The sequence below is a fragment of the Leptodactylus fuscus genome, chromosome 1 (genome assembly GCF_031893055.1).
Source record: "Leptodactylus fuscus isolate aLepFus1 chromosome 1, aLepFus1.hap2, whole genome shotgun sequence".
Classification (NCBI taxonomy): Eukaryota; Metazoa; Chordata; class Amphibia; order Anura; family Leptodactylidae; genus Leptodactylus; species Leptodactylus fuscus.
This window is the reverse complement of record NC_134265.1, coordinates 274,929,103-275,217,460: the sequence shown is the minus strand read 5'-3', so window position 1 is coordinate 275,217,460 and position 288,358 is coordinate 274,929,103. Positions and strand designations below refer to the sequence as shown.

Sequence of the window (288,358 nt, the reverse complement as noted above, 5' to 3'; positions counted from 1 at the left end):
TGTTAAGATAGGTTCAACAGCACAGTCATCCCTCTTGCAACCATCAAGAAAGGATAATAAAATGAATTGCTTTTTCTAAATGTAACATGAATATTTTTGCATATTTTAGTCTATACATCCTCTTAGAAAGGAATGATTTATAATATTCCATTGTCATATGAATGGTATGGTATGAATGGAAATTAGTATTTGACATAATAATAATAGAGGTATGACATCCACAAATATTCAGCATCTGTTGCTTTATGTGTTAAAGTATTAAGCACTATAATAATGCACTGCCACTCATAATACAGCATAAGAATATGAGGAAGATACAAGCAGCACTTCAGCTCACTAAGAGCTTTTCTCAAGTATTCCCTGATATAGTAGAAAATGTTACCGGATAAACAGAATTGCAAAAATTTCAAGTTTTATTTTTTCCCATATATTTTCTGTTCCTAATTATTCTTAATGTTATATCTTGACCAAAATATTTTATAAAGAACTTAGAATAATACGCTCCTTGCCAATACCCTGCTGCTCTTCCCTATCTCCTACTATTCTCTGTTCTTGTTCCAGTAGTGACATGTAGATATGACATACTGTATGACTTGTGCAGCCAGTGCTTTCCGTGGTGTGGAATTGACACATCATTGCTGGAATAGGAAGATAAAATCTATGGCAGGGTAGAGGAGAGACATCATAGGAGAATGGTAAAGTGAGTAATTTTTATTGAAATGTTTTACACAAGTATTTTACAAAAGGGAAAGCCACAACATGTGGCATAACAAGTGTAACAAGTTTTGCAAATACACTGCAAACACAAAATACAAAAACCAAAGAGGAAGGAAAGAAGAACAGACATAGGATAAGATGGGGAGAAGGAGGGGGGGAGTGGGAGAAGAGGGAAAGATGGTTTGGACAAGATCAAAACCTGTACAAAGTACAGTAGGTGTCCCAGTGTGACCAGATAGAGTTGATGGACTCCACAGTGTGGTTCAGAGTGGCAGTTAAAAATTCAGGGCTGCGGATGTCTTTCATTCAGGCAATCAATTCAGACCTCGCGGGGGGGAGTACATGCTTCCAAAGATGGGCAATAAGAGTCTTCGCTACAGTACATAGGTAGAGAAACAACCTAGACATCTTCTTGCCCAGATGTCTGGGAGGTAGTTTGATCAAATAAGTCATACGATCCAGCAGGACCCCCTACACAAAGAGGGTTTCAGTAAGGAGTTGCACCTCCATCCAAAAAGTACGGATGATAGGGTAATCCCATAAGATATGACACATAGCACCCAACAAGGTCTGACCGCTGTGGGGAATCGCTCAGGTAGATTCTTGTAGCAGTGCAGGAAACAGGCACACAGACACTGGATTGCAAACGAGTTCAGGCTTTATTCACATGTGACGCATACACTGCTTTTGCAAAGCCACAGGATAAACAAAACAAAACCCTTCTCAGCTGAGAAACTTTTCCCTGACTATACAGGAGACTGGCTACCTGTCTCCCACTTTGGCAACAACAACAGGTAACACAGTACCTGCTTTGGAGGTCTGGTCTGGACAGTTCAACTCTGTCTGTGTGGTGCCACACTGCTAATCTTCACACTCAGACTATTATCAGGCCTTGATTAGTCAGCTGACCTCCCTGGTGTGGGTCTCACCGTACACCCTTTAGGCGCCTGGCTGGAATATACCTGTCTTCCCAGACCACACCCTTCACCCTCTCACACCGCCAACGTGAAGAGGAGAGAGTGGGGTTGAGAGTATGGAGCAATGCTGGCGTGTGATACCAGTGCATAATGATTTTGTATTAGGTTTCTTGAAACGTGATGCAGGACAAAGATTTAGCAGCTCAGGACCATATGACCTGCCACTGTCCGGGTGAGACCTGTCTACTAGGGTCGAGTAAATTTCACGAACGCGATCGGTTTCCGATCCCGCCTAAAAAAGATCAGGAACGGAATTCCGATCCCAATCGCTCAACCGACTTACCTGTACAGAACCACTGCTGCTATCCGGAGCTTCGGCCGTTGTTCTCTCCTCTCTCTCTTCGCACGCCGGCAGAGCGATGTGCACACCCCTGCCTCCCTAGGCTAGTGTTACTGCTGGGAGTAGGCGGAGCTTTTTGTGGCTTAGAAGAGTGTGGGCGGGTACAGGGAGGGAAGACATGAGTGATGCACTCACGTCTCCCCACCGTGTACCCGCCCACACTCTCCTAAGCCACAAGTCCCGCCTTCTCCCAGCATCATTCACACTAGCCTGGGAGGCGGGGGTGCGCACAGCGCTCTGTCGGCGTGCGAAGAGATAGAGGAGAGAAGAGAACAACGGCCCAGAGCTCTGAGGAGCAGCGTACACATCGGGAGAGGAGGCAGCAGCAGTTCTGTGCAGGTAAGTGAGGGGGACTAAGTAGCCGGTGGATTTTTTAATCACTACACAGAGGGAGGCTTCAATTTTTGGTCTCCACTAGAGATGAGCGAGTAGTATTCGATTGAGTAAGTATTTGATCGAATACTACGGTATTCGAAATACTCGTACTCGATCGAGTACCACTCGCTATTCAAATGGAAAAGTTCGATGCAGAACCAGCATTGATTGGCTGAATGCTATACAGTCGGCCAATCAACGCTGGTTCTTCTTCTACCTTTAGAAGTCTTCTCCATGCAACTTCCCCGTGGCGTCTTCCGGCTCTGAATTCACTCTGCCAGGCATCGGACCTGGGCAGAGCCGACTGCGCATGCCCATTTGTAGTGCGGGCATGCGCAGTCGGCTCTGCCCAGGCCCGATGCCTGGCAGAGTGAATTCAGAGCCGGAAGATGCCACGGGGACGCTGCACGGAGAAGACTTCTCGGAGGATCCAGCCCGACCCCCACTCGTGGACTTGGTAAGTATAATTTGATCGAACGTTGCCTACCCCTGAAACAAGCATTTTACCCCCATAGAGTATAATAGGGTTCAATATTCGATTCGAGTAGTCGAATATTGAGGGGCTACTCGAAACGAATATCGAATATCGAACATTTTACTGTTCGCTCATCTCTAGTCTCCATGCTGTGTAGTGAACAGGATTGTTTTTAAAATCCGATCTTTGATCATTAAAAAAAAATCCCATTGACTTACATTAGGATCGGAATTGGGATCGGGATCGGGTTTGAATGGAAAATGATCTCAAGATCGGCTCAACCCCACTGTCTACTCATTTAGTCATGTACTTATGAGTGGGGGTGACGTCCCTCAGGGGAAGACAGGAGCCGATATATGATAGTTATAAGCCCCTTAGTAGAGGTGCTCAGTGGCTGGCAAACCTAGGAGCAAGGTAAAGTAATCCAAGGACTTGAACTCCAGGTGAGTACTACTTCTATTATTTTACACTGTTGTGATCAGTTTTAGGCTATGGTTCTATGGTTCTGCAGAAACACAGAGGGGAAAAAAAGTGTTTTACACTGTCAGCAAAGCAAATGAGATTTTAGTTCATCTCATCCGCGCATTGCAGAAAAAAAAGGGTATAAGGTCTTTATTCCCCATTTACACAGCAAAATTTCATTGCCTGACATACAGTACAGTATTGTTGAAAGTAACTTTGAAATAACAGAAAATGATAAGTAAATCATAAGTGCAAAGCAGGAGTAAGCTCACCACTATGCTGCTCTCCTGTGTAAGTGTACCCTGGGGAATTCAGTGGTTAAGACTGAATTCTAGGTCCTGGGTGCCAATAATATAAACATGGGGTCTAATTTACAAAGTTCAGTTAAAAACCAACTTCATATTAACCCCTTCCCGACATTCGCCGTAATAGTACGGCGCTGCTGGGAAGGGCTTCCCGCAAACCGCCGTACTATTACTGCGGATGCATGGTGCGCACACAGAAACTGTGTGCGCACCATGCACAGCGGGTGTCAGCCGTAACACCCGTGGTCGGAACCGGGTCCAATTGCGGGTGTTAACCCCTGAGATGCCGGTGATCAACATGACCACCGGCACCTCCGGGGTTACAGTGTCATATGGTGCCGATCGACACCCCCCGCGCCGGTTTCGGGGGGTGCCGGTGTTCGTAGGGGGCAGCCCGGGGTCTGATCAGTGACCCCGGGTCTGCCCCTTCACTTACCCCCTCCTCGCGCCTGGCTGATCCTGCCGTAAATGAAGCTGTCAGCCTGTGCGTCTACACAGGCTGACAGCTTCCTATACAATGCAATACACGTGTAACACGTGTATTGCAGCGTATGTGTAGTGAAGCAGTGATCAGCCGATCACTGCTTCAATCCCCCATGGGGACAGGAAAAAAAAGTTTGAAAAAAGTAAAAATAAAAAAGTTTAAATAAGTTTAAAATAAAATAGAAATAAATAAAGACCCAAAAATCCCTTTTTCCCCATATAAAATGTTTTATTATGTAAAATAAAGAAAAATAGAAAAAAAACATTACATATTTGGTATCACTGCGTCTGTAATAACCTGAACAATAAAATTAAAACATTATTTAACCCAAACGGCGAACATCGTAAAAAAAAAACGTAGAAAACTGCACAAAATAATGATTATTCACACCTTTCCCTTACAAAATGTTCAATAAAAAGTAATCAAATGGTCAGATGAAAACCAAAATGGTACCAATAAAAAGAAGAGGTCTTCCCGCAAAAAATAAGCCCTCAACCAGCTCTGTCTAGCGAAAAATAAAAACGTTATGCCTTTCAGAAGATGGTGATGCAAAAACAATAGATTTTTTTCCCTGAATTGAATTCTATTCTGCACAAATAGCAACGCATTAAAAAATCATATAAATGAGGTATCACCGTAACCGTACCGACCCGCAGAATAAAGGTAACATGTTATTTATGCTGTACGCTGCACGGGAAAAAAAAATGCTAAAAAGCAATGCCAGAATTGATATTTCCTTTTACATCCCACCCAGAAAGAGTTAATAAAATGTAGTCAATAAGTTACAGGCCCCAAAATGGTGGCATTGAAAAGTACATCTAATACCGAAAACACCAAGCCCTCATATGGCCACATTGCCAGAAAATAAAAATAAAAATCTAGCTTGTACAATGTGAAGACAAAAACCCCAAAAGTCGCCAAATCATTAGGACATAAGTGGCTGCGACTAGAAGGAAATGTATAAGCTGTGCGAGCGTTTTCAGGGGACACCCCATATTTAGAGCTTATGAGAGAGCATACACCAGCGCTGATCCCCCAGAATGCCCCTCTTCCCCGTCCGTGTCATAGGAGCTAGTGGGAAAATAGAATGGGATTTGGTGTGCCCAATTTACTCCGCACAGCTTACACATTCACTTCGGGGTTACTAATGCTCACTACATCACTTGATAAATTCTTTGAGGGGTGCGGTTTTCAAAATGGGGTCACTTTCTAGAGATTTCCACTGTTTGACTCCTCAAGGGCTTTGTAAATGCAACATGGTTCCTGAAACTGATCACAGCCAGATCTGCCCTCTAAAAGCTCTTTGGCGCGCCTTCCCTCCTGCGTCTTGCTGTGTGTCCATATATTAGTTTACACCCACAAGTGGGGTACTATGGTAGTCGGGAGAACTTGCCTAACACATTGTGGGATGCGTTTTCTCCTTTAACCCCTTGTAAATGTGCAAATTCTAGGGCTAAACGAAAATATTAGTAAAATAAATTCAAATTTGAAAATTTCACCTCCATTTTGTATTAATTCCTGTTAAGCACTTATAGAGTTAAATTACTAGGTATATGTTGTTTTGGCTTATTTAAGGGGTGCAGTTTTGAAAATGGGGTGATTTATGGGGGGCTTTAATACAAGGGTCTTTCAAAACCCTTCATAACTGGATTAGTCCCTTAAAAAATGGGTTTTGGAAATTTCTTGAAAATTTTGAATATTGTTGTTTCACTTGTAAATCTTATAATGTCCGTAAAAATTAAAAGGGTGACTAAAGTTTGATGCCGACATAAAGCAGAGATCTGGGACATGAGATTTATGATATAATTTTGGCGGTCTGACTATCTGTATGTAATGCACATCATTTCAAACTTTATAAAATGCATATTTTTCAAAATTTCCACCAAATTTCCAATTTTTTCATAATTAAACACAAAACATATCAACCAAAATTTACCACTAACATGAAGTACAATGTGTTACGAAAGAACAATCTTAAAATCACTTTGGTAAGTTAAAGTGTTCCAAAGTTATTGCCACATAAAGTGACACATGTCAGTTTGAAAAATCGAGCTTGGTCAGGAAGTCAAAAAGTGCCATCGGCGGGAAGGGGTTAAAAACATGAAGAAAGCACATCCATCTAAACAAAATCCTCTCTTAACAATGTACATATATTATGTGTATCACAAGTTGATCTTTTAAAGAATTTTACACCTTCATGATCCTGTAAAAACATTTTACACCTTGAAAAAAGTCTCTTAGGTATTAATACACCTAGCACTTTAAATATGCACAGGCTTAGAAACAGAGCAGGTGCTAAAACTGCTATTTCTCTGCTATTTTACTCAGATCGCAGGCATTTAGTACTTGTGAAGACCCCCCATCCCCCATAGTGGGGGCACTTACCTCTTACGTTATATTGCCTGCACCACAAGGGAGATATCTGATGCCTTCAGGAGCCTTGTGAAGTACTAAGGCTTGCCTATGGCAGATCTCAATGCTTATACACGTATTATCCCATAGACTGCAATACAGTCTGGTGGGCTAAAACAAAAGTTAAAAAAGTAAAAATATAAAAAAAAATTATTTCCACCCCTTTTACTAAATCACAAAGAAATATAAACAAAAATGAAGAAATTAGATATACCCATGTCCAAAATTTCCCAAATCTAAAAATATTTATCCCAAGTGATAAACAACCTTGTGGTAAAAAAAGAAGGTCAGAATATCCAAATTGCTGTGTTGTCTCCTCCCAAAAATTAGTAGTAATACAGATACAGGATAATAAAACGGTAATATATTACAGAAGTAGACACACATATACTGAGAAAATGAAGATATACTGGGAGTCCATAGCAGCTAAGTAAGAGAAGAAAGAAGGAATACGTCATTTAGTTTTCTGTGCGGAGTGATCTTCACTTGGCCTGATGTAGATTATACAGCCTGATCGCGGTTGGGAGGAAGGACCTACGATAGCGCTCCTTCTCACACTTGGGGTGAAGTAGACGGTCACTCACAGTGCTGCCAAGTGCCATCAAGGTCTCATACATGGGGTGGGATTTGTTCTCCAGCATGGAGGTGACCACAGACAGTATCCTTCTGTCACCCACCACCTGTACTGGGTCCAGGGGGCTCCGCAGGTCAGAGCTGGCCCTTCTGATCAGCCTGTCAAATCTATTTCTGTCCCTGGTTGATATACTGCTCCCCCAGCAGGCCACACCAAAAAAGATGGTTGAAGCAACCACAGAGTTGAAGAAGGCCCTAAGAAGGCCCTCAGCCTCCTGAGCAAGTACAGCCTGCTGTGACCCTTTCTGTGCAGCACACCCAGGTGATCAGCCCAGTCCAGTTTATTATTGAGGAGCACACCCAGGTACTTATAGGCCTTGAATATCTCAATGAAAGTCCCTTTGATCTCCACAGGATCGGAGTACTTCTCCATTTACTAAAGTCCACCACCATCTCCTTGGTCTTCCCAGCATTAATCCTGAGGTGGTTCTGCTGGCACATTCAACAAAATCCAGGTTTAAGTCTCTGTATTCCCTATCGTCACCATCAGTGATAAGGCCTACTATTGCAGAGTCATTGGAGTACTTCTGTAAGTAAGAGAAATGGGGCAAGAACTGTACCTTGTGGTGCCCCCATACTACAGATCACAGTGTCAGACAGATAGTCCCGGGCTCTCACATATTGAGGTCGGTTTGTGAGGTAGTCTAGTATCCAGTTGGACAGATGGTGGTCCACTCCACCAAGGTTCAGCTTGTCCCTGATACGGTTGTCAAAATACGGCAACTAAAATAATGTTGGACATTTTTCAAAGTTTTTAATTTTTGAAGAGGTGTTAACATAGCAAAAACTGTATAAATTTGGTATCGCTGTGATCATGCCAACCCAAAGAACATGAGGAACATGTAATTATTACTGCACTGTGAACATCGAAAAAAACCAAACCTTAAATTGAAATTTATATATGGAAGCAAGTTATAGTAATGGTTCCCCTGACTGAATAGCAACCTCCTACCATTATATATGTCTACATATCATTTACTTATATTACTGCAAAATGTGTATACCTTTGAAAAACACTCCTCTATGGTTAAAATACTTCTTAAAAATGTTAAGAGGAGTATTTTTACACAGCCAGAAAAAAATGTAGAGTGACCTATGGATATCAGAGAAATCAGAGTTAAAGGTAGACAAATCTGCACAATCCATATGACATGTAAATTATATAATTCACAAAAAAGAAAGAAAGGCAACCCCAACCAACGGGAGACCATCCCTAAACCCAGTTGCCCAATCTAGGTACATACTCAACAAGTAAAAAGCTCTTATACCAGTATCTTCATATGGTGGAGCAATTTATTGAAACCAGATGACACACCACATATTGGCCCACGCAAGGGTTCTTTTCAAGTGCCTTGTATATCTAATGTTTGTGCGACATACAATATACAGATAAAAATGATATTTTCCTGTATTTTTTAAAACTGGAACTCGGCAAAAAAAATAAAATGTGAGCTATGGAGTTGATAGAGCCATCAGACCTTCCACAGAGGCATGCGGTGCACCTTTGCAACTAATGACCCTCAATCCAAAGTTAATTTGTATCATTTGAGTTTAGTATGGTAGCAAAAGCGTTCCTAATAGATTTCTGCCATGTTTCATTAACTAGAGGTTAAACAGGAACAGGAACATAAGTATTTACAAATCAGCACGTCTACCCACTATCAGCTAAACTAACTTATTTGTGCCAAAACTGTATTAAAGATAGTTAATGAGGGCTGAAAATGTATGGAGTATGACACCGATTAGAATAGCATTCTGATTTGTAAAATATTCACCTTTCCTGCCTCCTAACAAGTAATTGTATATTCCTCACATAGACTTATCCACCTGGGAACTTTGCATAGGCTTTGCTAATTGGCAAAACAAATCTCTCGGTGTCAAGATGATCTTTTTATTTATTAATGTGTGAAACTAATAAGTGTATTAAAGTTGTTTCCAAAGAAAACAAAAGAAAATACTTTTACAAATGCAAAGTGTCTATTTGAACAATTAATTATTTAACCCCTCAATGGCTTCACATATTGTGCCTTGCTTGCTCTGGCATACATTCGACCATGAATGGTTCATTATGTAGAGATATCAACTTACATTCAGCATTGATACTTTTTTCCCCTAGATGTAGACGATGTCCCATTTTCATGGTTACAGGTTTCGGTGTATGAAGACTATTAAAAAGTTTCCAGTATTATCCATTCCTATAGTTACACATTATAAGTAGGGTTGAGCGATCGTGTTCGGAAAAAATCGGATTCTGATCGGCAATCGAGAATCCCGAACACAATCTTTTTAGGTGGGATCGAGATCGGTGATCATTTCCCACAATGCTTTGCTAGCTAGTCTCCCATTCATTCTAATGGGAGACTAGCTAACATCTCTAGTAGCTACTTACCTGAAGAGATGGCTGGTCCGGTGCCCGGTCTTCCCGTTCTTCTTCGTCTCGCTGTCCCCTGCCTCCCAGGTTAGGAGAGTGTGGGTGGGTTAGGAGAGTGTGGGCGGGTACTGGTAGGGGAGACATCATGGCTCCTCGCCCTGTTCCCGCCCACACTCTCCTAAGCTACAAGCCCCGCCTTACTAGCTCTTTAAACACTAACCTGGGAGGCAGGGGGCAGCGAGGCAAAGAAGACCGAGAACACCGAGTACTGGACAAGCCATCTCTTCAGGTAAGTGGACACCAGGGGGGACTAAGTATCCAGAGGGTTAAAAAAAATCCTCTGGCTACTTAGTGATTAAAAAAATTCACTACACAGCGTGGAATCTAACAATTAAAACATTCAATTGTTAGATTCCATGCTGTATAGTGAATAGGATTGCTTTTAAAATCCGATTTCCGATTAGTAAAAAAATCCCATTGATTTGCATTGGGATCGGAATTGGGATCGAGATTGGGTTCGAATGAAAAATGATCGTAAATCGGATTTCAAAATCGATCCTGAAAAATCAAGATTGGCTCAACCCTAATTATAATTAGATTACCATGTGCCATCTTTACCTGCAGGGGATGGGGACAAGGGATGAGGTGGAACAAGAGAGTGTAGGCACATCATGTATATCCCCCAGCATTTACAGCAATTAGTGCTCCTCCAATGAAACAGTGAAACATGAAAAAAACTGACTACTAAAATTTTCCAATAAAACTATATACCATAGAGAATGTAAAGTGAAGTAGTTCCATTTTTTAGGCTGTCTAAATCAAGATATTTATCATTGAGGCCTGTGAATCAAACCGACTCTCACAACACCAAAGCATCTAATGCAAAGCAGCAAATGTACTACAATAAAAATGTTATACTCATATACTCAGAGGACTAAGTACATTAATCCCTATGATTGCCAAAGTTTGTTGAATTTTTTGTGCCACCTAAAACTAGGGATAGTCATATTGGTTTCAGTGTAGACGGTGTATTGTATTATCTGGTCATAGCACTTCAAGAGTTTTTCTGAATCATTATACTACATAAGAAGCAGTGTGATCTACTATGGATGGTTGGTATTTCAGGTTCTGAAAATTGCCGTGCCAATTTTTTTCCCAGCGGCCTATGTAAACCAGTATCCCATGAGGTGAGAAAGAATGCAGTTGTTTGTACAACAATTGAAACTGCTCTTTCAGGCATAGCTGTTCTCTTCAGAAATATTTCCAGCCAACTTGGTCCACATAGAGATGAGCATTTACTTCTAAATTGTTTGACTGCAGAACAAAGTTCTGCTATTTGTAGCAAATTTAAAGGCGGAGCATTGTAGTGAATAATGGAGGAAATTGTTTCTCTGTCTGTAGATGTGTTCAAATCCTTGTGTTACGTTCATTTATTTTTGTCTTTGTTGTTTACTTTACAAAGCTTAGTATCATCTTAGTATATTGAAATTCTGCTCCTCAAGCACTCTGGCATCACAACACTTATTAAGTAAAGTGATCAGGAATAGAGATGAGCGAGTAGTACTCGATCAAGTAGGTATTCGATCGAATACTACGGTATTCGAAATACTCGTACTCGATCAAGTACCACTCGCTGTTCGAATGTAAAAGTTCGATGCAGAACCAGCATTGATTGGCCGAATGCTATACAGTCGGCCAATCAACGCTGGTTCTTCTCCTACCTATACTTACCAAGTCCACGAGTGAGGGTCGGGCTGGATCCTCCGAGAAGTCTTCTCCTTGCAGCTTCCCCACGGCGTCTTCCGGCTCTTCATTCACTCTACCAGGCATCGGGCCTGGGCAGAGCCGACTGCACATGTCCGCTTGTAGTGCGGGCATGCGCAGTTGGTTCTGCCCAGGCCCGATGCCTGGCAGATTGAATTCAGAGCCGGAAGATGCCGCAGGGATGCTGCAAGGAGAAGACTTCTCGGAGGATCCAGCCCGACCCCCACTCGTGGACTTGGTAAGTATAATTTGATCGAACGTTGCCTACCCCTGAAACAAGCATTTTCCCCCCATAGACTATAATAGGGTTCGATATTTGATTAGAGTAGTCGAATATTGAGGGGCTACTCGAAACGAATATCAAACCTCGAACATTTTACTGTTCGCTCATCTCTAATCAGGAACATATGGATTCAGAAAAGCATTGGAGAAAAATATAATGCCTGTACTAAGAAACAAAAAGTTGCATATTTCGGAACGTGAGTAGATTGAAATCTCTCGTTTGAAATTTTGGACCTCTCTTTTTTTGCAAAATGCTCCAGGTCTCTCATATTTGTAGGGTGCCTTATCTCAATTTCAAAACCTCTCCACAGGTGTGCAATGGGATTTAGACCCAGACTTATTGCTGACAACTTAAGAATTCTCCAGCACTTTATTTCCATGCATTTCTGGGTGCATTTTGAAGTATGTTTGGGATCATTGTCATGCTGGAAGACCCATGACCAAGGACACAATCCCAGCTTTCTGATACTGAGCCCTACATTTAGATCCAAAATCATTTGGTAATCTTCAGCTTTAGTAATGCCTTCTATACAGTTTTGACACCCAGGGCCAGAAGTAGGAAAACAACTCCAAAACATCTTGGAACCTCCACCATAATTGACTGTTGGTACGGTGTTCTTTTCTTTGAAGACCTCATTCCATTTTCAGTAAACAGTAGAATGATGTACTTTGCCAAAAAGCTCCTATCTTGGTCTCAGCTGTCCACAAGGTGTTTTCCAGAAGCAGGGGCGGATCCAGGGTCGGGCGAGCCGGGCAACCGCCCGGGGCCAAGCGCCCAGCGGGGCCCCATGGCGCAGCCCGGACTTAACAAAACGGTCCCGGTCGGTGGGAGGTATGTCCCGATTTCAACTCATTGGCGACCTACGGACACTGATGAGCTGAATGCATAGGCATTTTAAGCCAGAGCTGTCACAGCTCAGCTCCTGCTTTAACGCTGCGCTCCGGCATTTGTAGCTGCGATGTGATGTCATCACATCGCGCCTACAATATGTGTGTGAGTGAAACTGCGGAGAGAGCGGCGGGGGAGCAAGGGAAGGTGAGTGTGGTTTTTTTGTGTTAAACATTAAGATGTAACATAATGTAGGGGGCCCATGAAACTGGGGGCAGATGAAGGGGGAGGGAGGAGAACAGCATGACACTGGGGCAGATGAAGGGGGGAGAACAGCATGACACTGGGGAAGATGAAGGGGAAGAGAACAGCATGACACTGGGGCAAATAAAGGGGGGAAAACAGCATGACACTGGGGCAGATGAAGGGGGGAGAACAGCATGACACTGGGGCAGATGAAGGGGGGAGAACAGCATGACACTGTGGCAGATGAAGGGGGGGAGAACGGCATGACACTGGGGCAGATGAAGGGGGGAGAACAGCATGACACTGTGGCAGATGAAGGGGGGAGAATGGCATGACACTGGGGTAGATGAAGGGGGGTAGAACGGCATGACACTGGGGTAGATGAAGGAGGGGAGAATGGCATGACACTGGGACAGACGAAGGGGGGAGAATGGCATGACACTGGGGCAGAGACGGGGGGGACATGAAATTGTGGGCAGATGAAGGGGAGAACGGCATGACACTGGTGCAAATGAAGGGAGGAGAATGGCATGAAACTGGGCAGAAACGGGGGGACATGAAACTGGGGACAGAGATGGAGGGGGGACATGAAACGGGGCAGATGAAGGGTGTATATGAAACTGGGGGAGAGATGGAGGGGGGACATATAATTTACGGGTGACTGTAGGAGGATTATACTGTGTGGGAGCACATGAAAAATGATTGAGAATGGGCAGAGCCAACTTTGCCGCGGCACGCTGCGCACCAGACGTTTTGTCCCTCTTTCTAATCTTCAAAAGTTGGGAGGAATGAAGCACGAGGCCGTTAAAGGGGTATTCCCATGTCCCTTACTCACCAGTCTTCGCTGCTGTAAACTCTTCTTTCTTCCTGGTTTTCTTGCGTCAATTTGTGGGCGGGGTTTCATATGCAAAGCCAGCAGCGAGATGACGTTGCTTCTATGCCGCTAGTCTTCCATGCGCGCTCCCGATGCAGCTAATAGTACACAAATAAGGCCAGTTTTATAAGTTGGTCAAACACAGCTAACTATTTTTAAAAAATGCCTCAAAAACACATTTTTTGGGCTAATTTTTTTAAAAAATCCTGGGGGGGACCCCCAGACTTTCCGTTCCCCTGGGGGGTATTCCAGACCCCCTGGTAAGTAGGGCCCCGCCAAAGTCAATTGCCCAGGGCCCCGCAAAGCCTGGATCCACCACTGTAAAGAAGGATTTTACTCATGTATACGTTTTGGCAAATTGCAGTCTAGCTTTTTTTGGTCCTCCTGGGTCTCCTGTCATAACACACTGATACACCCTGCGCCTGCAGGACAGCTTTCATTTCTATGGTCTTGTTTGGGACTACTTATCAACTATCCGAACTATCCTTCATTGCAACCTTTTATCACTTTTTCTCTTCCGACTAGGAAGATTAGCTACAGTGCCATGGATGGTGAACTTTTTGATTATGTTGCGCACCGTGGACAAAGAAATATTAAGATCTATTGATATTCTATGGAGTATTCAGGCACACTGCTACTGAAGTCAATGGGGCAACAGGTACTTTTCCCTTTTGCTTGTCAGGTGTGTATTTGTAATGTATTGTAATATGTGAGGATGAGATTATATTAAATGTGTGCTACATATGGGTTGCTTCTGATGTGCAACTCCCCTAGCTATATTCTTTATCATCTTGCCATATCCTTGCTGATGAATTGTTAATACTGTGTGAACTTGGGACTCTCTAATTAGTCTTGTCGCCACACAACACTGGCACACATTGGTAGAAATAAAGGTACAACAGTGCAGGTTTATTATGCACAGTCACAAACATCAACTTAAAGCAGCTTGCTTCAGCAGCATACATAACAGTATAATACAATGACCTTAATTCACAGATACAAACAGACAACTCAGAGCTTGACTTCCACTTAGCTCTTTGACACTGTAGGTTCAGGCTTAGCAATCTGATATGGTTCCCTCCCCCCCAGACAGCATACACACATACTTAATCTCTTTAATAACTGCATACATGTGGGCACCAAGTTCAGGCAACACCAGGAATGGAGTATGGTAGTGAACTTCCTACACAGGACATTAAGTACTCTTAATTCTAGATCCAAACTCCAATTACTTCCATCACTGAGACAAGAAATCTCAGTGGCACATATCTGTCATCAACCACTTTACCATTGGACTGCTTACAACTCTATAATACATTCAACTTGTTGAATTTCTGCCCTTATAGATATAGTGCCATCGGTTTCTGTATTTTAGAAGCTGGACTGTGTATGAATTGTAGCAACTCAATAGTGATGGGGTAGACCACATAAAGTTGCAGTACTGAGGTGCATAGTGTATTAAAGACAACAATACTCTGCTAATTCAATAGTGAGAGAGTCCCAGACCTCTTCTGGCAGTAACATAAGCACAGAAAACTGTGTGTTGGGAACTTCATGGCCCAGCAGCTGTATGCAAGACTTATTCTCATCAAACACATTTCCAAGTGTTGGAATGGATTAGTGTAAAGCACACTACCACTGAACTCTGAAGCAGGGGAAACATGTTCTGTGTAGTTACAAATCACTCTTCTATGACCAGCAGTCTTTGGTGAATACCAAAAGAATGTTACTTGCCTGACTGCACTATGCCAACAATGTTTTTGTTTCTGGGGCTGACCTAGGTCCCTTAGTTAAAGTAAGATATTTTGGACAACTGTATGTTTCCAACTTTGTGAGAAGGCCGAAAATGCTAAATCTTGTAGTAAGCCTTTCCAGAAGAGTAGAAGTTGTTTTATCTACAAATGGGAGGCGCCCCAATTCTTTTCTCCATATAATGTAGGTACAGGATACAGTAAAATGGTCAAATGATGAACCTATTGACATTGGCATGGATATGTCTGGCTAATATCCTGTAGCACGGTGGCTCAGTGGTTAGCACTGTAGCCTTGCAGCGCTGGAGTCCTAAGTTCAAATCCTGCCAAGGGCAACATCTGCAAGGAGTTTGTATGTTCTCCCCGTGTTTGCGTGGGTGTCCTCCGAGGACTCCGGTTTCCTCCTATACACCAAAGACATACTGATAGGGAATGAAGATTGTGAGCCCTGACTGACAATATCTGTAAAGCACTGTGGAATATCATGGCGCTATGTAAGTAAGCATGATAAATAAATAATTTTCTTATACAGTGACCACTAATAACACTTGAAAGCAGACCTAATACTGAAGAATACAAAGAGAACCTTTCAGCTCTCCCATCGGGTGTACTTTAGCAAATACTAATGTACTTTATGAAATAAAATTTCTAGCAAAACATCTTTACTTAGAATTCTGCTTTGTGTTGTCCTTCTGTTAACTCTCCTAGAAATTTATGACTAATTAGACACGTGTTAGGGTTGTGTTCCACCATAGTCTTATACTGTTCAAGCAGTGTTGCCAGTTGCAAGGCCACGCCTCTTTGACAAGAGGAATAATAACACCAAATTGTCAATTTATTAAAAAAGACGGAAAGACAGTGAAACAGTACAGCTTAGACTGAGAATATAGATGCTCTACCATTCTTAATTCCTGAAAACAATTTCAAGCATTTGCTAATACAGGAATTTTAAGGGAAGGGCATTTTAGGGAAGGTTGAATATTACGCAGTAATTACAAAGTTTTCATAGACAACTTTGCTTCTGCTAACAGGTTGCTATCCAAAAACTTTAGTCCTTTTGAAAATAAGCTATTAGGTAGAAGAGATAATAGTAGCATCAGTGTGCCACAGGCTAATCCACCGCTGTAAGGGACATGATTAAGATCACTTTCTTTACAATTTAAGTGCAATGAAATGAACCACATACTGTAGTTATCTTAATGACTTTGTGACTCCGAGAAAGTTTAGGCAATCTACCTTTTGGTGCAGTAATTTTCATTTATAAACAAGTAAAGCAAAATAATTTCTGAAACTGTGTATTCGAAGATTTGAAAGCAAACTTTATTTAATCAAGACACCTACGGGAGACAATCTGTCAGCAATTATAGTAGTGACAGATTCTAACATGGAAGCTTTGAGAGAATAATACATTGTAAAATGTGCTATTTATTGCACAGAATACAGAGTGATGGCATTTACAGAGACACATTTTATGGGCTGCACTATACTCAGAGCAACATGGTTGAAACTATGCTTTATTTGGGTGTTTTGGTTATATGCAGATCCAGGGGTGAACCTAGGGTTTGTGCAGGGCTGAGTGGAGGGGGCAGGGCCGAGCGGAGGGGGCGAGGGGGAGCGAGCGTCGTTAGCAGGCAGAGAGCAGGCAGGGAGAGGACCTGCTCTCTGCTAAGCGTGAGGGGCGGCCGCTGGAGCAGCACTGCGTCCACAGGGCCGCCCCAATCCACCGCTCGCTTCCCATGCCGGGCTGCTGAGACGGTGACGCTAAGCCAGTCCAGGACAGCTTGTCCAGGACTGGTTTAGGTCAGAAAAAATGCCACCCTCCCCTGGGGCCCCGGCATAGCGCCGCCTGAAGCGGTTGCTTCAGGTCTCCTCATGGGAGATGCGGCGCTGTGCAGATCCTACTATATACTGTAGCACTATTTCCCAACTGGGGTGCCGTGGAGACCCACAGGAGTGCCATGACAATCCAGTAGGGAAATGGCCGGACGCCCCCTTTTAACTACATCGGCATCCTTAGGACGGCGATGTAGTTGAACAGAATGGCGCAGCAGAAAGGTTTTAGCTTCCTCTTCTATCATTCAGGCATTAGCTAGTGATGTCGCCTGCAGACCTACATCAATCTGCAGATAAGAAGCAAGAGAACCTAGGAGCTCCAGGAGACCAAAATGGGTAAATGTTATTGTTATTTCTATAGCATAGCTACAGGGTGGGGCCAAGGGGGGGGATTAGTTGTCAATGGGCTACGGGGGGGGGGGGGGGGACAATATCAGTTGTCAGGGCCCACTGGGGGGGGGGTTGCTTAGATTAGAAACATCTATTTATCCTGCAGACCAGCTGAATGACTAGAAACAAATTGCTGTTTCTTAGACACACTTTTCCTTATGGATGAATGACATAGGCATAGAGCAGGAGAAGGAGAAATATAAGTAGGCAATGATGATGGATGTGACCTGGATGGATGTGGCCTGTCTATAAAGAAGACCATGCGGAGAATGAGTGTGATGGTACTGCTATTTCTATTTTACCAAATGAGATGGTGACACCAATTTATGTGAGTATGGAGAGATCTAGTTCCTACATGTGTGCCTGCACAGCAGTGACTTATTTCCTCCTTGAAGATCTTGTGCCTTACCATAGATTTGTCATTTGGAAATGTACAAAAAAATTCCCATACAGGAAATGACTGCTCATAGCTGCCAATACCAACAGCAGTGCAAACATATCTGCAAGTGCCACCAGTGCCATGTGTCTACCACTATTACCTCCACCACCACCGACTGTCACATCTTACAACTCTGCCTCCTTTGCATCCAAAAAACACTGCCTATCCTCACCCAAAACATTAAGGAGAAGAAGAAGAGGAAAATGTTATTAAAAAAGAAGAAGAAGATAAGATTTCGCACTACAAGAGTGACCTGTCCACAGTCAGTGTTAGAGTAGAGTACTCTGCATGAGGGAGCTAGGATTTGTGCAGTCATAATGGCACTGTATTAAGAAAAAACTGCTCTGTTGCAAAAATAAAAATAAAAAAGGGTTAATAACTGGTTCATGGATAGGAAACAGAAGGTGGTTACTAATGATAACAGTACTGAGTTCTTTTATATATATATATATATATATATATATATATATATATATATATATATATATATATATATATATATATATATTCAATGACCTGGGAGAGATTTTAAGAGTAGGATCTCTATATTTACATAAACTGTAAATTAGTCAACATGGAAGAGGTTATGATAATAGTCTGAACCTAGCGTCACTGTGGCAAGGGGGAATCTTTTATATCTAGAAGAAAACAAGTTTTATCATAGTCACAGATGAAGCTTCTTTATAGTAAGAGCAGTGAGACTAGGGAACTTATTACCACAAGAAGTGGAGGTGACGGATAACTTATTAAAGTTCAAGAGGAGCCTGGATGATTTTCTTGTAAGTAATAATATCACAGGTTATGGAGCTAAACATTTTTGAGACAAGATGTTAATCCAGGGACATAGTCCAAATGCCATATTTGAGGATTTTTTTTATTTTCTGATGGAACAATCGGCATCGGCCTCCTAGAGTTTTTTGCCTTCCTTTGGATCAACGTGGTAGGACTTGTATCTTTATCCAAGATTATCCACTAGGTAGTGTATGTTTAACACAGTGAACACTGCAGTCAGAGCACAGTGCACAGCATCCACCCCCCAAACTGTGTACTAGACTAAACCTCCGAATACAGAAACCTCATTATTATTGTAGTCATCTGTATTTAAAAAAAAAAATGTGTATGGAAGTACAGCCTAGGTGATGGTCACTGAATCTTGTTTCATCTTAAACTACTTTAATGTATCTGACTATTTTCTCAGGATTGCCTGGATTTAGCTATCTCTATGTACTCTGTACGTGTCCATATTTCTGACTACAGTGCTTTTATCTGTCTTTAACTCAGCATAAGAAGTTTGTAGCCTGTCATACTTGTTGACCTCAGACACTATATGAAATTCAGGCACAAAAGCTATCACCTATGTTTGATGTATTCACATTGCACTGAACATTCTTCAAAAAAATGTTCATCCCTTTTCTTCTACTAATCATCTAAGTGCCTTTTATCTCATGATCTATCCCTTTCCACTTTTCTTCATCTGGCTCCACAGAGAAAATAAAGTTCAAAATGAGATTAACGTGCATGTAAGATATCTCCAGCAGGAAAAAATGGCTTCATAAATGTTTTTTACATATCAAGTGTGCTGCAAAGTGTTTTTGCGGGCCCCTGTGAAAAATGAAAGCAGGAATCTTGATGAATCATATAATGCCTGAAAGGTTTTAAAGCTTTTGCAATTGTCACCTGCATTAATATTTTGCATTTATCTGTGTCTTCACTCTGAAGATTGTGCCTTGGAATAAAAGATGATGCAAAATGTTTGAAATGTTCAACTTTTATTTCTGTATTACAAATAATGTGGTGCAGTCTGAGAGTTTTCTCTAAAAAGCTCTACTTATTATATAATCAATATGGATATGGAATCTTATTGTGAATCTTTATCACCTGTTACTGTAATACTACCAACTTCTAATAACTGCTACGGTATATTCACATGAAGGAGAAATGTTTTTAGATTGGGAGGAAAAGTTAGGTGTTTCGTGGTCAACAGTAGAAATCTGCACCATTTTATGAAGTAACCACAGTTTACCTGGATGTGTGACAATCCAGGAAAACTCATATATACTTCTCAACAACTGATACCTTACCCCTATGTGTGTATGTATACTGTATAAGCTAGGCCTTACCTGAAATGATCACTGTGAGAAAAGAAAAGGCACATTTACTAACCCCTTATTAGGCCTTTCTAACAAAAGCACTTGGAGTTTACTCCTTGCCTGATGGGGAAAACTCAATCCTAATCTGCCTTGACAACCATCTTAGTTTGGGTCACTTTACCCTCCTTCCTTAACCACTTCAGTACCAGGTCAATTTGTGGTCCAGGACCAGACACATTTTAGTTTTTTTTTTGTGCGGTTTTGAGGGCTGTAACATTTTTCTTGTATGTCTCATTCAACTAATTTTTTTGTGTCTTTTTTCGGGGACACATAGGGCTTTATTTTTATGTTGTTTTTATTTTCGAATGTGTTTTAATTTTTTTTATATCAGAGAAAATATAAACATAATAGGAGGGAAATTGTGTCTGTGTTATTAAATAAAAAAAAAAATAATAAAGTGAAAACCAAAGTGCTACTGAAAAACTTAATAAAATAGTTGTTATGCCTCCAGCAGGTATCTCATATTACCTGTCATAGCTCCATCTAGTGGCCATTGTGCAAATTGCAAACCACCATACCTTTTCCTATGTGTCCCACTAGAGCCACCGTAGTTCCTTCCCACAACCTGGTGTCATCACCAGGCTACACTGTAGTTAGTCTTTTTTACTTCAGGCATGGACCCTGCCACATCATCTTATACCTTCTCCAAGACTTGGGCCTTAAGTAGCATCGTTGGTATGTAATAGCTATACCCAGCACTATACCTTCATGTATTACGTATATTGTTATGTTTCCACACTCCCTAGCATAATTTCTATATGTAGTTGTTCTAGCTAGTAGACCATGCTCATTGAGCCAGACCCAGCTCCCATTCCAGACCACATGTAACCATACGCCTCATAGATGTCTATTACCTCCCCACTACCACAATGTTACATATCTGATGTTCCTTCCAGCAAGATACATGTACAGTTTGTGTCATAGTGTGCTGTTATGTAATAGTAATGCCTGCATAGCCATGTCATAGAAGATTGTCACATGTATGTCTGCCATAGTAATATGTATACAGTTTGTGTCATGGAAGATTACCACATGCCCATTGTAACTGCAATGTACTGTTTTCTGTTCCCCAGTTTCACCCTATCCCTTGTGATAAAAGCAAAGTTTGGATACCTCTCCAGAGTGAATGAGTTACTGGGAAGGAGTTTAGCTGCCTGTCAACCTATACCCCACACACATAGGGAGGACAGAACAGTGAAACAACGGCTTCTTACAGGCCAAGCAGCAAGATTCTGAACCCTACACAGCGCCACCATGTCAGCAAGCGACAGCAGACCCTTTGAGACGAGATCTCACATCTCAGCAAGCTCCAGGAACTCAGATACGTCAGTGAGTAGCTCCATGGCCGCCAGGACCCGCGCAAAGGCTGAAGCAGCCAAAATACGCGCAGCATTTGCAGAGAAGGAGATGCAAATGGAGATAGAGAGAGCACGCCTGGAAGCAGCCACTGCAGAGCAACAACTGCAAATAGAGAGAGCACGCCTGGAAGCAGCCACTGCAGAGCAACAACTGCAACTAGAGAAAGCACGCCTAGAAGCTTCACTGAAGAAGCTAGCACTAGATAGGGAAGCAGCAGCCGCTATGGCAGAAGCAGAAGTCCTAGAGGAAGCAGTAAACTTCACAAGTGACAGACCTGGCAGCATACTTGGACCCGAATCTAGCCGCCATGACAGCATGCAGCGTACCTCAAACTACGTGCTAGGACATGTCAAACCAGAAAGCATTCTACACACTGGTCCAGAGACTAAGACCACCCCGGTTGATGTGTCCCTGCCAGATCCCATCACACAACAAACACCTTCAGCTTACCACCGGCTCCCAACGCAGCCTGTACCCAGAGTGAAAAATGCCCACAGCGCGGTCGTATCTCTTAAGAGAGAACGGGAAGATGCCGGCTACTACAGAAACAACACATTCTCAATTGGCTACGGCCCACCACATCCCCTACTCAACGGCTCCACTCCAGAAGTGGCACCCCCAGATCCTACGGCGCCTAGCTTTTACCAGTTCTTCACGCGACGTGAACTGGTAACCAAAGGACTCACAAAGTTCGATGACCGTCCCGAGAACTTCAGAGCCTGGCGAGCCTCATTTGAAGACACCATTAAAGGTCTAGGTCTGTCGGCAAGAGAAGAGGTGGGCCTCCTGGTGAAATGGCTAGGGGATGACTCAGCAGAGCACACTAAACGCCTCAGAAACATCAACGTCAGGTACCCAAGCACCGGGTTGAGCATGATATGGGAGAGACTCGAAGAGTGTTACGGCGCACCAGAAGCGATAGAGAATGCACTCTTCAGGAGGATTGACGCCTTCCCCAAAATTACCAACAAAGGCCTCCATAAGCTGAGGGAATTGACGGACCTACTGTTAGAGCTCCAATCTGCCAAAGTTAGTGGGGACCTGCCAGGCCTTGCGCTCTTAGACACGGCACGTGGCATCAACCCCCTTGTCCAGAAGCTGCCTTATAATCTACAAGAGAGGTGGATCAACCAAGGTTCTAAGTACAAACAACAACATAAAGTTCCGTTCCCTCCTTTCTCCTTCTTTGTAGACTTTGTGCGTCAACAAACGAAGGCTAGAAATGACCCCAGCTTCGACCTCGCAGCCCTCGACACCACCTATTTCAGAACTGGTAAACCTGCAGCGATCGGCGACTCGAAAGCCATACCGGTTGCTGCATTCAAAACCAACGTGTTCCCCGCAAACTCCTCACGTGAAACTTACCGCACTGTAGAGACCTCAATGGAAGACCCGTGCAGAGAATGCCCTCTGCACAAGAAGCCTCATGCACTGCTAAAATGCAGAGGGTTCAGAGAGAAGTCCATTGAAGATCGCAATACCTTCCTCAAGGAGAATCACATTTGCTACAAATGCTGTGCATCAGCTTCCCATCTTGCAAAAGACTGTACAGCCAACATCAAATGTGCAGAATGCGACAGCAGAGAGCACAATACAGCCTTACACCCAGGGCCAGCGCCATGGACTCTCACACCCTCAGACCTGGGTACAGAGCATGGCGGGGAGGAGGTAGAGACAACACCTTCTGAAGTGACAACCCAGTGCACCCTAGTCTGTGGGAGAGGGCTTAACGATAGATCTTGCTCCAAGATCCGTCTTGTTACAGTTTATCCCATTGGCTACAAGGAGAAGGCGGCAAAGCTATATGCAGTCCTCGACGAACAAAGCAACAGGTCGCTTGCAAGCTCATCCTTCTTCAACATGTTCAAAATTGAGGGACACAGCTTCTCATATTCACTCAAGACATGTTCAGGTATGAGTAAAGAAACAGGAAGAAGAGTCACCGGCTACCAAATCGAATCTATTGATGGCGAGACATCCTTACCTCTACCTACTCTGATCGAGTGCAACCATCTTCCCAACAACAGGGAAGAAATCCCTACACCGGAGGCAGCGCTACGCCATGAGCATCTCAAACCCATAGCACCCCTCATCCCTGCCTTGGACCCAGAGGCTCAGATAGTGCTCCTGCTCGGAAGAGACATCATAAGGATCCACAAGGCGAGAGAACAAATAAACGGCCCTCACGATTCCCCATATGCTCAGAAGCTTGACCTAGGGTGGATCATTACGGGCAACGTTTGCCTAGAAGCTGCGCACGCATCAACTACAGTGAACGCTCTCTACACAAACTTATTGGAGGTCGGACCCCCACCTCCTTCCCAACCATGCCCCAATAGGTGCCTCATAAAAGAGGAGCCCACTAGCATAACTCACTCTGAACCAACAGAAGTCACGAACTGTTCCCGCAACAAAGGTACGGGCCACTTGGGGTGTATGATCCCCCAAGAGACTAAAGAAGATGACAAGGTTATGCCCTCCAATAGAGACAAAACCTTCTTAAAGATAATGGAGGAAGTTTCCTTCAAACGTGAAACAAATAGTAGAGCCGCACCGCCACCTCTCAGGCCATGGGGAGGCCATCTCCCCAACAATAGAGATCAGGCACCAAAGTGTTCTCCTTCACCCGGATCCAACTCTCAAAAGAAATCAGAAAGGAAGGGACATCTCCCCTCATCCATGAACCAGCAACTAGAGCACGGCCGCACAGAGGTGACTTCACCCCCAACAGAAATGACATCAGGCTACAGCCACAACAAGACTATGAGACCTTACGTCTACGCGAACGATAGACCCCAAAGAGGTAGAGAATCAACAGTCTTTCACGACCCAACGAATAGCCCCCCTTATGAAGACCCACGCGGACAACTAGAGCCAGAATCCGACTCAAAGATGCGGCCTCTAGTTTCCACAGTCACCACGACAGTTCCCAACGTGCCGCTTGGGCCCAAACGCCCTACTAAGCTCCCTGTCTGGAAGTTGCTATGCAAAAACCTATGGCGGCGAGTGCAGAACTTGGCAGTTACCTTCTGGAAAAAGTGGGGGCTACAATATACCCGTACTTTACAGGCAAGGAACAAGTCGCAAGCCAGCCAACCCAACACGAGAGTTGACAACATGGATCTTCCAAAAGACTCTCAGTCCAAGAGAAATGAAGAGCCTCTGGGACTGGCGACCAGAATGTTCCCAAGTGAAGACGGGAAAGCCCAGAAAATGGAACCCAAGGATTACAGGCAAAGTGAACCTAGACCTCTCTTCAGATCAGTGACTGATTCAATCTCACAGTTCTCCCCAGAGACATCTTAGAGTGGTACCCTTGGGTACCAGGCGGGGAGTGTTATGCCTCCAGCAGGTATCTCATATTACCTGTCATAGCTCCATCTAGTGGCCATTGTGCAAATTGCAAACCACCATACCTTTTCCTATGTGTCCCACTAGAGCCACCGTAGTTCCTTCCCACAACCTGGTGTCATCACCAGGCTACACTGCCTCCTGCAGACTGTTCTTTAGACTTACATAGCTGATCTGGGTCCTGTAGGACCCAGCAGCTCTTGTAAGACACTGAGCCCGGCGGATTACGTGACTGCCGGGTCAGAGGGCGGCCGCATCATGGCGGCGCCCATAGCCGTGTATACAGTGCTCATTGATCGCTGTATATACAGCGATCGAGAAGGGAGGGAAGGGAATCAACCTTCCCTGCCATCTCTCTGGGAGCTCCAGCTGAAGTTACATCCGGCTCCCAGCTTCAGCAACTGCACGATCTCCGTGTAGCTGCTGTGTTCTGATTGGACGTACCGGTACGTCCTGTCAGAACTAGGCAACCACTTTCCAGACGTTTATAGTCTATGGGCGGTCCAGAAGTGATTAAAGATGATTTAACTACTCACTTATGAACAATAGCCAAACCTCTTGTGCTGTTATAAGGGTAAGTTCACACCGGGTTTTTTGGACCAGAACCTAAGGCAGAGGCCACCTCAGGTTCCAATACAAAAGCTAGGTAGCTGCGACTGAAAGCCGGTGCACTGCACTGGCATCCAGCCGTGCACTCTGCTCCAGATTAGGCTCAATGAATGGGACTAGTCTGGAGGTGGGAGTGTCTTCAGGCCAAATCGCGAGGCGACTCCGCCTGAAGTATGAGCATCTCGCTTCTTTTTCTGGGAGCTGGAAGAAACGGCTCTTGGTAAAAACTCCTGAGCGGCTCCCTGAGTGGTCTTTTTGGTCAGGATTTTGAGGTGGATATGGCCTCAAAATCCTGACCAAAAAAACTGCATGTGAACTTACCCTAATGCAGATCCACAGAGCCTCCCAGCATTTCAGGAGTAGGTGGAGAAAGTTGACAACATTTGTAAAATGGAGGAATTGGGCAGTTGAGCTTCTAGGTCTCACTCTAAATTCAATAATATGGTCCTTATTGCAGCATCTTGGAGTAACTGCTATTTCTGTGTTTGTCTTTTGTGCCTTCAGATTATCTTGGTATGTCCCATCTTATATGTTCTGTGTTAAATGTGATTATTTATGCAGCTTTTCCCAGTTGTTTTCCCCCTTGCAGTTTGAAACCAGTGCCTTGTTTTAGTCCTGGTCAATCACAGGCCACTGGGCGGTGTGGTAGGAAGACTAAAGTCTTCCCCGGCAACCTTTACAGACAGTCTAGAGGACTGGAGTCTAATGGCCACCACTTACAGCCTCTAGGAGGATTTCTTCATGCCCCAAGCCCTGGGACAGGGAATTCATTTGTGCATCTCTGAGAGACAGTTGCCAGCCATTCCAGGATGAGCAATGGAGGATCCTGACAGGAGTAATTGTTTCGGGCCTAGTCTTCAGGTATCCAGATACCTGTCAGTACTACTTTCCCTGCTACAACCCCCATCATCTTACACTGGGAGTGTCACGAGGGGAGGAGTAGTGGAGAATTATAATAACTGTAGAGCCTGTAACATCCCTGGGCAGCCTCCTATGACTAATACAGGGGAATTGAACTGTAACTACTATCCCCATTTTTAAACTGCTGGTTTTGTTGTTCTCCAGTTAATAAACTGTTATCTGGTTTTCAGCGCAACTGAGAATCCTGAGTCGTGCCTGCATTACCATCAGGGTCCTTCTGAACACCATCACACTGGCTCAGAGAGGAGAGGTCCCCTCTCCAAAATAGAAGTGCCAAGGGGGAAATACTACTACTACCACCACCATCAGGTAGTGCTGCAGAACCACCCTCGACTGTGTCCGGCCCTGGAATGGGATTGGGGTGTATGAGGAGCGTGCTTGGCCTTGCAGGTGGCACAGCCAGTGCCACTACTGCTCCCATCCTCCGGTCTCCTTCATCAGGTTGTGGCACTATGAAGAAATTTTAGGGGCTCAATCTACTGAGGACCCTTTACCTCTCTCCCTAATCTAATCCCCACTGTAATCTCCACTTTAAACTAATGTATAGCATTCTGCCAATTAACGCTGGTTCTGCATCGAACCTTAAACTTTGAACAGCTAGTAGTGTTCGATCGAGTACGAGTATCTCGAATACCGTAGTATTTGATTGAACACCTACTCGATCGAACACTACTCGCTCATCTCTACTAAGCATGAATGTTTATCTAAAAAGAAGTAGGAACTTTAGATTCATTTATTGGAACATGTGGTGGACATTAGAGAAAATTATATGGATATAATGGATATTTTTTGGTCATATTGCCTAAAATGATCAGAAAGTCATGGTTTGGTACCAAGAGAAACGACAGATATCCACACAAAAAAAAAAAATCCTCAAAATGGAAACATTAAGAATTTATGGTTTCAAGAATATGGTGTAACTGAAACAAATTATTTATGGAAAATAAGGGGTTTTTATTCTACAAAAGTAGCATAAAAATATATTTTAAAACTTGATATCACCGTAATTGTACTGACTGGCAAAATAAAGGTGTTATGTCATTCATGAGACACAGTGAACCACACAAAAAAAGGAGGGCAAAACTTCCGGTAAGAAAAATCTAAAATTTGATCAAAAAAGCATTTAAAATAAAAAGTTATGGTGTAAGGAAAAAACAAAAAAGGTCCCGTGTCCTTAAGTTATTTAACTAGGCTGTGTCCTTAGTGAGATAAACACTCCTCCAACCTCCAAAAAATGGGAATAAATAGGTACATTAAAATTTAATTTTTATTTAATACTTAATGAAAGATCCCTAAAAAGGGGGATATACTTGTGTCACAATAGTATATCTAATTAGGAGGGTAAAAGAGTGGTTATGAGCAATAGGTGTTGTGTAGGCTAGTGAATGAGGCTCCCCGAAGAAAAAGGTGCACAGGAACCCTATCCGTGGTGACAATAGTAGCCACTAATAGCCAGGTGTAATCCACTAGTTTCAGGGTGCAGCCCACTCCTCCAGGGCAATACAGATACACCACTCATTCAGGGTCTAACTGAATCCACCCCTTAAGTATTAAGCCCAAAACGTAGAGACATCCACATTTGCCCACACACAACATTAATTCCGGTATCCGGACTAGCAGACCCTCACTACCGCTAACTGGAGGGCAAGATTGGTGCCCCACCTTGGTTTGGTTTTTGTTTAGACTCCTCCAACCTTCCAGCAATCTTCTTCCCAAACACAGTTATACTCTCATCATTGAGGTGTAGATTTGAAAGGAATATGTTAGCGTTATATAAAATGACTACAATACGAAATAAATGTGGGTAAACTGAGTAACACATTTACCAGACAGAACCACATGGACAAGTGCAGCACTATTTCAGGTATTGCATTGGTCTCTTCTACGGTGGAGCAGTCAGTCTGTATTATAGGGGCACTTAAGCCTAGACAACTATTAATCGCACATTGATAGCATATCCTATGGAGATCATATATAAGCAATCCCATACAAGACCATATATGTGGTATCCTTGAAATCCTTTTTACATCAAACAAGTACTTGAAAATCTTTACAGCATTACTAGAAGGGATATGTTTTCACAATTCTAATTTATGAGGGAATATGAGATATGATTTTAGATATGAAAACTGAGCATATGACTTGACTGGAAGAAAACGAGATGGGAATGGAATAATCTGTCACAAAAAAGACAAGGCTTTTTTTAGGCTAATGGTCTTTTTGCGACATGTAAAACATTGCCATGTTCTTAAAACAACTTATTTGTTCAGAGCTGCCTGTTCTCTTGGCTATCTTCCAGAAGTCAGATAAGTTGAGCACATTATGACGTCCTGCAGAGATAAATGAAATGTTGTGTATGAAAGAACAATGGAGAACTGTTTCTTCAATCCTACCGAGTTCAGCAAGCAGGAAAATTAAAGTATTAGCTATTCTGAAGTTATTTATGCAAATAGAAAGTATGGCCTATTTATATGGTGCACAGCCCCTAATTCTTTCTGGAGGTATATAGTTTGGTCAATTATATACACTCACCGGCCACTTTGTTAGGTACACCTGTCCAACTGCTCGTTAACACTTAATTTCTAATCAGCCAATCACATGGCGGCAACTCAGTGCATTTAGGCATGTAGACATGGTCAAGACAATCTCCTGCAGTTCAAACCGAGCATCAGTATGGGGAAGAAAGGTGATTTGAGTGCCTTTGAACGTGGCATGGTTGTTGGTGCCAGAAGGGCTGGTCTGAGTATTTCAGAAACTGCTGATCTACTGGGATTTTCACAACTATCTCTAGGGTTTACAGAGAATGGTCCGAAAAAGAAAAAACATCCAGTGAGCGGCAGTTCTGTGGGCGGAAATGCGTTGTTGATGCCAGAGGTCAGAGGAGAATAGCCAGACTGGTTTGAGCTGATAGAAAGGCAACAGTGACTCAAATAGCCACCCGTTACAACCAAGGTAGCCAGAAGAGCATCTCTGAACGCACAGTACGTCGAACTTTGAGGCAGATGGGCTACAGCAGCAGAAGACCACACCGGGTGCCACTCCTTTCAGCTAAGAACAGGAAACTGAGGCTACAATTTGCACAAGCTCATCGAAATTGGACAATTGAAGATTGGAAAAACGTTGCCTGGTCTGATGAGTCTCGATTTCTGCTGTGACATTCGGATGGTAGGGTCAGAATTTGGCGTCAACAACATGAAAGCATGGATCCATGCTGCCTTGTATCAACGGTTCAGGCTGGTGGTGGTGGTGTCATGGTGTGGGGAATATTTTCTTGGCACTCTTTGGGCCCCTTGGTACCAATTGAGTATCGTTGCAACGCCAAAGCCTACCTGAGTATTGTTGCTGACCATGTCCATCCCTTTATGACCACAATGTACCCAACATCTGATGGCTACTTTCAGCAGGATAATGCGCCATGTTATAAAGCTGGAATCATCTCAGACTGGTTTCTTGAACATGACAATGAGTTCACTGTACTCCAATGGCCTCCACAGTCACCAGATCTCAATCCAATAGAGCATCTTTGGGATGTGGTGGAACGGGAGATTCGCATCATGGATGTGCAGCCGACAAATCTGCAGCAACTGTGTGATGCCATCATGTCAATATGGACCAAAATCTCTGAGGAATGCTTCCAGCACCTTGTTGAATCTATGCCACAAAGAATTGAGGCAGTTCTGAAGGCAAAAGGGGGTCCAACCCGTTACTAGCATGGTGTACCTAATAAAGTGGCCGGTGAGTGTATATTTTATTAGTAGCCATGTTGTAACCTAGGATCAGAAAGCTACCATCTAGTGAATAGAGATGAGCAAGATTAATTTTGTGAAAATTCATAAGGTTTGACCACAGGTTTAACAGAAGTACCATTAATATACTCTGGGGTCTCTTCACCCAGAGGATCAAGGAAGATTTGGAAAAGTAATAAACACTCATACTCACCTTTCTCCCTCCCTTGCAGCATCCAGTGCTCAGTGCTGGCTCTTCCAGTCTCCTGGGTGATATCAGCAGCCCTGGGTCACCTTTGTTACAAGCGTAATGATGTCAATGTGCTCCACATGATGGCTGAGGTCCAATCACAGTTCTCAGCTGCTGATAACACCTCTATCCAGCCACATAGTCATAGGATTTGTCTGCAGCCACCACCAGTACAGTTTACATGTCCACATTAGAACCGCCTTAGATATCAAAATAAAACATTAGATTAACGTAAATTTCAGGCACATTTCCAACTCTCACACCTGACTTCTGATGCCTGACTTCTGACTCTGACACCCGACATGACTCTGACACCAGATTTTTGACTCTTGATTCTCATACCTGACTTCTGATGCTAACACCTGACTTCTGATACCTGACTGCTAATGAACCGTTCCCACGAAGTAACGCGATGCTCATTCTGACACGTAAACATGTGTCAGAGTGAGCGCTTCAAAACAGAATCCCATTGACTTCAATGGGTGCCGTCTTACGCGCGCTACACATTGAAATCATTGGGAGGCTTTTTAACCCATTGATTTCAATGTGTAGCGCGCATAAGACGGCACCCATTGAAGTCAATGGGATTCTGTTTTGAAGCTCAGAATGAGCATAGCATTACTTCGTGGGAACAGGCCCTAACTCCTACACCTGACTTTTCACTATGACACCTGATTTTTTTCATCTAGCTTTTCCTGCCCAACAAGTGCTGGTAGTTTTGATGCTTGATATGTGATTTAGGTTCCGTATTGACAGGTGGGCAGTGTCAGCCAAATGCGGACAAGGGGTCATGATTTAGATCTCCTAGCAGAGATGGACAATGCCCGAGCTCAGAATCACACCCCTTGTCTTCTGCTGCCTGATACCTCCCAAAAAAGTCACAGCACTTATTTCTTGGGAATGGTGGGGGCTATAGAAAATTTCCATCTGAGCCACTATCAGTTGAAAAAATGTTGCAAAAATCTGAACTTGACAGAGATGAATTCTTAGTAAAATTTTTTTACATGTGTTATGTCTATTGCAAGTCTAAGGTTATAGGTTTTGAATAATGGTGTAGCCAAAGGCATAACTCAAAATTCCTTGTACCTACTTCAAAGTCTGTATCTACAATTTGCAAGTTGTTATGTGTCAGAGGGCCCTGGGTGTGTCTGCTATTTCTGCATCCCCTGTAGCTATGCTCTGTTGTAGAAGACTAAGTTCTGGTCTACTCAAGGACTTTTTACAATTTAATAACATTATTTGTTAATTTAATGCAAATTGATGTTCCTTAGTTTTTTTGGTAGCGTAAAATATGCATCTAAAACATAAAGGGTATACTTACTGTATACAATTGGACATATATTTACTGATATTTTAACTGTTCATCAAAATAATTGTTATGTAATGGGTGATACAAACACTAACTACTAGTCGGCTATAATTGAATAGTCTCATTGTCAAGGTTGATAGCAGTCATGCTTCAATACTGTTCTAAATGTTCATATGCTTGTAGTACTAGCATATTAAATTGATATTTTTGTCTTTCACCACTTCTAGAGGATTCACTACCATGATTTCTAACTGATGTATCTAAAATGTGTTCATCGTTAGTCTAGTTTTTATGTTACCTGCTCCTCTGATGCACACAGGGTATCCTGTATGAACTGAAAGTTAGACTCACAATGGAAGTCCCTGAGAAAGAGGAACAATGAGCAACTCTGACAGATTTAACTTCAGCTATGATAGAAATCTGACATAAATTATACGAAAAATGTACGGTGGCTACGAGATGTCATATATTTCTCCCCAGGCACACAGTTCACCAGAGGATGGACCTCATTTATGTGGAGTCCTGTGCACCCTCCACGGGTGATTTTGGCCACAACTCATTATGGCCATATTGCCCTAAAAATTCTTTACTAATGTAAGTGAATGGTGTTGCATTGGTCAAACATTGCCTCTAAGAGAAAATAAATTTGTGCCTATGATGAAGTCCCAACAGTGTGCAAAAGCTTCTTTTTTGTTGCAGGTTTTGCTGTGGTTTTTTGAGTAAAGCCAGGAGTGGATTGAGCAGAAGTATAAAGGAAAGTTCACACGGGGAGTCTTGGACTGGATTTTGATGCGGAGGCATCCAGTCGCAGCATTCTGCTCTGGGTTAAGCCCAAATGAATGGGCCTAAACAGGAGGGTAGCGTAGCGCCGTGGACGGCACAACGGATTCAGTCGTGGACGGCACAACGGATTCAGCCACGGAAACCGCAGTAAGAATGGTGATGTCGCTTCTTTTTTCCTCTACTAGGTAGCAGAAAAAAGAAGCGAGCGGCTCCCAATGAAGTCAATGGGGGCCGGTTTTGGCAGCGGATTTTGAGACGGATTCCGCATCAAAATCCGCTATCAAAAACTCTGTGTGAACTTACCTTAAGAGTTTATTATATAGTTCCCTTTTTTTTTTTTTTTAGCCACTTCTGGATTTGTCTTAAAAATTCCCCACAAAATACGCAACTGGGGCTTTTCCACAATGTGGACCCTTACCCTATATTCACAGGCCTATCAGTCTATTCTCAGAACTGATATTTTAATGGTCATGCTTTATTTATGTCTGTTTTCATAGATTTCTCCTTAGGGTGCATTCACACTGAGTATACGCTGAGCTGATTCTGAACGTAAAACACGTTCAGAATGAGCACGTACAAAGAAGATCCTATTCATTTCAATGGGAGCCGGCATATGAACACTCCCCATTGAAATGAATGGGTTTTCCCTATTGGTTTCAATGTGATACGCACGTATGCCGGCTCCCATTGAAATGAATGGGATGTGCTTTGTACGCGCTGATTCTGAACGTGTTTTACGTTCAGAATCAGCTCAGCATATACTTAGTGTGAATGCACCCTTTAGAGTGCAATATATGATGAACATGTGAAAATGAACACTCCAGTGCAAAATGGCCATGAAGAACAGCTATTTTACACCCGAGGGGATCCCGTATTCACAGATCCCTCATACAATGTAGTGTAAAATGGACAAAAATAAAGCATGACCTATACTTTGATGTTCACCTGGTCGATTTTCACTATTGTGTGAATATATGGTAAGCCTAAGGCTGCTGTTATAGGCACAAAGGTTATACAGTAACACAAGAAAAGGGGAAAACCTGGATAACAACAATTTTGGGAAGTTATCCAGGAACATAATTAAAAAAGGATTTCAACTAAAATGCTAATATTTCAATATATTACTAAGTCAAAAGTTAGAACAGCACCAACATTTCCTTTAATTTTTTTTTTTTTCACAAACTTACAGATATATGGTCATTTTTATTGCATTGTTGTTGCCAGTTTTGCGATACTAACAGGAAGTGCAGCCATGTTGTCATGTTTGAATCAGCTTATATAAAACTAGCCACCAATATGACTACACTTCCTACCCTATTTGCTTCCTTTGCTACATTTTCAAACACTCACAAACACACTTCTATATAATATGTAACAAGAAACATATAAGGCAAATAAAAGACCTCTCAGTAACGCTCTTAGTCATTTATTTGAATGTGTAACTTTATTTATAGTTTCCGTCAAAAAACTAATAACTTTACTCACTTTTTTTCCTACTGATTCGGTTGACTTCAATTCGATATAGCCTTTCACCAGCTTGTATGAGATCCATTATGTTTCCTGCAAAAGACCAAACTCCTGCTTTTGAAAATGTCATCGGTGTGATGATCATGGAACTGCAAGGGCTATTTATTGTAATGGTTTATGTTGTCTCTTTTAAGCATTTGGACTAGAGTGATCTTTTATTACAACTGATATAGATTTTCAGTTGAACAACAGCTGCTAAACACTTTCTCATTGCCACACTCACTACACGGGACAATATAGACTTCTATTTGCTATATTACTTTTATACTTATTATTTTATACCTGCCACATTCTGACAGAGAACTGTAATATGTTATTGATTTTTCCTTTGATATGTCATGTAAGAGAGTTGTTACAGAGACTTGCCTGCAATGTAGTATAACATTACTAAAAACAGATTATCAAAAATACATTTTTTACAGATTTATCATGCTTTTTCTCCAGTCTGCGGCCAAACTTTGTGTGCAATTGTTATTGTGGTACGTGGTCAGTAATTTTGAAAGATTGCTTTGGACAAGGGAGTTTGTAAAAGCTTTTCAGATTTATAAAGTGAGAGTGAAGCTCTGGCGATTCTTGGGTTGATGGCTCAGTAAATTGTTTATGACCAGGTGACCATGTTATGGTTAAGCAAAGGCAACAATATTTTTCTATTGTTATACTTGTTTGTTGTTGCTTGTGGTGATAATAATAATAATAATAATGATAGTAATTAGAGATGAGCGAACGGCGTTCTATCGAATTGATATTGGATCGAATATCAGGTCGTTCGAGGTATTCAACTACAATCGAATACCACGAGGCAAACGCACTAAAAATCGAATCCCCTCCCACCTTCCCTGGCAGTTTTTTTTTCCACCAATAACTGTGCAGGGGAGGTGGGACAGGAACTACGACAACGAAGGCATCGGAAAAAAATTGGAAAAAGTAATTGGCTGGCTAAATCAGGTGACCTCCACTTTATACGAATGATCGATTTCAGATTCAGGTCATATGAGACTGCGAACTATGTGACTGTGAGACAGGGATAGATGTACTGGTAGGGATAGCTAGGGATTACCTTTTTTTTAGGTGGGAATGTGACTCAAACAGCTCTTTGGGGCTCTATTTCCCATAGGAATGCATTGACCAGCATTGATTGGCCGAATGCCATACAGAGTACATCATTCGGCCAATCAGCGCTGGTTCTTCCGGAGGAGGCGGTGTCTAAGATCGGTCCACCGCAGTCTCCATTGTGGTCCGATCTCAGATGTAGCAGTGTTGAGCGCACAGGTGTAGCAGAGCTGGCCATGCGCTGAGCTCTGCTACACCCAAGATGTAGCAGAGCTGGCTGTACGTTGAGCTCTGCTATACCAGAGATGTAGCACAGCTGAGTGTGCGCTGAGCTCTGCTACACCCGAGATGTAGCAGAGCTGGCTGTGTGCTGAGCTCTGCTACACCAGAGATGTAGCACAGTTGAGTGTGCACTGAGCTCTGCTACACCAGAGATGTAGCAGAGCTGAGTGTGCGCTGAGCTCTGCTACACCAGAGATGTAGCAGAGCTGAGTGCCGGAGGAGGCGGAGTCTAAGATCGGTCCACAGTCTGATCTCAGATGTAGCAGTGTTGAGTGCACAGCTCTGCTACACCTGAGATGTAACAGAGCTGGCCGTGCGCTGAGCTCTGCTACACCCGAGATGTAGCAGAGCTGAGTGTGCGCTGAGCTCTGCTACACCAGAGATGTAGCAAAGCTGAGTGTGATGCATCTCTGGTGTAGCAGAGCTCAGCGCACACTCAGCTCTGCTATATCTCGGGTGTAGCAGAGCTCAGCACATGGCCAGCTCTGCTACACCTGTGCGCTCAACACTGCTACATCTGAGATCAGACCACAATGGAGACTGCTGTGGACCGATCTTACACTCTGCAGCGCTAAAGCACTGCAGGAAAAACCACAACGGGAACGCAGGACTGCAGGAACGCAGTTTTCCTGCGCAGACTCTCTGTTACCATTATATCTATGGGAAAGCCAACAGCGTTTCCATAGATATAATTGACATGCTGTGATTTCCAAAATTGCAGCATGTCCAAAATGCGGTTTTAAATGCAGAGTGGGCATGGGATTCGCATCGAATTTGCAGTTACTGTATAATGCCGCAATTTTTCCTGCAGTGTTTCTGGCCCGTGGAGCCCCGGCCTAAACCTAAGGCCCCACATTGCAGAAATGCATCTTTTTTGGCTGCTATCGAAAAATGCAATGTACTTTACAGTATCATCAAATTGAATGAGATTTCATTAACATTATCCACACCTTGCAGAAAAAAGACCTGAAGAAAAGCTATATTTTAAAAAATGCATGTTTTATTTAAACAAAACACAACAGGTTAATTTTAGCTGCGGAATCACAAGTGCTTTCCCTAGAGATTAGATAGGGGAATGAACATAGAGAAAAAAGTACCAAAACACAATGCATTTGCATTGCAAATTTCTGCACTTTTTTTTAGTTGCTGTTCACTATGACAGGCCTTAAAGGGGTTGTCCCATAACAAGGATCCTATCTATTCTGCTAGTTTATGTGGATATAAGACTTTTCCGAAATACACTGCTCTGTTTGGCCTCTATCTTAATTTATTCACTTCATTGTTGACACTGGCCCTTGGGATTATCTGCTCATTTGTCAAGTGATGTAGCTGTCTGCTCTCGGGGGGGGGGTGTTACTGACAAGCAACGGGGCTCCTCATATAGGGGAGGGGGAGGTGAGAGCTCTGGGATTACTGTGCTGTCTATCTTCAGGTTTTCCACTTATCAGCTGGTTTAATTGAATTTGGCTGATAAGGGCTGAGATAAGGAGTCTGTTACCTCTGTATGTAATGCAAGCTGACTTAAATCCAGCTCTGCTACATCAGTTTCCACATCAGCGTCATACTGAGGATCATAGCAGATAGCAGAGCAACTGAAACCCCGCCCACCAATGTGCAGAAATCCAGGAAGTGAAGAGAGTACAGAGCCTTCAGGCTGCAGAACAAGAGTTATGGGAATACCCCTTTAATCTTTTCTACAGAAGCCCAGAAATGGCAAAATAAAATTTAAAATTTAAAAATTATAAAACCAGCAAATATACTTAAATAAAAACCCGCAATTTAAACAGCTTGACACACGTGGTATTATTTTTATTGGTATTACTTACTCAAATCCAATAAAGTTACACATTTCTAGTGAATTTATTGCTAAGTTTTTGCAAATATTATATGACAACATAAAGACAGTGAATGATGCCTATTACATAGGTCTGTCCAATCAGAGCATATGAAGACGTCTATTTCATTAGAATACAGACATTCACTGTCACTGCACCCTAGCATCTCAACTATCAATATACAATAACACAGGCCTAATATCACTATTTAGCCCTTTAGACAAGTGGTATTTCCAGTCCTCCTTTCTCTCACTTATATTTTCATATTTGAAGGTTAATGGTGGCAGCTTGTGTTAATCATTGTTTCTTTGCAGTCTGTCTATCACTTTCTGCCTTTACTATGCAGTCTATAATTTTTATGTCATATTGATGGGTTTTAAATGCAGTGTATGTAAGCCTATGGCTAAAATGATCGTTGCTGAAAAATAAAAGAGAAACAATGGAAAATTTGGGCTGCGGCAAAGCATTCAATAGATATCAAAGTAGTTGATTACTTGTCAAGTTTATTGCTTTTTATTAGACACTAAATGCACAAAAGGGTGGAGAGCGGACAGCTAAAAATCGTACATGGTGAGTAATGGATGTAGAAAGTCTTTGCAACATTGAATACTATATAACCACTTAAATTGAAGCAATAAGAAACTGTAAAGACACAAATAAAATATGAACGACTTTGGTCTTCTTTGTCGAAAATAAGGGGAGACGGCTTTATGATGGTGACTTATACGCTTGTTCTAACATGCAGAAAATAGCAGAACACTCTGCAGATGGTAATAACTAAAAGGAATAGGTTTGAAAACATTTTTTTTCTCGTCCAAGTTATTTTCAGGTTTTGTCATCTCAGCAAGAATTGTGTAACAAAGAACACCTTCAGTCACCACAAATAATAGGCTTGCAGAGGACTTGGTAATCGCTGAGCGTAATCACAACCTGCGCTTCCTGTAAAGCAAATAACTATCATAAAAAGATTTTTAATTATCATTCTTGCTTTATTATACATCTCCCTCTTTACTTAAAAAATCGCTGTGTGACGCATACTTCTAAATGATGAGAAATTGGTAATATCAATTAACACTGAAACAACAAGGTGTAACAATATCATATACAGTAGACTAGATAGATAGGAAATAGTTTCTTCCAGGTCAAGTTGTAATTTTAGTTGTACTATTTAATGTTTTATTTAATGTATTAAAAAACGGTGAAATATGTGAAATGTACCGTATTTTTCGGACCATAAGACGCACTAAGGTTTTAGAGGAGGAAAATAGGGAAAAAAAAAATTTTAAGGAAAAAAAATTGGTGAAATATTTAATAACCTAATAATATAATATTTCACCAATGTAAATAGAACCGGGGGCTTTCGGACACAGGGATACCAAATGTGTATGTGTTTCACAGTAATGTTTTTGTTTTATATGTATTGTAGGGCTATGGGGGTGATTTGAACATATCTATCTATCTAATCTATCCTATCTATCTATCTATCTATCTATCTATCTATCTATCTATCTATCTATCTATCTATCTGTCTGTCTGTCTGTCTGTCTGTCTGTCTGTCTGTCTATCTGTCTGTCTGTCTGTCTATCTATCTATCTATCTATTCTATCTAATCTCATCCATGGATGGAAAGAGACACCCTGCAGTGAAGCTATGTAAGAAGAGAAAAAGGGGCGGGCCAGACGGGTGAAGGAGGTGTGGTTTTCTAAGCAAACTTGAAAACACACCTCTTTCACCCGTCTGGCTCGTCCCTCCTTCACTGCCTCTCAGATCTTGCTTCTGCAATGAAGCCACACAGGCAGGGAAGTAGGGGCGGGCCAGACAGGTGAAGGAGGCGTGGTTTCAAGCTTGTCGAGAAAACCACGCCTCCTCCTCCCGTTTGGCCCGCCCCTCCTTCCCTGTCTGTGTGGTTTCATTGCCGGAGCCAGATCTGAGAGGCAGTGAAGGAGGGGCGGGCCAGATGGGAGAAGGAGGCGTGGTTTTCTCGGCAAGCTTGAAACCACGCTTCCTTCACCTGTCTGGCCCGCCCCTACTTCCCTGCCTCTCAGATCTCGCTCCTGCAAAGACGCGACACAGACAGGGAAGGAGGGGCAGAGCAGGCAGGCACCGTGCTGCTCTTCTTTTCATTCGCACAGACGGGACACAGACGCTGCGCACGCTGCATTCGGACTATAAGACGCACACACATTTTCCTCCCATATTGGGAGGAAAAAAAGTGCGCCTTATAGTCTGAAAAATACGGTAAATTTATGGGAATGGAAATAAATATGCAATTCCATAGATTTGGGTTTTGTTGTTTTGACATTCACTGTGCAGTAAAAATGACATTAGCTATATTCTATATTTCCCCACGTTGCGGAAACGCAGCTTTTTTTGTTGCAGATTTTGTTGCGTTTGTTTGAGCCAAAGCTAGGAGTGAGTTTAGCAGAAATTAGAAGTATAAGGGTGCGTTCACACAGAGTAACGTGCCGCGTGATGTGGCACGTATACGGCGTGTGAGAGTTTGCGTGCCATAAACGCTCCCATTGATTTCAATGGGAGTTAGGATCGTCTACGCCGCGTTATTTTGCGGCAGTGATTTTGCATTCACACGATGTAACGTGCCGAGTGATATGCACGTATACGGCGTGTGAGAGTTTGCGCGCCGTAAACGCTCCCGTTGATTTCAATGGAAGTTAGGATCGTTTATACTGCGTTATTTTGTGGATGTGATTTTGCGTTCACACGATGTAACATGCCGAGTGATACGGCACGTATACGGCATGTGAGAGTTTGCGCGCTGTAAACGCTCCCATTGATTTCAATGGGAGTTAGGATCGTATACGCCGCGTTATTTTGTGGCTGTAATTTTGCGGCCATTGAAATCAATGGGAGCGTTTATGGCGCGCAAACTCTCACATGCCGTATACGTGCCATATCACTCGGCATGTTACATCGTGTGAACACAAAATCACGGCTGCAAAATAACACGGCGTATATGATCCTAACTCCCATTGAAATCAATTGGAGCGTTTACGGCGCACAAACTCTCATACACCATATTCGTGCCATATCATGCAGCACGTTACATCGTGTGAACGCACCCTAAGACCTTCCTATGTATTTTCCATTCCTTTTGTATCCATTCTTGGCTTTGACTAAAAAAAAAAATGCAGCAAATTCTACAACTAAAAAAGCTGCGTTTCTGCAAAGTGAAGCCTCAACCTTATATAGTTTTTGTTATGTTTCACTTTGAAAAAAATGCTTTGTGTTTCATATTCTGACACCCATAGTTTTATATTTTAATCTATGTAATCCTTGGTTCACATCTGCGTTTGGTAATCCATTCAGGGAGTCCGCATGGGGACGCTCTGAACGAAATACCAAACGCATTTGCAAGCGGTTTGCAGTGAAAGCAGACGGACCCCATAGACTATAATAGGGTCCGTGTGCTTGCCGCGAGATCTCCGCACAAATCACGTGGACAGGAAAGTAGATTGTGAAGTACTTTCCTGTCCGCATGTTCCCTGCGGAGATCTCGGGGCACACCACTTGCAAATGCATGCAGTAGTTCGTTCACAGGGGTCCCCATGCGGACTTCACCGAACGGATTACTGAAATTGATCTGAACAAGACCTAACTGTTTGATGCTAAGGCCCCACATAGCAACCCACAGCAAAAAAAAGCGCAGCAGGAATAACAAAAGCGCTTTTCAGAGAAAACTTCACAGAGGTTTCCTCTGAGGACTTTCTGCTTCAATAAAACGTATAACGAAACTGCCGGTGTTTCCGTAGGTATAATTGACATGCTGTGATTTCCAAAATCATAATGGTTTTGGAAATCACAACATGTCCACTGCATGTATTTTTCCACAAAGTGGGGATGGGATTCTCTAGAATCCTATCCCCCATTTGCTATGAATATAAAACACTGCATTTTTTTTACATGGCATTTTCACCATGGGCAAAACACATTTACTCCACATGAAGAACCGGCCTGAGGGCTTTATTTTTGCAGATTGAGCTTTAGTTACATATTCGTACCATTTTTGGGGTACATTCAGATTTGTTGAGTACTTTTTGTTTCATTTTTTGGGACATGCAAGTTGACCAAAAATGGCAATTCAGGAATTTTTTCATATTCATAGCCAGAAATACCAGTTTTGCTTTTTTGTTATTGTTTACTTTTCTTTATATAGAATATAACAAGAGGGCGTTTTAAAATTTTAATACTTTAATATGTAACACTAAAGTTTTAAAAACTGCAAAATCTGTGCCAGACCCCCTCACTATAATGTACTGTTTATAGCAGGAAACACCTCGTACATGCACCCTCTACCCTTAGGACTCTGATTGTAGTGTGCTCTATTATACCGGTGATGTTTTCCCATTAAGCTTTATGGTAGTATCAACTGGAGATGGGCAAATCGTCTTGCACCAAGCCAAGTTCAACCCATTTATACCAATTTGTTCATGCTTTGACAAAACCAAACAATTTGTGATTTATTTCAGGCCAGAGTATAATAGCTGGAGTCCTTTGGAAGTGGCAAAAAATTTTTTAAAAAATATTCTTACCTTCCATTACCTCTTGTGGGCCTCCTTGCGGCATGTGGCCATCCGTATCTTCCTCCTCTAGGTGAAAAATGCTGCACAAAAAAAGCAATTTTTTGACTATCCCATTTCAGCCAAATTTCAAAATTCTAACAAGATGGCATCAGCATTTGCTATATGTAAGAATACAGAATATACTTTTCCTCCTAGAAGGATTATTACTAAGAGCACACATTGACTGTTGTTCCCAGATAAGCACACAGCATGCAATTGGTACTCAATAACCTCCAATGTATACAGGACCTATTCTGGTGATCAGTGATGGATGCTAAAGCTACAAGGCTATAAGCCACTATTCAGTCTTGTGTCACATGTCAAGAGACAACAGTTACACATGCACCAATACTGTGGCCAATCCCATTCCCTAATACTACATGGGAAAACCTGAGTATTGATATATTGGAACCATTGAAGAATTCTACTCCTGCTACTGTCATGATGTTTCTTTTCACAGTTTTGAGCAGAAACGCTAAGCCTAAGGAGTTATCTCGGATAATGCATTTTAAAGGGGTTGTCCCATCACAAGGATCCTATCTATACTGCTTGTTAATGTGGATGTAAGACTTTTCCTAAATATACTGCTTCAGCAAAACTGCTTTGTTTGTCCACTATCTTACTTTATTCAATTCTTTGTGGCCACAGCCCTGACTTAGCTGCTCATGAGTCAAGTGATGTATCTGCTGCTCTCAGGGGGAGGGAGGAGGGGCTAAGTGCAGGGAGCGAGCCTGTGTATCTAGCTATTCCTGTGTCTACACCACGTGACCTAGCTTCCTGTTAGCAGATAGGGGAGAGGAGCTGCTTTCATTTCTTCTGTTCTCCCAGTTATCAGGCTAGCTAATACAATTGTGTTCATCATGGCAGAGACAGGCAGCCTCTGTATGTAACACAGAATGGAGTTGCTGCTGCCTGTACTTCATAGTCCAATATGGGTGGGCGGAGCTACACTCGAATTTGGGGGTGGAGCTAAACGGCAGGTTGCATGTGAAACCCCGCCCACCAAATGATGCAAGAAACCAGGAAGAAAGAAGATTTTACAGCAGTAAAGACTGATGAGTATGTGAGGATGGAATACCCCTTTAATTCACGCCCTTGCAATATTTGATATTTTGGTGTCAAAAAGGCAGAAGTATTGTAGGTATGATACATTAAATAACTAACCCAAAAAATTACATTTGCAAGCTTTCAAAGCACAGAGGCCTCTTCTTCAAGCATTTCCAAATGTAGGAGTAAAACACAGCACAACACTGGCAGGATGCTACTCAAATTCAATTACATCATGAGGTGATACATTAGTGAGATAAGGCAGGGAATAAAAAGGTCTCTACAAAGACAGAGACTGACAAAATTGGTAATTCAAGTCTATAATAAAATTTCAATCATTGACAAAAGGATTCAATTTAACACCTGGATTTATAGGCCCTTACATTGACACACATTATGCCCCTCCATCAAATTGACCCCAGACCCCTGAACTTCCAAGTCCTCACCCTATAGCCTCAGTTTTATTAGCCTGCCTTATCTTATTAATATATCACCTCCTGATCTAATTGCCTTTGTGAAGTATCTCGCCAGCGTTGTGCTGTGTTCTCAGTCATCCATTTGTAGATGCCAGAACAAGGAGCCTCAGTGCAGTAAAAGCTTGTGGATGTCATTTTTCTGGTTACACAATCAAGGTACCATGTGTGTAATAGTTTTTCCTTTGTGACACAAAAGTGTCAAATATTGCATGATTTTCTTTTTTTTTGTATAACACAGTATTGTACAATTGTTCCCTAATTTACTTCCTTGGAATCTGCATCATTCTTGAGAAAGAAAAAAATATCTTCTGTCTACTATATCCGGGCAAATAGAGAAACTCAAACTCCTAACAAGTTTGAAAGAAAATCTTCATGCTAGCAATCTGGAAGGCAAGGCATGGAAACCTTTCATTACTGACTTTCTGCGGACATTCTGTATATTTCTGCAAGAGTTCACCTGCTGAGCTGCGGCACGGGAGAGTAATACTTACAAAGCTGCATGTCATGGGATTGTAGAAATCTAAGCCTAATGCTTCATATCCCCAACAAACAACTCTCACAGAGAAAAACAGTACGAATACAAGGAGTACACTGAAAATTGACATTGAGCAAAGGATGTGAACTTAGATTGTAGCACATACAGTATGCCGGAGTAAGAAATCCAGAAAGCCAGAAGAAAAGACAATCCAGATTTATATCACCAGTGAAGGACATGGGGATGAAAGTTCTGTGCACTTATAAAGAGTAAAGATTGTCACCCCTGGGACCCTTGTTATCTGTTACCTGCTCTACACATTAGCATTGAAGGATTTTGAGGCTTTTCCTGCTTTGATGACTGCGCTAACACTAACCAATGACTCATATGACAAATCAAATACATTATTGTGTTGTCTTGTGCTAGGGTCACATCTGCTCTGTCATTCAGGCCATTCGGGGATCTGGACAATAGAAAGTCAGACTGCTAAAACAGCTGTTAAACACGGACACTGGAGGACTATATTGACTATGGTACAGCCTGCTGCATGTCCGCCATATTCATACTGAAAGCAGCGGAGAGAAAATCCTTCCATGCAGGACTTTTCTCTCCACCAATTTTTGGTGGTTTCTTCCAATGGCGACTCCACGCAAATGTACTACAGTGTACAGTATGGACAACAGAACTTAGTGGAATTTTTTTTTTAAGATGCAAATTTGGCACACACTTCTTAATCAATTTCCAGAACATCATATGGAACATTAAATGGTACTATTATGCAGCACAATTTGCCACTCAAAAAGTCTTGATAGCCTCAGTGAATGGGAAAAATATTTAAAAAGTTATGGCTTTTGGAAGGCAAGGAGTAAAAAATTCAAAAAAGCAAAGACAAAATATGGCTGTGGTGGAAAGTGGTTAATGCCATGAAGTAAAAGTACTACACAAAAAGGGAATATGTTTTATTTTATTTTATAAGTCTATAACTGTAACTGGTGTGGCAGAAAGTTATGTGTGTTAAATGGCAGTATCAATTATACTAAGAGAGTAAAGAATGAGACTGATGAAGCTTAAGGAAAAATATACATTTCTTTGTACCATATTAGCCAAAAGATATCAAATTTTAAAAATTTAGAGATTTCAGTAGTTGATACCTTTTTTTTTTTTTTTAAATGTAGATTGTGAGCCCCACATAGAGCTCACAATGTACATTTTTCCCTATCAGTATGTCTTTTTGGAATATGGGATGGAAATCCATGCAAACACGGGGAGAACATACAAACTCCTTGCATATGGTTTTATGCCCTTGGCGGGATTTGAACACCAGGACTCCAGCGCTGCAAGGCTGCAGTGCTAACCACTGAGCCACCGTGTAGCCCCCTAGTTGATACCTTTTAACCCCCTTCTTGCCACAGGCATTTTTTCATTTTCATTTTTACCATGAAAGATTTTTATTGATTTTTCCCAAGTTAAACAATGAAAACAGAACAGAAACATTGTGTTTGAAAATATCTGCCATAACAGTGGCAGATCAAATATTGGGGGGGGAAGGGGGGAATGGGAAACATGAGGAAGAGAGCAAGAGCAGTGAAGGGGGTTTATGGGAAAAATGAGCTGCTCTACAGTAAATAATAGTCCTAGACTTAACAGATAACAATCACAATGCAATCAGGATAGTATGAGAGGAGACAAATACAGGGGGTAGGAGAAGCTGAGTTAGGATGATGGGTTATGGAAGGATGTTTGGAAAGTGGCAAAGTAATAGAAGGTATTTCACAAAAGCCAGACTTTTTGGTGGGTGCTGTTGTCTGACTTGAGTTCTGCGACCAGGTCCTCCATACGTCATATGTACATGATCTCTGCTTCTAAGTACCCTATCCAAAAAGGATGGGGATGAAGTGGACTTCATTAAACTGGGGATGATGGAACTGGTCGCCACCAGACAAAAAACAACCAGTTTATATACATGGTTTTGGATTCTCAAGGGAATATGAAAAGAAGGGAGGCTTGATTGTCCCTCAATGCAATGCCAGTGATCATCTTGATGAATCTGCGGACTTCGTGCCAAAACGGGAATAAACCAGGGCAGTTCCACCAGGTGTGTAGCATCATGCCCTAAACAACAAAGGAGAAAATCTTGTGGAGGACGGGTGTGACTCTGTACCAACATGACAGTATTTTGCTCTGCAAGAGATCACAAATTTATTATATGCCTGGAAAGCAGATAGCCAAAGGTTTGGTGGAAAGGAGGTGCCAAGATCCCTCTCCCAGCCAGTGATATATAACAGGACTGGTTTGTTATTGTTGTCCGTGAAAAGGCTATAGAAGGTTGATATAGGTTGGAGGGTGCTATGCATAGGTGTTCAAAGAGAAATAGGGGTCAGTGTAGATTTTGTGTTTTTCTCAAAGTGTTGTAGAAATGGTGCAACTACAGTTACTGCCAGTGAGTGGGTAGGTTTCTAGATTCTGTAGGGATCAGGGTAGAGTAATGGAGGATAGAGACTGTACTTTTGAAAATGTGAGAGGTGTCAGGCCAGTGGAACAGCAGAGTAAGTCTGAGTTGCCCAAGATAGGAGTCAGGAGTCCATCATTCATGAAGAGCCATGAGATGGCATCTATGGAGTCATGGCAGAGATGTAAGAATGAATAGGCACTGTGATTTATCTAGAGCAACCCAGAGATTGGAGAAGGCAGAATGTTGCCAGTCCAGGATTTGTGTGGCGACTACAGCCAGGTAGTAACAAGCACAGTCAGGCCTTCACTCTGTTTAGGTTTAGTCATTATGTGTCTAGCTATTCTAGGGGGTTTAGCAGCCCATATAAAATTGGAGAAATTTTTTTTTGAATGGTTGAGAGGAACTCCAGAGGGAGAGCAATGGGTACCATCTGGAAACGTTCATCTTCAAGAGATTTATGCGACCTAGCCATGAGAAGCCTTTATTGCAATGAACTAAGTCAACCTGGAAGGTTCTTCAAAGGGGGGGATTAATGTGTTATTATCAGAGAGGGAGCTGGGAAGATGCATGACTAGATATTTGATTGCCTTTGGTGACCAGATGAAGGGGAAGGTAGAGTGTAGACAAAAGCAGGACGTTGCTTGTGAAACTGTGAAGGCCAAAATTTTTAGGTATATGTCTCTGGAACATAGATGGTAGAGTTGCACAGATGGTGACTAAGACATGCATATAAGATTGGGAAAAGAAGGCAACCCTAATGCGTGGTGAGGAGTATAATGCGATGTATGTGAGCATACTGGGTCCCATACCTATTTGGAGAAGGACCGCCTACAAGAGCCACAGTCAACTCTGTTGAAAGCGTTCTCCATGTTCAGGGAGAGCAAGATCACCAGTGTCTGTGCTTGTCGAGCTAGGAAGATGGTGGAGTAGGCCTTCAGGGTGGATAAAACCAACCTGTTCAGGTACAACCTGTACAGGTACGTCCTGTCAGAACTAGGCAACCACTTCCCGGATGTATATAGTCTATGGGCGGTCCGGAAGTGGTTAAGGCTGGGTCTCAAGCTGCCAAAACGCCGTGGCAAAAAATTCAGTTTTTTACAGTATCTTTGATTTTGACTAATCTCATCCACACATTGCAGAAAAATTTCTGCAATGGAAATGCTGCAATCTCAAAAACTGTTGAATTTTTGTAAATTGCAGCATGGCAATTATACCTACAAAAATGCTAGTGTTTTCCATATAGGTATAATAGGGACAGAAAGTCCGGAGAGGGAAATTGTGGATTTTCTGTTGAAAAGCACTGCAGAAAAAAAAAATGCATTTTACAGTATTTTAGTTGTACTTTTTATATATTAAAAAACACTAAAATAAAAATAAAGCTATATGTACACTATCACCATAAAAGGAAGTATTTCATTAATGGAACATGGTAACAATTTCCAATCCGCATGTACTAAGACAAAAATTCTAATTGTGTCTGGTTATAATCAATGAAACACTAATACAAATGTAAAGAAGTGACTTATATTAAGTACAACTCATGACACACAAACCAATAACTCATAAAAGTATTATAAAAAGAAAAAAAGTCTTATATCTCCCATAATGCAAAAAGGAAAAATGTAAGAAATGTTCTGGACCTGAAGGTGTTAAATACAGCTTATTAAAAGTTCTGAAACCTTTCAATCATCTCCTTGTGCGCATTTCTTTCTGGTGATACACTTAGTTATGCAGACCACTAGTTATTTTCAAGAACAACTCATTAGTTAGAAAACAACAAGTATATATTCTTGTAAAGATGGTTCCAATTATTTATAATCTAAAAGCAGGAAAGAACAGCGTTTCTTAGAGAGGGTCTTTTTCTTATTCAAAAAAGCCGTTCAGGTGCCACGAATAATGCCATAACTGTCACGCCAGCTTAAGTCAAGCATTGCTATTAGGTAAAGTATGCCATTGTTAGAGCTGTTCATTAAATGTATGTTTCCGAACAAAGAATGAAATCTGAAACTTTAAACTGCAGTCTTTCCACATAGCAACAAGCAACAAATTAATGTGCTTAAGAGATTAAATCTGGGCACCAGAGCCTAAGAAGAAAGAGCTTTACAAACTCAGTTTGTGGAATAATGATAAAGTAGAGAAAACATCAAAATGAAATGGCAGAAATTGGGTCACGAATTTACAGTATATGTTTCATAAAGTTTCTTGAATAGTGTATCTTCTCATACGTAGTGGCAATGGAAGAACAAGTGCAAATGAGATCATTTCATAGGGCTTTATGTAATTTGGAGACTTCATATATGTACGTATATATAGTCTATCTATCTATCTATCTATCTATCTATCTATCTATCTATCTATCTATCTATCTATCCATCCATCCATCCATCCATCCATCCATCTATCCATCCATCCATCTCTATAGAATCAAAGTACAGAGTTGCACTGATACAAAAAAAGCAAAAACTTTTGCTTTTTTTTTGTATCAGTGCATTTTTTTGTGTTGTACAATTCCTACTATCATCTCATACCATACTTCAAAAATGGGCAGATGTAGAATTCAAAAATGGACCCTTTATTTCATGTGTTGTGACATTTCCATTACGAACTTGAGAAAGGTTCTTGATGGAAGCGCAACAGCGCAACACATGGAATAAAGGGCACTTTTGTTGTATTTTTAAATTGGAGCGCTAGCCATTTTTAGAGTATCCATATATCTATCTATAGATACATTTGTGAGTTTACATTATATATTAGTTGTGGTCAGTGCTGTCAGATGCTCAGATAGTAATTTTGATGAACACTTCTTTCAGAAAGTTACTACATTACTCATTTTATCCTCACTGCTAAATGTAGGCCAATTCTGATTCCAATTCTGATTCCAATTCTGATTCCAACTGCTCTAACATCTTGGTAAATAGCTAACAAATATCTAATTCCTGAAAAAAGCCGGTGACTGAATTCCTATAGAAGTTAATATGCAACAAAGTATTCATCTAATTCATTATATAGAACAAATAATTATATAATAAAATGAAAAATAAATTATTTCATTCTGAAGCCAAAGTTGGAGCTAGAGGCTTTTTGCTGCTTCACCCAAAAATAGCTCCAACTTCAACTCCACACTCCTAGTTAAAGAGGACCTTTCATGGTCCGGGGCACAGGCAGTTCTATATACTGCTGGAAAGCCGACAGTGCACTCAGTTCAGCGCACTGTCTGCTTTCTTGATCTGTGCATCGGGTAAAGAGCTATCGGTCCCGGGACCGTAGCTCTTTACAGTTAGAAGGGCATTCCTGACAGTCAGTCAGGTACGTCCTTCTTCAAAGCAGCGCCTATCGCGCTGTGCTGTGTGAGCGGGGAGGAACGCCCCCCTCCCCTCCTGATAATACTCATCTATGGACGAGCACTGTGAGCAGAGGAGGGGGCATTCCTCTTCGCTCACACTGTACAGCACGATTGACGCTGCTTTGAAGAAGGATGTAACTGACTGACTGTCAGGAACGCCCTTCTGACTGTAAAGAGCTATGGTACCGGGACCAAAAGCTCCTACCCGGGGCACAGATCAGGAAAGCCGACAGTGTGCTTAATTCAGCACACTGTCAGCTTTCCAGCAGTATATAAAACTGCCTGTGCCCCAAACCATGAAAAGTCCTCTTTAAATGGCTCTTTAAGTTGACAACCATTTGGTAGTCTAGAGTAGATTCTACAGAAATGTCTGAATATATATTTTTTTTCTGATTCTTACTTTCTTACTTCTTCCCTGTAATTAGTGGAGGCTGTGGTTGAGAATCCGTTAAGACTACTTACTGTATCTCTCACGCTGCTTCTGCCTTTGACGCTTGGAGTTCTATACAGTACACTTGGATTATTTACATTTTACTCAATTTCCGATCTTGCTTCTGTAATTGCGTATTCAAAGTGGAACGTATAGACTCTATGGGAAAACCTATTTACAGGTAAATGCAGAATAGGCTTCATTATCTTTAATCTTAAAAACTGTGGGGGTCCAGAGGTCTATCTTTGAACAATGAAAATGTAACAGCATATTCATAACATCATATTATAGGAATATCCTTTACGAACAGATGATATTGAGCTGCAATCTAATTGCTTACTTGTCAAAAGCTAGAGAGGATCATTATCAGTCGGGATGAATAATGTTCGGATGTATGCACGATGATCTTACAAGACCATGATCAAGCCTATAAAATCTTTCCAGCTATGCTAATGGTAAGGAGTTGTCCAGTTTAGAAAATACTGCACGTTCTTTTTATACCCTATATTTCTGTAATGCTTCATTTGTACAGTGGGAGTCCTGTAGGGAAATGGAATACTAGTTGCTGGTTGATCATGGAGGACATTTTGCTATCTGCTTATTGTCAAATAAAACTCCTATATAGTAGCAATTGGCATTTGATGGATTTTTCATGGGAAGGATGTTTTTTAGGGAAATTTTTGGATTAAAAAAAAAAAAAACACTAATCCTACATCAATGCCTGTTCCAATGCTGTTCCTGCTCCTCTTTCTTCCTTGATATAAATCAACTGACCGAATAGTCAATGGAAAATGCTCAGAGCGGTGGCCAGTGACTGCCTGAGTGGGCATTGATGTGTAAAATTCCCCCACCTACATCCCTAGAAAACCTACTTAATATGTAGTAGCAGATCCAGCAACATTTAGGGGGAAATATATTTGTCTAATTTATAAAGCTCACACATACACTACAGTATATCTGTTTGGAAAAATAAGGATATACTCTGTATGGTTTTTTTGTTTAACCTTATTTGTTGAGAAAAAAATTCAGCTTGGTCAGCATGTGAGTGTAGCCATTACCATGCTAACTAGTCATTATGTATTACAGCCTTCTTACTATCCATTAGTCAACCTGGTTGACAAACAGGCTTGTGAGGTTTGTTAGTAGGGTGTTTTGGCAGCAGCTATCTACATTCTTCACATTTTTTAGATTTTGGATTTAGATTTTAGATTTACATTCTTTAGATGTTCTCATCAGACTGATTTGCATATAGCAGGTAATAGCTAGGTGTAAGACATACATGCGATAGAGTATATGGAGGTACAGCACTATGCACCTATATGGGTGCCATAATATGCTACATTCATGGATGTTTACATTGTTAATATTTTGTTTTATTTCCTTTACAGCACTGTCCAAACACTGTTTCTGTTCATGCTTTTCAGTCTTGCATATTATGATACTTTATTACTATTATTGTTATCTATAGCTTTTAGTTGTTACATTAAATCTTCCAGCATAGACCTTTAACAGTCATCTATAATGCACAAATGAATTTATACCGATCTTATTCACTTTATGATTCTAGTTGCCACATTACAGTATAAGCTATCCTCATTATATACTAGCTTCAGGTATAGAAATTAGAGATAAGCGAACAGTGAAATATTCGAGATTCAATATTCGTTTCGAGTACAGCCTCAATATTCAACTACTCGATCGAATATCAAATCCCATTATAGTCTATGGGGAAAAATGCTAATTTCAGGGGAAACCACTATTTGACTAAAGGAGAGTCACCAAGTCCACGAATAGCAGGAGGGGAGTGTTTAGGAGGCGCACCCTGCAGTTAAAGTGCACGGACCCCATTATAGTCTATGGGGTTTGCTTTAACTGCACAGCGCTTGCAGTTGCGCTGATAAAAAGTCAGCTCCCTCGTAACATCAAGCTGCCAGCTCTCCTGACTAGCAAGGACGAGCCTGCTGCAGAACCAGCATTGATTTGTTACATTGTTACGAGGGAGATGACTTTTTCTCATAGGAATGAATTGACCAGCGTTGATTAGCCAGTGTACAACATTCAGCCAATCAATGCTGGTCCTGCCGGAGGCTAGTCTGTGAGGAGGCGGAGTCTAAAATTGGACCAAAATGGAGACTGCAATGGTCCAATCTTAGACTCCGCCTCCTCAAAGACGAGCAGGACCAGCGTTGATTGGCTGAATGCTGTTCACTGGCCAATCAATGCTGGTCAATTCATTCCTATGAGAAAAAGTAAGCTTGCTCATAATATTGAGCTGCCAGCTCTCCTGACGAGCAAGGACGAGCCTGCTGCAGAACCAGCGTTGATTTGCCGAATGCTATACACTGTATATCATTCGGCCAATCAACGCTGGCTCTGAATCGAATATTTACTGTGAATAGCAGCAGTAGTACTCGATCGAGTACAAATATTTCGAATACCTAGTATTCGATCGAATACGTACTCGATTGAATACTACTCGCTCATCTCTAATAGAAATCTCTTTAAACAGTATTTAACAATGATGCTATCTGGTCCGACAGGAATGAATACAACTATTCCCTATACCTATCACTATTTCTAAAATCACACAGAAAAAAAAGCTCTAGTGAAAGGATTTGTGGATTGGTTTCTTAAAGATTCCCCCAGGCATGCTTCCTTGAATCCCTAATATTATAGATCAAAAGCAAAATGATTTCCCTATATGAAGTTGTGCGATCCAGCCGTATTATCTAATCAGGACGTATTCCCCATGAGCGCCAATGTAATTAACTTCAAACAAAAACAGCGGCTTCAAACAATTCTAAATATCAAATATACTTTATTTAATAGCAAAGTATCAATTTGTGGAAATGCCATTCTTCCCAATCATAACTGGCATGGTTACGTCTGTGTGATCTTTTCATTACGAGATTATTTTCTCACCCCTGTGTTCAGTGTCCTTTCAAGAGACAGAGAAGAAGTATCTATAGCACAGTCCAGTATATTTCTCGGTGTGCTTATTGTTGCTAAACCACTGTTCTGGAATCATGGGGAGTAAGAAGCTAAGGAACTAAATAATAAATGAAAAGCAAACACAAGATGTTTTCTTTATCCACTCATTGCAGGAGCGCTCAACTTTCATGAGTGAAGTGTTTCTACTTATTCCAACTTAACACAATAACATCAAAGGACACACAGAAGGCTATTATTAGCTGATCTTTCACATTTTATCTTTCTTAAAGGTGTTTGTGGTACTGAAAAACATTTCTTCTTAAAGTGAAATGATTAAAATTGATTCTCTAAACAGCAAATGTAAAGCTTTTTTGCAATGTCTACTTGATCTTTTTTATGCTTTATTGTGTTATTTTTAAGCAATACCTCTGGTAAGATGTCACTGATATCTTAGAATCTTAAGTGCTACTCAAAGGGAGTGAATACGTTGTGTTTGGTTCTGTGGCTGGAGCATGCTTCCCCCTAAATAGTACACTTTAGCCACAAAGAACAGTAGTAGGGTCATGGGTCAGTGTGGGGTTGACACATAGAGTCTCCTCACTCCCCCATGTATATCACTACAAGCATTAATAGAAATGCTTTGGCACCTCTAGAGTCCAGCAGGGAAGACACAACAAACTGGTGCAGGAGGTGTTGTAGGAGACCCCAGCTAAACTGCTCAGTGGCAATTTTCTACAGTAACACCAGTTTACTAGTTTCTGAATTAGTACAGAGACTAATACAATATAGAAACATTTCTCATGTCCATACAAAGGTCCATAGGTCATGGGTCAGTGTGGGGTTGACACATCGAGTGTCCTCACTCCCCCATGTGCATCACTACAAGCATTAATAGAAATGCTTTGGCACCTCTAGAGTCCAGCAGGGAAGGCGCAACAAACTGGTGCAGGAGGTGTTGTAGGAGACCCCAGCTAAACTGCTCAGTGGCAATTTTCTACAGTAACACCAGTTTACAGTTTACTAATTTCTGAATTAGTACAGAAACTAATACAAGATAGAAATATTTCTTATGTCCATACAAAGGTCCATTCACTGTAACTTGTTTCTGTACCCATGGATTTAGCTTAGTCCATAAGCAGAGAGCTCTGCATTGGTGCACCGGGTAAATAGCAGCTAGTAACAAGAATGTACTGAGATGGACAGGCTTTTACGCCAACATCAAGACTGCACTTCAGAAAGTGGCATATGGACTAGTCTGAACAACATGCTGCTAAACCAAACTCCAAACCGGTATGGGGTCATTTCTATCTATACAGTAGCTGTGTCCAGCATTAGAACATGTCTCCCACCATATCTATGTAGGAAAATACCTTTAGAGACGTACCTTAGCTTGTCTGGGGTTTAGCTCTAGATGCATCAATTTCCCCTAAGCTGCATATACAGCTATTACAGGGACGTAACATCGGGGTAGCAGCGATAGCGGGTGCCACAGGACCATAGAGGGCCTGACAACAGCCGCTACCGTTGCGTTTAAAAAAAAAATAAAATAAATAGGCCATTACCGGCTGGAGTTACTCGGGCCCTATTTACTTGCCGATCTTGGTTCCCGACAATGGCCTCTGTCACTTCTCTTTCTGCGAAGGCCACTGTGAGCAGGATTCGGGATCTGTAAATAAGGCCATGGGCCCCATAAATACTATTATTATACTCGGGGTCTCAGGGTTGTTTCAGACCCCCAAGTATAATGAACGGAGGCCCAGGAGAGGTGAGGGAACGTAAAAAACAGTGTTACTTACCTCTCCTGGCTTCAGGCAGGCTTCAGGCCTATTTGTGTGACGTCCCTGATCTCACATATCCGGGGCCTGCATCCTTATGCATCACGACGCAGGCCCAGGTCAAGTGATGTCCTGTATGTCATTGAAGATGGCCGACATCAGCAGGGACTGCATCGGAGCCTGTTTCTCTGATTATTATATTCTGGGGTCTGAAAAGACCCTAGAGTAAAATAATTGTTCATGTGCGTCCACAGAGGGCATAATACTGTGTGTTAGGGCCACTAGGGGAAATAATACTGTGTGCAGGGGCCACTAGGGGAAATAATACTGTGTGAAGGGGCCACTATGGAGCATAATACTGTGTGGCAGGGGCCACTATGGGACATAATAGTGCATGCAGGAATGGGGGGGAGTGTTGGTCGGTCGAGGTCTTCGGCGTCGGGGAGGGAGCCATATCAAAATTCACCATGGGCCCCACCATTCCCAGTTACAGTTATGGTGAGATGCCTTTGATATTCATTAGTTGTCTGATTGGGCTGCTGTTTGTGGTTGTATTACATGTATGCAATGAATTTCTATTAACATTCTGTGGCTTTTACTGGACATATGTCTAAGGCGGGCTGCATCTTGCTCTATAATGTGATATAGGATATATGGATATCATAAACAAAGATTCCTTGATGTTACCATCTTCTGTCAACCAAAATCAATAACTGTTGCAAAGAGCAGAGGTGGATAACTCAGCATTAATGTGTATTATGTCATCACTTATTCTGTGGCTTTCCCATCTGATTCTTCAGGTTGGAATTGTGAAAATTTGTTAATCTGATACCTGAATTTTTCATGTAATTTTTGTGGTATTTTTGGTAAAGAAACGTAATCCTATGAGTCTTTTCTTCAGTTCTCCGTGGACTATCGAGCGCAGCCATTCACTTTCTTTGTGGTAATTATGTAATAAAATAATTCCAGACAAGACAATGCCAGAATGTGTTTTTCCTCTTTATTTTCAGAGTAATAAGCAGCAGTAAGTAATATATTACTTGTATTTTATCACATTAAATAACATAGGCTGTGGCTCTTCAGTCAGACGTGGTGGAGTCCAAACTTCCGATTGCTGATCAGAGTGATCGCTCCGCCATCTGTCATCAGTAATAATCATCACTGTTCTTATCTGAGGGAAGACCCACAACCCAGTGATCCAGAGGAAGGCAAAGAAACCCCCCAGGGAACTCTGGGCCAATTGTGTCTCATGGGGGAAAAATAATTCCTTCCTGACCCCAAATGTGGCGATCGGATGTCTCCCTGGATCACACCTATCTGGCTGCATATTGTTGTATTCCTGTATGTAAACTCAGAAGAGATAATAATCTGATTATTCCATATATCTAATAATGTTACATTGTATTACAATAAGAGAGACTCTTGTCCACAAGAGCTTACAATCCAATGCAGGGAATCTTGTCTTTACCCCTTATTGACCACATGAGGCTGCTGCATAGTAAATGATGCAGACAATATATTGCAGTAAAGGTGCTGCGTACACATGCCCTATATTTACATCATATATGGATGTCACATTTTCTGTAGTTTTTTTATTTTATTTAGCCGACTGTGGCTGAAATCATGGCGGAAGTGTGCCTCATGCAGGAAGCTCATGCCACGTTCTCCAGACCACAACTGATAGGTCAAGAAATGGTATTTCAGAGGTGGCGTACATTGTAAGAGGATTCCTTAAAGGAGGCGTTGGTAACAACTGCCCTATATTAAATTAAACTGCTCTACCCCCTATACGTCAAGGAATGGTATATTCTGGGTGTAGGCCAATATTTAGAACTGCTTCTAAATTTACCATCACCCATGTGCCATTTTGGGGACTGCAGAGCATGTCAGAAGAAATTGCACCAACTTTACTGACACAAAACATAAGCAAAATTACAAATTTCACAAGTAAATGTCCCTATGGAATTACACTGACTAGCAAATGTTTGTAGAAATTGTTATTCTGTACATTTGGTTACAAAGTAAAAAATCTGATAATTTATAATAAACTGTACGTTACATGCAGACTGCATAAATTTGGAAAAAATGTGGTCATTTAAGAGTAAAGACATGAAATAACCTGCTCCTAAGAGATCACAACCTACGCAGTAGACTATACAGCAAACTTCCTTTACTATGGTGGCAAATAGTCCAGAACTTCTTATAGATGTATATTTGTTTATGGGTCCATACTCTAAAGCTTATTGGGATGTAATGAGGCGCGAACCACATGTCTAAGCAGAGAAAACTACTGAAAAATTGGATCAAATGTCATGGCTTTATACTTATAGTCCAGAATATCTGATACTCTGGACTCTATTGGGTTCTGGTAATGCTGGTGAAAGGAAGTTTACTGCAAATAGATCCAGACCGGTAAAACAACCTACTGTATTAAGATATTCTGGGCCTAGGGTACAGGTTACATTTGGGGAGATTTGTCAATAATCTTGTAAAATGGCTATATTTTGGTTTTATTGAAGGCTAAATATATCTGAGCCAGTATGCTAGGTATAGTAGTCAAATTCCTCCTTCGTATGACATTTAATGGCTGACATACTGTACATTTACATCTTTATTTTGCACATAAAAATGGCCTGTCTTTACTAAACGTGCCATACTTTATGACTTCTCTTCCCCACACCATGTTTCCCCAAAAAAATCACTTAAAAAGTAATACATTTGTACCATTTTATACTGTACATTCCAGTGTTTCGTGATGCATTGTACTTTATAAAATCTCCCCCATTGTATTATGAGATTTCCTCCTGGCCACAAGAGCTTACAATCTAGGACAGAGAATTTTGTCTTTACCCCTTATTAACCAAAAAATAAGTCTCCTGCCATGTAAATGGTGCAGACAATATATTGCAGTAAAGGTGTTGTATACACATGTGCTATATTAGCATCATACATGGACGTCACATTTTCTCCTTTTATCACTTGGCCGACTGTTGTTGTGGCTGAAATCATGGCGGACGTGTGCCTCATGCAGGAAGCTCGTGCCACGTTCTCTAGACCACAATTTATAGGTCGGGTGATGGCAGCTCAGAGCTGATGTACTTTGTAGGATTTGTTTCAGGCAGGGCTGTTTTAACACCTTGGGGGACCCAGTGCAAAAGGTTTCATAAGTGGACACTCCATCACCACCACTTAGAAAAACACAGGACTGTCCTACTGTCTCAAGAGGGGTCTCCACTACCATAGGGCCCGTTGCAAGTGCACCATTGCCCTATGGTTAAAGCAGGGGGGAATTGATAAAAACCACCTTGTTTTGTACTACTATTCCCCCTAAAAGTCACTGTTGACAGTATCTGCAAAGCGCTGCAAAATATGATGGCGCTACATAAGTAAGCAAAATAAATAATATATTCTGGGTGAAGGCCAATATATACAGCTACTGCCATAATTACTGACGTCCATGCATCATTGCTGGGATTATAGCTCAAGAGGACATTTACAACCTTTTTACTGACACAAAATGTAAGCAAAATGACACAATTCAGAAGTAAATGTTTTCATATGGATTATAGATTATGACTGATATTTTAGCCAATTTTCTAAAAATAATTCTGAAATTAATTACAGATAACATGTTTTGTCTAATTAATACAACTAACGCTGGGTTCACACCTGCGTTCATGTCTCTGTTCTATGGTTTCCGTCTTCTGCATGGCAGAAGACGGAAACCATAGACCGGGTCCAGCCATGAGCGGCGGTGAGCGTTTTAGGCTCTCCGCCGCGAAACTGGATTTTTTTATCTGTACATAGAGTAGTGCATGTCCGACTCTGTGTCCGGATTATAAAACCCGGTTTCGCGGCGGAGAGCGCAAAACGCTCACTGCCGTGCACGGCCGGACAGCTTTCTCACCCATTCATTTGAGAAAGTCTCCTGCAGGCTTCCGTCTCCTGCATCTGTTTTATGCAGGAAACGGAAACCTGCAATAAGGACAGTGAACGCAGATGTGAACGAGCCCTTACTTTAAAAATGACAGATATAAGCTGTGGATTTTGTTCTCTGCAGAAATTTGGAAAATATTTCTGGTCATGTTGGGGTAAAGATTTAGAAGAACCTGTTTCTAAGAACTTCCAGTCTATACAGTAACATTACTATGACATTGATAGTCATGCCACCATATTCCATACTTACCAACAATGCGTATTACTTTATACATTACCTATGCTGACTGGTCTTGCAGGACAGTCACTTGTATATCGGACCTGTTGGCGACTAGCTCACTCTGCAGATTAAACTATAGGACAGTCACTTGTATATCGGGCCTGTTGGCAGCTAGCTCACTCTGTACATTACACTATAGGGCAGTCACTTATATATTGGGCCTGTTAGCAGCTAGCTCACTCTGTACATTACACTATAGGACAGTCACTTATATATTGGGCCTGTTAGCAGCTAGCTCACTCTGTAGATTACAAAAAACTTGAGAGTCTTCAGTAGTTGATACCTTTCTTAAATACTACTGAAGACTCTCAAGTTTTTTGTTTTTTTATATTTCCTACCCACTGGTTAACACAGTACAAAAACAAACATTTTTCTGTAGATTATACTATAGGACAGTCACTTGTATATCGGGCCTGTTGGCGACTAGCTCACTCTGTAGATTACACTATAGGACAGTCACTTGTATGTCTGGCCTGTTGGCAGCTAGCTCACTCTGTAGATTACACTATAGGACAGTCACTTGTATATCGGACCTGTTGGCAGCTAGCTCCCTCTGTAGATTACACTATAGGACAGTCACTTGCATTTCGGACCTGTTGGCAGCTAGCTCACTCTGTAGATTACACTACAGGACAGTCACTTGTATATCGGGCCTGTTAGTAACTAGCTCACTCTGTAGATTACACTACAGGACAGTCACTTGTATATCAGACCTGTTGGCAGCTAGCTCACTCTGTGCATTACACTATAGGACAGTCACTTGTATATCGGGCCTGTTAGTAACTAGCTCACTCTGTAGATTACACTACAGGACAGTCACTTGTATATCAGGCCTGTTGGCAGCTAGCTCACTCTGTAGATTACACTATAGGACAGCCACTTGTATATTGGACCTGTTGGCAGCTAGCTCACTCTGTAGATTACACTATAGGACAGTCACTTGTATATCGGACCTGTTGGCAGCTAGCTCACTCTGTAGATTACACTATAGGACAGTCACTTGTATATCGGACCTGTTGGCAGCTAGCTCACTCTGTACATTACACTATAGGACAGCCACTTGTATATTGGACCTGTTGGCAGCTAGCTCACTCTATAGATTACACTATATTCTGTCTGCAGTTACAACTGTTATACCAGCACCTGCTCAGACTCCTTCAAAGTCTCCTGCTGACCTGTAGATATATGTACCAGTGTAAAGGGAGGTCCCCACACCTGCACTATAGCGCCCCTTATTGGAATCAGTCTCTCTTCACACCTAAGGGAGTGGATTTCATATTATATGGCAAAGGTTTGGTAAAGAAGACAACATTACTTTCTCCAGTTGGATGCTGCAGCCTTTTTTTCTACCAGTTGTCTTTATCTGACTGAGAACACAGTCGGCTGGGATATTACTGTTCTGTGCCTCATTGTGATGTCACTTGCAGCTAGGATACCTTGTGTGGCCTCAAGCTGCTGTGATACATTATGATGTCATGAAGAGTTCTGCTGCCAGGGGCCACACAGCCATTCTTCAGTAATCATAAATAAAGTGAACCTATTAGTACAAAAATAAAACACTGAGCACCAAGTGGTCTTGTATGACCATGTGAATATAGTGAATAGATCACATTATATATATATATATATATATATATATATATATATATATATATCTCACATTTTCAGCAGAATACTGTCAGTGAATGATTTTGGAGATAGTCACTCACCAGTTTTCCTTACAGTAATTTACATGTAACTTAAAAATGTGAAGATTAAGGGTAAATTCACACTGCGGAAAATGAAGAGGAATTCCACTTCATTTTCCACCACCATTTTCCGCCTACCTGAGATGGGAAGGAGATGTATGGCATCGGCATTCCGTTATGGCTTTCCGCTGCTGGTTAGGCCCAGATTAATGGGAATTCATTCATGCTGCATCTGACTCTGTATGTAATCTCTGTTGGTAACCTGCACTAGAAGGATTGCTTCTAGGAGAGAATATCTCCATCCATTTGGTACCAAAAGGAATATGTGTGACATCGCAAGGAACCATGTAGGCAAGGGCGTAACCAGAGGGCTAGGGACATTAAGAGGCCCGGCGGCAGCTGCATTTTTTTAAAAATAGTCTAAGTAACTCCAGCAGGTAACGGGCCCTATTTACTTACCGATCCTGGCTCCTTCTCACAGATGCCAGCGCTTCTTCTTTTGCGGAGGCTGTGAGCAGGAGCCGGGATCGGTAAGTGAGGCTGCAGGCCTGCAAACCCCACAAACGTTATCATTACACTCGGTGGTCTCTTCAGAGCAGACTCCAACAGGCTTCCTCATGTGGCCCAGGCCAGTGTCATTATGCGTTGCGACGCCGGCCTGAGTCAGGTGACGTCTGGTCCATCGTTGAAGATGGCTAATATCATCAGGGAGTGCACTGGAGCCCAGGGAGAGGTAAGTAATAGTGTTTTTTATGTTTGTACTTTGGGGGCTGAAAAGACCCCAGTGTATAATAATTGTTCATGAGTGGTCCACAATGGGGCACAATACTGTGTGCAGAGGCCACTATGGGGCATCATAGTGTGTGCAGGAATGCCAGGGATAGTGGATCGGTCGGGGTCTTCGGAGATGGGACCATCTCAAAAGTTCATCATGGGGCCCCACCATTCCTAGTTACACCACTGAGCTATTACATGAGCTGAATAACACACATATTTGGAAACTGTAGAATCATCTCTACAAGTTAATGGCAGAAAGACTGCCTTTAATGTTGGATGTTAAAGTGTTAATAAAAGTAAGTACGTTCAAATTGCTATGTTTATTAAAAATAATATTTATTATTGATCTCCTTAATATATTATCAGCTTCATTAATTGATTATGATATTATAATTTCATTATATTGCATATGACACTGTGACTGTAACATTTACTTCACTATTGACAAAAAATAAATGTGGAATAATGCAAAGGGTACAACATTTACAAGAGGAAAATTGTGTCATAATATTTTTCGAAGGTCAGTTTTATATAACTAGGGATAAAACTAATATAAGATATGAGATATAAAGAAGAGCTAAATTTGTTTATAAGCCTTTTTTGTACACAATAGGATTGAAGTCTATATATACAAAAATAGAAAATTTGCTCTGGCTGGTGTTTCTATATTTAGCTACAAAATATGAGAGATTTACAGCTTACTGTCAAATTGTCAATGCCCTTATCACCCAAGTCATGCCTCAAAAGATATAGCCAGTTTCAAGTTTCCTCTTTGCTGGGCCAACTCATTCAAGTCCTTTCATGCCCATTTGCACTGTAATAATTTTATAGTTAACCCTATTTTGTTTGATTTCCTGCTGTGTATGATAAAATAATTATGTACAATTATTTATTGTTGGAAAAAACACACAAGAAGACACTGTTCAGATCAAATGATCTTCTATATGTGTAAATGCAACGATGATATATATAAGTGAATATAATACTAAAGTGAACGGATAAGCTTATTGGGAAATCCTGTACAAATGAAATGAGATTCTAGTACCCTGTTGGATGGCCTCTAGTCTAGGAACCAGTTGAGATACGGTTGGGCAAGGAGGCATACAGATTCCATACGGTATCCTGCTGTTAGTGGTGTGACATCTGCTGAGGCCCCTTTAAGTCTGCCTGTTCCACAGAGAGGAATTCCCCTTTAAGAAAATGTACTTTAATTTATGTGCCTGTCAAGATCTTTATAATTCCCTCCATTTCTCTCTTTCTTGCCGGCTATCGGTTTCATCCTGGTTTTGGCTTCCTTCCCTGTTGCTTTCTGATCCTGATTGCTGTTTGTGTTTCTCTGGCTCTGACCATTGGACTGGGTACCTGGACTTCTCTTTGGATTGCGACTCTGCTGAACTTACTCTGTCTGGCATTTAACTCTGGCTATGTACCGCGACCTCTCCTTCTGTCACTTCTGTACTTCGCTACTATCTCCGCTGTCGATCATGCTCTGCTGTTTACCTTTTAGTTTCTTAATGGGGAATTCGTCTCTGAACGCAGCAGACTTAAATGGGCCACAGTAGATGTCACAACCCTAACAACTGCGGCATAATTGCCCACAGATGTTGCACTCGAACCTGTGGATCCTGCACACAAGTAGGTTGCTGAAGCTATGTTCCAGTGGCCTCATAAATGCTCATATGGCAATAAATCTGGCAATCAGGCAGACCAAGGAATTTTTGCAATTTGGTGGAGACATTCCTGAGGAATCCTTGCTGTGTGGGCGAGTATTAACCTGCTGAAAAATGCTCTGCCATAAGTGGTCACACATGTGGTTGCAGGTTGTTCTGTACATATTGCTAACTGAGTGTTATAAGTGATGACTCTACAAATAATCACACCAGCATCTTGCACAGGGTATCACTACACTGAAAAGGCAGGATTAAAGCACTCACCACAAAGACTCCATTGTTGAACCTGACCAACATAGGATCTCTACCAGAACCTAGATTTGTTGCTGAAGACAATACAGCCTGTTGCAGTCCAAATTTCTTATTCACAACACTCCTGCAAACCTAGGTGAAAATGGCTAACTGTCAGGTGGTAAACACCTGGAAATGGTCAGCACAGAGACAGGGGTGTGTAATGAAGTTGAGATCGGTGTCTGGAAGGTGGACAAGGAAACTGTGGTGGTTGTTCTTGCCGCACCTGTTTCTGCACCGTTTATACTGTATCTGCAATTTTCCTGCAAACGTGTTGGACACACCATCACATGCTGAGCTCAAAACATGTAAATTCCAAAAGCAAGCATGCTAGAAAAGGCAGATCATGGAAATAAGAGAACTCACACAAAAAATATCCAAAGCTGCACTGAACCTCATACCTCTCCAGGTGCACAGATACATAACATTTTAGTATGAGGATTTTCTACATACATTCTCCCCATGTTTGCATGGATTTCCTTCCATTCTACAAAAGACATACTGATATAAAAAAAAAAGTACATTGTGATACCTATATGAGGCTCACAATCTAAGTTTAAAAAAAAAAATAGATTTTACTGGCTGATTAGAAGGGCCAGCTCTGCCTGGGGAGCCCCCTGGACCCAGTACAGGTGGTGGGTGACAGAAGGACACTGTCCATGGTGTGTTCCATGCTGGAGAACAAATCCCATCCCATGTATGAAACCGTGATAGTATCGGGCAGTACTTCAGGGACTGACTGCTTCAACCCGAGTGTGAGAAGGAGCAGTATTGAAGGTCCTTCCTCCCAACTGCGATTAGGCTGTATAATCAATATCAAGCTAAACAGAGATCACTTTGCACAGAGAATTAAATGATCCTGAAGTCTTTCATTTTCTTCTTAGTTGCCATGACTCCTAGTATCTTTTTCTATCTGCTATGAGCTTGTATATGTTCTTTCTTGAACTATATTACTGTATTATCCATGCTGTTGTAACACACTGAATTTCCCCATGGTGGGACTATTAAAGGATTATCTTATCTTACCTTACTTTATCTTATCATGCTAAGAGTCACTGTCTCACTGCAGGATCACTACTTTAGACTTGCTAAAGGCTTAACAAGTCTCCACACACCTATATGGTGGTCTCTCCCTAAGGAGTGACAATATCCCCTTAACCCTGTCTAAGCCTCTCACCTCTACCAGGTTATAGTCCTCTCTACATCGGGCTGAAGAGATCCAAGTAGATCGACTATACCTAGTAATAATCCCAGCGTCATTGCAAAACAAAGGCCTCTTGGAAAGTCGGGCATGATGCTAAAGGGAGCAGCCATTATTGGGTTATTTCACTGGAATCCTGTCATAAGACAGGCTTGCACATTCCAGTGAGTGCCCTCTATTGGTTTGCAATACTGAGGCAGCAAACTGTCTTCCTAATTACATCATGGAAGGCAGATTTGCATATTCTTTCCATAGTTCCTTGCAAAGTGGAGTGCTAAAGGCTTAACAAGTCTCCACACACCTATATGGTGGTCTCTCCCTAAGGAGTGACAATATCCCCATAACCCTGTCTAAGCCTCTCACCTCTACCAGGTTATAGTCCTCTCTACATCGGGCTGAAGAGATCCAAGTAGATCGACTATACCTAGTAATAATCCCAGCGTCATTGCAAAACAAAGGCCTCTTGGAAGGTCGGGCATGATGCTAAAGGGAGCAGCCATTTTTGGGTTATTTCACTGGAATCCTGTCATAAGACAGGCTTGCACATTCCAGTGAGCGCCCTCTATTGGTTCGCAATACTGAGGCAGCAAACTGTCTTCCTAATTACATCATGGAAGGCAGATTTGCATATTCTTCCTGCAGGATCACTAGTCAGCTTTGACTTACAGCATTATAGATGACTATGATATACAGTCCTATGAAAAAGTTTGGGCACCTCTATTAATCTTAATAATTTTTAGTTCTAAATATTTTGGTGTTTGCAGCAGCCATTTCAGTTTGATATATCTAATAACTGATGGACACAGTAATATTTCAGGATTGAAATGAGGTTTATTGTACTAACAGAAAATGTGTAATATGCATTAAACCAAAATTTGACCGGTGCAAAAGTATGGGCACCTCAACAGAAAAGTGACATTAATATTTAGTAGATCCTCCTTTTGCAAATATAACAGCCTCTAGTGGCTTCCTATATCTTTTAATCAGTTCCTGGATCCTGGATGAAGGCATTTTGGACCATTCCTCTTACAAAACAATTCAAGTTCAGTTAAGTTTAATGGTCGCCGAGCATAGACAGCCCGCTTCAAATCATCCCACAGATGCTCAATGATATTCAGGTCTGGGGACTGGGATGGCCATTCCAGAACATTGTAATTGTTCCTCTGTATGAATGCCTGAGTCGATTTGGAGCGGTGTTTTGAATCATTGTCTTGCTGAAATATCCATCCCCGGCGTAACTTCAACTTCGTCACTGATTCTTGAACATTATTCTCAAGAATCTGCTGATACTGAGTGGAATCCATGCGACCATCAACTTTAACAAGATTCCCGGTGCCGGCATTGGCCACACAGCCCCAAAGCATGATGGAACCTCCACCAAATTTTACAGTGGGTAGCAAGTGTTTTTCTTGGAATGCTGTTTTTTTTGGATGCCATGCATAACGCCTTTTTGTATGACCAAACAACTCAATCTTTGTTTCATCAGTCCACAGGACCTTCTTCCAAGATGAAGCTGGCTTGTCCAAATGTGCTTTTGCATACCTCAGGCAACTCTGTTTGTGGCGTGCTTGCAGAAATGGCTTCTTTCTCATCACTCTCCCATTCAGCTTCTCCTTGTGCAAAGTGTGCTGTATTGTTGACCGATGCACAATGACACCATCTGCAGCAAGATGATGCTGCAGCTCTTTGGAGGTGGTCTGTGGATTGTCCTTGACTGTTCTCACCATTCTTTTTCTCTGCCTTTCTGATATTTTTCTTGGCCTGCCACTTCTGGGCTTGACAAGAACTGTCCCTGTGGTCTTCCATTTCCTTACTATGTTCCTCACAGTGGAAACTGACAGGTTAAGTCTCTGAGACAACTTTTTGTATCCTTCCCCTGAACAACTATGTTGAACAATCTTTGTTTTCAGATCATTTGAGAGCGGGCTGTCTATGCTCGGTGACCATCAAACTTAACTGAACTTGAATTGTTTAGTAAAGAGGAATGGTCCAAAATACCTTCATCCAGGATCCAGGAACTGATTAAAAGCTACAGGAAGCAACTAGAGGCTGTTATCTTTGCAAAAGGAGGATGTACTAAATATTAATGTCACTTTTCTGTTGAGGTGCCCATACTTTTTTGGTTTTCAAATTTTGGTTTAATGCATATTGCACATTTTCTATTAATACAATAAACCTCATTTCAATCCTGAAATATTACTGTGTCCATCAGTTATTAGATATATCAAACTGAAATGGCTGCTGCAAACACCAAAATATTTAGAACTAAAAATGATTAAGATTAATAGAGGTGCCCAAACTTTTTCATAAGACTGTACATCTGGGTTTCCAGACACAATACAGTCTTGAAAATATGGCTGATGTATGGATACCATTTTTGAGCTTGAAAAGGCCTGTGTACAGTGGTGTCATCCTTTACATGTATGGTAAGTTAGTGTGATGAAAGGAGATATGCATTATTGTGTATGTATTATTACTTAATCATATTATTCATATGTAAACTGTATCTCTTTAGTGAATATTTTGTTTATGTTTGTGTTATCAATCTATCTCAGTAGTATATGTGTAAACAAAGGGGAGGGGGGTCAGAGGTGAAATTCTTTCCCTGGCTGTACACAACCAGATGAGGCAGGCAGAGAGAAAGAAGGGTGTCATGACCCTGGGCTAATGTCCAGAGCCCAGCAGAAACACATCTGTGGAGGTAAACTAACAAGGCTGGATGTGTCCATTTCCATCACAAGATCCTCCAAACTTCCTGGAACCAAATAATACTTTTAAATATCATTCTGTTTTCCTCCCATTATTTTAAGGCTGTTTGCATTTTGTGTCGTTCGTTATCCTCTCTTATAAAGTACTGAACACTTTGGGTGTCAAATTGTTAACTTTAAGTTTACTTTGTGTTGCTCTGTGAACCCATTACCCGTTTTGGGGTGTGTTTTGTCTGACCGTTGGAGAGACATCCATCAGGTCAGAGGTGGGGGCAGCATATTTGCGGTGCATGAAGTGTGTTGGGGTACTATTTATTCTCAGTTTGCAACCTGAGTGAAGGGTGAGTGCCAAAGTGAGTGAGTGCAGTGAGTTGACCTCTAACACCCATGTATGTGACAGTTTGATGATTTATTGCCCATTAAATCCCAAATCCAAACCAATAAAAAAACAATTCCCAGTATGACGTCTCACATAATCTCCTTATTTTTCTTGCTCTTTTTATGACTTGAAGAGCATAAAAAATAAATTAGAAAACCAGTGGTATACTTCTCTATGGACAACACTATCATCAGAAAGCAGTGGTTTCCAGGAAACTTTCATAAGGAATTATAACAACTTACTGAATACATTAACATTATTATAATATGAATTATTGCTTTTCATTGCTATTTCAACTAACTGATCAAGGTAAAAAACACCAAAAATGATCAATAGTCTATATTTTTATGCAGATCATAGGTCCATTATAACAAGCCTTGAAACGTTAAAGGGGTTGTCCCATCACAAGGATCCTATCTATACTGCTTGTTAATGTAGATGTAAGACTTTTACTAAATACAATGCTTCAGCAAAACTGCTTTGTTTGTCCACTATCGCCGCTGGCTTTGCATATGTAACCCCGCCCACAATGATGCAAGAAACCAGGAAGAAAGAAGATTTTACAGCAGCGAAGACTGGTGAGTATGCGACGTGGGAATACCCCTTTAAGGGATCATGTGAACTTAAAGTTGAAAGAACTGAACCCTCCACTCTACCTGGAAGATAAAAGATTTGCTCACTTAGCTTCATTAAAACATTTCAACCACATTTTCCTTTGAACATGCCTGTTAAATGTCTTTCAGGCTAAGGTCCCACGTTGCGGAAAAACTGCTTTTTTATGCAGATTTTGTGGCTTTTTTTTTTGAGCCAAAGTTAAGAGTGGCCTGAAAAGGAGTGGTAAATATAAAGGAAACATTTAGAGTTTGCCTTTCTGTTAAATTTACTCCTGGCTTTGGCAAAAAAAAACAGCAAAATCAGGAGCAGAATGGTGGGTCAGTACTTAACACTGTAGCCTTGCAACGCTGGAGTCCTAGGTTCGAATACTGCCAAGGTCAATATTTGCAAGGAGTTTGTATGTTCTCCCCGTGTTTACATGGATTTCCATGTTCCAAAGATATACTGCTAGATTGCCCTACATGAGGCTCACAATCTATATTTAAAGAGACCCAAGAACCTGTAATGCAAGAAGCTGTGTTTCTGGAATTGGTGCCTTAGTAAGTGATGCTATGATACTTTCCAAAGTGATGGTACTAGTTTCAGAGCTTGGATATCCCCTAAAGTCTCTTTGACAGTGTTATGGCCTGACAATGTTCTCACAATGGCACTCTAATATTAAGACGGCAGGAGAGTCACAGTTAACTTCACTAAAATGACCCAAATCATAAAAATGTATTTATTGTACCTAAATAATTCAGTAGTAGGTGGATGTTTTACGTTTCCCTATGGGCCTTTTTTTGTGTAAACATGGCAATAATAATGGGATTTATTCATCGTACAACTAGCTTTAACCCCTTAGCGACCCTTGACGTAACTGTACGTCTTGGGTCGCATGGGGATGTATAGAGCGAGCTCACACACTGAGCTCGCTCCATACACGGCAGATGCCGGCTGTATAATACAGCCAGGACCTGCCAATAACAGCAGCGGTCGGTGCCCGAGCCGATCGCTGCTGTTAACCCTTTACACACTGCGGTCAAACGCGACCGCAGCGTGTAAACAGCGCAGGCAGCATGGGCGCCGCCATGTTTCCCCGATCGCCGCCCTCCCGAACGTCACATGAGGGCGGTGATCGGTTGCTATGACAGCCGGAAGCCTATTGAAGGCTTCCAGGCTTGTCTCTGCCCGAGATCTATTAGACGATGCCAGAGGCATCGTCTAATAGAAGTGCTGGGATTCTGCTATTCACTGCAATACTGTAGTATTGCAGTGAATAGTATGAGCGATCAGACCCCCTAGGTTTCAAGGTACCTAAGGGGTCTGATCATAAATGTAACAGAAGAAAAAAAAAAGTTTTTAAAAGTATTAAAAAAATAAAAAAAATATAAAAGTTCAAATCACCCCCCTTTCCCTAGATTAGCTATAAAAGTAATTAAAGAACATTAAACATAAACATATTAGGTATCCCCGCGCTCCAAAATGCCTGAACTATTAGAATATTAAAACATTTATCCCGTACTGCGAACGGCGTAGCGGCAAAAAAAATAAAAACAGCCAAAAAGCGTTTTTTTCAACACTTTGCCTCCTATAAAAAATTGAATAAAAAGTGATCAAACCATCAGATCTTTCCCCAAATGGTATCAATAGAAACGTCATCTTGTCCCGCATAAAAAGACACCACAACCAGCGCCATACATGGAAATATGAAAAAGTTACAGGTGTTAGAACATGATGACACAAAAATTTTTTTCTATTTTGCAAAGTTTATCATTTTTTTAAAAGTATCAAAACATTTCAAATACTATATAAATTTGGTATCACCGCGTTCGTACTGACACGTAGAACACAGGTAACATGTCATTTGTACCAAACAGTGAACGCTGTAAAAATTAAACCCATAAGAAAATGGCGCAAATGGATTTTTTCTCCAATTGCACCTCATTCTGAATTTTTTTCCAGCTTCCCAGTACATTGCACAGCATATTGAATGATGCCATTACAAAGTACAATTTGTCCCGCAAACAATAAGCCATCATGTGACTCTGTGAACTGAAAAATGAAAAAGTTATGGCTCTTGAAATGTGAGGAGGGAAAAACGAAAATGCGAAACCAAAAAATGGCCTGGTCCTTAAGGGGTTAATAGTAAACCTCCATAAGCTGATCAGCTATAACCTAAAATCTAATACCATGTTGGTTACTGGTCCCCCTTGTACCATTAAATTATTAGCAGATCTTATAAGTAAATTAAGTTGTGAAAAAGGGCCTTAAAGGGATTCTATCATTAGAATTCCATTTTTTAACTAAGTACACATAGGAATAGCCTTAAGAAAGGCTATTCCCATCTTACCTTTATTATTCTGATCCGCGCTGCTGAGTTTTCAGACAGCACTGAGGGCATTCCCCTGTGCTCAAACAGCACAGGGCGTGTCCCCTGTGCTGTTCGAAAACTCCCCAGCAACACCTCCATCTGCTTCTCCAGACTGCCGCTTCTCCCATGTCACCTTCGTGTCATCATCCAAAAGTAACGACTGCGCATGTTCGTCGGCTAATGCCAACACAGCTTAAACACAACATTCCTAAGGGTATGTGTAGGACTGATAGGAACAAGTAAAATACCTCTAAAAGAAAGATACATAACTGAGGGCCTGTTAATCACAAGTACCAACAGTTGTCCATGTATGATGATGACACTTCTATATGACCATTGAGCCTCATTGGTCCTTTTCACTGGCAATATCATGTATTGGAAAATATTTCTACAGACTGAAATGTTGCATCATAGAGCTGAAATATTAGCAGATTTTCTTCTACACCATATGCTGCCTTCAGTTTTGTTAGGTTTGCAGACTCTTTGGTCAGAGTGCACTGAGAAGTGATATAGTTGCGGAGGATGTGCTGGGAATGCCAGAGTATCACACTGCCTTTACCATCTTGTCTTCTTCCTACAATGCATCCTCCTGGTGCATCCTCCACTTGCATAGCTCCAGAGCAGACAATTGTGGCTTATTAGTGATATAAATCAGGAAACTCAAGTTTGATATAGATGTAGTGTTGGTATCTGTAGACCTGGACTCCACTGGTGTAATTTGTTGACTAAGTTACATACATACACCCATCTGTCCACATGATGTAATAGAAGCATGATTTACCCTATTAGGCCACCTACCATTGCCCCAGGCCACAGGTCACATGTCAATTATAAGTGTTTGTCTATAGCCTAACCTGTTCAAATTCCAATCATCGTAGATGGACAATGTAAAAAGCTTGCAGCTTTTACAGACTATGATTTGTGGCACTGGTCCGTGTTTGCCATTACAAGAAAAAAAAAACTGTCTCAATTATTAAAACAACATTACAAGCTCTGGTATCATTAAATGAACACCATTCTTAGTAATAAATCAACAGAACTAAAAATGATATTGCCCCCACTGTTTATTAGAGGTCAGCATTTCCTGCATGTTCCTCCAAAAGGGGTAATATTTTTGATGACCTTTTCAACTTTGGCTTGGTGTAGTTTAGCTAAGGGGGTGGGAGTTAAAGATGACCTTTCACCACCTCCACCAATTCACATTCTTAGCATCTGTGAATAGGTGTTACTCCGCTGATTCCAGCACAGGAATTTTGTCTCTAAAGACAAAACTTTTCAGGCAGGCCTACCACAATTCCTAATGTAAACCCTTCCGCAGTTAGAATGCCTAAAATGAACCCTTTTCTATTCACGCTCTTGCATTACCCCACATGATATGATGCCGTATCAGACATTATTTCTCTGTAATGTATCCTTCTGTCTGTACTTGACCTCTCCATTTTGTAAAGTGCTGTGGAATGTGTTGGCGCTGTATAAATAAAATGCATTATTATTTTTACTGAAGACAGGACAGTGCAGTGAGACTTCTGTTCCAAACAGTTGTCAGACACAGAATGGTGAGGGAAATTAGAGAAATTGCTGAGCTCCTAGGGGCAACCTGGTGGCTCAGTGGTTAGCACTGTAGTCCTGGGTTCGAACCCGGCCAGGAACAACATTTGCAAGGAGTTTGTATGTCCTCTATGTGTTGTGTGGATTTCCTGCATTCTATAAAGACATACTGATAGGGGAAAAAGCTACATTGTGCTTCCTATATGGGGTTCACAATCTAAATTTGCAGGGAAAACCAGAGTGACAACGCATCAAGGTTTTTCTCACATTGCTTTGCAAAGAAAGTTTGCAGGTTTCCTTTGATTTTACTTATAGAGAAGCCACCAGTGTTTTAATAGGTATGATTGACATGCTACGAGTTCCAAAGCTGCTAAAATCCCATCCACTTTTCTGAAGACTTGAAAATTCTACATTTTTTTTTCCACTGCATTTCCACCACAGGCAAACCATGGTGTTTATGCCGTGGTGTTTTCTTAACAGAAAATTCTTGAAACAAATCCTACCATCATGGCAAATTGAATTTCTAAAATAGACTACAGTAGATTATCAGGACAGCAGATTTACCCCTTTTGTAGCTAATATTATATGACATATTATTAAATATCTTTCTGTCTTTGTCTTCATATAGAATCTGCTTTAATATTAAAGAGGACCTTTCACATCAGCTTTCAAGCGATATATAAATCTGCCAGTGTCAAAGGTCCTTTTTAAGTAAATTAACTGCTAGGTAAGGGTAAGGGTCCATTGACATGGCAGAATTTCACACTGATTTTGAGGCAGATTTTTCTGATTTTCAAAATCAGCGTCAAATTCTGCCATGATTGCTTTCAATGGGAGGCAGATATCAAAACAGGATTCTGGAACTGACATAGCCTGCCCCTTTAAGAACCCGGAAGGAGAGGGCTGTGGACAGAGAGAAGAGGGCTGGTAGCCCCCGCATGCCGCCACGGAAGTTCCGGACTGACTCCTAACAGTAGTTATATTGAGTTGTGGTCAACGACCACAGGTCAGACTGGCCATAGAAGTGAAGTACCCCGGGGTTCAGTGCTGGGTCCGCTGTTACTTAACTTATTTATTAATAATATAGAAGGTGTGATTGATAGCACTGTCTCTATTTTACCAGATGACACCAAGCTATGTAGTACAATACAGTCTTTAGAGGATGTATGTATGTAAGCAGACTTGGATAGACTGACTGTTTGGGCATCCACATAGCAAATGAGGTTCAATGTGGATACATGTAAAGTTTTGTATCTGGGTAAAAATAATCTGCAACAACATATGTCCTAGAGGAAATAAAGCTGGGAGAGTCACTGGTAGAAAAGGACCTGTCTGTACTTGTAACTACATGTAATGTCAATCAGCTGCCATATTGTCATATATTAGAATGGGTATGGACTTGCGGGGCAGGGATGTAATATTACCACTTTATAAATCATTGGTGCAGCCCTATCTGGAATATGCAATTCAGTTAGGTGCATGGAGGACCTCAGAGACGAGGAGAGACTAAGGCTAAGGCCCCACGAGCCGGAAACACTGCGCTAAAGTGCTGCAGGAACAACTGCGGTGTGAACGCATCGCGGTTCTTCCTGCAGCGCTTTGAACAGAAAGTTCACAGAGTTTTCCTTCGCGGACTTTCTGTTACAATTATATCTACGGGAAAGTTGCTGGCGTTTCCGTAGATATAATTGACGTGTTGCGATTTTCAAAATCACAATGGTTTTGGAAATCGCAGCGTGTCCACCCTGCGATTTTTTTCTGCAAAATGGGAATGGGATTCACATGAATCCCATCCACTTTGCTAGTACTGTAAAACGCCGGGAATCGCGGCATTTCTGGCTCGTGGGGCCCCGGCCTAAAGGATGTTAATCTATTTAGTATGGACAAGACACATTTAAGAGGAGTTATGATAATTCTGTATAAATACATAAATGATTCATACAAGAAATATGGAGAAAAACTCATCAATGAAAAATACCCTCAAAAGATAAGGAAACTCTCTCCACCTGGAGAAAAAAAGGTTTACTCTTAAGCGCCAACAAGGCTGTAAGGACTGTAAATCTGTGGAATAGCCTACCCTAGGAGCTGGTCACAGCAGTTACAGCCGGCACTTTCAAAAAAGGATTAGTTGCCTTTTTAGAGCAAAATTGGTTATGGAAATGTATTGACAGTCATGACGTATCCCATCCCCTGGTTGAACTTGATGGACATATGTCTTTCTTTAACCATCCTAACTATGTAACTATGTAATATTAAGTTTAGCCAAATAAATACTTTAGAAAATACAAAAAACTCTTTCTCATTTGATTTTCATATGCCGTATTATAGCACATAGATAGGGGCTGGCTAGTTGACAATTCCTTAATAAAGATAACATTCATGAAGGCACGCTGTAAATATTAGTATCACTCAAGGTATTTGCTATGTTTCTGCATATTTTGTTAGGAGCGCTTTCATCATCCAATATGCTAGTCTTGAAGTTGCACAATGGTGTAACACAACACCTTAGTTGCACAGATCTGTGAAAACATTACCAATGTCACAGAAGTGATGGCAATTTAGCTTGGCTAAAGATCAGCGAATGCTTAATGGCTACCATGATACAATATATTGTAATGGCACTATTATGAAAGAGCGTTGCTTTTGTGGTTTTCCTTTGAATCTCTTTACTTTTAACAACCATACTCGCTGCACAGGCACATTGTACCGGCACAGTAAAGTTATGTTCAGACAGTGGAAAATGGATTCCACATGTGAACATTCTGTCGTGGCTAGCCGTACGGTATGCCGATGCAGTACACCGGCATCCTGTTGCGGGATTCCGCTCTGGATTAGGCCCGAATGGATGGGCCTAATCGGGAGGAGGTCTCGCACTGCGGACTCTGCGGCTGAATCAGCTGCGGAATCCACAGGATGAAGGGGCGTGTCGCTTCTTTTTTCATTGAAAGGTTAATCCTTGCCTGGTATGATCTGCAATGATTGGGTTGTTAATAAAGGGAGCAGGATAGCAAGCTGATCATGGGTTCACTACAAAGTCAACAAATGCAATTCTCTTATAATGCCTGTTAGGTTGTGCATAAATCATAAGACACATTCTGTAGTGCTGGCGGAGGTTGTAGAGTGGTAACTGGTGTCATGTTCATATGTGCGCCTGGCAGGGGTCTGCTTGGTGAAAGCTGTAGCAAGTTGGATACAGAATGTATATTTGTAATATAACTTTGCTTTCTTTTTCAAAGCAGGAAAAATTGCTTTTATATCAAGGATCACAACATATGGTTTTAAAATAATTATCCCATTGCTTCATGTCAATAGTAGGCTTGTCATCATATAAGCAATTAATCATGGAGCTTACCATACTTGTCAGCATGTCTGAGGATCCAGTTGTTTTATCTGCCTGTACTGTGATGGTTGGTAATGTTCACTGCCATGTTCACACAAGAAGTGACAACCTGATTCCCTATCTGTGCCTATGTGCCTCCACTGCCAACTTCTCATTCTCCTCCATCTTGTTCTACATACAACATTGTCCATGTGGGTCCCCAACTGTCACAGGATAGCAAGCAAGATGTGGAAGCTGCTCCTTTACATCACTTTTTGCATACCTTCCAACTTTTGAAGAGCAGAAAGAGGGACAAAATGTGCGACGTGTGCAGCAGCAAACTTAGCGCCGTCCATTTTTATGTTGACTCTGTCCATTCTCATTCATTTTTCATGTGCCCCCACACAGTATAATCCTCCTAGTCACCCATAAATTATATGCCCCCTCCATCTCTCCCCCAGTTTCATAGAACCCCTTCATCTTCCCCCAGTTTCAGGTCCCCCCTCCATCTCTATCCCCAGTTTCATGTCCCCCCTCCATATCTGTCCCCAGTTTCATGTCCCCCCATCTCTGCCCACAGTTTCATGTCCACTCCATTTCTGCCCACAGTTTCATGTCACCCCATTTCTGCCCACAGTTTCATGCCATTTTCCTACCCTTCATCTGCCCCAGTTTCATGACGTTCTCCCCACCTTCATCTGCCCCAGTGTCATGTCATTCTCCCCCCTTCATCTACCCCAGTGTCATGCCGTTCTCCTCCCCCCTTCATCTTCCCCAGTGTCATGCCGTTCTCCCCCCTTCATCTGCCCCAATGTCATGCTATTCCCCCCTTCATCTGCCCCAATGTCATGCCATTCTCCCCCCCTTATCTGCCCCAGTGTCATGTCATTCTCCCCCCCTTCATCTTCCCCCAGTTTCAGGTCCCCCCTCCATCTCTATCCCCAGTTTCATGTCCCCCTCCATATCTGTCCCCAGTTTCATGTCCCCCCATCTCTGCCCACAGTTTCATGTCCCCTCCATTTCTGCCCACAGTTTCATGCCGTTCTCCTACCCTTAATCTGCCCCAGTTTCATGCCGTTTTCCCTACCTTCATCTGCCCCAGTGTCATGCCGTTCTCCCCCCTTCATCTGCCCCAGTGTCATGCCGTTCTCCTCCCCCCTTCATCTTCCTCAGTGTCATGCCATTCTCCCCCCCTTCATCTGCCCCAGTGTCATGCCGTTCTCCTCCCCCCTTCATCTTCCCCAGTGTCATGCCGTTCTCCCCCCTTCATCTGCCCCAATGTCATGCTATTCCCCCCTTCATCTGCCCCAATGTCATGCCATTCTCCCCCCCTTATCTGCCCCAGTGTCATGTCATTCTCCCCCCCTTCATCTTCCCCCAGTTTCAGGTCCCCCCTCCATCTCTATCCCCAGTTTCATGTCCCCCTCCATATCTGTCCCCAGTTTCATGTCCCCCCATCTCTGCCCACAGTTTCATGTCCCCTCCATTTCTGCCCACAGTTTCATGCCGTTCTCCTACCCTTAATCTGCCCCAGTTTCATGCCGTTTTCCCTACCTTCATCTGCCCCAGTGTCATGCCGTTCTCCCCCCTTCATCTGCCCCAGTGTCATGCCGTTCTCCTCCCCCCTTCATCTTCCTCAGTGTCATGCCATTCTCCCCCCCTTCATCTGCCCCAGTGTCATGCCGTTCTCCTCCCCCCTTCATCTTCCCCAGTGTCATGCCGTTCTCCCCCCTTCATCTGCCCCAATGTCATGCTATTCCCCCCTTCATCTGCCCCAATGTCATGCCATTCTCCCCCCCTTATCTGCCCCAGTGTCATGTCATTCCCCCCCCCCTTCATCTTCCCCCAGTTTCAGGTCCCCCCTCCATCTCTATCCCCAGTTTCATGTCCCCCTCCATATCTGTCCCCAGTTTCATGTCCCCCCATCTCTGCCCACAGTTTCATGTCCCCTCCATTTCTGCCCACAGTTTCATGCCGTTCTCCTACCCTTAATCTGCCCCAGTTTCATGCCGTTTTCCCTACCTTCATCTGCCCCAGTGTCATGCCGTTCTCCCCCCTTCATCTGCCCCAGTGTCATGCCGTTCTCCTCCCCCCTTCATCTTCCTCAGTGTCATGCCGTTCTCCCCCCCTTCATCTGCCCCAGTGTCATGCCGTTCTCCTCCCCCCTTCATCTTCCCCAATGTCATGCCATTCTCCCCCCTTCATCTGCCTCAGTGTCATGTCATCCCCCCCCCCCCTCTTCATCTGCCTCCAGTTTCATGGGCCCCCTACATTATGTTCCCCTCAATGTTTATCATGAAAAAATACTTATACTCACCTTCCAATGCTACCCCGCAGCTCTCACTGCAGTCTTACTCAATGACATAGTTGTAGGCACGATGTGATGTCATCACATCGCACCTACACATGCAGAAGCCGGAGCACAGCGTTAAAGCAGAAGCTGAGCTGTGACAGCTCCTGCTTTAATCACCAATGTATTCAACTCATTGGCGTCCTCCGGGATGGTTGGGAGGTATGCTTTTTGCATTATTGTGAGGGTTCACTCCAATATCCTGTAAAGGGCAGGGGGATTACACTGCTGATGCTATTTGTCACATGACAAGGGTGTGGATGTCAGGGGTCGACTTGACTCGCTCAATCTTTCACTCACACTTCACTCAGGCTGCAAATTGAAAGTAAGTCTCACCTCAACATTGTCCACACACACCAAATACACACCACCATAACTTCTGATTCAAGTCCAGCAGCAACCTCACTCACATAAGCAAACACACCTCAAAAGATAATGAGTTCATATTACCCCTTTGAAAATGAAAATACTAATCCAGAGGTATAACTTATAGGTCCTGGGCCCTAAGTCAAAATCTGCATTGAGGCCCATAATTACTATGTGCTATCAATAATACTTATTATGTAGGAAGGCTTTTGGGCCACCTCAGGGTCCAGGACCCCGTAGCTAATGCTTCCTCTGTACCACCTGCAGTTAACCCCTTGTACTAATCTGGAGGTTGGTATAGGCAACCAATCTACTCTACTTTCCCATACAGAGTTATATAAATAAACATCAAATTAAAAGCATTAGATCCTGATGACAGACAAGTGGCCATTATCCACTGGTGTAATGTCCCTGCTCTCTGATGACCCTCTCTGCATGCAGCCCTCTAATGGTTGATACCTGTGGCTGGAGACAGCACCCTCCTGTTGCTCTTAGTACTGCCCAGTGATATGCAGCAAGGTCAGGAACATTGCAAAAACCTTCACAGATACCAGATTGACTACATGCCAAACTGGGGGTCAAGTTGTTCAAGTTTGAATGCTGGTAGAGGACGGACAAGCAGACATTCACTTTATAGATATAGATGGAGCCAGGGGACTAGAAGGAGAGGCTTGAAAGATCACGTGTGCTGATTGACCAGATAGTAGATAGATGAGCAGAAACATTCAAGCTGCTTGGCTATATCTGCCCCTATATCGCAGAGCCTAGAATATATGGGTTCCTAGGAGGTTTAGGCACCACTCCCTGTTTCCATGTGACCACCTGTAACTGTTAGTATTAGGCACTACCCTATAGCGTCAAAGCAGGCAAGTTATGGTTGTATTTACTTACTGTTAAGTGGACCAAACAAGAAATGCCAAGGCGTAGATTGTGTTAGCTATAATGGGCTTATGGGGAGAGCCTGCCAGACCACACAGCTAAAACATCAAAAGTTTAAGAGCTACCTACTGGATCCAAGTCAAGAAGTAACCTTCAAGGAGGCCATACATTCTAGGAACAACTGTTTCTCTATTTTCAGACAGTGACTTTCAGCCTGTAAAATAATCTCTGAGTCAGACGTATGCTTATAGAGTGTACCGAGGTAACACTGTTCCCATATACTGTACATAGGCCCAAATTTATATATAGGTACACAGTGTAAATTTAGACCAGCAGTCTGAAAGTGCACAAGACTTAGATGTTAAATATGACATAAATATTGACTGTCTAAGTGCCTGCCACCTTTTGTTGGCTTACTTTGAGCTAGAATTGTACGACCCAATTTTGGTGCATTTTTGGTGCATAGTGGCACATTTATGCCACACTTCTTTTTTGAGACTCCACACCCACATATCTGGCAAGTCAATAATTTTTAATTCAAACTATACTGTATGTGCCAAAGACAAGCCACAATGCGCCAAGTATACACTAGTGTCTAGTCGTAACCACAATAGTAAATCAAGACCATAGTCTATATTGATGGATATATTGTAAGATTCATATGACTTTCTTTATGTAATAAATGACATTACTATAATAAATTAAATAATAAAATGATTATATACACACCATGTGGCTGATATGTAGGTTTATAATAACTTTTAATATTGATTCACTATTGTTATATTATACGATGTGATAGAGTTGACAGTTCCATGTACTTTAGTTATGAGAACAATGCTTCAAAATACATTCTGAAGTCACTGGATTCCTATTTCTTCCAGTTTTTCTTTCTTTTTTTTTTTTCCTTTTTCTTTAAGAGTGCTGCCAAAATATACAGTACATACTGATTCTGTCATATGAACAGATGTTCTGCCTGAGGAAATCCAAAGTATGGTTCTAACTGTGAATGGTTTTAAGGTGCTTCACATTTTCACAATTTACACCCATTCTGCAGAGTTCAATAACAACAGAAATGTAAAAGAACAGATTAAGTTGCTTTATTAGGTTGTTTCTAAATTGTTTAACAAAGTCTGTCATAATACGGAGCTAATAAATTCTAATTCACCGAGACCTGTCGGATGTATTGTTATATAAAGCTGTAAATGGGTAGGGCGGTGGGGCTGGCATTGGAGGCTGTGGGTATTTCCCGACTAGATCTTATATTATAAACCTAGCAGTGCATTCAGTATATTGGGTAAAGGGCAGCCAAGGAGCCCTACACCCTTCTTTCTGTACTACTTTACAGATGAACCATATACATAGGGCTTTATATACATAGGGCTTGCTTGAACTATTTTTTGGGATTATCAGCAGTTCTAAATGTATGGATGAGTACAGGTGCCCATACGCATAACTAGAACAAAAGTTTGAGGGATAGAATTAGACAATGAATGATCATATTCCAGACTAAACATACACAGTCATTGTCCAGAAAGAAGTCGACCATGTTTGAAATTTTTGTTCAACAGCTGGATGAAAAATGTTTCGTCCACAAATAACCTTTCTTTGAATGTATGTCACTACCAAGCCCATCACAGGTTCTAGACACAACAATAAAATAACAATAAAAACATTTTTAGATCCAAAGTGCCAACATATTCTGCACTCTACAATTCATAGCACACATAAACAGATAAAATGAGACATTACAATATGACAAAGAAATTAACATATTAAACAATAGGAGTGATGGCCCTGCTCACAAGAGCTTACAATCTATAAGGCAATAGTGAGACGCAAGAGATCAGAGGGTTTGTTTGGTACATCGTTTGATAAATAAGGTCATAAATCTAAAGCTGTAGGAGCTGTCACCAGCCAGTATCTGTGAATATAGAGATATTAAGTGCATGGAGGGCAGGGTAACTTCTAGATGAAGGGGTCAGGATCTGAGGAAAAGAGATAGGATAACTTATGATACAAAATGTTAATGTAGTGTGTGGGGTTGTAGAACAATGTGCTCAGGTCATGTGATAAGCCTGACTAAAGCTGATAAACTGCTGTAGTTAGGAATTAATCTGATTGTCCAGGTAAAGTGTTCCAGAGAACCGATGCAGCTCAAGAAAAGTCTTGGAGACAGGACTCTAAGGCCATTGGTAGAATGGAGAGGACAGTTAGGGTTGGTAAACAGTGACGAGGGAGGAGATGTAGGGAGGTTACAACAATCCTTACTAAAATTTTTAACCTCTCTCACTCTTCTGGAATCTATTCGTCCTCCTTAAAACATGCTGTCATAACTCAACTACTGAAAAAACCCTTCATCAACCTATCCTGTGCTGTTAACTGTTGACCCATCTCTAACCTTCTCTTCATCTCTAAACTCCTGGAACGCTATTCCAGCCTAAAAACTAAAACTAAAAATGACTTATTTATTATATTATAAAATATATAAAATTATATAAAATTTATTTGAATACCCCAATCTAAAGAAAAATAAAAATGTTGTAAGTTTCAAAAAAAAGTGAAATTGATCACAAACCAGTTTGAGCCATCCAAAAAGTCACATAAGTATTTTGGATTTTACACCGCAATAAACCATTTTGAAATTTTGCATCTCAAACCTGTGGAGTGCCAAGTAATTTACACATCAAAATAAGTAGTGCATCCCTACTTGATGGCTATATACAGTGGTGATGTACTGTGTATAACCACTGTGTGGCAGGCTGGAAATGAGGAAAGATAGGGGTCCAAGTGTAGGGAGCAGCCCATAAGCCTTGAGTCTAAGGGTAAGTTCACATGGAGATTTTTGGTCAGGATTTTGAGGCCATATCCACCTCAAAATCCTGACCAAAAAGATGGCTCCCATTGAAGCCGGTCAAGTGTTTTTTCCGGGAGCTGATTTGTTCCGGCTACCGGAAAAAGAAGTGAAATGCTCATTCTTCAGGCCGTTTTGCCTCACGATTCGGCCTGAAGACACTCCCGACTAGGCCCATTCATTGGGCCTCATCCGGAGAAGAGTGCGCGACTGGATGTCAATGCAGTGCACTGGCATTCAGTCGCGTATACCCATCTTTTGGACTGGAACCTGAGGTGGCCTTCGCCTCAGGTTCCAGTCCGAAAAACCCCGTGTGAACTTACCCTAATTCATCTACTAGTGATGGACAAGGAGTGTTTAGATGGGACAACTCCCTTGTCTAACAAGTCTAGTATTATTTGTATTCTTGAATGAATAATCTTTTGGTTTATGAGACAGAAGGCTATTGAGTTATTTATTTTCTATTACATTTTTTACATCTATTTTCTTTAGAAATAATAGTCATATTTATAATATCAAAAACTATTCATCTTACAAATATAGTGCTGAATCTCAAGTAGAATTGTGGTTTTGTTGGGAAAATGTATCTTTGTTGTCGGTCACCTTTTAACACATGATCATTTTATTTCTTGTATAGTTCAGTAACTTATCTGACACTTGCTTTTATTGCCACATTCCTGATTTGTTGAGCACAATAAACAAGTGCAATGAATATCACAAAGGATGGCACGCTTAACTTTTCAAACAGAAAAAGGAAAGCATTTGAGTACATGACTTGTAATAGGGCACTTGTTGGTGTAGTTATAGAGACAGAAATAAAACAATAAGCCCCATGTCATTGTTGTGAGTGTTGAAAGTCTGCCATGTTACTCTAACTGATGTTAAAGCAATTTGCCCAAATGTGATTTAGAACCAGAATTCCTACTGATAATGTGGCAACAAAGCAATCACGTCTGAACTATTTCAATAAGATGCACAAGTTAGAAAATCAAACATAAGTAAAATTTCTCTGCAGGTTATCATTATAGTTTGTTTTGTGCTATGTAGGCTATATTCAGCTGCTGCTTTACAGTTGTCTTTATCACAGGGATTGCAGAACTGGGGCAGCTAGTACAATATCTCTATTCAAACACTGGTGTTGTCTTTCAGACCATACATTACAAAATCAAAGGACCTAATATTTAACCAATCCTATTTCTATTGAAGAGGTTGTCCAGTTCATTTTCATTGATCAACTATCTTTAAAATAGTTCACTAATAAAAGATCAGTAGGTGTTCAAATCCTGGGATCCCCGCTGATCAGCTGTTTTAAGGGATCACAACACTGGTGAAATCACCATGATGTCTTCACTGCTTATATTGCATGCTGTTTGTTTCATAGTGGTCATCTAATGTCCAATGGGAGGCTTTTTAACCCATTTTTTTCAATGTGTCACTCACGTTAAACGAAACCCATTGAAATCAATGGGATTCTGTCTTGCAGCGCTGATCCTTACGTGAGTTATCGTGCAAGAATCAGTGCCGCGTTACTTTGTGTGACTGCCTCCTTTGAATACAATGGGGGCAGAATCTGGATGGAATCTGTTGCTGATTTGGATCAAATCAGCATCAAATTCCTACATTTGAATGGCCCCACATAGGAAACACAGCTAAAACAGATTTCATTTTTTCACAGAATTTTTCAGTGAGTTTTTGCTGCGTTTCTTCTCTGCATTTCCCCCCCCTATTAAATCTATAGGGAACACTCCACAAGCCAAAATTAAAATGCTGCAATTTTCAAAACCTTCAGAAGATGCGACTTTTCCGCAAATCTTTTTTCCTCAGTATTTGACTGAGATGAAATGACATCTCAATGATTTTGCTAGTACTATAAGGAGCAGGGCTTTTTCTTGCTTTGTTTTTCCAGCAGACAAATAGTCTGTATTTCCAAAATGTGGGACCTTGGTCTAAAGGAATCCTTTTTATGTTGCCTATTTCTTTTTAGTGCCAGATCCTTGAGGCTTGATCATTACCCACAGAGCGTTGTTAGACTGTGTTGCTCTGAATGTGATTGCTTTTAGTTGAGTACAGAGTCAGACATTGGAGCTGTATCAGCTTGTTTATACGGTTCCCACTTCCGACTGTCTATTCAATTAACAATATCTCCAGAACGACCACACCTAAAACCACAATCCCTGCAGTAAAATAAAGCCACCAGAGCGGTAGCTAGTTGTAGGGACACACCTTCCATGACGTGAGCTCTGCACAATGCTTGCAGGCAGACTGGCAAGCTGCTAATGAATAACGTCACCTCTACAGTATGTGACACAATATTTCCGTAATAAAGAACGAGGAAACCTTAGGAGGCAATATCACTGTCAAGGGTAAATAATCCAGTTACAAAAAATATTTTATTTAATGAGCAACTAAAAACAAACAAAAACAAACAAACAGAACACATAAAATGACAACGGATTTTGGAACATAATTATCTGTATTTTATTTTATTGGTATTGTGTTTTTTTTTGACTATTGTTATATGACATAGGACTATGCTACATAGCGTCCTTTTATCTGTTTATTTTTTTATTTTACTCATTTCTGTCTATTAGGATCTAGTGTGATGCATGGGGTTATGGTAGGTACCAAGGTTTCCCATGGTACCTAGCATACCTCAAAATATGTATCCAAGAAACATTTTTAAATTTGTTTTCAATCCATAGAACAAGGGATAATCAGATGGAAATGAAATTGAGTCTTGGCTGGTTGTGTCTTGACCACTTCACCCCCTGTCATGCCCAATTCCCTTACTTCAAATATGAGCTCAGGACATGTACCTTTTGAAGCGGCCAGTCCACCACTGTCATCCCAACCACTCTGTGATCGGCAAAGCAGGAATCTCTCAGCAATATCCCCAGCTCCCAAGATCCCTTGAACACTGTCAAGTTTTGGCATTTCCTAATTGTTGGACTAAGAAAACCTCAAGACTTCTTTGGGTGAACTCTGGCCCAACATCCTAAAAGAAAGTTGCAAGAAAAGGAGATACAAATGTTGGTTATTATTGTAAATGTGCTATATGATGGATGTAAGATGCTTGTTTTTGGGGAGTTTTCTGGTAGTACTGAATAGAAAAGGAAAGAGCACACTTTTTAAAAAACTTTTATATTTTTGTTTATTTTTTCCATGACGTTTTTTTTTTTTTTGCAATTTTCAAACTTCCTTTATTAGTTTATTTTCCAAAATTAGGCATTGGTTCAAATGTCTGCACACAATACCCCATCAAAAATTAAAAACCTTCTAAAAAAAAGTTTAATGGTGTGTTCACACTACTGTTGTAAATGTCCGTTGCTATCTTCCATCATAGGATGACAGCAACTGACATTAAACAGTCGCAGACAATGGTTACAGACTGATTCTGTATCCATTCCCATTGACACTAATGTAAACCACATGAGAGAAGCTAGCTTCCTCATGTTTACTTTTAAAACGGAAGATAAACTTGTACATGTATGATTTTATCTTCTGTCATCCTATTATAGAAGACAACAACGGACATTTACCATGGTATTGGGAACTCCCCCTAAAAGGCTTATAATAAATATAATTTCATAAAATATATTTAAGCTTGCAATCCACATCAAAGGTTGTCATTCTCTTTCAAATCCCTACACTAAACTAAACTAAATAACATGGAAGAACTAAACTAACTAAATAGAAATGTCCAAAACCGAAACTAGAAAGACATCTGCCCAGAAATGAGTTATCTATCAGCAAAGATAGACATTCCTGAAGTGCTCTAGGCTGTGCATGCTGAGTCCAGTCCATATGGATGATAGACGTTATCACCAGTAGCTTCAGGTCAAAGTCAGGACCAGTCCCATAAATCCAGGAAACCTTATGGAGGGGAACAGTGGCTTGGATAACCATCACATTATCAAGATCCATTTCAAAAGCTCTTTTGATCTTTCTGCTGAGAATCCCTAAGGTGCACTTAAAGAGGACCTTTCATCAGATTGGGCACAGGCAGCTCTATATACTGCTGGAAAGCTGACAGTGCGCTGAATTCAGCGCACTATCGGCTTTCCCGATCTGTGACCCGGGTAAAGCGCTATTGGTCCCGGTACCGTAGCGCTTTACAGTCAGAAGGGCGTTTCTGACAGTTAGCCAGGAACGCCCTTCTTCACAGCAGCGCCTATCGCGCTGTACTGTGGAGCGGGGAGGAACTCCCTCCTCCCCTCCTGATAATACTCGTCTATGGACGAGCTGTGTGAGCAGAGGGAGGGGGCGTTCCTCCCCGCTCCACAGTACAGTGCGATAGACGCTGCTGGGCAGAAGGACGTCCCAGGCTAAGTGTCAGAAACGCCCTTCTGACTGTATAGCGCTACGGTACCGGTACCAGCAGTATATAGAACTGCCTGTGCCCAATCTGATGAAAGGTCCTCTTTAACATACTATCTCACTGCTGAGAAGTGGTAGTTAAAGACACTCTTCTGCTCAGTAGCTGTAACAGTCTGTCAGTGTTGCTGCATCAGAGTAAAAATATTGGTGATGGTAGAAACAGCTGGAGTAGACTGACAGGGAGTAGCAGGTCACATGCCATAGTTGTCTAGTGCCAACAGTAACTGTAGGCTTGTTATTATGGAGAACATGGAAGAAATTTTGGCTTGCTCGGTTTGCTTATCATCTCAGTCACAGGGTGAAGATACCTATAAGAGTGATACCATGATGATTTTGAACCACAGCACATTCCTCCTCCGCTGCAGTCATACCACTTAATTTCCAGAGTGGCTTTTCTATTCTTAATTCTGTTTTCACTGATCTCTAGTGAGGTGCCTTCTTCCCCCAAAAAGACAGCACTTTGGCCGCTAATAATAATAATAATAATAATAATAAATTTTATTTATATAGCGCCAACATATTCCGCAGCGCTGTACAATTTGCTAAGGAAGGTATTCTTAGAAATTTTCCATTTTCTATTCTTGAAGAGTTGGATGAGAGCAAGCACTGACGGCTATGGTGGTGGAGACTTGAAGCATGTAAAATAACTATGACTCCCTGTAGTCACATAAAAAAGCATCGCCCGTACTTGTGCAAAAATCAACTGGCAATAGAAAGCAATGTGAACAAGATCTTCCTCTTCCTCCCTGTGACGATTCCCATAGCCAGACCACATCCACAAAAAGAACTAGTACATGGTCATCATTGTCATCACAATCACTGACTACCTCCCCGGTCCTCCTTCTATGTTCCTTCATCAGTCGTCAGTAACAGAATGTGCAGCCAAGAAGCAATAATATGCACCCAGCCATTTGCTTGTGCACCAACTTCACACACGCCTGGACAAATTGCTGGTGGTGCAGTCAATGCCACACCAGTTAGTGAATTAAGACAATTCCTATATTCCTATATGCGCGTCTCACATTGAAAGCAATAGGTAAAAAAGCCTCCCATTGATTTCAATGGGTAGCACGCGTATGCCAGCACCCATAGAAATCAGTAGGATCTGTTTTAACGTCACTCACTCAGTGATAGCAGTCCGCTATCACTGCTTGATGTATCTGATATTAGCTGTACTAGTGGCATGTGTCTGGTTATCTGATTTTTTATGCATATCATCTAAGTTCCATGCCTATGTCTAGACATCAATTCTAATATCTTTGAATTCCAATATATGCTATCACTTGGACATTACTAGGAAATATATGATACATTCAGCCTTTGGTTTTGAGTAGAGATGAGCAAACACTAAAGTGTCCGAGGTTCAAAATCCGATTCGAACAGTCGCACACTGTTCGACTGTTCGAACGGATTTCGAACCTCATTATAGTCTATGGGGGGAAATGCTCATTTCAGGGGTAGGCAACATTCAATAAAATCATACTCACCAAGTCCATGAATAACGGTCGGGCTGGCTTGTGCTTGAAGTCTTCTCCCGGCGCAGGATCCCCGCGTCCTCTTCCGGGTGGAATTCACTCTGCCTAGGCATCCGGCCTAGGCAGAGCCGACTGCGCATGCGCGTGCGGCTCTGCCCAGGCCCGACGCCTGAGCAGAGCCGACTGCATGCGCGTGTATGCGCGTGCATGCCCGCACATGCGCAGTCGGCTCTGCCTAGGCCGGATGCCTAGGTAAAGTGAATTCCACCGGGAAGAAGACCCGGGGATGCAGCGCGGAGAAGATTTCGGAAAGGTAAGACAAGAACCAGCGTTGATTGGCAGAATGTATAGCATTCTGCCAATCAACGCTGGTTCTGCATCGAACATTAAACTTCGAACAGCTAGTAGTGTTCGATCGAGTACAAGTATTTCGAATACCGTAGTATTCGATCGAACACCTACTCGATCGAACACTACTCGCTCATCTCTAGTTTTGAGGGTTGACAAATTTTATCTAAAGAATGAAAACTGTATCCTGGTTGATGAGTATATTAACTACTACTGTATATTTTGTGGCACCAGATGCAGAGTTATCCATGATTAACCCTGGTGTATCCAGGGTGAACATGTCTGCTCAGAGATAATATTTTTGGAGCATATCATTGCGGTACTCATCTAAGTATTGTAGTACGCTCCTCTGTTTCTAGAGACTATTAGCACGGACCGTTTACTATTGGTTTTCATGCAGTGTCTTTATTAGGAGCTAATTAAAAATTATGTTTTAGATTGCACTTGGAACGATTTTTGTTTCTGTGATTGTGTTGCATGTAATCTTTCCACCCTTCAGATGGTGCTAAGTCAATGTCAACTATAACTAGGGAAACACTGCTATTTTTCGTATAGGTATAATACAAACTAAAAAGTCTACAAAGGAAAGCTCCGTAGACTTTTTGTGAAAAGCGCTGTAAAAAAAAAAATCTGTTTTCACTGTGGTCTTTTCCGCAGCGCTTTTTGGCTGCAGCTCGCCACGTGGGGCCTTAGCCTTAATATTATACAGTATAGGGACAGAAATGCTTTGTAAAGATACAGAATGCTGGATTCTGTACAGATCGTAAAAGACACAGTTGCGGATTATATAAGCAAATTGAGAAATTTCAGCATTTACTGTACTGGATTTCCTTGTTCCTGCCAACTTTTTCTCAGCATATGGAACAACTATTAAAACTTTTATTTCTAGGTGTGTGCACAGTCACTGTGAGCTGACGCCGGAGTAAGAGAAGTGAATTAGAAGCACCAGCTTTTACATTCCATAGAAAACTTGTGAGTGAATCGGCTTTGTTCTTTATCTCAAAGGAGTTTTTGCAAGTCACAATGATCTGCTTATAACAACAGGAGTTCCTGTTACTCCTCCAGATTTTGTGTAAGAAGATTTTTTTCTTGTGCAACATGCGTCTTTGTAAGAACTGCTGAGTAATACAAAGTTTTTTTTTTTCTTGTGGCTGATGCAAACCTGGGGAATTTGCATCATCACTCGGCAGAAATAACCTGGTGTGACAGCAGACTAAATGCTGTACAAATGCTGTACAAATCATCAAACCCATGAGGAAGCTGACTTGGTCTCCAATAATAGGGCAGCAGAGAGGCAGCAGGTGTTACTGAGACGCACATCTTCAGCTCCAAGTTGTACAAAGTTTACATTACAGTCAGTATATTGCAGAAGAGGAGACACCTTCTACCTGCACAGCACTTTTTTCTATTTTATTTTGATAAAATTGTTCTTTTAACCATGTATAAGAAATCTGCTTCCGCTGATGTGTCCATGATATCCAAAGGCAGCTGTTACCTGGAAAAGCAATCTCAAGACACGTTACCCTTAAAGAAGGGTCAAGAACCTGACAGCAAAGGAAAGGTGGTACTTAAAAAGAAGGTGACTTTGTTGAGAGGAATCTCTATAATTATTGGGACTATCATAGGAGCGGGGATTTTTATCTCCCCTAAAGGAATCCTACAACACACTGGGAGCGTAGGAATGTCCCTAACTGTGTGGACGGCATGTGGCATCCTCTCTCTCTTTGGTAAGTGCATGCTTGCAATAACTATTATCATATTATACATGTGGGCTGTTCCTGTATATATGTCATTAGAAATTACTCAACCTTGTATGTATACACTAACATTCAAGGAAACTTAAAACATCATTGTCAGCTGTTATTAGACTGAAAGTCATGATAAAATGTCACATTTAGTGACTTTAAGTGACTTCAGTTAACCCTGTTATAGTTTTATTCTATTTATACAATGATTAAGTTATGGTTAATTGAATTTCTTTGGCTTTATGTTAATATCTAGTTAATTTCATTTCATTTCATACCAGATGTTTATGAAATTGACTAATCCACAGGGACGGCCTTCATATGAAATGCATGTGATCGTATATATGTAGCTGAGTCTGTGTACATCTGCTCCCATGGTGTAAAATGCTATTCGTCTGACGTATGGAGGGTGTGTCAGTAAATACTAGGTCTTACCTTTGTTACATTAACCAGATCCTTGCCAATGTCTTTAACAACAGTCATTGTGAATTGAAGTATATAATGGGAAACAAAATGAAAAATAAAGTAAAACCAGCACATGTTAAGATTGTAACAGTGGGAATTTGTGCAGTTGTGACTCTATAACAGACCAGTAACACTGCAAATAAAAAAAAGAAATGAATGTACATAATTTAAGTCCTAAATGAAAAGTATATCAATGCTTCTATTACAAGACAAAGCATAAACTATGACATATAATGCACAAATAATATAAATGGCATCAATCTATTAAATATATTGAGGGATTACGAAAATAGTCATGGAGCATTGCTAGTGTTCCTATATATTCCTAACATTCTCCATTAACATGATGTGAGCTTACTGGAACCTAAGCCTTGGGAGATATAAGCAGTTATTTAATATATTTTTGAAGAATATTTATTATTTCTTAGATTCTTTACTCCTCCTTCACATAACTGATTGATATTCGTGTGTTTATCGTGATTTTCACTAACCCTTACATTGAATTGAATGGACAGGCCACAAATACGGACAGGTCTTGCTCCATATTTTGAGGCTCTTTAATATGATCCGTCATACAGCTATAGAAATTCATGCATCCGTACTTACATCCACAATTGTGGATCAAAAGTACATTCATGTAAAGGAAGCCTTGGTGAAGTCATGGCATAACTTTCTAGACACCTTGTGGATCTATTGATTTTCATAAAACTTCTATAACTGTTGGAAATAGGTTGGCCAAAGTTTTAATGTTATACTCTAAGCACAGGGAACTTTGATTGGATTAGCAGGCCAAGCAAACATTGTGCCACTTCATTAGCCATTCATTGTCTATAAGACTGCCAGAGAATAGAGCGCTCCACTATCTCCAGCAGTCCGTAGAGAATGAATGGAGCAACAGTGTGCACGCTTGGCCTGACATTTCAGGGCTCGTTCACATCTGCGCCCGCTCTCCGTTCTGCAGGTTTCTGTTTCCTGTACAAAACAGAGTAGGATACGGAAACCTGCAGGAGTCTTTCTCACCCATTCATTTGAATGGGTGAGAAAGCTGTCCGGCCATGAGCGGCAGTGAGCGTTTTATGCTCTCCGCCGTGAAACCGGGTTTTTTAATCCGGACACAGAGTCAGACATGCAGTACTCTGTGTCCGGATTAAAAAAAAAATGGTTTTGCGGCGGAGAGCATAAAACGCTCACCGCCGCTCACGGCCGGACCCGGTCTGTGGTTTCCGCCTTCTTGCATGCAGAAGACAGAAACCACGGAACGGAGACCAGAAAGCAGGTGTGAACCTAGCGTCATTTGTACAGCATGAGCGTACTCATGATTATTGGGGTCACATAAATCAGATCCCTGACAATCAGCATGTTATTCCATATTTTGTAGTTATGGAATAATATAAAAACTTGGGCCAACACCTTCATAGTATCCATAGACTTTAGAAAGCTGTCAATCACTTGTTTGACTGACAACTATTCCTGCTAAATACCCCTCCATGCATATGCAAGCATAATTACCTTTAAAACAATGTATCAGACATGTAGGAATTAAGACAACATCTACCATTGAGGGGAAGTCATTAAACCACCATGAAGTCAATGAGAGGTTTTTTTTCCATGTGGATTCTGAGGCGGATTCAGCGTCATAATCAGCGCCAAAAAACTGATTTGACTGTGAATGGAACCTTAATCTCTCCTCATATCTGAGATCCTCCATGCCCCTTATCAATTTTGTGTCCCTCTGTTTCAAACTCTAGGACATCCTTTCTATGAACTGGTGCCCAGATCTGAACTCCATATTCCATATAGGGTCGCACCAATGATTTATAGTGGTAATATTACATCCCTACATCCCACCAGTCCATATTCCTTTTAAATACATGACAATATCCTGCTGTCCTTACAAGCAGCTGATTGGCATTGTATGCTGTCATTTAATCTATGATCTATAAGTACACCCAAACTTTCTCCACCACCAGACTCTCCCAGTTTTATTCCCCCTAGGGCATATGTTGCATACAGATTATTTTTATTCAGATGCATAACATTGAATCTCATTGCCCTGTAGATGCCCAAACACTCAGTCTTTGCAACTCTGCTTGTAACCTACATACATCCTCTATAGGCTGTGCTGTAATACATAGCTTGGTATCATCAGAAAAAAATGAAGACAATGCTACTAATCTCAACTTCTACATTATTAATAAATAAGTTAAATAACGGTGGACCTAGGACTGGACCCTGGAATACATCACTTATAACAGATGACCCAGCACTGATCCTTGGGGTACACCACTTATAACAGAGGACCAGCCATTGACCACAACTCTCTGGATACAATCCTTTAACCAGTTTTCAATCCAATAACAAACTATATTTTCCAAGCCAATGGACCTAATTTTACCCATTAAACTTCTATGAGGAACAGTGTCAAATGTGTTTGCAAAGTCCAGGAACACTATATCCACAGCCTCCTCTCTGTCCAGACTTCTACTCACCTCTTAATAAAATCAAGTCAGGTTAGTCTTACAACTTCTGTCCTTACTAAAACTATGCTGTCTGTCACTTATATTATGTACTGTCACAAACTGCTGTATATTGTTGTTTGAGAGCCTCTCGAACAGTTTTCCCATAATGTTAAAGTCACTGGTATGTAATTACCTAGGGAGACCTACAGTCCTTTATGAAAATGGGCACCACATCTGCCTGAAGCCAGCCATAGCCATATTGTACCATTCACTAGAGATTCTCTAAAAATTAAGAATAGGGTTACAGCAATGACTGGACTGAGTTTATTAAGTAACCGTGAGCATAATCCATCTGGACCTGAGGCCTTGCTCACGTTTAATTTGTTTAACTTTGTTTGGGCCATTTCTATATTTATCCAGTTTAGTATACATCAACTACTGCCTGTTCTTCTGTATATACAGAGTTAAAGAACCCATTTAGAAGCTCTGGTTTTTCTTGGTCCCTGGTGAGCAAAGGCAAATAATTATTTCTGAAATGGAATGTATACAGCACATAGTACATTGCAGAGGTACTGTATATACCACCATAAAGTATAATACCAAGACATCAAGACAAAATAACAGCTAAAGTAATCTAATGCATGTGCCATACAATTAATATTAAACTTAAATATTAATTTTAAATTTATGGTAGTCCTAAGCAATGTGTACTCCCCTTCAACAGGGGTAGCTTATTTTACCTGTATGAGTTTGGGGGTCACACATTCCAAGGCCTGGTTTATATTTCTATAACCTATCAAGTACATAATTCTAATAATTGTATCCTAACACCAGACCTATATATTCTGACAGCAATTCAAGTTTATTGTCCAATGACAAGTTCTTAAAGAGGACCTTTCATCAAATCGGGCCCATGCAGTTTTATATACTGCTGGAAAGCTGACAGTGCGCTGAATTCAGCGCACTGTCGGCTTTCCCGATCCGTGCCCGGTGTAAAGTGCTATCGGTCCCGGGACCGTAGCGCTTTAGTGTCAGAAGGGCGTTTCTGACTGTTAGCCAGGAACGTCCTTCTGCCTCGCGGCGCCTATCGCGCTGTGCTGTGAGAGAGGGGAGGAACGCCCCCTCCCTCTGCTCACACAGCTCGTCCATAGACGAGTATTATCAGGAGCGGGAGGGGGGAGTTCCTCCCCGCTCCACAGTACAGAGCGATAGGCGCTGCTGGGCAGAAGGGCGTCCCTGGCTAACAGTCAGAAACGCCCTTCTGACTGTAAAGCCCTACGGTACCGGGACCGATGGCGCTTTACACCGGGCACGGATCGGGAAAGCCGACAGTGCGCTGAATTCAGCGCACTGTCAGCTTTCCAGCAGTATATAAAACTTCATGGGCCCGATTTGATGAAAGGTCCTCTTTAAGATACATAGAGATGTGGGAACTCTAGTTTTATTTTCATCCATGGATGTAGATGGTACATATTCCTTACCCAATACTCTCCTTGATGAGTTAAAGTTAAGGATTACCTTGATTCCAATCTGTTTGTTTCCCATAATTACATTTACACGTAAGATCCTACTAAACCGATTTACAACTTAATACCTATACAATGGAACATGTTGCTTTCTGAATCATGTCATTGGAGATTATACTCTCAATGCATAAACCATTAACAATTATTTACTTTATACTAAAAGGGTTTAAGGTATTTTTAGAGCATTTACGTACATAAAAGATTAAATAGAAGATTTAAAGGTATTTCATGATCAGCACATGATATGGAGCAGCAGAGAACAAACCGTTTTCACTCATTGTTGTGTACATATCTATTCAAGGAAAATTGCCTACAGCTTTTACATTATATAGTGGTTCCCAAACTGTGAGTTGTGACCTCCTGTGGGGGTTGTTTGAAGAATGTGAAAAAGGTATCACAAGGCAGTGCTCTGCTACAGTACTGATATGGCTGCTGATAAGATCAGAAGCTATATCTATAGCAGAGCACTCCACAGTCTTCACTGACCCTAACACATACTTACACTCCCCTCTCCTGAGTGTCTGGCGGTACCCTGATGTCCTCTTCAGGACTCTTCTGTCATCTGTCAGAAGTCATGTGCTCCAAGGGTCAACGCTGAGGCCCATGATTTGACCTCAGTGGTCATGTGGGTTGCGCTAATGTCATAACGCTAGATCAATGCATCTTGATGACAATGCGTCACATGTGACCACTGAGGCCTAATCACTTTCCGATTGCTCCTCAACATTGACCCTGAGATGCGTGACATCAGCATGAGACCTGAAGAGGATGCCAGATGACTGGAGGATGGCCAGGAGAGCTAAGGTAGGGTAAGTATAAGTGTTTTCTGAACCACTGGGCCTTAACTTATTATACTCTGAGGAGACACCAGAATACAATGATTTACCGAAATGAATCTGGGGGTAAACCTCACAAATCTTCTTTGAAACAAATCTTGTAGAACTCACACATCTCTATTAATGAATTAGCCCAAGGCTTCCAGCCACTGGATGCATTATATTGGGAATGTATTGGGAAGCAGATTATACTGTGTGGGGAAACTGTGGAGAATTATACTGTGGGTGTCATAGGAGCATTTTATACCATGTGGGGTTGCTTTGGGTGTGGGTCCACTGTGAAGTATTATACTGTGGGGGGAACTTGGGAGTATTTTTTAGTATGTGTGGCCACTGTGGAGTGTTATATGTGGATTCACTGTGGAGGATTACACTGTATGGAGACATTGTGGAGCATTACACTATCGGAGGCACTGTAGGGCATATTACTGTATGAACATACTGTGGAACATTATACTGTAGAAAGTACTATGATGCAAGTAATAGGAGTCCACAAATTTTGCTGTTATGGGGCCCGAAAATTTCTGTTGAACAGAGTAAAAGGCAGAATAAGAAGCAAAATACATTTGTGAAATTTATTTTTTGAATGCACGGTAGAAGGGTCCCCCAGCAAAAATGTTGTACTTAAAAAAGTTTGGGAACCAATGATAGAGACTATACGTTATCTGAAAAGCTCTGTGTCATTGAGGCCACTTTCACGTGCCAGTATTTTGGACAGTAATTTATAGCAATAAGACCAAAAAATGGAGATGATGCAAATTTTCCATTCTATTTTTATCCTTCTACTTCTGGAGTTGGTTTGCAAATTCTGTTATACAATTCTGAGCAGAATACCACATATGAATTAGGCCTTATTCGTAGCATAGAGTAGCAACAGCAATTACCCAGCGCCTCCCATCCGGGTATCTTTATTAAGCAGAAAGAAAATGGTACTGCTGGACTATAGTTCCCCTACGTGTAGGAGTCATACAGTTTTTAATTGAAAATGTTAGAGAACTGTGAAATTATTTTGTTCTAATGCTTGAAAAAATATCACCAAGAATTTGAAAAATTGTCAGCCAGGAAGCCTAGTGAGAATAGAAAAGTAGTATTCATGAATGTAGAGCTGATGCCTTCAAATTTTCGCTGAGGTGGGATGTTTACCAGCAGTTGCCTATTCTTTTGAAGTCTAGACATGTTTTAATTTCACAGCCTTTCAAAGCCATATACTTTCCCACAGCTATGCAGAGGCGTCTCTGCTTTTCTGGGTTGATGCATCTGAAGCCTCAGAGAAAAGTTGGTTCAGTCGATTAAAAACACAAAGTTTTGATAATTTGCAAAATCCAAATAGAATCATCACTTTTTTTTAAAAACACAGAAATAATAGCAGCAATTTTTTTTTAAGTTTCACATTATCTTACTGCTTTTTCTATTCACCAGAATGTAATTAGGAGAACAGTACCTAGAGGGCAGCATACAGAGGCACTGTTCTCCTAATTACATCCTGGAGAATAGATTTGCATATTTTTACCCAGAATCCCCAGCGGAGCAGGAATGACTTTGTAAGTCTCCGTTCGCCTATGTAGGCACACACTCCCTAATGTGTATGATTATCCCCTGACCCTGCTTTTTCTATGTGACTTTTATTATTACAGTAAATAAAAAATAAACAATTCTTGTTAAAGGGGCAATCCCATCATATAATGTTATGGCACATTCCTTATAATCAAATAAGGTCAGTGTGTCATCGGATGTAGACCCACTGTGCCAACTACCTGGTTTGGCTTTGGGGCACTCCCAAGAGCATTTTCTAAGCAGCTTCCCTGGTTTTTACCCAAGAAGACTACTATCCCTTCCAAGGAGACTTGATACCCCTCAGTGTTGTCCAAGTGTAGGTAACAAGTGGCCTGAGCTCTTGAGACACCAGTGCAAAGCAGCAGGAAGCAGGCAAGAGAACAGTTACTATCAATCTGAGGTCACAGGTAGGTAGAGTTTGTATATAGAGGATAATCGAGCAGAAGGTTGGACAGACAAAACAGGTTTGTATGTTCATGGTGACCTAAAGCGGGTACCAAGTGGGTGAAGCTGCACCAGGTACATCATTATATTCCTTCCCTTAAACCTCTTCACCTTGGATCCAGCACAAAGGAATATTAGAGCATTGATGTTCTCCTCAGTTTCCCAGAATCTATTTTCAGGACCAAGTTACTTCCAATCCACTGAATAGAAAATCTTTCTCCCTACTCTCTTGACATTCAAGATTTCATCCACCGTAAATTATTTTTTGGAACTGACAGAAGCAGATACAGTAATGGGAGTCCTGTATTTTAAGGACCAAAGTCTTCAGAAGAGAGTAGGTGGCAGGCAAAGTCTGTAGGATACTGGGGTAATTTGTCTTAGGACATCAAACACACCAATGCACCATGGAATTAACTTGTATGTTCATCCAAATATTCCTAAAAGACAACCAAACCCTATCCCTATCACCCTATGTCTTTGATCTATATACTTCATTTTGCATATAGCAGATAAATCAGAGTAATTTGGTTTGCAGCCAGATCTGTTACCAGTTCCCATAAATAGAATTAGCAATTGGTACCTCAGAGGAAGCAGGAACAGGGAGAGGGACTCTATGACGACCATATATAGTGTGAAAAGAAAAAGAACCAGAGAACTTGTCTCAAGTAAGAAGTGCCTGAGAAAGATTTTCAGAATTTGATTGATGTTTTACACTTGTCCAATGGCCTAAGGTTGGTGGCCAAGGAAATTTATTCAATTTATTATTCAACATACCACAGAAAAATTTCCAGAATCTTGATATTGATATCTTGAATTACTGTCCTACATCAAAGACAGTAGGGGAAGGCTATGAAGATAGAATACATACAGGATGAAGAGGCTGACCAAGAAGGTAAGCCACACAAAGTGGTTTCCACCACAGCCAAGAGTAGCTGGAATTTAAAAACTTTGGAAAGAACTTTACTCGACCTATGGTTGTCTCTCCTTGGAGCTTCCAGACTTCTGTAGGAAACTCTGAATATAATGGCCCTTGTCATCACAACATAAGCACAGATTTTTTGTATTTTTGCAAGTACTCCTGGTCAGAGATCTGCACCAATAGGTTTTTCAGTGGGAATAACTGCTGGAGACAACAGAGGGCTTTGAAACAAAGCTACTAATTCAGGTGTCCTACTCTCATGAGCACAGACTCTGAAACAGTTCCTAAACTGTAAATTGATATAGGTATCCAAAGAAATCAGGAAGTCTGCTAACTCATTTTTAATGTATCTGGCAAAGCCCTCCCACAATGTATCTAATTGCAAGTAATCTCAGAAACCAGAGTGCAAAACTATATGGTGTACTGACCCACAATCAAATTGTCTGGTTACTTTAAAACTGTATAGAAGATGGTCATTTCCAAAGTAGTTTATCCCTAGGTGGAGATTCTCAAGATAGCAGGGAAATAATAACGCTACCTTAGCATGTGCATATGAAATGCATAATACATTGATTCAAGTAACAGTACTTTGTATCTTAGTCATAGCAAGGAAGTAGAGGTAAATGTGCTGTGGAACTGCTACTGTGTGAATAAGATTCTGGTTGTTGCACATGCTGAGGCACACATTAGGCCTTGACTTGAGTAGAAGCAGGTGCAGATGAAAATAGAGTTTCCAAACAGGCAGCTGATCCAGGTGGTTACATTGGTGCACAGTCTTGTATCCCACACTTTAACCCCGGTACAGGGAATCTGGTCTTTGCCATGGAAGACTATTAGGTTGCTACCTCTTATAATGGTCTACAAACACAAAACTGGAACAGGCCAGATGGTTATCGACCCCCGGAAGAAGTCTTAGCGTGCCGAAACGTACGTCGGGCTGACAAACAGACACTAGGTGTTCTTGCTTTACATCACAGTGATTCTATATGGGTAAGATGGCATATTTCCTCTTGATGTAGACCTATCCTTATTGTATTTTACATTATGTGTGCATTATACCTGCGGCTCTGCCTCCCTGATGACAATATGTTGTAAACATGGGTTTATCCCTGTTCCTGCTTTGGAAATACATATTATTGGTCATTTTCTGACTTTATGTGGAATTTAAGAGAGTGTTCTTTCTGCAATCAGGATATTATGACTATATACATGCTTAGTCAATACTAGGAGAGTAGTTTAGCTGCATTCGGGTAGTGTGATTATTTATTAAATTGTTTGTGGAGGTTGCATCAGGTGTAGTTCATCTTACTATATATATATGTGCAATACTATTTCACTAAGATTCATCTATGTGTACTGTTTTATACGGTGTTTTGCATCTGTCCAGTATATGTGTATTTCTCTATATTGATGTATATAATTTTAACATTGTGTTAATAAAGGTATATATTTTTTATATTTGAACCTGTAGTTGGATATGTTGAGTGTCGATAACCATCTGGCCTGTTCCAGTTTTGTGTTTGTATATCTATGTTTGTGGTTTAAGACATGCTAGGTTTGAAGGGCTTAATGAGGGAGGGAGGTAGGATTGAATTATGATGGGTTATACCTATTCCTCCAATAGACGTGCTATACTTTTGGTATATTTACTCTTATAATGGTCACAGGTATGAGATGTCTAGTCTCTGAAGCCATGAGACACTAGTGCATAACAGCGATGGCAGGCAAGAGAGTAGTCAGGTACAGGCTGTGATCAGAAGCAGGCAGAGTTCATGCATGACTGACCAAAGAAGGTCAGGATGAACAGCCCAGGTTTGTAAGTCAGAGACAAGTTGGGTCAAAGCACAGTAAATAAGCAGGAAATGGTTAGGAATCATGACAAAGCCAGAAGACTAGCTAAAGTCAAAAACTGGTAGTCCATACTAAACTAGAAACCCTAACTGGAACTAAAAAAGCTATGAACCAATATTGCACAGACACAAGGCTTAGGGTTAGGATGACAAACATTGTCTAGGGACAATGTGCTGATCCTTAAGAAGAGGGACAGACACGTGTTCACCATATCAGCATGCAGAGCAGTGCTTGAGGTAGAGGAAGGAAGACACTTGACGCCATGGAGGAAAGGCAGTATCACACCAGAGTTGGTGATTATTCAGATTTTCTGATTCATAAACGTTCTTTGGGCATGCTGCAGCCCAGATGGAGGAAACTGAAGGGTGGGAGTAGTAGTGGCGGAGGATGTGCCACCAGCTAGACTGAGCACACTCAATCACTCTCCCCAGCTCTGCTCCTAGGCCAGACACTGCTGAAGGGGGTCCTGCAGCACTACCCGTTGATGGTGGTAGTACTTTCCCCAGAAGTCCTTCCAGTTGGAGCTAGTGTGATGGAAATCGGAAGGACCCTGATGGTAAGGCAGGAACAACTCAGGCAGACAGATATGCAGTTGAAACAGGGTGTCACTTTACTCACCAATTGAACAGTAAAACAATAAGGAGCTCCATAATGTATGTATGTGCTTACATACATGTATCTATGTATTTCTCCATTGCCCAACTCCCCAGCCTTGGTCTTAGAGGGGTGCCCAGGGATGTTACGACTCTGGGGTTAAACTCCACTTCAACTCCAACTATTACTCCTTTTTTCTGCCTCTCGAAGGAGTAGAAACTGAGGGCTGTAGTGCAGGATAGTCCTGACATGGATCTGGTTACCTTGTTTAAAGTACTGGGCCAACTCCTCCTCTCACAGAACTCCACTGTTCCTCCTGGCATGAAGTCCAATGTTTACACAGTTGAACTCCAGATGTACCGAGTGTGAGGTTGGAAACACAAGGGAGGAAACTGTAAGGAACAAAAAAAGATAAGCTGCAGAACAATATGTACAATACACAGAACTGGAACAGAGAACACTGGGCACACAACCACAACCCAGAGGCACAAAAGACAAACAAAAAAAGCAGGAGCACTCTGGGGTGCTGCAGGCAGAAATGAAGTCTGCAGTAATGGGCTTATCCAATTACTCCCTCCCTTATTGCTTGGATTATGTATCTGAATGTCTACTTTTTACTGTTATAAGTGCTGCTGCTTTTACTGGACTTTCTCTCTGAGAAGCAGAAGGAAAGCCTATGTCCATCCCAAAAGATGTACATGCCTGTTTCAATGAGGATGACAAAAAGCTGTATTATATTCTTGATGGCATGCATGACTAATAGATTGTCACTAGAATGATATGCACAGACCTAACACAAATGGGTGCTAGTATAAGCAGGTGGATGTGATACTTCTGCAAGGAAGCATTTTTAATAACAATACTTATACAAAAGTACATAAGATTACTTACTGTCATTAGTTTTAATCACACAACCTTGTTAAAAACTAAACTTAGAAAGGTTGCAATTTTATAAAATTGTCTACTAGAATATTTAGTAATTTCTTGGGATACCAATTCTGCCTGTGGACATGACTAGTGTCATGGTAAAAGTTCTGATTTTGGAATGGATTTATGTATGGCCTATCCTTCAGACAGGCCATACATTTCAGAGATCAGTTTCCCAGAGTGTGCCGCTACAGGTATTGTTTAGATGCTGGGCACTGACACTGTCTACTTGCTGTGGTTATATGGTTTTATAGCCAATAACCAAGGTCAATGCTAACCTTTTGTGGAACAGAAAAGCCATGACAATATTAGAAAATAATGGTAAAACAACTACTGATTAAGCGAAAAGCTACAAACAAGAAATCCAAAGTCACTGATCCGTGGAGTATAATTGTCCATTGGTTTGCTTTCTGTTTTGCTCTGAATAATGCTCCTTGACAACTACTTAGCTAAAGCAGCATACATCTGCATATATGTGTAAGTGTAGTTATGTCTCTATCTGTATTATGTATGTGATTACATTATTTATTTATTATGCTTACTTATATAGCACCATCATATTCCGCAGCACTTTACATACATTGACAGTCAGTGTCCCATATAGGGCTCACAATTTACATTCCTTATCAGTATGTCTTTGGAATGTAGGAGGAAACCGGAGTACCTGGAGGAAACCCATGTAAACATGGGGAAAACATACAAACTCCTTGCAGATGTTGTCCTAGGCAGGATTTAAACCCAGGACTCCAGTGCTGCAGTGCTAACTACTGAGCCACTGTGCACCCATACATGTGTCTTTGTATTTTGGATTATATACAAGTTCTCTATCATCATAACCAAGAAGACCCACACTGCAAACTGTGAGGGCCCAGTGATTATAACCCTGCAGGACAGGATTACTTTTACATGGCTGCATTAGATGTTCTATTTATTTCCATTTTATTATTCAAGTTGACTTCTTAAAATCAACTTTGTGTTATTTCTCATGTGAAAATAGATTTATCTAATTTTGAGATGTGATGAAGACAAGATTTTTGGTAATTATATCCTGATATGTAAGACAACATATTTCAAAGAGAAATTACTTTTTGTCACATCAGTGTAGTTATAATTGTCAACTTTTATTTCATTGTGAATTTAGTTATGCTTATCGCTGTGAAGATCAATATTTTAATTGAATTTTCATACTTATTATTCTGACTCATACTTGTTTTTGCAAACAATTTCTTATTATGTTATCCAGGTAAATGCTGTTGATCTTCTATTAAGTGTTCCTTCTAACCCTGAGACCTTTACAGTTTTATCTGTGCGCTATAAAAAGTTATATACACAATTCTTATTCTCACATTCATTAAATTATATGTGATTACTTTGTATTCACATAGTGGCAGTGTTTTTTTTTTTTCTTTTTTTTGTAGTTTATTTAAACTGTGCCTGGAAGCTAAAGACAATCTAAAGAGATTTTTTTTTATTTTACAAAAGACTTTAATTACTTGAGTCTCATTAGTAATCTCTCAGGGATAGTTTCTAATGTAGCAAATAATCCTAGTTATCCATTATTTCTCTTTTATTGCTTTTACTACTAAATAATTGCTCTTGTTTGTAGCTAAATGTTATATCTACTATGTTATCCCTAATGGAATGCTCTCAAGTAAATCCATAGACAAATCTGAAGAATTATGTGACAGAAACACTTAGCTGCTGTCTACTTGTAGTGGAGATAACAATGTGGGACACTAGAGAGTCAATAATCAGCTCTTCATCTTTCGGTCTAGAGATAATTACTATTTGTTTTCTCGCCCTAAAAAAACACTAAACTTTTGATCATAGTTCTTAAGATGTGCACATCATGGGAATCTCTCTTCTCTCCTAACATATCAACAGTGGCTCAGTGGTTAAGTGTCCTGAATGTAAAACAAAGCACTAATCTCATACCTGGAGATGAAGATTTTGATCCAAATCCTAGTGCTAACTAAACATCAGTTCACTTTTCTAGGCAGTAGAGTTGTGCCTCTTGAAGATACATTGGAAAAATATTTGTGGAAAGCAAATTCTGTGTATAGAAACTAATGTAATACTGCTTAACGTGGCTTTTATTGTTGCAGACTTTGTTGCGTTTTTTGAGCCAAAGCCAAGAAAAGCTACAAAATGAGTAGGAAACATACAGGAAGCCCTTATACTTCTACCTTATGCTCAATTCACTCCTGGCTTTGGCTCAGTAAACTGCCACAAAAAAAGCTGTGTTTCCGCAACAAGAGGCCATAGCCTAAGGGTGGAATAATAGTGTAGATTATCAGATTAACCGTTGTTTGGAATTAAAAATTACATGTACTTTGTTGACAATTAGATTCTATTCACATGACAGATGTATCGGTTCTTTTTTGACAGCTTTTTGCATGCGTTTAGCATCTGTAACAAGTTTGATGTTCAATTGTCAATTTCCATTTTGGATCCATTTTGAATTCATTTTTAATGATCTGCTAAAAAATCTGATGCATTTCATTGGTCTTTTTGGTCTATATCCAAACCACTGATCAGTTTCTAACAGACATTACTTTGGCATCATAAATGAAACAGTTAATTTCTATAGTGTCTGTGTGTCCAACAAAATATATACATGAAGAACATGTCAATATTTTTAAGTGATTGTTTTACTGTCCAACAAAAACTGGACATGTAAATACACCTATTCACTCCCGCCCTATACACTTCTGACCAGTCCCCTGCTGTCTTCTCACATTTAATCTTTGATTCTTTCGAGACTTCCTGCTTTTCTTCTCCACCCAGACCCAGACTCTATACTTTGGAGCTCATTACTATGATACATAAGACTGTCTCTTACATTCACAACCTTCAAGAGGAAACTGAAGACTCACCTCTTCAGGAAAGTCTATAACCTTTAATAAACCTCCTGCCACCACACCACCATCTGAATAGCTTCTGTCCTCAGATACTGTCTCTATCCTTACTTTATAGATTATGGGAAGAATATGAAAATCTGTTTCCCAAGATGTAAATAGGGAAACAGTGCCTATGTTTGCTGCCCTCTAGGGGAAGCTCCCTACATCATGCCCGACTTTCCGACAAGCCTTTGCTGCAATGATGCAGGATTTTGCCAAGTCAGTATCCCAGCTGTGGACAGCACTATTTCGATCTGATTGGATCTCTTCAGCACAGCTTAGGGAGAACTGACTTGGCAGAGGTGAGAGACTTCTAGACCAGGGGTCCTCAAACTTTTTAAACAGTGGGCTGGAGGTAGAGCAGGTCGCACAGACATCGGGAGCGGTGCCCTCCAATAGGTAAAGTGAAGTGCGCTCCATGGCCTGGCCCGAGCTCCCCAGGAGCTTCATTATAAATGCACGCCTGCCGGTGTTGTCAGCGGGGCCAGACAGAAGTGCTTGGTGGGCCGCATGTGGCCCGCGGGCCGCAGTTTGAGGGCCCCTGTTCTAGACCATAATCCCCCCACAGTGGAGCTAAAATGGCTTTTTGTAAGACTCTACACACCTGACAAGGTGGTCTCTCCTCAAGGAGTGACATAACCCCATACTTTACAGATTATAAGCCCTTGCAGGCAGTGTACTTTATCGCACTGTACTAGTTAGTCACTTAGCCCATTGTACTCATTTTTGTGTTTTTATACTTGGTGTTTTGTATGTAAACCCTCTTCACGTGAAAAGCACCATGGAATTAATAGTGCTCTAAGGATAATAAATAGAGATGAGCGAACAGTAAAATGTTCGATATTTGATATTCGTTTCGAGTAGCCCCTCAATATTCAACTACTCGAATCGAATATCGAATCCTATTATAGTCTATGGGGGGAAAATGCTCGTTTCAGGGGTAGGCAACATTCGATCAAATTACACTTACCAAGTCCACGAGTGAGGGTTGGGCTGGATCCTCCGAGAAGTCTTCTCTTTGCAGCGTCCCCGTGGCATCTTCCGGCCCTGAATTCACTCTTCCAGGCATCGGGCCTGGGCAGAGCCGACTGCGCATGCCCGCACTACAAGAAAATGTAGCGCGGGCATGCGCAGTCGGCTCTGCCCAGGCCTGATGCCTGGCAGAGTGAATTCAGAGCCGGAAGACGCCGCGGGGAAGCTGCACGGAGAAGACTGCTAAAGGTAGGAGAAGAACCAGCGTTGATTGGCCGACTGTATAGCATTCGGCCAATCAATGCTGGTTCTGCATCAAACTTTTCCATTCGAATAGCGAGTGGTACTCGATCGAGTACGAGTATTTCGAATACCATAATATTCGATCGAGTACTACTCACTCATCTCTAATAATAAATAATAATAACAAACATAATTATAAAAAAATTTTTAAATAGCCAGACATCACTCAATGTCATGTGAACAACGCCTTCCTCTTTTCTTACAAAGTGCTTTAATTAAAAAGTAGGTGATCATCACGGGGTTAAACAAGTGTCAATACTGTTACACAATGGCAACAAAAGTTAGGGGAGAAAGATATTTACCTGAGTTGATTTTTTTTTTTCATTCATTCCTTTGGAAACTTCGTGGATGGGAATGCCCTTGAAAACAACAATTTGATTCCAAATATATTTTAAACCTAATACAACAAAAAGGACTATGGTGGCAAGTTCTACCCACATACATCTACTAGATGTCCAAGTCACGTGCTCTGTCCATGGCCGAGGGTCTTTAAATTCTGAGTCACATCTGCCTTTCCTCTAAACATAATGATTAATGTGCGACTTACCACACACTGAGATACATCGATGCAAATGAGTATTCAGTTTGTTCTTTTTACATTTCATACAATTATCATTATGTTTTTCCCTCATAATTACAAGGCTTCTTTCTGAAATGTCAAATCCATCTGTGTTCATTTAACTGCTTCCCAACATTTACCAAATTGTACACAATGAAGAAAATGTGAAAGATGACATTGAAGCTAACTGCCTTGTGCATTGCTTAGTTTCTTAGTTTATTGCGGATCGATGTAAATTTGTATTAAAATATTACATAACATATCTTATGTAGACAACTCCTGCCCATATACCATATTACATATTACGGACATCATCAAGGGTGGGGATACCACTCCGATCTCACAGTATATACAAAACACAGGACCCTGGAATTGTGGGATTCCCAGTGGTCAAACCCTGCAGCATTTTATAACCTATACTGTAGATAGGTATATGTCACTGAAAGGGGATTTGACTTATCCACCAAAGAAAAGGAATATATAAAACTTTACTTTTATTAAATACTCTAAAACATATAACAAAATGTTTAAAACATATCCTACACCATAATCCGCTGTGTGATGACAGGTAAGTGTATAAGGAGGAGAGCTGGAAGCGCTATCTCTGTTGCGCCCTATTTCAATCCTGTCTCTACCTCCCTCATCCAATACACGATGTGCACCAAGAACCTCACAGATTTAAATAAGAATGTGACCAACAATACTGAGAAAAGCTCAATGGAATGCTCCCCCACCCCTCCGAGGATACTGGCCTAACGCCACACCAACAGAGGAGGAAAGGTACCACTGGCTTGGTCACTATTCAAATTATCTGCGTGTGGGTGCTACATCTATAACTGCTTTATCCGACCCTACGCGTTTCTTCACTCAAAGTGATTCATCAGGGGTCTATTTTACAAGGTCCTGAACATCGGACACTTCGTGCAAGAAAAATCAGCGGTAGGTGTTCTGACCGCTAGCAGGACCGCCGCTCAACTCCCAGCGGTGAGTTGCCCTGCTCTCTTCAAGGTATTTAAACCCTACACCACGCCCCTCCACTGCTCCCAACCAATCTCTTTCATTGGACGTGTGCGCCCACCTACGCATAGGCCTATACGTCATACGTAACATTCCATAGATACCTTCAATAGAAACACAGTGCGCATGCGCGAGGATCGTACCGGTCTCCTCCACTATTCTACCTAATACTCTACACTCGCGCATGCGCCTGGTTCGAATAAAGACACTTATTTTTCTCTTATCGTGTCAGATCTATAGCGCTCGCTAGTTAACAACGAACCAGATACCCTCCTCTGGCATCTGCTCCTACATCAAACGAGCTACATAGCCATCCTCCAATACCTCGACTTAATCATTTCTATATCCTTAACGGTAAGTATCGTATCAGTACATGAATGGCTATAAGCTACTTCGATTATTTTCAAAACATCACTATACGGAATGTAATTGGGAGCGTTAATTGTTCCTATTTCTTTTATAGACGCACTCGTGGAGCAGTGGAACTGGGCTTATGGGAGAGGTAGTTGGTACATAAGGGAACTCATTTTTTTTTTTATACTGTAGATAGGTCATCATGCGCTTTGGTGACTGAACTCCTTTAAATATGTTTTCCTTTATCAGAAATATGGAAAGACAAACACTAGAATGATATGACTTGACTATTAATATTTCTCACTTCTTGGCATATATCTTCTACAAGAAGGATTACTCTGGGGTGATGACATTGTAGTCATAGAAACAATATAAAAATGCATAAGTGAAATGTATTGTATACAATGCAAAAAACGTATGTGCAGCCCCAGTTAACATATCAGTGAACCTACAAGAAGACTTTATTTGTTTTGTGTAAAAGTCCCTAGATCTCCGTGTCAATCGAGTGCCATTACACTTGAGTGACTGGCGCTCCGTTCCCACATCAGTGAATGAAAGGGCAGCCATGCAAGCACACTGCCACTCCATTCGCAAGGAGGCTTTGGTGGGGTCGGGTGTAGTCCCCTGTTCTCCTGTAGTTAGGGGATAGGTGTCCTTAATTTTAATAGCATAACACCTTTAAGAGTGGACTGTGTTCATAGTAGCAGAAGTATAGGTGCAGGTCTACAGGAGTCCCATGGTGCTATGAATAGTGGGCATAAATAGTGTTAATGGGCAAAACATCAGAAGGCCCAGAATAGTCAGATAAGGCAGAGGTGACATTGAAACATGGCAAATACTGAATTATACTGGGTGAAAGCAAAGCATACTAAATAAATAATCTAGATCTAGATTGAGTTTCCAGGTGCACTCAATAACCTCTTCCATATTCAATGGCCCCAGAATTTTAGACAGCATGGGAAACATTATATACAGTTCATTTGTGAAAGTGTTTCCAAGAAAATAATAAAAGAGCAAAAAGTGAAATTGTAGGATAAGTCAACTATACGTGTACATACAGGTTATACAGAGTGCATATATATCTCATATTTTTGCCATATTTCAAGAGTAATAAATAACTTGTGTAGAAGTCCTGATTTGATCTCTTGCATGGATAGAGATGGGTGAGGTTTCTTGTAAATGGCTTCTCACTACAGATCCCCAACTCACAGCAAAATTACAGAGGATGGGGTTATATGACTCCCACCACACCCATGGCCTTATGTAACCCTGCTGAATGTATACTGCAAATATTATGTACAGGATAATGAAGGTATACATTATGCTATATTGTGAAGGGGCTAAGTGTGATGTGTCTGGATGCAGTATGCTGCCTTGGATAGATATACATGTGTTAATAGGTCTCTGTAGCCTAATCATTTGGTAAGACAGTGCTCCACCCAATACAACCAGCTGTTCTGGTTACACTGTTTTATGATACTATCAAACTTTTATTAGTGCAGTATTTTAGGATGATAGAAGTAACCTGGTTTTACAAATGTATAGATTAGTGGCTAAAAACTGAAAAAAAAAATGTCAGGCGTGAGAAGCATGGTGATAGCAATAGTATGTTGTATTTTACCTTCACATAGATGAATTCCATAGCACATAGCACAACTGTCACTGAAATAGAGCCAAATGCTATTATAGTAAAGAAAAAAATCTTCTATGTAAGTAATAAAAGTTTGTATTCATTCATAGATTTTATTGCAAAAAATTCAGTGACTGAAAATCAGTACAAGCTGCCTGTTGTTTGGCAGCAAATACATAGATTTCTACAATCTTGTTCAAGTGAATGGAACAGAAATCGCTGCAACAAAGATGCTTCATGTGCATGTTCCCTAATACTGCTGGAAAAATACATGATTACATGGCACTTATTGATGGATGGTTCTTAGGCCGGGGCCCCGGCATCCAGTCACGCACTCCACTCCAAATGAATGGACCTAGTCGGGAAGGAGTGTCTTTAGGTGGATGTCGCGAGGCGAATCCGACAAAAAGAGTGAGCGTGTTGTTTCTTCCGTTTGTTCCGGCTCCCAGAAAAAAGAACTGGCCAGATCCCATTGATTTCAATGGGAGACGTCTTTTTGGTCAGGATTTTGAGGTGGATATCCTCAAAATCCTGACCAAAAAAAACAGTGTGAACTTACCCTAACTGCTGTTCAGCTCTCCTCAGGGCAGAGCTGTCAATCAAAGTATGGTCAATATGGGGCAAAACTGGCCATCGGTAAGGGCTTAAATGTAAGTTTGTTGAACTTTTATTGCCCAGAGATATGAAAAGTCACACTCCATGGTAATACCTTCTGATCGCCAGAACACTCTTGCCACTAGAGGAAGTCCTGTTAAGGGATACCCTGTTTCCTCGAAAATAAGACACCCCCCCCCCCTTCACCTTCTGAAACACATACAACCGGCAGTCATGCCGGCACTCCGCTAATTGTTCCCCGCTTTGTTTGCCGATTGTTCCCCGCTGCAGCCGCTGCATAAAACATCCCCCGAAAATAAGAAAGGTCATATATTTCGTTAGATAATTAATTATAAGAACATGTCTTATTTCCGGCGAAACAGGGTACCTACTACTTACTGCATACTTCCCTATAGGCCTGTCCAGACCCAAAAAACAATTTACAAAAATAATGTGAGGAATCATCTTTTTTGTATATGTGATTTGACCCAAACCACAATATGACGCTGTGAATTAGCACACATCTGTTTTCTGCTGAGTAGAACCAGTGCAGTATATCTAAATTCTCTCCATTAGATAACTAATATTAAAGTTGTAGACTTCCTTAAAAAATAAATCAGCATGTGGCGTTCCAATATATCAAAGTGCTGCAATCCTCTAATATTCATAGCTCATTACTACTTTATCACACCTTGTGAAACAAATGTATAACAAACCATTTAATCACCCAACCCTGTCAGACAAGCGCAGGACAGTTCCTGGATGTTGCAAGATTCATTCACCTAAATCATGGGATTTTCCTGGGATATAAATCTTCTTATTAAGCATTAATATTGTATGGCAGAACTCGCAGTAAAATGTTCCCTGTGGGAACATTCGGAAACAAAAAGGTCTTACTTCTATAATTGAAGAAGCTGAAATATTTTCAAAAGTACAGGCATTTCTCTATAAGATAACTTGACCGAAACGGAGAAACACTAATAGTCATTGAAGTCCCATCTGCACAATACATAGCTTTATGTACATCATATAGTCACAAGCCTTTGAGTCACTAAAACATTGTGCTGTGAATGAATGCTCGGAAAGCATGACTTAGCACAATGCATTGCCCACCCCCAAGAACTTACATAAATCATATCTCTTCTCATTACCGTAAATTGCAGGAAGTGCGGTATTACATTACACTCTACTTCTCATTTCTAAAGCACAGCGTCACTTATTGTCTCTCTTTTACAGAGGGCTTGTCACAAGTACACAATACTAAATTACATACGTCATTTGATTCTCGATGTGCCCATGATTTAGCATTAATCTGGCATTTTTAGATTTAAAATTTGTCCACCCATGTTAACAGATATGCAAAATGCCAAATTGTTCGGCGAGAATCAAATGAGATTTGGCATTCCGAATTTTGTACTTGATAACATGTCTTCTTAAATTTGTTCAGATATCAATAGTAAAAGTGAATAAATATACAAACTTTGTCATATATTTTTTTCAGAGATCCTGCTGCAACAAACAGTACATTTACAGCAGTTTTCTAGCACTTTTTTTACATTACTGATCAGTATTGATGTAAATTAAAGGGGGCCTGTCAAGCCCAAAATAGCCCAAACCAAATAGAAGCAGATACATACCTGATGAAATAATGAAGAGATATCTTATGATATCATAATATCTTATATATCATCTTGTAAGTCAGTCTGCAAGTGCAACATGGGCAGCTCTGATTTGCCAGATGTGTCTGCAGACGATCACAAGTGCTCTAGATTTCCTCTAAAATTGACAACTAGTGTTGCTCCTTTGAAAGATATTTTCATTCCACATAATTATCACCACTGTCTGTAGGCAAATTTAAAGGGATTCTATCATTAGAAACCCTTTTTAAACTAAATACATGTAGGAATAGCCTTAAGAAAGGCTATTCTTCTCTTACGTTTATTATTCAGATCTGCACCGCCGTTCCTGAGAAATATCTTCTTTCTTCCTTATGTAAATGAGTTCTTTCGCAGCACTGGGGGCATTCCCCTGCGTTCAAACAGCACTGGGAGCATCCCCACTTCTGCTTGAAAACTATCTGGTGACGCCTCTGTCTTCTTCTCTGCCTCCGCCTCTTCTTTCACATTCCCATTGCGTCTACGTCCAAAAACGCTGACTGCACATGTCCGTCTGCCATTTTCCTGTGGTCTCTCCTGTTCGGCCAAAGGAAAATGGCCGACTGTGCATGTTCGTCGGCCCTTGTCCTGTAGCCACAGGAAAATGGCTGACAGACATGCACAGTAGGCACTTTTGGACGAAGAGAAGAGGAGCATGAGAGAAGAGGCAGTCTGGAGAAGAAGACAGAAGCGTTGCTGGAGAGTTTTCAAGCAGCACTAGGGACACCCTCAGTGCTGTTTGAAAGCAGGGATTTGCCCCATGGGCTGCGAGAAAACTCATTTATATAAGGAAAAAAGAAGATTTTTCACATAAACGGTGGTGTGGATCTGAATAATAAAGGTAAGAGAAGAATAGCCTTTCTTAAGGGTATTCTAGTGATAGGATCCCTTTAACAGATTAGGACTGACCATGTTGCACTTGGACAGCGATTTGTATATCCAGAAAATGATGATTCTCACTCCATTGCTTCCTCAGTTTGTTGCTGCAATGTTATGCTTCTGCTTTTAAAGGCCCCTGAACAGCGCTATTATTGGATTAGGAATTATTTTACACTGTGTGCCTAAACCTGATGAAAATAGCAATATCAATGTCACAATAAATCCTTCATAAATGAATTGGCCATGAAAGACTCTTACTTTACTCTTTTACTTCTAAAAACATAGGTTATGTGTGAATAAGACCTTGTCTGCTGTTTGATGGCTTTCAGTTGTTGTCGTTGTTTTTTCCGGTAGATTCTATTGTGGTTACTTCTGAATTTTCCTGAGACGGCCACAATTTCCTAAAATGTCTTTCTATTGTGGTTGTGAAACTTGGAGAGCGTTGTAACTACTGTTGTGTTTGTGTTTGCAACACCCAAAGCTTCATGTGTAGAAATTGTTCTATCATTATACTGGTAATTATGGAAGCGATTTCTCCAGAACAGAATTAATTATGTCGCTGATGTTGTGCAAGCTTTTAGTATCAGTGTTGTAGTGTTGTTTTCTAGCACAGGCTGACATTGGTATGTCTTGTTAATCTTAATAACACTTTCAGTGTAAGACAAACATTTCCTCATTTCCTAGTAATTCACATATCATGTGCGTGTTATTCATGTCAGTCTTTAATGATCGGCTTATTGATTTATCCCTTCATTCTGTCCCCTAATTCCTATAACACGACACTGGTGAGTTAACCGCAAGATCAGACTACACAGTCTATTTGTAGGCTGTTACTATGGAAATGTGTAGGTCTACATAAGATCTGCAGACACAAGCTGATAATAGATTGAACCAATAATGACATTATAGTATAGCCTTTAATCCATATGTCTAATAGTGCTAAATGGTAGATCACAGCTAACAATAAAGGATAATGCTTAACTTTTACTTAAAATATATCTTCTCCTAACTGTAACCACAAACCTCAAGTGTTTCAACAATAAGTCTCAAGACGACTGTAAGTCAGAATTACATATGCTGGGACTCCATTTCCATGTTCCCGTATGGGTGACCATTCTGGGTATATTACTTTTATTCCTTCTAATAATGTATCATTCAACTGGGATGTTCCAGTCTCCCCTATATGACTTGGTTGTTGTTAAAGGATGTCCCTCTTACTCTTACCCAATATCTCTACGTGTCACAATTCAGCTACTGATGGTTCCTCAAAGGATTCAGTACAAGAGTAAAAATATGGGGAGTGGTGTGGTGTAGATAAAGCACAACTTTACTGCTTATTGATATAGTAGTAATTGTAATAATAATTTACCTGAAAGAGATCTAGTATCTTATTGTTGAAGGTCGACACCCGCTGCCTGCAACTATTCAGGACTGCTGCTGCTGGGTCCGTACTATACAGTGTACAGAGCGAGAAACTGATGGCTCAGTACACTGTATAGTGGCCATGTGGTTTCACTGCAGTTCTGTTCCCATTGATTTGAATGGGACCTGAGCTTTAGTACGCTGCTCAGCCACTATATAATGGGTAAAACCAACTGCATAAGGCTCTCAAGTATAGGCCAAGTAGAATCCTAAACAGCTGATTGATGCATAGACTATGTCTTGACCCCCAACAATCAGATATTGATTTCCTATCCTAGCAGCGGTGAACCTAGCTTTTTTGCCACCTGAGGCGGACGAGAGAAAGCCGCCCCCCCCCCCAGGAGGAGGGGGTGGGGCGGATGGGGCGGCGTCAGCAGGCAGAGAGCAGGCAGGGAGAGGACCTGCTCTCTGCTAAGTGTGAGGGGAGGCCGCTGGAGCAGCGCTGCGTCCACATGGCCTCCCCAATCCACCGCTTGCTTCCCGTGTTGGGCTACCAAGACGGTGATGCTCAGCCAGTCCAGGACAGCTTGTCCTGGACTGTCTTAGGTCAGCAAAAATTCCGCCCAATCCCCCCCGGGGCCCTGGCATAGCGCCGCCTGAAGTAGTCGAGGTGCGGTGCTGTATCATAGTAATAGGCCATCATAAAAAAAACCTGGAGAAACCCCTTATAACATTATAGTGCAAAGGAAAAGGCAAAAAAATCACAGCTGATGTTTCTGTTTCAGACCCACAATAAAATATATCAATAAAATATATATACATAAAATGTTGCTATGAAAAAAATAAACATGTCCTGCAAAAAGCAAACCCTTTCATAACTACATCATTTAGGAAACAAGAAAGTTATGGCCTTAAAATGTGTAATGGAATAAAGAAAACAAATTCCTAAAGAGGTTAAAAGAAAGTAAATATTTTTTTTCTATTTTCTTGTAATTTACAAATAATTTATTTTGGTTGCAATACAATTTGACACTGAGCTCTGTGTATGATTCAATAATAAGCTGTGGATTTGTTTGCAGGTGCCCTTTGCTATGCAGAACTGGGAACATGTATAAAGAAATCTGGCGGCCACTACACTTATATTCTAGAAGCTTTTGGCCCCTTACCTGCTTTTGTGAGAGTGTGGGTAGAACTACTTGTTATTCGGTGAGTAGTATTTATTCACTTTTTCATTTGCTTGAATGTTTGTTCACAAAAAGTAAAGGTTTAACTTGCTTCAATGACATCATCCAAAGGGACATTGCAATACAGTCAGATAGGCAGCAAAGTGAACATATTTAAGCAGACGTCTACGGGTCTATGGAGCTATGTGTTACGCTTAGTGTTTTATGTTCTTTTTTTTTCTTTTCAAGTCTTCTGGATCTAGATGCAATATCTATATTAGGGACATTTATATTATTTCTGTCTACTCATATGGAAGAGCGGCCACTGGACCCCTTGAGGCACAAGGACCAATGGTAACCCATGTACCCTGAGTAGATCCTCCCTGGTACACCATTATGGTTAAACAATGATGAAAAACATCAACTAAGCCTATGTTAAGGCTGCATTTGAGCCTTGAGATGTGTACATCAGGATCCCAAGGAACACCTCTGAGAGAATGCTCCAACATATGTCACTTTATAGATATATAATTTTTGTGGGATGCCTTTCCATGGGAAAATTTAACTGATGATGCCTTTTTTCCCCCTGTAGATTGTGAGCTGCACATAGGCCTCACAATGTACATTTTTTTCCCTATCATGGTTTTTTGCCCTTGGCAGGATTTGAACACCAGGACCCAGCGCTGCAAAACTGCAATGCTAACCACTGAGCCACCGTGTGGCCCCTACTGATGATTCCTTTCTATGCAACAGAGAACGATACTCCTTTTGCATCATATGGGTGAATTGTGGCCATTGGGGTCTATTATTAGTGGTCTATGACATGAGTTTTTCTTGGTAGAAATGTTGAATTTGGACACATAACTTGATAATGTGAGAAGGTGACAGTCAAAGTGCTGGAGTCCCAGTATATCGCCCCCAGATTTCTGACATCTGTGTGGTCCGGGGCGGATCTTGAATAGGCCTCAGCCCAGGTGTGGGTCATAGACTTGTTACTGGGCCATAAAAGGCTGCACTTCAGGGCAGATCCTGGGAGAAGAGGAAGTGCCTGGGTCTGTCCTGACACTGAGACTGCTGAGATGGCACTGTTTTCTTTTTTGTTGATTTGTGTGGCTGGTAGTAAGCCCCATGTACGGTTAGTATTTACTGTTAGTTAGCGCTCAGTCAAGTAGGATTTTGTACTGTTTTTGTCTGAAGTTAAGGCTGTATTTTATTTTGCTCATTTTTTGTGCCTGATGTGAAGGTTTATTTATTTTGCTGGATTTTTTTTTTTTTTTTTTTTTAAATAAACCTGTTTGCCACAGTTTTGTGTCTCTGTCTCTAACTGTTTAGGTCCGCACCATTGCTGCATAAAAGTCTAAATTGTAAAGAAAGTCAAAGGTACATCAAAACATACCTTTAAATTAGCAGTGGTTGCTCTATCCCTGCCTCATGCTCTACACTGCAGCTTTTTATGCTCACAAGCCCAGTATAGGTTCATCAGAAATTCTATGTGGAGAAGATTACGGTAATTGAAAACTGTAGGAAATAAAAGCATCAATTACAAAAATAAGATGATTAAGTAATATACAACACAATACAGAAGAAGTCTTAGTAAAGGGGAACTTTCAAACCGTACTTAAATCCCTATGTACATAAATATGGATTCATTAGCGTCATAGTAATACATTGTATTAAAAAAAAAGCTGCAAAAATTGAAAGAAAAGTTGGTAGTTTTGGTAGTTGAGTTTTAATAAAATTCTACAACTTAGCTATGCAGATTTCAATATAGTTAAGTTAATATCTCCAGCATGAACAGAGTAAAGGCAACCTCCAGCCCCTCCCACATTTCCAAGACAATCAGATCATAGACTCTTACTGTAATTGGTTGGTCTGCTGATTGTACAATGCTATTGTGGAAAATGATGGCCATAGTAATACAAAGTATATTATATATATATAATTCTCATTATTGTAATAATCCACTTCCCAACTCAGCATGGATAAATGATTCAGTAAACTCGATAGATGTAAGAAATAGCTTGTTCCTATTTAGGACATGCTAACAAATATTGCAGGTATAGAACTGGCATCAGATTGCAAGTATATGGGCGCTATACTAATTCTATGTAATGCACAGCAGCTAATTGCATGCATCTAAGATAAGCATAGGCTTAACAATCTCTTGTGTTTTAGATAATACAGAAATTGCTGCATTCAGATCTGTGCATGGTATTATATAAGTGACTTCCTTAGAGAGATGGAAGATTACAGAGGAAAAAGCTTTTAAAAAATATGCAATATCCTTTCCCTATTATCTATCATTTTAGAAAACTTTTGAGCGTCCTATAATTGCTGCATTTTCTTGACTATAATCTCAACCAGTATTTTCTTCGATTTCTCCCAGTTTTATGCCAGTAGGTATTTCCACAATTTAAGTTTGAAAGTAGATTCTACTGTAAAATCTGCTACAAACTACTTTTAACATATTTTCTCTGCCTCTGCCTAGATCAGAAATGTGAGAGGGGTGAAAAACATCAGCTACAGGAGCAATGTTTCACAGATGTCTCATTTCACATTTAAAACCTAAAAATATTTCTAAAGTTCTAGAGTTCTAAAGATCCTATGCAGGCGTGATATTTGAACAATATTCTCAACCTAAAATGACCATTAGAGCATTCAATTCACAACAGGAACCTCTATAAATCATTGTAAAATGTTATATATCCTTCTCATCTACCATACAGAGGCTTGCAGTGTAAGGGTGCATTCACACTACGTAACGCCAGCGTGTATCACAGCCGTACACGCCGGCGTTACAGTAGGGCTGCCGGACACTTCCCATTCATTTCTATGGGAGCCGGCATGCGAGCGCTCCCCATAGAAATGAATGGACTGCTTTTTTCCATTCATTTCTATGGGGAGCGCTCGCATGCCGGCTCCCATAGAAATGAATGGGAAGTGTCCGGCAGCCCTGCTGTAACGCCGGCGTGTACGGCTGTGATACACGCTGGCGTTCCGTACTGTGAATGCACCCTAAGAGATGCAAACTGAGTCTTGTTGTATTTGTCAAGTTTCAAGAAAATAATGAACTCTTTATCCCACTCATTTGGGTGTTTGAAGCCCATTGATACATAAGAGTATAAACAGACTATGACTAGAGATGAGCGAACACTAAAATGTTTGGGGTTCGAAATCCGATTCAAACAGCCGTACACCCAGCCCCCCCCCCCCCCGCCATTTTAAAACTACCTTATTTTGCGACATACCCATTATGTATTACATTTCCCTTTATTTAGCAGTATTACAAGGCTTAATCAGATTCTATTTGCAGGTAAAGTCTGCTATGTGTGACAGCGCCTATAGAGAGCCAACACCATTTATAAGAGCCCTCTTAATAAATCCTCAGGGCTTTTTCACATTGCGTTTTTGGCCTCCCTTGCTGGGATATGTTGGTAACCAGTCAGAATCAGCTGTCAACTTATCCCTGCATGAAGAACTGCCCATTAAAAAAAAAAGGGGGGGGGGGGCTGCAGTTCTCCGCGCAGGTTTAAGTGGGTAGCTGATTGTGACTGGTTACCAACGTATCCCAGCAAGGGAGGCCAAAAACGCAATGTGAACACTCCTTTAAAGTGAAAGTCCCACCCCCAAACAGGCTGCTATGCTAGTACATCATTATTAATACAAAGCACACATACCTTTGGAGGTATTGTGTGCTTTGTATTTTTCCAGCTAAAAACTTATATATTATTGCCAAAGTTCCCTCTCCACAGTGCCGCACACCCGATGCCCCAACAATCCCCCCCTCCCCCCGTCCACCTTCTAACATCTTTCCATTTCTTTTTGAAGAACCAAAAGAGGGACAAAATGTGCGGCGCGCTTTGCGCACCGCGGCAAATTTAGCCCCACCCACTGTTATGTTGACTCCGCCCATTCTCATTAATTTTTCATGTGTCCGCACACAGTATAATCCTCCTACAGCCACCTGTACATTATATGCCCCCCCTCTATCTCTCCCCCAGCTTCATATACACCCTTCATCTGCCCCCAGTTTCATGTCTCCCCCTCCATCTCTGCCCCCAGATTTATGTCCGTCCATCCATTTCTGCCCCCAGTTTCATGTCCCCCCCTCCATCTCTACCCCCAGTTTCATGTCCCCTCCATCTCTGTCCCCAGTTTCATGTCCCCCATCTCTACCCCCACATTCATGCCCCCCATCTCTGCCCCCAGATTCATGTCCCTCCATCTCTGCCCCCAGATTCATGTCCCTCCATCTCTGCCCCCAGATTCATGTCCCCTCCATCTTTGCCCCCAGATTCATATCCCCTCCATCTTTGCCCCCAGATTCATGTCCCCTCCATCTCTGCCCCCATATTCATGTCCCCTCCATCTCTGCCCCCAGATTCATGTCCCTCCATCTCTGCCCCCAAATTCATGTCCTCTCCATCTCTGCCCCCAGTGTCATGCTGTCCTCTCCATCTCTGCCCCCAGATTCATGTCCCCACATCTCTGCACCTCTGACCTGTGTCAGCTCCTCGCTTCGCCGCTGCGCGCCTCTCTCGCTGACACATATGCGGCTGAAGCGAGGAGCTGACCTGTGTCAGCTCCTCGCTTCGCCGCTGCCGCTGGCTACTGGCTTCTATATGTGATGTGATCAGCAAGAGAGGCGCGCAGCGGCGAAGCGAGGAGCTGACCTGTGTCAGCTCCTTGCTTCAGCCGCGTATGTCTTCAAGTCAGATCTGCGTCCTCTGGATGCAGATCTGAGTTGAAATAGGACATACAATGACTGCTGCGGGCGCCAGGGGGCCGGCACACGGTGGCGGGCCAAAACCGGGCCCCCCCCCCATTTTTCTATTTGGCCGGGCCCCTGACACCAGTAGCAGTAGTGCTGGCCTATCGGCGGCCCTGCGTACACTGTTCGACTGTTCGAACGGGTTTCGAACCCCATTATAGTCTATGGGGGGAAATGCTCGTTTCAGGGGTACGCAACATTCGATCAAATTCTACTTACCAAGTCCATGAGTGAGGGTCGGGCTGGATTCTTCTCCCTGCGCAGCGTCCCCGCGTCCTCTTCCGGCCTTGAATTCTCTCTGCTAGGCATTGGGCCTGGGCAGAGCCGACTACAAGCGGACATGCGCAGTCGGCTCTGCCCAGGCCCGATGCCTGGCAGAGTGAATTCAGAGCCGGAAGAGGACGCGGGGATGCTGCGCAGGGAGAAGACTTCTAAAGGAAAGAGAAGAACCAGCGTTGATTGGCAATGTATAGCATTCTGCCAATGAACGCTGGTTCTGCTTCGAATCTTAACTTCGAACAGCTAGTAGTACTCGATTGAGTACGAGTATTTCGAATACCGTAGTATTCGATCGAATACCTACTCGATTGAGTACTACTTGCTCATCTCTAACTATGACTACATATCTCTTTTTATCGACTGTATACACTGAGCATGAGATTTCACACTATTTTAAGTATTATATCCAATAATAATAACAGGACCAGCAGCATGTTAAATTCTCTTAGAATGTGGTCCAGTGCATTCCAGTGGCCCAGTATTAAAGGAATTCTATCATTAGCATCCTGTTTTTAGCTAAACCCACGGCAGAATAGACTTAAGAAAAGCTATTCTTCCTCTGCTTTTAGATGTGTTCTCCGTGCCACTGTTCCTTAGATATCCCAACTTTTGACCATATGCTAATTAGTTTTTTTGCAGCACTGGGGCGGTCATCAGGTCTCAAACAGCAGTGGAGGTGTCCCCATGCTGCAAGAAAACTATTCAGTGCCACCTTCTACTGTGTGTCGTCTCCGCCTCTTCTTTCCTGGTCGGCCGCAAGAAAATGGCCGACTGCGCCCAATGCGCATGTTCTTTGGTTATTTTCCTTTGGCCTCTTCCATTCAGCCACAGGAAAATGGCAATGGACATACGCAGTCGTCGCTTTTTGAAGAAGACGTGACGAGACAAGGAAGAAGAAGGAGAGACAGAGACCAAGAAGAAGTGGCACTGGATAGTTTTCTCTCAGCATTTGGGACGCCCTCAGTGCTGTTTGAGATCTGGGGACCGCCCCCAGTGCTGTGAGAAAACAAATTAGCACATGGATGAAAATCGAGACATCTTAGGAATGGCGTCATGGAGAAGACATCTAAAGGTAGGGGAAGAATAGCCTTTCTTAAGGCTATTCCGACATGGGTTTAGCTTAAAACGGGATTCTAATGATAGAAACCCTTTAATTACTTTGAGATTCATGCCACAGATACATAAGAATAAGTTCCGCATCACATTGGTGTTTTGGTCCATGAAATATAGACCAAACGTTGACCATATTTCTGAACCTAACACTGAGTCCGGAAATGGACTCCAAGAATCATAGTTATCTAGGATACTAGGAGTTTCTGACTGGCCTTGGTTCTAATGTCATATACTGCAATCATGTATTCAGTAAGAGACAGTAGTTCTGTGGGGAATCAAGGACTCCTTGCATCATGGATGACTATGAAACTAGGTGTCTGGGTCACAGCCCAGGAAATATGGCCAGACCAATACAAAGTCTAACCAGCAGAAGCCATTGACTCAATCCAACAATCTGCACACTAAGTGCTGTTACAAAGTGTGAGAAGTGTGTGTGTGTGTGTGTGTGTGTGTGTTTGGTTGTTTGTTTTTCTATAGCTTGGCATTTCTGATAACCACAATTTTGTCAATATGGGTGATACCAGATTATTGATATGTTCTGGTATCATCATGAGGATATTATACAGCTACTTTTTATATCAACCCCAGAGTTCAAGCACTGTAAAAACTAATAAAATAAAAGAAGTTGAAGAACTTCTAATTTTTAGAATTTTTAGGTAAAGTATAGGCTACTTTGTAATATTTTATTTAATCTATGAAGACTTTCTGAGATGCCATTTATAAATGATGCTTTTCAACCTACTATTAAAACCAGGATGGAATATAGGTAATATTTATAGAGGTGGTCCAGAACTAAAAAACCATTGCTGCTTCTGGTGTTTGGTACTGCAGCTTAGCTCCATTGAAGTAAGTTGAATTAATTTGCATTACCACATACGACGTGCAGATCAGCATAGCGCTGTTTATGAGAGAAAGTATCTTTATTTTCTAATGCTCAACAACCCTTTTAATGTGTAACGCTAAGTTCACACCTATGTTCGGGTTTCTGTTTGTGAGGTACACTTGGGGACACAATGAACGTAAACTCAGAAAAAGTATACAGTAAGACATACAGCAGAGTACTTACTAGAAAAAAAATATGTGAATGTTAAAAGGGTCCTCTACTTTGGACACTCCTCACTTGTTTGAAGGGTCCCATGACAATAAAATGATTACAAAATTGCAGTAGTCCGGTGGTCAGCTGTTATCTGGGGATATGATGATGTATTCTCTTGCCACCACAGGTAAAACTGTGTATTGCACAATGTCCATTCAAATGAATTGATTGATTTATAAAGTAGGACTGAACAAGAAAGGTCTCCAGAAGAAGAGACTTTTAAACTCCTTATTAGAGATGAGCGAACAGTGTTCTATCGAACTCATGTTCGATCGGATATTAGGCTGTTCGGCATGTTCGAATCGAATCGAACACCGCGTGGTAAAGTGCGCCATTACTCGATTCCCCTCCCACCTTCCCTGGCGCCTTTTTTGCTCCAATAACAGCGCAGGGTAGGTGGGACAGGAACTACGACACCGGTGACGTTGAGAAAAGTAGGCAAAACCCATTGGCTGCCGAAAACATGTGACCTCTAATTTAAAAGAACAGCGCCGCCCAGGTTCGCGTCATTCTGAGCTTGCAATTCACCGAGGACGGAGGTTTCCGTCCAGCTAGCTAGGGCTTAGATTCTGGGTAGGCAGGGACAGGCTAGGATAGGAAGGAGAAGACAACCACAACAGCTCTTGTAAGAGCTAAATTCCAGGGAGAAGCTTGTCAGTGTAACGTGGCACTGACGGGCTCAATCGCCGCAACCCAGCTTTCCCAGGATCCTGAATGGAATACACTGTCAGTGTATTCCCGTATACCCGATATATACCCCGATACCCGTTCCAACGGTGTGCCCCCCCACCTTCACCCCAGAAATACCCTGCAAGTCCCCTAGCAATAGAATTGGGGCTATATACACCCACAATTTTTACTACTGGTATACAGTGCCATTGTCTGACTGGGAATTCAAAGAATATATTGGGGTTATAAATACCCTCATTTCTTGCTACTGCCATATAGTGCCAGTTTCTGACTGGTAATTCAAAGAATATATTGGGGTTACGTGCACCCACAATTTTTACTACTGGTATACAGTGCCATTGTCTGACTGGGAATTCAAAGAATATATTGGGAATACAAATACCCTCATTTCTTGCTACTGCCATATAGTGCCAGTTTCTGACTGGTAATTCAAAGAATATATTGGGGTTACGTGCACCCACAATTTTTACTACTGGTATACAGTGCCATTGTCTGACTGGGAATTCAAAGAATATATTGGGAATACAAATACCCTCATTTCTTGCTACTGCCATATAGTGCCAGTTTCTGACTGGTAATTCAAAGAATATATTGGGGTTACGTGCACCCACAATTTTTACTACTGGTATACAGTGCCATTGTCTGACTGGGAATTCAAAGAATATATTGGGAATACAAATACCCTCATTTCTTGCTACTGCCATATAGTGCCAGTGTCTGACTGGGAATTCAAAGAATATATTGGGGTTACGTGCACCCACAATTTTTACTACTGGTATACAGTGCCATTGTCTGACTGGGAATTCAAAGAATATATTGGGAATACAAATACCCTCATTTCTTGCTACTGCCATATAGTGCCAGTGTCTGACTGGGAATTCAAAGAATATATTGGGGTTACGTGCACCCACAATTTTTACTACTGGTATACAGTGCCATTGTCTGACTGGGAATTCAAAGAATATATTGGAGTTATAAATACCCTCATTTCTTGCTACTGCCATATAGTGCCAGTTTCTGACTGGTAATTCAAAGAATATATTGTGGTTACGTGCACCCACAATTTTTACTACTGGTATACAGTGCCATTGTCTGACTGGGAATTCAAATAATATATTGGGAATACAAATACCCTCATTTCTTGCTACTGCCATATAGTGCCAGTGTCTGACTGGGAATTCAAAGAATATATTGGGGTTACGTGCACCCACAATTTTTACTACTGGTATACAGTGCTATTGTCTGACTGGGAATTCAAAGAATATATTGGGAATACAAATACCCTCATTTCTTGCTACTGCCATATAGTGCCAGTTTCTGACTGGTAATTCAAAGAATATATTGGGGTTACGTGCACCCACAATTTTTACTACTGGTATACAGTGCCATTGTCTGACTGGAAATTCAAAGAATATATTGGGAATACAAATACCCTCATTTCTTGCTACTGCCATATAGTGCCAGTGTCTGACTGGGAATTCAAAGAATATATTGGGGTTACGTGCACCCACAATTTTTACTACTGGTATACAGTGCCATTGTCTGACTGGGAATTCAAAGAATATATTGGGAATACAAATACCCTCATTTCTTGCTACTGCCATATAGTGCCAGTGTCTGACTGGGAATTCAAAGAATATATTGGGGTTACGTGCACCCACAATTTTTACTACTGGTATACAGTGCCATTGTCTGACTGGGAATTCAAAGAATATATTGGGGTTATAAATACCCTCATTTCTTGCTACTGCCATATAGTGCCAGTTTCTGACTGGTAATTCAAAGAATATATTGTGGTTACGTGCACCCACAATTTTTACTACTGGTATACAGTGCCATTGTCTGACTGGGAATTCAAAGAATATATTGGGAATACAAATACCCTCATTTCTTGCTACTGCCATATAGTGCCAGTGTCTGACTGGTAATTCAAAGAATATATTGGGGTTACGTGCACCCACAATTTTTACTACTGGTATACAGTGCCATTGTCTGACTGGGAATTCAAAGAATATATTGGGAATACAAATACCCTCATTTCTTGCTACTGCCATATAGTGCCAGTTTCTGACTGGTAATTCAAAGAATATATTGGGGTTACGTGCACCCACAATTTTTACTACTGGTATACAGTGCCATTGTCTGACTGGGAATTCAAAGAATATATTGGGAATACAAATACCCTCATTTCTTGCTACTGCCATATAGTGCCAGTTTCTGACTGGTAATTCAAAGAATATATTGGGGTTACGTGCACCCACAATTTTTACTACTGGTATACAGTGCCATTGTCTGACTGGGAATTCAAAGAATATATTGGGAATACAAATACCCTCATTTCTTGCTACTGCCATATAGTGCCAGTGTCTGACTGGGAATTCAAAGAATATATTGGGGTTACGTGCACCCACAATTTTTACTACTGGTATACAGTGCCATTGTCTGACTGGGAATTCAAAGAATATATTGGGAATACAAATACCCTCATTTCTTGCTACTGCCATATAGTGCCAGTGTCTGACTGGGAATTCAAAGAATATATTGGGGTTACGTGCACCCACAATTTTTACTACTGGTATACAGTGCCATTGTCTGACTGGGAATTCAAAGAATATATTGGGGTTATAAATACCCTCATTTCTTGCTACTGCCATATAGTGCCAGTTTCTGACTGGTAATTCAAAGAATATATTGTGGTTACGTGCACCCACATTTTTTACTACTGGTATACAGTGCCATTGTCTGACTGGGAATTCAAAGAATATATTGGGAATACAAATACCCTCATTTCTTGCTACTGCCATATAGTGCCAGTGTCTGACTGGGAATTCAAAGAATATATTGGGGTTATGTGCACCCACAATTTTTACTACTGGTATACAGTGCCATTGTCTGACTGGGAATTCAAAGAATATATTGGGAATACAAATACCCTCATTTCTTGCTACTGCCATATAGTGCCAGTGTCTGACTGGGAATTCAAAGAATATATTGGGGTTACGTGCACCCACAATTTTTACTACTGGTATACAGTGCCATTGTCTGACTGGGAATTCAAAGAATATATTGGGAATACAAATACCCTCATTTCTTGCTACTGCCATATAGTGCCAGTTTCTGACTGGTAATTCAAAGAATATATTGGGGTTACGTGCACCCACAATTTTTACTACTGGTATACAGTGCCATTGTCTGACTGGGAATTCAAAGAATATATTGGGAATACAAATACCCTCATTTCTTGCTACTGCCATATAGTGCCAGTTTCTGACTGGTAATTCAAAGAATATATTGGGGTTACGTGCACCCACAATTTTTACTACTGGTATACAGTGCCAATTTCTAACTAGGAATTCAAAATGCGCAAGGCTCCCGGAAAGGGACGTGGACGAGGCCGTGGGCGAGGTCGGGGGAATGGTTCTGGGGAGCAAGGTAGCAGTGAAGCCACAGGGCGTCCCGTGCCTACTCCTGTGGGGCAGCAAGCATTGCGCCACTCCACAGTGCCAGGGTTGCTTGCCACATTAACTAAACTGCAGGGTACAAACCTTAGTAGGCCCGAGAACCAGGAACAGGTCTTGCAATGGCTGTCAGAGAACGCTTACAGCACATTGTCCAGCAGCCAGTCAGACTCTGCCTCCTCTCCTCCTATTACCCAACAGTCTTGTCTTCCTTCCTCCCAAAATTCCGAAGCTTTACAGAACAATAACCCAAACTGTCCCTGCTCCCCAGAGCTGTTCTCCGCTCCTTTCATTGTCCCTCAACCTGCCTCTCCACGTCACGATTCCACGAACCTAACAGAGGAGCATCTGTGTCCAGATGCTCAAACACTAGAGTCTCCTCCATCTCCGTTCGATTTGGTGGTGGATGACCAGCAACCCACCCTCATCGACGATGATGTGACGCAGTTGCCGTCAGGGCATCCAGTTGACCGGCGCATTGTGCGGGAGGAGGAGATGAGACAGGAGTTGGAAGAGGAAGTGGTGGATGATGAGGACACTGACCCGACCTGGACAGGGGGGATGTCAAGCGGGGAAAGTAGTGTGGATGTTGAGGCAGGTGCAGCACCAAAAAGGGTAGCTAGAGGCAGAGGCAGAGGTCAGCAGCTTAGGCGAAGCCAGGCCACACCCGGAATCTCCCAAGATGTTCCAGTTCGTACCCAGCCCCGAAAAACTCCCACCTCGAGGGCACGTTTCTCGAAGGTGTGGAGTTTTTTCAAGGAATGCGCCGAGGACAGATATAGTGTTGTCTGCACAATTTGCCTCTCGAAATTGATTAGGGGCTCTGAGAAGAGCAACCTGTCCACCACTTCAATGCGCCGTCATTTGGAATCCAAGCACTGGAATCAGTGGCAGGCAGCAACGGCAGGACAAAGGCCGCCTGCCGTTCACGCCACTGCCACTGCCTCTGCCACTGCCTCTGCCTCTGCCACTGCCACTGCTGACTGTGCTGGCGATGCACTCCAGAGGACGAGCCAGGACACCACTTCATCTGCCTCCGCCACTTTGTTGACTTCTACCTCATCCTCCCCTGGTCCTGTCTTATCTCCTTCTCCTGCACCATCAAAGGCACCATCAGGCGTTTCTTTACAACAACCCACCATCTCTCAGACATTGGAGCGGCGGCAGAAATACACTGCTAACCACCCACACGCGCAAGCCTTGAACGCCAACATCGCTAAACTGCTGGCCCAGGAGATGTTGGCGTTCCGGCTTGTTGAAACTCCCGCCTTCCTGGACCTGATGGCAACTGCGGCACCTCGCTATGCCGTCCCTAGCCGTCACTACTTCTCCCGGTGTGCCGTCCCCGCCTTGCACCAGCACGTGTCACTCAACATCAGGCGGGCCCTTAGTTCCGCGCTTTGCACAAAGGTCCACTTGACCACCGACGCGTGGACAAGTGCATGCGGACAGGGACGCTACATTTCACTGACGGCACACTGGGTGAATGTAGTTGAGGCTGGGACTGCTTCCCAAACTGGCCCGGTGTACCTCGTCTCCCCGCCTAACATTCCTGGCAGGGACACAAGAAGAACACCCCCCTCCTCCTCCTCCTCTACCGCCTCCTCCTCCGCCACCGCCTCCTCCTCCGCCACCGCCTCCTCCTCCGCTGTTAGATTGACCCCAGCTACGAGTTGGAAACGTTGCAGCACTGGCGTTGGTAGACGTCAGCAGGCTGTGCTGAAGCTGATCAGCTTGGGGGACAGACAGCACACTGCCTCCGAGGTGAGGGATGCCCTCCTCGATGAGACGGCAATATGGTTTGAGCCGCTGCACCTGGGCCCAGGCATGGTCGTTTGTGATAACGGCCGGAACCTGGTAGCAGCTCTGGAGCTTGCCGGACTCCAACATGTTCCATGCCTGGCCCACGTCTTCAACCTAGTGGTGCAACGTTTCCTAAAGAGCTACCCCAATGTTCCAGAGCTACTGGTGAAAGTGCGGCGCATGTGCGCCCACTTTCGCAAGTCGACAGTAGCCGCTGCTAGCTTAAAATCTCTCCAGCAACGCCTGCATGTGCCACAACACCGGCTTTTGTGCGACATCCCCACACGCTGGAACTCAACGTTTCAGATGTTGAATAGAGTGGTTGAGCAGCAGAGACCTTTGATGGAATACCAGCTACAAAACCCTAGGGTGCCACAAAGTCAGCTGCCTCAGTTTCACATCCATGAGTGGCCATGGATGAGAGACCTTTGTGACATCCTACGGGTCTTTGAGGAGTCCACAAGGAGGGTGAGCTCTGAGGATGCGATGGTGAGCCTTACAATCCCGCTCTTGTGTGTTCTGAGAGAATCCCTGATTGACATCAGGGATAACTCAGATCACACAGAGGAGTTAGGGATAGCATCCGATCCGTCACAGCTGGAGAGTAGGTCCACACATCTGTCCGCTTCACTGCGTTTAATGGAGGAGGAGGAGGAAGAGGAGGAAGAAGAGTTGTCCGATGATGTGATGGTGATACAGGAGGCTTCCGGGCAACTTCGAATCGTCCCATTGTTGCAGCGCGGATGGGTAGACATGGAGAATGAGGAGGAAATGGAGATTGAACTTTCCGGTGGGGCCAGAGGAGTCATGCCAACTAACACTGTGGCAGACATGGCTGAGTTCATGTTGGGGTGCTTTACAACCGACAAGCGTATTGTCAAAATCATGGAGGACAACCAGTACTGGATCTTTGCTATCCTTGACCCCCGGTATAAAAACAACATCTCGTCTTTTATTCCGGTAGAGGGGAGGGCCAATCGCATCAATGCTTGCCACAGGCAATTGGTGCAGAATATGATGGAGATGTTTCCAGCATGTGACGTTGGCGGCAGGGAGGGCAGTTCCTCCAGTAGGCAACCAAGTTCTCACCGGTCCACACAAACGAGGGGCACACTGTCTAAGGTCTGGGACACCTTGATGGCACCCCCTCGCCAAAGTGCCGCCACGGAGGGTCCTAGTGTCACCAGGCGTGAGAAGTATAGGCGCATGTTGCGGGAATACCTTTCCGACCACAGCCCTGTCCTCTCCGACCCCTCTGCGCCCTACACGTATTGGGTGTCGAAGTTGGACCTGTGGCTTGAACTTGCCCTATATGCCTTGGAGGTGCTGTCCTGTCCTGCCGCCAGCGTCCTATCTGAGAGGGTGTTCAGTGCAGCCGGTGGCATCATCACTGACAAGCGCACCCGTCTGTCAGCTGAGAGTGCCGACCGGCTCACTTTGATAAAAATGAACCACCACTGGGTAGAGCCGTCATTTTTGTGCCCACCTGTGTAAAGCACCCCAACATGAAACTCCATGTCTGTACTCAACCTCTCCAATTCCTCCGCATCCTCATACTCATCCACCATAAGTGTTGCACAATTCTGCTAATACTAGGCTCCCTCCACCCTGATTTCCCCCAACTCTGCTGGTTAGAGGCTCCCTCCACCCTGATTTCCACCAACTCTGCTGGTTAGAGGCTCCCTCCACCATGAATTTGCCCAAACTGGGCTGTTTAGAGGCTCCCTCCACCATGAATTGGTCCAAACTGGGGTTTTTAGAGGCTCCCTCCACCATGAATTGGTCCAAACTGGGCTGTTTAGCGGCTCCCTCCACCATTAATTGGTCCAAACTGGGCTGGTTAGAGGCTCCCTCCACCATGAATTTGCCCAAACTGGGCTGTTTAGAGGCTCCCTCCACCATGAATTTGCCCAAACTGGGCTGGTTAGAGGCTCCCTCCACCATGAATTGGTCCAAACTGGGGTTTTTAGAGGCTCCCTCCACCATGAATTGGTCCAAACTTGGCTGTTTAGAGGCTCCCTCCACCATTAATTGGTCCAAACTGGGCTGGTTAGAGGCTCCCTCCACCATGAATTGGTCCAAACTGGGTTTTTTAGAGGCTCCCTCCACCATGAATTGGTCCAAACTGGGGTTTTTAGAGGCTCCCTCCACCATGAATTGGTCCAAACTGGGCTGTTTAGCGGCTCCCTCCACCATTAATTGGTCCAAACTGGGCTGGTTAGAGGCTCCCTCCACCATGAATTTGCCCAAACTGGGCTGTTTAGAGGCTCCCTCCACCATGAATTTGCCCAAACTGGGCTGGTTAGAGGCTCCCTCCACCATGAATTGGTCCAAACTGGGGTTTTTAGAGGCTCCCTCCACCATGAATTGGTCCAAACTTGGCTGTTTAGAGGCTCCCTCCACCATTAATTGGTCCAAACTGGGCTGGTTAGAGGCTCCCTCCACCATGAATTGGTCCAAACTGGGTTTTTTAGAGGCTCCCTCCACCATGAATTGGTCCAAACTGGGGTTTTTAGAGGCTCCCTCCACCATGAATTGGTCCAAACTGGGCTGTTTAGCGGCTCCCTCCACCATTAATTGGTCCAAACTGGGCTGGTTAGAGGCTCCCTCCACCATGAATTTGCCCAAACTGGGTTTTTTAGAGGCTCCCTCCACCATGAATTGGTCCAAACTGGGCTGTTTAGAGGCTCCCTCCACCATGAATTTGCCCAAACTGGGCTGGTTAGAGGCTCCCTCCACCATGAATTGGTCCAAACTGGGCTGGTTAGAGGCTCCCTCCACCATGAATTTGCCCAAACTGGGCTGTTTAGAGGCTCCCTCCACCATGAATTGGTCCAAACTGGGTTTTTTAGAGGCTCCCTCCACCATGAATTGGTCCAAACTGGGCTGTTTAGAGGCTCCCTCCACCATGAATTTGCCCAAACTGGGCTGGTTAGAGGCTCCCTCCACCATTAATTGGTCCAAACTGGGCTGGTTAGAGGCTCCCTCCACCATGAATTTGCCCAAACTGGGCTGTTTAGAGGCTCCCTCCACCATGAATTTGCCCAAACTGGGCTGTTTAGAGGCTCCCTCCACCATGAATTTGCCCAAACTGGGCTGGTTAGAGGCTCCCTCCACCATGAATTGGTCCAAACTGGGTTTTTTAGAGGCTCCCTCCACCATGAATTTGCCCAAACTGGGCTGGTTAGAGGCTCCCTCCACCATGAATTGGTCCAAACTGGGTTTTTTAGAGGCTCCCTCCACCATGAATTTGCCCAAACTGGGCTGGTTAGAGGCTCCCTCCACCATGAATTGGTCCAAACTGGGTTTTTAGAGGCTCCCTCCACCATGAATTTGCCCACACTGGGCTGGTTAGAGGCTCCCTCCACCATGAATTGGTCCAAACTGGGGTTTTTAGAGGCTCCCTCCACCATGAATTTGCCTAAACTGGGGTGTTTAGAGGCTCCCTCCACCATGAATTTGCCCAAACTCTGCTGGTTAGAGGCTCCCTCCACCATGAATTGGTCCAAACTGGGGTTTTTAGAGGCTCCCTCCACCATGAATTTGCCCAAACTCTGCTGGTTAGAGGCTCAATCCACCCTGATTTTCAAAACAAATGTTGGTGCCAACCTCAACTTACTACAAGGGCCAAATTCACTGCTGGTGACAAGCTCTCCTCACTGCAAGTGCCAAATACACATGTTTCAAGGTGTTTTCCTACTGTCAGAGAGGTGGTATTGAGTGTGTAAAGTGTGTAGTTGTTAGGCTGTGATGTTGGGGTAATAGAGGGTCTTTGGTGTGTTAGATGCCCCCAGACATGCTTCCCCTGCTGTCCCAGTGTCATTCCAGAGGTGTTGGCATCATTTCCTGGGGTGTCATAGTGGACTTGGTGACCCTCCAGACACGGATTTGGGTTTCCCCCTTAACGAGTATCTGTTCCCCATAGACTATAATGGGGTTCGAAACCCATTCGAACACACGAACATTGAGCGGCTGTTCGAATCGAATTTCGAACCTCGAACATTTTAGTGTTCGCTCATCTCTACTCCTTATGGATTCTTGTCCAAAGGCAAGCCTGGATGCTGAGCCTTGGCCAGCTGTAAGCAGATATGCAGGATGTGCAGGGTTTTTTGGACAAGGATGTTGAACAGTCAGAAGTGAGTCAGATTCAATAGTGTTTGAAAATGCTTGTCAGAAAATAGTTGAAGTAGACTATTCTTAGGTTACGCAAACTAACGTGAGATGCATGGTGTGAAGTTCCTCCATTCTTCATCCTTTACTCTCCCAAGGAGGTGTGGACTTTACCAGAAGTACCCAGGTCATAATCCTCAGCATAGTTCTCAACAGAAGATCTAAACTCTTCTTCAGGAATGGGTATTCTTCGCGTTTTCTTCCGGCTGTGGCTTTAAAATTCTAGGCCTCAGGTAGCCAACTGCGCATGCCTGCCGGCCACAAGAAAGTGGCCGCTTACAATACTGTGTAAGCAGCCATTTTCTTGTGGCCGGCAGGCATGCTAAGTCGGCTTTGCTCTAGGCCTGAGGCCTAGAAGTTTGAAGCCAACCACCGGAAGAAGACAGGTGAAGACGGAGAAGATGGAGGCGGCACTGGATATTTCTCTCTCAGCATTGGGGACGCCCTCAGTGCTGTTTGAGCGCTGGGGCCCGTCCCTAGTGTTGCGAGAGAACTCATTTGCATACCGGCGAAAAATGGTATTTTAACCAAACGGTGGCCCGGAGAAGACATCTAAAGGTAAGGGAAGAATAGCCTATCTTAAGGCTATTCCTATGTGATAAGCAGAAAAAATTGAGTTGAAATGATAGGATCCCTTTAATCCAGTATGCAATGTTTACTGTCATGTGTCTGTTTCGCTATTGAGAACTACATTTCCCAGGTGCACATTGCTTTGTACTCTTCCCATCTGCAGCACTGGCTATTCTTGCCCTGCACATGCTCAGTCTGTAAGGACAGCACATGCAAGATTATATAACACTGATCTAATGAACAGCCATATGGAAGAAAAAGAGAAACTGAGTCTGCTTGACCTGGATGATGATAGACTGCAGGATTCCTCTATTGGCAACAGTACTGAAACAGTGGAAGGAGAAAGAGGATTTCATTGGGCTTTTTCTAGTGACATATCCAATTTGTATAATTAGTTGGGTGACGATTACATTTTACAAAGTATTTTTATGTGAAATATGTTTGTTGTTATGGGAATACTCCCATAAGTGACCTTTAGCCTTATGTAGTCACATTTTTCTTCTGAATCCAGAAGGAATATGACAGCAAAAGGCGAAGCTTTATAGCGGTGCAACATTTCATCATTATTACTTTGTGTGTTTGAATATTTTTTATGAATTTAAATGAATGGTTCAAAGGGTCAGACAATATCTTTGCTGAATTAGCAATGCCAAGGCAATGTACGTGCCTGAAAAGCAAAGTTTGGTAAGATTTAAAGCTATAATTTATCTACTCATGTGATGGTATAAGACATGTCTCGGCAGACTGAGCTAGCTTACTGGATGAATTCCGACTGTCTACAACACTCCCTGCATGGCTGATCCTGTCCTCACTAATTGCCCTAATACACATCAGTAATTCATACATTCTCTCCTCTGCCTTATTCTCCTAAGGGAAGTGAGATTTCTGTCAGTTTCCGCCTGTTATTGAAGCCAAAAGGCAAATTTTAAACCATGCAATTTGTTTCAGTAACAGTTCCTGCTCAATACAGTGAAAACACCAGACGTAAATCATATGAAATGGCATGTCTTATCCGGCTGATTTCGCATTGACAAAAAAACGCACTTTAATGAATAGTCCTATAATCTTTACCTTCACGGTCAGTGCTACATTTCCACGGGAACTAACAGTTATTATAATTATATCTCTGTGCATCTGCTTGTAAAGCTACAATACAATAAATGTATTTTACTTTCAGACTATGCATAATGAGAAAGATGTGCTATAGAACAAAGCAGGCACAAGAAGCGGTTTCTGCCACAGAGAATGTAATGCATTTATAATCCTTGCTTTGAATTATTATATACTTTACATTACAATGATTCTTTCTCTCTATTTTTCGGTTTTAGGCCAGCTGCTACAGCAGTGATATCACTAGCATTTGGACGCTATATCCTCGAGCCCTTCTTTATACAATGTGAAATACCAGACCTCGCTGTCAAATTAGTCACAGCTATTGGAATAAGTAAGCATCGACTTCATATAAGTTACTTTTGTTCGAAATGTCTTCTTGAGTTGGTATAAAAGTATTAATGATCCATGACTTCTAGGAATGCATCACTTTTTGGGGGGATTTTAAAGATCTACTCAATAGCTGGCTGGATAAGAGCAATGCCTGAGACCTTACATACTAGGCCATTTCTCTTTACAAAGTATTTATGAACTTTGACCCTCACAGCTGATCAGAAGCGGATACTATAATCCTAAATCCAAAAAATTTGGGACGCTCTTTAAAACATAAGGTAAACCATAACCATATTTTATTCACAATAGAACATAAAATGAATATCTGAAGATGAACTTTAGATATTTTTCATTTGAAGAAAAAATAAAATTTTTGGTAGCGACACATCTCAAAAATGTTGGGACAGGGTTAATAAAAGTCTAGAAAGGTGAGAAACAGCTGGAGGATCTACTTTCAACTAAATCACATGATTGTGCATTAAAAGAGAATGTCTCTCAGAAGCAAAGATCAGAAAAGGTCAACAATCTGTGAAGAGCTGTATCTGAAAATTGTGCAGCAATTTCAGAAAAATGTTCTTCAACATAAAATTGCAAAGACTTTGAATATCCCACCATCTACAGTGCATAATATTGTCAAAAGGAATGGAAAAAGCCATGTACATAAGGGAGAGGGTTAACTTAATCAGTAATGCAAGTCACTGAAGGGGCTCAAAAATACTTCAGATATTATTCTCTGTGAACACACTTTGCCATGCAGTCCACAAATGCAAGTTAAAGCTGTTTTGTGCAAAGAAGAAGAATACATATATCAACACAATCCAGAAACACCCCTGTCTTCTCTGGGCCAAAGTTCAATTAAACCGGACTGAGGCAAAATAGAAAACTGTTCTAAGATTAATCAAAATGTGAAATTGTTTATGGAAACCATTAACACTGTGTATTACTGACTCAAGAGGAGAGCAACCATCCAGCTTGCCATCAGCACACAGTTCAAAAGCATGTATCTCTGATAATATGGGGTTGTATTAGTACCAGTTGCACACACACGTTGAGGGCACTATCAACACTCAGTATTGTATAGAGGTTTTAGAACAACATATGCTCCCTTTCAGACAAAGTTTCTATCTGGAATATTCTGAATATTTCAGCAAGACAATGCTAAGCCACATACGTGAACCATTACAACAGCATTTCTTCACAGAAGAACAATCCGACTACTGAACTGGCCTGCCTCCCCTCCAGAGCTTTCACTAATAAAAAATAACATTTTCAGCATTATGAAAAAAATATCTGCCAAAGATGACCGAGGACTATTGAGCAACTAGAATTCTACATCAGACAAGAATGGAACAACATTCATCTCGTAAAACTCCAACACTGGTTTCCTCACTTCCCAGATGTTTAAAGACTGTTGTAAAAAGAAAAAGAGACATTACACAATGGTAGATGTGACCCTGTCCCAAGGTTTTTGGGACATCGCTAACATCAATTTCTAAATGAGTTAATGTTTTTCAAATGAAATAGAAAAACGTCTGAATTTCGCCTTCTGATATGGTTATATGAGATTTCCAGATCATTGCATTCTTCTTTCTTTACATTTTACACAGTGACCCAACTTTTTTGGAACTAGGGTTGTATATGAATTAATATTTGTATGGTAAAAGAGGGTCTGTTCTAATTTGAGGGCACGTGAGACTATGGGCAGATTAATATCTAGTTGAGTGGGAAAAGATCCAGTAGAAAGAGTAATTTAGTTATTTATATCTGTATTAATACTTGGTCTTAGTCCAGTGGGTGATCCTACTATTGACAGCCTTACTAGTATAAGTGAGAACTCAGCTATCACTGTCCAGTGGACTTATCAGGTCTAGATCTGGTGAAACACTGCACTGCATGCAGGACCTTTTCTTTGTGAACAAACATGATAGAAGACAGTCTGTCATGTTGTTTTCCCTACTGTCAGTAGGAATGGACCCATACAGAGGGGCTCTGTCTGTGTCTATTACTCTGCGACCAGCCAGTGCCCTTTCATGAACAGATCCAAAGTGCATGAGCATACATTACAGTCCAACAAGGAACCCCAACAGCAAGGGGATAAGGGAAAGTGGAAGAGCTCGCAAATGATACACTGAAAGTGCGGTCTGAGAGATAGTAGGAGAACCAAGAGAGAGCAGTGTCCATGAGGCTGACAGAGTGGAATATAGTGAGGAGGAATTGGTGGTCAACAGTCTCAAATGCCTCTGAAAAAAAAATATATAATTATTTAATCCTATCCAACTGAAAGTCATAACAGGACAAAAAAAAAATTAACGGCCTGAATTGCATCTTCTTACTGTTTCACCTAATGTGTTCTAAAAATCATACTTTCCCCATAAAGGTAACAACCAAAACTATCTCTTGCCCTGCTAAACAAAACACCTTACAAAGTTCTGTATACAGAAATTTTAAACTGTTATGTGTCTCACAATATGGCGACACACAGAAATGTTTGCTTCTTTTAGGTCGGGGCCCCATATGGCGTAAATGCTGCGGTTTGGCTGCAACGTTTTACAGTCTAGTGAATCTATCCACACATTGTAGAAAAATACACGCAGCGGAAACATTTAACTTTTCAATACCATTGTGGTTTTGTAACTTGCAGCTTGTCAGTTATACCTAAGGAAACGCTGGCGGCTTACCTATAAGTCTGCAGAGGAAACCTTTATGACATATGGCATGAAAACGAAATCCATAAGAAAATGGGACAATTGTTTTTTTCCCAAATCAAGCACATTCTGAATTTTTCTTTACAGCTTTCAGTATGTTGCACATAATATTATATGGTGTTGTTGTAAAGTATAACTTGTCCCACAAAAAATACAACTCTGTGAATGGAAAAATGAAAAAGTTATGGCTTTTGGAAGATGGGGAGTAAAAAAGAAAAAAAATAGAAATGTAAAAATGAAAAATGAGTGCAGTGGAAAGTAGCTAACAGAAGGATGTATGTGCATATAAGGGTGCAGAGCCCATTTGTATACTGAGTTCCCTCTGGCATAATTCTATGTTCCCATAAGAACATATATTCTCTTGTGCCTTGTACCCTATGGGGCTCTCAAAGCACACAAAAGCCCAGGTGCTGTAGCACCTGCGGATACCCCACAGTGGCAAGAGAATTATGGCTTGACACTATGTTGTAACCAAGTAATTTGTAATATAATAGCTAGCAATGACGGTAAGCTTGTATAATGTGTCATATTGTAATCAATTATGTCTATAGTAGTGTTTTACTATGCATTTAACTAGATGTACAATTATATATCAGCTTACTTGTACTATTATAGCTTGAAACGAAGACAGGCTAAACTCTTGTAACCTTCATTCTTCTTTCAGTTCTAGAGATCCTGGCATGAATAATGATTACCTTTACTGTAGATTGTATGCTTAGGGCTAGACTGCAGCTATTTTAGTTGGGTGAACCTAACCATAGGACACACCTGGAGATAAGCAAACACACACAAAGATACAGCTGCAGCCTATGGGGAATACAATGTATGTTAGTAACTAATATTTATTCTTAGTTCACATTAAGCTGTGTGAGGCCATTTGCAGGAATAAGGCAACCTACCCTAAATAGTGTATGTACCAGTAGTTAAACGTGTGATTTAACTCTTTCTCTTGGACAAAGGACTGGAAAATTATCTCAGGATAGAATCTCTATAGTCATTAAAAACTACCCTGGACATTATGAAGGAATGCATGATCAAGAAGAAGGCAGTCACCAGCTTCACATGTACCGTACAATGCAAAGGTTTCTCAAAATCTCATAGAAAACTGAAATAACTGGGCCAATGTATCTGTTTGCTTTTGTATTGAAGTCATAGCAGATTTGCACATTCTCATTTATTTCATTTTATTAGGAGTTGGTGCTAACTTGTCTTTTACACCCAGACGGTGCATGGACTATGCAAAATGTTAATCCATACTGGCAACTGTATTCTATAGTGGGCTAATCTAGTAGTATACTGGTAATTAGAGATGAGCGAGTAGTACTCGATCGAGTAGGTATTCGATCGAATACTACGGTATTCGAAATACTCGTACTTGATCGAGTACTACTCGCTGTTCGAATGTAAAAGTTCGATACAGATCCAGCATTGATTGGCCGAATGCTATACAGTTGGCCAATCAACGCTGGTTCTTCTCCTACCTTTAGAAGTCTTCTCCGTGCAGCTTCCCCGTGGCGTCTTCCGGCTCTTCATTCACTCTGCATCGGGCCTGGGCAGAGCCGACTGCGCATGTCTGCTTGTAGTGCGGGCATGCGCAGTCTGCTCTGCCCAGGCCCGATGCCTGGCAGAGTGAATGAAGAGCCGGAAGACGCCACGGGGACGCTGCAAGGAGAAGACTTCTCGGAGGATCCAGCCCGACCCTCACTCGTGGACTTGGTAAGTATAATTTGATTGAACGTTGCCTACCCCTGAAACGAGCATTTTCCCCCCATAAACTATAATAGGGTTCGATATTCGATTCGAGTAGTTGAATATTGAGGGAGTACTCGAAACGAATATCGAACCTCGAACATTTTACTGTTCGCTCATCTCTACTGGTATATTGAGCATACTACCCTATGGACCGATAAGATATACAGTGATGAGAATTCTTCATGATCTCATTGTTTATAAAGTTGTAGATATAGGTACAATGCACAGTGTTATAACTGTGTCCTCCCTTACCTTTTCTCCTGGTTTGGCATGTCCTAAGATGTGGGGAGTCAGTAGGTATTCATAGTTTCTCAGTTGAAAGTTCTGATTATATACACTGTATAGACATATGTACGTCTAACAATGTATTCATATTTCTCTGTCGTAATATATTGCAAAAAATTGTACTAACACTGTCTGATAGAACCCATGAAGACAGCTCTCATCAGTATTCTAATTGCTCTAATGAATCCCATTGCTTCTGTAAAATATTTGTAATGATAATTGTCATGACAACAATGACACAAATGCCTAATATGTAATCTCATTAAGACAATAGGTCATAGTGCACAACACATGAATGCATAATTAAATGCAAAATAAATATTTGTAAAGCAGAGAAACGTTTCATCTAGTGCATGCGATGGAATGACAGTAAATTAATTGGTAAACTCAGCACCGGTGCCTTCAAAATGTCAAATAAAGCAAAGCTTCATTTTTTTGGAAACAAAAACTTATTTTACATATTTTTCCAAACCTCCCAGAAAAAAAAAATGACCAAAAAAAAAAAAACCAAATTAGCAAGCTGACCACCTGTTGTAAGCAAAGACTTATATGAACACATGGGTATTAGTAATTAAATGGTGGCTGAAATGCCAGATTGGGTTTTTGAGGTTAATTAATTTATTCATACTTCCTCCTAAAAAATGAGAAAACCGGAGCATAGCAGATGTTGAAAAACATCAAGGTCACTGAGATCATAGGAGCGTGAGAAAGAAGCCCTACAGGCATAGCAGTGCTGCTTGTAAATTCATGACAAAGTGAGCCCTCACAACACTGGATCGTAATCCAGACTGGTGTAAGTAATTATGGACAAACATATTGCCAGGGGGCGGCTGGAGTTGTCTTATGCTTTTTGCTAAGTAGTAATATGAAATCAAAGTAAAACTTTAGTTGGACACCTTGCAACACACCAATGACTATCTGCGTGACGATACTCATACTTCCTTTATCGTGAAAAATTGCATCATCCTGTATAACTACGTGGCAAGGTAGTGACTCAGGTTACTGAAAATGCCATGAGCAGTTTCATACTAACAGGACAAGATTTCCTGTAGCTGCTCATATATCATCACGTCATTAATGAGGTGGCTAGCACAAAAAGGCCATTAGACTCCCCCTGATCTAAAGTGGTCATAAACTTCATGTCTTAATCTCGGCGTCCCTTTAGGTGTGTGTTCTGCTGTTATCAATGCGAACACACGTTATGCACATAACTGTGTCTCAGTAGCTGGCACAACTTTCCAGAATTATTGGCCACTGAGGATAAATTTAGATTTGGAAATGCCTTAGGGCAGTGGTTCTTAACCACGGTTCGATCGAACCCTAGGCCCTATGCACGGTTCATTTTGTGTACCAGTAAAAAAAAACATATACCTATGTCTTGAATGCCCTAGGGTCAGAGAATAGGTTCTGTGGGGTAAGATTTAGCCACAATGTGTTGCCATCAGGACAAGAAGGTGTGATGACCAGTGATTCAGGTGGATGCCAGGGTTTGCTGCACAATGCTTCCTCTCTCCCGTGGCATGTAGGGCCCTGGTACATAGCTAAAGACTGGAGATGGACAAACCTATCAAGATTGATTTTGGATGGCTTTGAACTAAAAGTTGTTTTGGGAAGAATAAGTTTGGTACAAACCTCACTTTAAATTGTCTTAAAACATAGTGCAGATTACTTTTTGGCTCCGTAGGAACCTATCTAGTCAATTACTGGCTCTCTAAGGGCCCCTTTACATGGAGGATACTGTGGCTGATTCGGAACGTGTAAACGTTTAAAGCAGGTCCCATTGCTTTTTATGGGAGCTGGCATACGCACGCTCCCCATAGAAATGAATGGGAAAAAGCAGCCCATTCATCTCTATGGGGAGTGCACGTATGCCGGCTCCCATAGAAAGCAATAGGACCTGCTTTAAACGCTGCTGATTCGGAACGTTTACCCATTCCGAATAAGCCACAGTATCCTCCGTGTGAAGGGGCCCTAAGGCAAACATAGCCAAAGTTATGTCAAAGTGAAATTGACATGTATGTCTATGGAAAAACACATGGTAAGAAGAGGATAGAAACTCCAGTTTTAGCCTTAACTACTCTGACACTCGATTGTATGCATTGTAACATTTACAGCTCTCCAAAAATTACCTTGGCCAGGAGCTTGTCCATGATGGCTATATTGCAAAAAGCAATAGTTCTATAGAAAAATAACAGCAGTGATTGTGCTCCTCCCCGGCAGGCAGGGAAGCTGTAGTCATCTCACAACGGTGAGACGCTTCTCACTTCACAGACCAGTGACATCATGTCCATTGGTCACATAGTCATGTAGGAGCTCAGTCCCATTCAAATGACTGGGATTGAGTTGCAATATCAAAAATAGCCACTAAACAACATAGGGCATTATGTCTGGTATGTAGTGAAAATACTGTAGGGCTTGTCAAATACCACCTTAAGGAGTAGGCCTTTTCCAGTAATTGACTCCCACCCATCAATATTGATTATCTATTTCAAGGATAGGTTGTTAGGCCGGGTTCACACGATGTATTATGGCATGTAATGTGGTACGTAGACGGCGCGGGAGCTTTTGCGGGCCATATACGCTCCCATTGTTTTCAATGGGAGCCAGTACCGTATACGCGGCGCTATTTTGCGGCCGCCGTAAAATCACAGCCACAAAGTAGCATATATGGTACTGGCTCCCATTGAAAACAATGGGAACGTATACGGCCCGCAAAAGATCCCGCGGTGTCTACGTGGTACATTACGTGCCAAAAGACATCGTGTGAACCCGGCCTTAGTCTTGGAAACCCTCTTTATGGGAATTAAAGGCCAGATAACTGGTGTCTGATAGATGTTCTAATGAGTCATGTAATCACAATAAAATTTCAGTTTGTTACTGTATCTCCCCTTCACATAGCTATATTATGTAGGGTAGCACTGACAAAGAGCAAGCTAATATTAAATCTAATAGCTATTATGATGAGCGTGAGACACAAATATTAGTGATCATAATCCTTTTGTAGCAAGCTGTTATACCCTTGTCTCAAAGCATTGCTGAAATATGAAACTATGTGCAGCAATCTCTTTATGTTCTTAGAATAAATATCTTTTCTATGATCCCAAGATATGACATCTTGTATCAAAATGACCAGAGCACAACATATTTACAGGTCCTTGACCTTATAATATCCTCAGTATCCTTTACAGAGGAGCGAGTCACAATCTGATCTAATCTCGCTGAGCTCTTGGCAAAACGGAAGTAAACAGAAAGAAAAATGAAGCCCTCTGTAAAAGCGCTGGTCTTGTAACGCAGCTCAGGCAAGATATTGTTAATCCATATTTAAAAGGTCACTGGCACAGTCAAGCAGGGCAAGGAGTGAGCCCCCAGTGTAACTCCTTTCACTGGCTAGTAAGTAGGCTGTTTATAAGCTTACACCTGGATCTTGTGCAAACATGTTGCCTTCAGCATTTTATAAGGGACAAGATTGCTAAAAATTACTTTATCTTTCGTTTTCTACTCGGTATACATCCTTTAGTCTGTGACAATGATATTTGGAACAACCTTCTCCGACATACTCTGCAAAAAAAAGGATAAGCCTTAAAAACCCGTCACCATGAAAATACAGTCTAATCTGTAGGCAGCATGATATAGAGCAGGGGGAGCCGAGCGGATAGATATGTAGTTTTGTAGGGAAAGATACTAAACTAACCTGTCATTTATCCTTTTATGTCTCTGTTCTTTCTATGCTTAGGAGTAATTGAGTCCTGTGGGTGGTGCGAACAGTTATCTCTGTATTCACAATCACTGCTGGGACCATCCACTGGATTCCATTACTCCTTCTAAGCATGGAAAGAACAGAAAAATAAATGGATCAATGACAGGTTGGTTTTATATCCTTACCTACAAAACTACATATATGGTCCCCTTCACACGGGGCAAGAGGGGGCTGATTTTGGAGCTGAATCCATGTCATAATCCGCCCCCTTACAATAGCAGTCTATGTAGACCGCTAGCTTACTTTTTTCCAGGAATGTTGCTGCTCACGGAAAAAAGAAGCGAGCTACCCTATCTTCAGGCGGATTTCGCGACTAATTCAGCGGCTTACGGTTTATGGCAGCACGCTCCGGACTAGGCCCATTCATTTGGGCCTACTCCGGACCGGAGTGCCGCGACTGTTGGAAGTTGCAGCAGGCATATTTTGGTCCTATTCTGACGTGGCTTCCCGCCTCAAAATCAGTACCAAAATATACCCGCCTTGTTCCGTGTGAACTAACCCTTAATCTGATCGTCTCCTGTTCCATAGCATGTTGCCTAAAGATTATGTTACATTTTTGTGGTGGAAGGTTCTTTTATGGTCAAGTTAATAGAACCTCTCCAGGTAATGGCACCAGTGAAGGGATATCCTGATGATTTCAAGTTAGCTCCTATCCACAGGCATCAGGCTGAATGGTCGACGTCTAGGAGCAACAGATCAAGCATGTATGCTACTGCTCCATTCATTCTCTGTGGGACTGCCAAATACAGGATCAAGTATAGGATTTGCTTATCTCCAGCAGTGACATAGAAATGAATGTCTGCCTAGCCATTCAAGTCTATAGGGACCTCTGTCCTCATAATACTTGTGGGTCCCAGTGGTCTGTCTATCAAAAATTAGCAAGTTACTTCTATCATATATGGAGTAGCTTAAAATAAACAGAATACCCCATTAAGGAGGACATACATATTAGACCTATGTCACCCACTGGTTGCTTACTGATTGCACATCTAATGTAATGAAATGAAATGTTCAAAAACTCTTTTGCAGATTTTGGAGTAAAAAAGAAACAGGAGTGTTGAGCTTCTGCAGGCCCAATCTTTTACCTCAGGGAAATCTTACCACTAGAGGTCTTCAGCTGCTGCCTGTCCGGACCCGCGGGGAGCACCATTTTCCTGTGGACACGCCGCCCCCGCCAGTATCGTCACTAACTGTGCAGAGAGTCAGCAGCTGCGCACTTAGTGATGATGCTGGCGTGGGCGGTGTTTCGATGGTGAGTCCACAGGAAGATGGCGCTCCCTGCGGGTCTGGACCGGCAGCAGCTGAAGGCGGAGAGCAATGAGCATCTGCACCTGAACCATTACCAGAACGAGCTCACCGGCCTGGAGCTGCCGCAGCAGACGGCCAGTGAGGGCATCCTGCTGCATCCACGTGGACCTTCTGGCTGGACAGGTCTCTCCCTGGAACAACTGCAGCAGAATATGAGTCCAACTTGAAGAAAATCTACACCATGCAAATGATACAGAGTTTCTGGAGTTACTGGCAGGCCAGGAACTTAGAGACATGTCGGGTGCGGGCCTGAGCTTATGTGGCGTGTGATGGAGTGGTGTGTGTGTGTGTGTGTGTGTGTGTGTGTGAGGGTGGGAGGTCTTCTCTGCACTGCACTTGACTCGAGTATAAGCCGAGGGGGGACTTTTTCAGCACAAAAACTGTGCTGAAAAACTCAGCTTATACTCAAGTATATACGGTAAATGCTTGGCTACAGCAAACATGCATGTATATTGGTAGTTCATCACAAATAGCTCTCTGTGAATAAGAGTCCAGTTGATAGGTATTAAAATGGACCTTTTACCACTTCTGCCGAGTCCAGTTCCATTTTCTCTAGCTATCAGCACTTCTGAGCAATCTGGCCAGATAAATTTGGTCCTTGATATGCTAATAAGGCCCTCTACTGTCAGGTGACTAGTCTCAGGCAGGAGCAAGCAAAGGGTAGTCGGTCAGAGCTTTCTGATGTTATTCAATCATCAGCAGACAATGCCAGAGTTTAGAATTACACCCTCTTGTCTGTTCCTCCCTGATACCTCCCTATTGACAGTAGGAGCTTAATTATTATATTAGGCATCAAAACTAACTTCACTGATTTCTCAGGAGCACTGGGGGCTAAAGAAGAAAGTCCAACTATGCAAGAATCAGTGGAGCTGAGCCTATTAACAGATGATAAGAAATTCCACATTTACTCTTCTCTGTTTACATTCCTGCCTTTTCTTCTTATCAGAGCAGTACAATAGGTTTGTCATCGATCCCCAACCTTGTAGTCATCACATCCAAATTTACTGTATGCTGTAAAACAGTCTGCAGTTCAGCCTTATTGACCACTAGATGTCAGCACATAGAAAACCTACAACATTTCATAATGCTTTACATTTTACAAGGTTGAGAGTCCTTGCTAATACGGTACAAAGATGATATATTTTTTCCTATTTTACAAGGTGTGACATGACTTATCAACACCTTACTCAAGTTCATTTTTTCCAAACACCTTTTCACATGCAGAAGGGTAAATTGTCATAATAATTATATAGCATTTTATAGAAATGAACATCCTCAGGACGCCCTAATTGGTGCATTAGACTGCCAATAAATATACTATAAGATAAAAAAAAAAAAAATCAATTTTGGCTGATCATCTTCTAAGAATTATATATGGTTTGCAACTACTGCTATCTACATGAAATGAAATTCCCCTAAAGTTTGATATTTTTCAGCAATTACCAGCTGAAACTCTCTGATCGGGCAGAGTACAATGATCAAATTGTCAACACAAATGACCCAATGGATGTTTGGTTGACCGCATTCTGCCTGGTCATAATTAGAGATGAGCGAACAGTGTTCTATCGAACTCATGTTCGATCGGATATTAGGCTGTTCGGCATGTTCGAATCGAATCGAACACCGCGTGGTAAAGTGCGCCATTACTCGATTCCCCTCCCACCTTCCCTGGCGCCTTTTTTGCTCCAATAACAGCGCTGGGTAGGTGGGACAGGAACTACGACACCGGTGACGTTGAAAAAAGTAGGCAAAACCCATTGGCTGCCGAAAACATGTGACCTCTAATTTAAAAGAACAGCGACGCCCAGCTTCGCGTCATTCTGAGCTTGCAATTCACCGAGGACGGAGGTTTCCGTCCAGCTAGCTAGGGCTTAGATTCTGGGTAGGCAGGGACAGGCTAGGATAGGAAGGAGAAGACAACCAACAGCTCTTGTAAGAGCTAAATTCCAGGGAGAAGCTTGTCAGTGTAACGTGGCACTGACGGGCTCAATCGCCGCAACCCAGCTTTCCCAGGATCCTGAATGGAATACACTGTCAGTGTATTCCCGTATACCCGATATATACCCCGATACCCGTTCCAACGGTGTGCCCCCCCACCTTCACCCCAGAAATACCCTGCAAGTCCCCTAGCAATAGAATTGGGGCTATATACACCCACAATTTTTACTACTGGTATACAGTGCCATTGTCTGACTGGGAATTCAAAGAATATATTGGGAATACAAATACCCTCATTTCTTGCTACTGCCATATAGTGCCAGTTTCTGACTGGGAATTCAAAGAATATATTGGGGTTACGTGCACCCACAATTTTTACTACTGGTATACAGTGCCATTGTCTGACTGGGAATTCAAAGAGTATATTGGGAATACAAATACCCTCATTTCTTGCTACTGCCATATAGTGCCAGTGTCTGACTGGGAATTCAAAGAATATATTGGGGTTACGTGCACCCACAATTTTTACTACTGGTATACAGTGCCATTGTCTGACTGGGAATTCAAAGAGTATATTGGGAATACAAATACCCTCATTTCTTGCTACTGCCATATAGTGCCAGTTTCTGACTGGGAATTCAAAGAATATATTGGGGTTACGTGCACCCACAATTTTTACTACTGGTATACAGTGCCATTGTCTGACTGGGAATTCAAAGAGTATATTGGGAATACAAATACCCTCATTTCTTGCTACTGCCATATAGTGCCAGTGTCTGACTGGGAATTCAAAGAATATATTGGGGTTACGTGCACCCACAATTTTTACTACTGGTATACAGTGCCATTGTCTGACTGGGAATTCAAAGAGTATATTGGGAATACAAATACCCTCATTTCTTGCTACTGCCATATAGTGCCAGTTTCTGACTGGGAATTCAAAGAATATATTGGGGTTACGTGCACCCACAATTTTTACTACTGGTATACAGTGCCATTGTCTGACTGGGAATTCAAAGAGTATATTGGGAATACAAATACCCTCATTTCTTGCTACTGCCATATAGTGCCAGTTTCTGACTGGGAATTCAAAGAATATATTGGGGTTACGTGCACCCACAATTTTTACTACTGGTATACAGTGCCATTGTCTGACTGGGAATTCAAAGAGTATATTGGGAATACAAATACCCTCATTTCTTGCTACTGCCATATAGTGCCAGTGTCTGACTGGGAATTCAAAGAATATATTGGGGTTACGTGCACCCACAATTTTTACTACTGGTATACAGTGCCAATTTCTAACTAGGAATTCAAAATGCGCAAGGCTCCCGGAAAGGGACGTGGACGAGGCCGTGGGCGAGGTCGGGGGAATGGTTCTGGGGAGCAAGGTAGCAGTGAAGCCACAGGGCGTCCCGTGCCTACTCCTGTGGGGCAGCAAGCATTGCGCCACTCCACAGTGCCAGGGTTGCTTGCCACATTAACTAAACTGCAGGGTACAAACCTTAGTAGGCCCGAGAACCAGGAACAGGTCTTGCAATGGCTGTCAGAGAACGCTTACAGCACATTGTCCAGCAGCCAGTCAGACTCTGCCTCCTCTCCTCCTATTACCCAACAGTCTTGTCTTCCTTCCTCCCAAAATTCCGAAGCTTTACAGAACAATAACCCAAACTGTCCCTGCTCCCCAGAGCTGTTCTCCGCTCCTTTCATTGTCCCTCAACCTGCCTCTCCACGTCACGATTCCACGAACCTAACAGAGGAGCATCTGTATCCAGATGCTCAAACACTAGAGTCTCCTCCATCTCCGTTCGATTTGGTGGTGGATGACCAGCAACCCACCCTCATCGACGATGATGTGACGCAGTTGCCGTCAGGGCATCCAGTTGACCGGCGCATTGTGCGGGAGGAGGAGATGAGACAGGAGTTGGAAGAGGAAGTGGTGGATGATGAGGACACTGACCCGACCTGGACAGGGGGGATGTCAAGCGGGGAAAGTAGTGTGGATGTTGAGGCAGGTGCAGCACCAAAAAGGGTAGCTAGAGGCAGAGGCAGAGGTCAGCAGCTTAGGCGAAGCCAGGCCACACCCGGAATCTCCCAAGATGTTCCAGTTCGTACCCAGCCCCGAAAAACTCCCACCTCGAGGGCACGTTTCTCGAAGGTGTGGAGTTTTTTCAAGGAATGCGCCGAGGACAGATATAGTGTTGTCTGCACAATTTGCCTCTCGAAATTGATTAGGGGCTCTGAGAAGAGCAACCTGTCCACCACTTCAATGCGCCGTCATTTGGAATCCAAGCACTGGAATCAGTGGCAGGCAGCAACGGCAGGACAAAGGCCGACTGCCGTTCACGCCACTGCCACTGCCTCTGCCTCTGCCTCTGCCACTGCCACTGCTGACTGTGCTGGCGATGCACTCCAGAGGACGAGCCAGGACACCACTTCATCTGCCTCCGCCACTTTGTTGACTTCTACCTCATCCTCCCCTGGTCCTGTCTTATCTCCTTCTCCTGCACCATCAAAGGCACCATCAGGCGTTTCTTTACAACAACCCACCATCTCTCAGACATTGGAGCGGCGGCAGAAATACACTGCTAACCACCCACACGCGCAAGCCTTGAACGCCAACATCGCTAAACTGCTGGCCCAGGAGATGTTGGCGTTCCGGCTTGTTGAAACTCCCGCCTTCCTGGACCTGATGGCAACTGCGGCACCTCGCTATGCCGTCCCTAGCCGTCACTACTTCTCCCGGTGTGCCGTCCCCGCCTTGCACCAGCACGTGTCACTCAACATCAGGCGGGCCCTTAGTTCCGCGCTTTGCACAAAGGTCCACTTGACCACCGACGCGTGGACAAGTGCATGCGGACAGGGACGCTACATTTCACTGACGGCACACTGGGTGAATGTAGTTGAGGCTGGGACTGCTTCCCAAACTGGCCCGGTGTACCTCGTCTCCCCGCCTAACATTCCTGGCAGGGACACGAGAAGAACACCCCCCTCCTCCTCCTCCTCCTCTACCGCCTCCTCCTCCGCCACCGCCTCCTCCTCCGCCACCGCCTCCTCCTCCGCTGTTAGATTGACCCCAGCTACGAGTTGGAAACGTTGCAGCACTGGCGTTGGTAGACGTCAGCAGGCTGTGCTGAAGCTGATCAGCTTGGGGGACAGACAGCACACTGCCTCCGAGGTGAGGGATGCCCTCCTCGATGAGACGGCAATATGGTTTGAGCCGCTGCACCTGGGCCCAGGCATGGTCGTTTGTGATAACGGCCGGAACCTGGTAGCAGCTCTGGAGCTTGCCGGACTCCAACATGTTCCATGCCTGGCCCACGTCTTCAACCTAGTGGTGCAACGTTTCCTAAAGAGCTACCCCAATGTTCCAGAGCTACTGGTGAAAGTGCGGCGCATGTGCGCCCACTTTCGCAAGTCGACAGTAGCCGCTGCTAGCTTAAAATCTCTCCAGCAACGCCTGCATGTGCCACAACACCGGCTTTTGTGCGACGTCCCCACACGCTGGAACTCAACGTTTCAGATGTTGAATAGAGTGGTTGAGCAGCAGAGACCTTTGATGGAATACCAGCTACAAAACCCTAGGGTGCCACAAAGTCAGCTGCCTCAGTTTCACATCCATGAGTGGCCATGGATGAGAGACCTTTGTGACATCCTACGGGTCTTTGAGGAGTCCACAAGGAGGGTGAGCTCTGAGGATGCGATGGTGAGCCTTACAATCCCGCTCTTGTGTGTTCTGAGAGAATCCCTGATTGACATCAGGGATAACTCAGATCACACAGAGGAGTTAGGGATAGCATCCGATCCGTCACAGCTGGAGAGTAGGTCCACACATCTGTCCGCTTCACTGCGTTTAATGGAGGAGGAGGAGGAGGAGGAGGAGGAAGAAGAGTTGTCCGATGATGTGATGGTGATACAGGAGGCTTCCGGGCAACTTCGAATCGTCCCATTGTTGCAGCGCGGATGGGTAGACATGGAGGATGAGGAGGAAATGGAGATTGAACTTTCCGGTGGGGCCAGAGGAGTCATGCCAACTAACACTGTGGCAGACATGGCTGAGTTCATGTTGGGGTGCTTTACAACCGACAAGCGTATTGTCAAAATCATGGAGGACAACCAGTACTGGATCTTTGCTATCCTTGACCCCCGGTATAAAAACAACATCTCGTCTTTTATTCCGGTAGAGGGGAGGGCCAATCGCATCAATGCTTGCCACAGGCAATTGGTGCAGAATATGATGGAGATGTTTCCAGCATGTGACGTTGGCGGCAGGGAGGGCAGTTCCTCCAGTAGGCAACCAAGTTCTCACCGGTCCACACAAACGAGGGGCACACTGTCTAAGGTCTGGGACACCTTGATGGCACCCCCTCGCCAAAGTGCCGCCACGGAGGGTCCTAGTGTCACCAGGCGTGAGAAGTATAGGCGCATGTTGCGGGAATACCTTTCCGACCACAGCCCTGTCCTCTCCGACCCCTCTGCGCCCTACACGTATTGGGTGTCGAAGTTGGACCTGTGGCTTGAACTTGCCCTATATGCCTTGGAGGTGCTGTCCTGTCCTGCCGCCAGCGTCCTATCTGAGAGGGTGTTCAGTGCAGCCGGTGGCATCATCACTGACAAGCGCACCCGTCTGTCAGCTGAGAGTGCCGACCGGCTCACTTTGATAAAAATGAACCACCACTGGGTAGAGCCGTCATTTTTGTGCCCACCTGTGTAAAGCACCCCAACATGAAACTCCATGTCTGTACTCAACCTCTCCAATTCCTCCGCATCCTCATACTCATCCACCATAAGCGTTGCACAATTCTGCTAATACTAGGCTCCCTCCACCCTGATTTCCCCCAACTCTGCTGGTTAGAGGCTCCCTCCACCATGAATTTGCCCAAACTGGGCTGTTTAGAGGCTCCCTCCACCATGAATTGGTCCAAACTGGGTTTTTTAGAGGCTCCCTCCACCATGAATTTGCCCAAACTGGGCTGTTTAGAGGCTCCCTCCACCATGAATTGGTCCAAACTGGGCTGGTTAGAGGCTCCCTCCACCATGAATTTCCCAAAACTTGGCTGTTTAGAGGCTCCCTCCACCATGAATTTGCCCAAACTGGGCTGTTTAGAGGCTCCCTCCACCATTAATTGGTCCAAACTGGGCTGGTTAGAGGCTCCCTCCACCATGAATTTGCCCAAACTGGGGTGGTTAGAGGCTCCCTCCACCATTAATTGGTCCAAACTGGGCTGGTTAGAGGCTCCCTCCACCATGAATTTCCCAAAACTTGGCTGTTTAGAGGCTCCCTCCACCATTAATTGGTCCAAACTGGGCTGGTTAGAGGCTCCCTCCACCATGAATTTGCCCAAACTGGGCTGTTTAGAGGCTCCCTCCACCATGAATTGGTCCAAACTGGGCTGGTTAGAGGCTCCCTCCACCATGAATTTGCCCAAACTGGGCTGTTTAGAGGCTCCCTCCACCATGAATTGGTCCAAACTGGGGTGGTTAGAGGCTCCCTCCACCATGAATTGGTCCAAACTGGGGTGGTTAGAGGCTCCCTCCACCATTAATTGGTCCAAACTGGGCTGGTTAGAGGCTCCCTCCACCATGAATTTGCCCAAACTGGGCTGTTTAGAGGCTCCCTCCACCATTAATTGGTCCAAACTGGGCTGGTTAGAGGCTCCCTCCACCATGAATTTGCCCAAACTGGGCTGTTTAGAGGCTCCCTCCACCATGAATTGGTCCAAACTGGGGTGGTTAGAGGCTCCCTCCACCATGAATTGGTCCAAACTGGGGTGGTTAGAGGCTCCCTCCACCATTAATTGGTCCAAACTGGGCTGGTTAGAGGCTCCCTCCACCATTAATTGGTCCAAACTGGGCTGGTTAGAGGCTCCCTCCACCATGAATTTGCCCAAACTGGGGTGGTTAGAGGCTCCCTCCACCATTAATTGGTCCAAACTGGGCTGGTTAGAGGCTCCCTCCACAATTAATTGGTCCAAACTGGGCTAATTAGAGGCTCCCTCCACCATGAATTGGTCCAAACTGGGTTTTTTAGAGGCTCCCTCCACCATGAATTTGCCCAAACTGGGCTGTTTAGAGGCTCCCTCCACCATGAATTGGTCCAAACTGGGCTGGTTAGAGGCTCCCTCCACCATGAATTGGTCCAAACTGGGCTGGTTAGAGGCTCCCTCCACCATGAATTTGCCCAAACTGGGGTGGTTAGAGGCTCCCTCCACCATTAATTGGTCCAAACTGGGCTGGTTAGAGGCTCCCTCCACAATTAATTGGTCCAAACTGGGCTAATTAGAGGCTCCCTCCACCATGAATTGGTCCAAACTGGGTTTTTTAGAGGCTCCCTCCACCATGAATTTGCCCAAACTGGGCTGTTTAGAGGCTCCCTCCACCATGAATTGGTCCAAACTGGGCTGGTTAGAGGCTCCCTCCACCATGAATTTCCCAAAACTTGGCTGTTTAGAGGCTCCCTCCACCATTAATTGGTCCAAACTGGGCTGGTTAGAGGCTCCCTCCACCATTAATTGGTCCAAACTGGGCTGGTTAGAGGCTCCCTCCACCATTAATTGGTCCAAACTGGGCTGGTTAGAGGCTCCCTCCACCATGAATTTCCCAAAACTTGGCTGTTTAGAGGCTCCCTCCACCATTAATTGGTCCAAACTGGGCTGGTTAGAGGCTCCCTCCACCATGAATTTGCCCAAACTGGGCTGTTTAGAGGCTCCCTCCACCATGAATTGGTCCAAACTGGGTTTTTTAGAGGCTCCCTCCACCATTAATTGGTCCAAACTGGGCTGGTTAGAGGCTCCCTCCACAATTAATTGGTCCAAACTGGGCTAATTAGAGGCTCCCTCCACCATGAATTGGTCCAAACTGGGTTTTTTAGAGGCTCCCTCCACCATGAATTTGCCCAAACTGGGCTGTTTAGAGGCTCCCTCCACCATGAATTGGTCCAAACTGGGCTGGTTAGAGGCTCCCTCCACCATGAATTGGTCCAAACTGGGGTGGTTAGAGGCTCCCTCCACCATTAATTGGTCCAAACTGGGCTGGTTAGAGGCTCCCTCCACCATTAATTGGTCCAAACTGGGCTGGTTAGAGGCTCCCTCCACCATGAATTTGCCCAAACTGGGGTGGTTAGAGGCTCCCTCCACCATTAATTGGTCCAAACTGGGCTGGTTAGAGGCTCCCTCCACAATTAATTGGTCCAAACTGGGCTAATTAGAGGCTCCCTCCACCATGAATTGGTCCAAACTGGGTTTTTTAGAGGCTCCCTCCACCATGAATTTGCCCAAACTGGGCTGTTTAGAGGCTCCCTCCACCATGAATTGGTCCAAACTGGGCTGGTTAGAGGCTCCCTCCACCATGAATTTCCCAAAACTTGGCTGTTTAGAGGCTCCCTCCACCATGAATTTGCCCAAACTGGGCTGTTTAGAGGCTCCCTCCACCATTAATTGGTCCAAACTGGGCTGGTTAGAGGCTCCCTCCACCATGAATTTGCCCAAACTGGGGTGGTTAGAGGCTCCCTCCACCATTAATTGGTCCAAACTGGGCTGGTTAGAGGCTCCCTCCACCATGAATTTCCCAAAACTTGGCTGTTTAGAGGCTCCCTCCACCATTAATTGGTCCAAACTGGGCTGGTTAGAGGCTCCCTCCACCATGAATTTGCCCAAACTGGGCTGTTTAGAGGCTCCCTCCACCATTAATTGGTCCAAACTGGGCTGGTTAGAGGCTCCCTCCACCATGAATTTGCCCAAACTGGGCTGTTTAGAGGCTCCCTCCACCATGAATTGGTCCAAACTGGGGTGGTTAGAGGCTCCCTCCACCATGAATTGGTCCAAACTGGGGTGGTTAGAGGCTCCCTCCACCATTAATTGGTCCAAACTGGGCTGGTTAGAGGCTCCCTCCACCTTGAATTTCCCAAAACTTGGCTGTTTAGAGGCTCCCTCCACCATTAATTGGTCCAAACTGGGCTGGTTAGAGGCTCCCTCCACCATGAATTTGCCCAAACTGGGCTGTTTAGAGGCTCCCTCCACCATGAATTTGCCCAAACTGGGCTGTTTAGAGGCTCCCTCCACCATGAATTGGTCCAAACTGGGCTGGTTAGAGGCTCCCTCCACCATGAATTTCCCAAAACTTGGCTGTTTAGAGGCTCCCTCCACCATTAATTGGTCCAAACTGGGCTGGTTAGAGGCTCCCTCCACCATGAATTTGCCCAAACTGGGGTGGTTAGAGGCTCCCTCCACCATTAATTGGTCCAAACTGGGCTGGTTAGAGGCTCCCTCCACCATTAATTGGTCCAAACTGGGCTAATTAGAGGCTCCCTCCACCATGAATTGGTCCAAACTGGGTTTTTTAGAGGCTCCCTCCACCATGAATTTGCCCAAACTGGGCTGTTTAGAGGCTCCCTCCACCATGAATTGGTCCAAACTGGGCTGGTTAGAGGCTCCCTCCACCATGAATTGGTCCAAACTGGGCTGGTTAGAGGCTCCCTCCACCATGAATTTCCCAAAACTTGGCTGTTTAGAGGCTCCCTCCACCATTAATTGGTCCAAACTGGGCTGGTTAGAGGCTCCCTCCACCATGAATTGGTCCAAACTGGGGTTTTTAGAGGCTCCCTCCACCATGAATTGGTCCAAACTGGGGTTTTTAGAGTCTCCCTCCACCATGAATTGGTCCAAACTGGGGTTTTTAGAGTCTCCCTCCACCATGAATTGGTCCAAACTGGGGTTTTTAGAGGCTCCCTCCACCATGAATTTGCCCAAACTCTGCTGGTTAGAGGCTCAATCCACCCTGATTTTCAAAACAAATGTTGGTGCCAACCTCAACTTACTACAAGGGCCAAATTCACTGCTGGTGACAAGCTCTCCTCACTGCAAGTGCCAAATACACATGTTTCAAGGTGTTTTCCTACTGTCAGAGAGGTGGTATTGAGTGTGTAAAGTGTGTAGTTGTTAGGCTGTGATGTTGGGGTAATAGAGGGTCTTTGGTGTGTTAGATGCCCCCAGACATGCTTCCCCTGCTGTCCCAGTGTCATTCCAGAGGTGTTGGCATCATTTCCTGGGGTGTCATAGTGGACTTGGTGACCCTCCAGACACGGATTTGGGTTTCCCCCTTAACGAGTATCTGTTCCCCATAGACTATAATGGGGTTCGAAACCCGTTCGAACACACGAACATTGAGCGGCTGTTCGAATCGAATTTCGAACCTCGAACATTTTAGTGTTCGCTCATCTCTAGTCATAATCATATGTATTTGGCAATCTTTAAAATTGAGAAATACATACAAATATACAAATATTAATTAAAAACAGGAAATTAATTCTTGGTAGAATGTGCAACACAGCAATTTTAAGTCCAATACATTTTACTCATGGAATTTTTAGATTTTAGAAATCTGAAATTAAAAGTAGGGAAACAAGAAAACGTAAAGAGAAACATTCTTTCTCCGACTGAAGCGCCCACTTATAATTAAACATGCTGAGATAGTACTGGCAGGAAAATATGGATTCAGACCAGTGTCAGGACAAGTAATTCTGATACCCAAGGCAAAACTGGCGGAATGTACCAATTAGAGCTGGCATACTCTTTAGAAAATCACTGCTTTTTCTAAATCCTCAAAGAGAACTTTTAATTCTTTGTTTGTTTTTAGGATATCAAATATTCTGCTCCATGTATAAGCTCATTGTGGGGTTCACACTGAGACTTGGTCACTTGGGGGATGTATAATTTTGAAAGACTTGTACTTTACACCAGCCAAGGTATGTGAAGGGAAGTTGCCCAGGATCAAGCACAGTCCCCCGCAGCATCTACGGGAAACGTATCCAGAAGAAAGCAAAAGACACTGCAGTATCTCTTATTTTCTCATTTGATATTTAGTGCACAAAAAAACTATACACTAAAGGCAACACAGGAACTTCAATACACTCTTAAATATCTTCACAAAGTAGGCTTAGTGGTTTCTTTACAGGACTGAGCTTGGGCCAATTCTGGCCCAGGACAATAATTGCTAAATATGTTTTTTTGTGGGTTCTTTCTATGGTCCAGGGTTCCCTCCTTACTGATTGTATGTAAATGACTGGGGAAACTGATCCTAGTGCGTGTATGTCTGACATGGGGACACAGACTGCTATGAATGACGACATTCTCTGTGTGTGTGTCTTCACTATATCCATAGAAAATTATTTACCAGTTATCTTATATAGTTATATTGAAAAATACCTTGCTGCATGAGCAACATATGCATGAAGGACCTCAACTACTTTTATTCATTGAAAATAGGAAATAAATATCATTAGTTGAGATTTGGTATTGTTTAGGACAGTCTTTCTCAAAGTGGGCGATAACGCCCCCTTGTGGGCGCTGGAGGCCTATAGGGGGGCAGTAAAGGGCACAGAGAAGATTGGGGGGCGTTGAAGCGGTTTAGGGGGGGCGATGGCTAATTTAAAGGGGTGGTATCATAACAATGATTCTATTTATACTGCTTGTTAATGTGGATTTAAAGAGGACCTTTCACCACTTTTGGGCACATGCAGTGTTATATACTGCCAGAAAGCCGACAGTGCGCTGATTTCAGCGCACTGTCGGCTTTCCCGACCTGTGCCCGGTGTAAAGAGCTTACGGTGCCGGTACCGTAGTGCTCTATGGTCAGAAGGGCGTTTCTGACCATTAGCCAGAGACGTCCTTCTGCCTCGCGGCGCCTATCGCGCTGTGCTGTGGAGCGGGGAGGAACGCCCCCTCCCGCACCTGATAATGCTCGTCTATGGATGAGCTGTGTGAGCAGAGGGAGGGGGCGTTCCTCCCCGCTCCACAGCACAGCGCGATTGGCGCCGCGAGGCAGAAGGACGTCTCTGGCTAATGGTCAGAAACGCCCTTCTGACCATAGAGCACTACGGTACCGGCACCGTAAGCTCTTCACACCGGGCACAGATCGGGAAAGCCGACAGTGCGCTGAAATCAGCGCTCTGTCGGCTTTCTGGCAGTATATAACACTGCATGTGCCCAAAAGTGGTGAAAGGTCCTCTTTAAGACTTTTCCTAAATACACTGCTTCAGCAAAACTGCTTTGTTTGTCCACTATCTTACTTTATTCACTTCATTATGGACACTAGCACCTGGCCCCCTGTTCATTGCTGAGGGAGCCACATGACGTAGCTCCCTGCTGTGTGGGGGGAGAGAGGGGGGGCTGAGTGTACAGAGCCAGCGTGTGTCTGCACCACACATACACATCACCTAGCTCCCTGCTGTGAGATAGAGGGGTGTGGGGTGTGGAATAAGTGCTGCTTTCTTATATAAAGCAGTCTAAATCCTACTGGGATAAAGGACCTGGTCTCTCTGTTCACTAGGATAAAGCTTTATTATATAGAGCAGGCTGCTAGTGGGCAGAGGAGCCAGGTCCTTTAGGAAACTCCGTACAAGGTAAATCCAAGTCTACAGGACCTTTTGATGACATCACAGGCCCTTCAGTCATCCCATAGGATCACGCTATGTGGTGGGCGGAGCTACACACTAATTTGGGGGCGGGGCTAACTGATGCGAGCAAACAGGAAGAAAGAAGATTTTTAGGCCTCTTAGAAGGCAGATCAAGCTTCATGAGACTACCTGTGACGTATCGCCCCTTTCCGCCCCGGCCTCCGGCCCCACAAGGCGCGAGGACACGGCCCGCACCTCAGCCACACGGCCGCAGCCGCTGGCCCACCCAGCCTTCGCTGCAGGCGGAACCCGCGATCGTCTTTTTAACTATACCGTCCGCTCCCACAAACCCAGAGAGAGGACCGGGCCTTATAGGATAATACGAGAAGAGCCTTCTAAAGTTTTAACATTTTATTAACCCAAGATGGTCAATACTAGGTCAGCCAGAAATACATATAAAGATATACCCTGGTGGTCACAAGCTTATACGGTTACAGAGAAGGTATGTTACAGTGCAGTGAGATAAAACAGATTACAGAGATTAAAAGATTAGAAACAGAAACAGTCCTTAGGCACCCAGCGATTCCGCAGCCAACGCATGGTACCCACAAGGCAGAAGATACAGTCCATTAAAGACTCTGGTGGGGGCACCACAGCACCCCCCACATAGCATATAGCAATAAAGAGAGTTTTTTCATACCGATGTAAAAAGTCCATAGTCCATAAATCCATGATCAGATAGGAGTTACATCATAGTCCTCATAATTCCATAAGTCCATTAGTGTTAAAGTAGTACATGGATCTCCTTCAAAGTCCCTCGGCCACATGGCTTTCTTTGTCTCTCAGCACATGGCCTCTTTGCCCCGCCCTTCCCCCCAGCAAGGGGGGAGGGGGCCACACACAGAGCCAACTTGCTCACATGTGTCCAGATGAGAAGAACAAGAACAAGAAGAACTAGCTCCGCCCCAGGTCACTCTTATATTGACCCTGGGCTCCACCCTGAAATGACATCATCAGGGCTTTCGGACCACCCTCTAGCTTGGCAATCAAATAACTATAAATGGTCATAATTCCTCATTACATGAATATACGGTCAAACAAGTGGCATGTCTTTGCTCACCGCAAGTTTCCCAGCATATTGACACCAAACATGATAACTCAATACCCTTTGAGTAACGAGAACTGGGCCTGGGCTCTTCCCAGGCCCGTAGGCTTAAAGTTTTTGAGTTAAAAACGTGCGTTTCACTACTACGCACCAGAAGATCTAATTGTCATAATGGTAGCATCTTTCCCTGGCGCAATATCATCATAAAACCATAACTGTTTGAAGTTTTTACGGAGTCAAACAGTCTACTACTAGGTGTTAGAACTTTCAGAGCCAGGATGGCCCCCTGCTAAGTATCAAGGAAGTTAGCACAGATATGTTAATGACATGCCTAGGGTGAGACAATAGCTTTTGATCTTGGCAACTGGCCACAGATAATCAGATTCACCCATTTGGGTCACTAGCCTTCACATCCTACTGAGATAACAAGATTCCTTAGCAGGATGGTGACTTAAAAAATGACAAATACAGACCAGATAAGTTATTCTCCAAGATATACAGTTGATTGTCAGTCAACATTGGGGTCCGATTCATCACACTACCCCTTTAAAATTGTTTTTTTGCTTTTAACACAAACTTTACCGCTCCTTTACGCTTAACGTGCGTTTCCTCGTGTAACGCCATCTAGGGGACTAGACAGTAACTATTTCCTGTCCAAAAGTTGTCAAACTGTACCATAGATGGCGGTAAGCTCCAATATTAACATAATGACTGCGATTGTGATTCTTAAGATGTAGTAAAGTAAAAAAATTTTGGGGGGGCGCTAGAAAATAATTAATTCTCGAAGTGGGTGGTAGACAAAATAAGTTTGAGAACATCTGGTTTAGGAGAACATTTTGGGGAATGAAACAAAAGTGACTGCTTGGTATAGAATTGACATGATGATAATTCTCAAGTGTGAACTGCATTGTGTCCAATCACTTCTTGTATTGGTTGAAATACAATTATAGTGGTAAAGTACGGCTGAATTGTAGATTCCGTCAGAAGCCATGGAGTAAGATTCTAATGTTCAAAGGATAAGTTACATATGGGTGAATGAAGTATCCCATTTTTTTAACTTGAACTTCCTGCCATGTTTATGCTTGAAAGGATGTTGGTCAGATCCCTCGGGTGATCATCTCACTTCTGAGTGTGGACATATTGGCTTCTTTGGGGTCCAACAACTAAGTGACCTATGGTAAACTGAATATGCAGCCATTACTTTACTAGGATATCATAATGTCTGCATGTGCATTATCGCTGAACTATCACATCACTGTATGCATTATCCTAATAACATAGCATCACTATGTACATTATCGCTGTACTGTGACATCACTGTGTGTATTATCTCTGTACTGTGACATCACTGGGTGTATTATCTCTGTACTGTGACATCACTATGTACATTATCGCTGTACTGTGACATCACTGTGTGTATTATCTCTGTACTGTGACATCACTATGTACATTATCGCTGTACTGTGACATCACTGGGTGCATTATCCCTGTACTGTGACATCACTGTGTGCATTATCCTTGTACTGTGACATCACTGTGTGCATTATTCATTTACTGTGACATCACTGGGTGCATTATCCTTGTACTGTGACATCACTGGGTGCATTATCCTTGTACTGTGACATCACTGGGTGCATTATCCCTGTACTGTGACATCACTGGGTGCATTATCCCTGTACTGTGACATCACTGGGTGCATTATCCCTGTACTGTGACATCACTGGGTGCATTATCCCTGTACTGTGACATCACTGGGTGCATTATCCCTGTACTGTGACATCACTGTGTGCATTAACTCGTTGCTGTGACATCACTGGGTGCATTATCCCTGTACTGTGACATCACTGGGTGCATTATCCCTGTACTGTGACATCACTGTGTGCATTAACTCGTTGGTGTGACACTGTCTGTATTGTAAAATTTTTACATGCTTTTTGGGTTTTATACTAAGGGCTAATAGCTGCGATGCTGCTCTAAAGTATTCTGCTATCTATATCTATCTATCTATTTATCTATCTATCTATCTATCTATCTATCTATCTATCTATCTATCTATCTTCAACCCCATTTCCTAATCAATATGGTAAATATATAATATCATGTTGCAATCACAGGATACTTATTGTAAATGTTAAAAAGGTCCTAACACTATTCTTTTCCTCATTTTTCTCGTCAGCCATTGTAATGGTCCTGAACAGTATGAGTGTTAGCTGGAGTGCTCGTATTCAGATTTTCTTGACCTTTTGCAAGCTTGTAGCAATTCTGATAATTATAGTCCCTGGAGTCATGCAGTTAATTAAAGGTAAGCGCTAACATTTTTGTAACAATTATTGAATGTATTATCTTCTGGTAAAGCCTATCATGTAGTATATATACTGTATATAAACTCTGCTCTTTTGTCTTTAAAAATATAAATAATAAAACACATAACATTCTTATAAAGTGCTAAAAAGAGGAATATTATCTACAATATGTATGATATTTTACTCTAGTTCACAGATAGTATCTCGATATTTTGCTGTGGACTTATCGGGGTTGTCAGACCCAGATCCATTTTTCATACTGATGACCTAACCACAGGGATACAGACTAGGGTTGAGATGATCTTGATATTGCAGGATCATTTTTAAAAAACGATTTCTGATCATTTTCCATCCGAACCCGAACCCGATCCCGATCCCAATTCCAATCCTAATGCAAGTCAATAGGATTTTTTTTAATGATCGAAAATCGGATTTTAAAAACAATCCTATTCACTACATAGTGTGGATTCCAAAAATTGAAGGCTTCAATTTTTGGACTCCATGCTGTGTAGTGATTAAAAAATCTGACGGCTACTTAGTCCCCCCCTGCTGTCCAGTTACTTGCACAGAATCGTTGTCACTCCCCGGAGCTCCCGGCCGTTTTTCTCTGTCTTCTCCTCTGTCATTCACACGCCGGCAGAGCGCCGTACGTGCCCCCGCCTCCCTAGGCTAGTGTTACTGATGCTGGGAGAAGTCAGGACTTGTGGCTTGGGAGAGTGTGGGAGGGTACAAGACGGTGAGACGTGAGTGATGCACAGCGTGTGAATGACAGAGAAGAAGACAGAGAACATCGTCTGGGAGCTCTGTGGAGCGGCAGCAGTTCTGTGCGGGTAAGGTTGAGCGATCACGATCGGAATTCCATTCACGATCTTTTTTAGGCAAGATCGAAAACCGATTGTGATCGTGAAATTTGCTCCATCGCTGATTGGGATCCGATCTTTTCCAATCCCGATCGCTCAACCCTAACCAAGACCCAGACCCAGTCAACTGGACAGGCAGTGCATGCAGCTCATTTTCCATTGGTGTAATAGGAGCAGTGCTCCCTGGTGGTCCCAATGAATTCCAGTACTGCTCCTGCACTGTACTTCCTACCAATTCACTAGCTGCTGTAACAGCTGATCTGTGCAGGGTCTGGATGTCTACACATAAGAAACGAGTAGGTTTTATGGAAAGTGGAATACTGGTAAGTGTCTATAGAGATTGCTTTCCAGGGGCAAGTCAAGCAGCCGAAGCCATAAGGCTGGGATAAGAAAGCGGAAACTTGATGATAGGCCAATAAGTACTGCGCCTATACAAGTAGAAACATATTATTACAGGTAACTCTAGAGGAACTCTCATTGACATTCTGCTCTCCTACTTTATATTGTCACTACATTTCAGTCACTAGGCGAAATATTCCTAATGACTTAGGAACTAAAGGGTGTTACTGGACTGAGCGCACACTTATGTGGTTCAGTGATGAGCAACAAATAGCTAGGAAAGGCAACTTTTTTGTAATTATATATAAGCCACCATTTGCCATGAAACTTGACCAAGTAACTGTAGGTCCCCTAAAACTCTACCAAGTGTAAATTCAAGAAAAGGTGGCATTAAGAATCTTAGGAAAATAAACATATAGCACAATATTGCAATATGTGATACAAAGTTCTTCACAGATGTTATTACTGTAGACAGCTGTGTGCCTGAATAACATGTGCAAATGTCAGAGGAAAACACGTACAACAGTGTGTTAATGAGTGTTAGAAATTCTTGGCAGTATACTACTATTTGATAATATATGAGTGCGATACATTACAATGAAAAATAGCCCAGTCTTGGCAAGGTTAGTGACATGCTTGGAAGCCTACAGATGTATCCCCTGTCATTATAATGCAATCTGATTACATTTTATGTAACAAGAATCTACTTCTCAAAGAAACTCAATGTCACAATTGCTAACAAAATGTGATCTTAGGTGAAATTCAGAGATTTGGTGATGATTTATTTATTATGTGCATCTAAATTTACATTTTAAGTGTTCAGTGCTACAAAGTATTTCTAAAACAAGTTTTAAAGGTATGGATTAGTATATTTATATCATCATATATTGGGTAGACACATAGGCCTGTATTTATCAATCTAAATGCCAACATAAATTATTATAAATCATTACACTTCACAATGCTACTAAAATTTTAATTTTTATACTGCATTCACCAAAAGTTGAAACAATGTTCTGTAAAACTTGGCATGTTCAGTATAGGGCGGACATAGTATCCATGTTAAGCATAGATTTATTGGGTTGAAATCCAAAAAACAACTCATAGCACATAGATCTTTTTTTTTTTTACTTTCAGGCAGTCCCATATTTTCCAGCTTTAGCCAAGAGATATGTGCCTTTCAATACATTTGTTGTAAACCACTACAAGTTTGGTGTATGAAACCCTGTTTTAATGTTTTCTGTTTAAAATATCATTATTAAAGGGGTATTCCTATCTCAAGGATCCCATCTATACTGTTAGCTTATGTAAATTCTAGAGTTTTTCTAAACGCATTGCGTTAGCAATACTTCTTCAATTGTCTTCTTTGTAAAACTATTCCTCCCATTGTTTACACATCGTTTGCTTGGTCCCTGACCTGTTTCTGATAACAAGTTGAAAATAAGAAGACTCACTGCTCTCTGGGGGGAAAGCTGAGTTCTCCAGACTGTACTTTGAGGACAATCTGTTCAGCTAATTTCAGTTTGCTGATAAAGGCTCAGGCAGTGTTGTTTAACTCTATATGTAAGCATAAAAATAACATTGAGTTTACTGCAGCCCCTTGTCAGCATAGAGCACGTAACACCCAACAGCTTGTTAAAGAATACAGGAAGTGATAAGAAGAGGCAGCAAGCAAACTGCTGAGAGACGGAGATGGGAAAACCTCTTCAAGTTTAAAAATAGAAATTGGTGCATTTTGGGGCAAAACTACACTTAGATTTTATCATCTGTCTTTCCATCAGTCCTAAGACTTTATTAAAACACTAGTCTTAAAGGGATTTTCCCCAGGAACATATTTGGAGAGGACCTTTTACCTTCTTAATCAACTCTTACCCTTACTTTTTCTGAGTAATCAGTGCTATTTTAAGGACCTAATAATCTAATTAGGCTCTCTAATGTTAGGTGGGTGGTCTTTATCTGTCTACAGCAGCCCAGGACCACCCATCTGACAGTAGGGAGTCCAGTTATCATGCTGGGTTATGAAACAATTGCTCAGAAATGGTGGTGGCTAGAGAAAAAAATTCCAACTACCTCAAATCATTGGTGTGGCATGTATTCAAGGATGCAAAGAGTTGGAGTTTGTGAAGGTAGTGAAAGGTCTTGTTCACCACTCCCGGACTGTCCGCTGACTATATATGTCCACCCAGTCCAACCTTAACCCTGCATGGACATATGAAAACATCCTTGCAAGGTTAAGCAGCTGCATGAAAACTTACAGCTATAGGGGTGGGGTGCCAGCTGTTACTACAACCAGACCTCTCATAGGGCACTGTGTACACAGCTATGGGAGCCGCCATGATAGTATGATTCCACTTTCAGCCCAATGGTAACATAACCACTATGGTCTAAAATAGGACACAGATCTACTCTACAGTATAGCGTTTTCTAATCATTTTAGTGGTAATAGTCTTTTGTATATATGGCCTTGTCTTGGTTATCTTCTCATGCATACGCTGTCCCCACCTGTTTCTGTATTTGTGCATGAAAAAATAACCAGGCCACAATAAAGAAAACATGGCTGAGTTTCCGACAAGAGAGCATACAACGCACATGTGAGAGGATTTATCAGCATGCATTATAGACATGGCAATCTTATGATTTTTTTTTTAGAACAGATCCATTGATTTTTGCTTTGTCAGCTTATTTATAGCTTGCCATAGCATAAACATTATTAATGCTGCTCACAACTATTCATGTACTGGATGAGGAGCTGGTAAGAAACTTGTCAGCCCATGAAGACTTTCTGACAGCATACATGTGCTGGACAAATTGATCAATTATGATTTCTAATTGTACTTGTGTTTGACGCACTTGTATTGACATCCCTCAAAGGCACATTTATCTCTGCTTGAATTTTAGTTGTGTAAGTAAAGATTGCTGTGAATAATATCAGAAGATGGGCTCTTATCTACATAGTGTTTGACAGCTACATATGTACGAGTGACCCGTGCCATGCATAATTCTATGTAAACAGCATTGAGTGACAAACTGTATTATTCCATTTCAATAAAAACTTGTCTATTTCAGGAGAGACACAGAACTTCAAAGATGCCTTTGTTGGGAAAGATGTCAGTGTTATGGGGTTACCATTGGCTTTTTATTCTGGAATGTATGCATATGCTGGCTGGTAAGTAGATAGAAATGTCAGGACATGACTATAATTATCTCCATAATTAATGAATTGCAAATGTTAAAGGTGAATTTAGTGAGACAAGAATATTAGGGTATATGTTTGTCCTTTTACAGTTTATATGCTCTGTACTGGAGGAGGGGGATTGAAGAGATGTGGCTTGTGTCTGGAGCTTTATTTACACTCAAAGTTCCATTGGAAAATGCACAAAAACTAGCTAAAACAGAGGTCTCACACTGGCTGAACTACTACTTCTAGGTGCCAGTCATCACCATAGAAGTCTCAGTCATAATTGCTATATTTACTCGCATATAGAAAGAAGATTTCCCCACCTGAAAACAGATACCTATACAGCCTCAGATATTTTGGGGTAGAGATACTTCAAATAGGTTTAACAAAAATGTATCTGCCTTGAATGGAAGGTTTTTTCACGTATCTTGCTGACCAAAAGGGGAATCTCCATCTAGAAGACTTTACTATGCTACCAGACCATAACATGTGTAAATAACTGCCTGGTTCTGCTTGACATTTAAAGCCTATGTCTGGATTGCCCCGATACAGGTGATATAAGATTCAAGACTAGGTATCATGAAGTCAGTACTTTAAAACCATTCCTCAACAGATCTAGATGTTGGCTTGGGGGAAATTAAGAAAGTATTAATATTGGCTTTATTGAGGCTAATATCCAAATTGTTCTTCCAAGCCTTGATGTATGTTCGACTGAGATTGCTTGAGCTCATTAGAAATATTATTTTAGGGTCCACCCTCCAAAAACCCCTTGGAAATGGACTATAGTACTCTTACAAATTTAGGGTGAGTTCACACTGAGTATACACCAGCTTATTCTGAACGTAAAACACGGCGTATAAAGCAGTTCAGCGGCGTATAAAGCAGTTCCCATTCATTTCTATGGGAGCCAGCATGCGAGCGCTCCCCATAGAAATGAATGGGCTGCTTTTTTCACTATGAGCACTCCCATTGAAGTGAATGGAAAGTGCTTGCGTGTACGGCTCCGAATGAGCTGAGCTAGCTGTACACGCAACATTTGATTTCTAAAGAGGTGCTAACCTGTCTAGGGCAGGGATACTAGGTATGTCCATTTACAGACTACCACCAAGGGTTGCTTACTAAGGAGGTTAAACATTCACCTCCTAACATGTCCACAAGGCATTATACAGTAACATGATATATTGTCGGAAAAACTAATGTTATCAATAAAGTTCTGCCATTTGTACCAAATTATCAACCGAAAGATCTACTGTCAAAATGTCAACAAATGTAGAGACCTTTACTAATACTGGTGCACAGATCTGGTGCAGCCCTTATGCATTATGAACTAGATTCATCATCAAAGCAGACATGCTTTTGGCATATATTCTATAGAAGTCTATTGATGTGCTTGTTGTTTGTGCCAAGAGCGCACAGATGTATCCTCTCTTACTTGTCCTCTTGCCTGTGCATGTCCAAATATACGTGTCACAAGCAACTTTTCTCAATGCAATGTGATCTCCTGATAGCACGAACAGATATACTATTTGAGCTTTTATGTGGCCACTCTGTGGGGGGTAGACGGTGAATTGCAGCCTCTCAAGCCTTTTGTTATGTTGTTATATTCCTCAATTGATTTTATAAGACACTTGAAAGCAGTTGATACCAGTCATATCCATACTGTATGACACATGTGTACTATGGATGTTTTGTAGGTATAGCCGTAGGAAGGTGACAATCAAAATGCTATTGGATTACTAATAAGTAACAGAATTGGCAATAGAGCTCTGGATTGTACCGCAGACTGTAACTCAGAATTAGTACAGGAATATATGCATTATATGGCTTAAAGGGATCATCAGAGATAAAATCAGTATATTGATGGCCATTAATATAAGATCACACGGCAATGTAGGAAAGAGACAATCCATCCTACTCAGTCAAGATAACACCAATGCTTTATTAAAGTTCCATAGAAATCCATGAAGCACAAAGCAGTAAAATAGCTATACTATCATAAAGGCCACTGTACCTGAAACACACAGGTATGTGTTAGGATTGGGTCCCGCAGGGTTCTCGCTCAGCGCATTCGGCCTCGGATAGTGAGGTGTCTGGAGTATATTTCAAGCTACTAACGCTAACATACAAAGCCATCCACAACCTGTCCCCTCCATATATCTCTGACCTCATCTCCCGCTACCTGCCCACACGTAACCTCAGATCCTCCAACGACCTCCTACTCCGCTCTGCCCTCATCCGCTCCTCACACAACCGTCTCCAAGACTTCTCCCGTGCATCTCCCATACTCTGGAACTCCTTACCACGACACATAAGACTGACCCCACAATCACAGGATTCAAGAAGGCCCTGAAGACTCACCTATTCAGGAAGGCCTACAACCTCCAATAACACTATCACCACACCACCATCTATACAGTCTCCCCCTCTCCTTCTGTCTCTACTCCCCTTCCCTCATAGATTGTAAGCCCTCGCGGGCAGTGCCCTCTACCCCACTGTGCCAGCCGATCACTGTTAGTATGATATGTACCTGTATATTTTGTGTATTGTATGTAACCCCCAAATGTAAAGCACCATGGAATTAATGGTGCTATATAAATAAACAATAATAATAAAAAATAATAATGTCCAGTTTTTGGCCTACTGAGCATGCTCAGACCTATTGGAGCCGCTCGCAAGCTAAGTGCCATTTCGTCCCTACTGTGCATGAGTGGTGAGGTCATGACCACCGCCCCTATTGGGCGGGGACTTGGCTTTAAATAGTGTGAGCCGACGCCCGTCCGGCGCTCACACTTTGACTGAAGTTTGTTAAAGGACAGTAGTTCAGGGATAGGCTCCAGTATCCAGCAGGGGTTCAGACTAGGCCTGTAGTTAGTACCCAGTAAGTCCTGAACTGCCAGCTCTACACCAGGGTTAGGAGCAGTAGACACTGTTCCAGCCCATAGAGTTGCAGCAGGTTTGGTCTCTTAGCCTCTCTACTGCCAAACTTCCTTTACTCTCCTGGCTGTTGCAGGAGCATGTTTGGTTGTTGACCTGGGATGACTGTTAACCCTTGGCAGCCTTGCCTTTGCAGCTGTACTGTGCACCTGTCCAGTCAGGTTAACTGGCAGGGCTTTCTTGCAGCTTGTTCACATTAAGTATTGCATCACATATCTGCCAGTGCAGCTTAACTGGTGGAGGACTATTCAGACATACAGCCGCCCACCATTGGGCCTGTGGACCTCGCTGCAATGTCTTGCAGACTAGAGGTTCTGTTTCTTAAAATATTATTTATATATATACACAGAACCGTAACAGTATGTAACTATTTTACGCATATTAGATCTTTATGGAACAACCATATGTTGTTCAATCTCTACATATCTGGGCATTTTCTGATTCATAATAGGTGACGGTTAAGATGGACTTTCATTTAGGGTCCTTACATTAGCTGTTTGAAGGGGCCGTGGTGCTCTTGTGTTTTCTTTTGTCTACTTTGTTACTTTGTAACTGTGCTGCAGGGTATTGAAGCTTTGTCCAGACGGATTGAGGTAAACAGGCTACAGAGTTTTCACAAGCACCATGGATTCTTATAAAGCTGATCGGCAGGGGTACTGAGAGTTAGGCCATCAATAAGCTTATCTCGGAAAACCCTTCTCTAAATTAATGGGCTCAAATGTTTTACCCATAAACATTGCCAACAGGTGTTAAAAAAAAAAAAAAATCATCGATGTAATCTTCCTAAACGTTGATAGGATCTGAAAAGATGATACCTTATATTAAAGGGAAAAAATACAGATTCTGACAAGGAAAACATCGCTTGATTGATGAAAAAACAAACTTTATGAACAAAAAATAAAAATACATAGAACTTACAAAGCTAGACACTAGATTAAATTGACATAGTTGTTACAAATTTTCCAGTGCTATTTATAATGCAAATCTTCTTACTCTTCTCTTTATTCTTGCTGCATACTCTTTAAATCAAGTGAACTGATGGTTGGAACCAGCTATCAAGCTGTCTGCAGTCGTATAATGTAATCTGTCAGATGCTTAACACACCGTTTCTTAATAACATAGCAAAATGTAACAAATTTGTTTTCAAATGTGATGGATTTGATGCCACATCCACAGGCAACACAAGGTTAACACATGTTAGAAAAATAATGAGAGTAGGTAGACGTATAAAATCGCATTAAAATATGTCACAAAATAGCTCCTTTTTACTATATCACAGCATGTAATTATCATCTAACTAGAGGAAAGAGAGAGACGACTGGAGGGTGTTTGAATTTGTCAGAGTCTTACCAGTGTATTGCAAGCTGAAGTCGGGAATAGCTCATAAACTATAATATAAAAAAAAAATTAAAGACCTCTGGGATATAGGAACTTCATTCTAAATGATAATAACTTAGCGCAGATATTGGTTGTTGGTAGAACCAGCCATACTACGGCTAAAGTAGTGACTAGAGTATCAATAGAGTATTTAGCAAAATTAGTACAGTAGATAGTGTCCCACCATCAAAGGGTCACATTGGCTTGGAAAATAATGTACTGTGCAATATATACAGTACTCATTGTATGACACATCTTTTAGAGAAACCCCCAAATTATCTCTCCTTTAGAAAGAAGAAAATAGTTTTTGTAGTGCCAATGTCAATGTCCCAGCCATTAAATGGGTTGTCCTCCAAAAATAAATATTCATAGTACTGCTGGACGTATCTAAGCACCATATTTAAACTCCTCTTTGGTATTCCCACAAAAAAGGAATAGCGGTCCCTCCATGAAGTATAATATCCCATAGCAGGCCCTCCACATAGTATAATGTCCCATAGTGGTCCCTGCACACAGTATAATGTCCAACTGCGGTCGCTCCACACAGTATAATGTCTCATAGCGGCCCCTCCACACAGTATTATAGTCCACAGTGGCCCCTGCACACAGTATAATGTCTCATAGCGGCCCCTCCACACAGTATTATAGTCCACAGTGGCCCCTGCACACAGTATAATGTCTCATAGCGGCCCCTCCACACAGTATTATAGTCCACAGTGGCCCCTGCACACAGTATTATGTCCCATAGTGGACAACCACAAACTGTTATTATAGTCTGGGGCCTTTTCAGACCACAGAATATAATTATCAGAGGCCCAGAGGAGGTGACAAATATAAAAACCAGTGTTACTTACCTCTTCTGAGCTCCAGCACACTCCCTAATGCTTTGAGCCCTCTTCAACGTCAGCACATATCTCACATGGACCAGGCCAGCGTCAAGATGCATAATGATGTTGGCCTGGGCCACTTGATGTCTAGGAAGTCACTAAAGAGGCCAGAAGATTGCAGGGAGGTCATTCCAGAGCACAGAAGAGGTGAGTAACACTGGTTTCTATGTTTGTCACCTCTCCTGTGCCCCCGATCATTATACTCTGAAAAGACACCTGAGTACAATAATAGCAGTAGTTGTTGGGGCTCATCCAGCAAATACTCTTGCCGCGGGACCGCAGTATTACTTACCGATCCTGACTCCTACTCAAGGCTGCATCCAGATCAGGAGCGAAGATCAGTAAGTAAATAGGGCCCGTTACCTGCTGGGATTACTCCAACAGGTAACAAGCTATTTAGAAAAAAAAAATCATTGCAAGCCAACTTGACACACATGTTCATATATGAATGTCATAAGGTAAACCCCTACCTATGACAATTAACAAGAAGTAATATGCTAACTATCCTATTTTTGCCTGTGTAATCATTCTGTGGTAAGAGGGGTAAACTGGAGCCTTTCAAGACTTTTGTCAGCATGTTGTGTTGAATTGTTTTAATGGTAAATTCCATTTATTTATTGCACTGGAGATCAGTCAGCCGCAAATCGATTTTTAAAACTGATGCCCTACTTTCTGCACGCACTGCCCATTTGCTAGCATCTTGCTGCAGGGTCTGGGTGTCGGGCCCCTACAGATCACATATTGATGACTTTTCCTGTGGTCGCATCTGTATGTTCTATATATAAACTGGTGTTTAAAGAAAAGCATTGAGCTTCAAATTTTAGCCAATAAATATGACTAGCATCCCTCATCATGGAGACCGCTTTTTTCTCCTATCAAATCTCCTATATAAATAAGAATGAAACAATACACTAATTACTAGTCAGACTATGCAATAATAGCTTTGTGGGCAGCAAAATGGTGCCAGGGAAATGGACTGAAATTTAATCTGCCTCCTATTAAAATACCAATTTGCATAAAATTAATTTCCATCCATGCTTGTACAACCTGCTACATTTTCCACAGAAAAAAAAAATCCCATTTCCATTAGATTTAAGGGAGACATCTGACTAGCAAAAATTCTATAACATTGTACAACTTCCCATATTCAGAAGTATTTCCAGAGATGGCTTAAGAAATCGCCTGACCTTCTAATTTCTGCCGGCATTTCTGAACTTAGATAATGCTGGCATTTGTTTTAGACTGAGTCATCAATGGCTTGAAATTAATACGAGCTTTGTGAAAGTAAAGACCAGTAGTTTTAGCTGCTGATAATGGAATGGATATTGTACTGATACACTATTGTACAGGCCTAGAGGAAAATGAAATGAAAAAATATAGAACATACATAGAATGAAAGCAAATACTAAGCCAAATATCACAATGGACATGAAATGAATTAAAAGTAAAAGCCTGAGAAGAATAAACCGTAGCCAAGGAACTTAATAAATGCCATATTGCGGTAGCGTCTGACAGTGCCTTGACTGCCAAATGTCATTTTATAACCATTTTTGTATTCAATCTATGAAAATTTGCAAACCCTTTGTACAATATATTTTAGCCATCAATTACAAGAAAAAAAAGAACATCTTCAATAAATAAGAAATTAATTAGCTAATAAAAACCAAATTGCCATAAGCACCTACAGTATATAGGATCACTCATAAACCTGTCTGCATAACATGAACCACAACTACCTTTCACATATAACTTTACAACCGCAGACTCCCTGTATTCTTATTCCACTCCATTCCATTCCATTACATAGTAAAATCCTGAGCAACAACCCTAAATAGTATAGACCTCTAAACATATAGTGCCAGACACAATGATAGCGTCCCCTAAATAAGTAAACATAAAGTGCTGGCCAAAGGTTCTATAGAATCACAATGCAATCTAATTCTTCAAAAAATATTCCATCAAGTCTCATTTTATCAAATTTAATCAAAGTGATACGAATTTTAGGGAGCCTTCACACGGAGTTACGCTGTGCTCATTCTGATCGTAAAAACACGTTCAGAATGAGCGCGTAAAAAGCAGCTCCCATTGACTTGAATGGGAGCCGGTATACGTGCGCTCCCCTTTGAAATCAATGGGAGGCTTTTTTCCCTATTGCTTTCAATGTGAGAATTTGGCCTATATTTGCATTATTAATTGGCTATGAATATTACGTTTATAATTTATATTTACTAATGTTTGGTCTCATTTTTCATTTTTTTAGGTTTTACCTCAATTTTGTTACAGAAGAAGTAGAGAATCCTGAGAAGTAAGTGAGGAAACACACAATAGATATATTTTATCAGATGGATCACAAAGCAATTTCTAATATATGAATTGATATAAGCAGTTTAGCATTCTCTCTGGTTTGGGCTTTATGTACTGTGGGTCTCATAGACTTGCAAGGAAAAAAGAAGGTCTACACTGAAAGCTCTGAGTGATTCAGACAGCTCTCCTGCCAGTCACCCGGCATGATGGAATACATGAATGAAGTTTGCAATGGTAGAATACAGTGATTAAGGTTTATGTCATTGAGCAGTAGTACTTGCCTATTATACAGTTATACAGAAGGATGGGAAGGATAATTGAATTACCAGGACAAATAGCATCTAAGGCTCTGTTTATACAGTGACTAATAATGGGGTCAGGTGGGGTTCAGTTGAGTTTATATGGTTGAGAAGAATAGTGCTGCATATATTATTGCCATCAACAGTGATGGAAATTTCAACAGACCCCTGTACTCTGATGGAATTCCCAAGTGGAGATGTGAGAGGTATAAAGTCAATGCCAATATTTCACAGAAATCAATAACTAAAAGGCTGCTGAATAGAACTTTATCAGTAGATAGAAGAAGAACCGAAAGGACTGTGTGATAATTCAAGCAAAAAAAAAAAAAATGTCTTATTTGGAATGTTTCAATGCTCCCAAGTCTAGATATTGCTGTTGCATACTTACGATGGAGCACTCTGCTGTTCTTTTGATTCCTCTCAGAACGTCCACCTAGTGTATCCAGTGCCGGTGGTCACACATGCCCTGTACCTCAATCCCACCATCCAAACACTCTTGTACATAAGCAGCAGAATGACCGCTACTAATGTGCAGGTCAGTACTAAGAATACATACTTGAGTAGCTTCTTCTCACTCACACTGGACACATTTGGTGGACTTTCTGAAAGGGAATAAAGAGAATACTAGGGGGTACCATGTACATAATAGCAATAGCTAGGCACAGGAAATTGTTTTACAAAGTTATTCCAATGAAAAATGATGTAACAGACAATTGAAATAATATTTACAACAGACAACCCATTTAACTCAAGGAAAAACCTTCTTTGAAGACTATTATGGCTATAAGTGTGTGTAGTATTTCTATAGGACGCATAACACATGTCGTTGAGGAACAGTATGTTTGTCTGTTTGTGAACAAAGCATCACACGTGTTAGTGAGATCTATAGATATAATAGATATGTGAGGTCAACATGAGTCTTTGAGAAAAAATATTTGCTGTGACCTGGTTTCAAATCATAACTCTAAATGGACAGATCTGTCCTTTCTTGTACTTTCTTATCCTTCAGCCCCCACTGTATATTGTAGAGCGCTGCAGATGATCAAAGAGTATAGAAAGCTCTTGTAATAGAGACACTACAAAAACACTGACACATTCGGAAATACAAATAATTTATCATTTGTAATATAAGTCCCAATGTGTGCACCTGCCTGGAAAGAGCATTAAGTGAGTACACAAGGAAACTCTATAGTGTATGTACAGTTTAGACCTGATCATAAGTTTATGAGTATATTTGCCTTGGATAAACATGCCGTACTCTGACCTGATGAATACACAATTGAATTCATGAGTAAATAAAAAGCCATTCCTTGGCCAAAAAAAATCACTGTGGCTGGATAAAGGTGCTATTAATGCTTGTCAAATAATCCTCATAGTATGACAGTGTACAGATTTAGCAAAGTTTAATTTGTATCTGATATCTTGCTGCAAGATGATAACTCACAACAGAAATCAATCGAGTTAAAATTTACTGCAAATTTTTATTGAACTTGTTAAGTGTAAAGTTAAAGGGGTTTTCAGGGAATAACAATTTAATGAGCTATTTTTAGGATAAGTTATCAACAGGGTCAGAACAATAGAGGATGCTCAGGTAGCAACCTACCGGGCCCTGGAGTATATATAATGTTTCACTTGACGTTAAATAGGATTTTCACCACCTCCTTCAACTCCAGCTCATTGTGCTCTCCCATAGGTACGGATCCACTAATTCTTACTATCTTGAGACCCCTGTATTTCTTAGTAATCAGTACAGTTAGGTTTGGAGCTTGATATGTTATTTGGGGCTCTCTATTGTCAAGTGGGTGGTCTCAGGCAGGGGCAGGCAAAGGGGTGTGATTTAGGTCTCTTACTATATCCAAACAGAAGTGTCAGAGTTAAACCCCCTTACCTGCCCTGGCACAAGATCATCCTCTTAACAGTACAGAATCTATTTATCATATCAGGCACCTAAGCTAACAGTATTAACTGAAGGGGGATGAAAAAAAAAATCCAACTGCGCCAGAATTAGCAAAGTAATACCTATTAACAGAGCAAGGAGCTCAAGTTGGCAAGGTGGCAAAAGGTTATCCTTGAAATACTGTACCAAATTAGTCCATTTTATAAACCATCATATTTCAAATTTTGGCAGTATCACAAATGGTATATTTTGAAGAGCACTTGCCTCTAAAATAAAAACAAAGTCTTCAGTAAATTTTAAACACATTTATTTTAATTGTGTGCACTTAAATCTCCATTAAAATACTCTTAGGGTATGGATTAGGCCAAAGTCTTTTAACCCCTTAATGACCAAGCCAGATTTTGTTTCCAGTGTTTCCCGCTTTCAGCTCATTAAACATTCAATGAATCACAGCAATCACATGATTGGGGGCTGCAAATGGTGGGAGTCAATCTCTGCTTTCAGCTACTTTTTCACCACTGTTGGTTAGTCAGTGGTGGGTTAAACCAATTACCTGAATAGAGGTATTGAAGTCATTGGACTGTGTCTTAGTTCCTTAAACAATGAAAAGGCAAGATCATCACCATGTAGAAAAATAAAGCACTGTCTCTGAAGGTTGTTGGGGGACCTGACAGTTTTTCATAACCAGTAAGCCATGATGTAAAAAACTATGGAAAAATGAGTCTAGGGCCCCTTTGTTGCCCTTCACCCAATCCCTGCAATGTGCTTGTGGCTTGTTTGGCAGCCTGTTTGGTGTACATCAGCCAGGAAAAAGACACTTATAAATTGGAACTGGTAACTTACTTAAGCTTGTTCAGATATACATTAGCATAAAAACAGTGTACTCCATTAATATGTTCTTGCACAAGTTCAAAAGTCCTGTCTCCTCCTCTCTGTCAGTCACTGATGTTCTACGCTTTTTCCGCAAGTCCTATACATATTTATGAATTACAGAAATACTATTGCACAGGGAGCTAAGCTGTTTCTATAACACCGCTTCTACAACCCAATTGACTTTTAAGGGACTTATGGAAACAGAAAAGTTCAGTTGTGTTTTCCCATCTCAGCCATGTTTGAGCAAGATGGGAATAGCCCTTTAAGTCTTCTTTAAAAGAATTGTAGAACACAAGAGATACATCTCGCTCGACGTGTCCAGCATTTCTTGCACTTGAGAAAGGACCCGTAGTGGCCCGAAACGTGTCATTCTGTTTTACTGTTTCGCAATAAATCTGTTCCATATTTGAATATCCGGTCTACACATTGTAATTATAACCCACCAGTGAGCGCAGACCTCCGTTCCAACACGGACCTTTGGTTTCTAGTGTCTACATATCTTTAAAAGAATTGATACTGACTGATACTGTATGATAAATATTTCCAGATGATCCTTCAGGACCCCATGCACATTGGAGTAACCTCAGTCATATACTTGTACATATTATACACATTAAACAGTCTTACAGGCCACCCTGTTGCAATTCAACATGATATGTCGGACATGTTGCACTGCAACCCAAAATCCTTTACTCTGAGGCAGATGAACTTGCATGTGCATGAGTCAGTAGGAATAGCTATCAGTGGAAGAAATATACAGATAACAGTCATTGAAGACATTGGGCACATTTCCAGTGAAGATGAGGAGTGTCCATTTTATCATTACTCATCAGTCTCCATTCTCATTGGCCAGTTCTCGATCAGTTAGCTGCACGTGCATTGTATGCCATCCAGGTTTTTGTCCATTATCAAGATGTTTGACTAAGTTTTCAAATAAGCCAACTTTCTTTTTGACAATCACATTGGCAATCTTGTATTGAGTTTTCAGGATGCATCTGCACAGAATGATCCTAAGAAGAACAAATAGTGATAATGAGCCTTGATAAATATCTTGATCATGCATATCATTTTTATCTTGCACATGTAAATGAAGGTTGACGCCTCTTCTTTGCTTACCAACTCATGAGAAATCTGTTTATCTAATCTCCCTGTAAGATGGTGATGGTTCACTAATCACTGGATTGTTTGCAGGAGTTTCACTCTGTTGCTATTGTACATTGTAAATTAATTGTTTAAACAGGCAGATGCTTTTACTATGTCTCCTCCAGCTGCTGACACTGGGAACAATCTGCCTATATTATTGTCAAGAGCGTTTACTGTACACTTTTTTTTTTCAAGAAGACATATCATTATTTCTTATAAATTGCACATTGCAATTGTGCTGTGGATAATATCATTGTTACATGTAAAAAGAGACAAGAAGACAGTTTGAGTTTTGAAAAAAAGCTATTACAGATAAAATGATATGCAGAAATGTGACTAATAGTCAAATAACCAGAATAGGGAATGAGAAGATTTTCCGAGGTGACTTGAACACATACTTTACATTAGATATTGTCTTCTTAGTCTATTTCCTTGTTATTATTATGTTGGCCTTATAAGAGAACTGAAACTGAAAGACAACCATTGAGAGTGGGTTTACACCTGCACCCGTGCCAGCTTTAGGCAATCTTGCCAGTTTCCGTCTTCTTCCCTGAGAAACTGGACAGGAGACAGATACCCGGCAGTCAGTTTTCAAACCCTTTCACTAGAATGGGTTTACAAAGTGACTGCCCATGAGCATTTTGTGCCTGTCTGCGGCAAAACTGTTTTTTTTTTTTTAACCAGACACAAAGTTGGACATGTAGGACTCTGTGTCCGGTTAAAGAAAAAGGGCTTCGCCGCGGAGAGGCACAAAACACTCACAGACAGTCACTTTGCAAACCCATTCTAGTGAAAGGGTTTGAAAACTGACTGCTGGGTTTCCTTCCCCTGTCCAGTATCTCGTGGCAGAAGATGGAAACCCAGCAGGATTGCCTAAAGCGGACACGGGCGCAGGTGTGAACTCGCTCTCAATGGTTGTCTTTCTATTTCAGTCCTAACATGTAAAAAGTTCTTCTGGATAAACTTAAAGGTATACTGTACATTATATACCCATATACCATTACCTGAATGATGAAGAGAGGTATCCGTATTACTTTCTCTCTGGTGCTGGGTTGGATGTGATGACAGGTCTGAATATTCAGGGCAATATAGCATAAAGATAGCATAAAGCATAACTAAATTTAAAAAAAAAAAGTAGTTATTGTGTCCTTAACAAATTTTGTATTATACTTTCTTAACAGATTTTGACTCCTTTCTATGAAATCATGTATATTTTTTATTCTTCCCCTTGTTTCTATTTTGAGAGCTGTACCCTACTACTCACTACCGTGAGTACCGTGTACGACTTCTCTGTGTATAATGAGCAGTACCTGTGTGCTCATCACATGACCATGGACCGTATATCACATGACCATGGTCAGAGTTTTATCCTCTAGAAGTAACAGAATGAATGACAGTCAGCCGAAATCTAGAAAACCGTGAGAAATTGATACAGAATGTATATTGGAAAATTGTATATCTTTTTATTGTACATTTGTTTGTCAATATTGGTCTGAAAATGGACAACCCCTTTAAAGAAAGTTAAAGCAAATGTGTATGCTTCTGATCACGGAAAAATGCGCCCACGTGATTCAGTATTTTAAATGGAATTTAACAGGAAACCTCACACCATCCCTCTGCTACTGATTGACAGCTTTCTCCCTATCAGCAGTAATAGAGAGAAAGATGTCAATCAGCAAATGGAGGGCATGGGGAGGTCACAGCTCATAAATACACTCATCTCCTAGTTCACAATGCTTAGAGAGCATTGTAACTAAGCTTCAGAAAACTACAACATGTTCAGATCCAAATGACACACACACAAAACCAGTCTGTCTGTCACTACTTCATACGGCCCTCAGAGATGGCAAAAAAAATGTGTGGTTATAGATTTGCTTTAAAGCAGATGTGTGGGTTTTCCTGAAGTGTTCATTTAATTATTTTTTTAGAACTGTGTTGTGCCGTTCCTCTATTATCCCCCCTAGAAATTAATAAACTGACAACTGGAAATTTCCAGTATCCCTACACAGTTTGATACTGTTCAATCCAAGCTGGGGACACATTTCTTTGGATGATAGTAACAATTGTCTATTTGTTCATACATTTATAGGGAGAATACAAAGGGAATGACAAAATACAGAATTCTAAGAAAAAAATAGTATTTACTAAAACAGGACATGTTCTCATGGCAGCAAACAGGAAAATCCAAGCACTTTGCATTAATGCGTCTGATTTTCTTTTTAAAGGGGCTCTATCATTGGGAAAAGTTATTTTTAACTAAACATATACTTGCATAGTCTTTAGAAAGATTATTCCACACTTACCTTTTGTATGTAAATCGCCTCAGTAGTTTTTGAATGAGACCGTTTTTATCCATATGCTAATTAGCCTCCAGCAATCACAGGAAGTCTCAGTGAGCACTCTCTGCTGTGTGTGTGTGTGTGTGTGTGTGTGTGTGTGTGTGAGCAGTGAGGCTGCTGCTGATGATGATGACTCATCAGCCTTTCCTGCTCTCACACACAGCAGATACAGTGCTCACTGCAATTTCTTGTGGTCGCTGGAGGCTAATTAGCATATGAATAAAAACAGGCTCATTCAAAAACTACTGAGAGGATTAACATACAAAAGGTAGGTGTGGAATAGCCTTTCTAAAGGCTATGCAAGTATATGTTTAGTTAAAAATGACTTTTCCCATGATAGAGCCCCTTTAACCCCTTCCCGCCGATGGCATTTTTTGATTTTCGTTTTTCATTTTTGACTCCCCTCCTTCTAAACCCCATAACTTTTTTATTTCTCCGCTCCCAGAGCCATATGAGGTCTTAATTTTTGCGGGACAAATTTTTCTTCATGATGCTACCATTAATTATTCTATATAATGTACTGGGAAGCAGGGGAAAAATTCAGAATGGGGTGGATTTGAAGAAAAAATGCATTTCTGCGACTTTCTTACGGGCTTTGGTTTTACGGCGTTCACTGTGCAGCCAAAATGACATGTCCCCTATATTCTGTGTTTCGGTACGGTTCCAGGGATACCAAATTTATATGGTTTTATTTACATTTTGACTAGAGATGAGCGAACAGTGTTCTATCGAACACATGTTCGATCGGATATCAGGGTGTTCGCCATGTTCGAATCGAATCGAACACCACGTGGTAAAGTGCGCCAAAATTCGATTCCCCTCCCACCTTCCCTGGCGCCTTTTTTGCACCAATAACAGCGCAGGGGAGGTGGGACAGGAACTACGACACTGGGGGCATTGAAAAAAATTGGAAAAAGTCATTGGCTGCCGAAATCAGGTGACCTCCATTTTAGACGAATAGTGGATTTCAAATCCGGGTCATATGAGAATGTGAACTTTGTGACTATGAGACAGGGATAGCTGTACAGGCAGGGATAGCTAGGGATAACCTTTATTTAGGGGGGAATGTTATTAAAAATAACTTTTTGGGGCTCTATCGGGTGTGTAATTGTGATTTTTGTGAGATAAACTTTTTCCCATAGGGATGCATTGGCCAGCGCTGATTGGCCGAATTCCGTACTCTGGCCAATCAGTGCTGGCCAATGCATTCTATTAGCTTGATGAAGCAGAGTGTGCACAAGGGTTCAAGCGCACCCTCGGCTCTGATGTAGCAGAGCCGAGGCTGCACAAGGGTTCAAGCGCACCCTCGGCTCTGATGTAGGAGAGCCGAGGGTGCACTTGAACCCTTGTGCACCCTCAGCTCTGCTACATCAGAGCCGAGGGTGCGCTTGAACCCTTGTGCACACTCTGCTTCATCAAGCTAATAGAATGCATTGGCCAGCGCTGATTGGCCAATGTATTCTATTAGCCTGATGAAGTAGAGCTGAATGTGTGTGCTAAGCACACACATTCAGCTCTACTTCATCGGGCTAATAGAATGCATTGGCCAGCGCTGATTGGCCAGAGTACGGAACTCGACCAATCAGCGCTGGCTCTGCTGGAGGAGGCGGAGTCTAAGATCGCTCCACACCAGTCTCCATTCAGGTCCGACCTTAGACTCCGCCTCCTCCGGCAGAGCCAGCGCTGATTGGCCGAATTCCGTACTCTGGCCAATCAGCACTGGCTAATGCATTGTATTGGCTTGATGAAGCAGTGCTGAATGTGTGTGCTTAGCACACACATTCAGCTCTACTTCATCGGGCTAATAGAATGCATTGGCCAGCGCTGATTGGCCGAATTCCGTACTCTGGCCAATCAGCACTGGCTAATGCATTGTATTGGCTTGATGAAGCAGTGCTGAATGTGTGTGCTTAGCACACACATTCAGCTCTACTTCATCGGGCTAATAGAATGCATTGGCCAGCGCTGATTGGCCGAATTCCGTACTCTGGCCAATCAGCACTGGCTAATGCATTGTATTGGCTTGATGAAGCAGTGCTGAATGTGTGTGCTTAGCACACACATTCAGCTCTACTTCATCGGGCTAATAGAATGCATTGGCCAATCAGCGCTGGCCAATGCATTCTATTAGCGTGAACTGAGTTTGCACAGGGGTTCTAGTGCACCCTCGGCTCTGCTACATCAGATTGCTACATCTGATGTAGCAGTGCCGAGTGTGCATCAGATGTGTAGTTGAGCAAAACTGACTCAGCACTGCTAAGTCTGCATTCGCATAGGAATGCATTGGCCAGCCTTCGGCCAATCAGCGCTGGCTCTGCCGGAGGAGGCGGAGTCTAAGGTCGGACCTGAATGGAGACTGGTGTGGAGCGATCTTAGACTCCGCCTCCTCCAGCAGAGCCAGCGCTGATTGGCCGAATTCCGTACTCTGGCCAATCAGCACTGGCTAATGCATTGTATTGGCTTGATGAAGCAGTGCTGAATGTGTGTGCTTAGCACACACATTCAGCTCTACTTCATCGGGCTAATAGAATGCATTGGCCAATCAGCGCTGGCCAATGCATTCTATTAGCGTGAACTGAGTTTGCACAGGGGTTCTAGTGCACCCTCGGCTCTGCTACATCAGATTGCTACATCTGATGTAGCAGTGCCGAGTGTGCATCAGATGTGTAGTTGAGCAAAACTGACTCAGCACTGCTAAGTCTGCATTCGCATAGGAATGCATTGGCCAGCCTTCGGCCAATCAGCGCTGGCTCTGCCGGAGGAGGCGGAGTCTAAGGTCGGACCTGAATGGAGACTGGTGTGGAGCTATCTTAGACTCCGCCTCCTCCAGCAGAGCCAGCGCTGATTGGTCGAGTTCCGTACTCTGGCCAATCAGCACTGGCCAATGCATTTCTATGGGGAAAAGTTAGCTTGCGAAAATCGCAAACTGACAGGGATTTCCATGAAATAAAGTGACTTTTATGCCCCCAGACATGCTTCCGCTGCTGTCCCAGTGTCATTCCAGGGTGTTGGTATCATTTCCTGGGGTGTCATAGTGGACTTGGTGACCCTCCAGACACGAATTTGGGTTTCCCCCTTAACGAGTTTATGTTCCCCATAGACTATAATGGGGTTCGAAACCCATTCGAACACTCGAACAGTGAGCGGCTGTTCGAATCGAATTTCGAACCTCGAACATTTTAGTGTTCGCTCATCTCTAATTTTGACCCCTAAAAAAAATTCCAAAACGGTGTTAAAAAATTTTTTTTCTAAAAGTCACCATATTCCGACGGCCGTAACTTTTTTATACATAGGTGTACGGGGATGCGTAGGGCGTCTTTTTTTGCGGGGCCGGGTGTACTTTTTAGTTCTACCATTTTTGGGAAATGTTATTGCTTTGATCACTTTTTATTCAAATTTTTATCAGAATCAAAACAGTGAAAAAACGGCGGTTTGGCACTTTTGACTATTTTTCCTGCTACGGCGTTTACCGAACAGGAAAAATATTTTTATAGATTTGTAGAGCGGGCGATTTCGGACGCGGGGATACCTAACATGTATATGTTTCACAGTTTTTAACTACTTTTATATTTATTCTAGAGAAAGGGGGGTGATTTGAACTTTCAATACTTTTTATATTTTTTTATATTTTTTAAACTTTTTTTTTTATTTATTTTTTGCATTTATTAGACCCCCTAGGGGTGTTGAACCCCAGGGGGCCTGATCACTAATGCAATGCATTACAATGCTAATGCATTGCAATGCATTGCAAAAAATCATCATCTCTTTTGCAGGCTGCATAGACCAGCCTGCAAAAGAGAGAATTTGCAGACCGGCTGGGAGCCTTTAACAAGGCTCTCGGCTGTCATGGCAACATGACGTCGGCCCTGGAGCATGCTCCAGGAGCCGGCGATCCCTGCCAAAATGGCGACGCCCATGCGCCGCCGGGAAAATGGCGCCTCCGGCGCCTTTGACAGCAGCGCCGGAGGGGTTAATGCCTCCGATCGGTCCGGGGACCGATCGGAGGCATTAGAGCCAGTTGTCTACTGCTTAAAGCAGTAGACACCCGGCGGCTATGACGGCCGCCCGGCTCCCGGGCGGTCGCCATAGTTATAGACCCGACACGCGCCGTACTATAACGGCGCATGTCGGGAAGGGGTTAATGATTTCTCTGTACTTTTGAGTCACGTGTCCAGTTTTCTTCATCTCATATTACAAGGTAATAAACTAAGTTTACATTTAGATGTGTAATATCTTTTATATCAATGAAACTAATCTATTGTTAAACATCTGAAGAAAGTGTTGACCATGTTATGCTTTGGAACCGGCTATGTACTTATGACCAATTATAGAAATTCAGCCTCATAGATCCAAAGCTTTTTATTCAAGTAAGGAGCTATTTTAGATCTTCAAAGGAATGGTTTGTGTCTTTTTGTACATTTCTTTGAATTATCTACACCTCAAAATGTATGCACTATGAGCTTGAAAATGGAAACTAAGAGGCAGCATGAATATAGGCTGCAATCTATATAAATCATTCAAAGAAGATCAAAAGTAAAATTATCAATAACTTCCAATTCATGACTCTAGAAGGATTGAATAAAGTGTCGGGGAATGCCACTATCAGTGTAGAAGGACTTGCCGCAGTACTGGAAATTGCTCTTCTGTTCTTCCACTAAGCATTCATTTCCCATTCGCTTTCATTCGCTCAATAGCAGCCATCTACTATGTAATGATATGCCACTGTCCATTTAAATGACATACTAGTATTGAGAAATACAGTAGCTGGAGAAGATGCATCTAAAATGTAACTCATACACAATCAGCTATTGAAAAATATGGTTCGGCGATCCCCTTCGGCAGGGTTTATACGTTCATTAATAAAAATAACAATGCTATAGCATGTATAAATTATAACATGGAGACATCGCCAAGAGGTATGAACTCCTATGCACATTATTAACAGCCGTGATCATAAAACAGAAGATAGCAGTCCCAAATCAATTTTTTCATTGAATTGCATACTGTGAGGTTCCCTTGCGGAGGCAGCAGCATAAAAGAAATGCACTGTACAAAAAAATAATGTAGACTACATTACAGGTTACAAACAAAGCAGAAAATAAAGCTCAGAGAGAAATAATATATCCAAGAATAACAGGCGTTTTAATTAAAATCGAACCATAGGAGTGCTGCTGAGGAATGGATTGTGGTAAATGAAGCTTTAAAGAAAAAGTGCATGACATGTATTTATTTAAAATAAGAATCTAGAACCAGTTTTGTGTTATTTTTACATTTATTTTGCTGCTTTCTGCTCCTGAAGATAAAGCTATAAACAGTGTTGCTAGCTCTGCATGTTTCATTTTTCCCTTCTTAAAAATGACCTTTGGAATTCATATCACCATAACAGTCTCAATATGTGGATAGCAACTGCTCAGATACAAGGTTTGGGTGAAATAATAGGAAAAGAGGTGTCCTAACTTAACTGTCCTTTAGGTCATACATGTTTAGATATGTGTATCACAAGTTTGGCTGGTTTTCTCAACACAATTTCATGACAAGTTATCACATATGTGTTTAGAATATCACCTTACCAAGCCACTTGGCACACCTGTGACCACCCTTCTTTTTTTTTTTTCAACTGTAGTTTTTATTGAAAAATTTTATACGAAACAAGGGGGGAAAAAAAAAACAGAGAAACAGAGCCGACAAAAGTGATGAAGACCACCAGACCCGAATTAAATGAACAAATTCCTAAAATGGAAGAGGAAACATTAAAACAAGAAAATAAGGGGGAGACAAACATACAGAAACAAAAGGGAGAGGAAAGAAGGAGAGAGAGGGGAAGAAAGAAATCTAGGGTCAGAGACCTTTCAAAGTACAGTGGACGTCCCAGGGGGACCAAACAGAGTGGAAGGCGTCCAAAGTATTATTGAGGCTAGCAGTCAAGTATTCAAGATTCCTCACGCCCTTAATATGGGCCAAGAGCTCAATGCCTGAGGGAGGATTCACACTCCTCCAATGAGAGCTGCTTTATATGCCAACACTCCAGGCTCTGCCTACTAGTCCGTATCCATTTCATATTTCCCACATGAGGCTTCACCCATACAAGTTTCAAATAGATCGTTTCTGAGGAAGGTCTAAGGACCGAAACGTCAAAAGATTTATTTACGGATCTAGTTTATTGTCAGTACTACTTTGCATTGTGTCAATGGCATTAACAATCCTGTTAAAATAAAATCACAATTTTTTTTTTTTCACTTTAACCCCTAAGTGTGTGCAACAAAATTATTTCTTGTACTCCTCCAATGAGAGTCTTCGCAGGAATAGTCAGGAAGTCTTGTTGCCCAGGTGTCTGGGAGGGAGGTTCAGTATATACGTAAAGGGATCTAAAGAGACACTTGCAAAAAGAGATAATCTGTCAAGGCTTTGACCTCCCGCCAGAAACCCAGGACAAGAGGACAAGTCCAAAAGATATGATATAAGGTACCCACTTCGACCGTACAGCGCCAACACTCCGAGAGTGGTGTAGGATTTAAAGGGGTATTCCCACGTCACATACTCACCAGTCTTCATTGCTGTAAAATCTTCTGTCTTCCTGCTTTGTTGCATCATTGGTGGGCGGGGTTACATATGCAAAGCCAGCGGCGAGATGCCGCTGGCCCTGCGTGCACGCTCATAGATGGTGAGACCAGTCTAGCCTTCACAATGCCAATACAGACCCGGCATCAGCTGTAATAGAGAGGCGGATGCCGGGGAGGGTTAGACGCCGGCACAGGTGCCTGCAACATCGCTATGCTCCTACCCTGCATGAAGCCAGCAGCGGCAGGAGCGATGCTGTTATTCTGCTCCTCCGCCCCCGGAATAGCAGCATCGCTCCTGCCACTGCTGGCTTCATGCAGGGCAGGAGCATAGCGATGTTGCAGGCATCTGTGCCGGCGTCTAACCCTCCTCGGCATCTGCCTCTCTATTACAGAGGATGCCGGGTCTGTATTGGCGACCCCTTCCCCCCAAAGGGTAAACTACCCCCTCCCCCCTCCAGGCTCGCCCCCGTGCACTTAGCCCCTCCCCCCTCAGAGCAGCAGATACATCACTTATGACTAGATAAGTCAAGGGATGTGTAAAAAAAATGAATAAAGTAAGATAGTGGACAAACAAAGCAGTTTTGCTGAAGCAATGTATTTAAGAAAAGTCTTACATTCACATTAACAAGTAGTATAGATAGGATCCTTGTGATGGGACAACCCCTTTAAAGCATGAAGGAGAGCCGGAGTGTAATACCAATGCATCAGGAGTTTGTACTGCGTCTCCCTGAAAGTTATGCACTGCGAGGATTTCTGAGCGCAAGACCAAACAATCTGCCACTGTCCCGGGGAAATAGCCCTGCCAACCGCCTCCTCCCACTTAGCCATGTAACAATGCCTAATAGGAGAGCCAACAGCCTGAGAGGAAAGAAGCTGGTACACGAAGGAGATCAAGCCTCTAGTAGAAGTGTCTGCATGGCAAATCCTTTCAAAGGCTGTGGGGAGGGAGACTCTGGACGAACCATGGGGGGAGCGGACAAAGTGGGCCACTTGGGAGTAGTGAAACCACTCATTCTGCGGGAGGCCCGAGTTAGCCACTAAATAATCAAAGGACCTGAGCTCCAATGACACGGGATCCACGATATCAGCTACCCGAAAGAGGCCCGCCCTAGACCACACCCCGACCATACTAGAAGAAAAGCTGGAAGGGAGAAGAGGATTGAAAAGGATGGACACCATCGAGGATCACAAGGACATTAGAGAAAACTGGACCTTGCAAGTCGACCAGATGGAGCAAGTGAAACGAATATGGCCAAGCAAATGGGGAGAGGGTGGGGAGGAGGGGAAGTCAACCCACAGAAAGGCATTGGGATACATAGGTGCCAGCCAAAGCTTTTCTATCTCTACCCATCTGGTGTAAGCCAGGATAGAAGCCCAAAATGGAACACAGTGCAAATGGGTCGCCTAATAATAATGCAAGAGGTTCGTAGCAGCCGGGGCTTCAGTGGTAGAGGGATTCACCTTGTACCCCGAGAGATCACTATAGGTGGAAAGCAAACGCAGGAGATTAGGGAGGGTGGTGTGGAGGGAGGAGAGAGTCAGGGGGACGTCATCCGCGAAAAGAGAAATTTTGAACTCTTTATCCCAAACTTTAATCCCAGTTACATCAGTCGTATCTTAGTCGCCAGCGGTTCAATGCATAAAGCGAAGATTAAAGGGGAGAGAGGGCATCCCTGACGCATACCATTTCGGAGGGGAAAGTATTTGACTTTTTTTCATTCTCTTTTGTGTTTTTTCATTGCAAGCAAAAAATGAAGATATTAATACCAAAGAGTTTGTGCTTGCTTACGATCATTTTCTGGAGGAAAATGAGTGTTATCTGACAGAATTTCAGGGGTGCCAATACTTTTGGCCAACACTGTATATATATCGCAATGCATATATTAATGTGTTTTGGTCACCTCTGCTCCCTGAACAATGCAAATAAAGATCCCTGACATACAGTACCCTCCATTAACAAAACACTAAAAAAAATTTACAAACATCAGAATCCGGTGGCCCCAGGCAAATCTGTCATTTTTGAAAAATGGCGTTTTATTTAGTAAAAGCAGTAAAACAATAATACCAAAATATATCAGTGTAATCCTCATGAAACACCAAAGTTTCCATACCATTTTCAATGCAAAGTGAACAATGCAAAAATAAGATCCAAAAAATATCTAGACACACTAGAAAAGCTTATCTAATCTAAGCAAAGAATCCTCACATAGCTTTGCCGACAGAAAAATAAAAATTGTTCTGAATGTTGGAAGGCGGCGATGAAAAATATAAAAAAAAGTCACCGAGAATTAACACTCAAACTACTCTATGTCCTTATAAGGTTAATTATTTGCTTTAAAATGCAATATTTGAAAAATAGGAACTAAACCTGTTCTATGCTCATAGTAAAGCAGTAGTCTGGCCATATACTGAATCTTGGTGCCTTACAAGTAGTCTCTGTGTCTCACCAGCTGTGGTCATTCAGCACAATAAAACTTCCGGTTTAGACCACTTATCAGCAAATATGGGAACAGATGGTATTTTTCTCCCATATTAAGCACATTCATGCATTTTATCCGATCCTTCCACCTATTAGAACTATTACATATAAAATCCCAGCATGGTAATTGATGTTTTATCTGAGGCAGAAGATGCTTTATAGGAAGCATGTGGACACAGTAAGAGACCTGGCAGTGGGGGGACAAGAGATGCAATATCTAATACAGAACATCTGCTCACAACATGCAAAGACGCTTCCATTAGAAACTGTCATTAAAGAACATAACTCAGACATTGACACAGGCCGAAAGTATACCTCTTAAACCTTATTTAATAGTCCTGCATTTATACAGTGTCAGTACTGTGAAAGATTACAGAGACCACTATGGGCAGAACTATAGGTATATTATGTATATTACACGCATATTGTTAGAGAATTGTGTTGCGTAGATGGCTTCATGCCGTGTGACAGCTTTAGTCCCTCTCCGTAGTTATGAGACCACCGATTAGCAGAGTCGGGCTTGTTTCATCGCCGTAAATAAGTGAACTTTAGGTAGACGGTACCTGCTTAGAAATTAGGCTTAAGTACATGTCAGACAAACATCTCTTGGGTTAACTGCTACTGGCCTCCATATGCTTCCCTTCTATAATTGTGTGAATATTGTAGACTTGGTAACCAGAAAGTGCTGAACTCTGGAAATCTCGGTATGGATTTTTTAAATCCTTTAACCGACTATTTTTAAATCAATGCAAAGTACATATAAATAATGTTGTGAGGTCCTTCTTGCCTATAAACAGTCTATTTACAGCCTAAACAAATATGTTCATGGAAGAACTCATAGATTTCAGGTTTGAAATTATCTGCTCATCTGGTTATGTCTTGATAATGCAAGATACGGCAGGCATAATAATCATTTTGTGATTGGATAGTATCACCAGGTTAACCCCCCTGTAGATGTAATGATACACGTTAACCATGTTTTAATTACATAGTGTCAACTGGTAGCCCTCCTCAACATGTGAATATTAGCATGCTTTATCTCATTACTAGCCTCTGTCCGCGACTTTGTCTGTGGGTTGTTGGCATAGATGATCCACCTATATTCAGCAAATTGCTGCCGTCAATGGTTTTCCTGCTCCGGCAATTTGGCAGCTCTCAAGCTGTCCTGCTGCTGAACTTGTTCCTCACATTGTGCCTGTGATTGTTTCGGCATCTCAGCAGTTCGCTGGGATGCCATATAATGAGCATGTTATTGGTGTCGATGATCCACCTGCTCTGGTATTTTGGCAGCTGTCAAGCTGGCCTGCTGCTGAACTCGTTCCTCACGCTGTGCCCGTGGTTGTTCCGGCTTCTCAGAAGCTCACTGGCAAGCCATATTGTTAGGGAACTGCTAGGACAGCAATTCCCCAGTAGCTGCTGGAAACCCTGGGACAGGGCACAAGAGACAGTGAGCCCTAAGCTGAACCCCCCACTGTCCCTTCCTGCTTGCCTGGTCCTATCCTATGTAATAGGTGGTAACTTGGAGACGATCCCTTCCTATATACGTGAGACACAAAATGCAGACAAGACAAACAACAACAAAGGGAGGTCATCTAGACAGGGGTCAGTAACAGTCGAGCAGTGCAGTATCAAAATCGAGATCCAAAAGAATAGTCTATAGGGAAAGCCAGAGGTCAAGAATCAGAATACAAGAATAAACAACAAGAGAAAGTCAGCATGCACAAGGCAATAGCAAGCACCAATGTGAATGTAAGCCAAGAATAAATAGGGAGGAAGAACCTGCCCTGGACTTGACAGGAAGGTAGGCTGTCAATCACAGGGCAAGGCCAACTATTAGAGGAGCAGAGGGAAATGAAGGTGAAGGAGATGGGTGTGATTGCATGCTTCCCCTGCTGCTCCAGTTGCATTTCAGAGGTGTTTGCATCATTTCCTGAGGTGTCATTGTGGACTTGGTGACTCCAATTCGTCGAATTTTGGTTTCCCTGAAATGAGCATGTTTTCTGCATAGACTATAATGGAATTCGATATTCAATCGAATAGTCGAATATTGAGGTCTACTCGAATCGAATTTACAATTACTTCACTACTCACTCATCTCTAGTCTTTATTAACAGTTTACAAAGAATGTAACACGAGAAACACAAAGAGAAATAATTGTTCCTGACGTAGCAGAAGACAAATATGACAAGAAATCAATCATGCAATATAAACAATATAAACACAGTCTATACTATGATGGAAAGGGAAAGGAGAAGGAAAGGGGGGAGAGGTGGAAGAGGGAGCAGAGTGTAATGGAGTGGATGAAAGAGAGAGTGGTAGAGCGAGGACTGTGTCTGCAGTCTCATGGGGGGGGGCATTCAGGGAGGGGAGACTAGAAGGAGGAAAGTTTGATAATTAGTGAAATAGATCGCAAAGTTGCCATACTCTTTGTCTGTTGGTAGAATCAGGTTAAAGTTCAGATATGAGATTCTCCTTACGCTGTAGATTCAGGATCTCTTGGATCCAATCAGAAATAGTGAGAGGTGTCGGGTCCTTCCACTACCTAGGAATCACTGTTTGTGCCACTATCATCATAAATACTACTTTTACGTTTGAGGGGAAACATGGATAGCAACAAAGTCGCTGGAGAGTCATCCAGGAGTGCACCCATGTCCTACTCTTTTTAATATATTTGTAGGTGACATAGGAGAAGGTTTACTATAGTTAAATTTTTCCAAATGTAAGATAATGCACTCGGGGAGAAGAATATGATATAGCTTGTATTTTGCATTTTCTAGCAGTTTTAACAAGCTTTATCTCTTATTCTCAGTCATCCCTGAAATACAGTAGCTGATAGAAAATAGCTGCCATGGCATCTCCCATCGCCAGCAAATGGAGAATTCAGGAGATTACCCTCCCTAATTCCCTCCTGCTCAGTCAGAGGCAACATATTCAGCACTATTGAATGTACTTATGTTAATAAAACACCAGGGGTCTCCCCTCTCTATATACTTCAAAGAAGAGCTTGCTTTGAATGGACAGTCAATTTTGGGAGACCAAGGCAGATTTATCAAACAATTTAGATGTCATCACTATTCTGCTGATAACTCTTTGTAATGCGCAGTATATGGATATCAATTAATATAAAATTGGCAAATATCTCCTGAGATAACCTTTGTAGAATTGTAATGGAACATTGTGACAATACACTGATACATTTTCATGCGCATCATAAATTACTTTCCCTTTCTGTATATGAATAGCAAATACTGCAGTACTGTAAAGGGATAAAGGATACAAAAATAACAGCAACACAAAAGAAGTAAAAAATCTAAATACGTATCCTCAATTAGCATGACATACATGACATACAATACAGTTAAGTAGTGAGCTGACTAACCTTATAACTACTGTAAAATGGATCCATTGACAGGATCTACACAATGAAAATAAAGTTACCTCAGTGGTAGGGCAGAAGAATTGGGACCTCGACAATAGAGCTTTTGAAATATTTCATAATGTTAAAGAGGTTTGGGGGATTAGCCAAATATATCTGTATTCTTCTTAAAACAGTGCCATCCTTGCCCACAGGTTGTGTGTGGTATTGCAACTCAGCCTGATTCTTTTCATTGCTGAGCTGCAATTCTTAATAAAACTTATGGATGCGTGTAATGCTCCTTCTATGAAAAAGAGACAGTCATTATATAAACTAGTACAATCTCTGCAATTCTATGAAGTTTATATAAAATCCAGAAATGAATCAATTTGTTAAATACAGCACGCTGTGACATATAGTCCTTCAATCACATAACTTAGACATGGGTTCATGTCATCTATTGGTCATACTTCACCCGCCTGACTATTTCATTTGAGCCATGGATATGAAATTACTATAGATGAGACATAGTCATAAGACATTTTATTGTGTATACTGAGTTAGTAGCACGCTTTTGTTTCTAACATTTTTTATACAATTCTGAAATATATGAACTAATTTGTATCTCTGCTGGTTATGAACTATTTTCAGTAATAAGCCTATATTTTTGTAATTTGTCATTTCAATGTTACTGAACTATTATATTTATACAAATATTGTACTAAGGAGTTCTGTCCCCCGGAATAAGAACAATATGTCATTGCTCAAGTAGTACATAGTGCATGGAATATATTATTGAGATGCATAGTGTTTCAAGAAGCCGGATTGATAAATCAGGAGTGATGCTGCTGTGAAATGAGTTGGCTCGGTGTGACCTTGAGGTTCGGAGCTTATCACATTTGCTTATTATCTTTTTTTCTGTTAACTTGTATTCTGAATTCTTGAGGCCTTTACTATTTTTCTATGTCCTGAAAGTTTTTGAATGGCATGGGGATCTGAGTGTTTTATCATATTCAGGTTTAAATGGGAATTAATTTTTAACTAACAAGCCTATGGGATTAAAATGTGAAAAAGAGCGTATGTGGCGTAAGAGCATATGTAGCTGTCTGCCTTAATTCTCACCTAAAACAGGCACGTTGCATTGTGAAATATACCATTACTTAAAAACTGGATTCTGAAGTGACCCTAATTTTCACACTGTCATGACTCTTGAAATGTAGATTGTATTGTGCCCACCCACGTTGCCTCAGTTTAATTTCCCATGAAGCATGAAGAAGGAAATACAACCCTATAATCTGCCATTTAAACTATTTTTAGAAAGCTTATGCAAAGAAAAATAGCAATAGGTGCAGCAGAAGCCATGACTTAGTTAGGGTTAATTCCCATTATGTTATACATCTGACATACTTTTATAGCTATAGATCAATTCATCTCTCCTGCTCAATTTTAATTAGTAGATTTATGGTGTAGCCGTTGTATAGTTATGGCAGACGATCAAATGTGAAATTAATATAGAAAGAAACATGTCATGGGCTTTCAACTTCTTCAACAATAAATGGCAGCCACATCCAGCAGCTAATCTTATAACAAATAGCAGCCAAAATTGCCTGGAGAAGGCACTCTTTGTTCTCCTGTATACTTTCTTTCTCAGCAGACCTAGCTACCTGGGTACCTCTGTGTGTGCTCTTTAAGTATTAGTATTTGAACTTGCTTAACGTTCTCCTGCCAATCCTTGTGTGTCTTTATGTAACTCTTTAGTCCTGTTTTACACTAGGTTCTCTAGGCAGATCGCTAAACAGTAGTTACACACACACAGCCCAGTGGATCTCATGGACTATATCTGCCAATGTGTCCATCGTTTTTAAGCTGAAACCAGCAGAGTAAAAGTCCTCAGTACAGGACTTTTTCCTCCACTGATTTTCAGTGGACATTGCAACAGAGTCTCCAAGCAATGAGTACTGACCCAGATCTGTTTGCAAGCAAGCTACTGCTATTCATGAGTCTTTGACTACCCTGATTTTTATGTTTTTTAATTCTGTTGCCTATTATTTCTGTGTTATATATCTGTTACCTGACTAGTCTATGGCTTCTGCAAAATAACTCTGTTACTTCTGAACTTCTGCCACCTGTGCTGTGCTCTGCCCTAGAATCCACATGTAGACTAGGCTTTGCTGTCTATATGTTCTGTCCTGTTTTTAGTCATTGTTCATACCATGTGTTCTTATATATTTCTGTGGCGCACTATACCATTGTCCTGACCTACCAAATCACCTCAAGAGGTAGCAGCTTGGCAGACTCCCCACAAGAAGGACCAGATCCCTGTATGGGAGTTAAAAGGTGAAACCCACGGAGCCTGGTAGGACAAAGGCCTTAAAAGTGGCCCCAAGACAAATCAGTTTGGTAACACAATGGATCTACAATCTGCTGCCCATGTGGAACTGACTTTGGAAGTATCATGGTATCCCTATATATGGGGATACCTAGCTTTTTCTGTATGAGATTCTATGGTCAAGACTTTATCCACATTCTAGAGCTAACATTTATAGGGTAACTGAGTTGTCATGAAAAGTTGAAATATCTGCAGGGTCTTGCTGAGCAGTCTGTTCTATAACTATATAAGCTTTCATACATGGTTGGTATCCTATTAGTTTTTCTGCTGCTAATATACCCATTTTGGGTAAAGCACATTTTACATTTGTCTCTAAGGCAAAGGATTTTGCACAATAAGGAGCAGTCTGCCTCCTTCCCTATCCATTATAACTACTACTGATTTGTTTACGTGTAACTCTGCCAGAAGTGACTGTACAATGGCAAAGAAATAGCTGAGAAAAGCCCAAGTGAGTATACAATAGGAGATACAGGGACAATGGACAGCAAACACATTGCAAATACGTGCAAGCATTATGAATAGAGATGAGCGAGTACTGTTCGGATCAGCCGATCCGAACAGCATGTTCACATAGAAATGAATGGACGTAGCCGGCACGCGGGGGGTTAAGCGGCCGGCCGGCGTCAAAGCGGAAGTACCAGGTGCATCCATTCATTTCTATGGTGCGTGCTGTTCGGATCGGCTGATCCGAACAGTACTCGCTCATGTCTAATTATGAAGCTAAAAATATTCCTGACACAAAAAAAGAGAAATATATGAGCACAGCTGTAACTAACCTTCCATATGTAATGACACACACAGCCATAAGTAGATACAAGCACATAAGTAGTCTTTTCTTAAATTCTAAGCTGTCAGATGTGGAGAATGGACAGTTCAGAGCACAGAGGTTTAAAGGTTTGTGTGGAGGCTGTGAGTAGAATGATCCCCTCCATTCTGCATTCACTGTGTGAAGAAACCAGACCCTCCTCCCTGCTCTCATTGTGTAACTATCCCACTTTCTTAATATGTCTATGGATGGGACAGCCCTAGTAACAGAAAGTGAACTGCAAATTAGCTACAAGGATGGCATCTGTTGTCAGGAACGATTAAAAAAGACTAAGTTATCTGAAAAGTTAGAGATCATTTAAGATAACAAATGACACTGAATGCATTTTCTAATCTGTGGATAGAGTTAAAATTGCATTTGAAGTCCCCATGACATGGTGGCTTGTCTACTATTGGTCTGTAGAGATGAATATTGTTGGTGCCTGATAGTATAGAAATGGATCACAGACTACAGGAAACGCTGGAGTGGAAAAACAAGAAATAATAATATTTGCATTACATTTTATTTGTATGAAATTTTTTTTCTTTCATTTTAACTTTGTAATATAAAAACCTCATTGGAAACAAGTGTAACGATTTTTCTAACAGAAAAGGTAACAAAGTTAAAATACATGTAAAAGATGAATAGCAGTGTTCTCGCTGTTGCTTAGAATACACAATGCAATCTTTCAATATCAGAGACATGGGTGGCCTATTGTAATCCAGTTTTGCTCAATTCTCAAGTTGCTTTGTGTCATATTGGCAGCTCAAGTCTTCGTAGAGGTTCATTTACTGTCATACTATAGCAAAGGAAAAAGAAATTACATGCAGTTTAGACCTCAGTAATTTCTGCCACTGGAGGCTTCGTTCTGACAATCTATATGACCTAGAATTATTTTTCTTCCTCAGAAGTGCCAGCTGCCTGTTCTTTAGAAGTGGATGACTTTCCTATCATGCTGGTGGCTGCCTCCAAAGTATTGTCTCTATTTTAATGTGAAAATGACAGAAGTGTGAAGCTCGGCAGTTGTGTTTGGCAAATTGGATACCATAAGAGACAAGCTATTTTAATAACAGACTAGTCCAGGCTCTGCAAGTTACTTAGAATATTATGGTCCTGGTGGGAGACAATAACAGAATACAGAGAGAACGGGGCAGTGCAATAGGGAAAGCAACAGTTGTGCTTTCATGGTAAATTAAATCATCACAGTAGGGAAGGCCTGGCATGTAAGTATAGTTTACATAATGGAAAAAGACTCAAGAGCTGCTGGAATTTATCGAGAGAAGACTACATGTTATAAAGGGATCAAATATCTCTGTCTGTTCACAATAGCAGCCATTGGCACTGGTGATACAAAAAGATTTATACAGTGCCAATAACGCATTCACCCCTAGTGTGGAGTGGACAATCTTTACAACCAAATTTATCTTTTACAGTTATTTAGCCAAAAAAATACATTAAAATCATTCACCCCTCTCAGACAGTATTTATTCAGAGGTTCCTAGACAGCCATTACAACCTTCACTAATAGGCCTATACCAACTTTGCACATGTAGAGTTAGTTGGACATACACAATCTTTATCCAGCCATTTGGTCATACACATTTTGGTGGGATTGAGTGACCTTTAAATGCATGTGGGGGCCTTCCAATGGTTACAGCAAAAATTGGGCACAAAAATTTTGGTCATGTTGGATTTTGAACCGTCCACGCCTTTGTTTCAGTAATAGATCAGGTGCTGACCAAAGTGTTTGGTTGTAGTCTCCTCAGAAATGTACAGTATCTACACAATGGAGAATCTAGAGAGATAGTTGGAGCATGACAAGTGTATTTTTCATGATTACCTTAGGTTAGTACAACACAGTTGCACTTGGAACTTTACTTATATGATTATCCTCATACTAGCCTCTACCAGCAAATTCTGTACAGTTCAGTTATCCTCATACTAGCCTCTGCCAGTGAATTCATCTGCGTTTTGTTGGCGTCGGTGATCCGCCTATATTCAGCAAATTGCTGCCATCAATGGTTCACCTGCTTCTGCATTTCAGCAGCTCTCAAGCTAGCCTGCTGCTGAACTCGTTCCTCGCGCCGTGCCTGTGATTATTCTGGATGTCACCAGCTTGCTGGAACGCCATATGAGTGTGTTGTTGGTGTTGATGACCCACCTGCGCCGGCGTTTCGGCTGCTCTAAGAGCCGCTTGACGCCTAGCATGCTCAGTCCACCTCAGCTCTGCTTGAGGAAAAGTCTGTTGACTTCTGGCTACCTTCATAACTCTCTTTTTTTCGAATTTTGCAACAAATTAGACTCTTATTTTCCTGGCATGTTTAAAATTGGGAAACTGCCAATTTGGATAAAAGGAGTTTTGCCATCTCAGTGTCTCAGCACGCTGCTTAGAGGACACAGAACACTTATTCAGATCAGATAATATGCAGATGCTTTGACAGAATGGACTCAATGTTATCTATGTGTTTACATAGAGAGATAATAGATCTGGCTTTATCAGCAGACTGCAAGTAGCTGAGATAGTCCTGCAGGCAGAAGCAATTTAATATAGTATATGAACATAAATTCATAACAGTCGTGAAGCCATGTCATTTACCACTTAATCCAGCTAACAAACTATCTGTGTGCCAAATTTCATCCAAATCTGTTCAGCCATTTTTCCGTGAAAGAATAACAAAAAACACAAACATACAAACAAACAATCAAACATACAAACTTTCACATTTATAATATTAGTAGGATTTAGCCACAAATGTTTCATTTGGACTTATTGTTGACTTATGTTTCTGTAGCTTTGGCAAGTGTGTTAAGTAAGTCTTTTCTGAAAAATATTTTGCAAATTGTAGCTCTCTAGCAGACTGTAACCAGCTTTTCCTTCTATAATTTTGGAAGAATTAATTAATTTTAGTATAGGGTATATATATATATATATATATATATATATATATATATATGTTTTACCCAGTGAATGTATTAGCAGTTATTCTATGTCTCTCAAAATGCAGTCCAGATTACTTGATATTATCCCTTTAAGTAAGATCTGATAAATAGCCTCTGCCCGCGACTTTGTCTGCAGGTTTTTGGAATGGATAACCCACCTATATTCAGAAAATTTCTGCCATCGATGGTTTGCCTGCCCTGGCGTTTTGGCAGCTCTCAAGCTGGCCTGCTGCTGAACTTGTTCCTCACACCCCATGCCTGTGATTGTTCTGGCATCTCAGCAGCTCACTGTCAAGCTGGCCTGTCGCTGAATTCATTCCTTGCACTGTGCCCAGGATTGTTCCGGCATCTCAGCAGTTCGCTGGGAAGCCATTTAATGAGCGTGTTGTTGGTGTTGATGATACGCATGTTCCTGCGTTTCGGCAACTCTCAAGCTGGCCTGCCTCTGAACTCGTTCCTTATGCTGTGCCGTGATTGTTCCAGCATCTCAGCAGCTCGTTGGGGCGTCATATAATGAGTGTGTTGTTGGTGTCGATGATCCTCCTCAGCTCCGCTTGAGGAGAACTCTGTGACTTCTGGCTACCTTCATAGTTCTCATTGTTTGCAACAAATTAGATTTTCTTTTTCCAAGCATGTTTAAAATTGGCAAACTGCCGGTTTGGATTAAAGGTGTTTTCCCATGTCAGTTTGTCTGCACTTCCTGGAACAGATCAGATAATATGCAAATGCATGTACACTGTGGGTTAGTGTGTGTTTGCACAGAGAGATAATAGCCCTGGCTTTCTCAGAAGCTGAGATAAGACTGCTGCAGGAGCAGTGTAATACAGTGTGTGAACATAAATTCATAACAGTCGTGAAGCCATGTCATTTACTGGGATAAAAAGTAGCTTATGATTTAATAGAGGTTACAATCTATCTATATGCCGAATATTATCCAAATCCATTCAGCCGTTTTTGTATGATTGTGGAACAAACACACAAAAAAACACACAAACATCCGAACTTTCACATTTATAATATTAGGATATATGAGATATTACATTAGCTGCTTGGATTCAGAAGTTTTATATCTTTCTCATTCTGATTTACAAATGTGCATTGTGTGTACTAGAAATATCAGTCAGTAAAGTGAATTAGAAGCTGAATGCTAAAACATAAGTAGAAATGAAGTCTATTATTCCCAGTACGATGTGATATTGATAAGCAATGTGGCAGGATGCTTTACATTAGACTTGTTGCTGTGAAAAAGCCATTTAGTGTTACCCTTTTGTACTAAGCACTTTTACTACGTTCGTATTTATGTGCAGGATGTGCATGTAAAATAAATAGGATGACATTTCTTGCTCCAAAATATCTCCGTCCTCAGGGTCTGCAGCAATTTATACAAGGCCATCATTTAAATAACACATAAAGAGAACTGCGGGTACGAGTGACTTGTTTTAGCTGCTGATATGCGACTCCCTGAACTGTCGACACACAAATAATCACCTCCGCATTTTAACCATCTTTTTAATTGAAAATCCAGAGCTACAAATGATATTTCAGCTCGAGAAGTAAGCAAAGATAATTATAATCAATATTGCTATAATGCATGCGATGTCAAGGGAAAAGGTGATTAGTGCTTATTGCTTCCAGATCTGAATTTCCAAAATATGTTCTGTGAGCTATGTATTAAGAAAAGCCTTTCGTTTAATGCAATTACCCCTCAGTCCAAAGCAAAGGCACTTTATATGCAATGTCCATTGTAAGGCAATGAAAAATGCTTCGAGGGCTGCATGTACTATTTCAATGCCAGTACGGGACTCGACACTGAAAATTCACAGATAGTTCATCTGGAAGAATCATGACCTGTGCAGTCATTGGAACACCTTTTCCTCCTGTCATGATATAATCACACTCATGCTTTCTGTACGAACAAGGCCGCACATTTATTCAATTATAGAAAGAACAAGGTGACCTTACTGGGATATGTGTCAGTAATTCGGAGACTGTGACTATACTGCACTTTCTAATGCCAAGCTCGTGTCAAAGGCCATCAGTGTCATAGCGTGATGAAATCCACAACAGTGTTTGCTAAAGAACTTGTTAGGCTTGGTTAGGAAAAAGTGACCAAATGATCCAAATCCAGCTTTCTAGTGATGGTACAAAAAAAAAACTCTACAAGAATTTATCTAAAGGTATTTTTATCCAGCCCCATAATCAGGGCAATAATTGGGAAGAAATATTCTAAGGAATGCTTGTTCCCTATATTTCCCTATGTAAGGGGCGGTGAATGGGACCACAGATGGGCTGGGGCCGGCAGTGCTAGGGCTATAGGTGCTGTTGGTAATAAGAAAGTGAAACATCAATTAATTCTAAGCTAGTTCTCATTACTGGCTGCAAGATTTTCCTGTGAGGCTGGGTGTACATGGCACTTTTCTCATGAAGAAGAACTACATACTATTTTTCTTGACAGTAATGAGTGACACATCTTATAACTCCTGGTGCACTAGGTTGTTTTCAACTACATGACCATTAGCTTACAGCTGAAATGTATAGTCACACGTACTACTCATTACTGCAACTGAAAACTGCATACAGTTCCATGAGTACCATAGAGGCTGCAGCCCCATGTGGCATAAAACTGTAGTGTTTTACAGTCTAAAGAATCCCATCCACACATAGCAGAAAAATACCCATAGTGGAAATGCTACGATTTGGGAATTGGAGCAGGTCAGTTATACCTATGGAAACAGCGGCGGTTTCTCTTTAGTTACAATTGAAGCATAAAAGTTCTGTAGACTTTCTGTGAAAGCACTGCGGGAAAGGACACAATGCGTTTCCGCCGCATTTTATCCTGCGGTGAGTTTTGGTGGAGGAGAGATAATGCTGTAGGGTTGTTTTACAGGAGTTGGACTACGCCACATAGTTCAAGTAAAAGGGTATCTTAATACCTCAGTATACTAATACATTGTGGGCAATTTTAAAGGGATTCTATCATTAGTAGCATTAAGAAAGTCTATTCTTCTCCTACCTTTCTTTTTCTGATCTGCGCTGCCGTTCCTGCAAAATTTATTTTTTCTTCCATATGTAAATGGTTTTTCAGACAGCACAGGAGGCATTCCTTGCCCTCAAACAGCGCAGGGAGCGTCCCCTGTGCTGTCTGAGAACTCTCCAGCAACGCCTCTATCTTCTTCTCCGAACTGCCTCTTCGCCACATTACCGGCCGCATCTTCATTCATAAGGACCAACTGCACATGGCCATCGGCCATTTTCCTGTGGCCTCTTACATGAGTGCCCGTTCAGCCACAGGAAAACGGCCGATGGATATGTGCAGTCGGTGCTTTTAGATGAAGATGTGGCCGATGACCCAGCAAAGAAGAAGACAGGCGTTGATGGAAGAAAGAAGAAATTTCTCAGGAACGGTGGCGTGGATCAGAGAAAGAAAGGTAAGAGAAGAACATCCTTTCTTAAGACTATTCCGACGTATTCTTAGCTAAAAAAAGGTATTCTAATGATAGAATCCCTTTAAACTTCCAACTTTGTGGGATTAGGTTGGAAAAAGCTCTTTTCTGTACTAGCATGACTGGAATCCATACAGTCTGGCGTTGAAGAACTTGACTGGCCTGCACGAAGCCATGACCACAATTCATCGAACACTTCTGGGATGAACTTGAGCCCTTCTGTTCAACATCAGATTTCCAAAAACTTTGTCCATGTAGTGTATATTTGTGTGTATATATAGCGTATGTTTGTGAAGGTTAAATAGGTTTTACAGGAAATTTTTAAAATATTGTAACGTGTTTCCATGGCAATGCTCTCATCGTATAGTTTAATTGATTTGCAAAAGTTTATTGGATACAGTGGATAATTGTAAAAAAGCATCTGTGCTTCTGTGCTTGCTGATGACTTTCTGTTACTATTGTTTTGTTGGTTAATGATATTCTGGTTACCATGGTGCTGCCGAAGATACAAGTGGCTCTATTCATAAGTGAATGGTGCAATTTCTATTATTACTGTAATATCATTGGTAGCATACATCAGCAAATTGTTCCTTTATGATCCTTGACGTTGTTAAAATTCCCTCTTTAGAAATTAAATGTCAAAGATTCTCAATAATATTAAAATCCAGGCTGAGTTTCTTACCCTTATGAACTTTTGTAAATCAGCTTTTCTTATTAAAATGCTTATACATTACAAGCTTTCCTCCTGAAAACATGAGATTTGTCCTGTTATATGGGCAGCATTATATCTGCAGTCTGTTGATCGGTTCGATTCGGGTTAAGGTGATTTTGTATTCTATTTGAAGTCCTATCTGGTTACATTTTACATTTACTTCTCAGGGACAGAATGAAGTTATGTCTCTTAAGAAGCCTAATTTGGAAACATACTTTATTCATACACTGCTTCATTTTAGTCCATCTATTGTCCACTTACTGTGGACTGAAATAGACCTGTGTGCAATTTGAGAAATTCAGTACGTCCAGTTCACCAGTAAAATTGCATTTTCCATTAGTTTCTATAAAAGCAGCTGCAGGTCTAGTCTATAATTCAGGCTGTATAACTTATCATCATAATAAAATACAATCTTGCTTAAGGAGCTTTCCAACTAACAGGTTGGGGAATAAATGTCTGCTTTGGGTCCAACAGCTGGGACCCCCATTAATCACAAGAATGGGGGTCTACAAGTCCCATGGGTGACTCATTCAGTTCAGAGGGACTGACATAGCACTGTCAAGGTGGCCTGTAAAAGACATGAAAACACAGTACCTTTCCTGACACGTCAATGGCCGCTCAGGCTGGATTCACATCTGTGCTGGATTCGACTCTGTTGCAGAAACTGATAAAAATCCATCTGCCAATTTTAAAATGGCGGACAACCGACGGATGCCATTGTAGTCTATGGGGTCTGCCAGAGTCTATGTGTAACTGATGTTTTAGTGGTCTAACTCTCCATTGTTTGGGTTCCTAAGCAGACCAAATAACGAAAACCATGGCGCTAGTGTGAAACTGACATCATCTTGTCCACCAGAAACCTGATCTGCATGAATAAGGGGCAAGAACCCTTATATAGTTGTTATTTACTTTTTAATTTTGGAAGAGATTTTTTGGTTTGACTTATATCCCAAATCATGTTACAAAGCTTCTTAAAGTCAAACACTGACTTATAGGAAACTACTTTTTAAGCTATAGGCACCATTATCCTTTTCTCATTTAGGAAAATTTCTATGCATATTCTTCACCTGGTTGTAAGTGGAGCATGCACAGTGTTTAATACTCAGTATGTACTCTTTTAACCCCTTTTTAACTAACCTGTATAGAGACAGAAGTAAAAGGTGAATTTTTGAGTCACCACTAGTGGGCGCATAGGAGTTCACTGCATTCTGTTTATTAATAATAAATCAGTATGCAGTAAAATTCCAATATCCCTCTAAGGGTATGTTCATACGGTGGAAACCAAATTCCATGTGTGATGTTTCCGTGCGGCTACCCGCGACGGGATGCCGATACAGTGCATCCCATCACAGCATTTTGCTCATGCCGTGGACGCAGCAGCTGTCTCAGCCGCGGAATCTACGGGAAGAAGGGGCATCTCGCTTCTTTTTCCCGCTAGCAGAAAAAAAAAAAGCGAGTGGCTCCCATTGAAGTCAATGGGAACCTTTTTTACAGGTGGATTTTCAGGCGAATTCCACATCAAAATCCGCCTGCAAAAAACTCCATGTGAACATGCCCTAAAGGTAAATTCGCTCAGAGTTTTTTGCCGGCGGATTTTTGAAAAACTGCTGCTTTGTTTCTGCTTCCCATTCATTTCAATGAGGTTTGCAATGCAGAATTCACCAGAAGATAGGTCATGACACAGTTGTAGGAAAAAATAATCTCCCATTGAAATGAATGTGAGAGATTGGAGTGTTTTTTTTTTAAAGAGATTTTGAGGTGGATTCTGCCTAAAAATCCACCTGCAAAAAAACTCTGTGTAAGCATTCCTGCATGAGCCATCAAATTTATATATATTCATGAAACTTGGGACTCTATATCAGAAAAATGTAATATTAAATTAACCAACACAGGCAGTTTGACTGAAAAATGACATGGTGACTGGTGAATAAGATTGTATTGTTTAGAATTCTGTTCCCGCTGAATATGACTGTTCCAATATAATCTATTGTTAACAGATCATGATTGTGATGATCCCATTGACTAAGATAGCGTCTGCCAGGTTTCTCTTCGGTTTTTCTATGTAGAACATGAAATGCTCTTAGAACAATTAAAGAGCAAAGGAAAGCTGACCTAAAGGTGTGAACAGAGTCTTTATTGAATTTTGCTTCTAATTTTTGTGTAACCTGATTAGGAATCACTTTCTCAATATAAATTAAAGGTGCTGTCCTTAAGCTGTGTATACACCACCTACAGACAATGTTCTATTGTTATTTCATGTTATGAATGAATTTAAGCAAGCCCGACTTGTTATATTAGAAATGATTTGGGCTTAAGGCAGTGTTATCCAGCTCACAAATCAGGTATTCAGGAAAATTCAATAATTCATTCATATGAGGATCTGCTGGGATAAAATACACATTTCTGATGTTGTTAAAAATACCTTCCATTCTTTTTATTTATTTCAGTATATATTTAAAGCTGGTATATTGTGCATGCCAAGTAAAAGAAATCCAAGTGCTGTATCTGTGTTGTACAGCTGGGCTTTGCTGATTAAAATAAATTATTTCTAAGTTTAGAAAGGAAAAACAGCAGATTCTGGGCTTTGCCTATGTCTCCAAAATTCTCCTAAATCCACAATACAGTACATAGAAATATATACCGGTATATATATATTTTTTTTTTCCGTAAATTATGCCTTCTTATCCGCATGGCAAAATGTGACCATGTTCTGAGAAATATGGGGCTAATGCGACCAAGTATTGATTTTAACAATTTGTTTAGAATTTTTTGGGATCTCTAAAAGTCAGTTGAATTTTTTTCATTGAATTTATTCATACAGTAAAATTATTTACTTCTCTGATACAATTCTTCACTTATGGATTAAAGATTACTCTTGGAGACTCTGGACCATGTTAATCTTTCATTAGAGATTCAAGTAGATGTACATGTTCTACAGAGGGTATTCTTCTCAAAAGTAGTATTGTTTGGTTGATATTGCACTAAAGGACTGAGTGAGATTTAAAAAAAAACTGGCAACATGCATTGGTGGTGCTACTGGTTAGCTCTGTAGAGGAAGTTTAATTTCCTGGAGGTTAGTAAATTGCTGCAAGTTGCACATAGTAAGGGTGCGTTCACATATATCCACTATTGCTATCAGATTCCCTCTGGCACGGTGCACATAAGCCAGAGGGAAACTGATGCCAGGACGGATCCCATAGTTTTCTGGCACCGGATCTGTGTCTCAGCCATATGGAAAACCACTACCTGTAGTGGACAGTGTACAATCACAATGTACAACAAGACAGTGTACAATGGGGAAAATGGGGATGCAGGCTACATGTGAGAAAGAAGAGGGAATGGGGGGGGGTGCAGGCTGTGTGAGCAAGAGACGGTAATGGGGGGTGCAGGCTGTGTGTGTGCAAGAGAGGGAAATGGGGATGAGGGCTATGTGTGTGCAAGAGGGGGGAAATGGGGGTGCAGGCCATATGTGAGAAAGAATAGCACATAGTGATCCATTCTGTACTGCAAATGAAATAGCCATATTGGAAGCCAGGGGAGAGGGGGGAGCCAAACAGTGTTGACAAAAACCAGCAGAAGGTGTTTGCATGGGCTAGAAACCAAACAAACAGAACATAAGCGTATCGTCAAGGTGGTAATCAGGAGTATATAGATTTGAAGAATGAGGAGGAAGAGGTGGAGGACAACAAAGGGAGGGGGGGGGAGAAAGGAGGGGAATGAGGGAAGGGGAAAAGATGCAAGAAGGGGAAAAAGGAATCATGAATAAAAGAATGGGAGAAAAAGAGATGAGGAAAAAAGAAGATAAGCAGAAAGAAAAAGAGGTAGAGAGGAGAAGAGAAGAAAAAAATCCAGATGGCACATTCATGAGCGATTCAGCCAGGGAGTCCACACCTTTAAAAATCGATCACGGGTTCTATGAGACAGCTCATGAGCTCTTCAAATCTGGCGAATTGATTGACTTTCTCCATCCAATGAGCAATTGTGGGCGGATCAGACTGCAGCCACAAGGTAGGGTTGATGGCTTTGCTCTGCTATGTTTTTATTATACAGTGGCGGCCAAATCGGTATTGTTATATTTTTGCGTTATATAGTTGGAAATGTGTTTTAAAAAGGACATTATCCAGTGTGTATTTCCTAAACCCAACTCCTCACTTGGGTTATCAATTCTTCAAGCTTTTTCATTTTGAACAGACACTAACTGTAGTCCCATCAGTACTAAATGTGTCCAACTTCTGCCAGAAACATCAGCATTTCACTAAAAATCTGTCAATTAGCTTCGAATTACTTCATCTATTGTGTCATTTTTTTTTCCATCATTGGTTTAACTAGATAAAACTGTGTTAGTCCAGAACACAACAGGCACCATGAGAAAATCTATGTTTTTTTTTTACTTAAATTAAAAAGAATATATTATAGTGTTTAACTGTTCAATACCTATTATAGTCATCTGAAAACAATATTAAAATGCATTGCTTTCCTAAAGCCAGCTTGTGTGAATATCCTGCTGTGTCTCAGTGGAATCTACACCAAGGACACACATAAGCATAATAAACGTACTAAGCAGAATGAAAACTGAGTGAGTATAAGGCACAGCAGAAATAACCTTGGTTGCTGCCTGTTGTCTGCAAACAATTAGGTACAGTAGATGCATAATCAGTCAAGAACAACTTCAGGAATGAATAGTATCTTTATGCAAACAATGCTTTTGTGCTTAAAGTTTGAACGTGTGCATAAAAGCAAGCACTAAACAATTTCTAAGATGACCCCTTGGTAACAATCCCTACGGCACATCCATTTAGACATAAATTAATACTGCTTTTCATCATGTTAAAATGATTACTGATCTGCCTTACAAACCCCTGGGAAATTCAAGGCTTGAATTTCATGCTGATAAACTCACTGGGAAGAACTTTTTAAGGACAGATAGGTGCAATTGTATTATAGCTGTAAATAATGGCCTTCCCATATGTCATTCAGAATCATTTAGTGTAAAATTATACTGTCCGGAATTTCACTAAGTAGAAGCCAGAGTATTAGAATTTCTTAGAAGTGCTCAACTGTGGTCACTTTACAGCTGAAGGACTTTTTAGGTTACCACTATAAACGTCTCATGTATGTAATGTATAGTGATGTGCAAAGGTTTTAGGTAGCAGTGGAAAACGTGCTGAAAAGTCAGGCTATGTTCCCATCTGCGCAGGATTCTCCATTGTGTCCAGTGAAAATAGGCGGAGGAAAATTCCTTTACAGAGTACTTATCCCACTGCCGCTTTCAGTTTAAAAATGACAGACACCTGACAGATCCATTATAGTCAAAGGGGTCCGAACTCCATGTGTTACTACTGTTTTAGTGGTCCACCTCTTTGTTGTTCGGGTATTCCCATGGAAAGGTGGAATACCACCCGAACAGCTTTGGGCAACGCTAGTTTAAATATAGCATAAGAATACTTTCAACGTTAGAAGTGTTATTAATTTATTTTTGTCAATTAACAAAATTAAGTCAATGAATACAATCAATATCTAAATTAACTGAATATTAGGTGTCACCACACTTCAGAGGAGGAGTCCTAGAAATAATGTCATGGCCCCTGCAGAGCCCTCATCACAATGTTATTACATTGTACAATGTACATTCGGATTACACAATGTTATCATGTCTGAGATTCCATGAAGAAGCAGTATTTAGACCCCATGCATCCAAGTGAGTGTGTATCCAATGTGGAGCTGAGTTTGCGGCAGAGCACATTCGGATTACAGTTGGTGTGACATCTGTGTATCATCTGAGTGAGTTCCATGATGCACTTACCTCTATGGAGCCTTCCAATCCATTCTATTCCAGCTCTATTTATATTGCAGTGGAGTGGACCATCAGATACCTCCTCAGAGGAGCATTGGATGGCACCATGGGACGTTTGCATGCAACCCTTAAAAATCACAATCGCAATCATTACTTTAATTTATTATAGCAGCCATATGAGTCTTATCCTGTTTCTGAGTTCAAACTTACATTTTAAATGAGATTGTTCTAATGAGAGCAATAACCCGCAACTTTATAAATAATATTTAGAAAAAGTTTATTCAAATTAAAACAAAACATTTCAAGTAAAGTTTTAAAACTAATGTGAAGGGTAATTCTGATTTTTAACAAGTTTCTTAATTTCAGGCTCAAATTTACTCAAAAACAGCCGTAAGTCACTGCGTTTGGTAACATGCAAACGATTTCTCTTTTTAGTTAGCAGCGTTGCCAAAGCACATACCGTATTTTCCGGACTATAAGGCGCACATAAAATACTTCGACTTCCTCAGAAATCGAAAGTGCGCCTTATAGTCCGGTGCGCCTTATATAAGGCTTGAATCGGCGGCACGCGAGGAGTTAAGCGGCGGCCGCCGGCAAAGTCTCCATGCCGCTTCCATACATTGCAATGGGAGCGCGCTATTCAAATTGTATTCGTTCATCTCTAACTATTTTAATAGCGCGCTCTCATTGTAATGTATGGAAGCGGCATGCAGACTTTGCCGGCGGCCGCTGCTTAAAGGGATTCTACTAGAGATGAGCGAGTACTGTTCGGATCAGCCGATCCGAACAGTACTCGCTCAACTCTAGATTCTACCATTAAAAGAACTTCTTCCCCCTGACCACGTCGGAATAGCCTTAAAAAGGCTATTCGTCTCTTACCTCTTCCATAGTCAGCGCCGCCTTCTCCCTTAGCTGTGTTCGCGCCTTCCGTGTCCCCGTCTGTGTTGTCTTCTTTGGGCCTCATGGATGACGCATGCGCAGTCGGCTCTGGCTGCGAGAGCCTGTTAGAGCCGACTGCGCATGCGTCATCCATGAGGCCCAAAGAAGACAAAGACGGAGCTGCGGAAGAAGGCGGCGCTGGCTATGGTAAAAAGGTAGGAGACTATTCCGACGTAATCAAGAAGGAAGAAGTTATTTTAATGGTAGAATCCCTTTAACTCCTCGCGTGCCGAGCGCTTCCATTCATTTCAATGGAAGTGTGCCATTGAAATGAATAGAAGCGGCTGGCATGCGGGGGGTTAAGCGGCCGCCGGCAAAGTTTGCCGGCCGCCGCTTTCAATCACATATAAGACGCACCGGACAGCGCTGCGCCTTATAGTTCGGTGCGCCTTATAGTCCGGTGCGCCTTATATATGGACCTAGGCAGGACTATAAGGCGCTCATGGGTAATGCGCCTTATAGTCCGGTGCACCTTATAGTCCGGTGCGCCTTATATATGGACCTAGGCAGGACTATAAGGCGCTTATGGGTAATGCGCCTTATAGTCCGGTGCGCCTTATAGTCCGCAAAATACGGTAAATACAATCAAACAGGGCAGGAAAACAGGGCAACAATAATCGATGTAGTGTAGTAGGTTGGTTTTGATTTTAGTTTAAAATATTAGAAAAACACAACACATGCAATACTACAGTATTGCAGTGAATAGCAAAATCGCAGCAGTTCCATTAGACGCTGCCTCTGGCATCGTCTAATAGAACTAATGCAGGGACAAGCCTGGAAGCCTTCAATAGGCTTCCGGCTGTCATAGCAACCGTTCACCGCCCTCCTGTGACGTTCAGGAGGGCGGCGATCGGTGGAAAATGGTGACACCCGTGCTGCCTGCACCGTTTACACGCTGCGTTTGACCGCAGTTTGTAAAGGGTTAACAGCAGCGATCGGCTCGGGCACCGACCGCTGCTGTTAGTGGCAGGTCCTGGCTGTATTATACAGCCGACATCTGCCCTGTATGGAGAGAGCTCAGCTTATGAGCTCTCTCCATACATCCCCATGCGACCCATGCAGTAATAGTACGTCATGGGTCGCTAAGCTGTTAAACTATTAAAATATTTATCCCATACAGTGAACACCGTAGTGGTGACAAAAAAATCAGAATAGCCAAATGGCAATTTTTTTTCAACACTTTACCTCATTAAGCAAACCTACATCCACAGAAGATCTGTGGTTAGTTCCCAAAGATGTCTGGAACAACCTCCATGCCAAGTTTCTTAAAAATCTGCATGCAAGTGTACCTAGAAGAATAAATTCTGTTTTGAAGGCTAAGGGTGATTACACTAAATATGGATTAGATTTTGATTTGTAATTCACTTCATCATGTTAATTAACCGTAGTGTGAATAGAGCCGCATTTAACTAGATTTCCCCGAATAATAATATTGTTGGTCTATCATTAGGACTCAGTTATTAGAACTCAATTCAGTTCATGTTATGAAATGTTAGATGCAAGTGGATGGTATTGTTAAAACATAATGTAGATATAGTCTTAATAAAAGCAATTCAGAACAATAGATTCATTGAGTCCACCAGGCTTATTCTTCAGCTCAGTGCATTCTAGTAGAATAGCTATTCAGGTAAGAGATTACCTCAGCATGCGCTATCATTGTTGTAATGGTGTCCTTGTCCTTTTTGCCATGAATACATTACAAATCTAGAAATGAGTATAACACTATTTAGCTTCTCTATATTTCGAGATACTTTTGTTTTGCTCATGGTACAAGGCTATAGTTATATCATAAAATATAGTAAAAGCATAGTCATCAGAACATGGACATATGCAGGATTATATGCTGCTTCAGATAAAAAAATATAACCCTTGGACAGTGTAATATTTTTGTTTTTGCATGTGGTAGACATTCAGCATTATGTTTGGGTGTTGCCTTTTTATAGCACCTGTTCAGCTAAGATGCAGAAATAACAGTACAGAAAAATCACACAGAGCTGTAACATTACTGTTTGCATAAGCACTTACTCATATGATGTATTCACAAATGTATATAGGATTTTGGAATTGTCTAGATCCGTGATGGCGAACCTATGGCACGGATGCCGAAAGTGGCACTCAGAGCCCTCTTTGTGGGCGCCCATCTGTAGAACAGATTATACTGTGTGTTGGCCACTGTGGGGAAGATTGTACTGTGTGGGGTCACTATGGAGCAGATTGTACTGTGTTGGCGCCTATTTTCAATCACATAGTATCTGTTTTATAGCAGACCAGTGATATTATTACAGATCATCCGTAATTGTCCACAATTGTGAATCTGCTCAGTATTAAGGTTAAATTGCCATGTTGGCACTTTGTGATAAATTAGTGGGTTTTGAGTTGTAGTTTGGGCACTCGGTCTCTAAAAGGTTCGCCACCACTGGTCTAGATCATGTGGATGGGGAAGGGGGTGGGGGGTAGATCAACATTTGTACTTGGGATCCTGACCCTGTAACTATGCCACTGTCACTTATATCTATGTGTCTTAGTGTAGAAAGAACAACTGACACTAGGTTCACACTAGTGCTGGCTCTCCATTTTTCAATTCTGTCAGAGGACCCAAACAACTGAGAGGAAGAATATAATGCAGTCCATTGTATAAAACTGAAAACAGTAGAGAAAAAAGTCCTTTGTGCAGGACATTGTACTCTGATGACTTTCAGTGGACTCTACGATGGAGTCTCCACTCAACTCAGGTATGAGCCTAGCCTGTGTCAGATCCTGTAGTCATATATGCCCCTTTGTTACTATGCTTAGTTTATAGAGATGTTCAGCTGTATTGGGTGTAGACATGACTGCAGGGCGTAGCTATATGAGATGCAGCCGTAACAGTTGCTACCTATAAATATCACACTTTTTCAAATGGTACAAGGTGGGAATAAAGATAAGATAAGATAATGCTTTAATAGTCCCACAGTGGGGAAATTTCAGTATGTTACAGCAGCATAGTAATACAGATACAGGATAATACACAGTAATATGTTACGGAATTAGACACACATATGCTGAGAAGAGATGATAGGAGTCCATAGCAGCCAAGGAAGAGATAAAGAAAGAAAGAAGGAAGCCCCACTACAGATTTACATTGTGGCCCAGGAGCTTGAAGAGATGCTTTTGCTTGTATGGAGGGTACAGTGAGCATGATCATGATGGGTCATCACATTTTACAACTGTTCATAGGCATCTAGTAGAGAAGAAAAAATAGATAATAATCCCTTGCCCTTTTTTGTCCTCTTGGTAAACTCAATTACTTGCTTGTGGAATCTCATAATACTCCACTGTTGCCACTTTCTATTTCTCCTCCAAGCTGCTCTGTGAAATCCTATAAGACTCAAGAAATTCCTATTGCAAATGTACTTTTATTTATAGACTCTTATGAAGAGGGAAGAAGAGCAAAGAAAAACAATAACCATTATATAGTGACATTTTCGCATGATATAAAATTGTCATTCATCACAAACATAGGGCATTATAAGCTTTGATAGATAATATTTGTAATTAGTTTACTGCCTGACCTTTGTAATATCATCATACAAATCACAGAAAGGATGAATGAAGCATAGCTCTCACCTGACAGGCCATTTATAAAAAGCTTCCATTGTAATTTGAAAAGAACAACTTTCTACAGCGTTGTATTCGTAATTCTGGAAATGTGTCATTTTCTGATAGGCCCTGGTGAATGCCTGTAGAGCCAGTAGGTTTCTATAGATTATAAAAGAACAGCAGCACCATACGTGGCCAGTTACATATGAGGGTACAAAGGTCCCTTAACTTAATTTGTCGATACGACCTCATAAACAATTGAGTATATTGAAGCCTGAATTTTAAAAAAAAACATATTGTCCACCATAATATGATCAGTAGGGTTGTGCAGAACGGCCATATAACAATGGAAAATTGAGAGCCCCATGACTATAAAATATAACAATATACAACATTGTAATATTTTTAAATGACTATTTATTACTTATTTAGTCTTGCTTAATTCCTTCTATATTAATATATTTTCGACTGCTGTATAGAATTATGTATTAAACTAGTAGATCCTGATGACAAATATTTGTCTCCATAGTTAGCCTCAGTAGAAAGTATTGTTTGAATCCTCAGCTGACGGACTAGAAGGAAAAACATTACAACCTAGAATTAGTAAGAAATGGCCATGTTAGTAAGAAATGGTCTTCCTCAGTGTAAGAAAGAAAGATCTCACACAGCAGGTGGTTGAAGAGTATATATGCTGAATGTGCTATCAGTTTACCGTGATAAGCCAGTTATAAGAAACAGTTCTAGTAACATGAAAAATATAGCAAAAAAGTATTTTTGCAATCTATGTACTGTAGAACTCATCCAAATTTATGGAGTGTGAAACTGGATGCTATAGAGGAAATTAGTGCAGTGGGCTCCATCCACCTATTGGCTCTTAAGCACTACCTTAGAACACAAATGGCCGGTTCACCTTCAGATATATCCACCTTTAATTTTTAAATACTCAAATTTTATCAACCCAATCCAATATTGCAGCACAATAACACAATGCTTGAAAGGTTGCAATTCAGACCACAAACAGCCTCTCTGCTGCCTGAAGAGAACTATAGAAAGGTGTCCCCCCTCCCCTCAAAAAAGATACCCAACCCAGCTATATTCGGTTGTGTCATGGCTCCCCTCTAATTAAAATTGTAGGACATTCTCCTCTTTTGCAGATCAAAAAAAATCCCCATATTGGTATATGACTCCTTTTTTTGGCCGCCACATGGTACACAACCACCTTTTTTTAATATTTAATCAGTATATGGCCACCTTTTTTTTGTGCTCCACACAGTATATGACACCCATTTTTTCTCCCCCTACAATACATGACCCCCTTTTTTAGGGTGCCCACAGTATATGACCCCCTCCCCCCACAGTATGTGGCATCCCTTCTTTACCCTCACAATATATGGTACCCTTTTTTTTGCTCCCCCAATGATATATAATCCCAGTTTCTTGGCCCACACACAGTATATAACCCCCTTATTTTTGTCCCTCCCCACAGTATATAGAACCCTTTTTTCGCCCCCACAGCATATAGCCTCCTTTTTATGGCCACCCAACAGTATATGATCCATCTTTATGCCAACATTTCTTATTGTTTTATTGCATTAAGTAGCAGATGATACTTTTTACAAAGCACTTCAGGGTGCATTGCAGTTGCAGAACACCAGGGAGCTGAACATAACATCCTTGCATCCTTCAGTATTGTGTTGTAAGTGCAGCACTACCTAGGGGCATCAGTGGAGCTGGCCTGCATAGGAACATAGATAGGTGAATACAAAATATGGACCACTACTTATTGCAATAATACATTAAGTAATGGCCGATTCGAAAAAGAAATGTCGCCACCCAGTTTATTCCATGAGGTGTCGCCTGCGACCGTCACCTCAGGTTGATCCATGTAAGGTGTAGGATAAACTGAATATCACTTTCTGACATACCATGATACATGACACATACATATGAACATGTCCATCCTAAAGTAATGGTAAGGAAAGACACATGTATATGATAATATATAGAGATGAGCGAACACTAAAATGTTCGAGGTTCGAAATTCGATTCGAACAGCCGCTCACTGTTCGAGTGTTCGAATGGGTTTCGAACCCCATTATAGTCTATGGGGAACATAAACTCGTTAAGGGGGAAACCCAAATTCGTGTCTGGAGGGTCACCAAGTCCACTATGACACCCCAGGAAATGATACCAACACCCTGGAATGACACTGGGACAGCAGGGGAAGCATGTCTGGGGGCATAAAAGTCACTTTATTTCATGGAAATCCCTGTCAGTTTGCGATTTTCGCAAGCTAACTTTTCCCCATAGAAATGCATTGGCCAGTGCTGATTGGCCAGAGTACGGAACTCGACCAATCAGCGCTGGCTCTGCTGGAGGAGGCGGAGTCTAAGATAGCTCCACACCAGTCTCCATTCAGGTCCGACCTTAGACTCCGCCTCCTCCGGCAGAGCCAGCGCTGATTGGCCGAAGGCTGGCCAATGCATTCCTATGCGAATGCAGACTTAGCAGTGCTGAGTCAGTTTTGCTCAACTACACATCTGATGCACACTCGGCACTGCTACATCAGATGTAGCAATCTGATGTAGCAGAGCCGAGGGTGCACTAGAACCCCTGTGCAAACTCAGTTCACGCTAATAGAATGCATTGGCCAGCGCTGATTGGCCAATGCATTCTATTAGCCCGATGAAGTAGAGCTGAATGTGTGTGCTAAGCACACACATTCAGCACTGCTTCATCAAGCCAATACAATGCATTAGCCAGTGCTGATTGGCCAGAGTACGGAATTCGGCCAATCAGCGCTGGCCAATGCATTCTATTAGCCCGATGAAGTAGAGCTGAATGTGTGTGCTAAGCACACACATTCAGCACTGCTTCATCAAGCCAATACAATGCATTAGCCAGTGCTGATTGGCCAGAGTACGGAATTCGGCCAATCAGCGCTGGCTCTGCTGGAGGAGGCGGAGTCTAAGGTCGCTCCACACCAGTCTCCATTCAGGTCCGACCTTAGACTCCGCCTCCTCCGGCAGAGCCAGCGCTGATTGGCCGAAGGCTGGCCAATGCATTCCTATGCGAATGCAGACTTAGCAGTGCTGAGTCAGTTTTGCTCAACTACACATCTGATGCACACTCGGCACTGCTACATCAGATGTAGCAATCTGATGTAGCAGAGCCGAGGGTGCACTAGAACCCCTGTGCAAACTCAGTTCACGCTAATAGAATGCATTGGCCAGCGCTGATTGGCTAATGCATTCTATTAGCCCGATGAAGTAGAGCTGAATGTGTGTGCTAAGCACACACATTCAGCACTGCTTCATCAAGCCAATACAATGCATTAGCCAGTGCTGATTGGCCAGAGTACGGAATTCGGCCAATCAGCGCTGGCTCTGCTGGAGGAGGCGGAGTCTAAGGTCGGACCTGAATGGAGACTGGTGTGGAGCGATCTTAGACTCCGCCTCCTCCAGCAGAGCCAGCGCTGATTGGCCGAATTCCGTACTCTGGCCAATCAGCACTGGCTAATGCATTGTATTGGCGTGATGAAGCAGTGCTGAATGTGTGTGCTTAGCACACACATTCAGCTCTACTTCATCGGGCTAATAGAATGCATTGGCCAGCGCTGATTGGCCGAATTCCGTACTCTGGCCAATCAGTGCTGGCCAATGCATTCTATTAGCTTGATGAAGCAGAGTGTGCACAAGGGTTCAAGCGCACCCTCGGCTCTGATGTAGCAGAGCCGAGGCTGCACAAGGGTTCAAGCGCACCCTCGGCTCTGATGTAGGAGAGCCGAGGGTGCACTTGAACCCTTGTGCAGCCTCGGCTCTGCTACATCAGAGCCGAGGGTGCGCTTGAACCCTTGTGCACACTCTGCTTCATCAAGCTAATAGAATGCATTGGCCAGCACTGATTGGCCAGAGTACGGAATTCGGCCAATCAGCGCTGGCCAATGCATCCCTATGGGAAAAAGTTTATCTCACAAAAATCACAATTACACACCCGATAGAGCCCCAAAAAGTTATTTTTAATAACATTCCCCCCTAAATAAAGGTTATCCCTAGCTATCCCTGCCTGTACAGCTATCCCTGTCTCATAGTCACAAAGTTCACATTCTCATATGACCCGGATTTGAAATCCACTATTCGTCTAAAATGGAGGTCACCTGATTTCGGCAGCCAATGACTTTTTCCAATTTTTTTCAATGCCCCCAGTGTCGTAGTTCCTGTCCCACCTCCCCTGCGCTGTTATTGGTGCAAAAAAGGCGCCAGGGAAGGTGGGAGGGGAATCGAATTTTGGCGCACTTTACCACGTGGTGTTCGATTCGATTCGAACATGGCGAACACCCTGATATCCGATCGAACATGTGTTCGATAGAACACTGTTCGCTCATCTCTAATAATATAACCTTTTCAATGGATCCAGGAGCTTCATGCAACCTCTTTGAAAGCATTAGGTCTCTTCGCACACAGTGCATTAGTATGGACATTCATTGCCCTGAATAAATAGACTCTTCTTCCCATTTATTTATATTGCCATAAGATTCTACACTGACGTAAATCCGATGACTATTCCAAAAAACAGCAATAGCCAAATTTTGTGAATGACTCCTTGCAGTTAGTTACATGAATGTGTAGAAAACCCCAGGTCTACTGCTGGATGTGTATTACGACTACTTCTGACTCCCCTGGATAACTGAACTTTCCACATTTAGCAAGGGTTACTATTGCCAGTATACAGGACAAAAGCACAGCTGGCAAAATACATTGTACTTAGAAAAATGGCATTTCATTATTGTCTTCAGATTCCCATTTTCATAGGAAATGATTGTTGATAAGAAGCCAGCTAAATTGTAGTTCTTCCTCAGGGAGCTTATAGTTTGCAGGGAGGAAAGGTGACCCAAGTTTTCTTGTAATAACAAAGGTCAGTTGCTTAACAGCTTTCTGCACTGTATCTTTCCTAATAGTTCCACACTTACCTATTTTATTCTTTGTGTTTTCAGCACTTCGGTTAAAAAAAGACATTATTACAAAAAAAAAGTGTTATTTAACACAAAAGCATTATTAAATTCTTCTCTTCTACCAAGAGCAATTTCATTCAGAGTAGGTTTGACAAAGGCTACGAACATTGCATCAGCATTTTAAATGTCATATAAGAGTCCTGAAGAAGTTCCTTTCTGTGAGTTATTTTCGATGGGGCTCATTTTAAAAGGTTACATTTCATCTTATTCCTCTTTCAAAACTATAAAAATATTAAGGTTAGAAAATGTGCATTGCTATATACTGTATATGCAAATGTAAACTGCATCATTATGACCCAAAATAAACTAGTATATGGCAATATCCCACTCCCCCTACATCATCCTGATGTTACACACACAAGAGACCAGGTAGCTGTGATATGGAGAGATTATTGTTAGCTCTTTACAATGAGATCTGCTTTATCTACCCTTGTGAAATGTAGGATACAGAGTGAATTGACTTTTATACTTAACAATACTGCCTATGACTAGTTAACTCTACCCTTCAAGTTTGGGGGTTAGATTTTCCTGCACAAATGGAAAGTCAATATCCAAGCATCAATTAAAAAAAAAAAAATCCTGTGTCTTTATTAGACAAATATTATGCATAATCACCAATATCAGTTAATGTTAGGAACCAAATACAGTATAGAAAGGACAATTAGTCCCGGGCAACCAGACTCCCTTGCACACAGCGGTAAAACAACACTGAGCATCCAACTCCCTCCAAATCAGAGCAGAACCAGGTCCCAGAGGTCTTCGCCAGAGCTCCTGATAGTGGAGATTGACTGGTAAATTCTGGGACTCAGAAGCGCAGCTGTCCAAAGGGTGTCAGGCACAGCGCACCCAAAGTCACAGCAGGACCCAGAAACCCGAAACCACTCACCTGGGTGGGTGTAGAACCAGATGAAGCTAGTCAGCGGAGTAGAGTGCAGTAACAGGAGTTCACCAGAAGATGGCAGAAGCACCGCAGAGTAGTCGTCCTAGCCGGCCCGGTAATCAGGAGATCACGCAGTTTCCAGGAATGAGACAGGACATAGTCAAACAAGCCATACACAGGAGGTCACGTGGTACAGAAGGATGAAGCAAATGGGTAATCAGACAAGCCGGGTCATACACAGGAGATCATGAGGTACAGAGTTGCAGGTTAAGGAGAGGAGGTCTGGAAGGCAAGCAGGGTCATACACAAGAGGCAGATAGCAGACACACAATAGGAGGGTGGGAAACAAAGTCAGGGGCAAACAGGAACACAGAGTGGAGCTGATACCAGGGAATCTGAACAACCAGTGGTGAGCCGGAGCCAGAATTAAACTTAAATAGCCTCTGGTTCACCGCCTGACCCCCTGACCCTGGAAGTCTGGGTTCCAGTCCCAAGAGGAGACCTGCAACCCCTGCAGACTATTGTGGAGGTTCTGGTCCTCCCCCTGAAAGATCCAGAAGCGTCGGACTTGGCGCAAACAGAGGAGCGGGCCGGCAGCCACCGTGCACTGTAGCAGAGGCTCCGATCCAGCTCCTAACAGTTAAAACAGAAGTCATACAATAGATGGGGTAACATTTCCAGGGTAAGAAAGTTTTACATTATCAAATGAATGGGGCTAAGACACTGCATGGCCATGTGACCAAAAGACTTTATGTAGCGTCTTCAGGACAGGAGGAGGAACTCTTTCTGGAAGAAATCCTGGATAACTCATTTATTCCCTGTCAGCACATTTATGTTCATAAAGGGATATGTTTGATCAATAAGTGCCGCACCCGAAAATGATACAATATAATAATTACCTATATGTAATGTAATTATTTGCAGTATTTTTAGACCTCCCTTTTATTTTACATATAGCACTTTACCTACATTATAGTGTCAATCCCACAGATTGTGCGGTTTATACTTTAACCCATTTTGCTGATAATGTCTAATATTTCTCTAATGAAGATTGGTGGAATTCATACCTGTATCTATGGTTTATTTGTAATTTGCAACTGTCTACTGAATCTACTGTCTTACACTTAGATTTTCTTTCTTTGCTTGTAACACTTTATTTCAGGTTCATTGGCCTTCCTATATTTAAACAAATTAATTCCCTTAAAGTAGAAATACTACCATAATTAGTTTATTATTAGCTTGCTATAATAATTAATGAAAAAAAAACTATGACCTGTGGCAGTTTAATCACTTTGATACAATATAGGGGCTGGATTACTACTCAGGAAAATAACTATATAATACAAGAATAGCATGTTTGTGACTAATATGAACTACATCCAGGAATATCATGTACAAGTTCCTTTACAATGTTTCATAGTAATAATTAACAACAATTGTAAACCAAAAGACTAAACAGTGACTTATAAATGATAACGGTAGCAAGGTAATGGTGTGCAAATACCTTCAGTAAGTGTTTGTTAAGGGGAGTCTATCATTAGAAAAACACCTTTTTAACTAGTGGCGTGTTGGAATAGCCTTTAAAAAGGCTATTGTACTCCTACCTTCCATTTTTTTTCTTCTCCCCGCTGTTTCTGATAAAATCTGTTTCTTCTGTTGTGCTAATTGTGGTCACCCAATACAGTGCCCGGGCCGCCATTTTCCAGTGGGGTTTTAAAGTGCCGCGTCCGATGTCTGCAAATAGCAGAAGGTACAGAGAAGAGGAAGGGGGGAATGTACACAATGAGCTAAGGGGTGGTGGAAAGTTATCACGCGGGGGTGCTCGGAGCACAGGGGGAACACCCCTGCTGTGATGGTAATTAGCATAACAGAAGAAAAACATACTTTAAAAAAGCAGTAAACCTCAGCTGTAATATAACTACATTAGGGTTAAAATGAACTAGTTCTATGTAAATTATTTATTTTACTATTATGACTGCTAATAATAATCTGATATCAGTAGTTTGCTTTAATGCCATTACATAATACTTTGAATGTAACCTTTCTCCTTTTCTTCATCAGAAACATACCTCTTGCAATATGTATATCAATGGCGATTGTAACCATTGGATATGTCTTAACCAATGTGGCCTACTATACAACCATTACAGCAGAAGAGCTGGTCCTCTCCAGTGCAGTTGCAGTGGTAAGGAATGATAAGAAAACATTGTACTCAAAATAAGTCTTGAATGATGATCAGAACCATTTTTCTATCTTTCTATAGTGTACTGTAGGTAGTTTAAAACTTCAGACTATTACAATGAAGGACAAGCCGAGCTGAGCTAAGCATTGCCTTTTGTAGCTTAGAACATCTGACGGTTGTACTATATACTGGGGCAACTATAGAAGCTACAGCGATAACAGGTGCAATGGCACCCAGCAGCAAGTGGTGCCCACAAGCCACCCTCACCACAATAAGATTGATTAAAACTCATTTTATCCCCCTATTGCTTTTACATTATAAATGTATTACCCCTGTCCCCTGGTGCATTGAAGTGATACAGGTGGCGAGAATTTACAATACACAACCTTTATCCCTTCAGAAAGGTGAACATAAACATTTTAATGCCAAACAAAGCAGTAGATCACCATCTCAGGCCTGGTTCACATTTGTGTTCAGTATTCTGTTCGGGGAGTCCACTTGGGGACCCCCGAATGGAATACTGAATGCATTGACAAGCGGTGAGCAATGAAAGCACACGGACCCCACAGACTATAATGGGGTCTTTGTGTTCTCTGTGCAGTGTCTGCATGGAACATGCAGAGAGAAAAGAACTTCATGAACTACTTTTCCCTCTGCATGATTCATGCGGACAGTGTGCAGAAAGCACGCAGACCCCATTATGGTCTATGGGGTCCGTGTGCTTTCATTGCCAATGCGCTCGTTATTCCGTTCGGTGGTTCCCCAAGTGGACTTCCCGGCCAGAATACCGAACACAGATGTGAACCAGGCCTGAGATGGGCGAACCTCATGAGATTTGTTTTGACAAATATTTGTGGTTCACCCACCCACTTTGTTTTGGGACACTCTTGTTTAGCACAAACTAGAAATTATATTATTATACTCTAAGGTCTGTTCAGACTTAAGGAACACATACATGTCCTGTGCTGTGCCCTATATGATAATTTAGTGTCCCACTTATCTGAATGGAGAAGTAAGACAGTTTTGTCACATTTATGGTAGTTTTATCCAAGAGTGGATCTAGTAGGATGCAGAGGTGTAAGGGAATAGTGTTGGAAAATGTTTTTTGCTCATCTGAGAAAATAGCTCTCAGGGTTCATCCTCTATCTGTACAGGTGCATGTCCACTTTTAAGTACTTTTTGTAAATCCTCTTTAAAGCCATTTTTATTATCATTGCACATGCATAGTTTAATAGATTCTAAATTTAGCTCCCAATGAGGTTGTCAAATTTTAAACCTCTGAGACCCTAAACTATAAAAACATCCAAAAAATAATCAAGATATTCATTATTGTGTCAAGGATTGTACTCAGCAGAGGGTCTTCTGGTGGGCCAGTAAGGAATGACTGATGTGTCTTCTCTCTTTGATATCCCTTCCAGTGCTTTGTTCAAAGTTAGGCCCACTAACATACAGTATCACATATTGCAATGAATTGTGCACTTTGCTAGTAGTGTACATTACAACATATTTAGAGATAAAAAAAATAAATGATTCTAAAATCTGCATTTTATGCCATAAAGTATTATTTAAGAAAACGTGACCTTTACATTTTTCATAGAGAAATTAAATTATTTTTCAACAAACAAAACCACTGGTCTACGTAGAAATCATTGAAATAAATTACATGGTGATTATATTTCAGATGCAAGTCCATTAACCTCCCCCACACAGCTACACATTAAATACTTTGCAGAAAAAGGGCACATTTCAAAGGCTCCTGACAATTCAACAATTTCAAAGTGCAGAGAAATAATATAATTTGAATGCTTATTTTGCTTTACAGTAAGTGTCAGGATACAATGAACCGCACTTACTAATAGTCTGAAAGAGAACCTGATTTATTACAGTGACTGATGCTGGGTGAGACATCTGGGGCATCTTTAGTCTGTTCTGTCTGACCTATTAGCTGGCTTACACTGTGCCAGGATTTTACAACAAAATTTGGGTTCAATGTTGGCACACATTGTTAGATCTTAGGCCATGTTCACTTCTTTTAGACCTTTGTAAAGATAGTTAAATTCATATGCAGCTACCACTGTAAATTTCCTCCATTGTGTAACAATCCAAAACATCTAATCATGCCTTCCCAAATAAATTATTCACCTAGATTTAGTTCTACATTGCAATAAGTATGGAGCTGAGCTCAACCCAAACCATCCAAGCTACTACTCTCAGATAAGTGCTCATGTTGAAATAAATTACTAGACAAATCATAATATGATCATATTAGTATAGTATCTGCCAAGTCCCCAATTTTGATGTCCTTGACTCTTCCTTTATAGCAGACTTAGAGGAGATAGGTAACATGTAGTTCAGGGGTGGGCAATTAATTTTCCCATGGGGCCGCATAAGAAATTGAAACTATGCTAGAGGGCCGCACCACGGCAAATTTAGCTCCACCTGCTTCTACGTTGACTCCGCCCATTCCCAATCATCTTTCCATGTGCCCCCACAAAGTATAATCCTCCTACAGTCACCCGTACATTATATGCCCCCACATTATAATGTTCCCTTCCAACTGCCCCACAGTATTAAGTCCCTTTCCTGGTGCCCCAGTTTAAACTGGTGGAAACTAGAGGGAACATGAAACTGGAGCAGTAGAGGGGGACATTAAACAGTGGGGGTAATTGGAGGGGGGCAATAAATTGACAGCTGGAGTGGGACATGAAACTGGGGGCAACTAGAGGGGGACATTAAAATCGGGTAGCTGGAAACAAACATTAAACCGTAGCTGGAGGGTGACATTAAACTGGGGGCAACTAGAGGCAGACAGGTCCCCCTCCAGCTACCCGCACAGTTTAATTCCCCCTCCAGTTGTCCCCAGTTTAATGCCCCCCCCAGTTTAAGTGCCCTCTTCATCTACCCCCAGTTTCATGTCCCCCCCTCCATGTCTCCCTCAGTTTCATATCCCCCTTCATTTGCCCCATTTCATGTCCTCCCTCTATCTCTCCCCCAGTTTCATGTCCCCCCTCCATCTGCCATCTCTGCCCTAGTATAACATTCCCCTTCCATCTCTGCCCCTAGGTTACTGAGACACACACACACACATACAGACAGACAGACACATACATACAGACAGACACATATAGACAGACACACAGACATACAGACAGACACATATAGACACACACACATACAGACAGACACATATAGACACACATACACACACACACACACAGACATACATATATAGACACACATACATTTTCCACCCTGCATCTCACATTCCCCTCTCAGTACCTTATGACACACACCACTTCTCCATCTTCTTACGCTGTCCTGCCAGCACTAAGACACGTCTCCCTAGACATGCCTCCCTAGTCAAGCTGTGCGGGCCGGTCTGAATCCCGTCAGAGGGCCGGATATGGCCCATGGGCCGGGCTTTGCCCAGGTCTGATGTAGTTGGATGTCAACTGCTGGATCTATATGTTCTTTGTTTCCCTTTTGCCAGTTCAGTACACATGCAGCACTCAACCAAGCTAAATGTGAATGTATATAGGGAGGTCAGACTAGATATCTAGCAAATGAACGACCCTTGATTTCACAACTACTGTATCCAAAGTATATGACCAGCTTAACAAATTGGTAACTACATACTGGCTTTTCTGTTTGACCCAAAAAGGTACTTTGGAATTTAGAATTTGGCCAACAATAGACCTAAATCTGAAGTATGCATGTACTTTGTCAAACATCCATTTCTAAATAAATTGAAGTTCCCTCTATTCATTTCTTTTCAGACATATGCAGAACGTCTCTTGGGAAACTTTTCCCTGGCTGTTCCCATTTTTGTGGCTTTATCTTGCTTTGGCTCAATGAATGGTGGAATTTTTGCTGTGTCAAGGTAAGAAATATAAGAAATGCTCCTCATCATTATTTTTAGGACACTTTGAGGTCTATAGTGAGGTCAAGTAATTTTCTTTAACATTTGTCTGTATTTCAGAACCAAAGAACTATGACAGCTATTAATAAATACTAAGAAATTAATGACAAATTTTGGACCTTAAAATGAAATAATGATAAAAGTGCAGATTAGCTTTAAGGCACGCTTAAAGGGGTTGTGTCCCCTGCATCCTTCCATTGAATTAAGCACCAGTGCATGTGTATGGGCTGCACTCCATTCACTTCTGTGGGGTTGACAGATACAGTCCTATGAAAAAGTTTGGGCACCCCTATTAATCTTAATCATTTTTAGTTCTAAATATTTTGGTATTTGCAACAGCCATTTCAGTTTGATATATCTAATAACTGATGGACACAATAATATTTCAGGATTGAAATGAGGTTTATTGTACTAACAGAAAATGCGCAATATGCATTAAACCAAAATTTGACCGGTGCAAAAGTATGGGCACCTCAACAGAAAAGTGACATTAATATTTAGTAGATCCTCCTTTTGCAAAGATAACAGCCTCTAGTCGCTTCCTGTAGCTTTTAATCAGTTCCTGGATCCTGGATAAAGGTATTTTGGACAAACAATTCAAGTTCAGTTAAGTTAGATGGTCGCCGAGCATGGACAGCCCGCTTCAAATCATCCCACAGATGTTCAATGATATTCAGGTCTGGGGACTGGGATGGCCATTCCAGAACATTGTAATGGTTCCTCTGCATGAATGCCTGAGGATTTGGAGCGGTGTTTTGGATCATTGTCTTGCTGAAATATCCATCCCCGGCGTAACTTCAACTTCGTGACTGATTCTTGAACATTATTCTCAAGAATCTGCTGATACTGAGTGGAATCCATGCGACCCTCAACTTTAACAAGATTCCCGATGCCGGCATTGGCCACACAGCCCCAAAGCATGATGGAACCTCCACCAAATTTTACAGTGGGTAGCATGTGTTTTTCTTGGAATGCTGTTTCTTTTTGGACGCCATGCATAACGCCTTTTTTTATAACCAAACAACTCAATTTTTGTTTCCAAAATGAAGCTGCATTGTCCAAATGTGCTTTTTCATACCTCAGGCAACTCTATTTGTGGCGTACGTGCAGAAACGGCTTCTTTCTCATCACTCTCCCATACAGCTTCTATTTGTGCAAAGTGCGCTGTATAGTTGACCGATGCACAGTGACACCATCTGCAGCAAGATGATGCTGCAGCTCTTTGGAGGTGGTCTGTGGATTGTCCTTGACTGTTCTCACCATTCTTCTTCTCTGCCTTTCTGATATTTTTCTTGGCCTGCCACTTCTGGGCTTAACAAGAACTGTCCCTGTGGTCTTCCATTTCCTTACTATGTTCCTCACAGTGGAAACTGACAGGTTAAATCTCTGAGACAGCTTTTTGTATCCTTCCGCTGAACAACTATGTTGAACAATCTTTGTTTTCAGATCATTTGAGAGTTGTTTTGAGTAGCCCATGATGCCACTCTTCAGAGGAGATTCAAATAGTAGAACAACTTGCAATTGGCCACCTTAAATACCTTTTCTCATGATTGGATACACCTGGCTATGAAGTTCAAAGCTCACTGAGGTTACAAAACCAATTTTGTGCTTCAGTAAGTCAGTAAAAAGTAGTTAGGAGTATTCAAATCAATAAAATGATAAGGGTGCCCATACTTTTGCACCGGTCAAATTTTGGTTTAATGCATATTGCGCATTTTCTGTTAGTACAATAAACCTCATTTCAATCCTGAAATATTACTGTGTCCATCAGTTATTAGATATATCAAACTGAAATGGCTGTTGCAAACACCAAAATATTTAGAACTAAAAATGATTAAGATTAATAGGGGTGCCCAAACTTTTTCATAGGACTGTATTGCAATCCCGCAAGTGATATTGAAGTAAATGGAGTGTCAGTCAAGGAAGCTCACTGCCAACTTATTTGTAGGGGGGATTCAGGTGGTGCTTTCCTGTTCCCTGGCTCCAGTGCCGGACCTTCGTTGAGCTAACAATTATTCTTTGCATAGGGAATAAGTGCCTGTAATGGCAAACCCCTTTTTTATGCAGACCGACCCAGTAGGCAATATTTGGAATATTTGGATGTTTCTAAGAGAATTATTTTCTAATTATTGTCACTCATATGTTGCATTTAAATGAAGTAGATCATTGTTCCTGTACAGTTTGCATTGGTTGGCAGCACATCTCCTTGTGGATATAAGGTGAAATGCTGCTGACAGTTTGGCAATTTAACAATCTAGCACATTTACACAGGCTAGTTATTGGAAATGACTGTTCCAAAGAAAAGTAGTTACCAATAATTGGTCTGGTAATAGAGCTGCGTGAAAGGACCTTCATAACTCACAATTATTAACAAGATCTGAGGAGAATACAACATAACAATACTTTAATTAAGAATTGGTTTACATAAGCAAACCTTGTACCATGTATACTGTGGATTACATCCTGGAAACCTACTTAAACCTGTTCTATTGAAAATTTAGTCTAATCTACAGATGACATGCTATGGAACATGAGGAACTGAGCAACTTAATATGTCATTTTGTTAGAAAAGACTCTGTATAATTTGAAATCTTTTTTATTTTAAGTCCTTATTAATCAATAAGAACAGTGAGATAACCAGAGTAAGGGTGGTCACAGAGTAACGCCAGGCGTCATTTGTGTGTAATTTGTGTGTCTTTTACGGCCATCATAAAACGTTTACATAGAGTTCTATAGGAAAAGACGTCTGTAATTAACGGCCCTCATTTACGGCCGTCATTACAATGACGGCTGTAAATGACGGCCGTAAATTACGGAAGTCTTTTCCTATAGAACTCTATGTAAACGTTTTATGACGGCCGTAAAAGACACACAAATGACGCCTGGAGTTACTCTGTGTGAATGGAGCCTTACAGAGGAAGTATGGACTAGCTGTATTGCAGTCTATGGAGCAAGTAATCTAATGATCGCCTCTTATGGGACCAAATAAAAAAAAAAAACGTAAAAAAAAATGAAGAATAAAAAAAAAGTTTTTAAATATATCAAAAGATAAATAAATAAAAATTTTAATCATCCCCCTTTCCCTAGATCATAACTAAAAATAAATAAACCAAAACAATGTACCAAAACATCGAAGTCATCCTTGCATCCGAAAAAAGCCAAAACAATACCCTTTTATTCTCATCATTTATCCTTCCAAATGAGATTTAATAAGAATTGATCAAAATGTCCAACATTCCCTAAAATGGTATAATTTTTTTTTTTTTTAAAGATACCTCAGTGTTAACGTTCGTGCACATCTGCATTTGGTGATCCATTTGGGGAGTCCGCATGGGGACCCCCCCAAACTGAATACCAGATGCAATTGTAAGCACTATGCAGTAAAAGCACACGGACCTCATAGACTATAATGGGGTCCATGTGCTTGATGCGCACTGCCCCCACGAATCATACGGACAGGAAAGTAGATTGTGAACTACTTTCCTATCTGCATGTTCTGAGATCTGGTGGCAAACATACCCCTTCATAGTCAATGGGGATCCATGTGCTTTTACTGCACAGTGCTTGCAATTGTGTTTGGTATTCCTTTCGGGGGGGGGGGGGGGGGGTCCCCATGCGGACTCCCCCGGACAGAATACCAACGCAGATGTGAACCAACCCTTAGAAATTCAGAAATGCTGTCTAAAAAACTTTCTAGCATTTTTCAAAGTTTTAGATTTTTGTAAAGGTATTAAAACATGACAAAGACTCTATTCATTTGGTATGTGTCATTTTGTCTACACCATGTAAGCCATAAAAACAGAACTTGTATGAAAATTGTAGAAATGAAGTTCTTTTCAAAATCCATCCGATTCTAAATTTTTTTCTAGTTTCCCAGTACATTCTACAGAATATTATATGTTACCAATTACAAGTTACGGAAACATAAAAAAAAGTTATTTTGGAAGGCAGAGAGTAAAAGATGAAGATCAAAAAACAAATGACTGCGGCGGAAAAGTGTTAAATTATGTAAACTTTTCACTTCGTGTTAAACAAACTCTGCCGTTCTGATTCTGCTAATGTTTTTCTATTTGTAACATTTTCTTTGTTCCATTAGAATGTTCTACGTTGCCTCTCGAGAAGGTCACCTTCCAGAGATCCTTTCTATGATTCATGTACACAAGCATACTCCTTTGCCAGCTGTCATTGTTTTGGTAAGCTAAGAACATCTTTTCTGTATCTATCAGCAGCTTTCTTAATCACGATTATTTATTGCTGTTTATTAGTGTTAAGATATTAATATGCCTTTTATATCATATAACATGGCACATGTCTTTCTGGACAGCTAGTTTACTGTAAATGTTTTGTAAATGCTACCGGTGTAGACCAGATTTTTCATTTGTAGATTTACATATATTATCTGACTGTACGTAGAGTAAATAAATAGTGTTGGAATGTTGCTATAGAGGATTCTTCATACATTAGCCTGTGCTATTTACTAGGAGCATACAGTTGTAGCCTTTGCTAACATTACTTTTAACATGTTGCTGGTGAGATATTTTGTTAAGAATCTCAGCAGGAGCTGCCCATCAATTCAAATGACCCTTTCCATCGCTTTCTGCAGTTTACAATAAAAATTATATGATTGGGGGCAGTGAGAAGCTGCATAAAATCATAGGGTTGCCTACACTGGTAGTAGGCACTGTGGCCCCAATATGATCTATTCCTGTATTCTGACACAATGATACATGATTATAGTACATGAATAATATCTGGTGACAGAGGTAAAAAAAAAATAAAAATCAGCAGACCTGCTGCCGCTATTGAATATTGAAATTAATAGCAACAGTGGCGCTTTTGTACTAGTTGGACCGCTACTGGTGATAGTGGCGATCGCACAGAAGAGACTCAAAAGAGCAGCTGCTACTTTTCAAATCAAGAGTGGCTATTCTGTGATTGGTCCATCTGAATTAAGCTCCAAAGTTCCTGCCACTGTGACTGTATCGGTAATCACTCCGATATCATTTCAACCAATATTTCATTGCTATCTCTGTACTGTGACATTATAATAGTGTCACAGGACAGGGATAAATCGTAGCAGGACCATAGCTACTATTACCAGCCGTGGTTGCCTAACACAGAAGAGCCATTGCCGCTATTGAAGTCAATATCGGCAGTGGCTATTCTGTGATTGGTCCATATGATTTTAGTCCCAGAGTACCTGTTTTTGCACTAAATTCATATAAGTGTCTATCCATAGAGAGCCACTGCCAGCGATAGCAGCAGAAGCTCTGCTATGATTTTTTTTTGTTTCTTAACCACTGTCATGATTCAGGTTAAGGAGTGATACATCTGTATCTATAAGTAAAACATGATAAACTGAATATCCCAATGAGGATGCCATGTCTTGGAGTGACTTTTACTGGCTTTATCACTAATTTAAAGTTGGCTAATGGCTAAATACCTATAATATTGTAGGTGCCAAGGGCCTGTGCCCCACTACCCCAAACAGTTGTTATTCTAGGCTTGGTTCACCTTTTCCTACTCCAACTAACTCAAGGACAGGGTGGCCAGCCAGTGGTAGAACATATTAATATCAAAATATCTATTTACACAGGCACATTGTTGGCAGTGTTTACCTTAGACCAATTTGCTGCCTCAATAAGGATTTGCTAATGTTAGCCTTTGGAAACAGAGGTCCATACAGAATACTCAAAGGTATAGAAAATGCTTTTATATGAGAGCCACAGTGTGCAAAGATTGTATATCTCCACAGCCAGTGGATGCAAAACAGGTTTCACCCATTGGAGGAGAAATTAGACTGTCTATTTCAAGAAAACGCTACGTGAGAGCATAATATTATATAGTGCAATAAGTCATCATATTCAGCAGAGTACACGTCATAAAATATACAATAAGAAGTACAAAGCACAAGTGGGTACATTAAACAGTTGTACAAGCCAATCTTGGCCAAGAACCTTAATCGTTAGTTCACACGAAAATCTGCGTGTGCATATTCCGTCATGGCTTTCCGCTCCGGATTAGGCCCAAACGAATGGACGCAGTTTGGAGGGTGATGCCGTGAGGCGGACCCCGCGACTGATTCAGTTGCGGAATCTGCCTGAAGAAAGGGCAGCTCGCCACTAGCGTAAAAAAGAACGCTACTGGTCTCCATAGACCACCATTGTGAGGGGGTGGATTATGACATGGTTTTGATTAATCCGCCCCCTCTGTGCCCGTGTGAACTAGCCCTAACAGATACGTATTGAGAGATTCACACAAGCTGTTGACAGCACATCTTCACAATCTCCTTCTGAGATTAAAGAAAAAAAAACTCACATGTATTTATTCTTCTTGTTCTTAATGAAAAATATTATACATAATGCAAACATCCATTAATATGCCTCATAAAATGAAAGTCTTGGACTTCTGCAATTTGCTCTAAAAATATTCTTTAATTTTGGCTTGACAACAATGAGTTATTAATAGTTATTGATTTTCTTTTTAAACAGTATTTCTTGGTTCTCTAGAGACCTAAACTTGTCTATATTGCTTAGGATGAAAATGATAAATCATTAGAGTAACATTACTTTTGCTTTTTTCCATTATTTTATTGCATTTGAAGGCCACGCAGCATCACGCTGTTATCAGTTTCACTGGCAGATTTGTGCATCTGCTCCTGGTATTTAACTCTCAGAGGCAGGAAAGTAAATCACTTCTTATTAGTGTGTGTTCCCTGGGATTGTATGGATGGAAAGGGACTGATTATTTCAGGCTCCTTCCCAGACATGAAGTCTTTTGAAACAGAGGTATGACTAATAAAACCTAAATTTGCTTAATTGGAAGTGAAGTAAAGCTCTATCGTCTGAGAATTCGCAATGGGCTCATCAGAGGCACCACTGTAATGAAGGACACAAACAAGTGTACACATTTATAATGGAAAAAGACTAGTCAGTAAATTGATTCTGTGGTTAAAAGTATGTTTTACAGGCAAAAAAGACACAATATAAAAACATAGCTTAGAAGCAAACAAAATGCGATATACATTTTATAGAATATATATATATATATATATATATATATATATATATATATATATATATATATATATATATATCGGATTGTACAGAAGAGCCATCTCTGTGAATAAAATCATCATAAATTATCTCTACAATTATTCCAATTATTCCATTATCAAAAACATCCTTTCAGTGTTTACAGCAGTATAAGCAGTAATCCACTAATTCATTAAAATGCACTGGTTGAGAAGGCACAACATGGTCATTGCTTTAAACTAATGAGTACCCATAAGGATTCCAGCACGATTCTGAAAAATCTGAAAAAATAGTCATTGGCTATCCCTCTGAGCATCCAATGATTTAAATAGTTTGGCCTAAAAGTTGTTATTTTCATTATAGCCTATTCTATTTCGGAGGTAGTTATAGTGGATGTAGAGTCTGTAGTTGCACATGAAACCCACAAAAGAAGAAGCCTATTACAACTATTATATTGGTCGATGAGGATCTCAGAAGCTTTGAGATGGAGTGTTTGTGCTATTAAATGTTTTTCATTTTGGAGATAACAGCCCATCTAATATGTTTAAAGAGGACCTTTCATTACTTGGGGCACAGGGGGTTTTATATACTGCTGGAAAGCCGACAGGGCGCTGAATTCAGTACACTCTCACAGTACAGAGCTATAGGCACTGCTGTGAAGAAGGGTGTTCCTGACAGACTGTCAGAAACGCCCTTCTGACTGTGAAGGGCTATGGTACCGGTACCGATAGCTCTTCACCCGGGGCACAGATCGGGAAAGCCGAAAGTGCACTGAATTCAGCACACTGTCGGCTTTCCAGTGTTTTCACCCTGTGTTATTAAGAAATTTTATCTGTCAATGCAGTGTTGTCTGCTCATGCCCATGAAAAATACCCTGGACAGCTGAAAGTAACCAGAGCCAAAATAGCACCAAATATTTAATTGGTACAGTGTCCTCTACCCATGATAAAGACATTAAAGGGGTTGTCCCATCTCAAGGATCCTATCTATACTGGTAGCTTATGAAAATTGAAGACTTTTCCTAAATATATTGCTTTAGAAATTCTGCTTTCTTTGCCTGGTATGTGAATTTATTCCTCCCATTGTTTACACAGCGTTGCTATAACCATGGACCTGGGAGATAGGACAAGTGATGTCACCTACTCAGACAATCCGTTCAACTAATTGCAGTTTGCTGATAAATCCCTGTCTGTTAAATTTCAATGTAAACACACAGATAACACTGAGTTTGGTCTGTACATGAATCTGCAGATGATCTGATCTGCAGAAGTGTTGTATGTCCTGTTCAGTGGGGAGGGAAGGGGGGGGGGGGGGGAAATACAGGAAGCGAGAAAGGAGATGCGAAAACCCCTTTAACTGGAATGTGTTGATAAGTCTGTTAAATGATTATTACACATTAGACCAAGTGGTTTATTTCCTAGCAAAGTTTATACAATATGATAAAAAAAAGAAAATTCTCGAACATAGCTTACGTCATCCACAAAGAATGAGGTGATGTAATCTATGAGTAGTAAGTGGTATTCAAGGCATGGTACCATACTCTATATAAATTCATACACATAAGCACAATATCAGATTATCAGATGAATATCGGGGGAATGAAGGATTGAAATTCAATGTGCCTAATTCTTTTTTATCATGGAAGATAAGATGTTGCAGAATGTCTGGTAGCTGCTTATTCTTCTCCCCCTATTGAGAACCCATGCTTGACTGGACTGAGAGTGTATGGCTATGGAACCAAAGAATCCATTAAAACATATCGAATAGTACATGTGATAAAGTCATCACTATAACCAACAAGGAACACAAACACCCTCGGCTAACTATAGAAGCAACCCCGTAAAACAATATTGCTATAAATATTTATCATTACATAAAGTGGCTTGTAATTCTGCTGGTTCCAGTAGGTAATATTTTATATGCATTGTCTTGTATCTATGAAACAAACATAAACATCATAATATAATAATGATGGGAGTAAAAACACTAATTATAACATTTCATGTAATATTAGAGAACAAATATGTATCTAAGTATGTAAATCACTCAACAAAGACCATTGAATATATTCTTTTCCATAAGGATTACGTCACATGAAATAGAATTTTATAGTATAAGATGAACACAAGCACTCCATCTCCATAAATGTTTGAGGGCTTTTATAGATACTGATGGAATTTTTATTCAGTGCTGCTTCAAGTGTTAAAAAATAACAAGTGTGATCTACATTACAGCACCGGCAGATCCAGAGTGACAATCATATAACCATTTAATAGCCCGTTTCATATATAAGAAATAATTCATGCTTGAGGATGGATTAAGGCACGTCTGAAGTACATGCTATCAGGAGACAGGCTAAGCCTATTGAGTGTGCAGCATACACACATATACCCAGAAGTCTACCTTGAAATTAGAAAATCTGTGGATTAAACATTTTCTGTAGTTTCAAAACAGTTTGGAAAAATGACAGTGTTGGTTCTCCAAATTGTTATAGTTTTGACCTTGAGTCAAAGGCACAAGTACTGTAAGAAGTTTGAAAGCAACAAAAACATTTGAAACTGTCTTAAAATACATAAACTACTGCAAAAACTATATATACCTGACCCATATATCAAAGTTAACAGAATCACTCTTGCCCCTGTCCCACGGGTCCGATGCCTTGGGATAACCCTGGACTCCGACCTAACCTTCAAGTCGCACGTTCAAACCTTCAACACTTCCTGCCATCTCCAACTCAAGAACTTCCATCAAATCCACTCCTTCCTCACCCCAGAAACTACTAAGACACTCGTCCATGCCCTCATAATCTCCCACTTAGATTACTGGAACAACCTTCTCCATGGACTCCCAGCAAACACCCTCGCCCCCCTCCAGTCCACCTTAAACTGCGCTGCTCGCTTAATTCACCTCACCCCCCGTTCTTCCTTGGCTGCTCCCCTTTGCCATCCCCTTCACTGGCTACCCATTGCCCAGCGAATAGAATTCAAGCCTCTAATGTTAACATACAAAGCCAACCACAACCTATCCCCTCCACACGTAACCTCAGATCCTCCAAAGACCTCCTACTCCGCTCCACTCACATCTGCTCCTCACATAACTGTCTCCAAGATTTCTCTCATGCATCCCCCATACTCTGGAACTCCTTACCAAGACACATAAGACTGACCCTCATAATCACAAGCTTCAAGAAGGCCCTGAAGACTCACCTATTCAGGAAGGCCTGCAAACTCCAATAACACTACTGTCACCACAACACCATCTGAACAGTCTCTCCCCTCACCTTCTGTCTCTATCCCCCTTCCCTCAGACTACAGTCTATGATAGGGATAGAGACAGAAGGTGACTGTTCAGTTGGTGATGTGGTGACAGTAGTGTTATTGGAGTTTGCAGGCCTTCCTGAATAGGTGAGTCTTCAGGGCCTTCTTGAAGCTTGTGATTATGAGGGCAGGGCCCTCCATCCCACTGTGCCAGTCGGTCATTGTTAGTATTATATTTGTTTGTACATTTTGTGTACTGTATGTGAACCCTCAAATGTAAAGCACCATGGAATTAATGGTGCTGTATAAATAAACAATAATAATAATAACAATAATAATAATAGATAGTAAAATAAAAAGTTAAAGACAGCTCAACAAAGCATTATGGGTGCAAATCCAAAAGAGGGTGGCTCCCTCTGATATTTAGATAAACAAAATGGCAGCACTCCAAAATATCCGAAAAATGTCAGTGGGATTATTACAAGGTGACGTTTCGACTCACATCCAGAACCTTTCTCAATTAAACAGCAGTGATAGTAGTATTATATATTTGAATATTTTGGATTGCTGCCATTATGTTTATATAGATAGTAGATAGATAGATAGATAGATAGATAGATAGATAGATAGATAGATAGATAGAAACTACCTAAGAGGGCATGCACTTAGTGCTCCTGAAATTCTTGATTTAGTAAATGCTTTTATTCTTTTCAACATAGAAATGTAGCATTGTCTTTTCTTTTTTTGGTTGGATTGTCTTTTCTGTCCCTTTGTTCTCCCTCTTGGAAATGTACAAATAAGTTGACAACTGAACTGAGTGTTACTATTTCAATATGTGAATATGTTTAAAGAGTCTTGCCCTGTAAACATGTTTTAGAGACTGTTACAGGACTATATGTAGGAAGAGGCCATATTGACAAGGGGAATGGTGCAGCCAAGTTGATTCTGTAGTCATACTGTACATTTCTAGGAAAAATAATGGGGGAACAATACAACACTATGTTCTAGGAAGAGGTATTTTAAGAAAACAGGCCATGTGCAAAAGAAAGAGAACTGATCTGTATTAACAGCTCTTCCTCTGGCTAACAGCATAGGGTCCATTGTGAGGGACCTTCTATATAACATCAATGTGCCTTTCCTTTAAATATATTAGATATTGCCTTTATGCCTTTTCTATTACACTAGGTTTATTCAATAGACACATAACTAGATAGATAGATAGATAGATAGATAGGAGATAGATAGATAGATAGATAGATAGATAGATAGATAGGTAGTTAGACAAAAAAGCTTCTGTAGTATAATTTATTGATTTGTTAATTTGAGAAAATCCTTCCTTTTTAGGTGTCTGCAGGTTTCCATATAATCCATTGCTATAAATGGTGGATCTAATATGATTGTGACTCCATGGTGGTGCTGAATAAACAGCTCCATGCATCCTCTGGCTTGTGTACAGATAGATATTGTTTCCCATCTTTCATTGTTATTGTAGTATCTCGACAGGCTTTATTTCTAGAGCTGAGAGCTTCTGCTCGCCACTACTCAGGGACCAGGAAAGGTCAGGTTTTAAGGCTATCTCTGCCTGAGCACAGGCAGCCTAATGCACAGCATTGGATTACTGCTTGTTATTGATCATCCAGGATAAAGCCTAAAGTCTGCCCCGTCTGTGCCCATTCATTAACCTGTATGTTTACATTCACAAATCAGCTAAAAACCAAATGCTGAAGGAATTGCAAACCTCCAATGGTATAAAGTAAAATTCATTCATACTGTAAATGTTCACCATGTCTTTAAATGTGTCACAGACATAGCAACTTGATAAATCGTTCCAAATAACAACCCAGCCCTGCTAGATCAGCTCAGCGCATTGTAAGACATTAAAGGAAATAGAGGACATTGTAAGAAATAGAAGAATGCTGAGTATGTCATTTGGCAACTCATCGTATTAGAATGATCTATGGTTTACAATCGGACTGTAGGTAATCTTTCAAAGGCTGGCCATACACGTTAGATGGCTGTTAGCTTAATGCATGCTTGACCCACAGCTATTCCTCCAGCCTGCCCATACACATGCACACTTGGTTTAATGGAGCATGAAAGTGTTAGATCACTAAAATCTGCACAGATAAAATATTAAATAACATTTCCGTACGGTTCTGCTACACTGGGAAATATTTCCACCTTTTCTGTTTACTTTTTCTATCCTAAATTTGTTTTGTACCACTTGATTCTTTCACGTGAAGTACAGGTATAAAAATCTGTGAATCTATTGAAGCATCATGACAATAATAATACCGTGGCCCCTCCATTATCACTGGAGCATAATACATGGCTAAAGGAAACTACAACATCTGGAGTGTAACTATTATCCTCCAACTAACTGCTAGTTATAACCAATTGACATAAATGAACATCAACCTTTCCGCTCCAGGAACTGGAGAACACCACTTGCATGATCAGTATGTAGTTATGTATTAGCTTCATACAAACAAAAAGCTACAGCACAAGTTCTGAACCCACAGGGTGTCAGTTTAAGTTACAGGTTTTCTCATTGATTTTAAACCTTTGCAAAGCAAAATTTCAAATATTGAGCAACAGAGGACCTGCTGAAGTTCCAGTAGGAATGCCACCCTACAAAATAACCTATTCCAGGAATATTTTGTGACAGTGACTTTCAGTCAAATCCCTTGATGATTTTTTCTTTACAAAAAATCAAAAGTAAGGACATCCTTTGTGTTCTAAGATCGCATACACACTTCTCTGTATGTTTTTCCTTTGCAGAAAAATGGTCAGTTCTTTTGTGACAATGTCCGTTTTTCAGGTTCTGTAACCAATCGGGTGGGGAGGAATGGGATGGAGTGAGCACAAACCAACAATAGGACCGATTAAGCCTGTGCGCATTCACATGGGTTTAAGTTTATCCGCGAAAGCCACAACTCGTATTTAAAGTGCTACTGGACACACTGTGCTTTAGACTCATATCAGAGGCACACTAGAAAGGCTACAAGTCAGTTGTATGTGCACTTGAGAAAGGGCCACCCACCCAAAACGTGTTGTGCTTTGGTTGCAAATAAAATTCCTGAAGATTACCGATCCTATTGTTGGTTTGTGCGCGCTCCACCTCATTCCTCCCCACCTGATTGGTTACAGACCCTGAGGGACTTCTGTTCACTGTTATTTGTGCAAATCCGTTTGACGCAAGAGGATAGCTGCTGCTGTTCTTTATTTATACGTGCTTATGGTGTTGTGACTCATCACAACACACAAAGGTAAGAGGCCTCACATTGATCTGAAATACCACAAATTTCCTTCTAAGTTACTACACCATATTTGGTGCTCGGTGTCTCTCCCATTTTGTTTTTTCAATGTCCATTTTTCATCAGTTTTCCTTCTGTTATTTTCTAATCATATTTCATCCATTTTCCATGCAGTTTAAAAAAAAAAAAATGTAAGGAGGTCTAACCAAGTGAAAAAACTCACATAACTGCACACAGCAGGGGAAATTTATTAACCCATCTATGCCAAGAGGTTCCCATATTACTTTAATAACTTAGTGACATAAGTGACTAAGATACTGCTGCAAGGGTCAATGAGGGTTAAATTATATATATATATATATATATATATATACTGTATATATATATATATATGTTATACTATATTTATCAGTATATCAGACTGCTATTATGACAATACCCTGATGTAATAAAGAGGGTCTGAAGTGGTGCCCATACCTCTCATTTCGTAATAGCAGATTTTCATAAGGTAATACACATTTTGTACTAATCTGTAAATAATACCCTAAGACGGTAAATAAAGGGGAACATGCAATCGCCTGCTGATAAAGCCAAAACTGATTTATAGATAAGCATTTTTAGTAAACACAGATGTGGATAATCCTTTCTGCTCAGTCTATTGATTCTGTAAAAAATAATCTCTTCTTTTGCAGTATCCACTAACAATGGTAATGCTTTTCACTGGGGATATCTACAGCCTCCTGAATTTTCTCAGCTTTGCTCGGTGGCTCTTTATTGGCTTGGCTGTTGTTGGACTCATTTATCTACGGTACAAACGACCTGAGATGCATCGCCCTTTCAAGGTACACTCACCTCTCTGTCTGACTGACATTAATCTTGATACACCACACAGAATCTTTCAGTGTCAGGGGATATTGAAGAAGATTGTGTATCACCATCTAATATACAGGCTTCTGTATGTGTATCTGTTGTAGGCAACATGGCTCGCCACTTGCAAGAAATGGCTTCGTAAAGTTTGCTGCCTAGACTCAAAGTTTGTGTTGTATCATCGAGTATTTGGTTCTGACTTTAAAATAAAGTGAAAATTTCGTTATAGTTCTTTATAAGTAAGCAGCAATAGGCTTTATTTATGAATATTTTTTTTTTTTTTAATGATTTATGGCCGTTGCTGGGTCATAAAATGTTCTAGCATAAGATGGTTGAAAGTACGGTATTAGCATATTCTCATCCAAGCTTTAGTTGCGGTACGTCAGTGGTTCAAAACCTGCGTTTGAATGATGATACTCTCAGCTAATATTTCAAAAGCATGCCAACTTAGTTTACCAGAATCCATCCTTATTTATGCTAGAATTATTTTGAATTATATTTACATAGTTTTAGTTTCTAACTCACTTACACTATACATTATTTTATGTGCTTTCGGGCTTGTTAATGTTGTGATTTTTATCCTTGTTAACCGCCAGTGGCGTGACCATAAAAAGTATATGGTTGAGAGTGTAGATAATAGAGTATGTGGATACAATACTCAATTTCATTTGAAAACCTTAAGACCTTTATATCTTAATGGCCCAATATTTTTGCCATGTAGAAAAAAAAACAAAAAATATGTTAAATTGGACTGTGTGTATAGAAGACCATCATGAAAATGCAATATATTGGTTACTATGTATTTAGCCTTTTATTGTTGTTTTTTTCAGGTGCCTATTTTTATACCAGCATTATTTTCCTTTACCTGTTTGTTTATGGTCACCTTATCGCTGTATTCAGACCCCATAAACACAGGAATTGGCTTTGCGATTACTCTGACTGGAGTTCCTGCTTACTATCTTTTTGTCATCTGGGACAAGAAACCAAAATGGTTCAGGAAATTTTCAGGTGGGTCCAGTTGCTCCATAAATCATAACTGAACACTGAAGCTGAACAACTGACGCTAGAGTCACACCTGTGTTCGGGCTTCTGTTCAGGCGGTCCACTTGGGGACCCCCCAAACAGAATCCTTATCTGCTTAAAAAAAAAGTTACCTTTGGAAAGGCGTAATGGGGAACAGAATTAGGCTAGCATTATTGTGTCATATGAAAGAAGATGCTGCAGTGCAATCTGAATTATTTCCAGAGATAACACTGGTTGAAAATACAATTGGGATTGGGATGTTTATATCATACAGCTGCATATAAAGATGTGTGTTTTCAATCAGTGGTATCTCTACAAATAATATACATAGCAACCTTAGTGTCAAATGAAAGAAGAGAATCTCCTCTGTCATATGGCATAAAAAGCAAATTAGTATGTTTTATAATGTCCAAGATATAAGTCTTTGAGGTGACGGGCCTCTAGCCTCATTTTCTCTACTCATACTCCCGTACACAGTAACCTCCAGTGAGAGGAAGGAACAGCTCTCAATAGAAAGGCAAGAGAATGAGTGAAAAATGCACGACTTCACAAAATGTATTAATAAAGTATATTACAACATTTACTAATGACACAAATACTGCCAGAAAATCAAAAGTTTGGTTACACTTTGAATGAATGACAATGTCAGCAAAAATGCTTTACTCTATTAGCACTATACTTACAGATATTTTGCAATGAATTTGGTATGAAAAAAAAAAAATTATTGCATTAATTACAAAGTTACAGATAATGCAAAACGGTTTCTTTTATTCTATGCAACAACTCCAGATACATATTGAGTCAAGAGGGATGATAAAAAAGACACATTTCAACTAAATTAATTAATTAATTTATTTTACCTACTTATATAGCGCCATCATATTCTACAGCGCTTTACAGATAGTTGGAGTGTGGAAGGAAGCCCATGCAAATATGTGGAGAATATACAAACCCCTTGCAGATGTTGTCCTAGGTTGGACTCAAACGATAGCGACTGCAAGATTAATAATATCAGGCATATAGTTTACAAGTAAAACTTCATATTCCATATTCCACTGATGTCAAATACAGATCAGATATATTTGCTAATTTAAGAAAACAAGTCTAGAACATATTGATATCATATCAGATATGCACCATTACTTATATTGTTGGCCTGCTCTGCTCTGATTAGAACGTTAAGTAAAAATATATAGTTATAGCTACATTATATCATAGCAGTGTTTAGCATGTAGTCACGATTTGACTAACATTAACTTTACATATTCATTTTCAAGGTTAAATTATCCTAAGTATATTTCACTGTCTTCGCCTTCACTGTAATGACACGTTAATAGGTTTTTTTATGTACAATTGCATTTAAAAAAGTAAAAAGGTGTGTTACAGTATACGAGAGGATTGCAATTATCTGCGGACCCCTTCCTTTAAATAAGTAACCTCCACCTACACATTAAAGAACTGCTTTCTGCACTGCACACTTACCACTTGGATATGTGACACTGAAGGCATAAATGTAGGGTTTGCTGTAAGAAAATATGTCTTATTTAAGCAGAAGCTATAATAAAACACATTATATAATGAGGTATTACAGCATTTTAATGTGAATCTTACATTTCTGTTGTCCTTTCCACTAGTCATTTTCCTATGTATCAATTCCCCAGAATTTAGAGTGAAAGTCTAATCTTTGCCTGTGCCTGAAAAGCTATTTTTACATACAGTAATTAAAAAGAGTTTCCTCAAGATTTAGATCACACTGAGCAAGGAGTATGCTTTAGATATCTAAATAGTGCCAAGGAAGTGCAAGGTAGTGCCGAGCTTTTCTGAATCACACACTGCAAGACACACTTATAGGTTGAATACACAAACTTTCTTTTATGGGCTGTCAACAGAAAACGTAATATCAGTATAATAAGTGCAGGTGGAAAATTATTAAAGAGGATCTTAAATCACTTGGGTCACATGTGGTTTTATATAACGCTAGAAAGCCGACAGTGAATTTAGCGCACTGTCTGCTTTCACAATCTGTGCCCCAGGTGAAGAGCTATCGGTGAGGGTACCATAGCTCTTCACCGTCAGAAGGGCGTTCATGACAGTCAGTCAGGAATGCCTTTATTCACAGCAGCGCCTATAGGAATGCCTCGCCAGTACTCCTGGGTTGTCTTCAGCTTCCTTGGTTCCCTAGGATCTTATGGCCAACTGGGTGATGTCATGCCCCATAAGTCTTGATGCCTGTGATTGGGCTTCAGGGATCACAAAGGGAACAATGATATCATGCCATTTTAAAGAGGACCTTTCACCATATCTGGGCACAGGCAGTGTTATATACTGCCAGAAAGCTGACAGTGCGCTGAATTCAGCGCACTGTCGGCTTTCCCGATCCGTGCCCGGTGTAAAGCGCTATCGGTCCCAGTACCGTAGCGCTTTACAGTCAGAAGGGCGTTTCTGACCATTAGCCAGAGACGTCCTTCTGCCTTGCGGCGCCAATCGCGCTGTGCTGTGGAGCCGGGAGGAACTCCCCCCTCCCGCTCTTGATAATGCTAGTCTACGGACAAGCTGTGTGAGCAGAGGGAGGGGGCGTTCCTCCCCGCTCCACAGCACAGCGCGATAGGAGCCGCGAGGCAGAAGGACATTCCTGGCTAATGGTCAGAAACGCCCTTCTGACCATAGAAGAGCTACGGTACCGGGCCGTAAGCTCTTCACACCGGGCACAGATCGGGAAAGCCGACAGTGCGCTGAATTCAGCGCACTGTCAGCTTTCTGGCAGTATATAACACTGCATGTGCCCAAAAGTGGTGAAAGGTCCTCTTTAACACGTGTCATGACTGCTAAAGCTATGATTAAGCCGGAACTTTTCAAAAATTTGTGTCGAATCTGATTCCATCCAAAATGGTTCAGTCATCTCTAGTCTCTACTACCTAAACACCAGCAGAACATTTTACATACTCAGAGCAGTCAAAGATAGAAGTTACAGCCAGTTATTATTATTTTTATTATCATTGTTTATTTATATAGCACCATTAATTCCATGGTGCTTTACATTTGGGGTTACATACAATACACAAAATATACAGGTAGATATAATACTAACAGTGACTGACTGGCACAGTGGGGTAGAGGGTCCTGCCCACGAGTTCCTGCCATTGTGTAACCTGGCAGCATGTAAGAAAGAAGGTCAGGTACAGAAGTAATGCAAAATATAGTCAGAATATCAATCCATCAACTGGAACAGGTGCTTAGCATGGAATGGCCACCATTGAACGCTATTAATACAAGAGGAAAGTTTTTACACAGTCTATTTATTTTTTATATTTCTTGTGTTACCTTTCATAATAATAAACCTAAGAATTTAATTTACTCTACTAAACAATAGAGCCATTCTATTGAGCAGTCACCTCTAAAAACTAGGCATAAAGTTTCCCCCTGGAGAAATCTTGCGAAACTGGGATTGTCCCTTGGAATAAAGAACCGCTGACATTAATATTCTTCTGTTTGTGGAAAGGTCAAATATATAATTTCCTAGCAAATCTGTTTTTGTGGATTGAATATCACATCGAACCCTGTGTACATGTTCAATCTTATCTTGGGCTTAATAGAGAATTATTTAAATGGTTGTGCGGCACATAGTTATTAGGTTCATTTACAAATAAGCATGAATCGTCCTAAATCAATACATGAAGCGGCACATATGACCAGAGAGGTCTCATTTGTTATCAGCTGCATAATTACAGGGTAAAAGGGAAAGTGGCAAATTTGCAATGCAAAGCATTCTTTCCAATAGATGCAGTAATCTTTAAATTAGTTGATCAGCTGCTCGGGACATGTAAACTGTTATGTGTCACATTCGAGTTAGCTAGCCCAAACTATGCCGGCCAATAAAGTTTAACCCACTCTATTCCAAGGTTGGTGAATAAGAAAGACTGCAATCTCCTTCATTTCAGAGTGTATATAAGAATAGATTTGATCAGCGCTCTTAATTGACACTAGTGAATGTTACCCATGCCTGTGCCTATGCATAAGTATTGCTTTTTAATGTCGCCTGGGTTTATAAACAAAAGCTGTATAAGTTGGAAATGAGGTTAATAGAAGCATATGATCCTAGCCCATGAAGCATGAAAACATACGTCCATTGTATTTGTACATATATACATATATACAGTATATATATGTATATACATTTTTGTAATAGTTTCTGTATTTACTTTAAAGAGGATCTCCAGATATGTTTGTTTAAATACATGTTTCTAAACTAATTTAAATGCCATTTTTGAACATATTTTCTCTAAGGTTTGCACTGCGCTGTTCCTCTATAACTCCTCTGTTTGCATAAATAACATTGCCCATGTCAGGAACAACTCTTTCATAATGAGACTAGTAATGCCCAGTTGTTAATTTTCTCACATGGTTAATGTCTAGTAAGAATAACTGTGGAACATTAGAAGGAGTAAATTCATATATAAAGATGATCCAGAATGGTTAATACTAGTTTTCTACTTAAAACTAGTCTGGTCTAATAAAATTGAATTAGTGAGTTCACAAGCATTCACGTACATATAAGTTTCTCTACCTAATTCTACCCATGAAGTGCTGGAGAGGGGTTGAGCATATCTGCTATTTTATAAGGTATAACTCATCTATTCTCAAAGGTGGGTAGGGAGGATGAAAAATCGGGAAAGATAGCGTTCCTTCTGTTTGGAATGGCTACGCGACCACCCTTGATTATTCTCAAAATTCGGGGTGTAGTGCTTCTCCAGTGTGAATTAGGAAGGGTAAGGTGTATCAGTGTAGCTGTTAGCAAAGGGTCGCAAGGTGTCTGGCTATCGGGTCATTCAAATGAGGAATCGGGATGTAGTGGGAGACAGAGTAGAGCATATAGCTCATAAAAACCCTGGTGGATGTGCTCCTTATTGACAAACCAAAAAAATTCCTCAGTGTGATATTCCAGGCTTTATTATGAACAGATACCCCGAAATGCATTATCTGTTCATAATAAAGCCTGGAATATCACACTCTGAGGAATTTTTTGGTTTGTTAATAAGGGGCACATCCATCTGGGTTTTTATGAGCTATATGCTCTACCCTGACTCTCATCTATTCTCAAGGGAACACAAAACACAAGGCAAGTTGAAATTCAAGCTTTACCATACCTGTTTACCTTGACATGTGATACTGTAGAACATTTGGTCAGTCCTCTTACACTTTTGGCTATGTCCATGAAAACATTTTCAGATACCGTGGAGGAACGGAAATATTGCCCTATAAACCATTGGTGAATGCATTCTCTACATTGCATTGAAAATTCTGTAGTGCTGCTTATTTCTGTATTTTTTGAGTAGTAGCTCCACAGTCTGGTCTTGGGAAGTTCTGCATCTGTCTGTTTTTGAGACTAAAATATTAATGAGCTATCCATAGAATAGGATCAGTATAGGTATAGGTAGTCTTACACTCTGCACCCCTGTCGATCAGCTGTTTGAAGTGCTGAAAGGGCTTAGGTGAGCACGTCTTCTACTTTACAGGCCTTTGGCATAATGTTTTTGAGTCCCATGTCTTGGTTGTAGTTCAGATCCATTCTCTTCAATCCAATACCTAGCACACCACAGTATCCTAAGGATATGCCATCAGTATCAGATAATTAAATTCTCCACTGTGCTGCTCCATTCATTTGGTTGGATACATTTTTAGTACTTTGGTACTTCAGTTAGTAGCAAGAACTTTACCAGCTAACGTTGGCCTTGCCCTGGGTCAGTGGTGTATAAAAAAAAGCACTTTGCTCGGTTTGGTCATCATGAATGTATTATTTACACATTATGAACATTAGTCATGTGCCCATTTTGAGTTGATGGATTTCTACATATTAATTTTATATGACTGTAATGTAGTGGATCGCTGAACAAAGAAAGTCTTGATAGCAGCTAATGGCTGGCGGCAGATTGCCAGAAAAAGTGATGTGAGGTTATGTAAAGATGGCAGTCTGGGACAGTTCTAAATTCTATATACTGTTCTATACTTCGCTTTAATAATGTAGTTGTAAAGTTTAAACAAAAGCCTAAAAGCGAACCAGCTACAACTCTTTATACTATAAAATAAGCCCCGGGAAGGTCTTCTAGACAATTTTGATTCTGTAAATTCTGTATAGTGAAAGTCTAAGCCTCCAAATGACCTCAACACCGATAGCTGTAATTCACATGGGCGACACGTTTTTAGGGCTCTGATCTACGCTATGCACAAATTTATAAAGTGAAAGTTGTCATGCTTCATTGTTTACTACTATGATAATAACCCAAATATAGCTCCCGACTTGCAGAAAACTGCTCACTGAGTATCATTGCAGAAAAAAGACAGAATAAAAGATAATCTTTAATGGTAAATGTAGATAAAAATCTGTAAAAAAAAAAACAAAAACAAAAAAACATCTAACAGCTGCCTCAAAGGACAACACATACACACACTGTGAGGGAGTAGGGGAAGGATATTGTTACAGGATAATATAATGTTATAAAATAACCCTAAACTGAGATAGCCCTATAACTACTATCCCTGACAGTAGTGAGTATATGAGACAGATCTATTCCTCCAACAATAGATAAAGGTACAGCCTCAAAAATGCAAAAAATCATGGCCATTAGATCTGAGGATACTGGCCTAGTGCCACAAACACCAGATCAAGAGGCATAAATAGAAGGTAGTATAAATCAAAGGAACAACTCTGTACGCAAAATAACTAAACCCAAGACTCAAGCAAAATCCAAATATGTTATTTACCACTGGCATGTTGGCATGCATTTTGTACTAGAGAATTCCCTTTATACACAGTTCTGTTAAGGAGATGCACTCATCCACTTAGAATCTACCTCCCATACATTTCAATGGTAGGCGGTAGCAGATTTTTCAGCTAGTGGAAAAAATATTTGGCCTGCTCATTCTTCAAGTGGATTTTACCTGAGAACTCCTGCTGAATTGAATGTAAAAAGAAAATACAGCTTTTCCATCAGTGTGGAATTTGACACAGAGATCAAATTCTGCATCAAAGTTGTCTTCAAATTCTTTCTAAGCTTGGCTCATTTTAAAACTATGCTCACTCCGAATCACTGAATGACTTCAGAATAAACCATATATCTTCGCAATGAGGGAGACTTTCTGTATTTCATATACAGTCCTATGAAAAAAGTTTGGGCACCCCTATTAATCTTAATCATTTTTTGTTCTAAATATTTTGGTGTTTGCAACAGCCATTTCAGTTTGATATATCTAATAACTGATGGACACAGTAATATTTCAGGATTGAAATGAGGTTTATTGTACTAACAGAAAATGTGCAATATGCATTAAACCAAAATTTGACCGGTGCAAAAGTATGGGCACCCTTATCATTTTATTGATTTGAATTCCCCTAACTACTTTTTACTGACTTACTGAAGCACAAAATTGGTTTTGTAACCTCAGTGAGCTTTGAACTTCATAGCCAGGTGTATCCAATCATGAGAAAAGGTATTTAAGGTGGCCAATTGCAAGTTGATCTCCTATTTGAATCTCCTCTGAAGAGTGGCATCATGGGCTACTCAAAACAACTCTCAAATGATCTGAAAACAAAGATTGTTCAACATAGTTGTTCAGGGGAAGGATACAAAAAGTTGTCTCAGAGATTTAACCTGTCAGTTTCCACTGTGAGGAACATAGTAAGGAAATGGAAGACCACAGGGACAGTTCTTGTTAAGCCCGGAAGTGGCAGGCCAAGAAAAATATCAGAAAGGCAGAGAAGAAGAATGGTGAGAACAGTCAAGGACAATCCACAGACCACCTCCAAAGAGCTGCAGCATCATCTTGCTGCAGATGGTGTCACTGTGCATCGGTCAACAATACAGCGCACTTTGCACAAATAGAAGCTGTATGGGAGAGTGATGAGAAAGAAGCCATTTCTGCACGTACGCCACAAATAGAGTTGCCTGAGGTATGAAAAAGCACATTTGGACAAGGCAGCTTCATTTTGGAAACAAAAATTGAGTTGTTTGGTTATAAAAAAAGGCGTTATGCATGGCGTCCAAAAAGAAACAGCATTCCAAGAAAAACACATGCTACCCACTGTAAAATTTGGTGGAGGTTCCATCATGCTTTGGGGCTGTGTGGCCAATGCCGGCATCGGGAATCTTGTTAAAGTTGAGGGTCGCATGGATTCCACTCAGTATCAGCAGATTCTTGAGAATAATGTTCAAGAATCAGTGACGAAGTTGAAGTTACGCCGGGGATGGATATTTCAGCAAGACAATGATCCAAAACACCGCTCCAAATCCTCAGGCATTCATGCAGAGGAACAATTACAATGTTCTGGAATGGCCATCCCAGTCCCCAGACCTGAATATCATTGAACATCTGTGGGATGATTTGAAGCGGGCTGTCCATGCTCGGCGACCATCTAACTTAACTGTACTTGAATTGTTTGTCCAAAATACCTTTATCCAGGATCCAGGAACTGATTAAAAGCTACAGGAAGCGACTAGAGGCTGTTATCTTTGCAAAAGGAGGATGTACTAAATATTAATGTCACTTTTCTGTTGAGGTGCCCATACTTTTGCACCGGTCAAATTTTGGTTTAATGCATATTGCACATTTTCTGTTAGTACAATAAACCTCATTTCAATCCTGAAATATTACTGTGTCCATCAGTTATTAGATATATCAAACTGAAATGGCTGTTATAAACACCAAAATATTTAGAACTAAAAATGATTAAGATTAATAGGGGTGCCCAAACTTTTTCATAGGACTGTAGCTGTTTTAGCCGATGTAAATGAGCACTCTGAAACAATCGGGCATTGTCGCTAACCTCTTTAGAGCAATGATAACACCCTCATTGCTCCATGCTTATCAATCAAAAAGACTATATTTTGGCAATGGCAACACAAATTCACAAGGAAAAAACCCAGTTAGATTCAGACGACCTATCTATCAAAATTGCAATCCGCTCTCCACTGGTCCTAAGCTGTGTCATGTGGCCAGTAGGGTTGAGCCAATCTTGGCTTTTCAGGATCGATTTTAAAATCCAATTTCTGATCATTTTTCATTTGAGGATTTTTTTTTTTAATCCTCTGGCTACTTAGTCCCCCCTGGTGTCCACTTACCTGCAGAGATGGCTGCTCCAGTGCCCGGTGTTCTTCTTCACCTCGCTGCCGCTCCACACTACTCTTCTCACCTTGCTGCCCCCTGTCTCCCAGATTAGGAGAGTGTGGGCGGGTTAGGAGAGTGTGGGCGGGTACTGGGAGGGGAGACGTCACATCTGCCCGCCCTGTACCCGCCCACACTCTCCTAAGCCACAAGCCCCGCCTTCCTAGCTCTTTAAGCACTAACCTGGGAGGCGGTGGCAGCGAGGCGAGAAGAGCAACGTGGAGTGGCAGCAAGGCGAAGAAGAAGGTGAAAGACGGGCACCGGAGCAGCCATGTCTGGAAGTAAGTAGCTACTAGAGATGTTAGTTTAGTCTCCCATTAGAATGAATGGAGGCAGCCGGCGCGCAGGGGGTTAAATCTGTGTGCCGGCTGCTTCCATTCATTCTAATGGAACCGCAGCGGAGCCTTCACACTGAGTATACACTTCACTCAGAATGAGCGGAGCGTATACTCAGTGTGAAGGCTAAGCAAAGCATTGTGGGAAATAGTACCGATCTCGATCCCACCTAAAATGATCGTGTTCGGAATTCCGATTGCGATCGTGAAATTTTCTCGATCGCCGATCGGAATCTGATCTTTTCCAAACACGAACGCTCAACCCTAGTGACCAGCAATCAGAATCTCCACCTAATACAACTGAACAGGTTGTATTCATTCCTAAGAGTCTCATATATTAGTCTGACTTCCTGACTCTGTGCCGGCTGGAGAGTTGGATTGCTGGTCACCTGACACAGTTGAGGACCAGAAGGCAATGAATAGCCATTAAAAGAATTACTTTCACTACTATTCACATTCTTTACCTTTCTAATGGGCCAGAGAATAAACATTTTTGTAAGCGTGCTACTTTATAAATGACTACGAATTTGCAGTACTAGATATTTACAGACACACAGTCTAAGACACAAACACAAGCTTGCAATTTTAGCTCTTACCGTCAAAAGAATTGTAATAATATTTGACTTAGCGTGTCTCCAAGTGGTGCATTTAGGGAAAAGTTTTGCTTCATATCTTAAATCTGCAGTAATTTCATTGCCATAAACATCATCACAAAGTATCATTAGATATGATTTTAACAACCACTGCAGTCCAAAGCAACGCTGGCACCGGCGATTAACTATAATTAAAACTCATCTAATTAAAATATGTTTTTCTAGCAAGCTGTTCGTTTTATACAGGTCAGAATGCTTTTGAACCCTCTCAGCGAGGGAGGATGGGGCACCTTAAAAGAACAGCTTGCATCTTTTAACACACTTGCTAGCTAAATGCCTTTTTCTAGCTATTTATTGTGCACAAAGTCACAGCCAAAATCTGTAGTGTTCCTCAATTTTGTAGCACGTAACATAATGTTCTTCTCATGACTCAGAATTAAATTCCAGCAAACATTCTGCATGTGGCGGATAACTTAAAGTATGCAAAGAAAACTCTTTGTCCCTTGTGTATGTGCTGTATTATGTACTTATCTATACGTGTACTTCTTAAGTGCTGCTCATAGTCTCTGTTACTCTTGAAAGGGTTGTTCACACTGATATAATTGCACTATGGGTTCTGCATCTAAATGGAAGCAAAATATGACCACAGTTCACTGACAAAACAGAAGAGCCTGAGCGAGCGAAAAGCGGTTTGCATTAAAGTAGTGCAATTGTTAAGTTAGGAGAAAAAAAAATCTCTTTTCCATCTCTCTGGTTAATGTGTTATGATATAGCAGAGCATAGTTTGTCACTTAACACTTTGTGCTGTCATGATTTTGTGACGTCCCCTGCATTGTGGTTGCAGTGTAGTCATGTCAGAAAAGAACCATCAAATCTTCAAGTACCGGAACTGAAACTTGATACAGAATCTTCAGATACAGGAATCTCAAGAAGCTGGAACGTATGAGGTGTTAGAGGCATTTCTTCTCCCGCTGGGGCTTTGTTCTCTGCTCTAGGTAACACCTCTAACTGCAGATGATTGCGAGAAAGTGGAAGATGTCACTCAAGTAATGAGAGGCGGAGATGTGCAGCAGCAAAAAGTGAAGCCCCAGCAGAAGAAGAAATGCTCCTAAAGCCCTTTACAGCCATTTTCAAGAATAAATTCCTGAGTTTAATGAAAATGAAGCCACAATGTGGAATAAGAAAGATATCTTTGGAAAGTGTAGTAGCCATCCTACAAGGTGCTGTCATTAGTTTGATACAATTTTCTTGTTGACAGACTTCCTTTAATTCTTCTGTGTATAGGCATCTTGTCATTAGACTGCCACTTGTATAAATGCAGCGTGCCCATGTGATCTGTTAATGATGTCATGGCAACCTCAGAGCAAGCATAATATTCATAATTCTACAGAGAGAGTTATAAGAGGACAGATAGACAGATGTATAAGGGTGAATTCACACTTTTTGGCTCTTTGGAAGGGCATAGACATCCCGTCATGGCATTCCGCTCCTAATGAGGCCTGGATAAATGGGCCTAAGCAGGAGGGTGTCTCGAGCCGAGGACGCCGTGGCTGACTCAGAAAGATAGGGCATGACGCTTTTTTCTCGCTAGCCGAAAAAAAATCGTTAGAGGGGAAAAAAAGCGAATCACTTCCATTGAAATGAATGGAAGACGTTTTTACAGGCTGATTTGGAGGCCATCAAAATCTGCCTGCATATACTCCTTGTGAACATACCCTTAAGACAAAACATTTTCTTATTACACCCAATTTATAATTCAATTAAAAATAGGATCATACCTAGGATATAAACAGAGTAGCACCTATTCATATGCTCTATAATATAGGGTCATATAGGATTGCATTCCACTTAGAACTCTCTTTTTTATAGACAAAGCGTTAAGCAACTGTAAACAATAGATCCCATTCTGGAAAAGCAAGCAATTATATTCTACATTGTTGTATTAGCTCCATGTAACACTACATTGTTACCAGATCTCTGCAGCTGAACAGTTTGCTTGATAGGGGTTAATTTGATGGCTAACAGGCCTACAGTTAGGCAAAGAGTTGGCCAGACAAGACAACTCTTTAAAAAAAAAAAAAAAACTATAATTTTTATAAATTTTTCAGCAAAGATATACTTGTGCAAATAGAAAAACGAACCATGCCATGCAGAAAAAAGAAAAACAGGAGGGGGGGGGGGGGAGAGGGTGCTGTAAACCCAAGGGAGAAGGATCCAACAGTACATAACTAGGCAAGGAAAATATCAGGAAAACAACAAGCAATAGTGAGAACATAGGCAAAAACCATAGAACACAAAAAAAGGACAACAGAAGGAGAAGAAGTAGGAAAGAAAAAAAAGATGGGTGGTGGTGAGAGACCACGGTGAGCGCAGTATGTAACCCATGGATTTCTAATATCTTTGATATGAGCCACAAGGGCAGGTATAGTCAGGGGACGTACACCTTTTCAATGAAGAGCTATAAGTGTGACTTTGTAGTAGTACAGAGATACAGGAACAGCTTAGAAGTCTTACTGCTAAGGTGTCGAGAAGGTAAGTTGGGCAAATAGGTGGAAGGATCCAGCAGGACACCTTGGAGATGGTCCTCACTAGTCAACACCCTGACCTCTGACCAATAGGGTGTCGAATCACGGAGCAACTCTAGAGTATGTGAAACAACATACCATTCTCTACAAGGCATCTCCAACAGGTCTTGGGAATACTAGGACAACCCATTTAATAATATTAGGTACAAAAAAAAAAAAAAGAAAAAAAAGCACTTTCTTACCGCTCCAAACTTTTTTTTTCCAAAGCCTGTTAAGTTGCAGCATTCATTTTGGGATACGTAAATTTAAAAGGATAGATAAGGGAGGACACCTGTATTTCTGTATAATACATCACCAAGCATAGATATCCATCTTTAATTATGACTGATGCTTATATGCATGTTAGTAAGCATTGGAGTCAATCCCTTGTGTGTGCTACTTTTATTTACCTATTATTTTCAGTCACAGACAGAATGCATCGCTTCATCCACTGAAATCCCTATATAATAGAATGAATCTTTTTGCATCAGAAGCCGTTTTATTTTCTTTGCATTGTCCTTCTCAGTAATTCCAGGATCCTCTAGTCTCTGGCCATATTTCTTTCATTGATTTTTCTTTTTGCATTGTATGTGGTTAATCCGCACCTTCTATCGATGCAAATCGTGGCGCTATCTGACTTAGAATGTAATTTCCTGCAGGACTGCCCCGATCAGCACTACTGGAGTTTAGAAATAATAACATGCTCTATCACACTGTCACTTCTGTGCCTAATACCCGCACTCTCTTATCCACTTGTATGAGAATATTAAAATAATTGTACAGCAGATATCTGTGGGGGATATCGTGTGCTATACTATACTACATCTCTCTGTCATGTATATACATGACAATGGAAATCGTTATTTTTCTTATTGATCAACAACATAATCTGTATAAATCTTATCTTATTATCTATACCATATTATCTATACAATTACTATATTCACAATTGTACTATCTACTGATGCAAAAATATTCAGCTCCTAAAACTTCAGGAAATTTGTCTGCATTACAAATGAACAGATTGCACAGGTTGTATTGCTCAGTTTTCTATCGCCAACCAATATGTTGTTAAAGGAACTGTCTGGGAATTCTAAAATCGCAACCTAGCAAGGAAAACTAAATAAGTAAAGAAATAAAGATATGTTACCCATAAAATACAGTTTTACTACGCTGTATGAGAACTTATTGCACTTTTAGCCCAGCGAAAACTAATGCCATGTCCATGGCACAAGTAAGGACCAAATAATTTAGAAACCCATTAGTGATGCTTTTTCGTCTTGGATTTTAGAGATCTTTTCAATAAAGACTGAGTGGTTTTATCGTATTGATGGATCGGTGGATTTCCACTCTGTGACCTCTCTGCCCCAGGTTTTAGCACCCATCCACTACACCCCTTGGGTCCTAGCACTGCCCAACTAGCACACCTCATAGCTACAGTCTTGTACATAGGCCAGGTTATGTTTTCTATTTGTAGAATAGCCAAGTTAGTTGGCTCTTTATCTCAGCACTTAGTCTTGATCATGTATGTGTGTTTCAACCATCCCATACACCTGACAATAATGCTGGTGATGACATCTACATCTGCTCAGACCAGACCACCCCTCACAATTTAGCATCAGAGCAGGAAGAAGGCAGCAGTCAAGTATATGAAGCTCAGCATACAACTGCCTAAAATGGAGGGTGCTAGCTTAGGGTTATATTTTTTGCATTTGTCTCATGTTTCCTTTGGTTGTTATGCTAGACTTAAATAAAAATAAATAAATAAAAATATTTTTTAAAGCAAACACCATATCCCAAAAGTGATAGCAGCACCATCGTATGAGGATTATATATATATATATATATATATATATATATATATATTTACTCCTCTGGCACACTAAGGGAGGTTGGCTGTCTCCAAACTGCTACACCTCACATTGCTCTGATATGCCCTCCTTTCCCTATTCTTTTTGAGTAACAGGGCCAGGAAACTATACCACCAGGGTATTAGTGCAGTTTGGAAAAACTGAGCCACCCTCGGTGCTCCAGACTGCTCATTGTCATATTGTGAAATAAACTATAATCTTGTCAGTGGAGGCAAAAATATTCATGTGGATAAAGGCGTTACATTCAGGTGAGCTGGATCTATCCCAATGTGTTACCGGTTTAATATGTTTCACCCTGGTGACAGATTCCCTTTAAGACGGCACCAAAGGTCCATGTCTATAAGCACATGTATTCCCAGATAGCACTGTGCTATATGTCTTATTACCTTTAATCCTGTTTTCTGAATTAAGTAAAGTAACTTTTAACAGGTTGCTATGGTTATCAAAAGCCCGGCATGTTAGTGAGATTTCTGATGATTTTCTTGCAGTGTTGAAATTTCCATGAGTGTTTTATAGCGGTTCATGAATTGATAAAATATCTGTACAGCACAGTCTATAGTTACCATTTAGTGTAAATGGTGAAAACCCTCTTTGTAGCTAATAGCGTATTCTGTATCACCTGTCCAAAACTACAGTACAAATACTGCTGGTTTATAGCTCCCCTTGTATATCCATTGATTATGGAGCCTGTTAGTTTTCTGCTAGAAAGCTGATAAATCTCAGCTTTTATCCAGCTGCTACCTTGAGCCTTGCGCCACTAGATGGCAGTGTTAAATCAGATTTATTTAACTTCTACTTTACAAAAAAGAAGACTTGTTTTTAAAGGCACTTAAAGCATTTCATCTGACGCATATTCTCTATGTGTCTATTTCAGGTAATAGATAACTGTTTCATTTATTTATTAGATAAATACAGGATTGTTTGAACCATCTTTATAAGTCTTTTCTACTACAGCAAATGAGAAACTTGAATCATTAGGGGACATATAATAACATTTGTTTCCTTCCTTCCTAAATGCAGTCCCAGGAATGAAATGACTAAATCATCCTTGCTGCATAAAGCAGTACTGCTATAATAGAAATGGCATGCAGCGGTAGCAGTCACACCCAAACCCTGCTGCCAGTAGGCCCTTCCACCCTATAAGAAGATGCTGGAATTATAAATAGCTAGGCGTCCTGTAATAGATTTTACATTGGGACTCAATAGCTTCAAATAAACACCTCTGATAAGATGAGTATACAGATATAGCAAGTGCCAAATGGGCATTCATTTCACATTCTGGCACACGAAGCGCTGAACATACTAATGCTGTTTTCATAGAAAGTGAATGGGCTGCCTCACAATGTAAATACATAAGGGCGAAGATATGTGAAGCAAATGTTCCTTTGGCACTTGCTACATCTGTACTTTAGGAGCTACTGAGCTCAAACTTTACCTTATTCATTTATTATAATCTAATGATGGTCTAATCTGATGATACTGATATAAGGATTAAGACTAGAGTTGAGCGAGTACTGTTCGGATCAGCTGATCCGAACAGCACGCACGCATTGAAATCAATGCACGCAGCCGGCACGCGGCGGGTTAAGCGGCCGGCTGCCGTCAAACCGGAAGCACCAGGTGCTTCCATTCAATTCAATGCGTGCGTTCTGTTCGGATCGCTCAACTCTAATTAAGACTATTACTATAACATAAAGGAACTTTGAAATAAAGTTTAAAAAATACACATAAAATAGTTACAAAGTTGTCTCAAATTTGGATTTTTAAAAAATAAGAAAGAGCTGCACATGCAACCTGTAAGGCAGGTAAGAAAAGCTTCAGATAAATCACCCAGTAATATTACTCCCCACTATCTAGTAGATTATACTCAAGGGACTAGATAAAGGGATTGTCTCAAGAAGACAAAATTTTTCTACAGACATCATATAGGGAACATAGTGATTCTGTGTGACTGATTCCCATTCTTGCAGATTTCAGTCATTCCTGTACCATATTACACAGATGTCCAGTTATCTGAATAGAAAGACTCATCTCTGTAGAGTCTGTTGCCCAAATATCTTTGCTTCCTTACATCCTGGACCTTTCTTACCTATATCCCACCTTTTAGTAAATCCCACCTTGTCACCCCTTTAATAGTACCATCTTGCTTCTTCTCCCAGTACTCTGTCTACTATGTAATAGTGTGCCAGGAATACTGTTCTCCAGATATATTGGTGTCATAACTATGGTTACATCGTGCCAAGCTTACAGGGCCCCAGATAGTAACGTGTCCATTGTTGTAGCCCACAATGTACCTCTTAGTGGTATCAATACAAATCAAATCAAATCAAATACAGTAATATTGTTCCTCTTTGTGCCCTTATATTATCTCTAACACAGTCAGAGCCTTTCCTGGTACTGCTACACAGTCACAATGTTCTCTTACTGCCTCTTAGAGCCCAAAAATTCCTTCTACTTAATAAAAATCCCCTCTTAGTACCCCTACTAAGTAAAAGAGCCACTTAGTGTCCTCCATACAAGAAAGGAGCCTCCAAATAGTAACAATAACAGTGTTCCTTTAGCTCGCCCCACAGTAATAGTGCCACCAAAGATGTGTCACTTTAGTGCCATTAAACTCACATAGTAATGTATTAAAAGTATTAGGGTGCATTCACACTACGTAACGCCGGGCGTGTATGAGAGCCGTACACGCCGGCATTACAGCAGGGCTGCCGAACACTTCCCATTCACTTCAATGGGAGCGCTCGTAAACGCCGCTGTTACGAGCGCTCCCATTGAAGTGAATGGGAAGTGTTCGGCAGTCTGCCGTAATGCCGGCGTGTACGGCTCTCATACACGCCCGGCGTTACGTAGTCTGCATGCACCCTTACAGTTATTACTCACATACTACTGTCCCTTTGCTGACAGGACTGGCTCCGGCCTACTTTGGTCTGGGGTCTGTACAGTCAGGTGTATTTGATGAAGTCGCTGCATTGTGTGGCTTGCACTGAGGCCCTATTCTGATAATACAATACAGGTGAACATGGCAGGACATATGGAGTCACTTTCATGAGCTCCATGTAGCCAAAAAAGTGCTGAACGTTACCCTAACACACCCTGGTAGTATTATACCCCTGCTTGGCTAGACATGGTTCAACCTTCCATGTCGTATGCAGCTAGTCAGGGATTATCTTCAGCCTTGGATCTTGTATAATGGTAGGAGGCGATTTTATATACCCTTGCAGTATGAATGAGGAGGATATTTTACATATACAGTACATGTTAGTATGATACAGGATGGGAACATAATGGCAGCTTTCAGTGTTGCCAGTTCATAAATGCGTTTGCCAGACTATTGTCTTTCCTTTTATGTCCCTTTGTGCTGTTCCCTCGGTTTTGTTTTGTGCTTCCAATATATGTTTCAGCTCAAGCAGCAACTACACATTTTAAGAAGCTGTTGTGATCAATATCACATTAGATTACTGTATTTTATGACACTACAACTTCCTGAAAAATGTTATTATCCCCTGGAACATGTTTGCGATGCAGCTGTTGTTGAGGGTTTATTTTTCAATAAATTTCAAGTACTTAAGTACAGTTTACCATCTCCTCCAAAGTAATAAAGTATGTTCTTAGGAAAACAGTATCTATAGCGCATTATAGTTTTCCTCTGAAGCAATGAATGAAAAATGCTCTTTACTGCAGTGTCGAGTTCACTTAAGTTGATACTCTTAAGGTCTAGAGGACAATACATTCACTCTATTGCAGTATTCTGGCATTCCTGCCGTCCTTTACAATCTAATTGAAGCAAACACAACTGTGATAAATGTGCCGTTCTAATTGATTCAATGTACTGTCTTTCTTTCCGTAGACACAGTATAGACTGGATTCATTAGTATAGGCTACTGTATTGCATAAAGATCATTTGATAGCTTCATTTGCATCACTTTCACTCACGAGATCTAGGACAGTAACAGCATAATAACCCAGAGGTCTTATGTGTGAATGGTCTTCATCAACCTTGTTAAGAATTCATTAATAAATTATACTAAAAGCATGTAGAAAAATGGTGGACCTACTATATTTAATTCAAATGTATTTATAGATATGTCCATCCTTAATAGGGGTTTCCAGGAGTATGGTGTCCTGTCCTCAGAATAGGTCATCAACATTTGATTGTCCCTGTCATCCCTGCAAGTCAAATGAAAAGGGATAGAGCTGCAATACTAAGCACAACCACCATGCAATATGTGGCGCTGTGCCTGATATGGCTGCAACTCTAGTCGGTTGTAAAATCTGATATTGGTGACCTATCCTAAGGATACATGATCAATATCCCTGAAATGCAGCTCTAAATTAGTTAAGTGATCTAATTTCTCATGAAACCAACTCAATACAATACGAGCAGGGCCGGCATTAGGGGGGGGAGGCAAACTGAGCAATTGCCCAGGGCCCCCACAGCTTAAGGGGCCCCCTGCGCTCCCTAATATTTAAGCATTATGTTTATGGAGTGACCGACTGTCTGTTCTCACTGACAGTCGGGTCACTCTCTGGGCTGTGCAGTCACTGGTAGCTGCCCAGCGGCCGTGCTAGCAGGGACTCCGGGGAAGGCTCTGTATGAGCTGCTGTATGAGGTAGTAGCCCCGCCCCGCCTCTAGTTCAGCAAGGCCTGCAGTGCCGTCTGAAGCCTTGCTCTCCTCAGACTAAAGTGTCCACTGCTGCTAAAGCTCAGCTCCTGCTCTGCACCCTGCAAAGTCTAAGTCTTCCCCAGGAGAAGGACAGGAAGCCCCGTTCAAAGTGAAAGTAAAAAAGAGAACACACAGGTATAAGCTGGATTACTGTTTCAATTAATGTCAGGCATTTTGGGTTAATTCATTTAGTTTTAGTATCTCCACGTGCTTCACATTAATAGCAATTAACCCTATCATGTCCCTCATATTAACCCCTGTTAGGGTTACTAATATGTGAGACATATGAGAGTACTAATGAAGGTCCTCACAAATGAAGATGCTTAATTATTACCTCCATATGTCTCACATCAGTAACCCTTATGTAAAGCACAGGGGTTAATGTGAGGAACATGATGGGGTTAACTGCTATTATTATGAGACACATGGAGTTACTAAGCTGTAATGCACATGGCCAGACTTTTTATTCAGAACTAAGGATAAAAGTATGGACCTGTACATTTCAATGGACAAATACAGACAGACATTCTTTTTGTGGAAATTTTTTGCCAAACTGAAGAGCTGCAAATTATGGAGCAGATCCTATATCTATCCTATATCTATCCTATAGCTGTCTGCAGTCCTGGTTCTGTCAATTCATTATTAATGTATAAGTCAGTGATAACCACATCCATGCCATTTGTGTGCAGGAGGCCTCTTAAGCCTGGTTCACATCTGTTTTCGGTATTCTGTTCGGGGAGTCCGCATGAGGACCCTCCGAAAAGAATACTGAACATGTTGACAAGCGGTAAGCAATGAAAGCAAACGGACCCCATAGGCTATAATGGGGTCCATGTGTTTTCCGTGCACTGTCCACACAGAACATGTAGAGAAGAAAGTACTTCATGAACTACTTTCCTCTTTGCTTCACTCATGTGGACAATGTGCGGAAAACAAACGGACCCTATTATAATCTATGGGGTCGGTGTGCTTTCATTACTTACCATGTGTCAATGCGTTCGGCCTAAGGCTGAAGCCTCACATTGCAGAAATACAACGTTTTTCTTGCAGTTTTGTGAGCCAAAGTCAGCAGTGGATTAAGCAAGTAGCTACTTGTCATATATAGCTTCTCTGTGGGGAGTTTAGTGGATCCAAATTCAGCTTTTCATCTGGCATGAGTCCTGTTGGTGTGGCATTAGGCCAGTATCCTCAGGTGCAAGTGCTGTGTTAAAGGCTGTATTATTTATTTGGAATCCCATGCTATTTGATCACACTCCCACTGGATTAGCTATGACATGGTATTTACAGGGAGGAAAGGGCTAGAGGTCTGTACCTACTTTAGAGTATATATCTAACTCCAGACATTAATGACTATTGGTCAAAGCCCCTATCCCGATCCCTGTGATTGAATTTTCATTCCCCCTAGTTGCTGCGAGTGCAGTGAGTGGGAGTGGTATGCCAAAGTCTATAGGCATTTGATCTGCTACGGCAATCATGTTGGTCTTGAGTGTGACAAAGAAAGATTGACCACTCTTTGTTCTGAACTACATTTTTAACTATTTATCTTATTAAAAGTTAAGTTTTATACTATTGCATCAGAGTCCTCCTAGGATTTCTCAGTGAGTATAGTTTTGATAGGTGGGCACAATATTTTTTGAATTCAGTGAGTTTACATTGTGTGTCACCATCATACTCACTCTGCCCCCAGTCACATACATTTACCTCTAATTGTAGGTTACAGATGTACTGACATTGCTTCTAATGGAAAAGTACACATGTATCCAGGCAAATAGTGGTAAACGTATGTGTCCGGGAGCACAGTATGATAGCGCCCCTATGTTACAGTTTGTGGCATAACTTCAGTGTAGGTGTCAACAATATTAAAATTAAGTTGCCTACTCCTGGTGTAACAAAAACCCCTTTAAGACCCCTTTCACATATGCATTTGGATTTCCATTTAGGAAGTCCACTTGGGGACACCCCTAACGGAAACCTAATCTGGATTAAAAAGCAGTTACCAGGAAACCCCGTGGATCACATAGACTATAATGGGGTCTGTGTGGTCTCCACTTGGTTTCCTGCAAGCTTCACTTTTCTCTCTGCGTTATTCAGGTGGAAACCGAGCGAAAACCACACGGACCCCATTATAGCCATGGGGTCCATGGGGTTTCCTTCAGTAACTACTTTTTAATGTGTATAAGTTTCTGTTCATGGGTTGCCCAAGCAGACTCCCCAAATGGAAACCCGAAAGCAGATGTGAACCAGGCCTAAGCCTGGGGCCCTATGATGCGTAGACACTTCGTTTTTTTTTTATGCGACTCCATGTGAATCCAGCCATTAGGATGCAGAATTTAAAGTTCTATTAAATAATACGAGCGCTCCCCATTGAAATGAATGGGATCTGCTTTATACGCCGCTGATTCTGAACGTGTTTTACGTTCAGAATGAGCTGGCGTATCCGTAGTGTGAATGCACCCTAACACAATATTGCAAAACAATACTGTTTTGACTAGTTAATCATTTTGTGACACATGTATGGATCTAATCTAGGTTCATACTAGCTTTCGAGCACTCCTCCGTTAAATCGTGCAAAATCCTGCAGGAAGGACTTTTCTCTCCACTGGTTTCCTTATAAAATCGTTGGAAACTGGGTGGCCACATGATAGTCTATGGGGTCCGCAGGTTTCCTTGTGTACCTGCTTTATAAGCGGACAGAGTTTCCATCTTTTAGGTCCCCATATAGACCTGAAGGATGGAAACTGGAATGTTAGTGTGAACCCAGCGTTATCTGTGTATATAATCTTTTAAACTTCCCTATATGGTAATATATCTTTGCTAGATGCTTCTCTTAGTATTCATTAGCTTCTACGTGTGGTATATATGGAGTTGTAGTGTTTAACGCAAATGTAAAGTTATATATTAAATCTGCAAGAAATATTCACACTTACTTTTAAATGAGATAAAGGAGCAAATTGCAATTACTGCCACCAGCTGATCCGCTTCATCTTTAATGAGTGAGAGGTGTCATGCTGCTGAGTGGGTGGCATTGTCTTTTTTTTTAGTAAATATTGTATTAGACTTTAGAATGAGGAAGTTATAATTGATGGCATAGGTAGACTGAATATTTTCCTGCGCTATGCTCTTTATACTGTGTTAAAAGATACCTATTCAGCTAGACTCCTAGTCTTTGTAAGATACTTGGAGATCATTCAGAAATCTTTCAGTAGTTGTAGAAAACACTCCCAACTCCAAAAGTTACAATAGCTGCTATAATCCTCTCTGGTCCTCTCCAATCATAAGTTTTTTTTAGGGAAAAAAAATTCGGACGAGGTACAGTTCCTTAGATGATAGATCCCAGCTCCATACATCCTATGCTAATACTTTATAATTTCCTCAGATGACTGAGGCTACACGCCTCAAGGAGTGAACTGTGCTTGGTCAATAAAAAGCCAATATACATCTCTTCTATTCTCAAACACTGCAGCTCTGGTGATCCAGATTGGTCTTTGTGTACCGCCCTGTGGCAGTCTGTATACTTCCCTGCACCAATCATTGGCCTCAGTGGTCATGTGTCATACATGCTATTACTACCATGGAAGCCAGCGATTGGCTGTAACAGTCTGCTGTTCATGTTTCACTTTTTTACTAGCGCAAAGTGCTAAAAAAAACTTTGCAAAATAGTTGTTCCTCTCTGTTTTGTATTGTGTGGTCGTGGGTGGGGCTAGAATCAGTGATGTAATCATGATATTGGAGTATTATTTTTTTTATTCTTTTCATTATTTTACTTTCATTTTTATTTTTTACTTGTTTATTTATTTTACATTGTGTCATCATAAGGTCATAATAGACCTTTGGGGGAATCTGAACACAATTTATTTTGGTGGTGGAGGGGACTGATTTCCCCTGTAACTGGGGCTGATATCTATAGCCCCAGTTACAGGAGGAATGTAACTTCCTGCCCATGACTGCTGAGCTGATCTAGGTCCTCAATGACCCAGCAGCTCTAACAGTCTCTGATCCTTGGTGGATCATGTGACTGATCGGTCAGAGGGGAGCTCCAATAGCTGCATATACAGCATTTATTACAGTGATAATTAACCATCCCTAGAAGACCTAAGGCTGTAGCAACAGCTGGCTCCCCGCTTCTGCAGCTGCACAATTTTGAACTTCATAGACGTACAGGTACATCCTTGTAATACAAAAGCGACATTATCTGGACATAAATACCCAATGGGCAGTCCAGAAGTGCTTAAGAAAATAACTACTACACACTACTCCTGCTCTAAAGCTGCGCCCACTGATATCTGCTTCCCGATCCCTCTCGACCCACAGAAAATAACTGACCAGTCAATAACTGGCAGCTGGATAAGCAGCAATTTCTGTTTATCCAGAGGGACCAGGAGGCTGGCATCATTATAATGGAAGCAGCAGAGAATCGGTTTATACAGTTCTATTGGTTTCAACTACTATAGCCTTATTGGTAACCACCTCAACAGCCACAGCCACCTAAGTGATATTAACCTCTTCCTTCTTTATATCACATGACCTGATCACATAGTACTGCACTTCTGCACTCTACACTAACATCTCGTATCCTAAGCTATCCTTCCTACTCTATTCCTCAAAACCTGAGCCCTCTATCTAGAAGATACCTTACACTCCATGCACTTAGTATCTGTATATTCACAGATACCGGCTGGTGATAACTATGCAGCATTACTTAAACAGAGAATCTTGGTAGCATTGGAATTGTATGACAGGACATGAGACTTGTGTCTCAACATGGAGCATCTCACTATAAAGTCAATAAGTTTGCTGCATGCTATCTCTGTACTTGTATGGTTGCTCTTATAGAAGCAGTCTTGGGGGCTAGCAGGAGTGCAGGTCACATACATCAGTGATCTTCATGTCAGCTGGATTTGTCAAACAGATCATATTCTAAGGCTGGAAATTGTTTGAAGTTGACTACAAAGTGATATCAAAGAACCATACTAAGTGTCTATTTGTAAAAGTAGGAATTTCCAGCAGTCTTCAAACATTGACTACAATGAAGACGCAGGACTGGAGTTCAGTGGGGTGCACGGTTAGGTCAGCCTAGGATTGGGTATGAGTGCCATGTGATAACCTATGTGGCCATCTAAAATACTGACAAATGATAAATAGCATGGTGTATTGCTCATTTACAGTATCATGCTTTGATATATGTGCTACATATTTTCAGATATCTATAACACTTTGTGTCATATAGTCAATGAAACCCCTCTAATGTTAGTAAGTTACCAGAAGTAGGTTGTATACATATCATAGGCAATAGTTTCCACAAAGCTTATTCTTTACTTTTCCTTTCTTTCCTTTTAACTCTGCGTGTGTCATTGACTTGCAGTAAGTCCTTTACTTTTATGCACAACCATGTTTATAACTCCAGTTTATCCATAGCTTTTAGCAAAATCTATGCATCTTTTTCTTCCTATGTATAAGCATTTATCATTATGCTAATGTTCTAATCCAATGTCTAGGGCTTTAAGTCTAATACATTTTGCGAATCCTCCTCTTAGCATCAATCTTTGATTTTTCTATTTCATTTGTAGTCATTTGCAGTGAGACCATTGATTTGACCTTCCATGTTATTGGGATAAAGCATGCTGGGGATGGTGAATGTCACAGAGAGATGCCATGTAAAATAAAAATGCATTATGTATATTGTGTTATGACAGGTAAAAGCTTTAGCAGATGATGAATACTGATGTATAAATCCTCAGAGAAACTCCTCCTTCAATATCCTCTACTTACCGTTATTGTTTTCTTCTCTTGCAGATAGGGTCACTATGATGCTGCAGATACTGATGAAAGTTGTGCCAGCGGAGGAGAACATTTCCTGAAGAAATTCTGCTGGCAGACGTCATTTGTAGTCCCACCAGTTGTTGTCATGATGCCTTAATATTATAATATAGCTGTAAGAGATGATGAGGACCAGTCACTGCTTCTATAGTCTGTAATGTATAGTTTAGGGATGACCAAGCTGCTATCTTATTTATTACCCTGCACTTTGTACTAAGTTATTAAAATCTATAAACACACCTTAGAATATTCTATCACCGCACTAGGTATAGTTATACATTTTACATATCCTCTGTTATCCAATATGTCCCTATATCCGCACATAATAATAAGAACATATGGGGGTAGCGTGTTTCCAGCTCAAGGGAATTGATACTATGCACCTGTCACCTGGTGCTGACAATCCTTCACTTGTCAGTGATTTCCCTTTGGATTTTTTTTTAATTTGACAAATATCTTTATTTGGCATTTAACTTGTCAGAGAAATTATGACATGCCGTATAGTACAGATGTAGCACTGCTAAGTTATCTTAATGTATACAGTTAATTACAGCTGAATGATCAGTTAAGGGCAACATCTGTATATGTATATTTAGAAAAACTCAGTTTTTATATTTATATGGAATGAACCAGCAGGAGGTGTTTTATTCCTTGCATTCATTATAAATATTACTACCTTTATGTGCTTGGTTAGAGAGATTTTCTCCGTAAAGCAAATTGCCACGTTTTGTTATTAAGCCTGTTTTAAATCCAAAATGACATGCTGAAATATTTCCTCATTCTGTATATTAGTAGTGGAACTTAGCATTGATATACATAGGCATATATTTGAAAGTAAGCATGCTGGCCCCATAGTCATCTGTAAAGGAAGAATGAGAGCCAACTGTATATGTCTAAAGATTGAGTAGTTATACTATCTATCAATGAGATTAAGGAGCGCTCTCAGAAAAAGCAAAGCTCTTATCTAAAACTACCATCACAATATATTAAGATATTCCGAAGAATCTATCTATCTATCTATCTATCTATCTATCTATCTATCTATCTATCTATCTATGTAGAAACGGTGTACCAGTATTTACTCTAAGTGTTAGATACTAGAAGTGGTTACAGTTTGCACAAATGATATGTAAAATGAGAATTCACCTGTGGATTATATAATACTATTCATTATCACATGACTTACATATATTTAAAAAAAAAACATGCACAATTGTATATGTGTATTATTTGAACATTTATGCTGATCGTTTTTGTTTCTAGAACATTTCACACATTACTCTATCATCTTTGAACTATACGGACCAAACACCATTATATTATAACTTAAAATGCTGGAATCCAAATCCTAGTTTTCGTTATCTCTCTTTTTCATAACACACCGCTTTGATGCTTTTTAGCTTAAAACTATGTTTCTTTAAATTATACTTTAAAGAAGACCTTCAGTATAAACAGAATTTTCCATAATTATCATCTCCCCACTCTTCCTCTGAATGATTTTCATTCTCATATCCCCTATACTTCAAACAGCTCATATTACCTATCTATACTATATACTATGACTTCCCAGTGTTCTTTAGAGTACATGCACTACAGTTCCCAGCATACTTTGTCCTCTTCAGTGTGTTGGACATGCTCAAGGCAAGCCACCAATGAATGCTTCCTTGTTTTGTCTTTCTTAGGCCCGATTCACGTCTGTGTTTGGTATTTTGTTTAGGGACTCCTGAAACGGAAACCTATATGAATTAAAAAGAAACCACATGGACCTCATAGATTCAAATGGGGTCTGTGCGGTTTGTGCTCAGTGTCCGCACAAATCACATGGAGAAAAAAGTGCTACTTGCATGTAGATGTGAACCGGGCCTTACTGTCATGATCAAGAACCCGGTTGTTGCTTAAGGCTATGATTACACTAGATGGCAATAACATATGTTACGTGGCTAAAGACTGCCACGCTGTGCTTTATTCATTGCAAATAATAAAAGTGAATGAGGCCATAAATTGATCTGAGGTTGATAGATCTTGTGGCCACCATGTCACTTTTACATACATTGCTTGTGATTAAGGCAGTGCTAAAGTCGCCACCTAACCCTAGCCTAAAGAGGGTACCCTTCAATAAAAGGCACTCGTCTGCACACTTGTTTGTAGGTATGAGAATAATTTTCATACAAATATTATCACCTTCTTAAAACTACATATAGTTACATGTGTAACAGACCATGTTGAATTATAGTGAATGTTATAGTTAAAGGGAATGTGTTACCAGAAAATGACCCGTTTTTAAACCAAAATTTTTAAGTTAAACATATTTTTAAAAAACTTTTTCATGATATTTTAAACTGTTTTTCATGTCACTAGCTATTTTTATTTAAAAAAAGTACTAAACCCTGCAATTTTCACCCTGCCTAATAATAGCCTGAAAAGTGTCACTTCTGTAGAGCTTTTCTCCTCATTTACATAACAAGCAGGATTACAATAGAAGTTAAAATCTCTATAGATAACATCGATAGTGACCGATCATTCTATTCACTACTGACGGCTTATGTACTCCTGTACCCTATATAGAGCGTGTCAACAAAACTCTCCCATAGACCTCAACGAGTTTGTATCAGTCTATTGAAGCCCTTATAGGCAACCCCTATAATAATGGACAGACAATAGAATTTAAAAAATCTGTACAATTAGAAAACAAAAACAGAGTAGAAAAATGTGATATATTTCACTGGTTTTAACTAGAGATGAGCGAACAGTAAAATGTTTGATATTCAATATTTGTTTCGAGTAGCCCTGCAATATTCGACTACTCGAATAGAATATCGAAACCTATTATAGTCTATGGGGGACAAATGCTCGTTTCAGGGGTAGGCAACATTTGATCAAATAGAACTTACCAAGTCCACGAGTGAGGGTCGGGCTGGATTCTCCGAGAAGTCTTCTCCGTGTAGCGTCCCCGCGGCATCTTTCGGGTCTGAATTCACTCTGACAGTCAAAGCGGCCAATTTCTTGTAGCGCGGGCATGCGCAGTCGGCTCTGCCCAGGCCCAATGCCTGGCAGAGTGAATTCAGAGTCAGAAGACGCTGTGGGGACGCTGCGCGGAGAAGACTTCTAAAGGTAGGAGAAGAACCAGCGTTGATTGGCTGACTGTATAGCATTTGGCCAATCAACGCTGGTTCTGCATCGAATTTTTCCATTCGAATAGCGAGTAGTATTCGATCGAGTACGAGTATTTCGAATACCGTGGTATTCGATCGAATACCTACTCGATCAAATACTACTCGCTCATCTCTAGTTTTAACAAATATAAAAAGGGGACATATTCTCTTTAAAAATGACATGGGGTAGCACAATGGGGATTCCCCATAATCAGTTATTCCCTTCTGGAAGAAGAATTAGGCACCTTGCAATACACATTGAAATCAATGGAAATTTGTTGACTTTAACGGACATCAACAGGAGAAATAGATCTCAACTGAAGTACCAAACTGTTTTCTCTAAGATGCCCTAACAGGGTTTTATACAAAGCTTTTGCTGCATATGCCAGTGCCATTTACAAAATGTCCATTCTTTCAATGATCTGTTCAGACTATTCTGTTCTAGCTTGAATCCTGTGTAAATAATTGACAATATGACTTTTCAACAATATAGAAGTTTCTACATTTTATATACAGACTTCACAAATTCTGTAAAATATTCTACGATAGTTGTTAAAAATCATACCTGTGACTAGGATATCTTTCACGGTACTTTCTCACATTGAGAATTGTTGTTCCTATTAAGAAATAAAAAGATGGTTCTTTACAAAAAAAAAAAAAAAAAGTATTTACAACAATATAACAAGAATAAATATTCTATTGAAAAAAGAGACGTATCTATCTTTCTATAATGCATTGCTGTTTTGTGATGATAATGGTTTTTGTGGTATTGCTCAGGGGGTACATACCCCATACACAGCCTGTTCAGCTGTACGATGGTCTACGGGAAGGGCGAGCAAGCCAGGGAGAAGTCACACAGTTTTTGTCTCCATACACTGAGTAGTGTAAGCTTATGCTGCAGATCTAAGGCTGCAGAATGCAACACACGGCAGCAACTTAAAGTCAGAAGGATATAAACGGATATTAATGTGTCCATTTTTTACTGATCCATTTAATGTCCGTTATTATGTCTGCTGAAAAAAAATGGACATGACGGATTTAGTAAAAAAATGACACTAACGGACAACCGATCAAATCCCATAGAACAGCTTGTAAAAGAAGTATACTACTGACAAGTATGGAAGCCTCAATTGGGTCCCGGCTGTCATGTCATCACAAGCCCTACATCTCATTCTAGAGGCAAGTGATCCACAGTCGGTCAACTTAAACCAAGGCACTCGGAAGGGGGCATATAATGCCCTTGATCAGTTCAGGCACTGTTTACAGGCATTGCTGCCAAGTTTTTGCTGTGTAATACAATGGAGACCTGGCGACTATAGCGGCCACTCAGCTCCTGCAATAGTAAGCTTTAACCCACTGTAATCTTTTGAAAAATAATGTTGATAAATAATCAATACATATATTAGGTGTCGCTGTGTGCTTGAAGACAGTCCCAAAATAAAAGTGTTTCTACTGTACACTGAAGGACATTAAAAAAATCAAAATACTGAAATGTGCAAATTAATGTGTTTTAGTCACTTCTTCGCCCACCCCCAAAAAGTAATGGTGATCAGTAAGTCGTACATACCAGAAGATTGCAATAAAACTACAACTTGATAAAAGAGCCCTCTATCAGCAAAAGTTAAAGAGATCAGCCTGATTTGCCAAAAGTAATGGGGACAGAGACTAAAATGCCATTCACACCTAAAGGGAAGACACTGGCCAGTGATTCTAGAGGCGAATTGTAACTTTGGCTTTCTCTAGCCAAAACTGGCAAATGGGGCCATTTGCTGTCAGTGTCCGTTCCTGCCATATACAAAAAATTGTATAAGGTAATTCACAGTTATGTTTGGTGGGACATAGGAAAGAATCAAAAGACATTTGATGGCTTAATTTCAAGTATAGTAAAAAATCATTGAAAACATGTATGAACCACATAAACATAAGAGGACTGCTATTATGTTTCTAAAGCCTGATTTATAGAAGATCTGACTGAAGCTAACCCTAATATCCCTCTTTCCCAACACATTCAAAGGACTCAGGGTGCTGTCACACATGCTACACTTATGGAGAGAAAAAAGATATGGACCGCATATCCCAATCTTATATATTGGTCTAATGTTTTTCAGCAAAATCTACAAAAATGAACATGATATTCTTAATATACATAATGATCAAGGTGTATAAGCCCATTAGCCACTTCATGGCGATCTCTGTATAGTGGGTCACTACTACTGAGTGTGGCACTACACAGCGACCACTGCCACAGCAACGCAGCGCCCACAGAGGGAGCAATCCAGTGGTCCAGCAAAACCCTTGGCACCAGACCAAACCCTCAGGCTCAGGGCCACACCATCCCATAATCACAGCACTACAGGAGCAGCAGACACCATGCAGCACCGCACCCGGTTCTGACCCCCATACTGTATGACACTGGCATTGTGCCTTGTAATGAACTACCAAACTGAAAGACTGTGTATACTACAGATTGCTGCAGAGGATTTTCCCTGATAACGGGCCTCTCAACATAATACTGGTTCCCATTGGTTACATGTGAAGGAACCCAGTGACCAAAGTGTTTCCCTTATGTCACACACTGGAAAAGGTACTCCTAAATCAGCTTCACACTGGGAAGACCTCGCCAAACAGTGCCTCGTATCTCAGCTTCCTTGAGTATTGTGAGTAAAATTGGGCAAATATTGTGGATGAATGCTTATCAAATCCATGGATTTCAAAGAGGTCTCCTAACAACCTAATGTGCATTGTGGTGTTTGAATATGGGCAATTCTATGGGGCTGATCCTTTGTTATGAAGCATTGGGGTAGCTTTAGGGGGTGCAGTTATAGCAGTCGCTACAGGTTCCCCAATCTTGAGGTGGCCCCATAAGGCATAAAATATAGCACTATTCTAAATGGCACAAGATGAGTAGGGGCCCCGACTACAGATTTTGCATTGGGGCCCAAGAGTTCTAAGCTACGATTCTGTTCTGAAGTAGGTTAAGCCACTAGCAGTGATGCTTGCCAGCAACGCACTTCTTTGTCCCTAAGGAGAACACGTCCATGCTCTGCCTGGGTATAGGATTTTGGGAGACCAATAGATAGCATAGTCGGCTTGAGAAATAACGGGAGTGGAATTCTGGGGTAACTGCAGTCACACCTGGACTTTCCTATTCGTAGTGGAATCATTTAATTTTTATTTTTTTTATTTCTTCATTGCACTTTCGATAGTCCTTTTTTCACTTTCAGTATTATGTCCCTAAATGTCTAACTAACTTTACAGTACCATTATCAGTAACCAGGTAGGAAGCCAGGCAACATTTTGACCTAAGTCCCTTTGTACTGTGTATTGTAAAATATCAATACTTTTACTTTATTATTGGATTTTGATTCCACCTTCTTAATAAGCTTGTTGCTGGCAGCCACGCACCTTGTACTATTTGCACATTAAGATATCCATTAAACGTGATTGAGCTAAAATCTTATGTACAGTATAAAACAGATACAGCTGCTCTTTTTTCCAGAGCTCTGTGATAACTTTGTGAGAGTATAAATCTTCGGAATATCCTCGTCTTCTGTTGTAGTCATGAGACCTTTCAAAATTGGGTTCATGGGTGCGTCACCTTTAGTTGAACAAGACTGTGTTTTCCTGACTTCAAGCATACCATCTCGATCTTTTTTCCACGTGCACTTTGACCAAGGTTTAGAAAATGATAAATGTCAAAGAGATTTAGGAAATGCTCCTACTGAGTAAAAGAGAATGAAGTGCTGTTGTATTGGTTCTTCTGTCAGTGTGCCTGACTAGTATAGCGTGTTCAGAGGCCACAAATGCATTTTTAGTTTGTAAAACTGTTTGCGTATAAGCCAGAGGCACAAATAAAGGTACAAAGGGGCACCGATATTTAGCAAATGTATAGAAACTTGTACACTAAAGCCACATGGTATATGAGATCCAGCCAGGTAACTGATGTTGGATTCACATCTATTCTGAAGAACAACATAGGTTACCCCTTATTATCAAATCTAAGATGAGGACTATGATAGGGATGTATGTGGTTTACTATTAGCCAGAAAGGGTGGTAAAAAGTAACATAATATATCCTCATGAGAGTCTATACATAAAAACAAAATCCTTTAAAAGTAAAGAAAACATTAACTTGCTTGATGTTATAACAGCATTTTAGTAGTAATAAGAAGAAATAACACATAAGAAGAGAACACACAAATAGCCCTTCTCTAATATTTCCTAGTGTTTTCTAAAGCACCAACATATGCCGAGGCAACGTTCATGAATGAAATCAGTCATATCAGCAGCTGTCCAAGACAGGATCTAATACAATCTCAAAGAGAAACACTTGTGAAGGTGAAAGTACTTTTCTACAAGATAGTACCCACAACTAATGCTAATTCCAGAGTAATGCCTCCTTCACATCTGTGCTGGTAATCCGTTCGGGGGGAGTCCGCATGGGGACTCCCCTCCCCCCGAATGGAATATTAAACACATTGGCAAGTGGTGTACAGTGAAAGCACACGATCCCATATATATATAATAGGGTCTGTGTGCTGTCCGCACGCTGCCCGCACGAATCATACAGACAGGAAAGTACTTTGTGACCTACTTTCATGTCCACATGATTCATGCAAGCAGTGTGCAGAAAGCACATGGATTGCATTATAATCTATGGGGTTCGTGTGCTTTCACTACACACCACTTGCCAGTGCATTCGATAGTCTGTTCGGGGTCACCATGCAAAATCCCCAAATGGATTACCAAACACAGATGTGAACCAAGGGTCGGGTTAAATTCACACAACCAAGTTACACCTGTGAAACCCAGTCTGTGTTGCCCGGATTTAGCAGACTGACTTTCATGCCAGGTTTGGGACTTCTAGTTCATAGTTATCTATGATTCTAGGAGTCCCTGCCTCCCAGTTATGGTCGTTTTAACACATTGGTGGCCCCTTTGCGATGGTTTCATAAGTGGGCACCTCCATCAGCACCACTTTTAAATACCTGACCGGCAAAAATTATAATGAAGCCCACATAGTATAATGCCCCTTAGTGGCTCTTAGACAGTAGAATGCTTCTCTAGAGGCCCCATACAATATAATACCCCTCATACTATATGTTATTTCGCTGGGAACTAACCAATATAAAACAGGGCAAAACAGTACAAAATATCATAAAAAATAGCATTTATAAAGACTGATGTACGAAATGTCCGTCCTAATAAATCTAAGAATTTTATAAGAAAAATTAAAAGGTGTAAATGTTTTCAGTTTACAAAAAACACCTTTGCGCATGTATCGTTTTTTATGCATGTAACGGTCCACTCACACGATAACTTGTGTCAGAGTCAGCGCTGCAAAACAGAATCCCATTGACTTCAATGGGTTCCATTCAGCGCGGGTAACACATTGAAATCAATGGGAGGCTTTTTAACCCATTGATTTCAATGTGTCACGCGCGCTAAACGGAACCCATTGAAGTCAATGGGATTCTGGTTTGCAGCGCTGACTCTGACACGAGTTATCGTGTCAGAATCAACGCCGCGTTACATCGTGTCAACGGCACCTTAATTGGGCTAAATGATGGGGGTGCAATGAAAGCTGAATGAACACCTAGATTTTTACAAGCTGCAAAGAGTGCCCTTACCCATACTCTAGTAAGTAAAAAATCTTATGTAAAAATCTCATGATGCTTTTTATTTTTTAATAAAGGTACTTTGAGAGTTATATTTATAATATTCATTTTAGTATTGATCTTAGTTGACTAGGATGACCAAAAAAACATTTTGCTCACACTATCACATATTTACAATGTATCTCAGGGCAGCCATCTTTAGGCAATGATGGAACATACACATGATATTTGGAATCATATTCCAATCAAACAATCCTTTGTGAGTTTGAAAAGATGTAATATGGATGAATGCTATTGAGTGGCAGACTGGCAAAACTTTACCAGGAGACACAATCTGGTAGCTTTCCCTTCAAGGAACCAAGGACAGGAGTGTAGATTTGCAGAACAAGCAAGGTTACTTAGAAATTTTAACTCTAAAGAATTGTTTAGCTAAAGGATATAACTAGGTTATTATATAAGCTGTATCTCATGGTCAGTATAATATACTGTAAGTAAAGCAGTGTAGTTACAATTTTACTCTACTTCTAATAGAAATGACATCTATGAATAAAATGTATATAGTATCTAAATGTGGCCATAAGCTCCTCTTTATTGCTAATTACATCATTTCCTGCACTCCTGCTAGAATACATTAGTGTCTGAAGACAACATTGAAACCATTCTTCAAATATCACAAATCTCTTGATGTTCTTGTTAAAGGGGCAAACTTACTGCCTCCATACTGAATTTATGATTCCCAATTGAATTACTCTGTGGAGCAGCTATTACATTTGGCAAGATCTAAACCCTAACGTCAAGCTCTCTATGAATACATTAATGAGAATCTACAGAAGGAATTCATCTACACTTCCTCTGCAGGAGGAGGCTTTTTTGTTGAGAAAAAGTCCTTTGTGCATTTTTATTGACAAAAGGGTCTTAAATAAGATAACCGTCAAGAACAGATATCCTCTGCCACTTATCCCTGAACTCATTCAGAGGTCTAGGTCAGCCAAAGTTTTCTCAAACTTAGATCTGTGAGAATAATCCTGTTAAAATTAAGGTAGAAGATGAATGGAAATGTTCTTTAGAACATAGTATGGGAATTTTTAATAAACTGTAAAGCCATTAGATCTTCGAACTGCAGTGTCTGTAATTCAGCACTTCGTGAAGTTGTCTTTAAAGATATCCTCAATGTTTCTTCTTGTAGTATACTTTGAAGGAATCCTAATTCTCCAGTCTTTCTTCAGAAGTACTAAATGTAGATGAAAAAAGGCTGTTTAAAGGGATTTTCTGTAGCATCTTTCATTAAGGTTCAGAGTGGAATAAATATGTAAAATAAATCATATACCTTCACCAATCCCCTGCTGCTCCCTTTCTGATGTTACCAGGTATTCTCTGGTCTCCGCTTTGTAATCCCTCAAGACATGCAGGAAATGACTAAATAGCCAATAACTGTAAGTAGTGCTGCCCGCACATACTGACCACTGACAGAATAGAGATACCAAACTCTAACAGGGAATATAAAATCCCAGGTACGTTCACCTGTAACACACCTAATGTAGTGTAATTGATAATGTGCACCAAATGTTCCACTGAAAATCTGTATGTTGGAGAGACCGGACAGAAACTCAGAATGTGAATTAATTCACATCACCATACAATGAAACAACAGAGAATAGACCTTCCCGTGCCAAAACATTTCTGCTAGGAAGATTATAATATCCCCAATGACATGAATATTTTGATTTTAAGAGGGAATTTTAAATCAAGAATTTATGAATACAAGTGCATGACCCTATTTAAGACTCTGGATAATGGAATAAATACATCACGTGGGTTCATGTCATTTTATACAAATCACTGAACTAAGACAGCCATAAAGATAAAGAACCTGGGAACTGGGGATTGATTACTTGTTTTTATATGTATATAGTAATAAGCCTCTTCCCCCCTCTCTCCTGAAATCCTATCCCTATGTGTCCAGTTGTGTATAAATATGCAGCCTGAAGAAAGTGTTTTTAGATATTTCTGAAGAAGAAGCCCAGAGTAAGCTTCGAAACGTCATATTCTGTCATCATTATGAGTTAGCCATTAAAAAAGGTATCACCTACTGAAGACTTGCAAGTTTTTTGTTTGTTTTTTTATATTTCATAACCACTGGCTAACACGGTACGAGAACAAACATTTTCCTTATAGCCTTAGCCAGTGATTGGTTGAGAGGCTTTTCCTGTGTGTTGAAAGGTACTAAGTAGCGGAGACTAGCAGGGACCTAAGAAGCAGCAGAACAGGCGTGACAGTGATAGGTGTGGATAAATAGAAATATTTTGTGCATTTTGAAGAAATTGGAAGAATCAAATATTTGCTTTGTTATGTTATATTAATAAATGTACATGGACCCTAGCCAGACATCAATAGTCATGAGTAAGCCACACCTCCTGAAAATAGGTCTGTCAAAGAGTTCATGAATTGTTTACCTATTTCTTCCAGGTCAGTCAGCCATTATGGTCCTCACATGACAAAAGAGTGGCCAAATACACTGTAGTACATAGTATATTTGTCTGATGAACTGTTACTTGCCCAACAGTTACTGTATAAAATAGATCATGAATCACCATACTTTCCAATTCTCCTAGAATATCCAGGAAATTCCAGAATAGAGGAGTGATGTCCCAGACTCGCAGAAGAGTGAGCAAATCTCCCAAATCCATTAGCGTGCTCCCGCAGCAGCTGGGTTAGCTATAATTTTATATGATATATGGCAAGCACATAAAGTACCCAAGAGGGGTATTTTTATGCTCAAAGGGGAAGTGGCCTCCAAAAATTTGTACACAGCATTGTCCTGCATCTTGGACCTCAAATGTTGGCAAGTATGTCAACCGCTCAAGATCATGATACCAGACAATCCCTTGTGGTCACAGTTCTTGATATAATAAAAGGTCTCAAAGGTACAATAGAAGACAACTGCATTTGGATTGACTGCATAGCCAATTACTAAGCACTAAGGACTACTACTCATGGGTTAATTAAAAAATAACCTTGATAATAAGTTATGTGTCCAGTGATAACAGTGTTGACAATGCAGTTGAAAGTGGAAACAAACATGCTCTATATAGTTGTAAAGTCAACCTCAATAACTTCTAACACTTTCCAAGAACGTGTATGTTACTGAGTTGTATTATACTGAGCTGCTTTGCTGAAGTACAATACATTGTAAAATGTTACCATCTGTGCCCAATCATAATTTTTCCAGACTGAGACTGAACATCAGCTGCAGTAAGTATCAATACATGGATTGCATTGCATATGGTTACTTTTTCTTTTTTAAGCAAGTGGTGTCATATCTAAAAGTCTATTTAGCCAAGAAACTACAGTGCCTTGAATAGTATATTTACCTATCCCCAAACAAGGTCACTAGAGATGACTTTGCATGTAATATTGCTATGAAGAACATTTGGCAGCCACTCTACAGCAGATGGAGGCTTACTTTCTCAAATATTGATATCTGTGTTTACTATGCTGACAGCCACAGTATAGCGACTGAGTAATTTGTCATGAAGTGATAGTAGTGATATGTGTTTCGATCAACAATCATACTGCTTGTCTAAAGAGACAAATATGGAAATAGTATGTCTCTAGTGATCAGACTATGACATTCGACTGCTAACTATGCCAAGCAGACATTTTACAAGGTGAACTAAATGCTCACGCTACATGAATTATATGATACATACTGCAGTAAGTATACCATGAGCTCAGTCTAGCTCAGACTGAAGTATGGCCTGGTATAAAATGTGTGCATTAGCAGATAACCTCTTAAGGTCTTTAGAGCATACACATTTAGTATATGCAGGATTGGAGAGAACAAGGACTACCCAATTGCTAATTATAAAGTTTTACTAAACGTAGAACCATTGAACAACAAGTTCTCCATCTTCAACTGCTTGTCCTGTGCAAGGCAAGTTTCCCTGTCCCTCATATGCAACATAATGATGAACTGATAGCTTGACTGCCCAGAGATAAGGCCCGGTTCACCTCTGTGTTTGGGAAATTCCGTCCCCCTCCCTGTATGAAAAATGCGGAGAGAAAAGTCCTGCAAGCAGCACTTTTCTCTCTGCATTTTTCATGCAGCAACCGAACAGAAACCACAAGGACCCTATTATAGTCTATGGGATTCACCGGCTTCCTAAGGTAACCGCTTTTTTATGCGGAGTAGGTTTTTGTTTGGGAGGTCCCCAAATGGATTCCCCCAACGGAAACCCATGCACAGATGTGAATCGGGCCTAAGCAGGGCTCTCATTCACTTGTAGCATTCCTTCTTGGCTGAACTCACAAGATAGCCTACCTCTGTCTGCTGCTACTCATTTCACCTTCTGTATTGCTGCACTCACATTGCTTTCCAGGCAAGTACTCAGTCTTCTTGCTAGATCCCTAAGGCAGAGATTGGACTAGCACGCAACACGTTCTCCCTCTCTGCTGTTCACAAACTTGCAGTTCCTCAGTAGTTACACTAAGACATCTCCTGGCTAAGGTTCCTTAGACTCCAGCTCCTGATTGACGCAAAGACTTATGAGACTTCCAACTTATCTTACACATACATACACTGTACTTAACATAAAATCTATAAGTAAAGCAGGCTCAAGAAGGGATTGTGCATCTGATGCTCAATGCATTACTAGCCATGCGGCACAATATTCTCAGGATGTTAACCCCTTCCCGCCGATGGCACTTTTTGACTTCCTGACCAAGCTCGATTTTTCAAAACTGACATGTGTCACTTTATGTGGCAATAACTTTGGAACGCTTTAACTTACCAAAGTGATTTTAAGATTGTTTTTTCGTAACACATTGTACTTCATGTTAGTGGTAAATTTTGGTTGATATGTTTTGTGTTTAATTATGAAAAAATTGGAAATTTGGTGGAAATTTTGAAAAATATGCATTTTATAAAGTTTGAAATGATGTGCATTACATACAGATAGTCAGACCGCCAAAATTATATCATAAATCTCATGTCCCAGATCTCTGCTTTATGTCGGCATCAAACTTTAGGCGCCCTTTTAATTTTTACAGACATTATAAGATTTACAAGTGAAACAACAATATTCAAAATTTTCAAGAAATTTCCAAAACCCATTTTTTAAGGGACTAATCCAGTTATGAAGGCGTTTTGAAAGACCCTTGTATTAAACCCCCCCATAAATCACCCCATTTTCAAAACTGCACCCCTTAGATAAGCCAAAACAACATATAACTAGTATTTTAACCCTATAAGTGCTTAACAGGAATTAATACAAAATGGAGGTGAAATTGTCAAATTTGAATGTATTTTACTAATATTTTCGTTTAGCCCTAGAATTTGCACATTCACAAGGGGTTAAAGGAGAAAACGCGTCCCACAATTTGTTAGGCAAGTTCTCCCGACTACCATAGTACCCCACTTGTGGGTGTAAACTAATATATGGACGCACAGCGAGACGCAGGAGGGAAGGCGCGCCAAAGAGCTTTTAGAGGGCAGATCTGGCTGTGATCAGTTTCAGGAACCATGTTGCATTTACAAAGCCCTTGAGGAGTCAAAACAGTGGAAACCTCTAGAAAGTGACCCCATTTTGAAAACCGCACCCCTCAAAGAATTTATCAAGTGATGTAGTGAGCATTAGTAACCCCGAAGTGAATGTGTAAGCTGTGCGGAGTAAATTGGGTACACCAAATCCCATTCTATTTTCCCACTAGCTCCTATGACGCGGACGGGGAAGAGGGGCATTCTGGGGGGTCAGCGCTGGTGTATTATCTCTCATAAGCTCTAAATATGGGGTGTCCCCTGAAGACGCTTGCACAGCTTACACATTTCCTTCTAGTCGCAGCCACTTATGTCCTAATGATTTGGCGACTTTTGGGGTTTTTGTCTTCACATTGTACAAGGTAGATTTTTATTTTTATTTTCTGGCAATGTGGCCATATGAGGGCTTGGTGTTTGCGGTATTAGATGAGCTTCTCAATGCCACCATTTTGGGGCCTGTAACTTATTGACTACATTTTATTAACTCTTTCTGGGTGGGATGTAAAAGGAAACATCAATTCTGGCATTGCTTTTTAGCATTTATTTTTTTTCCCGTGCAGCGTACAGCATAAGTAACATGTTACCTTTATTCTGCGGGTGGGTACGGTTACGGCGATACCTCATTTATATTATTTTTTAATGCGTTGCTATTTGTGCAGAATAAAATTCAATTCAGGGAAAAAAATCAATTATTTTTGCATCGCCATCTTCTAAAAGGCATAACGTTTTTATTTTTCGCTAGACAGAGCTGGTTGAGGGCTTATTTTTTGCGGGAAGACCTCTTCTTTTTATTGGTACCATTTTGGTTTTCATCTGACCATTTGATTATTTTTTATTGAACATTTTGTAAGGGAAAGGTGGTGAATAATCATTATTTTGTGCGGTTTTCTACGGTTTTTTTTTTTTATGACATTCGCCGTTCAGGTTAAATAATGTTTTAATTGTATTGTTCAGGTTATTACGGACGCGGCGATACAAAATATGTAATGTTTTTTTTCTATTTTTCTTTATTTTACATAATAAAACATTTTACATGTGGAAAATGGGATTTTTCGGGCTTTATTTATTTCTATTTTATTTTAAACTTATTTGAACTTTTTTATTTTTACTTTTGTCCAAATTTTTTTTTTTGGGAGATTGAAGCAGTGATCGGCTGATCACCGCTTCAATAGAGATACGCTGCAATACACGTGTTACACGTGTATTGCATTGTATAGGAAGCTGTCAGCCTGTGTAGACGCACAGGCTGACAGCTTCATTTACGGCAGGATCAGCCAGGTGCGAGGACGGGGTAAGTGAAGGGGCAGACCCGGGGTCACTGATCAGACCCCGGGCTGCCCCCTACGAACACCGGCACCCCCCGAAACCGGCGCGGGGGGGTGCCGATCGGCACCATTTTAGAACGGAACCCCAGAGGTGCCGGCGGTCATGTTGATCGCCGGCATATCAGGGGTTAACACCCGCGATCGGACCCGGTTCCAACCGCAGGTGTTACGGGGCATTGTCAGCCGCTGTGCATGGTGCGCACACAGTTTCTGTGTGCGCACTATGCATCCGCAGTAATAGTACGGCGGTTTGCGGGAAGCCCTTCCCTGCAGCGCCGTACTATTACGGCAAATGTCGGGAAGGGGTTAATACAAGGTGAGGTTCAACATCTATAATAGCAACGTAATGTCACTGTATTACAGCTGATTTTTCCTATAATTTAGGGACCCTACAGCAGTCACAGTGGAAAATTACAATGGATAAATGTAGACCTAATAGTCCTGCCCCAATCTTCCATACCTACTTATGCTGTGCATCAATGTCCCTCTATTACAAAAAGGGTACAGTAATATACTCTATTTTAAAGTAGCATAAAACTACTAAAAATGAAAGGAGTAAGGGCTCGTTCGCACGGTGGAAAAGTTTTCTGCCGTGTGGTTTTTTTTTATGTGGCATTCCGTCGCAGCATCCCACTCCTAATTAGGCTCGAATGAATGGGCCTAAACAGGAGCGTGTCTCGAGCTGCGGACGCCGTGACTGAATCAGCTGCGGAATCTGCAGCAAGATAGGGCATGTCGCTTCTTTTTTCAGCTACTAGCTAGCGTAAAAAAAAACAAAAAACGAGCAGTTCCCATTGAAGTCAATGGGAGCCTTTTTTGCAGGTGGATTTTGAAGCGGATTCCGCAGAAAATCGGCCAGCAAAAAAACTCTGTGTGAACATACCCTAATACTAAATATTTAGCTATTTTACAGGCGCACTGTAGTCTCTTCATTGTTAACATTGAGTCTGTACACTGTTGTACATGGTTAGGGACAGCATGAACGTGCTGACAGGTTCTCTTATAGAAATAGTAGTAGTTCACATTCATGCCACACCACTCCATACAAATATATAGTAGCCATAAATATTTATTTTTATGGTTTTTCTCTTTCCCTATTGGTAAAAGCAATTTGAAGTACATATTAATTGAGTAGGTATCTGAGACTCATCTCCCATTCTTTATATACCACAAGCCGCACTGTAGCGGAGATATGACATGACAGCAAGTCTGTGCAGAACAATGATAATACAGCTTCTCTTCCAGATCTGACACTTTCTTTGGCAGGCATCATGCAGCTGTGGTTACTTTTGATTTTACAAAAGCACTTCTCAGATAAAAGTCCTCAAAGTGTTGATTAAGGATACACAGCTCCTCAATTTATCACAACATATTGGAACTTTAGTTTTTCAACATTCCCTTCACATCAGAAGCACAACTGCTATTTCCATAAATGAAGCATATGGTGAATAAACTACAGATTCAACGTTTATTGTCTATTTTTGTCAGAATTTGAAAGCAAAAAATTCTTCAAGGCCAAGCACATACAGTAAACCATGTATCCACATGCATAGATGCTGTGTGCTATGTGACTGTATAAAGAAGCTTGTGTTTGGTTTAGATAAGGGAGACAAGTAACTTTAACATTGCGTCTCCATAATTGGCAAGTGAGTCAGTAAAGGAATTGTCACAAGTTAGGATCTCATCTGAGTAGGGGGCTCTGTCAAAAATGCCGGACAGTAGCACAGAAGCAAGGGCGGAAATCTGATAGACCCCATGATATTCAATGTTATCCCTTGTCCATTATGTTATAGATTTGCACTGTCTTTATTTAGATTTTTTCCTGTTAATATAACAGAACAGAAAACACAGAAGTTCTAGTGAAGATGTAAACCCAGCTTTACTATTTAACCTTGGGTCACTTGTTGCAATGCCTTTACTGTACAATGATTCATATATGGGTTTTCTGAAGCTGACTGTATACTATGTCTTCAAACAGAATGCTGGATATATTGTATGCAACAAAGCTTAACATGACAACTTGATAACTTTTCACATTACAAGACAAAAGTCACTAAGCAACTATTGAAAAGGCTGAATTAAAGATCCATGCCACCATATTGTTAAAAAGCATGGATAGATAAGTTTGGAAAACATCAGTATTCTTGTGCTTAGGCCACTCTAACCTCAAGGCCAAGATATTTCCTAATAATTAAAGAAGTAATTAAAATCCAATTTGATTTCAATTAAAAGTGTTTTATGGGTATTAAAAGCGTTTTTCCTACTGATGACATATCTAGAGTATAGTATACCAGCATCTAATCTCTACAGGATAGTACATCAGTATCTGATCGGTGAGGGTCACACACCGGATCGGCACTGATCAGTCGATGTGACTGACTCTAGCACTGGAAGCTATAGTGGTGGACAGAGCTGCAGAACCCTTGAGCCACTATATACATCTACTATATACATTACTATATAGTGAGATACTGGAGCTCTATTCCTATTACTTGAATAGCAACAGAGTTTCTTCCAGCTTCTTTCTATAGCTATAGGTTCTAGTGCCTGGAGTCAGGCTCAGTTGATCAGTGCATGGCCAAGGTGTATAACATCCCCCGATCAGATACTGATGACCTGTCCTGTGGAGAGACCCCATTATGAAAAATGACTGGGGGCCTGAAAAACTTTTTTAAGAAATGGACATTAAGATGTTTGGTGGAAGTTTTTAGTACTTATTCAATGGAAATAAAGGTTGTTGTGGATAAGAAACATTATGTATTAAGCCTATATTGTAGATGTGTATAAGCATACTGTGAAATACACATGTTGCCTATAGGATCACATTCTGCACATGCTGCATGTATACATTTATTTTTACAGTGTCTAGCTTAGACTACCCTTTCCTCGGCAGTGAACACATTTTCACCTTAGCTATCTCTGGCAGTACCATAGAGAATTAATGAAGTATCAGTGGGACCCCTGTTTTCTTGATGAATTGGTGGTCCGATCAATAAATAGGGAATAACTTTAAATTACCAAAATACCACTTTACAGCAGCAGAAGTAAAATAAATCTGTTTGCTTTATTTTTTTGTTTCATAGAATATGCAACACAATAAATTATATCTGAATATCCTCAGTATTTTTTGAGTATACCATAATAGAAATTCATACGCTATTTTAGCAGATTGTCATCCACATTTGTATTTTGAAACTTTTTAAAAAGGTCACTATTAGGTTCAGATCGGATATTCTTTTATCCTGTGCTTATAAGGTAGACTGATTAATATTCACAGGATTCTACAAGAATACACACAAAGCAAAATATATATCTAACAACAACCGGGACCACTCACACGTGGATTTGGAAACACAGAACTGTGTTATCAATCTCTCCACCTATGAACCCACCAAAGCAGAATTTGGGGTACTCTCCAGGGGACTCTCATTTTGTCCTTCTAAAACCATGGATAAAATTGAACTGTGCAGCGACATGGAGGATTTTTTCAGGAGACTGCGCCTGAGAGAATATTTTCATGACACAGATGACACAGAGGAGACTCAACCTACCCCTTCAGAGATTCCAATCTTAGCAAAAAAGGAGACATCTGATTGGACACCTCCAACTGGACGAAATTTTGATTTGGATAATTACATAGACTGTTTCAGACACATGGTCAAATCCACTATACTGGATACAAACAAAGCACTGCCGTCTAACATCACTGCCCAGGAAAGAAGGGCCATAAAATCTCTGAGAAATAATAACGACATCATCATTAAACCAGCGGACAAGGGTGGTGCTATAGTCATGATGAACACATCAGACTACATACAGGAGGCACACAGACAGCTGAATGACACACACTACTACTCCAAGTTGGATTCAGACCCCACAGTGGAGTACTCCAAAAAACTAAAAAAGGTTATCTCCGGCCTATCTGATGGAGCAATAAGCCTAAGCAGCCTCATACCAGCAAGCCCTAGGACAGGGACTTTTTATATGCTTCCAAAACTGCACAAACCTGGGAACCCAGGGAGACCGATCATCTCATGTGTTGGGACTCTCACTGAACAAATCTCTGGATGGGTGGAGGGCACTCTGAAACCCCTAGTGAAGGATACAGCCAGCTACCTACAGGATACTACAGACCTATTAAACAAACTATCCACTATAGGTCCCCTTCCAGATGGAACCATCCTGGCCACCATGGATGTAGAATCCCTGTACTCCAACATCCCACACCAGGACGGTATAAATGCCTGCCAGTTTTTCATGGAAAAGCGAGGTATGAACGCTGAATCGGTGGTGAAACTGACAAAATTCATCCTCACTCACAATTACTTCTCCTTTGGTGACTGCATCTATTTACAACGGACCGGCACCACAATGGGGAGCAAAATGGCGCCACAGTACGCTAATCTCTTCATGGCCAAGCTGGAGAGTGACTTCCTCTCCACCTGCACCATTAGGCCTCGGGCCTACTATCGCTTCATTGATGATATCCTAATCATTTGGACCGGGTCTGAGGAACAGCTGAAAACCTTCCATGAACAGTTCAACCAGTTCCATCCCACCATCAACCTGACGCTCAATCACTCCTTCTCCGAAATAAACTTCCTGGATGCAGTCATCAAGATACAGGACAACAAAATTGAGACATCGCTGTATCGGAAACCAATTGACCGCCCTACATACCTAAGATGGGATAGTTTTCATCCTAAACACATAAAGAACTCCATTGTATACAGCCAGGCCATCAGATACCATCGCATATGTTCAAACCCTGCAGATAGGGACGAACACCTTGGGGGCCTCAAAAACACATTCTTGAGGCAGGGTTACCATCCAAGAACAGTTGATAACCAAATCACCAGAGCCACCAGGATACCAAGATCGGAGTTATTAAAATACAATACCAAACAGGAGAACACTCGGGTACCCCTGGTTGTCACATACAACCCCCACCTGGAGACGCTGAGAGGAATCACACGCAAATTACATCCACTACTGCAAAAAGACAACCGTCTAAAATCCATATTTTCTGACCCCCCTCTCCTATGCTACAGACAGCCACCAAACCTCAGGAATATGATTATTAGCAGCTCTCTGTCATCTCCAACTAACAAAGGAACATTCCCATGTGGACAGAAGAGGTGCAAAACCTGCCCCCACATACTGACCACTGACAAGATAGAGATACCAAACTCTAACAGGGAATATAAAATCCCAGGTACGTTCACCTGTAACACACCTAATGTGGTGTATTTGATCATTTGCACCAAATGTTCCACTGAAAATCTGTATGTTGGAGAGACTGGTCAGAAACTCAGAATGAGAATTAATTCACATCGCCATACAATCAAACAACAGAGAACTGATCTTCCCGTGCCAAATCATTTTTGCCAGGAACACCACAGCATCATCAATGACATGAAAATCTTGATCTTAAAAGGGAACTTTAAATCAAGGAAACAGCGACTGATTTATGAGTACAAGGCCATGACCCTATTCCAGACGTTGGACAATGGGATGAACATCTCACGTGGGTTTATGTCTTTTTATACACATCATTAAGACAGCCATTAAGATAAGAACTGGGGGATCTGGCAATTGATTGTTTGTTGTTATAAGTATATAGTAATAAGCCTCTTCCCCCCTCCCTCCTGTAATTCTAGCCCTGTGTCCAGTTATAAATATGCAGCCTCTACAGAGTGTTTTTTAGTTATATCTGAAGAAGAAGCTCAGAGGAAAGCTTCGAAACGTCATATTCTGTCATCATTATGAGTTAGCCATTAAAAAAGGTATCACCTACTGAAGACTTGCAAAGTTTTTTTTGTTTTTTATATTTTATAACCACTGGCTAACACCAGGGGCGTAACTACCGTGGTAGCAGCAGTAGCAGCTGCCACAGGGCCCGGGCCATTAGGGGGCCCGGTGACAGCCGCTACCGCTGCGTTTTTTTTTTCAATAGGCAGTTACGGGCCCTATTCACTTGCCGATCCTGGCTGGGCCGGGATCGGCAAGTGACACCGCGGGCGCCACAGGGGCTATCATTATATTCGGGGGTCTTTGCAGACCCCCAAGTATAATGACCGGCGGATCGGGAGAGGTAATAAACATAAAAAACTGTTACTTACCTCTCCGCGATCCTGCCAGGCCTCCGTCCTACTGTTGTCTGACGTCACATGAACCCAGCATGCTTCCCGGGTCAAGTGACGTCCAACGTCATTAACGAAGGACGCGAGAGGAGGACAGCACAGGAGCCGGAGAACAGGTAAGAAGCAACAGTGGTTTTTTCTTTAATGTTTTTATTCCCAATTTAGTCTCTGATTATTATACTCTGGGGTCTGAAAAGACCCCAGAGTATAATAATTGTTTATGGGTGTCCACAGAGGGACACTATTGGGGTTAACACTGTGTGTGCAGGGGACACTATAGGGGTTAACACTGTGTGTGCAGGGGACACTATAGGGGTTAACACTGTGTGTGCAGGGGACACTATTGGGGTTAACACTGTGTGTGCAGGGGACACTATTGGGGTTAACACTGTGTGTGCAGGGGACACTATTGGGGTTAACACTGTGTGTGCAGGGGACACTATTGGGGTTAACACTGTGTGTGCAGGGGACACTATTGGGGTTAACACTGTGTGTGCAGGGGACACTATTGGGGTTAATACTGTGTGTGCAGGGGACAGTAAGTAAGGGACATAATAGAGTGCGGAGGAGGGGGTCAGTCGAGGTCTTCGGCGTCAGTTGGGATGGGGGGGGGGCCCATGTCAAAAGTTCGCCATGGGGCCCCGCCATTCCTAGTTACGCCACTGGCTAACACGGTACCAAAACAAACATTTTCCTTTTACCTAATATTCACAGTGTATACTTGTCACACCGCTGCAGTTTACTTTGATGGTTAAACAGAAATATAGATTAAACCAACAGTTCCAATGGCTAGATGGAGAAGTAGTGTGTGTGTACAGTCCAATCCGACCTGGAGTGTACAGTGTGACATCTAGGGGAATTGGTCTGTGGACAATGAAAGATAATAAAGTACTGCATAGTGCTGCAATGTAATACTAAAGGGGTTTTCCAGTCTTATTAATTGATGACCTATCTTTATAATAAGTCATCAATTGAAGATCTGGAGGATCCGACATACAGGACCCCAACAGATTAGCTCTTGGAAGAGACCACAGTGTTTGAGTGAGTGTGGCAGCCTCTTAACAGAAAACCAAGTGCAGCGCCGTACATTAGTATAGCGGCTGTGTTTGGTATTACATCTCAGCCCATTCACTTGAATAAGACTAAGCTGTGAACAGGCCATATGACCAATGAACATGACATTACATGGACTGCAAAGTGTAAAACCGTTGTTGCTTTAAGCAGCTAATATGTGGGGTTCTCAGCTGTCAGTCCCCACTATTCTTAAGGTGATAAGTGACATGACTGATAATGGACATAACTGCAAGAACTCCGACTGATCATAAGAATAGTGTTTGTGTGTCTCCCATATGAATGAAGTAGCGGGTTGATCAAACACACTGCTCTATGCATTTTGAACAGAACTGCCAAAGAGAAGCGGAGTATAGTTTGGAGTATATCTTCTTAAGCAGTCTAGTAGAGATAAATGAACCAACAGTGGGCATAGTCAACCCATTTTATCAATAGGGGGTGCACAGGTATCCCTGTTCTTGTGATCCATGGGGATACCAGACCTATAAACCATAATATATACTGTGGATTGGTGATAAATTGAAAAAGTGGTATAACCCCTTTTAAGCAATCACGTGTCATTTGCTGTTCCTTTGATAATAATATGTACATAGGATCCACAATAGATATTTTTTAGATCCTCCTTCCTCAAGAATATGAAAAGTAATGAAGTTTACATATTATTATGCTATACAGTTAGGGTAAAATCAAATTCTCAAGGAATTAATAATTAACACGTTGTGCTGTGATGTGTTACTTATTAAGGTAAAACATTGTAACATATTTCTTAAAGTATCAATAATTTGGTAATGCACAGAAATAAGCTAATATGCTGAATCTAACAATTTTATTGCAGCTCTCAAATACTAAAACATCATGCCAGGGATGAAGGAAGTTCAAAGAGGTTGTGTTGTCTTTGTGTTCCGCTAGATGGGTGCCACGTTTTGAAAAAGGTCAAATTATTAGTTTTAATGTGACAATAATAACACATTCATTAATA

The 288,358-nt window shown here is 41.3% G+C and overlaps 1 protein-coding gene across 1 annotated transcript; it reads left to right on the top strand.

Moving 5' to 3' along the window:
* The first annotated feature begins 89,182 nt into the window (after nt 1-89,182).
* SLC7A11 (solute carrier family 7 member 11) lies at nt 89,183-265,231 on the top strand. The gene is made up of 12 exons (XM_075257537.1): nt 89,183-89,757; nt 114,655-114,781; nt 134,017-134,132; nt 160,550-160,675; nt 164,942-165,041; nt 172,512-172,556; nt 220,054-220,177; nt 223,951-224,054; nt 228,190-228,286; nt 238,334-238,483; nt 239,339-239,516; nt 264,511-265,231. The coding sequence occupies exons 1-12, from the start codon at nt 89,469-89,471 to the stop codon at nt 264,573-264,575; spliced, it is 1,521 nt and encodes a 506-aa protein (XP_075113638.1). The 5' UTR covers nt 89,183-89,468; the 3' UTR covers nt 264,576-265,231.
* Nucleotides 265,232-288,358: the final 23,127 nt, after the last annotated feature.

What these genes read in the sequence shown, in the direction of transcription:
- SLC7A11 (XM_075257537.1), top strand. Translation starts at nt 89,469, where the DNA reads ATGTATAAGAAATCTGCTTCCGCTGATGTGTCCATGATATCCAAAGGC. An exon ending in AGTCACAGCTATTGGAATAA is followed by an intron (nt 134,133 to 160,549) that starts GTAAGCATCGAC and finishes TTTTCTCGTCAG; the next exon opens with CCATTGTAATGGTCCTGAAC. An exon ending in TCTCCAGTGCAGTTGCAGTG is followed by an intron (nt 220,178 to 223,950) that starts GTAAGGAATGAT and finishes ATTTCTTTTCAG; the next exon opens with ACATATGCAGAACGTCTCTT.